Source organism: Hippichthys cyanospilos, chromosome 13 (genome assembly GCF_059441005.1).
Source record: "Hippichthys cyanospilos isolate Australia breed blue-spotted pipefish chromosome 13, RoL_Hcya_1.0, whole genome shotgun sequence".
Lineage (NCBI taxonomy): Eukaryota > Metazoa > Chordata > Actinopteri > Syngnathiformes > Syngnathidae > Hippichthys > Hippichthys cyanospilos.
The window spans coordinates 730,710-968,392 of record NC_142381.1 but is presented as its reverse complement, the minus strand read 5'-3'; the positions used below and the strand labels follow the sequence as shown (position 1 = coordinate 968,392).

General features: G+C 45.7%; 22 protein-coding genes and 2 long non-coding RNA genes across 43 annotated transcripts; 14 read left to right on the top strand and 10 right to left on the bottom strand.

The window, feature by feature from the left end:
* Window positions 1–2,024: 2,024 nt before the first annotated feature.
* cdx4 (caudal type homeobox 4) lies at window positions 2,025–8,315 on the top strand. 2 transcript variants are annotated; one of them, XM_088431747.1, is made up of 4 exons: window positions 2,025–2,553; window positions 7,312–7,457; window positions 8,004–8,175; window positions 8,254–8,315. In XM_088431747.1, the coding sequence occupies exons 1-4, from the start codon at window positions 2,025–2,027 to the stop codon at window positions 8,313–8,315; spliced, it is 909 nt and encodes a 302-aa protein (XP_088287873.1). The 2 variants fall into 2 exon arrangements, with proteins under 2 accessions (XP_088287873.1, XP_088287872.1); XM_088431746.1 differs by having other exon boundaries at window positions 8,004–8,315.
* Window positions 8,316–9,690: 1,375 nt separating this feature from the next.
* Window positions 9,691–14,738, top strand: chic1 (cysteine-rich hydrophobic domain 1). Its single transcript, XM_088431748.1, has 6 exons — window positions 9,691–9,850; window positions 10,914–10,968; window positions 12,036–12,191; window positions 12,266–12,322; window positions 13,127–13,186; window positions 13,841–14,738. The coding sequence occupies exons 1-6, from the start codon at window positions 9,717–9,719 to the stop codon at window positions 13,889–13,891; spliced, it is 513 nt and encodes a 170-aa protein (XP_088287874.1). The 5' UTR covers window positions 9,691–9,716; the 3' UTR covers window positions 13,892–14,738.
* Window positions 14,739–15,519: 781 nt separating this feature from the next.
* On the bottom strand, window positions 15,520–31,152 carry lnx2b (ligand of numb-protein X 2b). Of its 5 annotated transcripts, none has more exons than XM_088431851.1 (10): window positions 30,879–31,152; window positions 24,746–25,239; window positions 22,988–23,178; window positions 21,187–21,386; window positions 19,767–20,171; window positions 19,555–19,686; window positions 17,644–17,818; window positions 17,324–17,567; window positions 17,011–17,169; window positions 15,520–16,519 (listed from the first exon to the last, which is right to left on the bottom strand). In XM_088431851.1, the coding sequence occupies exons 2-10, from the start codon at window positions 25,129–25,131 to the stop codon at window positions 16,384–16,386; spliced, it is 2,028 nt and encodes a 675-aa protein (XP_088287977.1). In that variant the 5' UTR covers window positions 25,132–25,239; window positions 30,879–31,152; the 3' UTR covers window positions 15,520–16,383. The 5 variants fall into 5 exon arrangements, with proteins under 5 accessions (XP_088287977.1, XP_088287981.1, XP_088287978.1 ...); XM_088431855.1 differs by lacking the exon at window positions 30,879–31,152 and adding an exon at window positions 30,640–30,658; XM_088431852.1 differs by lacking the exon at window positions 30,879–31,152 and adding an exon at window positions 27,819–27,920.
* Window positions 31,153–38,789: 7,637 nt separating this feature from the next.
* Window positions 38,790–48,980, top strand: slc25a43 (solute carrier family 25 member 43). Of its 3 annotated transcripts, XM_088432259.1 has the most exons (6): window positions 38,804–38,897; window positions 39,997–42,563; window positions 43,448–43,689; window positions 43,769–43,941; window positions 46,465–46,578; window positions 47,771–48,980. In XM_088432259.1, the coding sequence occupies exons 2-6, from the start codon at window positions 42,292–42,294 to the stop codon at window positions 47,984–47,986; spliced, it is 1,017 nt and encodes a 338-aa protein (XP_088288385.1). In that variant the 5' UTR covers window positions 38,804–38,897; window positions 39,997–42,291; the 3' UTR covers window positions 47,987–48,980. The 3 variants fall into 3 exon arrangements, with proteins under 3 accessions (XP_088288389.1, XP_088288386.1, XP_088288385.1); XM_088432263.1 differs by lacking the exons at window positions 46,465–46,578; window positions 47,771–48,980 and adding an exon at window positions 44,887–46,449 and having other exon boundaries at window positions 38,790–38,897; XM_088432260.1 differs by lacking the exon at window positions 46,465–46,578 and having other exon boundaries at window positions 38,802–38,897.
* Window positions 48,981–50,608: 1,628 nt separating this feature from the next.
* Window positions 50,609–54,283, top strand: slc25a5 (solute carrier family 25 member 5). Its single transcript, XM_088431873.1, has 4 exons — window positions 50,609–50,887; window positions 52,899–53,385; window positions 53,575–53,715; window positions 53,982–54,283. The coding sequence occupies exons 1-4, from the start codon at window positions 50,777–50,779 to the stop codon at window positions 54,137–54,139; spliced, it is 897 nt and encodes a 298-aa protein (XP_088287999.1). The 5' UTR covers window positions 50,609–50,776; the 3' UTR covers window positions 54,140–54,283.
* Window positions 54,284–55,972: 1,689 nt separating this feature from the next.
* Window positions 55,973–69,185, top strand: LOC148413348 (uncharacterized). The gene is made up of 17 exons (XM_088432255.1): window positions 55,973–56,198; window positions 57,242–57,353; window positions 58,437–58,650; window positions 59,341–59,483; window positions 60,971–61,136; window positions 61,202–61,257; window positions 62,447–62,637; window positions 62,985–63,095; window positions 63,237–63,362; window positions 63,656–63,754; window positions 63,841–63,999; window positions 64,954–65,384; window positions 66,322–66,479; window positions 67,218–67,281; window positions 67,347–67,531; window positions 68,131–68,219; window positions 68,670–69,185. The coding sequence occupies exons 1-17, from the start codon at window positions 55,992–55,994 to the stop codon at window positions 68,766–68,768; spliced, it is 2,610 nt and encodes an 869-aa protein (XP_088288381.1). The 5' UTR covers window positions 55,973–55,991; the 3' UTR covers window positions 68,769–69,185.
* A 1,120-nt stretch (window positions 69,186–70,305) lies between these two features.
* On the top strand, window positions 70,306–104,926 carry mrpl11 (mitochondrial ribosomal protein L11). Its single transcript, XM_088431183.1, has 6 exons — window positions 70,306–70,416; window positions 82,164–82,301; window positions 102,579–102,674; window positions 103,914–104,007; window positions 104,262–104,421; window positions 104,543–104,926. The coding sequence occupies exons 2-6, from the start codon at window positions 82,179–82,181 to the stop codon at window positions 104,667–104,669; spliced, it is 600 nt and encodes a 199-aa protein (XP_088287309.1). The 5' UTR covers window positions 70,306–70,416; window positions 82,164–82,178; the 3' UTR covers window positions 104,670–104,926.
* tmem265 (transmembrane protein 265) lies at window positions 86,716–95,526 on the bottom strand. Its single transcript, XM_088431182.1, has 2 exons — window positions 94,989–95,526; window positions 86,716–89,207 (listed from the first exon to the last, which is right to left on the bottom strand). The coding sequence occupies exon 2, from the start codon at window positions 89,203–89,205 to the stop codon at window positions 88,192–88,194; it is 1,014 nt and encodes a 337-aa protein (XP_088287308.1). The 5' UTR covers window positions 89,206–89,207; window positions 94,989–95,526; the 3' UTR covers window positions 86,716–88,191.
* Window positions 104,927–105,344: 418 nt separating the features above from the next.
* Window positions 105,345–116,677, top strand: LOC148413344 (uncharacterized). 2 transcript variants are annotated; one of them, XR_015867611.1, is made up of 6 exons: window positions 105,345–106,004; window positions 108,308–108,359; window positions 111,531–111,714; window positions 111,787–112,549; window positions 112,644–112,724; window positions 114,351–116,677. It is a non-coding gene; the product is annotated as an uncharacterized LOC148413344 (long non-coding RNA). The 2 variants fall into 2 exon arrangements; XR_015867612.1 differs by lacking the exon at window positions 105,345–106,004 and having other exon boundaries at window positions 108,301–108,359; window positions 111,787–111,879; window positions 112,166–112,549.
* npas4a (neuronal PAS domain protein 4a) lies at window positions 107,385–114,707 on the bottom strand. The gene is made up of 8 exons (XM_088431496.1): window positions 114,374–114,707; window positions 112,686–112,849; window positions 112,509–112,611; window positions 112,146–112,431; window positions 111,783–111,892; window positions 111,576–111,711; window positions 109,673–111,351; window positions 107,385–109,022 (listed from the first exon to the last, which is right to left on the bottom strand). Exons 1-8 carry the CDS (start codon window positions 114,552–114,554, stop codon window positions 108,994–108,996), a joined length of 2,688 nt encoding a protein of 895 aa, XP_088287622.1. The 5' UTR covers window positions 114,555–114,707; the 3' UTR covers window positions 107,385–108,993.
* Window positions 116,678–117,907: 1,230 nt separating the features above from the next.
* Window positions 117,908–146,869, top strand: ccdc85b (coiled-coil domain containing 85B). Of its 3 annotated transcripts, none has more exons than XM_088432307.1 (3): window positions 117,908–118,059; window positions 142,689–142,854; window positions 143,395–146,869. In XM_088432307.1, the coding sequence occupies exon 3, from the start codon at window positions 143,414–143,416 to the stop codon at window positions 144,017–144,019; it is 606 nt and encodes a 201-aa protein (XP_088288433.1). In that variant the 5' UTR covers window positions 117,908–118,059; window positions 142,689–142,854; window positions 143,395–143,413; the 3' UTR covers window positions 144,020–146,869. The 3 variants fall into 3 exon arrangements, with proteins under 3 accessions (XP_088288433.1, XP_088288432.1, XP_088288431.1); XM_088432306.1 differs by lacking the exon at window positions 117,908–118,059 and adding an exon at window positions 142,284–142,395; XM_088432305.1 differs by lacking the exon at window positions 117,908–118,059 and having other exon boundaries at window positions 142,296–142,854.
* On the bottom strand, window positions 122,408–132,409 carry efemp2a (EGF-like fibulin extracellular matrix protein 2a). Its single transcript, XM_088431637.1, has 11 exons — window positions 132,140–132,409; window positions 126,624–126,802; window positions 126,195–126,243; window positions 125,868–126,056; window positions 125,276–125,398; window positions 125,075–125,191; window positions 124,690–124,809; window positions 124,462–124,581; window positions 124,178–124,304; window positions 123,485–123,680; window positions 122,408–123,171 (listed from the first exon to the last, which is right to left on the bottom strand). Exons 1-11 carry the CDS (start codon window positions 132,282–132,284, stop codon window positions 122,998–123,000), a joined length of 1,539 nt encoding a protein of 512 aa, XP_088287763.1. The 5' UTR covers window positions 132,285–132,409; the 3' UTR covers window positions 122,408–122,997.
* Window positions 134,321–140,243, bottom strand: fibpa (fibroblast growth factor (acidic) intracellular binding protein a). Its single transcript, XM_088431639.1, has 11 exons — window positions 139,943–140,243; window positions 139,599–139,683; window positions 139,219–139,417; window positions 138,745–138,871; window positions 138,253–138,353; window positions 137,913–138,046; window positions 137,327–137,435; window positions 137,159–137,222; window positions 136,479–136,565; window positions 136,298–136,395; window positions 134,321–135,112 (listed from the first exon to the last, which is right to left on the bottom strand). The coding sequence occupies exons 2-11, from the start codon at window positions 139,681–139,683 to the stop codon at window positions 135,043–135,045; spliced, it is 1,074 nt and encodes a 357-aa protein (XP_088287765.1). The 5' UTR covers window positions 139,943–140,243; the 3' UTR covers window positions 134,321–135,042.
* Window positions 146,870–148,174: 1,305 nt separating the features above from the next.
* fosl1a (FOS like 1, AP-1 transcription factor subunit a) lies at window positions 148,175–156,517 on the bottom strand. Of its 6 annotated transcripts, none has more exons than XM_088431450.1 (5): window positions 156,402–156,517; window positions 154,268–154,380; window positions 152,658–152,921; window positions 150,265–150,372; window positions 148,175–149,482 (listed from the first exon to the last, which is right to left on the bottom strand). In XM_088431450.1, exons 2-5 carry the CDS (start codon window positions 154,373–154,375, stop codon window positions 148,952–148,954), a joined length of 1,011 nt encoding a protein of 336 aa, XP_088287576.1. In that variant the 5' UTR covers window positions 154,376–154,380; window positions 156,402–156,517; the 3' UTR covers window positions 148,175–148,951. The 6 variants fall into 6 exon arrangements, with proteins under 6 accessions (XP_088287576.1, XP_088287571.1, XP_088287573.1 ...); XM_088431445.1 differs by lacking the exon at window positions 156,402–156,517 and adding an exon at window positions 154,658–154,737 and having other exon boundaries at window positions 154,268–154,376; XM_088431447.1 differs by lacking the exon at window positions 156,402–156,517 and adding an exon at window positions 154,658–154,737 and having other exon boundaries at window positions 152,658–152,918; window positions 154,268–154,376.
* yif1a (Yip1 interacting factor homolog A (S. cerevisiae)) lies at window positions 149,429–163,935 on the top strand. 3 transcript variants are annotated; one of them, XM_088431454.1, is made up of 11 exons: window positions 149,429–149,502; window positions 154,262–154,369; window positions 157,105–157,147; window positions 158,687–158,739; window positions 159,493–159,728; window positions 160,189–160,293; window positions 160,698–160,776; window positions 161,166–161,223; window positions 161,681–161,836; window positions 162,014–162,107; window positions 162,315–163,935. In XM_088431454.1, the coding sequence occupies exons 4-11, from the start codon at window positions 158,709–158,711 to the stop codon at window positions 162,471–162,473; spliced, it is 918 nt and encodes a 305-aa protein (XP_088287580.1). In that variant the 5' UTR covers window positions 149,429–149,502; window positions 154,262–154,369; window positions 157,105–157,147; window positions 158,687–158,708; the 3' UTR covers window positions 162,474–163,935. The 3 variants fall into 3 exon arrangements, with proteins under 3 accessions (XP_088287580.1, XP_088287579.1, XP_088287578.1); XM_088431453.1 differs by having other exon boundaries at window positions 157,105–157,207; XM_088431452.1 differs by lacking the exons at window positions 149,429–149,502; window positions 154,262–154,369; window positions 157,105–157,147 and adding an exon at window positions 158,290–158,373.
* Window positions 163,936–164,454: 519 nt separating this feature from the next.
* LOC148413338 (forkhead box protein N2) lies at window positions 164,455–169,342 on the top strand. The gene is made up of 5 exons (XM_088431444.1): window positions 164,455–164,867; window positions 165,716–166,276; window positions 166,835–166,956; window positions 167,979–168,034; window positions 168,879–169,342. Exons 2-5 carry the CDS (start codon window positions 165,731–165,733, stop codon window positions 169,199–169,201), a joined length of 1,047 nt encoding a protein of 348 aa, XP_088287570.1. The 5' UTR covers window positions 164,455–164,867; window positions 165,716–165,730; the 3' UTR covers window positions 169,202–169,342.
* A 1,134-nt stretch (window positions 169,343–170,476) lies between these two features.
* atl3 (atlastin 3) lies at window positions 170,477–180,753 on the top strand. Its single transcript, XM_088430722.1, has 14 exons — window positions 170,477–170,655; window positions 172,914–173,126; window positions 174,275–174,409; window positions 175,325–175,429; window positions 175,737–175,787; window positions 175,959–176,015; window positions 176,084–176,176; window positions 176,238–176,376; window positions 176,520–176,647; window positions 176,714–176,770; window positions 176,848–176,919; window positions 177,623–177,814; window positions 178,064–178,303; window positions 178,839–180,753. Exons 2-14 carry the CDS (start codon window positions 172,923–172,925, stop codon window positions 178,899–178,901), a joined length of 1,536 nt encoding a protein of 511 aa, XP_088286848.1. The 5' UTR covers window positions 170,477–170,655; window positions 172,914–172,922; the 3' UTR covers window positions 178,902–180,753.
* Window positions 180,754–183,184: 2,431 nt separating this feature from the next.
* Window positions 183,185–193,185, top strand: cfl1 (cofilin 1). Its single transcript, XM_088430725.1, has 4 exons — window positions 183,185–183,330; window positions 189,319–189,629; window positions 189,898–189,974; window positions 192,456–193,185. The coding sequence occupies exons 1-4, from the start codon at window positions 183,328–183,330 to the stop codon at window positions 192,566–192,568; spliced, it is 504 nt and encodes a 167-aa protein (XP_088286851.1). The 5' UTR covers window positions 183,185–183,327; the 3' UTR covers window positions 192,569–193,185.
* Window positions 192,711–198,096, bottom strand: prss23 (serine protease 23). Of its 2 annotated transcripts, none has more exons than XM_088430724.1 (2): window positions 197,853–198,096; window positions 192,711–196,014 (listed from the first exon to the last, which is right to left on the bottom strand). In XM_088430724.1, exon 2 carries the CDS (start codon window positions 196,008–196,010, stop codon window positions 194,889–194,891), a length of 1,122 nt encoding a protein of 373 aa, XP_088286850.1. In that variant the 5' UTR covers window positions 196,011–196,014; window positions 197,853–198,096; the 3' UTR covers window positions 192,711–194,888. The 2 variants fall into 2 exon arrangements, with proteins under 2 accessions (XP_088286850.1, XP_088286849.1); XM_088430723.1 differs by having other exon boundaries at window positions 192,711–196,017; window positions 197,853–198,093.
* A 1,079-nt stretch (window positions 198,097–199,175) lies between these two features.
* Window positions 199,176–207,353, top strand: LOC148413334 (uncharacterized). The gene is made up of 2 exons (XR_015867561.1): window positions 199,176–199,622; window positions 199,962–207,353. It is a non-coding gene; the product is annotated as an uncharacterized LOC148413334 (long non-coding RNA).
* A 1,200-nt stretch (window positions 207,354–208,553) lies between these two features.
* On the bottom strand, window positions 208,554–214,182 carry ubl3b (ubiquitin-like 3b). Of its 2 annotated transcripts, XM_088430873.1 has the most exons (6): window positions 214,015–214,182; window positions 213,665–213,789; window positions 211,017–211,125; window positions 210,545–210,631; window positions 210,397–210,474; window positions 208,554–209,680 (listed from the first exon to the last, which is right to left on the bottom strand). In XM_088430873.1, the coding sequence occupies exons 2-6, from the start codon at window positions 213,689–213,691 to the stop codon at window positions 209,628–209,630; spliced, it is 354 nt and encodes a 117-aa protein (XP_088286999.1). In that variant the 5' UTR covers window positions 213,692–213,789; window positions 214,015–214,182; the 3' UTR covers window positions 208,554–209,627. The 2 variants fall into 2 exon arrangements, with proteins under 2 accessions (XP_088286999.1, XP_088286998.1); XM_088430872.1 differs by lacking the exons at window positions 213,665–213,789; window positions 214,015–214,182 and having other exon boundaries at window positions 211,017–211,257.
* A 1,506-nt stretch (window positions 214,183–215,688) lies between these two features.
* Window positions 215,689–219,662, top strand: foxo4 (forkhead box O4). The gene is made up of 3 exons (XM_088431170.1): window positions 215,689–217,481; window positions 218,051–219,316; window positions 219,519–219,662. The coding sequence occupies exons 1-2, from the start codon at window positions 217,038–217,040 to the stop codon at window positions 219,302–219,304; spliced, it is 1,698 nt and encodes a 565-aa protein (XP_088287296.1). The 5' UTR covers window positions 215,689–217,037; the 3' UTR covers window positions 219,305–219,316; window positions 219,519–219,662.
* A 3,508-nt stretch (window positions 219,663–223,170) lies between these two features.
* On the bottom strand, window positions 223,171–232,665 carry sesn4 (sestrin 4). The gene is made up of 8 exons (XM_088431171.1): window positions 232,409–232,665; window positions 228,501–228,653; window positions 227,628–227,810; window positions 227,174–227,386; window positions 226,580–226,685; window positions 226,254–226,378; window positions 225,892–226,194; window positions 223,171–225,122 (listed from the first exon to the last, which is right to left on the bottom strand). The coding sequence occupies exons 1-8, from the start codon at window positions 232,472–232,474 to the stop codon at window positions 225,033–225,035; spliced, it is 1,239 nt and encodes a 412-aa protein (XP_088287297.1). The 5' UTR covers window positions 232,475–232,665; the 3' UTR covers window positions 223,171–225,032.
* Window positions 232,666–233,696: 1,031 nt separating this feature from the next.
* Window positions 233,697–237,122, bottom strand: LOC148413330 (UDP-N-acetylglucosamine transferase subunit ALG13). The gene is made up of 4 exons (XM_088431981.1): window positions 236,931–237,122; window positions 236,483–236,645; window positions 235,820–235,958; window positions 233,697–235,391 (listed from the first exon to the last, which is right to left on the bottom strand). The coding sequence occupies exons 1-4, from the start codon at window positions 237,009–237,011 to the stop codon at window positions 235,280–235,282; spliced, it is 495 nt and encodes a 164-aa protein (XP_088288107.1). The 5' UTR covers window positions 237,012–237,122; the 3' UTR covers window positions 233,697–235,279.
* Window positions 237,123–237,683: the final 561 nt, after the last annotated feature.

Sequence of the window (237,683 nt, the reverse complement as noted above, 5' to 3'; positions counted from 1 at the left end):
AATGCCCGAATGTGCATGTAATGTAGCAATGCCTTAAAACAAGACTAAATCTTTTTTTTTTCTTTAACCTGGTACTGATTTAATAGTGGCTTTTGTATGTGACGCTTGGTATACCAAAAAAAAAAAAGTTTGTCCGTCATTTATAGGATCGCGTTGTGCACGGAGCGACAGCGTCCTCTTTTGTCCACCTATGACATGGCAGCCCAAGTGAACGCCAACGCCTAAAAAGACCACAAGAGGGCAGCAACGAGTCGACGAGCAAACCAACCGTCAACTTCTCAACACTTTTGGCCGCGTTTGTTTGTTGTTTTTCGCTTTCCTGCACAAATTGACAGCTTTACAGGCCTTTAAAATCTCATCTCGTAAGTTTGGGAAAACACCACTTACAGATATCCATCTATTAAACGCCTCACACTCAATAAATATCCTTCTATAAAAATAAAGGAAGAATGAAAGAGGGAAAAGTCGTGCCTGTCAGGGGACACTTGTAAATATTTTGTTGGCAATAAACAACATTTATGAGCCAATTAGTCACATGACAAACGAAGCGTTCCAAATCATATTGGAACCTTTAAAAGGTGGGCCACGTGGCTTGTTTTGCATGCTGCATTTTTGGGCTGGAAACGGGAAACTCTTGCGGTGGGGGCCGGGGGTGTTAAAAAAAAAAAAGGGGGGGGGGGGGGGTGTCTTCATCCTTGTAACCGGAATTAGCTGTGAAGTGTGACGTGGAGGTGTGAAGGCAGCGCGCGGTTTCGGGGGCTTGTTGGGGGTCTCCCACAACTTTGCACCTCGTTTGCAAGTGAAAATGCGAGCAAATATTGGAAGCGTGGAACTTGCAAAACGCCCGTTAAAGACATTTTAGCTCACGTGACGTCACCACGCTCCACAACGCAAAACGTGTCAAGGTGATCCAATACTCTTACAAAACACTTTTATTCCTATCCGAAAGAAAAGTATGTTAATTAATGCAGTGGTTTATCAAAATTTTTTCATCTATTTACTCATAGAGGACATCCGAGGATGTTCCATGGGTCTGGATAGGATGTAATTTTCTTTGCTGTCTTGCTGAGACAAAATGGACATGACAAATGAACACAAATGATAGGCTGCTGAACATAGGATGTTCAACATATTAGAGGTGGGCATGGAATTTATAAGTTGCATTTAAAACAGATTGCTGCTATCTGTAGAAACCTTGTGAAACTGCATTTTCCATTTCATTTGCTCTTTGTTTGAAAAGAAAACGCGCTGTTCTATTCTCTAATGTTCAACATATTAGAAGAGGGCATTGAATTCATTTTAAGTTGCATTCAAAACATATTTGCTGCTACCTGCGGAAACCCCGTGAAACTAAATTTCCAGTTCCTTTGCTTTTCATTTGAAAAGAAAAATGTATCGTTTTTGTCACTAATGTTCAACATATTCAACATGGGCATTACATGTATTTAAAGTTGCACACAAAGCAGATTCCGCGAAGCTATCCCATATTTCATTTGCTCGATAAACCCTGCTAAACTTATACCCCCACGAGCGCCGACAGAGGCACTTGCACCCCCAATTGAGAAACAATATAATAATATCTTAACGGGGGGAATAATTCTTTCACTTTGTCGCTTTGAGGCCTGTTTAGCGCCTGGCTACATTTGAGGAGAACAAGGCCAACTTAAAAGTCACCTGATGACGAGCCCTTCGCATGGGTGGGTGTGAGTGTCGGGGGGGGGGTCACTTTCATTTGGATGCAAATGCGAAAAGGGGTTGACGTCAGGGCGGCTGCCTCGCGTACTTTTTTTTTTTTTTTTTGAGAGGCTGCATCTCGTCTTGTCAAGCACATGATGTGAGAAGGCCGGCGAGCAAGTCACACTCAAGGGGGGACCCCCATTCCGGAGGACCGTTTCACCAGGATTCTCGGCTTTTTTTGTTGTGCTTTTTTTGTTGTGCTTTTCAAGCATGCGCTCCTAGAGCCGTCCGCGGCCAGTCGAGCGTCCCCCCCCTCCCCCGAAATCGCGCGAGCGTCCACGCAAGCCATGTACGTGGGCTACCTCCTGGATAAAGAGAGCGGCATGTACCACCAAGGCCCCGTGCGGCGCTCCGGCCTCAGCCTGCCCCCGCAGAATTTCGTGCCGTCCCCGCAGTACCCCGACTTCGGCGGATACCCGCATCACGTGCAGGCCAACGTGGACTCGCACGGCGGCCACGGGCAGGCCTCGGCGGCGGCTGCGGCGGCGGCCGCGGGCGGCTGGGGGCCGTCGGCCTACGCGGCGTCCCGGGAGGACTGGAGCGCCTACGGCATGGTGCCCCCCAACCCCCTGGCCACCCCCGTCAACAACTCGTCGCCCGCGCAGGTGTCCTACTGCTCGCCGGACTACGCCCACATGCACCCGCCGCCGCCGGCCGCCGCGGCCGCCGCCCTCCTGCAGCCGCCGCCGCCCGCCGACGACGCCGGCGGCAACGGCAACGGCGGCGGCGGCGGCGGGGGCGCGCATTTGTCGCCCGACCGGGAACGTCGCAACTCCTACCAGTGGATGAGCAAAACCGCGCAGTCCTCCTCCACAGGTGAGACGCTCGCACATGCGTGCGTGCGTGCATGCAAAAAAAAAAAAAATTCAGTCGAGGGACCGCACAGAGGCAGAGGGCAAATCATGCCGCAAAATACTAATGATCGCAGATAAGTTTGCACTCATGACCCCCTCGGCGCCGGAATACTTTCGATAACATATTTTTCGATGACTATTTCAAAACGTTGTCGCTTGAAAATGCTGAGCAATAAAGTTACACTCTGCAACATTGCTCCTTTAAAGTCGGTCCTCGAGGGCCGCTCTCCTGCATGATTTCAAAGTTTCTTGGCCTGACACACCTGATTCAAATGATCATCATCAGGCTTCTGCTGAGCCCGCTGACGACCTGATCATTTCAATCAGATGTGTCAGGCCAAGAAACCTCGAAAACATGCAAATTACCGGACACCCCTGGACGCATGACAATTTATCAATATGCGTTTTTTTAGCATTCAAAACAAGTCAAAGAACGCTTCCTAAAAAAATGTAGCTCCTACTAAATGACACAGCCGAGTACCCGATTTGCCCCTGCACCGTGACTTCTATGTAATAAAAGAATTTCATTCAACACTCAGCCCTAATATCGGCAAAGTATATGACATAAAGTGTCATTTTTAGTAAAAGCCACAATGCGGAAGCAAATATGACACCCCTCCATAGAAAGAATGTCAAATTCTATTTTAATTAGAGGGGACATGGCTCTCAGGAATTCAATTTAATCGTTGTTTAAAAAAATGCAAAATACATTTTTAACGAGAGGAATACGTTTTAGTGGCCAAATATGGTTTATTGGGCTATTAAGTGTGTCATTTAAAGTCCTTTAAAAATGACTGTGGAACCAAATTGCCTTAATGTAAAATGTCAGCTTTAGTAAAAGAAGGAAAAAAATGAGCTTCTTTGTTTTATTTAGGTTACAAATAAATGTGGAGCCAAACTTGATAACCTGCTCCACTAATAATTTAAAAGTCTTTCATAGGAGAGAAATAGGAAACAAATATGGTTCTTTTTACACTCATTTGTGTATATAAATAAAAAAAATTGGAACTAAATATGTTACCTTGCTCTATTAATAATGTAAGCCTTCAATAAGAGAGACACTTTTCGGATGTGCTTCTTTGCCTGACTTTACACTCATTTGTGTATTTATATTTTTAAAAAATCACATTGTGGAACCGAATATTCACACATTAATATTGTAAAATACAGCCTTTAATAAGAGAGAAAGCATTAGGACTTTACACCCTTTACACTCCTTTGTATATATTTTTAAAAAAAGTCACATTCTATAACCAAATATGGTACCCTAATCCATGCATTCATATATGATAAAATACAGAGAAACCTTTAGGATATACAGTATTTGCCTTATATTCAAAGTGCCATTAACACTCTTTTGTGCGTATAAATAGTCACAATCCGGAATTAAACAGGGTACCCTGCCCAATTAATAATGTAAAATACAGCTTTTGATAAAAAGAAAAACCTAGGAGTCAGAGAAACCTTATTTGGTTGCTAAAAGGGCCCCGAACGTGCATGCCATTTTAGTTTATTAGCACGTGCTCTTTCACACGCTTTCTTGGGGTTATTTTCATTCTTGCATTTTCAATTTTTCAAATGTATTTCAATGGGAAAAAGATCCACATTTGCTTCCTAATAGCCCCCTTATTCAACCGTATATTCTTAACAGGATATGCTACAAATAGTTTTTAGTTTGACGATATAGAATAAGCATGTTTTTTTATAAACTTCTAACCGTGCTTATAAGAACCCTATTTCATTCCCAAAAGGTTTTTTTCTGCCTAAAAAGTGTTTTTTAGGCCTTAAATAAAACTAGATGTGCATTTTACATTCAACATATAGCATATGTGCATCCTCAAAAATGATTTAATCGTCTGCTTGACACTCTTGATATGACATCCGTTTTTGTGTCCAGACTGTTCATTATAATAAACATTGTACAGTATATTTATGTTGTATGTAGGCCCAAATTCAAATATACAATCTTCCAGAATGCAAATTTGCTCAAATTAATCAACTAGTGAATGTTACTTGTAGAAGATAAAAAATCACGACAAGCATTTCAAATATTTGAAAGTAAGTATTACAAAAAAGGACATATTTTTAGATGTCATTTTTTAAACGACTAAATAAAAAAAATATCTCCCTCTTGGTGATTGATTGGGAGTTCATTGGTCTATTTATAATTTTGCCTAAATTGCTTGGCATTCAAATTCCTCATGGTTGCAGTGAAAGTTGACTTGTTTTAATAAAAATGTGCTACAAGACTAACTACTTGACTAACTACTAGAATACACCTTTTTAAGTTTGTGTGAACTCATAAGGAATGAAATTTCAAATATAAAATATCATTAACTGTTTGACTTGGCGTAATTTTTTTATGTATTTCTATCTCGTTAATCTATTGGTTAAATACATTATTGTGCAAACGATATACTGTAATTTATCCTAAAAGATTGAATAGCTAGCTTCTTATTCTATTTATAAATAAATAGAAAATGAGGATAAATTATTTCAAAATTACATTACAGTATTTACAAACGGAAAAAAAAACCACATGACATCATTTCTTAATTGAGTTACTGAGAACAAAACAAAATGTCGAATAAAGTTTTTGCCCGTTACTGTAAGGATGTAAAATGAAATTCCAATAACGAGTAACTGTGAATAAATCAAGATGTAGGATCAACTTTTTATACGTTTGTTTTTTTCTATTATAAACTGATTTAAAATCGAAGTGAATACGTCAAAAAATACAACGTGTTAGTATTATTAAATTGAACTCCTTGAAATAGTTTACATAAACGTTTTGATTTTTAAGTGTTAATAAAAAAAAGTCAAGAATACTCTGACGCACGTATCCTTATTGTTTTTTTTTTTTAATCTTGAATGTTGAAATATAATTTAAAAAATAGACTTAATTTTCACGCACGTTTTTATTGCGTTTTTGACATCTAATGACTCGTTATTATCTTTTCGTTTGAAGAGCAGCAAAAAGTCGGCCAAGACAAATCGTGAATACAGATATCAATCAGCATATAGTGACGACAGCCATGGGAACGCGCGTGCGCGCGCGTGCCCGGAGGTGGCTGGAAGACCGAACAAGTTTTGAGCGAGTCACGTGGTTCCACGTCCTGTCTGGCTTTTCGCCTCGCAATTCGCCACACTTTGATATGCAGTCATCGTGACGTACTCGTGACGTAGGCACGCGACGCTTTTAATCAAAGATTCATCCCGTTCATCCATTTTCTCAGACGGGAAATTCAATGAAACCATACGACAAGTAAATGAAACGTTAAGCATTTGGACAATTGAGCCTTTAGTTCATTTTTGTACTAGAAATTCAAACATTTAAATAAAAAAGAAAAGAAAATATTCAATTAGATTTCCCGAAACCCTGGCCAAATTTGACACACCCTCTTAAGTGGTATCAAACGTACGGCCCGCGGGCCGGTTCTGGCCCGTGAGCGAGTTTAATCCGGCCCGCGAAATGATTTTGTAAAGTATAAAGCTTTTTGAACTGTTTCATGATTATTAGCAATCTTGAATATCGTTAATAATTTATGATGAATAGTGATGTCAGACTATTTTGGGCAGTATTTAAAGATAATACTATAAATGTTGTTGTTTTAAAGTTCTATAAATATATAGCATAATTTTATTGGTCCCGCTCACTTGGGAATAGAGCGGCCTGCAAGATTACAGGAGTTTGACACCCCCGCACTAAATGGTCCCGTATTCCAGAGCCACTAGTCCAGGGCCCTCAGATGGACAGGGGCCCCAATCTATCAAACTTTGTTTTGTTGAAGGGTTAGGGTCAGAAGCGCTTGAAATGCCTCTAATGGTTTTATTGCAGACTCGAGCGGGGAAGAACCAATGGCTTTTGGCGCTCGACACGCGAGGGATTCCAAACGTCTGCGGCAAACAAAAGCGAAATGTGAAGCATGTAAGAAGCCAGCTTGACTGTTTTGAGAAAGGGCTGGCGCGTGGCCCGCAGGTCCACTTCAAAGCCCGGCCCCCGTTTGCATATGTGAAGAGCACAGGGGCCAGATGCGGATTTGATGCCGAGGGCTGATAGGGCCGCCGCGGGCGCGCCCCCGTTTCTGGTCCGACCGGACCCGCCTGGCTCGCGTCTTCCCCGGCGCAGATCTGATCACTTGACAAACATCCGACAGCCGAACGCCAGTCACAAAAATCAAAGTGAAATCCGGATGGCAAGTCGCCCCCGTCATAAACTTTGTTTGACGGTCTAAAAGAAGGGTCCCCAAACGTTTTCGTCCGAGGGCCGCATCACTCTTTTCTTCTCGGGAGGGTCGCTCGGCTCGTAACAAAAAGCGTGACCGTCTCAGACACGTCTCAACGTGAACGTTTATTGTTTTCCAGAATATCGCACATAACCAGGGCCGCGTAGAGGAAAATCCATTCTCAAGTGGGCCGGACCAATGAACCCAAATAAAGCAGCAACTTCAGATTCATTTTTCATCACCATTGATCATAAAACATCAACATTACTATTAATCATAAAGCATTTCAAGAATTCTGCTTATTTTGATACTTTCCTAAAATCACCTCGTGGGTCGAATGAATCTTGTCGGTGGGCCAGAATCGGCCCGCGGGCCCTATGTTTGACCCCGTTGTTATGAAGCCATATTGGACAGAATGGCAGACTGAAAAGATTGTGATTGTTAAGCACAAGTGCATGTTTTTACCTTTTTGGTTTGGACACGTCCGGCCAAAGGGAAGACAAGAACGAAGGAGAAGTACCGAGTGGTGTACACGGACCACCAGCGGCTGGAGCTGGAGAAGGAGTTCCACTTCAACAGATACATCACCATCCGGAGGAAAGCCGAGCTGGCCGTCAACCTCGGCCTGTCCGAGAGACAGGTGCAAACAAATACATGTCATCACGGCGGTACCTCTACTTACCAAAAATTCTGCTTTCGAAACGCCCCGGCAGAAAAACATTGCCTCTAGTAACCACGGAAAATTCAAGATACCAAAGGCAACATTTTTGACATGAGGCGCCAGAACTTGCGGCAACATGACTGCCATGTCATAATTTATCACAGCCCGTCATGTCTACCGTATTCAGTAGTTTATCATGCATTTTTATGATTTATTAATATGTATGTATATAAAAATACATCCACACTTAGCACCAACAATTCACACCGTAGAACTAACCAACATCACATTAGCTACGTCTAACATTGCACGTATTCACGTAAAAACGTAACATACCACTTTGGGCTGTTGCGTCTTACGTTAGCATTGTAAGCACATCCTTAGCGCTTTAGCAATTACATCACACAGGAAGCACGTCGCATGACCCCAAACTAAACTTAAGTACACATACGCTCGCAAAATAATCCAAAAATAAATATTATTTATTATTGTGTTCTGACGTCTCCGCATGCGCGCGGCGCGCAGGTGAAGATCTGGTTCCAGAACCGGCGCGCCAAGGAGCGCAAGCTGATCAAGAAGAAGATGGGCCAGTCGGACGGCAGCGGGGGCTCTGTCCACAGCGACCCCGGTTCCGTCAGCCCCCTGCCGGTCCCGGGCTCGCTCAGTCCCACGGACATCCACGGCGGCATGTACCCTCACCCGCATCCTCTCCCGCATCCCCACTCCCACCCCCACCCTCACCCCCACCCCCACCCCCACCCGCAGCCCCCCTCAGCACAGGCCATGAGCACGTTGCCGTCCATCAGGAATATACAGCAAGTGACTGTCAGCCAGTGACGCGGCGCCGCGCGCGCCCAACCAAACGGAGCACTCCGACACGCTGCGGCGGGACTCTTCACACAAACACGCTTGACCTCTTTTTTTTTTTTTTTTTTGTCTACAATAGTTCCACTAACTTAGGACAATCAGAAAGAGATTTGGGGATTCCAATTTCTCAAGCTTGACATTCTTTGGAAATTTTAACACGATATTATTTTGTTTCTTGGATGTGATGTTTTTGGATGTGAATAAAAAAAATTGGAAAAAAAAAACTCAGGGAATAATCATGTTATAAATTTTTAAGTGTAAAAAAAAAATGTTGATGATAATAGTATAGAATGGTGTATTATGGCAATGTTGACAATGTATATAAAAGAATTTTTGGCTGCATTTTTGGAGTTGAGTCATTCAAAAAAATAATTATGTTAGGACGCATGTTTAACCCTTTCACTACCGATTTTTTTTTTTCAGAAAAAATAAAATTTATGGCATTTATTACTTGTTTATAAGTCTAGAATACTTTGAAAATGTCTTTGTACCACATTGTTATTAATCATAACACATTTCAAGTTTTGAATTGTCCACAAATCAATTGGACGATAAAGGACTTTCTAAATAGTGTCACAGCGATTCCTTGGCAAAAATTGTATGCCTTTATTTCGCCAAGGTATGTACGGACGCGCATTGTCATGAGAGACACAATAAAAGAGGTGATCTTACATATAGCATATAGCACAAATGTAGTACTTACGTTTATACTATTAATTAAAATTCTGGTAATTTTTATATTTTACAAAATCATCTGGTGGGCTGGATTAAACCCGTTTGCAGGCCAAACCCTGAGCCGATAAAACAATGCGATGTCATTTGCTTTGACAGAATGTGTCCAAAATAGTATAATCGTAAAACATTACTATTAATCATAAAACATTTTTCATTCATTGAAAATATAAATCAGATGAATTTTATTTTACGTTCCAAAATTATTTTGCAGGCTAGATTACACACCAGAACCGTTTGTTTGACACCCCTGCCATAAAATATGAGCATGCCAAATAAATTAGGCCCAGTTAAGTCTATTGCATCCTGCACCTTGCAAGCACCATACAATAAATGTGTTGAAGAAATATTCATCATTGTAAATGGTGTTCTTGGGTCAAGAGGGTCAAAGCACTTGGGATTATTTATGAGCATCTCAGGCAAACCAGACCGATGTTACGGAAAAACAAACACGCATGCTATAAAAATCTTGTCTACATTCACGAAAATCGGGAAATGCCAATTTTATATTGTTTTTTTCTTTGTTTTTGACATGCCAATATGTGAACGTTATTTTATGCTCAGTATGTCCTCTCGTGTGCGCGCTCACGCTCTTGCGTGCGCGGCTCCGCGAGTGACGTCACGCCTCGCTGCTCCAACATGGCGGACTTTGATACCATTTACGAGTTGGAAGACGACGACGACGACGAAGACGAGCGTGTCGTCATCGAGGAGCGCTTATCCAAATACTGTCCGGATCCCGTTGTGTTGCGCGGTGCCGGACACATCACGGTGTAAGTTTTGGGTGTACGTTCTTTGCGTAGGTTTGTCATTGTGTTGTGTTTAGGGTTTTTTGGGGGGGCGTCTTGTAGCTTGTGTAGCGGCTAGGTAGCTAACTAGCTCACTTGGTAAACAAGAAATGTACCTCGGGATTTTGTTACGACACCAAGCGAGCGTCTCCAGCACCTGGCGTCACCATGGCAACCAAAAAGCTGCCGCAGCTCTACGGTGCGGTCCAGCCGGCCGAGAACGCCGTCGTACATATTGACGTCAGCGAGCTCGCCGACACTTTGTCAGCACGTCGAACTTCGACGTCAAGTTGACGTTATTAGCGGCGGACAAGCGTGATTGACGTCGCTGATGGATCTCACGCCGCTCCAACGTTGTGTATTTACGGTTTTAACGTGACGTCATCGGTTACTACCCTAAATGCTATCTATCGAAGCCTCCCATCCAAAGGCTTAGAAACAGATGTACGGCATTTTATTTTATTTTTTTACCCTAATTAACGTATTATTTCTAAAATCCAGAAAGTTTTTTATAATGTGTTGTTAATTAAGTTTTTGACATTTTTATAGTCTGATTGTTTATACTCATATTTTAAAGTTGAAAGTTTGAATAAAGCTATCTTTTAATAAGAGGTATTCAATGAATACTAATACTGTATTTAATGTTATAATTAGTTGACAAGATTTAAATCATCTCATTTGGAAATAAACCTCTACATTTTTTACTTTCTTTTTCAGACGAGGAATATTTAATATTGGAATATTTTCATTCACGTTTAATTGTAATAAATGCATGTATAAAGGCACTTATGAATACTATTTACCGTATATTTATATAATGGTATTTTTAATAGATGACCCCATGTAGAGAACATTTTTTGCTGTGTACTGAATACTTATAAAACTTTTCTTAAATTGTATGTATTTACCGGTATTTTCTCTTGACTTTTTTCATGACACCGGAGCGCTCTGAAAATTGCGGCCAGTGTATTTATACAATACAAAGAATGTTGTTGTCACTCTCAAAAATCCATTTCAAGGTGTGTTTATATTGTTTGTGTGTGTGCAGGTTCGGGCTCAGCAACAGATTTGATAGCGAGTTCCCGTCCATTCTCACGGGAAAGGTACATCTGCGCGTTTGGACTTTTCTTGCATTTTCCACTCGCTTGCGGTCGAACTTTGAAAAGGCCCGGCCCATTCAGGGGTCCCCGCGGCACGGGCAGGCGGGCCCCGTCAATGAGTAAGCCGCCGCCGCCAGGGGGATGGTGCGCGTGAGGAGGCGGGGGCCGAGCCGGCGGCGGCGTCCGACTCCAGGTGACGAAATAATGCGGCGGCCAGAAGAAAAGGGCCCCGCTTCCTGGGTCGGACGCAGGAGCACAAAAGGGCTGCAGGGCGGCGCGCGGGGCCGAGGGAAGTGCGGGGCCATAAAGCGCACCTCGGCCATTGTGAGCGGGGCCGACATGTGATGGACGAGCCGGCCATTATGATGATTGAAGGGTGCGCATCGGGCCCCGCTGGCCTTTATTCCCGGCTCTTTGCTTGTTTGCGAAGAGACCTTTGCATCCTGTCATAAAAGATTACGACCCCCTTTTATGGCGGACGGACTCGGGGCCAGGAATGAGCGTCCATTCAGCCCCGGCGCTGGCCGGCCCGCCCGCCCGCCCGCCTGCCGCGGCCACGGGCCGCGCTTCTGCCGCTTATCTGGCCCTTTGAGGCAAGGCGAAGATCGCATCTACGTAGCACTTCAGTCAACATCTCCTCATATCGTTTCCCAATGTCGAGCGGTGCGTCTGGCACTCGTCGCACAAGAAAAGCGGAAACGATATCGGTCGCCGAGCCCGAGGGTGACCACGTTCGGTCCTCGAAACCCACTGTCCGGTCTCCTTTTCCGTGTTTCCCCTCGACCGACACACCTGATTTGAATCAGGGTCTGAAAACCTTCAGACCCCGATTCAAATCGGGTGTGTTGGTCCCTCATCCTGCACAACGCTTTTGGGCGTCTTGCGGTTCTCAAAAACATTTTTTTTTTCAAATACTTTTCATGCCGCGGCAGCAAGAGTTGCTTTCTTTTCAAATTCAGGGCAAATGGATTGGAACACGATGCACCCTACCGCTAAATTGGGTTTTTCGGAGACTCCTTCGCTTTATTTTGTTATCAATTTGTGAGGCAAGACTTTTTGCGGGGTCCCAGGTGGCGCCGGAGGAGTTCCGCAGCAGCGTGGGCCGCGTCAACGCCTGCCTGAGGAAGAGCGTGCCGGTCAACGTCAAGTGGCTGCTGTGCGGCTGCCTGTGCTGCTGCTGCACGGCCGGCTGCAGCCTGTGGCCCGTCATATGTCTCAACAAGAGGGTGAGTGGCCCCCAAAAGCCCGGCGTGGCCCCCGATTCGCTTTCCCGCCTCATTGCTCTTCCGGCCTACCGCAGACGAGGAGGTCCGTTCACAAGCTCTTAGAATGGGAGAACAACCGATTGTACCACAAGGTAGCTAACTGGAATGGTCTTCCTCTTCCTGCCTCAATTTGTGTCCATCGTTGTCTTTATCCGGCTGTCTCTCTGGAACTGTCTTTCTCCTCATGCCTCGACTGTCCCTTTGTCTCTCTTATCTATTTTGGTCCTCTCGGGATTCTAGACTTTTTCTGTGGCAAGTTTTTTTTTTTTTCTTTGGTCTGTTTGTCTCCCATGTTTTGCTTCCCGTTTCTGTCTCTCCCTGTCTTGTCTCACTCTCTCTCAGGGTTGGGTGATAATCGCCCCAAAATTGATTTATTTTTTTTTCCCGGTCACTCTAGGCGATTTAAGAAAAACAAATGTTTATTTAAAGCACCGGTGTATAACTCGAGGCTCGGGGGCCAGATCCGGCCCGCCGCATCATTTTCGGCCTCCTGCTAAATGCTGATTGGACTTCCGTTTCTGGCTACGCCCAGAAATCACGTTGTAAATGAATGAATAAATAGCCATTTGTAGCTTTTATCTAATTTGATAAATGGCACAAGGGAGTATTTAGTAACTCTTGCAAACCTCACATCACTCGTGCAAAATCTCAATACAATTTCTCCAACTTTGAAATTGTGGATTTTTAAAGCGACAAGCGATTTATTGCCCAGTCCTCTTTCCCTCTTCATCTGTCTGTCTGTCTGTTGTGCGCGCATTAAAGAAAAGCCCTTTGGCATGTCTGGCCACAGTTTGACCCCACACACCGCAGACAGCCCTGCTGTGTGTGTGTGTGTGTGTGTGTGTGTGTGTGTGTGTGTGTGTTTACTGTCTATTGATGTGGTCTTTTGTGTTCAGCTGGGCCTGCACTGGAAGCTGAGCAAAAGAAAATGTGAGAGCAGCAACATGATGGAATATGTAAGTAGTAGCGCAGCATCTACTAGTCCAGGGGTGTCAAATCTACTTTAATGGCGGGCCAAATTCTACCTCGAGCTTCTGATGAAGGGCCATCAATTCAAATCAATTTGAAATAGGATAACATATTTCCCCAGGCCAGTAAAAACTGGTTCCAAAGAGGAATGAAGAACAAAAAAATGTTACTTCCCCAAAACCTTTTTTTTTTGAAGGTGACAACAACTTGCAAATTTGATATTGGAGTCTGAAACTTGTAGCCCTAATTAGCATTTCGCGGGGCCTTCTAAAATGATGTGGCAGGCCTGATTTGGCCACCGGGCCTTGAGTTTTGACACCTGTGATCTGTGAGCTGGGGGATTTGGACAGGGTTTCTACTGGTATCTGCCTACTGAACTGAATGCTTTTTAATGACAGTTTTCAAGTTAAGAGCAAATGAATTGGAACACGAAGCAACTTTTTGTGAATTATTTTTTTGCAAAACATTTTGTATTTGCATGTATTTATTTCATATTTATTGTATTTTATTTGAATATATGTGCATTGTCATGAACAACACAATTTTGATCTGTCACAACTTAAGACTGTTAACAATCAGGATGTGAGGTGCGATCAAATGAAAATAACATCATTTCCTTGTGTGTGTGTGTGTGTGTGCAGGTGATTCTTATAGAATTCTTACCCAAGTATCCAATATTGAGACCTGACTGAAGATGCAACCCGCAAGCCCTTTTTCTCTTCTGTGCCTTGTCAGAATTGGGGGAGAAAAAAAATAATCATCAGCGAGGACCCCGCCCCCAAGCCCGGGTGCGGTTATACGCGGAACTCTCGCCACACCGACACTTTGCTTTCGAGCACATTTTGCACAGACGACGAGACATGCCCCCCCACCCTTCTTGCACTCCTGTTTCATATTGGGGGGGTTAAAAAAAAACCTAATGAAAGTGCATTACTACCCCCAGCGGAAGCTGTTACGGCCTTATGTTTCTTTTTTAAACGTATAAGATGGAAGTAGTTGAAATCCTTGTATTGGAAAGTTTCCTCCCTTTTGTGTAAGTAGCGTTGAAATCAAATGTCTATTGTTTACATTTTAGCCGTTTTGTTGTCGTCGCCAATTAATGAGTGTAGCATCGTTTGTACGGACCTGTTTACCTACTAAGCCATATACAGTGTACGTAGTTAAGGAGAAGCCAATACGCGCGCGGCACAGTGTTGAACTTGTCATGTTTGCCAAGAAGATTGATAGCCTTCCTTTGTGTCTTCATTTGTTTTCGTTGAGCTCGCGGGTGTCAAAGCTGCGGCCCAGGGGCCGGAACCAGCACATTCATGCAAACCTTCAAAGATATTGTTTTGTCAACTTAAAATCAGGATTTATTTTATAAAATGCTTTTCTTTTATGAAATGTTGCACCTTGTCCCGATATCAATCGCTTCAAAATTGCTTCTCCCAGTAGTCGAACCACAGGCCCGCAGGCTGAAATTTTGTCCTGTTTTCATTTCTTTGAAATGTTAGCCTCCCCCACACAAAAAAAAAGCAAATAAAACTCATTTGGAATTTTCATGTGTTGCCAATTGTCTCTGCTCCATAAAACGCGCCTCGTCCAAATCTTGTTAGGCGCGGCTCGGCGCTGGAATCGTTACTCTCACAAGACGGCCCCGCAATTACTTGGACGCGAGTGCAAAAGTCAAGCGGCGGCGGCGGCGGTCTAACGAGATGGCGGACCTCAGTCGGCCTCTTTTACGGTCCTTTGTCTGACTGTTTTCATGTCGTCTGGCCCGCCGGCCCGCGGCCCACATCAAAAAGATAAGAAAGTGAAACATTTACTGTCATACAAGGCCATAAGTGCATTTACACGTAATGAACAGTTAAGATTATACAACACTTTCTACTCATTTGTGACGGAGCACAATTTCAGCAGGAGGCTTTAAGTGGTGGGCCCTTCTGTCCACTAGGGGTCAGGCTGTACAATATGTTAGACAATTCGGCCGGACTGTTACACAGCCAATGCAAAGTGCTTGCATTCATTGTCCGCCTGAGTTGTTTCAAGCCAAGACAAAGGGAACCCACTCCTCTCAAATGCACCTTTATGAAGGTGTCCACAAATCTAATTTAAAGGCCATGACAGGAACAATACATATTTTCAAATTAAGAGCACATTAATTGGAACATGAAGGAACTTATTGTTAAATTGTGTTAGTGTCTAGTGGTACCATTTTAAAAAGCTTGAAACTATACACAACGATTACAGTATCGTGAACATATATATATATATATATATATATATATATATATATATATATATATATATATATAGGTGTGCTGCAATTGACAAGACAACCTTATTGATGTTGCATTTTTATTTCATCCAGAGATGACAGTAAATTGTGGCTCAGGGAGTTTTTGAGAGCAAATTTACATTCAAGGTAGCCACCTATCAACATAAGGGATCGATACAGTACAGGCGCATCGCCATTCTTTAAAATATGATAGAAAAGATCATTTATTTTAGCTGAATTCAGTAATCGAGCATCATTATACAAATTTGTCAAACATGTAAGAAAAAAAGTCCAGGACAATTCCTACCTTCATTCTTACATTAAAAATGTTCAGTTTGGTATTTTCAAAGCTATAATCAACATTTTAAACAAGTAAAAATCATGAGAAAGTCTACATGTGTGTAATTGTAATCAAACAACTAAATAAATGACCTTTCCACTTTGTTACGCACCCGTACATGTGAATAAATACAAGCAAATGGACACAAGTGTGTCACCAAAAACACAACTTTGACGGCATGAAGATACAAACATGTACATGGGCTGATTCTCGTTTTCAAGTCAAGACCCCCACAGTGGCTGGCGCGTGCCCCACCCCCTCGGAAAAAAAAGGCATTCACACGGATGCCTTTGAAATAAAAGTGCAGTAAAAGTGGACAAAGGACACTTTGGTCTTTAGTCAAGAGTCGTTCCGATTTGGTCACGAGTGGCCAACATGAATCCTTCTTAGCGTGCTTTGGTGTGTGCGCGTGTGTGTGTGTGTTCCCCCCCTTCGATCAAAAAAAAGAACACACAAGAAAATGTGCTTGAAATCATACAAAGTCCTCCGGTTGGTGGACATTGTCGCCGATTGCCATGGTCACGCGCGTGTGGGGCGGGGTTGAGGTTACCTGCTGCCTGGGGCTTCCCTACAATGGAGCGTGGCGTCTAGACCAGACTGCCGGGCCAGCACACCACCGTCAGCGTCACTTTATTCTTCTGCAGCTTGAGCATGGGGATGAGCGACGAGTTGTTCATGCCCACCGTGGAGGCGCCGTTCACCGCCACGATCTCGTCGCCGCACCTGGAGGACAAATCGGTGCTTATTTACACATGCGTGGTCCAAACGGACACTTGACTTTGACTTCATCAAATAGGTTTAATCCTTGTGCAATATTTGCTTCCATATCATTCTCCAGTTTAAGTTTATTGTTAATGCTATGCGGGGATTTTTTTTTTCCCGGACTTCAGCCATGCCATCTGTTTGGGGCATAAATTGTCCATTTATTTTAGCCCCAATTTAAAATGATTTTGGGGTGGTGGAGTGTTGACGATGGAGCAATATGATTGGATAATAACTCAAGCACTTTGACTTTGTGAAGCGTTATTTTGGAGATGCGATGATTTTGCCTCACGGCGACAATTAACTGAATTTAATTTGGTTACGCAATACAAATCAGCGTTTTGTCAAATAAACCAGTACTGAGATCTAAAAAGTCACTTTGCACATAAAATGTTAGGCCCTGGGGTAAAAAAAAAAAAAAAAAAAGTTTAGGAGGGCGTGCTTGAACGTACTTGAGGCGGCCGTCAAAGTGAGCGGGCGTGCCGGGCACGATGGTCTTGATGAAGAAGGGCTGCTGGCCGTGACTCTCCTCGTAGCCCCCGACGATGCTGAAGCCCCAGCTCTCGTTGTTGCTCTTCTGCAGGACGATGTCCCGGCACCAGTGCATGTGGCTGACACGACGACCCAAAAAAGTCTTACAATATGGAACCACCGGAATATTTGTTTCAAAACCATTAACGCGGGACGGCATGAGATTTTTGCATTTGCCCTCCCAAATGTGCCGCTCGAAATGAAAAATTGTGAAATTCGTCGCAGCGGCCGAACCTCGGTAAGCCCAGCCATCGCGTCCACAGCGGCGTCCATTTGAAGGAGTCTTCGCGGGCAACCTCGGCGCCGTCTGGCCCGTTGCCGCCACTGCTCTCCGAGTCCTCCCGCGAGTCTTCCGAAATGGTCTGGATGACCCGTAGCGCCACCTGGGGTTGAGCGGCCTGTGCCTTCAGCGTGGAAACAGCCTCGCTGTACGTCAATTGCGTCAGGTCCACACCATTGATGCTCAGCAGGATGTCACCTGAAACAAAATTGGAGACATTATTCACCGGTGAAAATTCTTGGTAACTAGAGGACAAAAGGATTCTTCCGCCTACCTCGTTTGATGGTGCCGTCTCGATGCAGGCATCCGACGGGCTGCACGCTGGTGATGTAGACGGGCAGGCGGCTGCGGCAGTCTCTTCCGCCGGCAATGGTGATTCCCAGGGAGATGCGAGGATCCTTCTTCAGGCTCACGGTCTTCTCCTGGCTGGAAAAGCCACCAGGGGGGTCCTGGAGGATTGCGCAACAACGTCAATATTCACATATCATTTTCGGGCTGGAATACAAGTTGCAGAGGGATGGGGTTAGCTGGCTGAAATTAAGGACATGTCGGGAGCATTCACAGATGTCCTTTGTATTTTCATGTGTTTATTCTTCTTTCAAGTCTTCTTTCTAGAAAGACAGGTTCCCGCATTGTTTTGAAAAAAAAAAAAAAAAAAAAAAAGACAAGAGGTCCCCAATCGCTGGTCCGCGGCCCGGTAATGGTCCGTGGATCAACCCGAAATAATGTTTTGGAACTGATTTGGTTTAACCTCTAACAGTCCATTCATTTGTGTTGTTTGGCTTGAGCTCTGTTCTATGGCGCCACCTCTGGTCGCAGCTGATATTACATTTTGTAGTGAGGAAGGACAGTGTGGTTTCATTGAGAGCAGTCCCTGTCGCTGACACACACGTTGTTCTGTCCCTGTGAAGCCGGGCCCACGAGTGTCTGTAAGTTGTTCTTTGTTAGAATATTTTCATTTATTATAATATGCCCAAAATTAGCTTGGTGATCCAATAACTTGTGAATGTGGATAACATGCTAGCTAATGTTAGCATATTACACAGTGCTGCCTTGCATGCGTTTAAGCTCATTAACGTTTTCCTTTATATAGTTAGCATATGCAAAAGTTTTGAAGTGATCAGTACTCATTTGCATCTAATTAACGTTTTGTATTGAAATACATCGCATTTGTGATTCAGTTATATGATTGATTTAATCATCGTAAATTGCTGACTTTTTTTTGTACATTTGACCGGTCGTGGTGATAAAAAGGTTGGGGACGGACCCCTGCTCCAAGACATCTCTGAAAAGGAGTTAGGCGGTAACAAATGTGGAAGATGCGAGATGGAGGCCACGTGCGATCTCCCACACTGACGTCTCGTAATGGAGGAGATGTGTGGAAAGCGACGGGTCGCGGCAGCCTCCTGGCTGCGCTCCGCAGACTGTAAATGGTCGGGAGGGAAGCTCGGGGGAGGTGGCCGGGCCTCTTCCTCCGCCCGGCGGGGGGCGCTTCCCCCCCGGCAAGACGAAAAGGCTCCACTCTGCAGGCGAAAGCTAACTGTTACCCGCTTTGATCCTGCGCCACCCAAAGAAAGGAGGGCCCAAAAAACAACAAGGCCGCGGCGGCCCCGCCGTGGCAGACTGAGCAGCACCCCGGGCCTTTTGATCAGGACAGAAGGAGGCGCTCGGCGGCCGCTTTCATCTCGGCGCTGCGACGCAGGTGTCTGCTCTCAAAGCTTTGCACCCCCAGCTGGGGGGCTGCTCTTCTTCCTGCTCACGCTCTGTGGAACAACTGAGTGGCCCACGTCACAATTACACTGTGTCAACACTAAACGTCCTGCTTCAAGCTGCAGCGTTTGTGTCACAGGAAGACGGACATACTCGTTTCCAGCTTGGTGGATGAGGGAAACCTTTCAATCAAGTGATTGAGCAACGTGCTGTCGCAATGCTGCCGTAGCTTTAAAGCAAAGCTGCGTCGACGATTACCTGCGCTTGTGATGCCATTTCCGCTCGAGAGGAGGTGGCAAAATGGCTGCGAGGGGGATAAGAACGGTGGATTTTGTTGCGTACTTTTACATGACCTCGGCATCGTACTTTACCCTTTTACGTGACTTCGGCATCAAAGAAAGTGTCCATCATGAAATAATGAAAACATGGCAACAGGCTTAACATTTAAGATGTGCGGAGACATGTTTGGCCGTACCTTCATGTAGGTGGAGCGCCGCCTGAAGTACTGCGGCTCGGGCACCCGCCTGGCCACTCGGCCTTGTGGTCCACCATCGTCCTGCGTCTCCGCCTGCCTCAGGACTACAAAGTTGACGCGCACCTCGCTGGCCTGCAAAACAAAATGCTGTGCCACTCAATGGTCCATCAACCAGAGGTCGCTAGTGCGAGCATTCGCAAAAAAAAGCGCACCTGTATGATCTGGGCGGCCCCCTCAGGTGTTCCGTGCCTCAGGTCCTGTCCGTTGATGGCCAACACTTTGTCACCGTTCTTCAGTTTGCCGTCTTTGGCCGCCAAGCCGCCCGACAGCAGATCCAGGATGAAGACTCCGTTCTCGTCCGATTTACGGATCAGCTTGATGCCGAGCGGTTCCGAGCGCTGGCTCTTGGTCAGCGTCACTTGCAGGACCGTGCCCGGGTTGTGGGAGGAGGCGGCGCCGCCGTGCGCGCCGCTCGACGAGGCTGGGTGCTGATCGGAGCGTGGCTCCCTGGGTTTGAAGCCTTTCTCCTGCATTACGGTGAGCCTGACGAGGAAAGGCTGGCGCAGCGCCGCCACCGCCCGAGCGTGAGGGACGGACGCCAGGCTGATGTCATTCACCTGGAGACGGTTTGGGACAGGTCAGCCGGATCGGACTCGTTTTCAGCCTTTTAAAGGAAAGGATTTTTTTTTTCACATTCAAATTAATGTTATTCAAACGCATATGTGGAAAAACTGGGTCTGTTTTGAATTATGCGGTTATAAGTCGATTCCCCTAATGTGGGGGGAGAAAATGAGGGGGAAAAAAAACAACTCAATTTGTACTCTGAGAAATACGTTACCAAACAAGATGAAACTTTATCCAGTTATGCTGAAGAAACAGCGCTATACTACATATTCGTACTCTGAGAAATACGGTACCTAACTAGATGAAACATTAGCCAATTAGGCTGGAGAAACAATGCAACGCAACATATTATCAATCAGTGACACCAGCCACCACCTGAGATGGTGACGCCTGCCGCCAGTAACCGCGCCTTGCTGCCATGGAGATCAAACCGGTTTATCTTGAAAATCGGCCTTCACATTTCCTGCTGTAAAGCAAAGTGTTTACAAGACCGGGGGGGGGGAATTTGTGCCACAGTTTCGTGGTCCTGGTGGCTGGCTCGAAAATACACCTTCCTTCAAAACTTTCAAATCACGGAATAAACAAAAAAATAGCCCCTCTTTGAGAACCACTGGGTATACCCCACGTCTCATCCCAAAGTCAGCAACGACAGGCTCGAATAAGAACAAACACTCTAAAAATGGTGAAATGTTGGGAGCCATTGCCTGCACTAACTACACCTTTTGCTTTTTTTGCAAATTTAATGCAGTCTGATTTGCTTCTCCTGAAAAAATATGGAAATGATATGCACAGTAGGGAGTTCTGATTTTTCAATCCTAAAAGCATGCAGTGACCTTTTGATACGGTTTGGACACAGTAGGGGTAGACCTCAATTGAACAGACAACATCTTACTGCCTGTGGGGTTTCTCAATCGCTCAAATAGTATAGGACAGTTTGTGTACTCCATGTTAACTCCCAAAAAATGTCTCAGTGAAAAGGTCTCTAGATTTGAAACAACTCGCTCCCACCTCCAAGATGTGGTCCCCGGGCGCCAGTCGGCCGTCGCGAGCCGCTTGCGAATCTCGCACGATCTCCTGGATGACGATGTTGCCCAGCGGCGTGTCTTTGCCCCCGACGATGCGCAGGCCCAGCTCTTCATCTGCTTCCTCTCTAAAGAGCTCCACCACATTGGACTCGGCAACCAGACTAGAGCGCAACGGTGTGTTGTCTGGCAACCACAAAGATGGGAAGCGTCAAACATTTTACCTTCCGTGCTATCCTTAAGCGTACCATCGTTTTTATTTACGGCTCGTCTGCCGCAAAATTGTGCCACTAATGACAATGTGCGTCTCTATTAAACTTAACAAAATAAAGGCATAAAACTTTTAGAAATTGAGTTACTAAAACAATTTTGCAGTAAAATGCTGCATGTTCCAGTTAATTTGCTACTAATCCGAAAAGAAAAATGGAACTGTTCCTGTATCATCCCTATTTGAGAGACACTGGTCTAAATAACTAACTAATCCATTTATGTTGCACTGTACTGGACATTAGTTATTATCCCTGATTAGAGTGTACCAAATACCATATGTCATTGATAAGAAAGGTAAAAATACATTCACCCCATGTTTCTACTGATAATGTAGCAGAGGTAGAGACCTTCGGTTGAGAACTTATGACATAACGCTGTGTCAATAGAGGACACACGTGACGTTCGATTTTTGTGAAGAGATAGGTAAAACAAACAAGACAGTGAGGAGGACTTCCACGTGGATATGCACATGGATCATATGACTTTAAAATCCTAGCTTATTATAAGGTTTTGAGGAAATCATTTTTTACGGGTTTTAAACAGGAAGGTTTGGAAGTGTAAATATGTTCTTCTTAAAATCATCCTGACACACAGCCTATTCAATTGTGCCTACTGTAGTGGACATTAGTTTTTGGTCAAGAATCTAGACCAAAAAAAGATTTAGACTAACTAAATCTTTTGACTCGTTGAAGCTAGCCTTTAAGTCCTATTGTCCTCAGTAGAGGAATTCCTGTCCTTTCCAATAAGAACTAACATTAGCTAGCTATGTTATCCACAGTCAGTCGTTGGATCAACAAACAAACTAATTTTGGGCATATCATCATAAATGTCAACATTCTTACCCACAAAATTACAACTTACACTCGATCGTGGGCCAGATTTCACAAAGAGAAAGAACAACGTCTGTCTCTGACAGTGACCGCTCTAAACTGAAGCCACAATGTCCTTCCTCACTACAAAATGTAATGTCAACAGCAGCGGGAGGCGGCACCAAAAAAACAAAGATCAAGCCAAACAAAGCATACGTGAATGAACTGTTAATGGATAAACAGTTCCAAAACCTCATTATTTGGGGTGCGGCCCGGTACCACGGCTCGGTTGGGGACCTCTGATCTCATGTGTCCGTGAGGGATCCAATTCACTCGGCTGTCTTGCCGAGACAAAATGGACACAAATGAATAGGCTGGGTTTACAGGTGTTTCTGACGAGTTGGGGGGGGATGACTGTGGTTTTTTTGTGAACATAGTTCCAGACACTTTCTGGAAGCTGTCAGTAATTTTCCAGTCAAAATGTTTCTGGTTGAAACAGCAGCAATCTGCTGCAACGCTAATGATTCACCAGTGGCAGACTTGGGACTCAACAATCAGCAATTCTTCTGCGTCTACAATCACTCCCCGCAGACGAGGGATGGGCGCAACGGCTAGATTAGAAATTTTCATCTGGGCTAAACATAAGCCAATCATCACGAGGGAACATTTTATGCACTGAGAGCTTCTTGATGACAAAAGCCTCCATACCGTCCTCGCATTCTTCGTAGGCGGGATTAATGAGTCCGGGATCGGGCAGGTCTCTGGTGGCGGCGCGCGGACTGTCTGAATGTTTAGCGTCAGCAAAGAGCTCGCTGTCGCCTTTGCGTCCCTTCACTTCGTTCCATGAGGGCCTCTTGCGCTTTTCCGCTTCCTCCCGGAGCCTCCTAAAAGCGGGACATCTAGGCAAAAACAGAATAGGATCAGGGAGGAATCATGTCAGTTGTCTTAAAATAAAACAAAAAAATATGAGTAAAAATGTGCAAATCTGAAAACTTCTTCTGTAAACGGACAGAATTTGAAGTTAATTGGCTCCAAATTTAGGTTACTAGATCTGCCTTCGCGACCACCAATTACCATTGTCTGCTCTGGTCTATGTCTAGAATATTGGTGTCAAACATACGGCCAGCGGGCTGGTTCTGGCCCGCAAATGGGTTCAATTCGGCCTGCGACATGATTCTATAAAGAATAAAAATGAGCTGATTTTTTTTCATTGTATAAAAAACTTGAGATAATTTATCATAGTTGCTAACATAGTTAACTAGTTACTAGTAGCTTGTATGCCCTGCGATTGGCTGGCGACCACCTATATTCTGAAGCCAGCTGGGATAGGCACCGGCAAGCATACGACCCTTGTGAGGATAAGCGGCTCTAGAAAATGGATGGATGGATGGATGGATGGATGGATGGATAGTAGCTTGTACTATTTTGGACAGCATTAAAAAAGAATAATACATTTGAAGTTGTTGTAAAATTATATGGACTGGACCAATAAAATCATGGTGTGTGTGCCATGACTTGGGAATCGATTTTTCATACTTTTGCCCCACGGTTAGCATGTAGTTATTCTACTACAAGTATGCTGTCCTCGTTTTCTTACCAGCGAGGACAAAGAGTGTACTTGTAAAAGGACCTTAAGCTGGTTATCAAGGATATGGAATAAATGTTCAAAGTGCTTTGCATATTTTCATGCGCATGTTCCGAACTTTGCCCCCTCTGCTTGTTTGCGCAGATCGACCGCCGCCTGCCAACCACAACAGTCAGCGTCATCACGGCCGGCCGGCTGACCTCGGACACGGCAAACACCTCACTGACCATGTGGATAACAAGGCGACTGATTTACAGCTCACACAAAACTCTGTAACCTCCAAGTGAGTGCTGTTACGCAGACAAATATATGACAGCATTTTAAGCAGGTCATATTTTTATACTTTACATTCACCACTATTTCTGTTAATGATTTGCCAGAGTAGAGCAGTGGGGATACTTTTTATAACACACACAAGGGACTTACATAATCAACGGCCGAGTTGGGAATGACTCCTTATTCATATAGTGCCCTATTTTGTGACTTTGTCTTTTTGCAGAAATGCATGTACCTAATGATGTGCCCAGTGAATTTAATGCATCGTGTATGAATTACAAATGAGCTGACAGGCTTTTTCGCAGGTGATTAGAGATCAATACCACTCTCATTAGAGCCCATTAAGCATTAATGCACAAGAGCCATCAACCAGTTAGCTTAGCATGAAACCATAATCAGGCTGAAGCTTTATCTGTTGGGTTTGGTTTCTTGAATAAATTCATTCATGGATTCATTATATTTGCATTCGTTTCAATGAGAAGCAGATCTAGCCTAAGAAAGATTTGGTCTCAGAACAAATCAGGTTTGTGCGCCAAAGTTCCATCGTATTCTCCTTCTTCTAAAGCCTTTTTGCTGGCTTGTCAAATTAGGCTGAGGAGCGGTACCTATTGTGCAGATGAGGCTGAAGTTCGCAGCGTTGCATCTGCTGCTGGCACTCTGCGTAGTACGGACACATGACGGCCAGCTTGTCCAGCAGGTTCCTGACCAGCAGGGTGGAGGGCCGGCACTGGTGCAGCTGCAGCCTCTGGCGGTCCACGGGGCAAAAGTCCTGATCTTTCAAGAAGCTGCCCAGACACTCAAAGCAGTAGGTGTGTCCACAGGGGGTGTCCATGGGCCTGATGAGGGGCTGCAGACATATGTGACACACCAGCTCGTCGTCCACATCCTCGGGATACTCGTACAGGTGGCTTTCCTGGCCCTCGTGCTGCTGCCCGCACTCCTTACAGACCCTCGCCCAGGACAGGCCCGCCGTCTTGGTTTCTGTTGTCATTGTCCCTCTCGGAGTCCTCAAAAACGGCGTGGTCAAGTCAAAGCGATTGGGGTCAGGTGATCAGCGTGCGATAAGGGTCAGAATGCGTTACCTCCATGTCTTCATCTTCTGTGGACAGAGGAACACAGTGAGATGTGATGAGGCGGCTAAAGAGCTACACCCGCTCAAGGCGGCCACAGGAAATGACAAATCAACCGAGCGATAGCAACATGGCAGCCAACTGCAGCTGCTTCCTCTCAGCGGGCTTCCTGAGGGACAAAAGGAATTCTCATTTCAGAAAAAAAAAAGGCGCTCTATATTCCACGGGAAGAGCTAAACTAAGAAATGAGAAGTGAGTGAGTTTGCTAAATATAAGGAACAGAAACATGGGGTTGACGAGTGAGACGTTTGAATGAATGTGGGTCTCGTCTCTTATGGCCCCCCTTGTACCCAATCAGCACTCGTCTTGCTCTTTGTGCACAGCTTAATCGCCTTAAATTCTCCCTCAGAAAAATGCTGTAAGCGAGACATTCTCGGAACAAACATCTGACCTTCTTAGGACACATACTGTATTTGTCTTCTCATAGACATCCCAAACTGGGTCTAGCCATACGATACGCTGACACCACTGATTACGTTTCAATGATGTTCATGTGTTTTTATATCAACTGTCACAGGTTTGTGTCCCTGTTACAACCGAAGTTCACTATACCGTACTTGTTCTGTTATGTAACACACAAATTGGACAAAACAATCCGACAACTGTATCGGAATTTGGGACACGCCTCACGATTGCTGCACACATCGATCATCATGACGTTTTGGATAAGCGCATGCTTCTTACTCTGTTGGAACAGATTTGGAAAATTTGAATGTGGAAAAATAGGAAGAGTTAGCAACGCAGATCCGCTCTTTGAGCTCACTAATGTTTGTGGAGATAAGACAAACATTTTCCCACAGAAGTACTCCCAAAATCTTGTCTCCCTCAAAACAAATGAGGCTGTTGTACCTGCAAGTAATGCAAATAGTAATAGTTTTTCTTGTGTGTTAATTTCTTGTAGGTGTAAAAGACAGCTATCTTAGTATGTTCGTTGCAGCCGCAGTGACTTAACGTGAACTTTAGCCATCCGTTGTTTGTACTGCTTATACACCTAAAGTATTTGGCAACTGCCAAATGGAACTAAAAGGAAGAACGTGACGCTTTTTTTTAACAATGATATCAGTGAATGATTTGTGCCAGGATCCCTGTATGTACTGTGGAGTCTCTCAAGGAAGAAATGTCACTATTTGAATTGATCTTTCAGAATCACTGAACATGGGCAACTAAGATGGCCGCCACATGTTTCACTCGTCCCAATGGTGAGTAAATGGCATTGTTGGAATAGAAGTGCTTTGGCCAAACGCAATCAAAGATTCTTGCTAAAGAAAGCCATTTAATACATCAAACGGTGAGTGTATTTTCCGAGAGATTAATTCAAAGTCTATTTTTAATGTTATAAAGCAGTCAGCAACTTAGAGCAGCTCACGCTAGGACTGTTTTTTTGCACTGGCCTGCAGCTCACGCTAGGACTGTTTTTTTGCACTGGCCTCCTGTTTGGAATACTTTTGAAAGCTATTTGAACAACCTTATCTTGAGTTTTGAAAAATAATGCGCCACTCCCCCCCAAAATTGACTTGTGCTTCGAAGCGACTTCTGTTTTTTCCTTCTTCCTGATTCATTTTGTACTGGAAAGACTTATACTAAGGAGCGACATATGGTACGTAAAATACGTTAATCACAGCAAATAATTGATGTAAACAATTTCTTGGGCATAAATGAGACATCAGAACGTAGAGCAGTAATTGAAAGTGATCTCTTAGTACACCACTCAAAAACTACTCTGACCTAGAAACTTGAAAGCCTATCTATTGTCATATGTTAAACCTCTGTCCCCATTACACGAGTGAATGGAACGACCACGAAAAATGGAATAAATATAAGGGAGCACAAGGACTGATAAAGATCGCTGTCAAAGGCTTCAAGTTCGACATGTGTAGTTAGGAGACTGTTGCTTCGTTATTTGTTCAGACTTGCTCACACTGGCAAGAAACAAGCACCTGAAGTTTTCTCTCTAGAACTACAGTCTTGAAGATAAGTTGGATTCTCTCTCATCTAGGGTTATTATCCTCAATTCTTGTTTTGTACTCACCAAAGATGGTACCTCCGATGTGGAGCGGCCAGCAGGAAAAGCATGCAAACACGAGACGCGAAACTAGCAGCTGCCTCCAGCTTCAATGAAACCAGAGCCCTGCCTCCCCTGCGCACCGTCACGATAATTCTGGGCGTGCATGCGTGTGTGTGTGTGTATATGCGCCTGTGTGTGGAAGAATACTTGTGTGCTGCACAGGCTTGAGGAATGCAGCGGTGATTTGGTGTAACTAGGCAGAATGGAGCTCGACTGAGAGCAAAGTGTTCCTCTTGTCAGTGGCCGTAATTAATGTGTGTGTGTGTGTGTGTGTGTGTGTGCGTGTGTGTGTGTGTGTATAGGTCTGCTGATGTTGCACTTTCTCAGGTGAAGTATACTGAATGAGTGATGGCAAACCAGCATCTGAATCGTCACACACTATGGCTTGGGTCTTTTTTTTTTCACTTGGTTAAAGCGATACCTGCTTTTGTAATGGATAGGGTTCATGGATCATGTGACATACATACGCGCATACACTCTCACCCGAGCTGTGATCTTTATGTGAGGGGGTGGAAAATTCGGCACAGTGAACCCCTGTTTATCAACGGGGATATGTTCCAAACTCTCCTTGCGATCGGATAAATTCTGCAACAAAAACATGCAAATAAATTTGGAGGGGGATCAAAATACGATGAATTTAACAGGAGACCATGTCATTTTATCACCCAGAATGTTGTCTCATCAAGCACCATTTGTGTTTTGGATTATCATAAATGTCAAATAAAACAAGACAGTGTTTTTCAAGGTAAAGTGGTGACTTGATGGCTGCCGCAATTAATGGCCAACAAGCAACTGGTTACTGTGGCTTTACATCATCAAATTTTAGACCTGAAAATGATTTCTCCCAAGGTTGTTCCATCTTGCTTCTTATACATTGAGTCTTGGGTGTCTCCTAACGGCTAGTTTGACTCACCTAAGCAAAGGCTGTTTTAGCCCAGAGCTGTTGTCTAGTGCCTTAACCAGCAAACGCCTTATCCAACTCAAATGCCTTGCAAGTTGCAATCATGTGACACTATAAGCTTTTTTTTTTTCCACTGCATGGATGAGGGAGAACGTTGGTGGTCCGCAAATGTCCTCGGGTCCCACGGGGGATTACGAGTCTGGGCCCGACCGCTTGCTATAACGATGTAACCGGTGAGTCACGCGTCTGGCCACACCCTCACGGAACGCTGGTGATGCAAAGCCAGACGAATGATTTCATCCGACCGTCAGACATGCCATGCGTCAAGTTCGGGTTTACCAGCAAAGGAAGGGAATGGAAAGTTGATCAAAAATAATTGATAGTGACATAATGAATATAAAAAATTTGAATCTGGATCAGATACAATTTCATTTTTGTCTTGCCGTTCTATTTAAACCGCTTTAAATAATGTAAAAGCCAAACATTCCTCCGTTTTTCCATTTCACAATGCCGTAACACCTCATATGAATGTTTCAACATGGTGAGACTTTATAGCTTAAACGATACTGCAGGGTCACTCGTGTTTACATTTACAGGACTTAAACTTCAAAAACCACAAATGGGCATCACATTCATATTTAAAAGATCTTAAACCAACAATTATGGCAATATAAAAATTCACATTTTGTGCGGCAGAGTTAAGGCCGCCCTCCTTCAATTTGCTTAGTGCCAGTAAAAGCGATAGACCTACTACGAATATGACAATAGTAGCATTCAACTAGCTGTAAGTAGATGTTACATCAGAAGGGTTATGAAAATATTTTATGAAGGTTAAAAAGTGTCGCTTTGAATGATGGCCCTCTTGTTTTCTTCCAAGATGGCGGGCTATTCACCACGTAATTGGATTTAATTACAAAAGAAAACGAAGTTTTATAAGTGGCTGCTCTTCAAAATATGGCAGATTTATTGTTGCTTATGTCACAACAATTTGACAAGCCAAGGGCTTTACAGCAACTTATCACAGACTCCAAAGCATTTTTTGTAGAGGTTATGAGAGTTCACAGGCAAGTCTGAATTTACAATTGTGCACATTTAGTGTGGTCATATCAGCCACATCATGCCCAGTAGTTCCACTGTAAGTGGTTTGGTTGAGCAATTAAATGATGAATAGTTATCTGTTGTTCTATGAGTCAAGTTCACGGTCAACTGGGGGTGATGAAAAAAAATAAATAACAGCTTGAAGTGAGTACACTATGCCTCTATTTGGACAATTGTGCAACTAAAAGTCATTTTAATTGTGCAAGTAAAAGTCTTTTTCCATTTCCTAATGATGTGTGAGTCTTTCATTTCTTGACAGTGTGATTAGACACAGAAGGGATACTTTTAAAGTGTCTTGATTAGCTTAAAGTACTTAAAAATAAACATTGAGGTGTTTTCACAAAAGCAGTTATGTCACAAAGATTACTTTGGAGTTATTGACTAAAATATGAATTCTTGACACGGATGTCCATTTTGGGATTTCTACAAAAATAAAGAAGCCGTAACATGACAAGTTCACTTTTTGGAGCTTCTAACCATGATCCAATGTTAATTTCTCACCCGAAACACTTCCAAAGAGTACTAGTTGACGTTGCCCACATTTTTCACTTTAATTTGAGTGAATTTTACAAAAAAGCTAGTATAAGTCTACCCTGAGTAGTGGTTAGATAGATCATGGCTATGATAACACATAGCCACAAAGTTCAAAATTGAAATCCCCGTGTATAAAAATATGGATTAGTAGAGTCTGTGTAGTCTTGAAAGGTAACTGTGCCAAAACAAGCGATTTCAATTTGACATCATTCAAACTGCTCTAACTTTATCCATTTTTGAACTACCTTCGTGTATTGTATATCATTTTAAAGGCAGATTATATTTTGCATATATCAATATCTCAATTTTCACTTGACAAAGGCCTGATTGTGTAAAAACACGCCATATACGTACATACTACAGCATATATTGTAGACTTTCACTTATTGTGGTGCAGCTATAAACCGGAGTTTCACTGCATTTTGAGCTTGAACCTGTGAGCCCAATGGAGTGAAAAAAAGGAAAAAACGCACCATTATGTCATTAACCTGGCAGACGTGACATGACATCAGGAGTCAACAATCACTTCAATTAGTACTCTCGATGAAAAGTCTTTAGCAACAATTATTTAGTCATTGGCCAAATCACTGCGACTGCGACCGTCGCACTTGGAAAATGTAATAAAGCCATAAAGATAGCACAAGTGGTCGTACATGGACACAAAGGCTTCCAAAATGTCAGCCTGCATTTCCATGTCCTGCAGTAAAAAGTTCCTAAAATACGACGTTTATGGCCCCGGCTTGTTTATCACACAGCCCATAAATAACTCACCGTCCCCATGTCAACGTCGGCCTCGTTCATTTCAATTTAAATGTCGCAGAAGAGCTTCAATGGAGCGAATGAGTGAACATTTGGCCGACATCGACTCGCTTCTTGAATTCGCAGCCCAAGCAAACGATTTCTTGTATTCTCCCCATCGTAAATATGATTATTAACACCCCGTTTTTGTCTTTCTTACACGTTTGTTGAAGTCACATACTTTATTCGTGTTGAACCAAGACGTGTCTTACCTGTGAAGGTCTTTTTTGTTTTCCTCTTCTAACCGGAAGTGGCAAACACGACGACGGCTCGTTAACACGAAGACGTGGAACTGTGTTGTCAAAGTGAAGCGAAAAATGACGTCCAAACAAAGAATATCTACGTCGCCACGGTGTGTTTATCGTATTTTTGTCGCGTCATTTGGGGGGACTAATCCAACTCTGCTTCTCAGGTGTAGTTGGACCTGCTTGGGGGAGGGACTTTCCCACCGAAAGTGAGACGTTCACAGCATGAACACGAGGACGAAAATGAAGGCAGGTGAAACAATATGGACGAACACGCGTCTTTATTTCCGCTATCCGTGTACGGCAACAGACGTATTTTCCTTCTATGTTGTTTTCTACGTTCTACGTATTTGGCCTGCTTTGATGTTGCCTAAGTTACATACATTTGTCCAATCATTTTAAAACCTACACGTGAAGTGTCCCTGGAAAATGCTCACATTTCACCCTCATTGACAGGGGTCCTCAAACATCAGCTGGTGGGCTGAGTGAGGCCCGCTTCCGTATTTTGCCCCGTCCCTGGAACAATATTAGAGGCGCTTTAAGATTTTTTTTCTTTCTGACCACGCAATTTTGACTTAAACATGAATAGAACGTGACATTCTAGAACCGGGTATTAATAATTTGTTATTGTGTGGCATTCTGGATAACAATACGTTCATACACTTCTATGATCAACACACGTTTTGTTACAAACAGGCCTGGACCCTTATCTGAGTAAAAAAGTAACGTGGCCCAAAATACACCATGCTGACACTTTCACTGGTCACTACTCAAGAATTTAGTTGTGACTTAGGTCATTCCAAGGAAATCACAATGCGCCATCAAGTGACGAGCTCTTTTTAGAACTGGTTTGGAACCTATCAATGGTCTTCTCGGGGCAGCTGTACATTAGAAGAGACCGTGAATCCTTGCCCCTAATAGCTTCCTATTAGCTATTAGCATGTCAACATTGAAATCAATGAGCGCTCGTTGCGTGGGCCCTGTGGCCCCACTTCCTGTACTTATCTGTATTGTCACCAGCGGGTGTCTGGTCCTACGAGCTGGCATCAGCAAATCAAATGTCGCTTTGTCTTGGAGCTTTCCCTTCCACGGCAGTAAATCGTCACAGGGGGAACTGGCTTTCACAGAGAGGAGGTTTTATGACACGAGGACTTCCCTTCCATTCTGCAGGGGGTACCGTACTTTACACCGTTCATGTGTCGCACTAGTCCCCCCCCCAATCAAACATACCAACCCCCTCCCAGAGAAATTGCTCTTGCCGCCATTTCTTTCAGAACACCAAAAATTTCTCAATTTCAAGCAGTTATGACAGGTGTGCAAAACGGCATTACCGTGACTAAAAGTCTTTTAAGTCTTACTGTTTAATTATGTCATTGCTGTCTGTATTTTAATACAATAACATAGAATGATATTATTCCTGATAGAAAACGCACATAACAAAAATGCCGTGCTATACTTTATTCATCCCGTGAAGCAAAATTGAAAAGGCACAGGAGCAATATTTTCACTTACAAATTTTTGTGCATAAAACACACAAGAGAATCATTGAGGGAGAATTAACTCATTCGCAGATGTCAAAAATTAAAAAAAGAAGCTAACCATTGGTTTTAGTAAGTGTAAAACGTCGTTGTTAGTTGTGTAAAACCAATAAAACATTCGGTCTCAACTTGCCTTACCCATTTCATGAATTTGTAACCATCTACAAAATCTCTGTAAACCTGTTCTTAAAGCAAAGATGCCTTTTCAAGAGCACCATATAAAATTAGCGTAGCCCTCAAAATAGCCTGAAACAACCCCAAATAAATCACATTTTGTGCTTGCGTGCCAGCTTTTATGACGAAAGGTTGTGGTTTTATGGCAAAAAAAACAGGGCTAACTACAAGTTGACAGTATGCTGGCATGTAATAAATGTGCACAAGGTGTGAAATATGAGGCCTCTCGGTGTATTGTTGAGAAACGCTCCCCCCTTGTGGGTAGATGAGGTACTGTTGCCCACCTAAACAGTAGGAAGGAACCTTTTTCATTATCAGGGAATACCTTTTGCCCCAGTTTTACAAAATCCTCTTTGGGAAAAATAAAATATGATCCAGCTCCACGAATATATTTTTTCAATGACTTTCAATTTGTAGGCTCTACAAATTTGAATGCATATCTGTACATTCTAAAACTGCCAAAATAGGCTTTGTACTTTTTCAACCTCTGCAGTAGGGCTGAACAATATAGCGTTTTCTTTTGCAACTGTTGCAACACTAGGCGCTAAGCTAACTTGCTCTACAGCAGCACAGAAAAAAAAGAAAAATAAGATATGCAAACATAAATTGCAGAATTTAATGAAAAGAAACAGAGAATTAATGTGAAATTCTATTCTAATAAAGTTGAGATTCTGCAATATATTTTGGGTAGTTTCGTTGCAGTAACTTCAACAAAAAATCAAATCAAGTTAAATCAAATTAAACCAAGTCCTAATTATCGACCCAATGAGGGAAGTTGGACCTACAAAACGGCCGGCGACAATAATAAATTTGACACCCCTGTACTAAAGGAATAAAGAACAGTCTCTGTTTTTAAGCAATGAAGTCTCGAGCAAAAGTATGGGGAAAAAAATAGTACATATGAATACATTGTTACACATGATGGCAATTGCATACATCAGAATTTTAGGCAGGCTTTTAAAATTTTTTAAAAAGAATCACCTTCCTCACGAAACCTTAGTTTTTAGTTCAGAATAGTTTTGATTTGGGGCAAATTCAATCAACCGCAATCGAATTCTTTCCGAAAATCATTCATCCCTTCTCTGCTGATACAGCAAAAAGACACGGAGGAAAAAGCAACGGTCTCGGTTGGCCAATTGGGATCTCGGGCCCTTTTGCCACCTGTGGCCATTTCTGATCCCAATGAGATCTGTGTCTTTTGCGCACATCAATCTGTTGTCTTTGTGGCAAAGAGAGCTTGTGGACATCAGGTTTGACCAGCCACAGCTGGGAAACTTGGAAGTGGGGTGAAAGGACCCCGAGACAAGACAAACACGGAGCTAACAATACGCCACATCCTGACGCATCCTGGGTCTCGCCGGCACGCACACACACAAGCAGCGTGTACGCCTCCAAACAAGAGAGCCGTTGTTTGTCTTTGCCGGGATGGGTAAACATCCTCGACACAACCCAGTTCCTCAGGAGCCAGGGAGGAGAGAAAGTCGCACCAACGTGGCCAGCTGCACTCTTTGATGTGCTGCCGCAGCAGCTTAGCATCAATTGAGCTGCTTTTCCTATGAACTGACCTGTGTGCCTGCGAGGGGGCGGAGCCTAGCAATGCCGATGACCCATCATCTATTTTTGGACAGCTACCTTGCGCTTGGTTTTCATGAAGAATTGTCACCTCGGCAGCTGCCTCGCATGATCAAAATAGAAACGAGTTCTCCTAAGAACTACCGTATTTCTCAGAGTACGAAGTTTTTTTTTCCCCCTCATTTTCATCCCCCATATTAGGAGGGTCGATTTATAACCGCATAACTTAAAACAGACCAATTTTTTTCCACATATCTGTGTTGGAATAACAATAATCTGAATGTGAAGTCATATCATGACATGTACAGGGCTTAAAATGATTTTATACACCCCTAATTCGTTATCGTATGCATCCGTTTCAGAGCGTTTGCGCGGAACATCGCAAAAATGCGCTTTTGCCATAATTGCCTCTTTGTGGCCAATAATGAGGCTGCATGAATTATTTTTTCGTCGGACTTTGATGCACTTTGGAGAGGAAAAGACCGCTTGACTTGTCTCCTTTTGCCCTTAGACATGCGCTTGAACAAGTTGGCAAGGATCTCGGAAGGTGGGCTGAGGAACAGCCTAGGGCAACCTTCCACGCTTCCCACGACTGGGGTCACTTGGAAAAACATATGGAAGAAACAGCTGCACTTATGAAAGAGTCACAAAATTACCACTGTACCACTGCAGCTTCCAAAATGAAGAATGGAATACATAAAAAAAAAAACATTAGCAGTACAGAATTGTAATAATGATTATAAACAAAGTAAAAAGCGGTTGGAGGGTTTCTCCCATATTAGTGATAAATACAATGCAGTTTGATTTGAAAGGAATTCATATTGTTCTTGAAAGAGAAGGTGTTGGCAATCACCTACGTTGATTTTGAGACCATCAAACTTACTCGGCAGTGTTTATCATTACGCAGAGACACATACATCTGCATTTTCTGCTTTAACTAATAATTAATTGAGGGCTTGTTTTTGTAAGCATAGCATCTGCTCTTTTGGGCAACTGTTGCTAAGTGGAAAGTACACGCCCCTCCCTGCCCCATCCCTCTGGCCACCGGCGGTATGAAAAAAAAACAAAAAACGACAGACTAGTATCTAGCCCTGGGGAGGCCGTGCAGCCATTTAGCTCAGGCCACGGCCTGCCCGCGCAGCCCCGAGGCCCCGTCTGGCCTCCGCATGATGGCTTCTCATCAGCAGACCTGAGCGTGACATTGAAGCACGCGCTCACTAAGCCACGCTGTGTAACGGTGTGTGTGTGTGTGGGGGGGGGTCACCCCTTCTGGAGGATGCAACTCTTGGCGTGCCATCCCAGAGACAACAAATCCCTCGGCGTAGCTTCCTCTGTGTCAATTTGCTCAGGCCCACTTTATCTTCAAGGGCCGGCTTGTTTGTACCTGCCGCGTCGTTGCGCTCGTCCGCCCAGCATGACACCCCGTAGCCCGGGATCGGCCCTCGTCACATCAAAAGAGCCGGCTGATGCTTATCAGATAATATTCTTGTCCCCTTTAAGTCCAGCCTGCTCACACTGTTGACCCGAGCCGTGCGCGCCGTTTCTTATGGCCCTTTGGCCTTTCCTTTCCTTATCAGCGCCGCGGGCCAGCTGTGATAAGACAGGTCCGGCCTGGGGGTGCCGGCCACTCTTCTTGCATCACTTGGACACTCTGGGGCAACACGGAGGTTATCTCGGCTTTATGCGTGCCGCGCTGGCTTTTACGCACTCGCCGAGTGGAAAAAGTGAGACATGCGTCGCTCTTTGGATCGTTATTGTCATCTACTGCGCTTTGACTTACACGTCATTGCCTTCACTGTGTACATACTGTAACTACAAGCATGTTGTCCAACACCGGGGATATTTTTGTAAAGAAAATTTCAGGGGTTGACTTCCTCTTTCAACCAGTTGTATTTTTTAACGAAGCTGCGATAACACTTGTTAACACTCGTTGGACAACATCTAAATCGAGTCAAATTTGGGGGCAATTTTTATTTTCTAAACTTCAGTATAGCTGAAAAGTTAAACGAATTGAAAATTGCATCTGTTGGCGAATAAAAAGGGCACTTACGTTTGGCTTAATTTTTTTGGTTTGTTTTCTTTCGCAAACATTTGCAATGCAGATCCTTGCAAAATTTGCTTTCTCAAAGGGGTCCCTCGCTGCAAAAAGTTTGAGAACGCCTACACTAGACTGTATCTTGGGCCAGAAGGGAATATCTCTTCCCGAGTCAGACAGACAAGGCAATACGGCGTCCAAAGTCACGACCCTGCCCTGACCTGGATGAAGGAAACGCTCACGCCGCCGGAGACAAAGCAGGCCAAAGGAGAGTCTGAGAGGGGCCGGCTGCCTGGCCCGCTAACAATGGCCGCGTGCTCGCTCAGAGACCTTTAGGAGCACGGGCCACACAAAGGCCAGGGCCCCCCCCCTTTCCCCTCTCCCACATTGCAATGGAGCTGGCATTTCACACTGGCCTGTGAACAGCCATTCAATCAAACTACTGTTTAACCTGACCCCTGGCCTCCACTCAGACCTGGATCAGTCTGGCGGGACCTCTTTAAAGCTAGGTGACCTTTCGGCTGAGCGGGCCTCCGCTTCGTACTGTCCCTTTGTCGCGCCTCAAATAAATATACTGTTCGCTATTCATTTATATAGCAAGATCACTGTGGAGGTGCGGTAAATGCTTGTGTGCGATAATACGGCCATTATCCCAAAAAATCACGAGGGCCTCGGATGTGCGCTAATGTCATACTGTACTTTTTGCAGACTTTATACAGAGTCGATACTTTGCATCTTACTACGCTGTGCATATGTGCTGCAACTAATTTTTTTTTTTTTAGTCATAGATTAATCTGTCAATTATTTTGATTGACAAAAAGCTTGTTTTATTTTCTACCCCTTCATTAATAACCGGACATTTTTAAATAATAAGGGAAAGAGGCAAAAATGGTGAACCTTGCTTTGCAAAGTAAAAAAAAAAAAATGTTTTGTTTCATTGCCAGCCCATTAAAGATTGTTTTTTGATGGCATACCCCGTCAATGGCAGTGAATGAGTTAACACATTCACTGCCAGCCCGGTAATGATTGAATTTTGACATATTTCGCTGTCACTGTCAGTATATTAGTTATTAAGATCATCATCCGGCGACGATTGAGAGAATTTGAACCTAAACCGCCAGAAATAAAACACGTTATCTTCTGGAGTCCCTCAATAAAATATGCCTCGAGGTGCCATTATAAAAGTAGTTCTAAAGTTGAATAAATCAGACTGGGACGTCACAGCACTCTGTTTTCAGTATTTCATTGTTTTAATCCTTTGAGTTTGTTAGGGGGTCATTGGCCGGAAAAAAAAAATCACTTATTTTTGAAAAAAGTTTGCAAACTACAGATTAAGGTACCTGATATTTGAACACAAATGGTTGTGCAATACACGTGGACAGATACGTCAGCTATGTCATTACCCATAGGTATACATTCTTTCTCCTCTGCAAAAGTCGACTAATATTACAGCAGCTCCTGAATCACAGGAGTGAAATCCAGAAGGTACAGGCCAACTAATTGAACTGAATCGAACCATTAAGTTACATTTCAGATTTTTTTTTCTGCCATATTTGTTGGCGATTGGTCATGTTGTTGAAATTCTTGCTGCCTTTTGAACTAGTTTGACTTGGATAGCCATTAGCCTTCATTTGAATACAAATGTGGATATTGCTGCCGTGAGAATTGAATTTCCCTCGCAGGACGGTTAAATTATCTTCAGTGACAATCAAGAAGGTGTCTGGAGATTGGCGCAAGGAGCTACGGCCCCCTAGAGAAGCAGAGACAGCGGCAGACCCCTCGTCTGGGTCAAGCGCCCTCCAGGCGGGACCGCGTGACCCTCTCTCTCTCCTCGTCAATGGGCTGCTCCTCCCCGGTACCTGTCCGCCGGTCGGATCAAGGTGCGGGGGCCGCATATCAAACGGGCCGCGGGCTCCCTTTGATGTGGATGGAAACACAAACACTGATTTGAGGAGAGTCGTAATAGCTTATTTGTTCCCTTTAGTCATTCATGGGGCCGCCGCTCGCATGTGTATGCCTTCAAAGGGAGGCCCAGCGCCGAGCGTCGGCCCGCCGGTACAGTAGCCGAGCGGGCCCTGAGAGCGACCCGCTTGCGGGAAGGCCATCTGGCTTCCTGTTTCTTTAGATTTGATATTGATTTATTGGCTGTACATGGCCAGATAAGAGACGGTGGGGGGTGGGGGGGACACCAGCTGCCACGGGTTCTCCAAAGCATCCTGGTAGACAATGGGCCTCCTGGTTATCTACATCCTGCTAAATAGGTGATGCGTCACTCCTCACTAGGATTTACAGCTCAAACTTGTTTTTGGGCTCTGTATGTTAGTGCACTCTCCCGACTTTTATTGAGCCAAGGCACGCATTTTACTTTGGGGGGTAAAAAAAAATCTCAAAGCGCTCCACTAAAGCAAAACAAAAGGCATGAACCTTCTGCCATCTAGTGGGACATCATTTAAGTGTTCTGCCTGTCACCATTGACGTTTCGCAATGTTTGTAAACAAGAGGTACCAGAGGCAATGTGGTAGAAAGTGGCCATTGACCTCAACTGAACTTTGTGTTTGTTGCAGCCCTGCCAGATATTCTCCAAAAACAGGGATAGGCGAGCAACCGATACCAGGCATTGCTCATGGGCCCGTACCGGTCTTATATTTGTCACGACTGGGCATGCTGGTGAGTTATGTGTCTGAGGTAGTGGACCCAAATGCAGGAAGCAAGGTGAACTCTATAAACAATAGTTTAATATGAAAAAGGCCCAAAAAGTTTAAACTAACTGCATAGGAAAACAAAGGACATAAAAGACATGTGAAACGAGCCGACTCTGGGAAAACAACGGTAGAGATACACAAAGACCCCACAACTAACTGGAAACAAACTGGGAATTAAATAAACTGCACACTAATAAGAAAACAGGAAACAGCTGGACAGAAATAAAAGGCAGGGGAAGCTGATTGGACAACACACAGAGGGCAGGTACACTCAGACAGGTGGAAACAAATGATCTCAGAACAAGAACTCCAAAACAAAAATGAGCAAAAACCCCAATGTAAACACATAACCAAAAAAAAAAACAATGAAAACACCCAACAGAACGTGACAATTTTAAGGCAGCAGTTCTCAATTGAGGCTTCCGTGAAGGCACTTGAGGAGTTTGCATGAGCAAATTTAAAGTAATGATTTTTAATGCAACAGTGCATTTGTATTTTCAAATTAAAAGCAAATTACTTGGAATATAAAGGAACTTGTTACTATAATGGTTTATAGTGACCTTTTTGCAAAACACAAGTCTTCTATTTTGTTAAGTTTTATACTGCTGTGCACTGCCAATAGTGACGCAATTTCCAGACAAGAAATTGACCGAAATGTTACATACCAGAGTTTTAAAAAAAACGAAATTCATCAGAATGGTGAATACTGGCGCGGAAATTTGGCTTATTCCTCGTCGCTATACGCTGCTGGCATAGATAAGTGAAAAAAAAGATACCTTTTTTTGTGATCAAGCACTATTGTCCCAATGAAGTGAAGTTGGCTAATTTCCCACGGCCCGGAATGACCGTATTAGTTGAAAATAAGCGTCGGCCCTAATGAGGTGCAAAATCACATTGACTAATCATAGCCGAGCTCGACGGCCTTTCACAGAAACCGTATTGAAAAGTCCTCTCTTTTGCATAACATGTCTCCCGTTCCTGCGAAGTGAGCCGGGAAGATTGTTGGGGAGGGGGGGTGTTGGCAAAGGTGTCAACATCAATTGTGCTTATGCTTCATTCGCCAGCGCACCACCCCCAGAAGAAGACACACAAACGGACCGTGGTGTCACCGTGCCTGTTCCTCTGTCACCCCCCCCCCCCCAGCCTTTCTTCATTCGGCCCCTCCCCCTTCAACGCAAGCCTGTGATGTGACTGTCTCAGATAATGAGGTGAGAATTTTATTGCGGCCTTCTGTGATCCTGGCACCAGTCTGCAAGGATGACAGCGGGCCAAGGCATCCCCCGCCCTCGGAACCGGGCTTTGTGGTACCAGGCGCCCTCTCGTGGCCAATACTGGAACTGAAAGCTTTCCCTGCTTGAGCATTTATTCCAATGTCAAAAGGGTCACGCTCCCTCTAGTGCACAGGTGTCAAACTCAAGGCCCGGGGGCCAGATCTGGCCCACCACATCATTTTATGTGGCCCGCTAAATGCTGATTGAGTTTCTGGCTAAAATACCGAACTTGCAACTTGTCTTTAAAAAAAAATCAAGTTACCAGTGGGCTACGCTATGTCATCTGACGGTCAATTGCGTACTAGTAAGCCTAATAATAGATTTTTCTCCCAGTGTGTGGAAATGTCTCACTAGAGAGGACAACTGACAACCAGTACACGCTTTGTCCTCACTTGTATTTACTAAGACGTCTTACTAGTCAGGACCAAGCACTAATGGACCTTGAGCTGCAAAAGAAGGACGGGGAGGCCACTCGTGTCGACACCTTTCAATGCATAGTAGCATACCGGTGCAACACACCTGCTAAGTTTCAATCAAATACGAGCAGGCCAAAAGTGGCACGAGTACTTGAACAAGTGTTTTCAGTAATGGCCGACGGGTCGACAGAGCGATGGATCGAATGAAGCTGTGGAGTAGCGCACTTCAAAGCGAGACATCAAGGGGGTGGGCTTGCGCATGCCCTGCGGAGAATGACAATGCCGGGTGGGCCTGAGCGACGTGCCGCTCCCGGAGGACACAAAGGCCCGCCGCAGCCTGCTCCCGCACTGGGGAAGTGCTCATTTAACAGGCGCCACATACATACAGGAAGCCCGCCGCCTAATTCCATTCCGTATAAATGAGCGAGGGCACAGTTCAGTCTGATTGGCTAAGACGGTGATTCTTTTTTCAATAACGGGAACGAGTACTACTGTACTGTACGTTTGTAGTGGTATCTCTCGACATATTTTATTCAGGACCTTCAGAAGACTTATGCGCATGCAGCGGCCCCATCCCGCCTGCACTTGTTGCTCGGGCATCCAGCGCACCCATTTCCGGTGGATGAGGATTCCCGTTTCTAAATTCAGAATTACAAGCATCCACCACCCAGCAGGCGGTCAAAGGGCCAGCCGAGGTGCCCCGCCTCTCATTTCCTCCGGTGATTCCACAAGTCTTTTGTGGAGGGGGCCAAGTGGCGTGGACAGAAGAAGGTGGTGACGCTTGCCAAAGATGCGGAGAAAGCAAACAAACAAGACCGCTAATCCCTGCTGATAAATACACAGTGTTGCAAATATCTCATTTGAAGCCATAGGCAGAATCAAAAGCTATTTCACTCCCAAATAGGAAATCATTCAAACAGATTTAAACGCACCTTCACCTTTATTAAACCTTGATTGTAATGTCATTTTGTGCTTTACGTGACATTTTCAGTCTTAGCTGTCAAATATAACTAGATTTTTACCACTGTACTGTTGTGTAAAACTCACAATGCAGCAAAACCTTCCACATTTTGTAGATACGTGACAGGACGCTACTGACATCTAGTGGGGTGGAGGCCTTACTAGAGGTTAGTACTGTATGCACTGGTGAAACGCATTTTAAAATTAGATTAATTATTAGACGTTAGATTCATCTTCACCTCATTAAAAATTAATATTCTCTCACCTTTAACTTCAGAATTTTACATAGATATAAATCAAAACGATTCTAAACAACTGTCAGTATGAACAGCATCGATAATAAACAAAAAAAATCATAATAAAAATATCGTTGGAATCAAAATCGGATTTTAAATGTATTGACTCTGATGCTTATAAACAATTATAGAATTTTAATTTAAAATGTACAAATACAAATGTAAAAATGAAGAGGAGCAATCTTAAGTCAGCTAACAGCGATGCATACGTTGCCGCATGGCGCCCACTGGCGCATCTTTAATGCCACTTCGCATCCGGTGATATTGACGTCATCACAGTGGTTGGATGACAGGGATCCGCCCAGGCCAGCGGGCTCCGCAAATAGATACCCGATGTCTTCTAAACCGGGTAAACAAAGCGTTCGTACAATCGGAGGCCGTTTTTCGTTGTTTTCTTAAGACCAAGCTGTCAAGTGATGGCCACGGTGAAAAAGGACAACAGGCTGACAAGTTCGCAAAGCTTCTCGTGCGTCGCCTTTGCCGGTGTATTCAGTAAGAGCGCAACGTCGCCTCTGGAAGTGGTGAAAATTAAAAGTCAGGTGGGAACTTTTCACTGTAAAAAAGGTTTCGGGCACAGCTTTTTCCTCATCTATCGCAATGAAGGACTCGGAGGCTTTTGGAAGGGCAATCTCGTCTCTTGCCTTCGCTTGTTTCCCTACACCGCGGTCCACTTGACAACCTACAGAAAGTAAGTGCCAACAGTTTACATGACAATTTTTAAGTCGCTGACTGCACGCGTCGGATCTAGGACTGACTATTTGTGTTGGTTTCGTAGTTGCGATTCATCTAATTGGATTAAAATCATAGAATTTTTAAATAAGTCATTTGTTTTGACGTTAATGTTCTACTTCCTGTTTTCTGAGCTCCTGTTTTTCCCAGCCAATCAGGACTTCGCTTTCTCGGCCGATATTTAAACCCAGTCACGCAAAAAGTTTGCCCTGGATTTAGTCTAGCAGGTGTTTTTTTTTTTTTTTTTTTTTTTTTTTTTTTTTTTTTTTTTACCGGTGCGAAGGAATACTGTATTACGAAAAGGAACATTACTTGCGATAGTGATCGACGAATTAAACATCTAACGATTTCATGTTTGTTAAATTGAATTAGATTAAATTTAAATGGGGGCTTGCGGACGCGTCGCCTGTTAGACAGGGCATTGGGGAAAATGAAGTTCAGGTTACTATAGGACAAAACGTGATGGATTGGCAAGCACTAGGCTGATAAATAAACAGGGTTGTGAATAGAAATAGGGGAGTGAGAATAGCTCACCTGTCAACTAGAACACGTGATATTCCAAATACAATCACCCCTCTCATGCAATGCAGTAAGTACACATTGTTCTGAGAACGCAAAACCATCACTTCCCCTTACTGCACATGCTGTGTGTGTTATTGTTTAATCTGGTGCTTTTTTTTCACAATTCAAACCAGTTTGCAGGTGTTTATTTTATTAATATACTTATGCCAAAAGCCCCCAAGATTAAAGAATTACAGTATATTAAAATACACATTGTTTTTTGTCATGCTGAAATAAGCATGATTTCAGTGCTAAATAGCATTTTGTTTGTGACCTGTCCAGGATGGTCCACCTTCACATGGACGAATTGGGCTTCATCTCCCAGGCGAGGGCCATCGCGGCCGGCGGGCTGGCGGGCGTGGCCGCCGCCCTTGCCACGTACCCCCTGGAGGTGGCCGAGACCAGGCTGATCGTCCAGAACTGCAGGGAGCCTTCGTACGCGGGCCTGATTCACACGCTGGCCAAGATCCACAGCACTGAAGGCCTGCTCGCCCTCTACAGGGGCTTTTCTCTCACTGTCTTGGGTAAGCGGACGCCAAATCTTCCACGTCACTGATTCCTAAACAAAAATGATCATTTGCCACTCTGGGTGCGTGTTTGCAGGTGCATTTCCCTTCTCTGTGGGATGCTACGTGGTTTATGCCAACGTGGATAAAGTGTGGCGGGAGCCTCCTTTCCGCTTCTCGCCTCTGCAGAATTTCATCAACGGTTGCCTGGCAGTAGGCGTGGCACAAACGCTCTCCTACCCTTTTGAGACTGTCAAACGCAAGATGCAAGTAAGTCTCTCGAGCGAAGGAACATTCGGCTATGTAGTGTGTGTGTGTGTGTGTGTGTGTGTGTGTGTGTGTGTGTGTGTGTGTGTGTGTGTGTGCAGCGTGCCCTTAAAACTCATTTAAAACATGGTATCATTTTACGTATGGAGGACTGAAAGTGCCAAAATAAAATAAATAAACGGACCATTAAATAATTAAATAAAATAGTCATGAATGAATAAAATGTTTCACCAATTATTTAAATGTTTCATTAATTAAATACATGTTTAATTCAGTATGGAATTAAATAAATCATTCATTAAATGTGTTGTTAATTATATTACCAATTACCAATGGTTATATTTTGAAAATAAACATGTATATAATTATCAATTTCATTATTTCACGATTCTTTATTGCAGAGTTTCATAAATTTATCATTGGTTTGAATTCATTTACGATCCATTTAATGAAACATTGATATTTTCCACATTTAATTAATGAAATATTCTATTATTAATAAAACATTTAATTAACGACAATTTTATTTAATTATTTAATGAAACATTTATTTATTTAATTTTTGCCCTTTCGGTCCTGCATATTGGTAGGGCTGCTTATTCGATGCTTCAGTTTAGTTGTTGTATTAAATTTCAGAATCCACAAGGGGGCAACATAAGAATTTTGCATATCTTTACAGTGTCCAAGGCTGAAGAAATCACGTTTTGCTACAACGATTAGGAGTCTGTTTACGTTTAACTGTGTAAATTCATTGTCCTATATACTGTATAGCCCAGGAAACAATCATTAATGTGTAAAGTGCAGACAGCAAAAGTGAACACGTCCTGCACTGAAAATGTTCAAATTGGGCCCCGTTAACCGTTTTCTTTCCCTGCTGTCATTGTGTTACGTCTCAGGCATAAAAGGGGGGCAGGGGAAATAAAGTTATTACACTTAATGTTCTCACAGCCCTCCCCGGAAGTCCCATTTTGCACCTTGATGGACGCATGGACGAATATGGTTCTGTTGTACTTGTTTGCAAGGGCACGAGGGAAAAATGGCGGCCCGCCGGACAGAATACTACATCCGGTTCCACGTGCGTACTATTATTATGAGCTGCCAGCAGCTGGGAATGCGAATGCATGTCAGCTCCGCGGTACAAGCTTGAGATAATGCGTCTAAAGATAGACGTCGGCTAACGGCGTCGGGTCAGACCATTCACTTTTATGCGCGCCACGCGTGGTCCTGACGTGGGGTGTCAAAGTGCCATTTGAGCATGTATTCGGAGTCCTTCGGATCCAGCTTCAGCTCTGACTAAAAGTACACTCTGTGCACGCTAGTAAGACATTTTTTTGACAAGACAATTTTTTGCTAAGCCCCCTCCCAGGAAAGAGAAAAGCTTTCGCCCCCCCCCCACCGCGCTAATTTTCAATCAAATTATCATCTAACGTATACCTAAGTATCTACAAGTATACCTAAATTAACCTTCAAAAAGTTAACTACTTTTTACAATGTTTATACAGGTTACAGCTTAGTCTAAATCTGAGAATTCTGGCTTCATTCTCAGAATTCTGACTAGTGAGTGAAAATTTTGGATTCCGAGAGTTAAGATTTCTCTCTTTACACTCAGAATTATTACAAAAGACCTTGGCGAGATCGCTCCCTTTTCTTTTAGGATTCTGATCTTTTCTCAGAATTCCGCCTTTACAGTGAGAATTTTGAGAATAGTCAAAGTTCTGAGATAAATTCTGCGAAATAAAAAGACTGGTAGGATTCTCACTTATCTCAGAATCAGAATTCTCTCTTTTTTAAGAGACATTTCCATAATGTTCTGGCAAGGATATGTTAGATATCTCCTCAGTTTTGTTGTTGGCACGGGCACATTGATGTCAGGGCCAAGTGTCCACACTTTTTCATCTTCAGACCCCGTTCACATAATGTAAACCAGAAATTGCAACCAAGAAGAGTGCTTCACTTCCGTTTTCCTGGAATGCAAACACAAAATGAAAGTCCACGCCTAAATTTCATTTAACAGAACTAGTGGCATGTGGATAAATCCCTTTCTAAAAGTGTTTGTTCCCCGACGGCGGCGCGAAACACTTTACCACGCGGGCCCGTCGCGACTCATTTGCCCGCTTCTTAATGAAAAGCGCCGTGTTTCTCATCCGGCTAATGACCTCGGACGGGGAGGCCAGGCCATCCATTTCCCGGCTATAAAAAGCTCTTTTCCGGGTTCGGCGGGGTTAACGGCCGGGAGATTTTCCGGCCCCATGCGAATCGATGATGCGTTGGACTCGGCTGTGGCTGCGCGAGCCTCTGTGGGATTAGGGCCGTATTTCTCAAGAAAGCGCGGACCTAGATAGGAGAAATTTAGCGACTTTGCTACTGATTAGCACTGTCTGTCTGTCTGTTTGTCTGTCTGACTAGCTAGCTAGCTAGCTACCAAGCTAACTAGCTATCTAGATATCTCCCGAGCGGACGGCCGTATCGGGCCCGGTCAGGATGACGAATGGGCCGCTAAACATCCCTCCGTCGCTCCCTCGGCAGGCGCAGAGTTCCCGCCTGCCGCATTTCGGCGGCGTCGGCGACTGTTTCGTACAAGTGGTCAAAAATAAGGGCGTCCTCTCGCTCTGGAGCGGCCTCACAGCCAACACCATCAAGGTACCGTCACGCAACTCGGACGCTGCCATCGACAGCTGCGGACGTCCGGGAGATTTTCTTTTCAACTGGGCTGGCTGCGACTCTTTCATCGCCGATCACAATTTGACCCCGCTTAATGCATCGCTCCGGTTTGCCTGCGCCCCTGCGTCCCGCACCTATAGCTGTTTAGAATCGCGAGTCCCTGGAACCCAAAAGTTTTCAGAGGTGAAATGAGCATCGCTAATGTCAGAATGGGCCTCAAAAATGAAAGCGTATTATTCAGGCAGGCCCTGCGTGAATAGAAGTGTCCGCCATACTCAAGAGGAAGGCGAAAGGGTGCCGCTACGCCAGCGCGACAGACAATGCAGGAGCCGGTCATTAATAGCGGGAATATCACGAGCGAGGTGGACGGCGTGCCCCGCTCTCCCGTTTCAGCCGTAAATGTCAAGGTGCCCGCGTCTGCTCGTACCAATGCAAAAGTCTCGTCTTGTCCTCTTCCATTAGCCGCTGCTTGTCACATCTCGGCCTGTCCTCTTCTTTTTTATTCTCCTTTATTTTTCACTGCTAACATCTTGCATTGTACTTTCGGTCCGGTTTGTCTCCACCGGTCCAGTTCTATCCTATAGGCTACCTATTTTTTCAGGGCCTATGGGTCCCATCCAATCATCTCTAACTGTTCAGTTATATCCTATTGGCTACTTGTTTCTTGAACTATCCTCTTTGGTTTTTCCCTCCTTAATTAGTTACTCGTGGCGTCCTGCTTTATCCTGTCATATCCAATGCATTCCATTTCTGTTGGCTGCCATTTACCGTCCTTATTTACGACTAGTCGCATTCCTGCCCCGCGCTAGTCCAGCTTTGTGCTTTTTTTACTAACCGTATTTTCTGCACTACAAGGCGCATCAGACTATAAGGCACACCTTCAACATTTTTTACAAAATGTTGTGCCTTATTTTCTATGAAAATGTCTTCAAATTGGAGCATATATAGCATATCAAAATTTCAAACAGGGTTGTAAAAAGCGTAAAAAAACACATTTATAACTAAAATGCAGAGGTAAATATTGAAGATGAAAATGTGCAGTTTATGCACTGTAAATGTTGCAAAAAGTTCAAGGCTTTTGGGTGCGCCTTATAGTGCAGAAAACACGGTACTTCTGGCATGGTGCATTGCCCCGTGCTTGTTATGTGACGCATTGCCTTGTCTTTTCCAGATCGTCCCCTACTTCGGCCTCCTCTTCGCCTGCTTCGAGCTGTGCAAGCAGGTGTGCCTTTACCGCAACGGCTACATCGTATCGCCGCTGAGCTACGCGCCGGCGCCCGGCGTGGACCAGAGCCTCAGGCCGGCCGAGCTGCGGGAGGTTAAGCGCCACCTGAGGAACAGGAGTTTTCAAACTGCCGGCCAGTCCGCCATGGGGAACCGCTGGTGAAAGGTCACCGAGCGCAGACTGGAAGGAACCCATGCAAAATGTGCCTTAATAGGGAATTACAGTAGATCTTTCTTTGAAATGATGTCTTTTTTTTTATATACTAATGGTACTACTGGTATCTGTACTGGTATCGGTCTAAAAAAAGTGATATCGAACATCCCTGGTAAAAGTCTCAAACATGAGAAGGACACAAATGGCACAAAAAGAATGATTCCGTTAATATGCTTTTTAGTTGCTGTATTTATTGCTGAGCTGATGCATTTTTACACAATGTCTAACTTATTTGCTTATTACTGCGATTTTTTTTTTTGTGTGTTTTAATTTGAATAGCTTTATTTTTTATTAACTGGCTGTGTCTATCTAAAACCACCCAATCACACCTGAGGACAATTTAGCGTGGTCCCAGCCGGCGTCAACCCACGCGGGCACGGGGAGAACATGCAAACTCCACACAGGAAGGCCGTAGTGAGGTGGATTTGAACTCGGGTCCCTGAACTGTGAGGCGGCCGTGCTAACCACTCTTCCGCCGTGCTTTTTGAAAAGGTAACATTTGATTGGATCTCATAGATGTTTTTCTTCTACCTCTTTTTGCCGTCAGTGTTATAAGGACCCGACTAACAAATGCAAGAACAGCCACTCACAACAGTTAAGTCCTACGGCGCCGTTAACGTTTTCAGTGGCTCGTTAGCGAGATTTCTCACCCAATCCTCATGGAAATCAAGTCAAATCTTGACAAAAAGTACTCTTAATGCTTTCTGATTTCCGTAATTAATAGTCAAGTGCACATTTCCACCATGTATACTTTGCCTTGGCTGCTCTTTAACATATGTGCCTTAATAGTCATTTGTTTAGCCGATTACAGCACACCCAAGAAGCAATAAATACTCTTCATTGCTGTAAATGTGTGCTTGAATATTTCAGATGATATTTTCAAATAATACAGACATTTTTGGGATTGTTGCTACTTGAATCAATAAACATATTTGTCATATAAGGACTGCAGTTGTTTATAGCTCCAATGATAGAAAGTCAACCCCCCAAATTACTTCGCAATAGGCCCACAGCATTCTAATGAACCCATTCACCGCCAACCACGGCTATGGACGAAACATTGAGCTCATCCTCTACTTTTGACTGGTCAAAAATCCATTTTAAGTGGGCTGCTACTGAATTGATTCCGTTTTGAATTTGTGGAATATGCAGCAAAATCAACTTTTTATTATCTATCAGACGGGGCGGCCATGTTGCCTTTAGCTGTTATCAAAACGACATCCCCTAACAGCCAGTCGTGGCTCACCTTGCAAATGTCACATGACCGACCTGATAACACGTGAGCCACAAACACGTGATAAACAGCCATGATAACACGTGAGCGTCTACTGTTCAGCCAAACTCAGATGAAAGTCTTCAACTCATTTCAACACAGTTTGGTTTCTTTTTATCAAGTAGTGTAAATAATGAATGGACGCTATCATTTTTTGGACCATGTTGCTTGGTGATGTGTAATGAAAAATCACTACAAAACAATACATACTGGAAGTAGGAATATGAGTTTGGAAAAAGCTAGTTCGCTTGTCTGACTGCATGAAAAGTGGCGCAAGTGGGACATGTCACCTGCAGTCAGCTGATCCAGGACATGCCATCTTCAACGCACACACTTTGCTGAGCGACAGCCAAAGGGGCGGAACAGATGGGGTGACCTTTATGCGCCATAGTGGAGGACTTCAGCTGCTTCACAACCACCACGAACATGTCATTGAAACACAAACGATTATGACCACAAATGCCACAATGCTTACATTACATCAAAGAGGGGTCCTTCATTTTCATCACGGATTCCGTAGCTATTTGCAAGCAAACCTATGCTAATGCATCAACCCGGAGAGGACCTTGCGACTTTGACGGAACTTTACCGGAAAAGGAGAAATAAAGCTGGATTTTGGAAATTTGATTGTTCAAATGGCTGTCTTCCCTTGTTCAACTAAAAATGAGATAAAAACTGGCATAAAACTACTCTGAGTAATATGTTGTTGATAATTGATGAAGCAGTATTTTTTTTTAATCTGTTTTGAGGGGTTAGGGTTCTTTAGTCAACTGAAAGCCACGTGACGGTTACTCAGGTAATGACCAGTCACGAGTCACCTGCGATAGCGTCCAGCAACCGTGACGTCATTTTCAGGCGACAGCAAGTGACAAAATGGCCGCCCCGCGAGATAGATAACAAAAAGCGGAGTTTGCTGAATTTATTATCTTCAATTTGCATATAGACTCCATTTGATCATATTTTTAAATGTAATTTTTCTAATCTCGCATCAATAATAGTGTCTTAAAATTACAAATTCATTTTGGCAAAAGACCTCGTTGTCCTCACCGTTTCAGTCAGGTGAAACAAAAAGGAAAAAGTCAAGGTCGCTGATGTCACTTCAATGACTTTCACGTTGGACTTAATCGCACCTTTTAAAGGAGCTTTTTATTAGGCTCTCATATTTGACAACGCGTGCTGTTATTTTTTTAGATATTTTGTTTGGTTGGACGAATGTAGTTTCTTTTCATTTCATTCTTGGTTTGGAACAACGAGACGTGCACGTCCACGCCCACTGTCCTCTACGCTCCACCAATCAGCGCCAATAACGGAAGTAAGTTGCTCTTGAAAGCTGTCCTTTCCCTCTCCTACTTTGGCCACTTCTACATCGGACGGCGAGGCGGCAGCTGGACGGCAGCTTTTATTTTTTTATTATTAGTTTGTTTTTTATTTGATTTCGTTTGAAGGTTTTTTTGACAGCCGGAAGGATGAGCGAGCAAGCCATTTCATTCGCCAAGGACTTTTTGGCAGGGGGTATCGCCGCCGCTATCTCCAAGACCGCCGTCGCCCCCATCGAGAGGGTCAAACTTCTGCTTCAGGTGAACTTTATTTCTTCTTTTCCACTTAATTGTCATACAGCGGAAACTCACATACGTAAAAAAAAAGAAAAAAAACCCTCAAACTGTAACATATTCGACTGGTCTGAAACCAACCTGTCGTGATGCATTCAGGAACTCTCTGTTGCAGGAAATATTAGCAAAGTTATTTCAGCCAGTGGCCACATACTTTACATAAGAAATATCTCGTAACACAGCTGAATTAAAATAGAGAATGATAATACTGAAACAATTTGCTTAGGTAAAAGTATAAATAAAGTCCTGGGTAAATGTACGCAAGGACAACGGCAATCAGCTGTTTTGATTACTTTGCAATAAATATGCGCACCCCTAAAAAATACCCCTGATAATGATGGTATAATTAAATGCTATGCTTTGTGCTTAATTTTAGGTATACAATATGTATGCAAAAGACAAAAAATGTAGATAATGATCTTATGTACAGTCACTGCAAATGTGGGGGGCGCAAAATGTTTTCCTTTTGCTAGGGGAGGGGGGGTTGCAAAAAATAACTGAGAAGCACTGGCTTAATCTAACAAAGGGGGTGTTTTAAACAGGGAAGAATATGATTGGCTACCCACAGAGTTGACTCAACAAGCTGCCTCTTTAATTTTTTTTTCTTTGACCTTTGCATGCATGAAGGATAAGGAGTAGGTGTCTGTCTTAACGCCCTTTGGACCTAAGCAACATGCTGGAGGACATGAACTGCTTGTATGTCCAACCCAATAAATACTAATAGCACTAGTGATACGGTATCAATAGTGCTTGCAGAGTTGACTCAACTAGCCGCCCCTTGATGATGATGATTTTCTAAGAACAATTAAAAAACAAGAAGAATGTATCATGTATTTATTCATTAATTTGTACTGAACATGGTACAAATTTCTTTATGTACCAAATGTTTTGTGTAAAAATGAAATAAACAGTGTTCAAAGGGAAAAATATGGGGCCGTAACTTTAATATCATGATCTTTTTGCCTACGGTTGTCATTCGGAACGGAATACAGCGGTACTTCTACTTACAAAATTAATTGGTTTCGGAAATTTCGCCACATAATTTTTCGTAATGTAAATAGCCTAAAACCCACAACAATGCTCCTAAACCCTTTCAATGAATGTTATTAAAGTATACAAATGCATAAAACATGATAGTATAAAATGTAAAGAAAACATTTCTAAACCCTTTGAACGAATCATAGTAGTTGTCAGTGGACAATATGAATGCAGTTCTCTTGTTTGCCCTGAGATGGCGCTGGTGTGTTGGTGATGAGTGCAGTGAGAGCGCAAAAGCTAGGCCTGTTTAGGACGTTGAATTTGTGACATTTTCAGTGATCCGGGAACCATTTACAAGTCCACAGGAGCCATATTTATTTATTTATTTATTTTGGATTATTTTGAGCATATAAATTTAGTTTGCTAACAACGCGAACGTCAGACGCGACAGCCCAAAGTGGTATGTTACATATGTGGTTTTCCTTGAATATGTACAATGCTAGCCGTAAGCTAATGTCAATTTTATGTTTATTAGTTCTACGGTGTCAGTTGTTGTGGATGAAACGATTAAAGACGAAAAGTGGAAGACCACAGGAAACATCAATGCAAAAAACTATTGTCTCGTTTGTCGGCAAGCCGGCATATTAAGTCATTAATCCTACTTATCAGTATACATCACTGAATTATATCCAAGAATAAAAAGCATTACTTGCATTAAACAACTGACCCAATTTGTCATTTAGTGACAGAGTATTCCACTAATTCATTGCCAATGACGGATATAGACGTTGGTATCTCGAATTTTCTCTGGCTACTGGAGATGATATTTTTGTCCCGTAAGCTAAATTGTTCGTAAGAAGGGGCGTCCGTAAGTAGAGGTAACCGCGGCATCGGCCCTCGCCAAGTGGCGAGCGGCAGCCCAGTAAATTCGTAAATTTGCGGCGGCGAAGAAGTTAGGTTGGTGAGTTAAGTTGGTGAAAAGAATGCGTGCGGACCTCAGGTGCAGCACGCCAGCAAGCAGATCTCGGTGGACAAGCAGTACAAGGGCATCGTGGACTGCGTGGTGCGCATCCCCAAGGAGCAGGGCTTCCTGTCCTTCTGGCGGGGCAACCTGGCCAACGTGATCCGCTACTTCCCCACGCAAGCGCTCAACTTCGCCTTCAAGGACAAGTACAAGCGCATTTTCCTGGACGGCGTGGACAAGCGCAAGCAGTTCTGGCGCTACTTCGCCGGCAACCTGGCCTCGGGCGGCGCGGCCGGCGCCACCTCGCTGTGCTTCGTCTACCCGCTGGACTTCGCCAGGACGCGGCTGGCGGCCGACGTGGGCAAGGCGGGCGGCGAGCGCGAGTTCAAGGGCCTGGGCGACTGCCTGGTCAAGATCACCAAGTCGGACGGCGTGCGCGGCCTCTACCAGGGCTTCAGCGTCTCCGTGCAGGGCATCATCATCTACAGGGCCGCCTACTTCGGCGTCTACGACACCGCCAAAGGTCGGCCCCCCCCTCCCCGTAGATAAATTCGCCTTTCATCGAGCGTGTCGGTTAAATGTTTCGTTAATATGGATTTTAAAAAATCAATGCTTGATTAAATGTCATTAATTTAATGTTCCGATTTTTGTCTTGCTCTCTTTCTCCTCGTTCTTTGCCATTTCCAATTCCGTGCGCGTGTGTCGTTGGCAGGCATGCTACCGGACCCCAAAAACACTCACATCGTGGTGAGCTGGATGATCGCGCAGTCGGTGACGGCGGTGGCCGGCCTGGTGTCCTACCCCTTCGACACTGTCCGTCGTCGCATGATGATGCAGTCTGGCCGCAAAGGAGGTACCCGCATTCTTAAACATCTCCCACTTCATTTGCTCTCATTTTGAAAAGAAACTGTTTTTTTTTTTAAGGGTAACTTTAGAAAAAGTACAACATTAGGTCAAAACAATGTCATTTCAAGTAGTTTTAATGTAAATTTTGTCATAGCTTGTGCATAAATTGTTTTGTGCTATATAGAATTTAACTCATTCTGCAATTTAATTGAAAAAAAAAAATATTGCCGCCCACTCCCCCGCGCTAAGTGTATTTTTGTTGCGGTTGCGCAGCCGACATCATGTACAGCGGCACCATCGACTGCTGGAGGAAGATCGCCCGCGACGAAGGCAGCAAGGCTTTCTTCAAGGGGGCGTGGTCCAACGTGTTGCGAGGCATGGGCGGAGCCTTTGTGCTGGTCCTCTACGACGAGCTCAAGAAAGTGCTGTAAAGCTTGTACATTCGGATGGACTCACATTCTGCAATATATTTATTTGGGACCAACTAGTATTTGGCTACTAGTTGTGGGGGGGCACACACATGAATGTTGGAACTTAATCTGAAATGGAGAAATAAAAGCAAACTACTGAGTGAACATCCCGCCTTGTGTTGCTTAGTTTGTGTTGTTCAGCTCGATGGATCAGATGAAGGGAATTCTTGTGAAATGCGCTTAATATAAAATAGCAAAACTGTCATTAGGCAGAAATAGAGCCGCTGCTTAGTGTTTAAATTTGTAATGCGAGACGTGTGTAAGCGACTAATAGAGGACGCGGCCTCATTTCAAGACTTTTCAGCGTTGCCTTTCCTGGGCGCGACCTTTCGACCCGCTGAAATGAAGCCGGGACGCTGTTTGGATTGTTCGGCGGGTGACTTTGTGTCCCATCAGGTGACGCCAAATTAACCTCTCCCGCTTCCCGTTAAATGAGATGCCCTCGCTTTGAGCGGGGATTACGGAAGGGGGACGCCCGGGCATTCACGATGCCTCGTCGGACAGCTCGTGGGGTAGCGTATGCCGCGGGAATGTGGACGCTAGGCCGCAAACGGCCCCCGAAGCGTAGTTTAGACACCTCTGGTCCAAGTGCGCCATTGGCCTTGTGCTGGGGTAAATGTTTTACTTACGCCGGGTTATTAAAAGTTTTCTCACTTGTTGCGTAACATCAGCTGTTTAAATGGAGTTGTGTCACGAGCGGGCCCGACACATTATGACACTGCCACATTTGTTTCATCCGCGTCATGTCAGAAAAGGTCGCTTCAAAGTAAGGCCAAACACAAGCGCAAGCATCTATTTTCTCCTTGAAATTCTATCAACGCCCTACATTCACTCGTATTTCTCTTGCCAGTGTTAGATCAGTTTATTTATTTATTTTGTCCAATCATATTTCAGCTTGTATGTGTTGCCATTTTCAACTAATCCACCCAGAGCCCTGTAATCAATAAAACAGGGCCAGGCCAGTCACATGTCCACTATTAAATCATTTTTGGGGGATTTCCGGTTGTCCTGCGCTGCCTCTCACAGGCCACTCTTGATATTACAACAGCCATCCGCCTATGTCAGAGGCATTCAATTTTTTTCCTTCGATGGCCACGTTCAGGAATATTGAAGCATGCGAGTGGGAAGTAAGCTCAAATGGATCTCATTCCTCAAAGATATGGAACACATGCTGGCGAACATCAGTCCAATCCGATTTGGGACCACTCCATCAAAAATACTCACAGGAACTTGCAAAGTAGACGAGAGGATCTTTCTCCTCCTGGCAATGAGAAGATATAGCGCTTAATATATATTTTTAATGTATGCATGGCTAAAATCCACAACTTGATTCGTGCCAATTAGTCTTGCAAAGTTTACCTGGGGCGAAAAGGAGAAAAAATGGATATCTTCCAAAGGGTTTAATCGACTCAAAGTCCTGCTTGTACAGTGATCCTCCGCTCATTCGACACACGTCTGCCTTTAACGATCTGCCTGCCTGCCTGCCTGCCTGCCTGCCTGCCTGCCTGCCTGTCTGCCTGTCTGCCTGTCTGTCTGTCTGTCTGTCTGTCTGTCTGTATCTAGCCCGCAGTTGCAGAAAGCGGCCTGTAGCGGGCGCCCTGCCGCGGAAGCGTCTCGGCCAATGACAGCGCGGCGTCCAAGTGGGCTCAAACTTTGCAGCTTCTTCGCCGCCTGTTTGGGCTTCCCCGACTTGGCGTCTCGTTTTGGCGATGCTGCCGGGGCGAGGGCCCGGCACTGCGCTCCACTTCGGCGGTCGGGGCCGAGCGAGGCGGCGGTGAGGAGGAAGAGCAAAGGGAAGGGCGAGGAGGGAAAGATGTTTGGATGGCGCGTGTCCATCGCGGTGACGCTGGGCCTGCTTTGGTACTTGAGCGACTCGGGCCGAGCTCTGGCTCAGTACTTGCTGTGTGTCTTCTTCCTTTGCCTGTCCGCTCCTCTCTGGCTGGCCGGCGGCGGCCGGGAGAGCGGCACGCAAACCGACGACGAGGACGAGGACGAGGACGTGCAGCGGGACCGCCTCCAGGTGAAGCCGCCGACGCTAACACTCGCGATTACCTGTGTCGTGCAAAGTAATCAGGGGCTCCGCTCGACTCGACTTGAGCGAAGGCGATAAGAAATGACTTAATTGAAGCACTTGTTTGAAATCCGACACGCTGAACTTGCAAAAAAGGACAAACGTTAAACGGACAATACGACGGTGAGTGACGTCATCCAAAAATGAGCGATACCAACCCTTCATTTATGAATTGGTCGATGTTCGCATTTTCTTTAAAAAAAGAAGAAAAAAACAGTCTTTTGGCTTGTTTTTGAGCATTTTGATTTTTTTTATTGTCCTGTGTGGGGTGTAAAATAATCAAACTGGATAAAATGAGGCACAACTCAGTGAACATGCTTTGCTAGCATTTTCAACTGATTAGCCAAAATAAAAAGCTAAATTACGCCTAGTTAAAAGAGAAAACACACACTTTGTTTTTCCTACTAGCTTTCTTTATCTTAAGTTTGGTGTCATATGCACTACTATTTTTTTGTGGCATGGAAAAAGAATCAAGCAAATAAAATGACCTAAAAGTCACTCAACACGATTCCCTAGTATTTTGGACTGATTAGCCAAAAAAAAAAGTTAAATTAGCACTACATAGCTTAAACGTGAAAACCCACAAACTTTGTGTTTTTCCTATCAGACGCTTTCTTTATTTTTGTGTTTAGTGATTCATATACTATATTTTGTGGCATGGAAAAAGAATACAATTGTGAAAAACAATTATAAACCGAATAGAATCATGCAAAAGTCACTGAGCTACATGTTTCATGAGCATTTTCAAATCATTAACAAAAATGTTAAATTAGCACTACCTAACTGGAAAAATACACGCTGCATGCGTTTTTCAGATCAAACACTTGACTTGGCTGTTTTTGAACATTTAATTCAACAAAACAAACAAAAATAAAACCACAAGCACAAACTCAAGTCACGTAACCCGAAAGGTCCAGCTGCCAGTTCCAAATATCTTCGACTAAGCAAACCAAGTGCACTTGAGGGCCCTCGTGACTTTCTGTGTTTGCCAGGCGACTCTTGATGAGCACTTGAGGAGCCATTTAACCGCAGAAGAAAACGCCAGCGTCCCCGGGGACTTGCTGGGATACCAGTATCCTCATGTCAGAAGATCTCTGCAGCACGGTGGGTGTTTTCATGCAGTGTCCCTCAAACTTTATTGAGCTCAGGTCAATATCGTACCCTAACCCTAATCCTACTGTCGGTCACATGACGTGAGTTTCGACGCACAGATGTGCATTTTTAAGTCTGCCGTATTCTTACTTTCAATAATTATCGGTACGGCCGGACGGAAGTCCCGTATTTGGGGAATTACCGCGTTTTATATTTATAAACGTCTCTCTCACAGGTGGCATTTTACTTGGGAATTTTCTTTCTCTGTCGGCAGCCATTGTTTCAAGAAATAGAATATTTGAACGAAGGCGGCCGTGTCACATGGCCGCTGGTGTTGTGGCAGCACATAGTGTTGTGTTGTGACTTGACACACTTAAAGAAGGTCATGGAGGGGAATCCATCCAGGCAAGAAAAAAGCGAGTCCCATTCCTGCGCAGCGGAATCTCCAACAGGAAGTAACATGCCTGCTTTGCACGCCTGGCCTTTTAATGAACGTCTCTTTACGACTGGGCCGCAGAGGATGTCGTAACTCTGAGTGGGAAATAATGGCGCTTGTAACCGCGATTAGTGTTCTCGTAAAACCATAACGCTTGTAAATTTGCTTTCTTCTTTTATCCTCGTGATGTGTTTGTCACCGCATGGTGGATGGACGTTGATTTATGGGCAAACGCCAACAAACTCATCTTCACTTTCATCCATTTATTTGGGGCGAGTGGCTAGCTACTGAGCATGTCAGACACCCTTCAAATGAATCATTTTAATTGGAGCATGACACTACGAATGCGGTTCACTTGTTTGCCTTGAGATGGTGCTGGTGCGTCGGCGATGAGTGCAGAGAGCGACACCTTTTTAGGACGCTTAATTTGTACCTTTTTATTTTACGTTCAAGGAGGAGAGAGAGTATTTATTTTTTACATTATTTTCAGCAATGTTGTGTTACGTTGCCCAATAGGTACAGGAGGATAAACATAGACAGTTACAGAATGTTATTTAACTCATTCACTGCTATTGACGGCTGTCGACGTCAAAAATCAATTTGAGCCAGAGTAACCCGTGTGTTGTACATTCCTGGTGAAATTTCACGCTCGTACGCAGTGTTCCAGTGCGCCTACGCTCGGCTGGTGTCGCCGTGGTACGACGTTCCCGAGCCCTGCGAGCGGCAGCCGCTGCGCCGGGCGCTGGGCGGGGAGTTCGACTTTGTCGTCGACAGCGTCATCCGCCACGCGCGGGACTTGGACGTGTGCCAAGCGGCGGTGGGCTCCATCCGCATTCTCACGCAGCACTTGCACGACGCCAAGCAGGCCGACAGGTGAGCGTTTTTGGGCGCCACCTCTGGCCGCTTGTGAAATTGAATATCTTGGTGAATAAAAAGGGGACTTATGTTTGGGTTTAAATGATTTTTTTCTCCGCAAACATTTGCAATGCGGGTCCTTGGAAAATTTGCTCTCCTAATCAGTGAACTTTACTGTATCTCCGCCAGTGACGTGTAGTGACAACCAAAACAATGTAAGAGCCCATTATCATTGAAAATATACAGTATGCATTTTCTGACATATTTGTTTGGGGCTGTGAAATTTCTTGAATGCAAAATACTGCATGTGTCTGTCTCACTAAAGGTTGGAGATATGCAGCGCAAAAGCCAATAAATTAAAATTCAAGTGCAGCTTGCCATGCTGCAGGCTGCGCATTATTTTCGGGGAAAAGAAAAAAAAAAAAAAAAGAAAAAGAAAACACCCTCCAATTATTGCTGCCTCAGCTGCTCTTTGCTCTCAATAACGTGCCTATAAATACCTCCGGATATTTTACCGCCCATGAATAATTTACCGGGCTTTATTGGATTTTACCTGCAGTGATAGCTGTTTTTCCTGCGAAAAGATGTTGAAAAAGTGGCACGTTGACGATTTAGCGCCTGTGATTTTTCACCTCTGCGGTGATAAATAGCGTTGCGGGCGGGCCAATTATTAATCCCGGGATGTTTTTCCCTCCCCCGTGTGGTCAGGGAGCTTGCGTTGAGCTGCCGCGCGGAGGAGATGGCGCTGCTGCGCGAGCTCTCGGACGCGCTGGTGCGCAACCTGCTGCCCCGCTGCCTGTGGGGCCAGAACCTGGCCCGCTGTGCCCTGAGCGAGATTCTTGCCTTAAAAGGTAAGCGCGCAGTCAAGGAGATCCCCCTGATGTGAGTGTGAGTTTCGGTTTGCTTTTTTAACCGCAAAACCACGTATAAAACCGCGAGTCTTTTTATTTTTATTTTCTTTTTCTTAGATTCAACTCAAATTCAGATAAAAACTCATTGTTATCTTCTACTCTAAAGCTGTGCTGATGTGAAATCCAGTGATGCAACGCCGCCATCTTCAGGGCTGTGTTTGTCATTTCAGTGGTTTTCTTTCACACCTCCCCACTGAAAAACATGGTAGTTTCCCAAAATATAAGACGCACCCTTAATTTTGGGGTCAAATTCTAGTACTTTCTTTTACCAAAACATGCTTTTTTTCGCGCCCTGTCCCCCTATAAAGTGCTTCAAAATTGGAGCACATATAGCATATCAATGTTTCAAACAGGATGTTATAAACATTTTAATGATGAAAAATACATTTATAACTGAAACGCAGAGGTAAAAATGGAAGAATTTACGTGGCAATTAAGTTATTTGAATTTTTCATCCCCCAAAAATGAAAACTCGCCGTTTATGCGATGTGTAAGGCGCTCTGTCAGCTTTTGAGAAAATTCAAGGCTTTTATAGTGCGGAAAATATGATATGAAAACAGAATAAATCTTTTGTAAACGTTTCATATTTTCTTGTGTTCATATCCATACGTTTATATATTTGTTGCGCTTTAAGTTAAGCACGTTTCAGTTGGATTGATGTCGACAAATGGAAATGTTCATGTACGACACTACAAAGTTGTCTGCAAACATCAATTTGCTTTCCCACTTTGTGAGTGTCTTTCCCCAACTTTTGTCCTACATTGGCACACCCAGTGCTATATGCGACAATCTAATCCTTAGTCAGTGTTTTTTTTTTTTTTTTTTTTTTTTTCCCAAGCACATGAATTTGGGCCTTTTTTTTTATAGAAAAGAGTCTGTGTGCAGAGATTTTTAATCTCCCTCTAGGGCCTCCTCTTTTAAAACAACAACATAAAAAAATCTTTTAATCTTTTGCAAGTTTTTGCTATTGCACCGCATTTACACTAAATGCCTTTTATGGCCATAATTGAAGAATTATCACCCAAGTGCAGGCTGCTTCTATTTCTCTTGGCTTGCCCCCAAAGAAGTATTGATGAAACATTTTATTCATATGCTGTGGAATTGAGCTGGCAATATCACACTGCAATTTTCTCCAACATTAATGCTGTTTATATCACTAGTAATTAGCCAGCATACTTATTGCCGCGACTCTGATTAATTGGAGGCACTTTAGAAAGAGATTTGTGCTACTTGTTTTCAAATCTGCAATACATCTGTGTGTGTGTGTGTGTGTGCATATTATATATATATATATATAAGTGACTGAAAATTAGCATAAGCACCTAAAAAAAGATGGCCCAAAAATGGATAGTTAACAAGAGCACAAATGAACTGCGGGGTTACGCTCTTGGCGTTCTTGAATTTTTTTTCCAATTGCGCCTCCTGAGGTTTGGGCCTGTTGGTGACATGGCTGTCAGACCCCGACAACCTGAACCAGCTGGTGGTGAGCCAGCTTGACAGCGTCTCGGCTAAAGCCTCCTCAGAAGAGCTGAGCGCCTCCGACACGGAACGGGCCTCTCTGACCTCTCAGGAGGACGACGACGGCGCTCAAGTGTGAGTCGCCGCCTTTCCTTCCCCGCATCCTTATGGCGCCGAGCGCCTCGTCTCTGCTTTTGCAGGAACTTGGAGGGAGTCCAAGGATCCCCCCGCACTAGGATCAAGAGCAAAGGCAAAGGTCCGCTTCAAGTTTTTAAGCTTCATTTCGCACGTGCAATCATGTGGTCGAATGTGCTTGCTTCACGGTCGCCATTCATCTTGCCATTGCTCTAATCAAGCTTTTGGTAGTTTTCTTGACATTCTCTTTAGCGCGGCTCCACCTAGTGGGTGCATAACGCAAGCCCAGCCACTCCTGCAGCTTCTACTCTGTGTGCCTTATAATGCCGTGTGTCATAGAAATGAAAACAGTTTGAAAATAGCCCATTCGTTAAAGGTGCGTCTTATAATTCCGGTGCGCCTTGTACTGCGGAAAACACGGTACTGTAGCATTTGTTGCTCATGGCTGCTCCTCGTCGCTAATGACAGATCCAGTTTGAACTTGCGTGCAAGGATGCTCTTCAGACGCAAGCTGATTTTTTTTTCTTTTTTTTTCCCCCCTAAGAAGTTTGTCTATTTTTCCCGAGGTGAGGTCATCAACAGGTCGTTATCGTCTGCCTCTCACAAGTGGCTGCCGATTTCCACCGGTTCCAAAATAAGCCTTTACACATTTCAATTGACTTTGTACTGTTTGCTACGAATCAGCACCCCCGTTGAGAAGAATGACGGGCAAGTCAGGACAAGGTTCTTCCCTGTTCCAGCCTTGAGAATAAGCACATTTCATTGAATTTGCAGGGTTGTTTTGAAAGGGAACGGTGGCGGCGACATCAGGAAGAGCAGATGGCATCATTATTATTCTTGGTATTGCGAGCGCCGGACCGGTTTAATCAGTAGCCGTGCCGCCTGCTTTTTATTTGCGACATGTTTGGACTGGCGGGCCTTTCCCGCTTTAATTACTTTCTCCGGTGTTTGTCCAAGCGGCTCGTGTCAACTCATTTATTCGCCGCGGTCACGCCACCGCCTCGCAAACGCCACCGCGAGCCAAATAAAGTCAATAATGATAGGCTAATAACGAGCCTCGTCCATATTTATGCAACACCAAGCCGCGTTTACGTAATGTGGACAAACAAGCGGCCTAATCAGATGGATTTGTACGCACATCATGAGCAACTTGGATTATTTATCCGCCGTCTTCCCGCGTTGAAACAACACTAATTGCTTTTGCTTCCATCAAAGGTCAAGGTAGAATTCGTTACGCGGAATCTGGAAAACAAAGGCGCGAGCTGCTTTCTCGTCACGTCCGCGGCCGCCCGCATGCTTTTCATCCGCAGGCAGCAAGTTGAAGGCGGGTTGGTCAAAATTCGTGGACAAGATGAAGACCAAGAAGGCCAAAAAGAAGAAGATGAAAAAGCTGGAGCAGGAGCTGCTGATGAGGATCATGGCGGTCCGAGGAGACGCCGCCACCGAGGACGAGGCCAGCAGCCGCGAGGGCTCCGTGCACAGCCAGCACGACACCGACCCGGTTAGGACCCGATCGGGATGCCGTTTTACCTGTATTGAAATTCCACCGGCGATGTCTCGGTAGTCGTGAGCGACGTTTTTGCTTGGTCAAACGTAGCGGAGCGAAGCGTTCCTGTCCGTTTGCTATTTGCGAGGCTAAGGCTTCCTGCGAAGTTACATGAACATTCGGCGCCGTTTTTCCCCGAGCGGAGGCACTCGAATGACTCGACCGCTTTCACAAAAAGTCAAAAGCGCGTCTTGGCTCAAAAAAGGATGTGAAACACGGGTATTGAACACGGCGTAGTGGCCGGGGACTCATTCCGTTGCAGCGGGCCCACTGGATGTTGATTTGTGCCCAAACCCCATTAGGAGGACAGCGATCTGGAGAACTACCTGACAAGCGTCCAAGAGGACATGATGGAATTCAAGCTGTCGTATGAAATGTGGCGCGTCGGCCGCTGGGCTGTCAGCATCCCTCGCGTGAGTTCTAAATATCACTGACAGTCTGCAACGTCTTGCGGGGCCTGTTATTTGTCAGCAGAGGCTCGTTGAAAGCTTGTCCTCGGAAGACCCTTTTGCGTAGGTGTTTATTTCTTTATTTTATTTCTCTGCGCATTGCAGGCCGAGTGGGAAAACGAGGAGCTAATCTTCACGGTTCACCTGGAGGAGAGGGACAGCCCCGAAAACCTTCATTGGGACATCAAGAAAAAATACACCGATGTCATCCATTTCCGAAACAGGTGGCAGGTAAATGCCGGGAAGTGCCCAACGGCCCGCTTCAACGCCAATCGCTTCTCTCTCTCGGAGTCAGGTCGACAAACAATGTGGTCGACATTGAGCCCATAGCACGAGACTCGAAAAGGGGCTTCAATTCATCAAATCGGCAGAGCGGAAAAGCGTCCACATCCGTCGAGAGCTGGCACAAGAGAGATGATTTTTTTTTTTAATCATAGCATGTTTATCATAGCACCTAAGTGGTCTCTGATGGGGAAATGTCGGTTGTCTCTTCACGTCTTTGACAGCGTATTGTTTTTTTCTAGGACTCAACGAGCTTGCCCAATATCTTGGAACTCAATGAGCTGGAAGTTAGCGACAAGGCCAAAGAAGAAGCAAAAGTCTCAGTGGAGCACTTCCTTCAGGTAGGAGAAAAAAAGAGGGAAAGTGCTGTTTTAGCTCCCTAAAAAAAAAGCAGATTCCTCACCGCACGTTTTGTTTTCCTCGGCAGGAGTTAATTAGCGACCCCCTGATCGGACACACGCAACCGGTCTTCCAGTTCCTTTGCCCGCTGGACAAGTTGCTGAATGAAGAGCAGCATTACGGAGGCGTGTGGGGACTACTGAGCGGCCTGGCTTACTTCCTGACGCCCGGACAGGAGGACGACGAGGTAGCTCTCTTCATTTGACGCCTGGGCCTCATCAAACGGGCCCACGGGAAAATTATACGCGCAACCAAACGTATTTGGGACCACGTCATATTTTTCCTCAAAATAGCATTCTCGTGTTTGTCACCAAATTTGTAGTAGTACACAAAAGTTGCTATAGGAAAGGCTTTTCATTTGCTTCCGCAATCGCGTCGGATCCAACGTGAGCGCTCCTCAAAATCAAGTCCAAATAAAACCCTCTCTGCCAATCCAATTTCTAAGCGCAAAGGCCCCATTTTCGATGCGGCTCCCGCATCACGTCCGAGTGAGGTCGGCGTTCATCGTTTGTTTGCTCAAGTGCCTCGCCCCCTTCAATTTGCTGCGCAGCATCCGTCATCCGCTGAGCCGCTCATGCGCGCACGCCTTTCTACGCCGCTCTTGTGCTTTGTCATACCCCACAACGGCCGGAGAGGCACTCGAAGCAAATGGAGTGCAGAAAAAAACGCAAGCAAATGAGCTGTCGTATGTATTTTGTGCTGTCTGGGGGGGATACGCCGGCCTGTTGTACAGTAGCATCTAACGGGCGCTTTCATCTTCTCTAAAATGGCCTGATATTAGATTTTTAATCATATTTTTATGGGGTGGGACGCAGTCATCCTCATAAAGCGTAGACATCATTTTTTTTGTTCTCCTAACACTTTGGCTCAGGAAGAAGTTAGCCAAACAGTGATTACGCAGCCAAGACGCATTAGGGGAAATTGGAATTCAAATACACCCAAAGTGGAAATAAAATGCTACAAACATAAAACCCAAATCGCCTTTAATAAATGTACGGCAGCGGAACATGAATTCCCTCCCGTGACTTAAATACCTTCAAAGGTGTATTTAAAAAAAATGAAAGGAAATTACAGTGTGCACAATTCGGTTTCGAGAAGAAAAATCCTAGTGGTAATGCGATTTCTGCTGCTTTCCTTCCAGAGCGCTAGCCCGCCCGCGGAAGCCTCCAAAGAAAGCCCGGTCGCATCCGCGGAAGATGCCCGGAACTTCCCCGGCTCCTCTGAGACCAGCCGCGAGGGTGCCGGCGCTCCGCCGCCCGCCATCGTCATCTCCTCGTGCGAGACGCCCCCCCACGGGGGCGGCCAAGAAACGCAAAAGGAGACGCCCCCGCCTCTCAGCTCGGACTCTGCCGCCGGAAGCCGTACTCCGGACTCGGACAATCCCTTAACGCACTTGAAAGTGATCCTCAGGGGACTAACCCGATCCAGATCACAGGAGTCCCTGGCCTCCGTCAAAAACCACAGCGACGAGGAGCCCGTCCCGCCGGAGGACGCCCCGACCTGCGGCCAAGAAGGAGGTCCTCACGGGGAGGACGCCGCCAACGGACCGTCCCGGTTGCATTACAATGCCAGGTGGGCTAACTTCCCTTCGCTACCTCCTCCGCCAATCAGCTGTCAGTGAGGACTTGTAATTGCATATGATCGCCACAAGATGGCATTGAAACGCTTAAGACGAGGTCGCGATAGATCATGGCTGTCAGGAAAATCTAATCGGGCCAGTAAAATCATATTTATATAACAAAACAACAACTTCACATTTGTTATTATTATTTTAATGCTGTCCAAAATAGTTTGACATCACTATGAATCATAAAAAATGACCATTAGCTCATTTTTTAACTTTACAAAATTATCCAACAGGCCCATTAAACCCATTTGTGGGCCAGAACTGGCCCGCGGGCCATATGTTCGACACCCGAACAATATGTATTATCAGTTGTCAAGGTGGCCCATAACCGATACTTGGAGCCGATATTCATTTTCACTGAAAGGGAAACTGCAGTTATCAAAACTTAAAAAAAAATGATATGAACTCCAACTCTTTGTTGAAATGTCGGTGTGCTTATTGACCAAATTAACATAATTGCATTTTTTTTTTATTTAAATACATCTTTGTTGTAAAATTGCAACAAAAGGTTCAGAAATGTCAAAACTTTCCTTTATCTTTGTTTTCACACTAATTTCAAACAAAACAAAGGGTGCAATGTGCTCCCCCAGTCAGCAAAAGCGCTCACAAATTTAACGGAAAATGTAAACATTTCCCTGACGTAAACACAATTTCAATTGATTTCTTATTGGCCATTAGGTGTTTTTAAAATACCTCAATATTTATCATAGTGCCAAGCGTCAGTCTGGTTGATTAGTCTATCCCTAAAATGAGGACCATAAATCAAGCAATGAGACAATTTACACAATACGTGAAAAAAAAAAAAATACAATTTATGAATTGTTTTTTCATAAATGCCCGAAGAGTGCGAAATGCTGACCTTTTTTTATATTGCTTGTGAAGATCTAAAAAGGAGAAGGCAAGCCCCAGAATGTCCTGCGGGAGCAACAAGTCCAAAGGGAAGGAGCAGGCGCTGGAGCCGCCGTGCGCCCGGACTCAAGGCACCTGGGAGCAGCTGGAGGCCACCAAAGCCATTTTTGATCTGCTCAAAGAAATTTCAGGTGGCTCCCGTTTCCGGTCGAGCGCCACGCAAGACTGTCAGTGGCTCCCATGAATTCGGGACTTTTCCCGTCGCTCGTTTCCAAGACGCCCGCGAGCGTTTTGTCGCCGTGCCGCTGTTTTATGCGGTTGATTGGGGGGGCGGCGCTTCTTTTTTGGCCTGTGGCGACAAGTGACAGTTGCAAGTTAAACAGCATCGAGTTTGCGGAGGCGGCGTCATTGTCATGAGGACTTGATGTCTGGCGTGACACTGTGGGGAACCAGCCGAGGGGGTTGTCTTTAGTTCTAAAACGTGAGTAAGTAAAGTCAAAAAAAGTAAGGGGTTTTAAAAATAAAATACAAATTGCTGCTTTTACCCGTTATTACCTTTCTGCCATAAAGTCTCCCGAACCTTTCATGGCAGCAAGTGTTTTTTGAACTAGGGCCAACTCACCAATAGAAAGTCTAACCAGAACGGTAGATGCACAACTTTGTGGGTCTCCTCGCGAGTAAAAGTTTGTTGTCTTCCTTCTGGTTTGTTGTTTATGACGTGTTCTGGCTCCAAGATGACACCCAGTAGCCAATAAAAGGTTTCTGGTTGGGTCATATTCTGTTTGATACATGCTGAGGGTTGCGAGACAATGCGTTGCGAGGCACAAATGGCCCCCGACCCACGCTTTGGACGTAGCTGAATTACAACGCTGCTCGGCTTGCTTGTGGCAGAACATGGTGCTGCACTAACACTCTTATTTTCTCCGTAGGAAACTCCATTCTCATTAACATCTTTGACGCCATTTTGAAGCCCGTCATGCCCATTCTGAAGAAGTGAGTTTGATGTCCGCCCCGCCGCTCGTCCGCCGCCGTCTCTTGACGCCGTTTGCCCCGCGCAGGAAAGTCAACTCCTTCTTGAACAAGATGAACCCCAGCGAGGAACAGATGGCGGCGTACATCCAAACGCTGTGCGACAAAGCCTGGCCGCAGAGCCCGCCCGCCGCCGCGGAGCCGCCGCCACCTCGCACGGAAGACGAGAAGAGCGAGACCCGCGAGCGAGCGCACCACCTCATCAGCGCTCGATGTACGCACGCCGTATCGACGTTTTTACGGGCGTTCGGTCAGCTCAGTCCGTAAGGCAGCTCTGTCCAAACAAACAGAAGCATCCAAGGATGCTCGGGACACAGTGATAAAAAACTTTGCCGAGTTTATGAAGCGCACCCTGCAGATGTAAAATTAAGCCCTTGTTTGGCTCATTTACAGCCATTCAAAATGGCAAATATTGTCAAATTTGGACATATGGAAAACAGCAGGTTTTAGCATGCATTTCCCCTGATTTTTCCATGAATCCTTTCAACAGCAACTTGCGAACGAGGCGCGATAGAAATTTTTGTATTGAGACTCCAAAACCACCAGGGGGCGCTAGTCTTTGCAAGTCTTCCAATGACTTCATGGAGTGGCTTAGCCTGACTCCCATAATGCAAAGTTCTTGCCATGCATTGTGAGACTTGCAATTGACAAAAGACTTCGACCCAAGAAGTGAATGTTGCAGGACAGCTTTTTATTTTGGTGCCGTAGTTTGAACACCGCTGCCTTGGGCTTGTTATAGCCTGTATGGGTGACGAGTCCCTGTTGGGGAAGGAAAAAGATTCCACCTTTGAAGATGTCCCCTCCCTTTTGTAGATTCGCACTACCTGGTCCTCAAGAAGACAGACATGGAAAATGTTTTCAACCTCTTTCAGGACGCCCAGAAAAACAAAACACTTGTTTATGTAAGTATCCATGTTTTTCATATATATATATATATATATATATATATATATATATATATGCAGGGTTAAAATAATCAAAAAAAGTTGCAACTTATAGTCTGAAAAATACATGAATTATAGAGAGATTCCAGCTTTTTTTTTTTTTATAATCTGTCTCACATGAATACATAAAATATATCCAATTTTTGCCCATTTTAAAAGCTCTATCAGAATATGAATCATCCGTCCCATTAATGGATTGTGTCCAAATACATATGCATAGCTCTTAGAAGTCAAGTCAGGGTCACACTAAGCTTCCAACTAAGTTTGAAGGTAGGGTTGGATTTTGAAAGCGGGCTTTCAAAATCTGAATGGGGCCATTAGAGTATGACTTCAAATCCGGGTTCGGAACAAGGTTAAGGAATGCCTTTTTTTTTCTTTTTTTTTTTTTTGTTTTTGTCCTGTTGTCAGATGCTCCTGTCGTTCCTCCTGCGAGAATTGTTCCCCCAGGAGCATTCGCTGAGCCGGAGCGCTGCCACCCTGCAGAACGTGAGCAACCTTCTGGCCTGATCCCTCAATGTCCTTTTAATGCTGCTCTTCTTTGTTTTAAAAATAGATGATTATTTATTAAATGTGCTGAAACGCCTTAAAAGAAATTCCAAGCCGCATCAGTGCCAGTCAGCATTTTGATTTTTTTTTTTTTTTACCTCAAACACAAATGTGAATTTTGCATCAGATTTCATTTGAAATGAATGGTCTTTTTGTTTTTCTGGGAATCCTGTTGCCACATGGTGAAGATATATATTTTTTCACTTTTTTTTTTTTTATGAATATTTTGGTGTCTTATTTTTTTTACACGTCTGTAAGCTGATTTTTTTTTCCCACCAAAGTTATGTATTACATAGGCAGAAAACTTGAAAAATATCAAATGTGAACTTTTATTGAAATGTCTTTTTTAATAAAACAATTTCTACTTGTCTTGACAAATTTGCTCTTGATATTGATGGGTTGTTCACACTTAACTTGCTAACCAATTAGAATTTGAGGCACATCACGCCGCCGCTTTGGATGCCAGAAATTCCATTTGACATGCCTCATAGTTGGCAGAGGAAACTTTATGATTTATTTAGAGCTTTTCATAGCCATAGGCAAGCCCGTTCCAGGCGAAATGTGGAACAAATGCAATGAAAAAAATGCGTGAAGTGAGGAAGCGAGAGGAACAAAACACAAGCATGTATTAAGAATGAGCCCGGCGTTAGCGCCTTTCGGTTTCTTCCCATACCTGTGGGCAAACTGTTGAGGGTTATTTTCTTTTTTTCTTTTTTGTTTTGTTTTCCTGGCTGGAAATCCCTGAGCCAGTGCAATGGCGCTCAGGGTTTTTAATTACGGAAATGCTTGAGAATTAATAGCTTGATCATTTTAGGTTCGGATCGCTGGAGTGGGATTATTAGAGAGCAATTATTTATTTATTTTTTTTCCTGTTTTGCTTCTGTGGCCAAGCAGCAGCATTCTAAGTTGTTTGCACTAAGGCAGGGCTGTCAAACTCATTTTTATCGCGGGCCGCATTGAAGCTTTAGTTTCTGTCAGAGGGCCGGAATATATTTGAAGTTTGTTCATCACACGCTTTCCCAGTTTGGAAATCAGAGGCCTGTGTCCTAAAAAAAAGAAAGAAAATCAGTCCTTTTGATTTATAACTGATGGACTGAATAAAACTTTGTGAGGACGCAGGCTGGCATAATGAAAGAAAGGGTGAGTACCAAATACAATTCCCTTGTACTCATGTCAGCAACATTACGATACATTTAAATGAATGAATCAATCAATAAAATCGCTAAATGATCAATTATCGGGAGCCTGAAATCATCTGAAGAAGCGTCATTGTTCCCAGGTGAAATCAAGGCTTCATCTCTCACGTAGACTTTTCAGAATGAGCTTCAACGTAGAAGACTCAGAAAGTAAGTCGTACTTTAGCTCAAAAATGCAGAGTAAAATAACAGAGAATGACATTGTCTTCTTTCATGAAATACTCATCGGTTTGATGGTGCGCGTGAAACGAACGGCGGTGGTGACGTTGCAGTTCTTCTTCCCACCTGCGAGTGGCGGTGTAGAGACCAACTACAGTAACTAGACGAGCGAAGTACAAATCCAACATGTCTGCCCCCTGAAGGAGCGACAGAAACAACCAGAATCGTACCGAAGGCACAGGACAAACAAGCAGGTATGCTCCATGCTTCATTTATTCTCTTTTTGTGCTGTACTCCGCTTACTTTCTCGCATTTTAAAGCAGCCGTTGTTGGTTCATTTATTCGGGTGGTAAACGCGACGGGGATGCCCGGCGTGTGACGTGACGTCCAATGTGACTGGTGGCAAATGATACGAACGGGAGCGTTGCATTATTAACTCAAAAATGATGTCACATGAAACGTGCTGGACACACAAACGGATTTACGTCATCACTCGTCGTTACATTATTGAAGGCGTTTGCTTGTTTCTAGAACACTGGAATCTGAAAAAAACAATACAAACAAACAAAAGCAATAGCCAAAGGTCACTGTGATTACTGTAATGCAAGGCATTACACACAAAAAACTAAAACGGTTTTACTCGGTACAAAGGACAGCAACGCGCATGTTACAAAGCATTATATTTGTTTATTTGGTTATTTATTTATGACTTTGTGCTTCCTGGAATTCAATTCGATTGTCTTGGATGTTTATCTGGTATATTGCCACATATTTGCAGTACAATGTAACGATAGCCATCACAGCATCACAAAGCAGTGGAGAAACATGTGAATTGAGTGAATAAACTTTATTAGTCCACTTCACTACTTGTCGTTCACAATAATAACACAGCTGACTTTACCAGAGATTTATTTGTACTTGCTCCCTTTCTTAGGCAGGCAGCCTAGGGGTAAACCCCTTACCTCACTTTGTTTACGTGTTACACTTATATTACTGTGTCTGCGCCCTTTTAAAATGAGACAACGTGGTCTGCAAGATCAAAACAAACCTGGTGGGGAAAGTTGTCAAAAAATGTTATAAGTGGGCAAGTTTTGCTGAGTAAAAGATTAAATGAACGATGATTAATATTTTGATGTAAAAAAAAAATGATGCGTTCAATGGATGCGCGTTGATTTGAAAGGATGCTTCCCTGTCAAAAATGATGCGTCTGGGATGCGGGCAAACGACAGCACTGTTCATGTAACAATCGGTTCATGATTGTGTACATGCTAGCGACGTGCTATTGATGCTTTATAATCTCTGTGTTCAATGCTTTTCCGCCATCTTGTGGAATCCATAAGAAAAGTTTTGCTGTCGCCTGCGAACGCTTTCTCATTTCTCTGCAAATGGCTTATTGAGTAGAAGTATTGTGTCTCCTTTTTGGCACGTCTTATACATTACAGTTATTCTCCGACTGCTCCCGTGTTGTCTTTTCAAGGTAATGCGCTATCATTTTCTGCCATGCGCTTCTCTTTTCTCACCAATTATGAAAAAAAAATAAAATAAAAAATCAGCCCGACCTTGAACGCGGCAGTTGTGTCATGAATACTGTCGAGGTGAGCAAATTAAATCCAAAGAGCGGCGGCGGCGGCGGCGGCGGCGACGGTGGCGGCAGCCATCAATTGAAAAGTTTATTCAAAGCATTGGAAGATTGCAAAGGCGCGAGACAAGTGAAAATTGGCGTAATCCTTGATTGTTTTTACTCGGCCAGGTGATGAATGCGATCAAGGCTTTGAAGGCAGCCGCACTTTCGAAACACGCTTCTGGCAACGATAAGCAAAGGGGGCCTTGAATGCAGCGTATCAAAAAACCCTTCTCCTTCTTTTTCATCACCATCATCATCACGATTTTAATGCCATTACCTGCGGCCTTCTCATATGGAAAGCTTCTGAAACGTTTATTTCATGAATAATGAAGATCTCGGCATTGACCCCTGGGGTACACCACAGATAATTCCACGATAATGTAGATCAATCCTCGTTCTTTGCTGCTGCTTATGAAAACAGAAGTCAATTATGAGAGTTTATTTTGTTACTGTAACAAAACAAACCAAAAAAAATATGCGAAATCTCTACTTTATTATTTCTCATACATGACAAGTTAAAATTTCTGAATTGACTTGAATTTACATGAATAGGTTTGGCAGGCTGCCGGAAATGATTTGGTTGGCCAAGGCCAGGGGGGCCTTGAGTTTGATACCCAAGTCATTCCAGCAGTGCATGGCCATTATTGTTAAGAAAAAGAAAAAGAGTCTTTGTGAAAAAAAATTCTTGCCACGATATCTAAATGTTCACGTACACTATAAATAATTAAGGCCTCGGCATTGACCCCTGGGGAGCACCACAGATAATTACTCGATTATGTAGAGATAATGGTTCTTTGCTGCTACTCATGTTGACTTTCAGATATATATTTTTTTCCGATCCCTAATTTTTCTGACTAAAATGACCAAAATGAGCTGTGTATGTCTTTCCGCCGTCACACGTGACCTGGCGCCCGGTGAAGAAGAACTCGTCCTCCTCCGCCTCCTTCTCGGGAACTTGATAACGTCAAAAGCTTTGTGTAGCCACGCGTCGCCCCGAGATGACGGATGCCTCTCCGGAGAATTGAATCATTGATATGGGCCGCTGGATCGCGCTTCATCTTGCGCCTTCCTGCCGGAATATGTTCTCGCGTCTCGCTTTCATCTTCATTTTGCCTCCCCGCCACCGTTAGCAACTTGTATAAATCTGTTTCTGCGCATGAGATTAATTGTGCTCTTCTTGCCATGCATCACGCGTGTGAAGATAACGACCGGATATCAGCAACAGGTCCCTCTGCTTGAAAAATACCGACACAATCTGGCCGGTTTTCAAAATCAGCTCAAAAATACATATATGTATACCATGCTGTTATTGGTCCGGCCTACTTGGGAAAAGATTTTCCAACAGAAAGTGAACATTTTGGCTCCGGACTTTTCTCCTCCGATCTCGTGGTGTTTTTGGCAAATTTGGGAGGAAAAACACCACTTTCAGCTTAAAAATGCATTGTAATACACATGAGTACCTTTATGCAAAAGTCTTCAAAAGTCATAATACTGTCATTGTGACATAATAAATATTTAAATTTCATAAATACATAAATAGACAGCAGAGTCACTTTTGCTGTTATCGCATTTTTTACATTTTTGTACATAGTCCCACATAACCCCCCCCCCCAAAAAAAAAAAAATATATATATATATATGTGTGTGTGTGTGTATATATATATATATACATATATATATATATATATATATAAAATATATATTATAAAAACCTAAATGAAAAGACCAATTAATTTCTCTGACTTGTTATCGGCCTTGATGAAACCCTAAAAAAAAACCCAAGTCATTTTCGGTTTCCAGAAGGTGTATTTGAAAGCGCACTTTTCAGCACGTTCACCTGAAATTTGGGAGGTTGAGCCGTGTGCGAGAGAAAGGCGTGTCAGGTCCCCGCCGCGCCGCTCGTGCGGCGTCGTCGCTGTTTGTCAAAAAATGACGGCGGGGGAGGAAATGTAATTCAAAGAAGGCAGCAAGGAAAGGCGCCTCCCCGGGGAGATGACGCCCGCTTGGCTGATTCAAGTCGGGGCTCGGAGGCGGGGGGGGGGGGGGGGGGACGCGGGGGGGAGCGGGGTCCTCGTTTGAACTCGGGATGCGCCGATGGGCGCCCAAGTGTTGCCGCCGTAGCGGAAAGTTTTCACACAGGCTTGCCGAGGAGCTCCCTAAATGTTTTATTTCCCCGCCGCGCTTTGCGAACAAGTGACGACGCAGTCAGGTGGAATCCTAGCCAAAGCGCGCAAAGCGCCTCTCTATATTTTATGATCTCATTTGGGATGAGCTTGAGGGGCGACCTTTGCTAATGTTTTTATGATGCCGCACCCGTAAAACCAATTTTGCCTGCTGCCAAAATGTCAATTAGTTCGATGGCGTCGCGTTAGCTTTCGGCGCTTTGCAACACAACGTTCTCCCCGACGGCGCGCTTGGGAAAAACACCAAGGTCTCCGCCTGCGAATCCTAACAACGCAGTCAAGCGACGAACCCGGCGTGGCCTACAATGTCAACCAAAGCCCCCCCGCCCTCCATTTTTTTACTGTTGTTGCAACAACGCAAAAACATAACGGGCAAAGGATGGAGAAAGGACACGGTCATCAACTCAAACCGCCTTCCTTCATTGAAACAAGCTTTTTCTCCATTTATCGATTTCTGTTTCATTTTCAATTTTGATTTAATGACGTTTGATATCGATTTTAAATCGTAGTAAATGAGAATCCCGATTCTGATGAGAATCATTTTATTTATTTATTTTTTGGCACAGGCCTAGTAGCAATATAGAACATTTCAAATCTGCAAGCGCCATCCAGTTGCTGCTGGATAGAATAGCTGGAGCGGAGTACGGAATCGACCGATTTTAAAAGTGCTCATCGCCGATTAATCGATTGTTTTTGATAGTGCTGGCGGTTTTCAGGGATGTCTAACCTGCCAAGCTGAGGTAAGCGAGCCTCTTTTCTTCAGAGCGAGTCCGCGCAATCGCGCCCGTCCCGCAGGGACTGCGTTACAAGGTTCTTCTGAATATCGATGAATATTTATGGCGCACAAATGGGCCGTGGAAGAACATCTGCACCGTGTGATTGGAATGTAAATGCTAGTTAGTCCTGTTTGCTTACATCACATTTTGGGGAGGGAGCTTTGGCAAAATACAGTGAAGGAGTTCTCCACTTTGGGCTTTTGCGTTAAAGAGCGAACCAAGTATTGGTACTGGGCCAATACTTCAGTCCTTATTTCAAAGTAGCGCTACTCGGTAGCTGATTCTGTCGTAACGGGCGCTCTGTATCTGGTTTACAATTAGAAATGACGAATACCGTACTTTCACATTTACCCGGAATGGCTGGAAAAACAATCCATGTTTCTTAACAGTGACTGTTAACCGATTTTCACTGTAAACTGTTTTCCGCACTATAAAGCGCACCGGATTCTAAGGCGCAACTTCCGTGAATGACCTATTTTCAAAGTGTTGTCATATATAGGACACGCCGTATTATAAGGCACATTGAATAGAAGCTACAGTAGTGACTGGGCTTGCATAATGCATCCACTAGGTGGAGCTGCGCTAAAAGGAATGGCAAGAAAGAAATCGGATCAGTCGGTCGCACTTAATTCATAGACAGACTTGAAAAGAATATAATTTTGATTCGATTAGTATTGAAACTACATTTTTAAATTACCGTATTTTCTCCACTATAAGGCACACCGGATTTTAAGGCGCACCTTGAATGAATGGCCTATTTTACAACGGTTTTCATATCGGGATGTATTTTATGACGTTGACGTTATTCAGTTATTAAGGCTTTAAAAACGTTGGTAAAAACATGTCTTCGGGATTAACGATAAAACTCCCTAAAAGCAGAGAGTTTTAATGCATTAGCAGGGGAAGATCACAAGTTCTGCCTTCATGTTTTTCTGCCGTATGGGGACGGAACTAATGGCGTCTTGCCCAGCCTCACAATAATTGATCAGCTGTCCATTAACCATTGCGCCATTACATAGTAAACTGAGTTAAAAGCTTGTCGGAACAAACTGTCGAGTGGAGGCGGGGCTGCGTGTCGAGGGGCTCGTCTCTTTTAAAGCCACGGCCGCGCCGGGCCGCCCTTCGGCGCCTGCCATCCCATACTCAAAGGCCGCCGCGATGAATGCTAACGCGGCGGAGCGACGGCGGATCGTCTTAATAATAGATCGCTTTCTACGGACGGTGTTAAAAGCCGGCGGCCCTAATTAATAAATGCCACAATCCCCTTCTGTGGGCTTAGCCCCTCCCCCGCGCGATATCGGCCCACGTTTAGCATTCAAGGCTCTGCCTCGTTTGTCGCGTCTGATGACATTGGAGCGTTTTCCGTGATATGAGCAGGGACGCCGGACTGCCCCCCCCCCCCCCCGGTCCCCCAGTAGGCCGCAAACGCTCGCTATTATCGTCTCGCAACTCTCTCGTCTTAATTCCCTTCAACCAAAATGTCTTTGCGAGATAAGGACAATATTGTGCCGCTTTTTCTTAGCGTGTCAAGAAAATGAATTGCCGCTTGTAAATTTGTTCTTACGGGCGTGATTCATTTGAAAGAGGTAACGTCTGAAACGGAATTGACTGGTCATACTGACTGAGGAGAAAATAAATGTCCTTGGGCTAAATACAAAAGGGTTATTGGACAGGCTAAAACGGAGTATTTTTCCCCACCGGAAATATAGCCAACCGCCATTTATCACCGGCGATATGGTCGCCCAATAGAGATCGGCGAAAAGAAGACAATTTTTTTCTTCCTGGTTTCACCCCTTCCGCATGCCGAAAACAAATGTGCTCGCTTGCCGTTTTTAGAAGCTAACTAGAAACTGTAAAGCTTTTGCAGTATAAAATATGAAGAAACAAAAAAAAGGTAGAACGAGATACATTGCGGTACCAAAAGATGAGGAGAAAAACTGTTGCCCAAATGAAAAATATTCATATTTCTCAGTACATTTATGACAAAGTATGAAAGTCGGGTGAGCAGCTCAATTGATAGTTTGCGGAACGCATGAAACGTGTGCATCAGGAGCATTATCCGTCACAATTGTTTGGGACGTCCATAGCCGTCAGCGGCATTCAGTGAGTTATAAAAGGAATAAAAGCACTGCTAAAACTCAGAAATAAAACTAAAATGAAGCGTTTTTAAAAAAGAAAAAAAAACGCACGTCTATAGCGGTGGCTAGCATCGAATTAAAAAAAATTCAAACTCAAACAAATAAAAAAAAAAATCATACCTCAAGCGAGGAATTAAAAAGATCACAAAGCTCTATATTAACTCTTTCACCGCCAATTATCTGCGCCCACAATTGGGCTATCCTTAATTTATTAGTGGTGCTTTGAAATACCAGTGTCACTTGATTGACAACTTGTTTGTCATTGTGAAGGCAAATCTAAAACGGTTGACATGTAAAAACGCTGGTTTGAAAAAGATGAAGTGCGCTATAGCGGGAGCGGCTTTACATTACATCAATCATAGACGGCGGATAAGGGAGCCATTGATTCTTCCTATAGTCATTTCAGCGTCAAAAAAAAATGCTAATCTATATCTGGAATCTTGGAGGCAGCCCCTATTGACGAGCCTGCTAAGTGTTTTCATACAATGTGGATGAAAGTTGCGCCGTGTGAATATTAATAGGGCAGAGTTTTATTTATTAAGCGGCGCAGCTGCTTTCATGCCCGCCGCTTTCATGTTTTCGCTTTACATTTCATCTTGGATGGAAAAAAAAAAAAAAAAAGACTGCGAGCGCACGCTGGGCACAGCGGACGTGCGCTCACCTGCCCGAAATTCTACTTTGCTTTTTCAGGCAGGGGCTTATTTGGCCACGTGGCTTTCGGCGCCGTGCGGACCCCCCGAGGAAGCTCGCGGGCTATCACACAAACAAACATAAAAAGGCAACGCGCGGCCTCCTCCTCTTCTTTTTTGTGCCGCCGTAAAAGGTCATCTTTGGTACGGGTGAGAGAAAATGAATATTTTCTTTCAGGCTTAAGGTTCTATCTGGTCTCGAGGTCAACATAGGGCAATATATTACCGCCATCAAACCATTATTTGTCCAAAGTCCAATATCGGGCCGGGCGACGAACATCTCATTTTTCTCTTATTCCAGACCATTTCACTCCATGTTAAAGTAATAATCCCAGCAAATAGATATTTGAAGGCTTCATTTATTTGTATCAAAATACATTTCAAAATGCACCTGTTCAAAGATAACCTATGCTGACTTGAAATGTAAAAGTATCCTTATATGAATTGAATAATATTCTTTTTTCCACAATTTATTTTATTTTGTGTTATTTTTATTGGCCATTTATTATTTGTCATTCACGTGAATTTTTGTCATTCAAATATGAGGGAAAAAAAAGGCAGAGATTTGGGCGGCCGCGTAGGTGCAATTCAAGCTCCCGCTTGCAATTAAGAGCCGATGAATCTCTCCGAAATGAGCCGTGTCCTTGAACGCCGCTCCTTTCCCGCTGTGAAAAGCTTTTGCCGTACCGCTGCGCGCTTGTAACAAATAGCTCATAAAAAAAAAAAAGGAGCAACTCGCGCGGCTGCGACGCATCGGTTGCGCGCGTATTGGCGACAGGTGGCGCCTTCCCGCCTTCTCATTTGCCCGCTTTTATTGACTTGTTTACTTGGCAGGGGCAGCTTGACAATTGACCGGGGAGCCCAATCGTGTGGCAAAAATCATTTACATTTTCATTTGGCGCCGCCTGAAAGCCCTTAGCGATCGTTCACCTTTGGAGCCATTTTGAAATATTCAGGCATCCATCCGTCCGTCCGTCCGTCCGTCCGTCCGCGTTTTGTCCCGGTGGCACAGTCAAAGCTCCCGCTTTCCTGCCTCAGCGTTTTTGTGCAAGCGCTACATTTTCATTGCTGTCAGGCAAAAACTTTCAACGCCCCAATATGGTCGCTTTCCTGTTTTCTCCTCAATCCATACTAACGTCTGCTCCTTTAAAAATGTTGATTGATGCGTCGACAATGAACAGATCGTCAATCGCTAATTTCTGATAATCGTTCAAATGTGCTGCCTTGAACGTTTAGTCAATAACACACAAAGAAGGAAGACAAGAGGTTTTTGATTGTTTTTGCTCAAGATGTCTCCTCAGTTACAGATCCCCTACTGCTCTGGGCACATATGAAAACGACGTAAATTCTTCCCCTTTTACCCCTGCATTTCAGTTATGAATGTTTTTTTTTTACTATATTATACTTTCCTCCGTACGAGTTTGACACCCCAGCTCTAAACAGTCTTTGAATGTAATGTGTAATACTTTCCACTCCCCATCTCGTGGATGCATAACGCAAGGCCAGTCACAACTGGAGCTTCTATTCTATGAGCCTTATAATGCGGTGCGTCCTGATGTGAAACCCCTTTTAAAATGGACCATTCATTGAAAACGCGCCTTATTATCCCATGCGTCTTATACTGCGGGAAATACGGCAACCCCGCTCTTTGCCTTCGCAGAGTCGGCCACGAAATGTCCGAGGACCCCCCGGCGCCCGTCCGAAAAAGCCTTTTGAAATTCCGTTCTGCCACGACAATTGCGGCGCCATCCGCCCGGTCTTATGTAGGTCACCCCGTGGTTGTCATGCTTCCTTTGATTTAGCGCCGCGCTGAAGCTTGGCTTTTATCGCTCGCACTCTCAGATGGAGTTGCGCGAAGGCCCGTTTGCCCCTCTCGTTGCTTTCATTGCGCGACTTCCCCGTCGGAATAAAATGCCAGCCCGGAGAAAGAAAAAGCCTTATTGAATGGCCACGCATAACATTTGATACTGTTCCTTTTAGATGATATCAGACGGAATTTTTTATTCACTTTGGATCAGTACGCCTCTAATGTTTTGGGCTATCCCAAACCAAATTTTTCATTTTCGCTATCGCATCCTAAGCTACTGTCCCGATATCCAGCCGATCTCATATCTAAGTTTTTCACTATAAACTGTTGGAAGAGACTTAATGAAAAATATCATTTGAGCGAAGAAAGATAGTTAGGACTGAGAAAACGAAGTATTCAATATTAAAGTTAGCATGCTATATCCAGATCCTGTTGGATAGAAAAGCAGGGACGGAGCGTGAAATGGACTGCTTGTACGTTAGTGCTAATATCGAAGATTTGGGGTGGAGACCAATATAATCCGATACTGGTTTTTGGCTGGTATCAGCGACTCACTTTTGCGGCTGCAATCTGAATGCTATGTCCAAATCCCGCTTGATGGAAAAGCAGAGTCGGCGTCTGGAATGGACTGCTTGTACATGAGCGCTACCGTCAAAGATTTGGGATACAGAGCAATACAATCCGTTACTGGTTTTTACCTGATATCGGCGACTCAGCTTCAGCGCTTTGCGTTTTTTTGCACGCGATGTTTTTATGTACTTTAATCACACTCGGTCCTATGGAGGCGGTCTAACAGCCTGTTTATACTCGGTCTTGTTCAGCCCCAAATAAAGGGACTTTTTGCTTCAAACGAAAGCGCCGTTCTACATGCACACGCTATATGGACACGCTTGCGGCTGCGAGGGACAGAGCCGCTCCCACACGCGCAAACCAAAGCTGACGGCTGGCTCTTTGCGCCCCGTTTTTCTTCCTTTGTGATCTTGGTTAGTAGCTTAGCGACTGAACGTCGCCATCGCGCTGTCACTCGTAGCGCCGACTTGTTGTTAGTGAGTCCGAAGCGCTCCATCTTCACTCGCTCTAATTGGATCCCCGCCGCCGGCTTCGGCTCCGTGACTTGACTTTATTGAATGGCCAACACCCCCAAATTGCGAGGCTCAGCCATAAAACATCCATTTGCTCTTTTCTTTTTCTCTCTGGCTTTTTCTCCAGCCCCCCCCCCCCCCTTTTTTTTTTAATAGCTTCACCAGTTATCACTTGGATTCCATCAGAGGATTACAAGCGTGCAGTTCTGCGTTGAGCGTCCCCAGAGAAAGTGCCGTAGGTTCAGGCTTTTCTCCCCACTCCACTAATTGACTTCTTATTTGCTTTTTCAAGTGTGATAGGGGCGGAAAAAACACACACACACACACACACACACACACTCCAGTCTCCCTTTAGGGTTCCTTGCGAGCCCCTCAACGCTGTTTGTTCCCTCAGTTACTGTGGTTCTCAACCTTTTTTTTGTCAATGGAAAAAAAAAAAAAATCAGTCAAGTACCCCCAACCAGCGCAGAGCATTTTCTGTTTTATTTCTGTCTTGTTTCCCGGAAAATTGTGTCACTAAAGGCAGTCTGCTCGTCAGGGTATTACATTAGATTAAAAGTCAAGAAATGATTGTCATTTTACACAATTCAATGTGTTGTTTCATGTTCCAAATCAGTCACTTTTACTTTGAAAAGAAAACTGTTGTTCCTACCATTATTTCATCAAGTACACACACATGCAAAAAAGACACGTTTTTTTAGTTTACGTGAGTTTCCACGACTGGAAGAAATGATCTTTGCCATTTATTTGTCCTTAGTTTGTCCTTCTCATGGCTATAAAATGCATTAAATTGGAATAAATCTTCAGAAAACAATGGAGTCATTATTACACAATTAAGCAGTATGCTGCTTCAAGTTCCAATTCATTTGCTCTCGGTCTGAAAAGAAAAAGGATGTGTTCCTGTCGCAGAAGTAAGATGTAAATTTAGGGCGCGCACTTGTGTTTAAAGTACACAGAAGTGGAATAACCGCACGTTTTGAGCTTACTTAAAAATGTTGATAACCGAAAGAGAAAAAGACATTTCCCATTTGAACGAGGCGGATGTGTTAAAGGTACATTTAATCCTCCCGCGCCCTTGACACTTGAACCCCCCGCTGTTGCAGTTTAGCGGCGACACATGTGAAAAAAGGAGCTGAGGCGCTTTTGACGCGTGTCCCGCAGCTTTCAAAGTGGAAATCCCGCCGTCGGTTAGCGGCACAGCGAGACTTTCCCGCTGCCGCTCATCGTTCACCTTGGGCACTCCAATTCCACCGCTGACTCCCATATGTTTAGAACATCCTGTTTCAAATGTTGATATGCTGTATATGCTCCGACTTTGAAGCTTTGGTTGCAATTTGATTTGAAGAATAAGTTTAATATTTAATTGAAAATAATTCTATTACTCTTGATTGGCCTTGGCATCCATCTAAACAGTCTTTTAATGTAACCGAGGTATATTTTTTTTCCCTGCATTCCACAAATCTTTATTCTTCATTTCTGATTTTCTATGACTTGACTAACTGCTGATTTTTTTTTTGTTGACAGCGCCATCTAGTGGATGCATAATGCAACCCCGGCCACTACTGTAGCTTCTTTTCTATGGGCCGTATATTGCGGTGCGCCGCATATATGAAAGCGCTTTTAAAATAGGCCATTCGTTGAAGGTGCGCCTTTTAGTGTGGAAAATACGATAGCCTGCTGATTTGGCGTGCGCTCATTTCAGCGGGAAGCCGGAAGCATGTCCAAGATCTCCAAGGCGGCCAAGGCCGTGAAGAAGCTGGACGCCGGCGGCGTGATCCGAGCCATCATCAGGTCGGGGCAAGCCGCGCCCGGCCCGCCGCTGGGCCCCATCCTCGGACAGGTAAAGTGACTTTTTCACTCCTGCCTCCTTAAAAGAGACAAAACGAGCACAAAGAAATTCTAAAGCGGAGTTTGGGAAAACTGTGGCCCGGGGGCCATTCGTGCTCCATTTTTGAGTGGCCTGCGGCATATCCTAAAACAGTCCTTCTCAAATTTGGGGGCCCGTGAGCTGATGCTGTAACCAATATAGAAAAATTAGCCAACAGTTGCGGAAAGTTTCTTTGCTTTTTTCTTTTGCCGCTCACCAGTGACCCAGCATGCCTTCCTTTTCTCATATATCTTGCACACATTTGTGCTACGCGCTCGTCTCTAAAACGGACAAGTGGACGCGCGATTCGCGCCGCCTTCATCCTCGCATGTGCAGTCTGCGCCGCTTTGACCGAGCTTCTAATCTTCACGTTTTTATCGACACTGTCGAAAAGGTGGTAATTCTTCTTTATGCTCATGGGTGAGGCCGTCTCAATTATATTGAAAGGCCATCCGCTTTTGTCCGTGCGGATGGACCTGCCCGAATATCAGCAACAGCTCTCACGAAATGTTTGCTCTCATTATCACGCCACTTTAATGTTAAGCCTTCACTTGAAGAAACAACTAAGCGATATTAATTAGAAAATGTTTTTGAATGCATCAATCGTGGGGGGGGGGGCATGCCAACGGATAGAAGGCCTTGTATGGTCAGAAGGCACTTTGTGTTACTGACAACTCGTCGGCTTTTGGCGTTTTCATCTTTCGCTCGCCGCCCGCTTTCAAGTCGTCTCGTCCAGCCGCGGTGATGACAGCGGGCGCCGCGATGAAAGATCTCGCTGCCGGTTTGCCGCCTAAATGTGGGCGAGCGCCTGAAGGTGCTCGCGGGCTGTCGCTGCGTCGCCGGGGAAATGAGCTGACGTGCTCGCCAGCGAGGGTGAAAAAGCCTCCCTTTGCTCCAAGGTGATCGCGGCGACATTTCTAGCTTGCGCGTGTGTGCTCGCGCCACGCGTTTCGTGGAAATCTCATGATCATAAAGAGCTCACGAATACAAAATAAGTTGGGTTGACTCTGTTAGTGCAGTTTACTGAATGTACAACAAAAAAATTAAAAATATGTGTGTGTATATATATACACACTGTGTGTATATACACTGTGTGTGTGTGTGGGTGTGTGTATATACATATATATATATATATATATATATATATATATGGCTCCGGAGAGCGATTAGACCGAAATTAGCGCAGACGCTCAAGAAGAAAAGCGTCTGGGAAAGGAACAGAGGCACAAAGGGACTTGAAGGTGCGTGAGTGTTCGGGGAGCCGAGGGAAAATGCGACAAAGTGTATCTAGAGGTTAGCAGGTGCGACCGATTGAGAAAGGTAGCTGTTTTTGTGAAAAAGAAAAGCCTAACATTCCCCAAGAGGGGAGATGTGGAGAAAGGCGAGAAGGAAATATTGCAAATATTCCAGCAAGCTGGATGAAAAACAAACAAAAAACGGGGTCGACTGGAGTTAGATGCCGCCGACTCGCGTGTCTCCCCGCGTGTCCAAGTGGAGGCCCGGGGGCCACTTCTGGTTCCTTACATCAATACGTGAAACCCTTGGAAGTTCTCTGTTTACACGTGTGTTTATTTTGAAGGCGGCCATCGGCGCAGCATTAGGAAAATAGAATGAAGCACCAAAAAAGCAAGGTGCTCAAGGTGGCGAATTGGTGTGGGCGGAGTCAAGGATTTGGCCCTAGCCCACGTTTTTTTTTAGCCACGCCTCCTTCCGCACCGTCTACTTCTCTGTGCTGCGAAGCCGATACGAGAGTGTGCGGATCAGTCCAAATAAGCGCTACGAGCTTTGCCCGGGAGACAATAAGTGGGACAAATGGCCCCACTTCAACCTAACGGGAGCCTTAAAGGCCACGTGAGGTGTCGGCGCTGCGCCCGGGTCCGCTGGTCCACACTTTTGTCCGACTGCGGCCTTTAGCGCAATTTGAGAGCGCTCTTGACGCTTCCAGAGGATTGCTTGGCGTAATTGTGACGAATGGCGGCCTTTTCCGGGGACGCGGAATGGGCTCTTTCTGGCCCGGTGTGTTTGCGTGCCGTCCACTGGCTTTTTTATATAGGGTGAAAATCTCAAGCACCCCCTTCTGCGCCTTGGTGTTACCCCCGTTGCTCTAGAGCAGTGCTTCTCAACCTTTTCTCAATGGTGCACCCCACTTGTGAAATATTTTTTCAGCCTAGCACACCACAAACAATGCAAACAATTTGGGATGGAAAAAAACAAAGATGTAAAAAACAGATTGCTGTGCCATCTGCTTGATTAAACTTTGGGAGTGCATGGTCGTACCTCCAGGCCGATTTGATTCAGCAGCTCCGCATGGTGTACACATCATCTGTTTTATATCTGTCTCATCTGTTGGAAGATTGCATCACTAATGGCAATGCGCATGTGTAAAAACTTTACAAAATAAAGGCTTGCATTGTTTTGCAATGGGGTAATACGTTGTTTCATGTTACAACTCATTTGCTCTTGATTTGAAAAGTAAAATGTGCTTTTCTGGTCGAGAACGGCGAATGCATTCAGTTAGATTAAATTCAACAAAATAAAAGCATACATCGTTTCGCTAAGAAGTCACTATGACACAATTTAGCGATAAGGCACTTTCTGTTCCAATGAATTTGCTCTTAGTTTGAAAAGAAACATGTACTGTTCCTGCCACGGCATTTAAAATCATTCACTTAGATTTAAATCTAACAAAGCAAAGGCCTACATCGTTTTGCAAAGGCATCGCTGTAACAAAATTTAGCAACAAGTTATTTCCTGTTCTGATGCTTTTGATCTTAATTTGAAATAAAAATGACTTCCTGTCAGTGCATTAAAAAGCATTCAATTAGATCTGCTGATATCTCTAGAAACCAATTGCAGCGTGTGTCTGCATGTATGCGCGTGTGTGTGTGTGTGTGTGTGTGTGTGTGTGTGTGTGTGTGCGTGCGCGCGCCAGCAATTGGGCTGTGATTGACTTTGAATGAGGTGAGGCTGAGGATTGTGCAGCCAGGTACAGTAGGCGCTTTTTGCTCTCCAAGGTTTTATTGGCCTTGACTGATTTCCAGTGTGTCCTGTCCATGCACGGACGACAGGTCGCCAATACGCGGCCGCATCGTGCCAGGACCGGCGTTATATGTTTTGTCCCATTCCTAGAAGGCAGCCGTCCGCATCCGCGTCCAGTCCAGCGTACGGCTGGAGGTGTCCGCCTACTGCTGGAAGCCATAATGCAAAAATGACACCTACGCAGTTTAGTCATGTACTGCAAGCAGCTCAAATCCACGAATAATTGACATGTCCTCTTAAAAGCCTTAGAATTGCCTGTAGGTGCCTGTAAAGCATTCTCATAATTATCATAAATGCTGTATTTTCACCACTATAAGGCCCAGCGGTTAGAAGGTGCGCAATGAATTCAATGAATGGCCTATTTTAAAACTGTTTTCATATATTTGATGCATAAGACGCATAGAATAGAAGCTCCAGTAGGCTGGGCTTGCGTTATGCAGCCACTAGATGGAGCTGCGCTAAAGGGAAGGTCAACAAACAAATAAGTCAGTCAAACTTTATTCATTCACAATCAGAAGTTGAGAATAAAAATGACCTGCATTCATTTTGTCAATCGCTACAATTATTATGATTCATTTAAAGTGTTTACATGTAAGAAGCGACGAAAGATTCACGTTCCAAAATGACTTCGGGAGTGAATTAATTTCCTAAGTAGAGGTACCACTGTACATGAAAAACTTGAAATGTTGTATGCTTAATAGTGATGTTGTGCTTTTTTGGACAGTATTAAAAAAAGAATAACAAATCTAAATTTGTTTTAAAGTTACACTAAACGCGTTTGGCGCTAGCTAACCCGTAGATCAATCAAAGGCGTTGCCGACGCTCCGGCTGAAACAAAGAACGCATTCTTCCGTTTCCCCGCAGACCTTCATTTTCTTTCTTCATCTCAACAAAACAAAGTCATTTAGTAAAACACGCCTGAAGGCTTTTCTCAGCAAAGACACATTGATTGAATGTGATTTTTATCAGAGCAAATAAGGTAATTGCGGCACTCATCCCTTTCCCAACGCAATTACTTTGCTCGGGTTGCAAATACACAACAATTAGAAAGCATTCAGAGTTAGAAAAGTAGGGCGCACTGAAAATCCTAGTATTAGTTACATAGCATCCTTGCCAAATTTATTTTAACTTACAATCGCAGCATCGATATCAAGTATCAATTTACTCATTTAAAATGTTTTTTTTTGGGGGGGTAGAGCTGAGGTGTTAAACACGCGGCCCGCGGGCTCGGGCTGGCCCAGGCTGGTTCAGGCATACTCGGCTGGAAAAAACAGGAACTTGATTAACTTGATTGACTGATTTAGTTTGTTGTTGTCCAAAACGATAGAAATAAAGCAAATGGACTTGATGATGTATGAGTTTCTTTTATTTTCTGAGAATAATGGGAAAAAAAAACATTTATGCTAACGATAATGTTGCTGTCGGGTAGAACCATCCCCAAAATGAGTAAGTTTCCAGGAAATAAAAAAACAAAACAAAAAAAGCCATCTGCTTGAGTGACCCAAATGACCACACAGCGCAACTGATTTATTGCAGCGTCCTGGTTGAGATGGTCCACACAAACACAACAAATGCGATTGCACCCTTTCGCCAATGCTCAAAGCTCTTAGCCAGATGCCACAAATACTGTAAAACCATAAGCTGAATAAGTCGTGTAATGGCCGGAAATTAATCCGCATGCACTTACCTTGGTGGCCTTTCATTTTTAGTCGGGGTGTCCTTTGGATCATCGTTGTATCTCTTTGGATTGTGGTTGGGGCGGCACATTTTTGGGGGGGACGGTTTAAAAAAGAAATAAAAATAAAACAAAGCTCGGAGATCAGCGCTTTTCAAATGTGGGTACTTGAAAGGAGTACTCGAGATTCCACAAAAAAACAAACAAGCATGCAAAAATGCAATCATCGTAGGATGCTTTTATTTTGACATTAGCTCTGCGCGGTGATTTGACGACTAGCTTTCGCCTTGTCTCAAAATTTTGGCTTCTGTTTTTTCAGAGTTTTATTGCCATCACATTATTTGTTTAGTTGCACCCCTAATTTGAACCAAATAGGCACTGTCAAGGTACTTAGGCTCACTCATTATTGTCTTAAAAAACATCCAGAATTTGACTTTTCGGTCAACGTAATGCCACACGGTCGCGGCAGAGTGATTACAACATTTTGATTATTCTTCAGCTCTCAAAATATTTGCAAAGCTTTGAATTGGTTGAGACTGTGTAGAAAAAATATGATGTGGGGACACACCATTACTTGGAAAAGTAAAATGGTGTGCATTGAATGGGAGACAATGAATGGAAAGACCAGCTGTCAACAATCTGGCAAGTATGTGTGCATGTTGTCTCTACAAATAGTTTCCTCAAGCTTTTACAAATTGACTTTAAAACAGTGCTTCTCAGGTATCATAGAAAATACCAGAATTTGACCCCAAAATTAAGGGTGCGTCTTATACACAGTTGTGTCTTATATTTGGAGAATTACTGTTTATACTTTATCGAGAAAAAAAACACTGTGTAGGTTTTACTGGTTGTTTTAAAGCACACTTACAAAACCTGGGAACATCTATTTGTACGGCGGCGTGCATGTTGTCCGTCATGTTGCCAAAGTCTTGGTGCATCTTATACACGGTAACATAGAAAATACCAGAATTTGACCGGAAAATTAGGGGGAGTCTTATACAAGAGCAGCCGTCCATTCTGAGGGCAATCTTTCAGGCGCAAAATCGATGGCGCGTCGACGGCCGCCGAGCAACAAACGAGCGGCAAAGGCGCTGATCCAAGTGCGCGTAAATCCCGGCCCGACCGCCGTCCGTCTGTTTGGGGGCGCACCTAGAGTTCGCGGGAGATGAAGGAAGGGGGCAGGGGCGAGGGGGCGCGTCCCGGGCTCACGTGGCCTTCCGATCCAGAAAGCGTGCGGAAGTTAGCCGAGCAACTTTTGCCCCCCGCCCGGCCGTCCCCCTGCTCCGAGCCCCGGGCCGCCAGGGCGGATTCCGGGGCCGCCTCCCCGGCCCCCCCCGGCTCGCGCTCCCGTTTGCGCCTCTCCCAGGCGGAGCTCAGCTTGACCGCCAGCGCCAGCAGGTTCTTGCCCAGGAACACGGTGGAGACCCGTGGGTCGCGGTACCACAGCATGCCGGCGCCCCGCAGACCCAGCGTAAAGACGTTGACGGTGACCAGGCTGAGCCAAGGGTAGAGAGCCTCCCTGCGGGGCCCCCTCTGGGCCCCCGGCAGGCCCGTCACCCCCAGTTCGGTGAGGGCCACGCACGGGAGCAGAAGCAACAGGGCGTAGCAGTAAAAGAAGACCAGGCCCTCGGCCCAGACGGGCAGGCGGCGCTCGGGCCCCGCCGCCCCGCCCTGGGGCTCCCACAGCCCGGCCTGCAGGTCCAGGACGTCCAGCAGGTCCACCACCACCCACAGCAGGCGTGCCCGCACCTCCTGCTTGCGGCGCTGCGGCGTCATGTGGTCGGCCCCCGTCAGGATCAGGAAGAGGGACGGCAGGCAGATGGACAGCAGGAGCGTCAGGACCTTGCCGGCCAGCGGGTCGGGCGGCCGGCGCTCCCGCCGCTCGTTGTGGCACACGAAGAAGAGCTTGAGCTGCAGCAGCGACAGGAAGAGGAACCAGAGCGCGTTGGCGAAGCCGCGGCGGGGCGAGCGGGCCTCCGACGCCACGCCGGCCGACACGAATCGCAGCGCCAGCAGGAAACCGGCGTCGCCCAGAAGCACGGCCGCGCAGGGCCAGGCGCCGCGGGGCCCCGGCATGCTTTGCTCCAGCAGGTACAGGTCCACCACCGCCATGGTGCTCACCGTCACCAGGGTGGACACGCACACCTGGGGCGTGGGCACCATGCCTGCGAAGACACGTGAAGAAGAAAACGGCGCTAATTCATAATCCGGTCAACTTATTTCAACTTTGTCATTGAGCCGCATCAAAATGTCCTCTCTCCTTAATTGGACCGGCGCCGTTGGGCCAAGCGGCCCAAGATGCACGTGCGGAAGTCACGGCTCATTACGTTGACTAAAGGCGCCCGCTGCGCTGCTTGACTGCTGTTGTTTTCACTTAGCCCAAGAAGGACGCGCTTGTCTGTCTTCTCACTTTAGCAAACGAGAACTATGCGAACAAACACAACCGTCAATTTGTTAGCTGTCACGGGAGTGCACGCGGAGAGCTATTCCGTTTCACTCATTTATTCATTGTCTTTTGACATATACGGACAAACACGGACTTGGTGAAACACGGGTGGTGCTCAACTTGGGGTATTTATGGTGAAATGAACTCGAGCCGTGTCACAAGGAAAAGCGACAACTTCGAGCGCATTCAATATTACACTGGCCAGGCGTGTATACGCTTTATCAAGAAAATTCCCATTGGGATTTCACTGGTTGTATTAAAGCACACTTATCAAATCTGGGGAACCCCTTTTGTCGAGACAACATGCGGACAGCGACACTTGCCGGCAGGGGACAGAGTTGTGAAACTGCATCGTTGACAGACAATTTTTCCTACCGCTTTTCCATTCAATGAGCGGTTCTTGGTCCGATGCTGACAAATCTGAGTCGCCCTCAAAATTTTCGACAGTCAACACTGACAAAACCTCTTTCGACTCATCAGTATTGACTCAAGAGATCTGTCAGATCAACTCACAATGTTTGTCAGGATGTGACCAAGAAAGTGGTGTGCGTCGAATGGGAGCCAATGGAAGGAAAGACCAGCTGTCAATGATACCTGGCAGGTACGGCTGAGTGCATGTCGTCTCAACCAATAATTTCCTCGAGCTTTTATAAGTTTGATTTAAGTCCGTGCCCCCCCCGAAAGAGAAATCCCCACTATCACAGAGACTGCTTTCCAGCACCACGGGTCCACTTTAAGGCAGTCGCATATCCCAGAGTCAAAATGATGTAGAGGAGTGTAAGCATGCACATAAATGGATTCCTAATGAGGAGCCGTGCGTTTTCAAATGAAGAAAGCAACGGAGAAGCGGGCTGCTTGTTGCTATGGTTAACAACGTCAGCCAGCGCTTTTCATCTTTTGGCCAAAGTTGACTGCTGTGAAAACGCTTCATATTCTGCTCCCCGCTTTCATTGTTTCCCCTTCGAGATCCCGCAATTTGCTCTCACTCGATCCATAATTGATTGACTCGGCTCCGTAGCGTTGGTTATCTCGCTCGGTTCCGCTCAAACTTTGCCAGCGCTGGGAACAAAAAGCACAAATGTACTTTAGGAGGAGATTTGTTCTCTGTTTTTCGGATGCCTTTGGAAGCAGATGTCTATACTTTTCACTTCTTTGTCAACATTTGGCTACTTTTTGTTGACAGTATGAGGTACAAACTACGGAAATCTAGCATGCGGTTGAGATCTTGATTGAGCGAGTTCGGGGATGTAACAAGAAATCGATAATTCAATGAATAGGTCACTATTTTGTTTCTCAAACTCATATGTGTGTATATACATATGTATCTGTGTGTGTGTGTGTGTGTGTATAGTACACACGGGATTATTACAGTTTCTGATGACTCGGGCACCCGTGTGCGTCGCTGGCATCTCGAATCCCTCCCGTTCCAAACGAATGGCCAGGACTGACTTTTTTGCGGCCGGGCGGCGGCGGCGGCTCGTAAGTCAATTGCAGAATAAACCTCGCTATTGATTGCGGAATGAGCAATGATCTTCGGCCTTGCGCTGAGACGGAGCCCGGGCGTCTTTATCGTACGGCGCTATACAGACTAGCGCGCCGTCCCCGAGGGCGTTAACCCATCTGGCGGATCGATGTGATTATAATAGCGACGTGTGGGAATGGGCGCGCCGGAGCGTAAGGCGGCCCGATCGCAAGCGCCTCTGAAACACCAGGACGCTCCGCGGGAATGTTGATCGGATGGGAGACGGCCGAAGGCGGATACCGGATTTGTAGAACCGGGTGGACCGCTTGTGTATAGAGTCGGTATAGCGGGTAGAAGGTCCCCAACCAGTTGAGCCAACTTGCCTACGGGTGGATCCAGGTGGAGCTGGGATAGGCACCGGCAAGCCTGCGACCTTTGTCGAGATAAGCGGCTCTAGAAAATGGTTGTGTTTCTTATCTACGGTCTCTATTATGAATAACTGACAGACTACTACCAACTGAAAAAAAGATCTATCTGCCGTATGTACCGTATTGGAAGAAGACAATTTAAGATAAGATGATTAAAAAAAAATGATCAAAGCAGCACGGGCGTGATGTGGTGAGATTTCACTGCATGAATATTTTTCCAGTGGCTCCTTTCCCCCCTCCCTGAAAGAGTCAGAAACTCTTTCACAGTCTCCTCTGCGCCATCTGACACACTGAAGATAACTGAGAAACTCGGCCGCGTTAAAAAGGAGGTTGGCGCGAGGATGAAAATTAGCATATGACTCCAAGTAAAAGATGAATAGGCCACTTGGCTTTCTGCCTAATAAAGTGTTACTGCATGATGTTAATAGTTCATAAATAATCTCCAAGGGAGAGAGGGGGCGGGCTAAAAAAGACGACAAGCGACTTCCCCAGCTCGGCGCCCGCGAATGCCAATATATTCATCACAGGCGCCGCCGGAATATATCACAGACTTTTTTGTTTTGGGGAGGGGGTTCAAAGCGGGGAGAAGTCCTTAATCTGCTCCCGGGCCGGCTGCGCCGACACGCGCCCGTCGCGCCGGCGCTTTTCTCCAATCTGATTGTCTGCGAGCCCTTTTGTTTCATCGCTCGCTAAAAGTTGATTATCGCCAGGCTCAAATTGGATCAATTTGGAACGTGGCCCTCCGGGCCAGCGAAGCTGATCATCTGCAAGATGGCAGGCGGGGGCCGTTTATGGCTTTTTGTTGCGGTGCCGCCGCCTCTGCGCATTATACGGCGAGGGGAAGCGTGCCACTCCAGCGCCGTTGTTTGTTGCGTGGCGTCGTGAGCCGGCCGATGGCCCACCTGTCCGCCGCGCTCATCAATCACCTGACTATTCATCACGGGCGCTCCCTCCTCCTTGTCTGCTAGGTGACAGCGCCGTTGACAAGGTGAGGCAACCAATTTCGATTTAAGCATGAGTAATGGCGTGTAGGCAAGTGGGGGGGGGGGGGGAGGGGGGGGGGGTTCGGGTCTTACCGCCACAATGACATTTCCTTCCCTTTTACTATGTTTTTTTTCCCTCATAATTCATGATCCAGGGTTCCATTCATCCATTTTGTGTTGCACTAATCCTGAATGGGGTCAGCTGGGGACCAGCAGTCTATCCCATCTCGCTTTATACCGGGTGTCAAACATATGGCCCGGGGGCCGGAATAATGTTTTATGATCATTATTGATCTTGTGCTTGTATTATTTTGAACGGTATGCCTGCCTTTTGCTACATTTTTTCCTCATAATTCGTGATGCATAGTTCTATTCATCCATTTTGTGTAGCTCTAATCCTGACCAGTGGAGAATACCACGCTGAATACGCTGAACCTAGAAAACTGTATTATTTCCCAAAGTAGTTCTGCAAAAAATCTCGGCGTGATATTTGACTCAACTCTCTCCTTTCGAACACATATTAATAACATGACAAGAACGGCGTTTTTTCACCTCCGCAATATAGCTAAAATTCGCCCTATTCTTTCTCTTAGCGATGCAGAAACATTAATTCATGCATTTGTTACGTCGCGCCTAGACTATTGCAACATTTTGTTTTCTGGCCTTCCCATGTCTCACATTAAAAGCCTGCAGTGTGTACAGAATGCAGCGGCGAGACTATTGACAAGGACGAGAAAGTTTGATCATATTACTCCGATTCTAGCTGACCTGCATTGGCTTCCAATACACGTGAGATGTGATTTTAAGGTGTTGTTAATTACTTATAAAATTTTACACGGTTTAGCTCCTTCCTATCTCGTCGACTTAGTATCACCTTATGTTCCGTCCCGACAACTTCGATCACAAAATGCCGGTTTGCTATCGACCCCACGGGCTAAAAAGAAGTCTGCGGGATCAAGGGCATTTTCCATTCGCGCGCCAGTACTATGGAATGCCCTACCTATGGAAGTTCGCGCAGCCACCTCGGTAGAAATCTTTAAATCCCGACTAAAAACACATCTATACTCAAAAGCATTTAGTTAAATTAGCCTGTCTGCAGCCTTCTTCTTTTTTCCTGCCCCCCTCTTCCGGCCGGGAGAGGGGGCTAGCTAGATGGTGAGGGTTGACTTGACCGCCTCCATTGGGTCCTGCGCTGGTCGACCATCACGGGTTAGGAGTCTAGCCGTCTGCGGTCCACCTGGCTGGAATGCGGGATGGTTCCTGCCCAATGGCTTTGCCTGCTGTCAAGACATCACTGCACTATATAGCACAATATGTTTTCTGTAATTTATATTGTTTCTGTGTTCGGTACATGCAGCATCCACTTCAACCTGTGGGCCTGGAAGGGGGCTCCTCCCACCTGTGGTCCCTTCTGGAGGTTTCTGATTTTCCCCAAATTGGGGTTTTTGAGTTTTTCCTTCCCCTTCTGGGAGCTTTGACAGGGGATGCTGTTGTGTACCTTACATTGAAAAGATGTCTCTGTATGACCTCTTTTCATTCTGTGAAGCCCTTTGAGACTTCGGTGATTTAGGGCTATATAAATAAAATTTGATTGATTGATTGATTGAGTGGAGACTTGTAATCTACTCGTGCATGGTCTCGCTGGAAGCCAATCACGTGTCTTGTAGGGGTGTCAGTCTCCCTCATGAAACTCACACACGCCGCGAGGTTAGGAAAAGGAGGAAAGAGCAGCGCTGCACCGCGAATATAACCGTGGCTCTCCTTGAGACTACAGCCAAAGGGATAGGGAGGGAAGGGATAACAGTACAGTTACTATATGCGGTTTAGTAAGTTGAGATTTAAGTAAATTTGTGTACTGCAGTAGTTTGTCGTCTGAGTAGTGCCTGTGGCAAGTGCATTTATTGTAACTCCTTTGTCTGACATGCAGCTATATTGCGTCTCTCCGCAATATAGCTTTTTTATTTTTATTTTTTTCCCGCAACGCAACTGAGGGCATGATAGGGAAGGTGTGAAGTAGCAAAGGATCGCTGTGTGTATATATACACACACACCACGGTTTTATTCGTTCGGCTCACTTGGCAATTGACTTTCCTCTATGCGGCCCGCAAGCTAAAACAGCACTTTGGCTTTTCTTCACACTTCTACTGCTGTCCACCATCTAAACATTTCATTGTTTTGTTTTGATAACATTGCGGGTCACGTCAAAGTGTAAATGTAGAGTATGCCACCGGCCTCTAAAATATGGATGGCGAGACGTGAATGGCCCCCGGGCCACGGTTTGGACACCTCTGTCTTAACGCTGTCTATGGAGTCTGGAGTTGATGAATTAAACACGCCTAGGGGTAAATATCATTCCAAAGTTTCGGTAAAAAAGCATCGGTAAAAGGTTGAGAAGCACCCTTGTGTGTCATGACGGCAAAACCGTTGATTAGCGGCCAAGCAAATGTGCACACGGGTACAAAACAAAACATCTGTTGACTCAGGTAACTTCCCTCTGGGAGGTGGGTGGGGGGGTGAAATTTGCCTTTTAAATGTAATTATGTTTTGCACCTCATCAATTAATAACACCTGCTCCACAAGTATTGCGCGCGTGCGTGTGATGGGAAAGTGTAAAAAGGAGGAGTTACCCCAAGCATTCGTCTTTGCACCCCGGTGCTTCCTCCGTGGCTCCGGGCTTGATTTACGGCGGCGGCGGCGGCGAAGGCGCTGTCTGTGACCAATAAAAGTGGCCTTTTTTTATTGCCGCTGATGGAGGCTGGCGGTCCGGGGTGCGCGTCCAGCCTGCCGCTGAGATGCTGCCACGAGCCGCTGGACTTTACGACAAGAAGAAGAAGGAGGAGGAGGAGGAGGAGGAGGCGAAGAATCGTCGCGACGGGAGCATCTCCCCCGATGCGGATCCGGCATGCGCGGCGGCCGGCTTTGGATCCTGCGAGCGAGGGGAGCGATCGCATCGGCGCCGCGCCGCAGTGTGGCTCGCTACCGCGTCCCAAGTGGAGCGGAAAGATGGGAGCGACGGAGGACGGCTCGGCGCCGATGCGCAACGCCTCCCGCGCCTCAGAAAAGAGAGAGGGCGAAGGGGAAAAAAAATCAAGAAGAAGAAGGTGGCGTGCAGAGCGCCTGAGTTTGGCCCCGCCGCGATGTTCATTTGTAAGCGGGTTACGTGCCGAGCCGAGGACCTCCCACCCGACCCCCCCTTCCCCGCCCCGCCCCCTCCCCTTCCCCCCAGCTCAGCTGTGGGAACTTGACACTGTATGCAAAGCCGTCGGAGTATTTATCCGAATGACGTGCGCAAGGCTGCCGAGGGCATTTCGGTCACTTTTGGCAATCGGCGTGAACCACTTTGGACCCTTTGCCTCCAACGGCCCATTTCACCGCCTTTTTCAACAGTCGCATTATGTCGCCAAACCAAAAACAACAAATAAAAGGCCGCATGTCTCTTCTTTCACCAGGAAAAAAAATGTTTTGTTTTTTTTAAACCGGTACCATATTTTCCGCACTATAAATTGCTCTGGATTATATAAAATATAAAAATGCACATCCGTGCGCCAAAACTCGCCTTTTGCTGACAGATACCGATAGTTACTGTTTATAGGACGCACCCACCGTTTGCCTTATGTCTTATATTTGAGGAATAATGGTAGTTAAGAACAAATTAAGAAGCGCTGGGAGCCTTTTGGCATCTAATGTGAGGAGAACACTGCGTATACAACCAATAAAATGTCCAAATTCAGCATGAAATTAAAGCCAAACCTAAATTTTCCACCCCGGAATGCAAAGCAAAAAAGTGCTTCTATTTTCATTTTTTTGCAAATAGATCAGATTTCACTTTCTTCAACATTCAAGAGTTTTATTGTCATACGCATAGCAACACTTACAATCCATACAATAATAACGTGGCAATAAAAAACAAAAATAAGGCAATCATGCAAAATATAGATTTGCAAAATAACATCCAATAAATATTTATAGATTGGAACTCAACTCAAGCTCTGAACCCTTGAAAGCGTTGGGCCGTAAACGGCGATCGATTCCCGGGTCCAAAGTTATTAAGAGCCCGAGCGGAAGCATGACAGGGCCACGGGCGGCTCCGAAGCCGAGGTTTGCGCACCCCTGATTGGTGGCCACTCATTCGAGTATTTTGTGCACGTTTCAATCTATATCGCGGGCGCAATTGAATTTTTTGGTCCCGCGGCGCCGTAGCTTTGCAATCATTAGGATCCCGCCTTTTTGTTTTTTATTTTTTCTTCTCGTGTAGATTAGCGGCATTGTCAAGGAGAAGGCCCCCCCATCTCCGAATGGAGGCGGGCGAGGAAGTGGAGCGAGAGATGCATTCGGAGCAGCAGGCAGATGATACAAGTTTAATTAGAGCGCCTCCTCCTCACTCGCCGCGAGCCGTCTCGGCGCCGCACGCTTCCGCAGCGGCTCGCAGGCTTCTCCAAAGAGCCGGCGCTGCACTGGGCAAGTGTACTTGGAGTTTTAGGCGCATTCCACAACGACCAATCAAAGAGGAACCGACCTTAACGTGAACGTTTGTTGGCCCGAGGTAAGCGCATTTCTTCCATTAGAGCTCAGCGATCGGTTGGAAAGCCGCACCCCCTTTACACCTTGTCCCCATCGAATCCGAGCCCCAAAGGCCTGGGATCAAAGTCAAGTCTGGGTCACAAAGGTCCGAGTCAAAAGTTCCAAGAAGATCTAAGTCTGAATCAAAAAGGTCCAAACGAAAGTCGGAGTCCAAAAGGATCCGGGTCCGAGTCAAAACACTCGAGGCGCTCGGCCTTCTTGAGCGGCCCTCGGCGGACGTATTAACGTCCCGCCGTCGAGCCGTCGCGATGCGCAACCCTTGCGCTCGCTGCCCCCCGCTTGATGTGTGTCCCTCTTGCGTTTCATCTCCTGCAGCCACTCGGCTTTGCGCTTGGAGTAAGACTTACTTGGCTTTTGCGCCGACCTTTAATCAAAGCCCGGTGAAAAGGCCGCCGCGAGTCATCCTTCTTGTCGCATTCGCCGACGATGCGATGACGGCACCTCGTCCCTTCCTCGCGTGCCGGCTTTTCGCCGTCCGCGCGTTTCCGCAACCCGTGGCTGTGATTGAAGGTCACGTCTGCGAACTTGATCTATGGCAAAGGCGGAAAAGCCAGGAATGACTTTTTCAAAATGTCTGCCTATCGTCCACTCAGTTTAGAGAATTACAGGTATTTTTTTTGAAGCGTGTTAGCTTCATGCTAGCAAAAAGAGCTGCATCATGGCGCAGTTAATTTTCTCTTAGTTTGGAAATGAACAGATCTGGTCTTATACTGCAGTTCTTTCTGAGCTTTTGTTTCTGAGCTGCATTTGCCGAAGAAAATTGCTCCGGTCTTCCAAATTTCATGTGCCCCTCAAGTCCTACAGTATGAGACGTTTTTGTTTTGTGCAAGAAAGTGTTTGTGTTTTTTTTGGGGGGGTGGCTGGGGTTCGGCATTGAGCATTGTCGTTTGAGGCCGCTGGGCGCCGCTGCCTGAGCGCGTGATGAATCGCGAGAGGTGGCCACAAGCTCAATGGTGTGCCGGAGACCTAATGGAGTTGAAAATGGAATATTTGGGTGCGCCGTGCCATCCGTTTTGTTCCCGTCCAAAACGGACGTCCTTCGAGCTAGCTCGGATCTAACTTTGTCTCTTGCGTTTTGCAAAATTAGCCTCAGCCTTTGCTGTCCGTCTGCTTCCCTGTCCACCAGCATCGGCACACTTTTTGTTGTTGTTTTTTTTTTAAGACAGAGTTGCTGTTCGCAGCTCAGAAAATGGGGTTAAAAAAAGACCGGAATAGAATAAAAGGCAGAGTGAGACCGATGAAATGTAGGAGTTAATGAACGAGCGTTTCCCTCTGTAGGGTTTAACGACCCCGGCCGCCCGGCGAGCTAGGCGGGGGACACGGGGCAATTATTCCCTCCGGTCGTGGTCCGCCAGGGGCAATTAATCCCAGCCGGCGGCGCCTGGCCTTTTATCTCGGCCCTCGCCGCGCTTCCGTAAGCGCAATGCGTCCCCTGACCTACCGTCTCCTGTCTCCTGGCCGTCTCTCGGGCAATTTTGTTGCCGGCCGCCACGCGGGCGCACCCGCGACCGAGCGAGGCCGACGTTTCCCCTTCGTCAGCTTAATCTTCGCCCGCTTGCGGTCCTCAACAGATAGTCCTGTCAGCTTGAAATGAGGCGGCGCCGTTCATGCATAAACATACCCTAGCGTGTTGACCCCCCCCCCCCGCCCCACCCCCGCGCAATTCCCATGCCACTCAGCTTGCTCAAACAAACGTCAGTTAATTGTTCAAATGTTTGCTCTCGTCGGCTGCTTGGCTGCGCCTCACCTACCGCCCCCCCCACCCCCCCCACCCCCACCCCCCACTAGACAGCGTGCCACTTGAGTGCGTCATCTTGTTAAAAAGGTTTCCTGAAGCTGAAAGGCCAATCACATTAACGCGGCAAGTGTCAAGAAAAGACGGCAGAGAATTTGCCGGTCGCTCCAATCAAGTCCAGCCAACTATTCGGCAACTTTTTTATAAGGGCTTTCACACAAAGACTTTTACACAAAACGCATCATTACCAAAGTCTGCTCCTTTAATACTAGCGTATAATGCTAAACACAAACGTTAAATGAAATTAGCGTTGACATTTTGGTCATTTTTAACTTTGTAATCAATGACAGGTGGTATAAGCCAGTGGTTTTTATTTTTTGTTGTTGTTTTATGATGAACCTATCCCTTCACTTACCCCCATTGAGCGCCACTGGTACAATCCGGTGTCTGCAAAATGTGTTTGGCTTTTTTCTCCTCCGATATCACACAAAAAGGGAAATGTCAAAAATGATTGCATAGTATTTACGGGAAAGGTCCAATCAAATCCGGACGATTTGATCGCAAATGTCTAATTGCCCCTGTAATTGTCAGGAACAAACGCGAGGATCCCGAACGCGCGGCGCCGCAATTACTCCACGTTGTTACCGGCGGATTTAATGGCGAGGAACATCTTTACGAGACCGACATAAAGTCCATTCCGAGCTCCTTTCCGGGACGAGGAGCATCAACCTCAACCTTGTTGTTGTTGTCAAGCGGCGGCGGCGGCGGGCCCGCCCTGGTTCTCCCGGAGATGGCGCCGCTCGGTCACGCGGACCGGCTCGATCCGGCGGCCGGCGCTACGGGATGATGAGACCGCCGTTGATGTACATTTTGAAGTGCGGAAGGGCAAGATGGCTTCACTTGAGAGCGGTCGCCGTCGGCGACGCGCACGTTGTTCCGTCGCTCTGTGAAATCGGAGAAAATATTTGGCCGGTGTTTGTGTGGGTTTGCCTCCTTCGGGCGTTTTTGAGTAATCCATCTAATCCATCCATCCATTTTCTAGAGCCGCCTATCCTCACGCGTGGATCGTTTCAGTTTTACAAAATCTAACCTTCAGAGATGGAAGACAACAGTAAACAGCTCAAATTTACTCCAGCCTTTTCATTTCTCCCCTTTTCCAAAATACTTTTGAAAAAAAAAAGGTAAAAACACGTCTTTGGGATTGAATGAGTTAAGATTTTGTAGCCTCAGAGGAGTATCCTTGTTTATTTTTTTTAAGCTAGCCCCCGCACCGAACAAAACGCGATGCGGCTCGGCTTCCCGTCACTGCGGCCTTCCGCCTTTTTCAATTTGCCCACGTGTTTGTCCGAGCTCTTTTGTAGCGGCGGACTTTTGTTGAAGAAGTCATTTTCTGCGTCTATGTTTAGCAGTGACGCTCCTTTTGTGTGCGCTTAAGCGCATTCACATGCTTGGCGCTATTATCGCAGGCTGGTGGGGGTGGGGTGGGGGGGGTGGGGGGGGGGGGGGGGGGGGGGCTTTTTGCGGCATGAAAAGGAAGTGTCGAGATCATAAGATCCAAGGATGATGGAGCCAGAGAATGCCACAAGCTTTTTTTCAATTCATATGCTGCATCACTATCCTAATATGAATCTTTTTTTTTTTTTTTTAATTAGCCCCCCCCCAGCCCCCCATCTGTTGTTTACTGGGGCGGGTGATGTTGTTTTATGGGAGGGAAGGGCACGTGTACAAAGTAGTCGGCTTGACAAGGGAATTGCCTTAATAAGAATGGCGGGGGAGGGGGGGGGGGCAAGGTAGAAACAAACAAGGCCCCTGGGGGGTGTCATGATTTCCCTGTAAGATTGCGCAATATCAGGATGGAAATAAACACAACCAAGCTCATTGTTTGGCAACCTTGATTCTGTCAGGCTGCAAATTTTACATTCAAAAAAGTCTCATGGTAAAGAAAACCTTGCAAAATGTATACACAGTGAACTAGGGCTGCAACTAACAATTATTTTAATAATCAATTAATCCAGCCATTATTTTATTGTTTAATCAGATTGAAAAAAAAGCAAACAAAAAACATTTCCATTCTGGTCTTTTGATGTATTTGTGGAAAAATTCAATCTGGGAGAGTCCAGATAACGGTTGTTTTGGGAGCAGGCCGACAAACAACGTGGTCGACCTCGAGTCCATAGCATAGCACAAAGTATCCGTAGTTGTGCTAAAGTGCAAAGCGTGCCTACTTTTGAGTCTTGACGGTATGAGTGTGACTCCGTAACGGCGATGTGGATCCATTATTAGCATTCATAGAGTGCTTTTGAAGCATTTAGCGGACTTGAGAGAACTTTCTAGCCCATTAACCTGAAATGAACGCCGCCTTGCTCCCGTCTCAAGATGACTGACTTTTCATCAGATCCCTCATTAGCTGGCTCTATTCATTTTTATTTTTTTTTCTGGCTTTCCCTCATCTCCGAAACGAAGGTTCCGCCGGCCGCGTCGATTTCAGTGGCGGCCGTAACGTTTGCGACGGGCCTGTTGAATTAGCGCCTGTGGCGTGCGCGAGCCTCACACGTTGACTTAATGCCAGCCATCCATTTTGCGCGGACGGCGCGACGGGAGCCTCATTCATCAGCCGTGTGACAGACGCTCACGTAAACAACGCGCGCGCCTGCCTGCATTCTGCTGCGAATTTAACAAGGAGCCTTCCAAACAGTAGAAATGTGCCAACGCGCTTTCTTGACATATTCAATGCAAATTCAGCCTGTTATGTGTACATTCCCTTAGCTACTCGTGTGTGTGTGTTTCTGCATGGCTATACTTGTGGGAACCGACCCATTGAGGACATTTTGGAGGTGAGGACATTTAGGCCGGTCCCTTTCCTTTTTTGAGGGTCAAGACTTGCTTTTTAAGAGTATAGAATTGAATAGGGTCAGGGTTTGAGCAATCAGGTTAAAGTTTGGGGCTATGTCAGTGTGGGCAACCTACGGCCCGGGGGCCGTACGCGGCCCGTTAAGATTTTTAATCCGGCCCGCAGAGTTTGAAAAGGGAGATTGGTATATCCCGAATGATAGCGGAACTATCGGTTATTCAACTCGCTCAGTCTCAGAGATATATTTTTACTGAGTTTTACCTAAAGTAATTGATTAATTTAGTACCTAAAGTAAGTGTTACTTGATTACTTCAATACCTAAATAGTTGATTACTTTAGTACGGTACCAGTTGATCCACGTACTGGTCTGGGCCGGTTGGGGACTTCGTTTTACTATGGGGACCATTTTGATGGAGCAACCTTTTTTGAGGGTCAAGACTTTTTCTCAAGGTTATCGTTAGGCGATCCGTTGCGACAGTTAGGGGCTCGGAAATGCGTCGTGTCACTACCATAGAGAAAAACCCTTGTGTGTGTGGTTGTGCTGTTTTTGCACAAAATGGGGTTCTATTCTGGGTTCTATTGTCTTTGTGGGCACCTTTTGCACTTGAAGGGAGCATTTTGCTGGAGCCCACAAGTTCCCCCCCCCCCCCCACACACACACACACACACACACCTGTGTGTGTGTGTGCGTGTGTGGGGGAGTGCAAGCCGTCGGACGTTTTGCGATTGACGGATGATGGCGGCCTCGGGTGGCGTGCAGGCTCCCCGTCATCCATTTTAACCTTCACGTATTGTTCCTTTTTCATACGCACGTGATCCAGCTCAGATCTTCAGGATCCTCACATTTGTCAAATCTTTTCCAAATGTAGCATATCATAGCTTATGTCTGATATTAAGAAATGGAGAAATAAAATGAAAGGGTAGTCTTCCTTTTTTCCACCACAATATGTGCGTTTGCGTGTTGAAATGTTCCGAAATGGTCCACCGTTTTATAATCACTATGTAATGCGTATTTTTGTCTTTTTGTGTGTGTGTTTTGTGCGGAGCCAGAGAGGAATCCCCATCGGGCAGTTCTGCAAGGACTTCAACGAGAAAACCAAGGATTTAAAGGAAGGCATCCCGCTTCCCATCAAGATCAACGTCAAGGTACGCCGTGCGTGCGTCGAAGCGCGGGCGACCTCCGTTGGCCCCGGTCCCGCCCCCGGCGCCGCTTAATTCCGCCGGCTGAAGAACATTTAGCCTACGCTTCCATTATTCATAGTGGGGCGGCCAAGTGAGCCTTTTTTCATTTACATTCATTAATGAAGCAATACCCGGCGGCATTAAGTGCCAACAAGACGTGGCAATGAGTGAAAAGAGCTTGTTCTTTGCACCCCCCCCCCCCCCCCCCACACACACACACACAGCCCATTATTTTACTCACCACCCGCCCACCTCCTATTTCACCATCACCCAAAGCCCATCGCTGCCACCTGCAGGTGATTTCTGACATTTCCGACCCCACACATCATCCAGAGTTGTCGTTCTCATTTTAGCTTGAAAACGCGTTGGGGAAAATCCGTTCCCAAGTGGGCCGGACCAATAACATCATGGTATATATTTATAGAACTTTCAAACAACTTCAAATGTATTATTCTTTTTTGTAATTTTCAAAATAGTACAAGCCCAACATCCCAATTAATCGTAAAACATTCTCAGCATTACTATTAACCAAAAAACATTTCATATTTTATATATTTCATACTTGCAAAAAAATCAGCTCATTGTTATTCTTTACGAAATCATTTTGTGGGCCGGATTAAATTAAGTTTGGGTGCCACAACCGACCCTCGGGCCGGATGTTTGATATCGCCTCCATGATAGAATAGACTTACGAAACATGCAGGAGCTGTCACAATTAATCGACAATTGGTAATTACAAAACATTTTAACAAAACTATTAATCAAATAACATTTCAAATTCAAGTTCTTTTAATTTTGTCGTCCCCCAAAAAATGAAAATTCGATTATAAGACACGCAGACAGGGTGTTTTCAACATTTTTATTGTAAAAAAATATATTTATAACTGAAATGCAGAGGAATTTACATGGCGATGACGTTTTATTTGTTTTCTCGCCTCGGATTGTCAGGCGCACAAAAGATTCAAGGCTTTGAGGTGGAAAACATGGTATTAAAATAGTGGCCATCACTTCCTTGTTGATCAAACGATAACTTGTCCGTTCATCACTAAATTTTGACATCTCTACTCCAAACCTTACGTTTTGTTTTGTTTTTTCAAACAAAGATGTCCAACCCGCCTCCGTGCACAGAATAGGCTTTGAATGATTTTGAGCAATGTGCGCCGGAAGAGCGGCTAATGGAGCCACGCTTATTGTTGCGCGCAGCCCGACAGGACGTACGAGCTGGACATCGGGCAGCCCACCGTCTCGTACTTCCTCAAGCAAGCGGCGGGCATCGCCAAAGGAGCCGCCAGGACAGGTGAGATCTGGCCTCCCTTGCCTTACTACCTTTACTGTACCCAGCCTCACAATTTTTCATACTTGGTGCATCGGCACCCTCTGTTGGTGTAAAGTTGCAACTGCAAGCCAGCCATGAGAAATTCCCAATTTCCCACAGTTCAGTTTTTGCAGCTGATGCTTTTCCTGTCCTGACCGGACGAACGAATCCCACCGCGGCCATCGTAATCGCGATCGCGATCCGAGTGAAGGACGCATTGTCGATACCGCCCGCAGGGCACGAGACGGCGGGTGTGGTGTCGGTGCGAGCCGTGTACGAGATCGCCCGCGTCAAGGCGGAGGACCGCTGCTTCAAGATGAGGAACGCCTCGCTCGAGTACGTTGTCAAGAGCATCGTTGGCTCCGCCCGCTCGCTGGGCATCAAGGTGGTCAACCAGTAAGTGGCTGTCATTATGCTGGCTTACAACATTATTTTCAACTACAGTACTGTATATATATTTGAGATGGCCAAAAAAATGCAGCATCGCTTAATCGTCCTTTTTTGATTTGGTGCTCAGCCTCTCCGCCGAGGAGTACAAAGTGTTCTTGGAGCAGCGAGAGGAGCAATTGAAGGCGGACGCGGCGGCTGCGGCGGCCGAGGCGGCTGCGGCTGCCACGGAAGCGCCTCAAGGCAACAAACGATAAAGGCGAGGCGCCTCGTTACTGACACCTACTGGCTGCGTCAGGTGCAACACTCTTCTCCTTTGAAATCCGCTGGAACTTTTATTGCCCATACCAGAGTACACTCTTTAGCCTCGTCTCCAACTCTTTTTTTTTTTTTTCTGCTGGGGCCAGAGAGTGTCCAAGTGGATGGAAGGATGGTATCATCCCATTTTTGCTCGTTGCTATTTGTGTTCAATGTGTACATTGTGCCAGCAGACAATAAATCAACTTGAACTCTTTGCTGCGTCTCGTTTGACTCGAAATTTCTTCCCCCTCCCCTTAAAAAAACAAACTGTCTCTCCACAAATGTGTTCAATTAGGCGCCAAGCTTTCAATTGCACATTTCAATTGTACACACACACATACATATATACACACACATTTTTTTAAGTTTAAATGTATTAACATATCTCTGAATTTCTTTAAAACGCTTGGATCGCTTTAAAACATGGAGTGAAATTAAAATGTGAATGTGACATTCATAGAGACAAACAATATTGCAAATTTCTATGTCTTTGTAAATGAAATTGTATAATTATACGTCTATCTTGATTTTTTTTCTGTGATTAGATTTTTGAAAAATAAAATTTTTCTATCGTGTTTATTTGTGACGTAATGTTTCTTGAGCTACGTCACTCCTTAGCGCCGGAAGCGAGTCCGTCCTCAAAGCATTCGAGGTAGTGAGCGGGAGAGACGACAGTTTGTTTTATTCCGCATAGTGACCAGAACTCTCGAACGCCAGTCACTACTCTTGACTAGCCATGTTGATTTTACGCCGCCTCCAGGGCTACTGTTTACTAATTGGCAACCACGCGTCGTCCTTTTGACGTCACGTTCGGTTTTCGCCGGTTGTTTTTTTCAACAGTCTGCTCACCTTGTGCCCGCCTCACAAATCTTCATAATGGCGATTGTTCGCCCAGACCCGTTCGTCGCTTCCAAAGCCATTACGTCCATCCCCTCATCTATCCGTGTTGCTTATCTTCACGTCGCTCGGAGGCTTACTGGTGCCTATCCCAGCCGTCTTCGGGCACCCTCATTAGGTCGCCGGCCAATCGCAGGGCACACAGGAACCAACAACCATCCACGCAACCAATCACACCTAACGATAATTTAGAGAGTCCATTACACCTGCCATGCATCTTTTTGGAATTTGGGAGGAAGCCGAAGTGCCCGGAGATATTTTACCGCAATCTAGATTCAATTTGAAGAAATATCAATTTAGTTATCTGTAATGGTTGCTGCAGTTCCTAATTTCACCAGATGATGTCAGCAGCCGACTGATCCACTGAAAACTCGGCAGCCCAGTTCGACCACAAGGTCAGTCACCATTGTTGCTCAATGTACTACATTCATTCAATTTTTTTGGAGAACCACAATGGCGCTCATGCATGCATCTGTGTTTGTGTCTATATATATGTATGTGCATGTATGTATGTATGTGTGTATGTGTGTGTGTGTGTGTGTGTGTCTGTATGTATGTATGTATGTATGTATGTATGTATGTATATATATGTATATGTATGTATATATATGTATATGTATGTATATATATATATATATATATATATATATATATATATATATATATACACACACACACACACACTACTTTCATCACCCAGTTATTTTGAAAAGAAAGCGTGTACTGTCAGCATCTCGCATAACCCCCGAAATGCCTTTAGGTACCCCCACTTGAGAAGTCAGTGGCGACACACTAATAGCTACTAGGTTCCAGAAAAGAAATCGGTGAATTGTAGAAGCAGAAGCAGAAATGTGTATGCGTTGACCCGACGGGGTGTACATACGCTGTATGTCGCTTGATGTATGCGGGATGTTATGTCATATTTGTGCCCCCCCTCCACTATGTAATAGCATCGGACTGCCTTCGCGAGCCCGCTTCGCCTCCTTTTACTGTACCTCTAAATTTAGCCTTTCCCTGCGCTCTCCTCCTTTCGTCAGCGCAGCCCCCTCCGGATAGACGGAAATGCCCATATATGGAGCCCTCTTCGCGGCAGGTACGCCGAGGCGACGGGAGCGTTTGTAAGAGGAGCCGTGTCGTCATCGTCGTCATCATGGCGGAGGGGGGGCGGGGGGGCGCTCCCCACAAAGCCCATCTCGTGCGTCACTCCGAGTCAGATGGCGTCCGCTCGCGTCTCGTCACGCGTGTGCGTCAGCGCTGTTGCCGAGCCAACCTCGCTCGGGGGGGAAGAAAAAGCGGGGCTGCCCACCGTCAGGAGGATGATGACGAAGACGATGATGAGCGGGATGCGGGTGCTGATGCTGAGCCCTTACAAATCTCTCTCCTCGTACAAATGCGCAAGCTCGCTTGTTTTACCGCTCGCTTTGGCTTTTTTGCTATCAATGCTGCTTTTGTGCTCCTGTGTTAGCACTAGTAGCCTCCTTAGCAAGGACGTCAAAAAATAAAATGAAAAAAAGGGCTTTATTTATTCAACTACAAAGGCTTAATGATGCGCTAGTACAGTAGTTCCCAACTTGCTTTCGGTGGTGTGAAATATAACTTCATTGCATCACTCATAACAATGCGCATCCTTGTCAAACATTTTGCATGGGAGTCGCTAGAACACACGTTAGCGATCCGTCGCTAACCCATGTGCTGACGACATGTTCCAAGTGAGGCAAAAACGCTCTACAAACATGCTAGCTAGTACAAGCGACACACTGATGTCACAACTCAGCCGCATTTCTAAGTGCACTTTATTATAAATGCATTTGTCCACATTCAAATACACTTATAAGCAACACAATAGAACACTGGTCCACAATGTCCATTCTGCACTTAAGTATACCTTAAATATTCATATTTAAAATGGCTCTCCTGGTTATTTGCTATGTACAAACCTTCATACAAATGTGTACAACCTTCTGCAAAAAAGGAATATATTTGCACGTCACACGTCCTCTAGTACAAGTGTACACGCGTATATAGGTTATTAAGTCGGCCGTCGACTAGCTAGAAGGTAGGAATCGATCCTTTACTTGAGCGTAGACAACTCTACGTGAGCGTGTTGGACAAAAGGAGGAATGTCGCCCCTCCCCCGACCTAAAAAAAGTTGATTGTGCCTCACGACCAAGCTTCCACTGTCCAAAAGGACAAAACGCCTAGAAGCTGCCAGCATCGCAAATGCTAGACTTGCAAAATGGCGGCAATTGGGAAAGCTTCATGGGAATGGAAAAGAGCGGCTTCTTCGGCCCTTCTTGGAACGTTTGAAAAATGTCCCGAGGACATAAAAAGACGTCTTTGGGACTGAATGGGTTGCATAAGGATCTTAAATCTAACTGAGGAAGATATCTTGATCCTGATGCCTTTTTTGCATGCACAGTGATACCCTGACTAAATGTATTTATTATTTATATGATTATTTTTAATATTTATTTTTTATTTTTACATAATTATTTATCATTATTATTATCAAGAGCCAACATTTGCAAGGATTTGGCTACAAATATTAGACTTTCCAAGCAAAAAATAAACAAGGAAAAATAAACAAAAAAAATCCCATGAAGTCTTTCCATCTTAATTTCCTATGGAAATCGACCTGAAATTTTCCGCCGCTTTGCATGCCTGTCAAATTTACCCAAACGTCTGTCCCCCCCCCCAGCTGACCCTCGACCTGAAGAGTCCACATTCAAAGTCTAAATGTACAGTACAAGGTAAGAGCAGATTGGCAGCACATGCTTTTTTTTTTTGTTTGTTTGTTTGCACAAGGTCACAAAGTTCAACACAAGTTGAGATGGCCAAACAGACACGTATGGAATGTTAAAGGTTTCCAAGCCGCAAACTCCGAATTCAAAGTGTGCTTTCAATTCCAAGTGTGTTCCAAAAGTCACACGTCAGGCAAAAAAAAAAAAAAAAAGTGCTCCAAGTCATAAATCAACTCTCTATTAAAATATGTTTTTCTGTCCATGTCCACAACAGATATTTTTCACTACGAGTGAATACAAATGCATGTCTGAAAGTTAAACAACGCTTTAACGAGTTCAGATGTCCGATCCGAGACACCGCATGGACTCGGGACTCAGTCGGTCGGGCGTCCGTGTCGTTCTGGTTCCGGTTCTGCTTGTAAATGTTGCACCGGCTTTTTTGGAGCGTACAGCTTCGTGATGGAAAAAAACAAACAAAAAACTAGAAAGCCCATTCTTTGTTCTCGGCAGAGACATGTAGGCGTCGGTCCTTTATACATTATGTATATTTATACACTTAAGGATGTTTTACTTTGCAGTAAAAGTGTGTCTCCACAAAATATGACAATATGCCATACTTGATGAAGTAAGTCACAGACTTATTTTAGAACGGAGGGATGCTTCCACTCCCATCTGCAAGACAAAACAAGAAGGGAGGGGGGTCAGCAAGAAAAACCAACCAAAAAAAACCACAACATAGCGAAAAGACTGAAATCGGAGCCATTAAATCGGGGGCCATTTGTGGCCCGTCGTTCATTTTTAGGCGGCCCGCACCGTACAGCAAAAATGACTCTTGCTTATGAATTAGCTCATAGGGTTTTTCATGCAAAGATGGAATTAAGTATGACAAGACGGCGTGGTGAATAAGAGCATGCAAAATTGGTTTTCGCCGCTTTCTTCGCTGTTAATGTACAAAATTGTCAACATGTCACATGAACGGTTCCCAAGTAACTGCTTAAAAAATGTTAATCAGGCTACAGGGCTGTGCTAACGTATTGGCGTCTGCTGTCGCTTTTTGTATCTAGAATTTTCCCTCGTGACTGGAGACAATATTTTCCGTTTCGTAAGTTGAATTTTTTCGTCACGGGGCCTTCGTAAGTGGCGCTACCGCCGTATTTATAAAAAGCTGTTCACGTAGCCGTTTTTCAGAGGAAAACTCCGATGCAGTCGCTCGATCGATTTGCGCGGGAAACCGAAACGCCAGCCGAGCGCCAAGAAGGTGCCGTGCGATCCGCAGGACGCAAAGCGATGTAAGAAGACGGAGAAGGAATCTGGCGTCTCACCATTGTGGAAGCACTGTGGCGATGGATGACACTGGAGTTGATACAACTCAGGTTGTTGCCCTAAACCAGGGGCGATCGAGGCACCTGCCCCAAACATGGGCTCCAGCACGGCCAGTTCCTCCAGGAGGGACTGGGCGCAGGAGGCGGCGGCGGCTGCGGGGGAGAGCGCCGGCGCGCCCGGCCCCGGCGAGGCGGTCAGGACGAGCGGAGGAGAAGCCGGAACGGAGGAGCACGAGGACACGGGAGATGACGCCACCTCCATCTCGCCGGCCTCCTCCGCCGGCTCCTCCTCCATGGGGGCCTCCTCGCTCTCCCCGCGTCCGTCCGTCGAGTTAGCTTGCGCCGATCGGACGCTACGGAATTGGCCCGCTCCCTCAAACGGGGAGGCTTGGTGCCAGCACACTGGTGTCAGAGGAGAGGGCGGGCCGGGGGGCTCCGGGACCAGCGAGGGCGACTCGGGGGGCGCGTCTAGGAGGAGGGTGTCTAGGACACTCTCTTCAAACAGAGAGGCGTCCTCCTCCAGGAAGACGGGAAGCTCCAGGCCCCGCCACGCCTTGACGGCGTAGAAGTCCCGGAGCGTCTCGGCGGGAGCCAGGAAGGGCGACGGGGGGCCGGACGACGGCGACGCCGACGGAGGGGACAGCTTGGACAAGAGGGGGTCCAGGTAGAAGCCTTCCGCCAGGGAGCTGATGTGCCGGGCCAGCAGGGAGATCTCGGCCCGTTCCTTCTCCCGCTCTCGCTCCGGGGAGAAGAAGGAGAGGCGGGGCTGCTTTCCCGGGGAAGCCTCGGGGGTGAGGAGCCCCTCGGGCGGGCGCTGGAGAGTCCCCAGGGGCACGTCCACGTAGAGCGGGCCCCGGACCTCGGGGAGGGTCATCACCGTGCAGTCGCCGTCGCCGGGGCTGTCGGGCGTGGGCGGCAGCTTCTCGTAGAGGGCCCCGCAGCAGGGATCCGCGGCGAAGAGGAGCTCGGTGGAGGGGCTGGGCGGGCTGAGGGGGAGCTTGGCCGACAGGGTGCCGGGGGGCGGCGGGCCGGAGCCGCCGCCGGCCGGCGGGCCGGCCGGGGAGGCCGAGGCGGCCACCGTGGCCGTGGCCGTGGTGGCGGACGGGGGCGGCGTGGTGGTGCCGGTGGGGTCGAAGCTGAAGTGGGGCTCCTCGAAGGGGAAGCCGGCCCCGCCCACGTGGGGGGTGTACGGGGGCGTGCACACAAATTCTTTGGTCTGCTGGGCTTGCGAGGCCGGCACGGGCGGGAGCGGCAGCGGCAGGGCCGGCAGAGGCGGGTCCAGCTCGAAGGAGGGCGGCATGAGGATGCCCTGCGTCAAAAAGTCCAAGTCGCTCTCCGCCGCCAGCGGGCTGGGCGTGGGGGCGGCCGAGGGGCTGCGCGCGGGCGGCGGCGGCTGGAAGAAGGCGCCCTCCTCCTCCAGGGAGGAGATGCTGGAGCGGGGCTCGCCCTCGCCGCGCGCCGCCCGTTCGTCCGAGGAGGCCGCGCTGCAGCCGGCCGTGCTGAAGTCGAAGGACTGGGCCGAGCGGCCGCTGCTGCCGGGGGTGAAGACCTGGTCGGGGCTGGACAGCGTGTCGGGGGACTGCAGGCTCTCCTGCTGGGGGGGCGCCGAGGTCAGGACCAGGCTGAGCTGGCTCTGCTCCGTGCTCAGCTGTTGACGTACCGAGCGGGCCTCCGACTCGCTGAAAAGGAAAAACGAAAACGGAAAACGTTGGCGCTGATAAACCGTGTCGGTGGAGGAGCTTCGTTCAAAGTTGGACTTCTTGTTGCTTCATTTGGACTAATGCAGAGCTTCAACTTAGCGCGTACATAGATCTTGAGCTAGGGGTTACGTACTGAAAATGTCTTTTTCATTGCTTAGAGATTTTGCCGGTCCGCGCCTCGTTTTAAGACTGCGCCGACGCACCTGATGACGTAGTTGCTGCTGGCGACGGGGACGTCTCCGGGCTGCAGCTGGAGGACCATGTAGAGCCAAACCCAGGTGCGGTCCTGAGCCTGCACGCGCACCACCATCTCGCCTCGGCCCTCGCCGCCTTCTCGCACTGGTGAGTCGCAGCGCAACTTGGTCAGCGACGGCGTCCCCGCGGGCGAGCGCTTGCCAAGCCACACTTACGCAGGGCGCGGTGCTGAGCCGAGGCGTGCGGCAGGTCCTGCGGGTGGATGAGGCCGTACCAGGAGCGGGAGCGCAACGTCGCCGCGTCGTAGCCCAGGTAAGTGCGCACGCTGCCGGGGACAGGAGGGACGCCGTTACTCTCGGCGTGCACGCGACTTTTGAACAAATGCTTTGCCAATATGTTGGGAAATTGAGTCAACGTTGTTTATTAGCCTTTATGTTAGTTTTATCAGATCCCTTTTCCCATAATGCCACGGGGCATGCGGATGCTCAAGTCCATATCCTGCGGCAGTATGGGAAAAACGCAAAGTTTTTAGCCTTCGGCCCGCCAGTACATTTGATTGTATTTGCGTGTTTTCCTACCTGTCGTGAGCGGCGTGCAGCCTCAAGTCTCGGCCGTGCTGGGAGTGGAAGCCTTCCAGGAAGAGGTTGGCCCAAGCCCCGGGGGGAGCGCCGGACGGGCCCTCGGCGCCGGCGCGGCCCGAATGGCTCTCCAAAGGGGAGCACAAACACACCCAGACGGGATTGGCGCTCCAGTAGGAGCCGGCGGGCGCCCACAGGCGGCGGGCTCGGATCAGAACCAGCTTGTTGCCGGCGCTCTGCCTGCGCACCGACTTGGAGGTGTTGAAGCGGCAGCGGAAGAGACGATCTGCGGCGGGAAAAGGGTCACCGGGGCTCCGGGTGGAAGCGTGAGCGCCACGCGCAAGACGGCCGCTCCGGTCTTACCCGTCTCGGGAGAGGCCGCGCCCGACAGATTGTTCCTGACGGTCAGCTGATCCGAAGCGTCGATGATGTCGTACACGCTGTCTCCCTGCGCCACCAGGTCCACCTGACACGCGCGCATGTGTCATGTTTCCGCAGGAGGGCGGGCGGACGGACGGGCGGGCGGACGAGCGGACTCACCATGGAGTGTCCCAGATGGTCGGAGACGGCGTCGGACAGGTAGAGCAGCTTCCCCTCGGCCGTGAGCAGCATGAGGAAGCCCGGGAGGGCCTGCATGAGGTCCGACAGCTCGGGCAGGGACAGGAAGTGAGAGCTCGGCTCCGCCGATGCGCTTCCTGTCTCTACTGCGGGCACAAAAAAAATGGACACGGACTTCATTTGCACAATTCGATCAACATTTGCGATTTAAAAACAAAACGTATTTTACAAATTGATGGACGGATGATACCAGGTAACGGTATCGGGCCGATACCTGAACCCTACGGTAAGATAACCATACTCGTCGTGGCAGTCGATACTACTATCGTGCTGATCCCGACCTTACGATAACGTATCGATACTCAAGATTATGAGCGTCTGAGAGACATCCTATTCCTTTATGTCCACCGTTGTGTCCATTTTGTCTTAGCGAGACAGCAAAGTGAATTGCATCCCACCCAAACACATAAGGCTTCACTGGAAAAGCCAGGATGTCCTTTATAGAGGACACCGGGACTTAATAAGGTAGCTCCACTGATGTAGCCTGAAAACTAATGCCCACTATTGTGGACGCAAGTGAATAAGCTGGCTTTCTGGAAGATATTGGTGTAGAAAATAATCGTGAAAAAAGGAAAAAGATCTATTTTTAATGACCTGCATGTCTGTTTCAAAAGTACTGGCGGCATCCGTACTGGTATCAGAAAAAAATGTGGTGTCAAATATCCCTTATAAAAAGAATGCTGGAAGACTAGATGCAAAATCAATAGTTTGGACAAATACGCAAACAGACAAAAGTGTCCCCAATGTTTTGCTTCAAAACATAGCAAAGAAAGAAGAGCTCAAAAGAGCGTGGGCTTGATTTGGCCGTTGGCACGGTGACGTCAGCACCGCGGACAGCGGCCGGCGCCAAGCGCTTTCAGCACTATGGATAGCGCCAAAGCACCGCTTGCGGATTTCGCCTCACATATTCGCTGCACAACGGGAAATACTCCCACACAATTGGAATGAAACAGACCCGCCCCTTAAAGGCACACCTATATGTGTGTGTATACATAAATATATGCATGTGCGTATGTGTAACCAACCTGCTGAATACTGTTAATGTTGGATACTACTTTTTTCAGAGCGATACCAATGCAAACACTCAACTTGGATTGTCACCAATATCAAGTACTACTGATACCGCCAGGGCCGGACCAATAAAATCACGGTATACATTTATGTAAGTGTCAAAGAAAAACAAATACGATTCATCAACAAACATTTTAAGATTTTCATAAACTGACAAAACCCGGCTCGTTTTTATACTTGACAAAATCATCTCGCGGACCGAATGTTTGACACCCCTGTCGTCCGCGGCAACCCAGCATTCTGCTTGAAATTCCACAAAAACGACGGCCAGCCTGGCCGCGCCGAGTGCCGATACCTTGAAACGAAGCCAGGTATCGGCGCTCGCTACTCGCACCTCCCTAACAACCATCCTCATCATAATAGCAACAATTTCCGGTCATTTCAACTTTTTTTCCTGCTTCGTTCCTATTCTAATCAATGCCACTTTTTTCCGATCGATACCAAGCACGGATACCACTCGCAGCGAGACCTCTATACAGTACTACTGCATATCTATTTGTATACACATCTTTTCAGCGAATGTGAGGAGGATGCGTTACCGGGCGCGGGCGAGAAGAAGACGGACTTCCTGGTGTAGATGCAGGCCAGCGACATGATGTGCAAGTAGGAGAGCTTGGCTTTGTCGCCGTCCGAGATGGGCAACAGGTCCTTGAGGTTGCGGATCTCGGCGTTGATCTGGTCCCGCCTGGCCTTGGAGGCGCCTTTGGTGGAGCGGTACATGCTGCTGGCGAAACGGCCGGCGGGGACGGGTAGGGAAGGGAAGGGAAGGGAGCCGAGCGAGCGAGCGAGCGAGCGATTTTCCCGCCGCGGGCTCAGTGGGCCGGCTTCATGGCGCCAAAGCCGTGCCGTGCCGTGCCGTGCGCTGGTGCCGATCCGCTGACGGCGTGTGAGGGACTCTGCTCGCAGGCGGCTTATATAGGCCGGCAGCGAGGGGGGCTCCCCGACGTCACCGGCGGGGAGGGGGGGGGGCGGCTCATCCGAGTGGATGCTCCGGCGCCGCGCGTCAGCGCTCGCCTCTCCCCTCCCGCCCGTGACGTCGGGGAGCTCCGGCCACGCAGAAAGCCCGATTTGGACAAAACCGAGTAAGGGGCGGGGCCGGCGTAGGAAACGGAGGCGCCCGCTGGGGAGGGGGGGGGGCAAGAGCCGCCGGCCCGCCGTCCGTCCCGCCGTCCGTCCCGCCGTCCGTCCCGCCGTCCGTCCCGCCGTCCGTCCCGCCGTCGCCGTTGGCCGGCCGGCCACACTCGTCCCCTTCTGGCAACCTTTCCGTCCTTGTCCCTCGCGCTCTTTTTTGTCCCCGTCATTTTGCTTTCTCTCATCTTGCTGTGGCTTTGGATGCCTCCCTCCGCCTCCGGCGTTCAAATTCTTTGACGTTCTTTGCGTCTCGTTTTTGAAACGCTCCAATGTTCACATTTGTGTCTGCTCTTTCTTTCTATCCTTTTGGCTCTTTTTCGTTCTTTTTCTTTGTTGCGACATTCACTTTTCTCACTTCATATCTGGTCTGGGACTTTTTTTTTCTTGCCGTCTTTCTTTCCCGCTCCTTTGTTTCTTTTTATTTCAGTTTCCTTCCTTTCTTTCATCCATCTATCTAGCTATCTATCTATCTATCCATCCATCCATCCATCCATCCATCCATCCATCCATCCATCCATCCATCCATCCATCCATCCATCCATCCAGGTAGCTTGCTAGCTAGCTAGCCTCCATCTATAAATATTTCTATCCGAACATTGCTGTCGTCAATAATGCGCCCCGTTTAGTAATGTCATGAAGCAATGTCAACAGCATTTGCGTCGTTGTTGTATTCGACGCTAGTTTTCACCGTTTCGTTTTGCGCCAAGCAGCCGCCCGTTCAAAACGACCGTGCGGCACAGTGATGATGAATGGAGGAGGAGGAGGAGGAGGAGCCAAGTATCATTCGGAATGAACGGGTGAATGGATGAAGGATGCGGCCGCGGAGCGCGCAGCATCCCGCAGACGTATCTGCGGCGCATGGGGGGCGCCACATATCTAAAAATAGATTGAATCGCTGCAGCTTACCGGTGAGACACGCGCACGCGCACATATGCGTGCGTGGGCTGCTGCATGGCGCCCCCTGCAGCCCCCCTCCTGCTATTTATAGAGCGAGAAGAGCACTTGAATGGACAAATGAAAGCGTCCTCACACACACACACACACACACACACACACACACACACACACACACACAGCTGCCGTCTCATCATAATAAAGATTGAAAATGAGTATCTCCAATCCAAAGCAAGCAAGCAAGCATGTTTTTGAGCGGGTGTACCCGACGTGGTTGAGCCTTCTCATTGGACGCTCGGTTTGTTTACATGAGCGGCCGCAGCGCGGGGTACGGATCCGTATCGCCAGCATACACTTTGAGCGATGCACTTCACCCAGCATCCTTCCATCATTTTAGCGTCTTCTCATATTAGCCCGCATTCATCCGGCCGTCCATATTTGCTCTTACTTGTGTCTTTTTACCTTTGTCCAAATATTCATCTAATATAGACTTGTATTTTCTTTCTTTTCACTTTTAGACTAATCTGTAACCTGTATAAACGCTGGAACAGTTTAAAGTTGATTTATATTGCTTTTTTAATGTTGAATTGAATTTCCTTTAATGTACTTAAAGGGACACTGTAAGGTTTTGATCATTTTCATTAAAAAGGAATAAATAATGATTACATTTCAAAAACTTTTCTCTTTCCTAAGTCAAATTTGATCATTTAGAGCCCAACTTTCCACAAACATCTTCATTCCTGATTGTCTATGAATAAAGTTTGCCTGGCTCATCTGATTGTTTTGTTGACCTCCCCTTTAGCACAGCGCCATCTAGTGGATGCATAACACAACCCAGCCGCTACTTCAGCTTCTATTCTATGCGTCTTATAATGCGGCGCAAATCCTTTTAAAACAGGCCATTGTCACGACCATGCTTCAGAAGAGAAACTTGTTCCCATTTACTCTTTCTATTGTCACCTTGTACCAAAAATAAGCCATTTTGTTTGAGCTCAATTCAAAGATCATTTGTTTGAACGTATCTAATTCTTAGGCAACGCTATTGCTACGTGGCAGTGACGTCGCCGGCATTCGTTTGTCATCTAATGAGTCCATGAATGAAGTTGTCATCGGCGGTCCAGCTCGGTCCGTCTCTGAATGGACCCGAGATGGAGTGAGTCACGCGGGCGCAGAAATAACATCTCGAGTGCGGCTAATTATATGCGCCACTCTATTCTTGCATGGCCTCGGCATGATGATGTAGATGCGGCCGCGCTTTCATGTAGCGTTGTCTTGGATTTTACGCAATTCGCCGGGGGGAGGGGGGGGCACATCTAACCTAAGATCTTTTTTTTTTTTTCATCTGACCTATCCCACATTTTTAAGGAATATATCCACTAGACACTAGTTAGCTAGAAAATTAGATACGAATTAGCTCGGTGTCTAGCTAGCTAGTATACCACTGTATTTAGAGTATCCATTTTTTCTAGCTTGCTGGCTAGAGAATAGCTAGCAAAATAGCTAGCTGGCTAGCACAATATTCTGCAAGAGAGCTATCTAGCTAGGTAGATAGAAGTTAGCTAGACAGCTAGTTAGACATGAATTAGCTTGGTAGCTAGTGTTTGGCTAGCCAGTTTGCGACTGTTTTTAGACTATCCATTTTTCTAGCTTGCTGACTAGAGAATAATTAGCAAGCTAGCTACTACTTCTACTACTAGTTGGCTAGATAGCTAGTGTCTAGTTAGCTAGTTACACTATCTATCTAGCTAGCTTGCTACTGTACTTCCATGATCTAATTATCTAATTGTGCACTGCTCGCATGTTCTCAGCGCACCAGAAAAGCTATGCAGCACACAAAATGCAATATAAACATATTAAGTGACATCTAATATTAGACCTCATCTTATCTGATTAGTCAGACCAATAATATTGTTTTCTGTACTATTTTGGATCGCGACAGAAAGTGACAAGTGTCCAGCCAATGATACGATAAGTTTCACTTACACTATTCATCCAATCAAACGCATGGACAGAAACGATCCCTGCATATACACCCGGTGCAGGTTAGCTAGCAAACGGTGCTGAATGAAGAGATGCACGTGCTAACCTCTTTTCTTTGCGAAACGACCGAGCAGCGACAGCGAAAGTAAAAAAGAAATGCGCTTCTTTTAAGATGGAATGACTGTTGGAGTATATGCAAGTAGAAGAACAAGCGGTGAAAGTGAGTGACATTTTTTTTCCTTTTTCACAACGTGGCTCGTTTATTACCATGGGGACAAGAGCTGTCATGTCACGTGTAAAACACTTATTGCTCAAGGTATACACATTTTATTAATGACAAACGTGTTGAAAACACACAAAAGTAGTTGTGATTTGTTAAGCAACATTGTGCGGGTTGAGACTTCTGGCCGCCTGGTTTACTTGTATGCTTGCCCACGTTCAAATACGATAAATACAATTTTAAAAAGAATCCACAGGTCTATCTTTGATTCAATAAAATAATAAATGCAATTCCATAGTAGTTCCAAAGCTCTTCAAACAAAAATACTTGAAATAAAATGGCAAACATTAGGGTAAACTGCCCCTTGTGATTCTGGCCTAAGGCTCTTAAAGGGCCAGTATTCCGCACCATTCCCTCTGCCTTAAAGGGGCAGTAACATAAATGTCCATTGGGCAGTGAGCCAAAACAAGCCACATACAAATAACTTTCTAGCTCTTGGCCATTACAAAAAATGAAATTTCAAGTAACTCTGTTAAGTGAAATGCTGTCAATCGGCTCCTACAAACACGTCAATCACAGATGCGTCCTTCTCCCGTATCGGTCCTGGGCAACGCTTTTCACCTCCGCTATCCCTTCATAAACGACGGGATAAGTACCCAAAAGCACATTGCTCAGAGCCCCCCTTCTTCCTTGCCCATCAATGAAAAAATGTGAATTATGAGATATCGCTCACTTTAGGAGCATGAGATATGTGCGCGCGCATGTCAGAAGTCGCTCACCGTGGTCCCAAGCCTGCTCGGGGAGTTTGTGTGAATGCTCAGGCGCGTTGAAAATGACAGGGAACGTTGATCTAGCTAGCCTGATTGAGAGCTGGTGACTAGCCATCAAGTTAGCTAGACGCTACCTAGCTAGTTTGCCAGCCATCCAATCGAAGTAGCGATCTGTGTTGTGTATTTTTACGTAAGGGACCCGGATAAAGACTTATGTGAATGCTGACGGAGTTTGTCAAGTCACTTGATTGTCTCGTGTGTATCTTTTTCCCATCTGACGCCTTGTGTGCGCTTGCTTGTATGTGGCAGCAGTAGGAGGTGTTGCTAGGCAACAGATTAGCTCCTTCCTTTTTTTTCAAGAAGCAAAGTGCAGACCTTGATCTGTGGGTGTAAAAATAAGCACAGAAAGGAAAAAAAAAAAAATCACCTTGCTAGAAGTTGCGTGCGCGCCGTCCTTCTCAGACAACTTTGTCCCCAAAATAAACGAGCGGTCGACCTACTTAAAAGCAAAAATGGGCCTCACACAACAACAACCCCAAGTGGCCGGCAGCCACGTCAGCCTTTTAAAGCCACACACATGCAAAGTCACAGATTCGATTGTTCTCGTGCAATTTTCCTTTCTTGTCCTTTGTAATTTTGATCATGTAAAACTGCTTCAAAGGAACGACCACATATAGTATCTAGTATGTGGTATCAGCAGCCATTGCAAGAATTGATAGCTTGTAATAAGAATACACTACTCAAAATTTCCCCCCTCGAAAACAATGACTCATGTATTCCAATATGGCATTTTTGGGAAAGTAAGGGCGATTTTCTATTCTTGTCATTTTTAAGTTTGATTTTTGACATCAAACTTTCCTTCCTAAAAAAGCAATGCCATTTTTTTGTCGTCTGTTGGTATCGGTACGGTATCGCGACTGTTTTCATACTTTGTCCTATGTCCCTGCCACATGATGTTATTTGTTATTTTTGTCAGTGCCCAGTTTGAACTGGCTGGATGATGATGATGATGATGATGATGTGTGAGTGTGATGCGGCGATGACTAAAGGTGAGCGGGAACATGCCGCTCGCTCCCAATCTTTGCACATTTTCTGCATGTGTGTGTGTGTGTGTGTGTGTGTGTGTGTCGCTGGCACCTGTTGGCAGGACAGCTGCACGGGCGGACGCGGCCGGCGTCCTCGTCGGGAACGCGGCGTGCGCGCTGACTCAAAGCCCACACGCACACTTGGAGTATGTCAAGGCCGCGAGAACTCCAATTAGTAAGCCGGTGCCGGTGTGATGGCTTTGTTTGTTTTGTTCGGCCGCGCGAGGCAAACTATGGCACGGGGGCCATTTGAGGGCACGTTTGCTCCATTTCGGGGTCAACAAATGCTCCCGCGCTTAATTCGCCAGAGAACCAAGACAGGCAAAAAGCAGACCCAATTTTGTCCCGGCTTTAGTCAAGGTGTTTTCCGAAATGCGAATGTGTTTGGGCTATTGCCCATTTGTGTTCCGTGGCGTTTTCCCAAGGGTTTTCCGAAAGGTAAAGGCGCTTTGTTCCTCGGTTTTGTGAAATGTAAACTCGTTTCGTGGTTTGTTGAAACGTTTTCTGATGTGTAAACCTCGTTTCGGCGTTTGCTCGTTTGTTCCCTGGAGTTTTGTCATTTATTCAAATGTTTTCTGTTACGTCAACGCCTTTTCTGATGGTCCGGACTTCTTCAGCTATGTCTTTGTGGTAGTTTGGTTTTGTGGCATGGTTGGCGGGCCAAGGGGGGCGCCGAGCCCCGTTTCAATTATCGGCCATATGCGGGCGACGCGCACGCCACGTTCCCTCCCTCCAAAGTCAACTTGTCAGTGTGCAAGCGCTGAATAAGAAGCGCGCCGCCGCCTCCTGGGTCCTCTTGGTTGATCTTCTTCTGGCGCTGCAGCCTCGCACCTTTTGAAGAAGCCCTTTATTTTTAGCCGTGGCTCAATATTGATGTCCCTGCCATTGAATGAGTTAAAAAAAATGTCTCTGGCATTAAATAAGTATCTGCGATTGAATATCTGGACTCTTTAAAAAGAAAGTGAAAATACGTCCCCGGCATTGCAAAAGTTCAGCTCGGACAAAAATGTTCTTATAAAACACAACTACACGTATGAATGTGTGCGCGCCACGGTGGCGCTGATGCCGGCGTTGCCGTGACGACGCCACTTCCACGACGAGCGCGCTCCTCTTTTTCATTGATAGCCCCGCTCTATTATTTCACACTTTTCCAAGGAACGCAAATGCACGTGAAGGCATGTGAATGGGGGGGAGGGGGTTCTACCGTAGTGAGGACGTTTCATCGACGTCATGCATTTCCCAGCCCCTAACCTTAACTTTAATGCCAGGGACGTATTTTCACGTTGTTTTAGGAGACCAACCATTAAATCCCACATAGTAAAACTGGATAAAGTGTCATCCATTTTAGGCTGTGTATTTTTTTGTTAGGCTTAACACGCGCATTGGATGGACAGGTGTGTGTGTATGTGTTGCAAAAATGCGACCAGAAGCTTTTTTCGAACTTAATGGACTCAGTCGCTTCGTGTTCGTGACGCGGTGTCGTAACTGCCCCCCCCAACAAACTCATTTCTTACGGCGAAGGCACTGCGCATGCGCGTTGCTTTGACACGCCGCGTACTTCGCCTGGTCTTTTGTAAGGCAGGGACGGCGCATGCGCTGCGAGCGGGCCTCCGCCTGAAGCTTCTGCGCTGCTCCGAACCGGCCGCGCGGGGGCGCAACGAGCGTCTTGAGTTGAGATGCGTGTGCATGCGCGCCGCCCGCCCGTCCGCCCACACAAAATCACATTTATGTAATGTGCGAAAGAAGCCAAGGTGGAGGTCGCAGCGTTTATGTAAAGCTTTATCAAAAAAAAACAAAAAGTCAGACTCCCACGTAACAGAATGTGACGTGTGTGTGTGAGTGTGTGTGTGGGCAAAAAGTAGGCCGGTGTGTCAATGAGTTAGAAAAGCAACATTCCTCAAGCGTTTGTTACAAAGTTGTACGTGTGCGCTTGCGCGTGTGACTCAACGGCACCCTGGGCGACAACAGACGGAGTGTGCGCGCGTGTGCGTAGTCAGGATTTGATCGCATTCATGGACGAGCTTTTGGAAAATGATTTGTCTTTCTCAAGACAGGCTTTTTTATTGCCCTTAAACAGTGTATTGTACAGTAAGGCGTTTTTGTTTTTTCTCAGAAGAAAAAAAAATACCTCGTGTAAACACATTTTAATAACCATGTATCGTAAGGTTTTTTTAATTCACAAAACGACCGTGGATAGTAAGGCCTTATTTTTATTTACTTTAATATTTATCTATATTTACATTATTTTATTTATTTTTCCAAACATGACCGTGCGTAGTGAGGCTTTTATTTCACGAGAAAACGACCATGTATAGTAAGGCTTTGTTTATTATTATTTTTTTATATTTATAATATTATGATTTTCTTCACTTCATTTCTTTTTTTTAAAGACCATGTTTATCTTTTTTCGGCAACAAAACGACCAGGGTTGGCCTTGGAAACGGTTGGATAGTTGTGAGTGGGGAGAAAATAAAAATCCTAATCTTAAAGAGATTAAAGTACGGTGTTTTTATTAGGACTGAAAACGAGGGTTCCGAAAACAGAAAGGGAAAAGGGGGGGTTCAAAATGGACATTAGAATGTGGCATCAAAAAAAAAAAAAAGACAAGGTTGGAAGTTTGTAGTTTGCTGCTCACTGCAACCATACTCGCACAAATGCACACACATACACACACACGCAAACACACATTCACACACACTTTTCCCAGAGCAAAGGCCTTCTACGCACCCGGTCCGTATCCTTCCTATCCTATCCGCTCATTTCCGTCTCTTTGTCCTCACCGGCGGCCAGTGATGGCAAAATCAAGCGCTTGTCATATTTTAGCCACCTCTAGAGGGAGCTCTTGCTCTCAAGATGAGGGCTAGTGCAATGGCTTTCCACTGCATCTTTAAACAAGAGTTCCATTTACAGCAGGAGGAAATTGTATATATATATATATATATATATATATATATATATATATATATATATATATATATTTTATATATATATATTCCATCATTGTAATATTGAATAGCATACGGATAGGAAGGATATGGAAAGGCCCAGCTTTCGCGGGCGGGAGGTGGCGGCAGCAGGGGGCGCTAGAAGGCGTAGGGCCCCACGTAGACGGAGAGCCTGAGGGCCGAGCTGCTCTGGTAGTTGCCCTGGTAACCCAGCAGCGGGTTGACCGACACCATCTCCAGCTCCAGCGTGTACTCGCGGGGGCCCGACACGGCGCGGGCCAGCACCAGCATGGCGCTGATGTTGTTGATTTGCTACAAGCAAAAAAACATCAAGGATATTGAGCTTCAATGTTTGAAGCGGACTTTTCGACACTTTTTGGAATTTTTGAGACAGAATTTGCAATTTGGGAAAGAATTTTGATGTTTCGACATTGAGTTCTGAATTTATTAACCGGACGTGTGAACTGAATTTTCCATAGAAAAAAAGAGGTTAGCGATCCAAGAAGGAAATGTGTTCAAAATTCCTAAAGAAAATTAGACCAAATAATTGATTTTGTTTTTTGTTTGATGATGACAAAAATCATTTGAGAAATCGTTTGGGGAAAAAAATGGATTTGGCTCTGACCCTGATGTAGAAGTGTCCGTGCGGGTCGCCGGCGCGGATGCGGAAGGTGTTGTAGGCCCCCGGGGAGACGCTGGTGGCCTGGATCTGGAAAATGTCGGACGGCACCGAGCGCTCCGACGTGATGCTCATGTAGCGGTGCACCACGGAGAAGGGCAGGTCCCGGCACGCCGCCGCGCTGGTCGGGCACACGCAGCGGCTACGCCGGCGAGCGAAAGCGACAGCGGTTAGCGCGGCAAGGCATTAATCCCTGTCACGTAAGACCGAGAGAACCGTGTCAAAACCATGATGTGTCCACTGGTTTGACTGCTCGATTCATTGCGTAAACTTGATGCAACTTTGGGTATTTTTGGCAAAATGAATTTGGGCCGCGTCACAAGGAAATGGAAAAACAACGACCTCGAGTGCATTCGAGGTTCCGCCGGCGAGGCGTTCGCGGATCGCTCACAAAGTGGGAAATTTGAAATATACAAAAAAAACATAACAAATGCATAAAGATGAGATGTATTCTGTTTTGTTAAAGTTTTGACGTCGTGTTGGTGCGTCCTGTACACAGTAAGATAGAAAATAGCAGGATTTGAGGCCAAAACCAAGGCTGCATCTTCTACACAGGTGCGCTTTATATATTTGGGGAATTACGGTAATTACTCGCCGCTACTTGCCCATTTTACGACGTTTGCGAGAGCGGGGACTCACTTGTCGGACACCTGCACGTAGGGGTCTTGGCATCGGTTGGCGTCCACGCACTGGTAGCCGCCGTGGACGTTGACGCACGTCTGCGTGTCCGTGCACCGATGCTCGCCCGTTTCGCATTCGTTGATATCTGCCCACGGGACAAAGAAAATATTGCGCTCGCATTTTGGGGGAATGGGGACAAAATAAAATCTGAATTTTTCAAATAATGCCAAAAGTCAGCATCTTCATAAAAGAAAAAAAAAATCCAGATAAATATCTTTGTTAGCGGTTTTGTCGGTCCTCACCCTGACAGAGGCGCGTGCCTTGCAGCTGGTAGCCTTCGGGGCAGACGCAGGAGAACTTTCCGGGCTGGTTGACGCAGCGGTGCTGGCACAGGTAGCTGGAGTAGCTGCACTCGTCCACGTCTGCCGCAGCACGCGGCGTCAGCGGCGCCGGCGACCGGGGCGGCGCCGGCGACCGGGGCGGCGCCGGCGACCGGGGCGGCGCCGGCGACCGGGCCGCGGCCCACTCACCGTTGCAGGCGAAGCCGTCGGGCGCCAGCTCGTAGCCGTGCTCGCAGCGGCACAGGAAGGTGCCGTACGTGTTGTAGCAGCGCTGGGAACACGGCGCCCCCATCTCGCACTCGTTCACGTCTGAAAGGGAAATCCTGCCTTTGAAAATCCCGCTTTTCCCGCTTGATTTTTAGTCCGTTTTTTTCCAGGCTTATGTTACGGCCCCCTTCGGGGGCACGGCTTGAGCTCGCAATGAATTTTCTATAAAAAAATTCGATCGGCATTCCGACGGTAAGCAGAAAGGCATCCAACGCTCACCGGGCCGGCACAAAACACAATGGACGAGTTTACCGGCGGTGACCGGGTGAAGGATACGGCGTGGGCTTTGAAAGCGGGTGACACTCACCGATGCAGGAGCGGTTGTTCCCGGCCAGCTGGAAGCCGGGCTCACACTGGCACGTGAAGGAGCCGGGAACGTTGACGCAGCGATGCTGGCAGTACCTGTACCTGCACTCGTCGATGTCTGGCGGGACGGCGCGCCGTTAATCACGGAGCTGGCAAAAAAGAAAACAGGGCGGCGGGCGGGCGGGCGGGCGGGCGGCCTCACCGATGCACTCGGTGCCCACTTTGCGGTAGCCGTCGGGGCAGTGGCAGGCGAAGGCCCCCAGGGTGTTGACGCACTGCTGGCTGGGCTGGCAGTCGTGCTCGTCGCGCTCGCACTCGTCCACGTCTGCGCCGGAAAACCAAATTCAAATCTTATTTATCGTTCATTTCTAATTGAAATGTTTGACTGACTGCTTTGATTGCTTTGTTGGCGTTGCCTTTAGCGTAGCTCCATCTAGTGGATGCATAGCGCAACCCCGGCCGCTGCTGTAGCGTCTGCGCCTCATAATGCGGCGGGCCTTATATGTCAAAACGCTTTTTAAATAGGCCACTCATTGACGGTGTGTCTTATAATCCGCTGCGCCTTAAAAGACGGTACTTGGATCTGAAGCGGACCTGCTTTGAAAACGGTCGCATTCTCTTAGTTCACCACTAGATGGCTCTAAATCTTACAAATCGTCCCTTCGGCCGGAACTCAAGGACAATTACCGGACTTTATGGTAATTCCGAAACGTTTTGAGGAGAAGAAACTGCGGCGATTGCGACACGGTGTCAAATCTCCACCGCGCGGCCCGCTCACACGCGCGCGCGCTCACCCTGGCAGGTGTCGCCCTGCGGCTCGTAGCCCAGGGGGCAGGGGTTGAAGGCCTCGGTGGGCGCCATGGGGGGCTCGGGGGCCGGGATGACCGAGGCCGATCGGGGGAGGCACAGGTAGCCCCCGTAGTGGTTGAAACATTTCATCTCCCCCTTGCACGCGTCCGGGATGGTCTCGCACTCGTTGATGTCTGACGGCGTGCGCCATGCAAAAGAAGTGAAGTTCGTCCTTCAAAATGTCTATGTCATATTCTTGTTAGCCATGGCGGCGCTACGCAAAGTTTGAGCAAGCTTTATTTGACAAATCACGACGGCGTTTCCCGTTTTACCTTTGCAGTGCTCTGTCTGCGGGTCCCAATGATAGCCATCCGTGCACTCCTAGGAACGCGGCAACACCGTCAGACAAACGCCGACGAAATGCACAAAAACGATCCAAACGGTAGCCGACGAACAGATGCCGATCATAATACTCGCCGTTTAATTTACGACGCGAAGTGTCCAAATTGGTACAAGACGGCACAGTCGAAATCGGACTCGCGGCATTTTAAGTAACCAAACGTAACCTCAACGTTTACTTTTCAGACGTATCATTATTATTATTATTATACGACTGGTATTATTTTGGGCCAAATGTACCTGCTGATGGAAGGTAAAACCCGGCCAAAAGAAACAGGGGCAAAATATCCCTCCCAGCCCACAGCAGAAAGGGGATCTTTGTCAGAGCGTGCGCGTATACGTAAGTGCAAATCGATCCGTACCGTTTGGGTGTCAATTTCTTTGGGCGGCTGCGAAAGAACGCTGCGGAGGAGCAGGCACACGCACACGATTGACACACGCGCCCCCTGCATACTAGCCACCGGAGACTGGAACACGCATAAACACGCGCACACGCCAAGCGGGCAGTCGACTTTGGATGGGCGGCGCGCTCGCTCAGCATCTGGGGGAGACAAAGACAAACCACTTCCGTTAAGATTTTGCTTTATGTATTTGCTGCGTTGTTTTAAAACGCCATCCCTGTATGGACATGAGAACCGCCCAAACAATGCAAGGGGGCATTCAGAGTAGGTATATTCATATTTATAGCTAAGATCCCAGTATAAATTAACTGTCTCAATATCGTGAATCGTGTCTCAGAGAGGTTCGCAACAAATTTTCAGGCATTGGCCGATTTTTAACAGACCCTCGGATTATGAAATCTGCCCATACCTACTCAACAGCTTTTGTTTTGGTTTTTATTGGTTTAAGATAAAGCGACAATAGCAATCTCCTTAAGTTTGTGGATTTTTTCTGCCATCTAACGGCGAACTAAGGGAATGCATCAATTTCGGAGCACCCTCGATAAATATGAATATGCAAAGACATTTCAACAGTTTTTTTCAATATTTCCTCTTTACCTGAAAAGTAATATCCCTTCAAATATTGGTTACTGGCCTTTAGAGACAACTAAAAACGAAATATAAAAAAAAAAAATGTCCTGAAAAAAAAAAAAATAAAATATTGTAAACAAAATATTAAATAATTATACCTTATGAGAGGAAATTAATAATAATTTAATAAGCAATGAAATTTAAAAATTTCCCAGAGCTAATGGCGCAACCATATGCCACAAAATATTTTTGCTGTAGAGACAGTAAAAAGGTAAAAGCAATATTTGCGTCAAATGAGCTTAGCGAGGGTTTTATATTTTATTGTCACTTATATGTTTTTTTTCTGCATTTGATTCTTCTATGAAGAGTTTTAATTGTCTCATATTGTCAAGTTTATTGAGCCCATACACCATGGTGATTTTGCACTTTCAATAAATAACTTGGTTATTGACTTAAAATGTAGTGCTACTTATTATTCCCGCAGAGCAGAGAGAATATTGTTTGTAAATACATCAAAAGATCATTTCTATGTCGCCGACTTTGTTGTCATGACATTGCAAATTTTGTCTGTCAAATCCTACAGTATTTGCAGCTACACACCTTGGAAAAAAATCACGCAGGCCCCCTGCACTTCACACAGCAAAATGATGAAAAACATCAAAAAAAAAAAAGAAAGTTGTAGCGGCGCTCTTGCTCGCTAATTGACGAATGACTTTAAGCAGGTAGAAGAACATAAACATTGCAAGCGCACATGAACATTACACAAATACTTTTTTGTTTTTTTTCCCCTTTTTCATTCCGCACAGAAAGCCCTCTGTGTCTTTCGGCCGGCAGACTGCAAGGCTTTGCAAGAATACCTCGGCTGCTTTACACTGGGCCACATAGAACCTCTCTGTGGAGGCCGTTGGCGGGGTACAAGGGAGGCACCCGGCGTTCATTTTCCGCAAATTGTCGCCTCCCTTCTGGAAGTGAGAAAATTACCGATCGAAGCAATCATTGCTTGCAACAAACCTAAACAGAAGCGGTGAAGGAAATATGCAAAAGAAGTAACCGTCGTGAGCGGCGGCGCCCGATGAAGTGCCGTCAGCTTTGCGGACATTTCCGGTAGCGGTATGAAAGCCCTTCAAGGGGCTGTGAGAATTTTGAACAGGGTTTCCGCTGGCATCAGCAAATCGAATGCTTCTTAATGGCCTAACGGGAACGGGAGAGTTTTCTTTACAAAGTGAGAGCTAACGAATTGGAACATGAAGCCACTTATTGCTAAATTGTCTTGGAGTGACTACTTTTTTTCTGTTGAGTTTGATAGGCACGCGCATTGCCATCAGCGATGCGATTTTCCTGCAGATGAGCCAGAAAATAAAAAGGTGTTGTGACGCCATCCGGCTACTTAAGTTGCTGAATGAAAAAAAGAGTTTTAAAGTAGACATAGATGGTACGGCGCAGTTTTTTCAAATCTGTGAAATCTTTCAGATCATGTTTTCATCATTTCGTGCCGAGCAACTGATTAGAAATCAGGTGGGACGGGCTCCAAGCGGGATCGGAAACGCGAGGCTGAATTTGATCTTCCCTTGGCTATGAGAAATCAGGGCATGACGCGGCGTTGTTAAATGTGGCTCCCTGCCCTGCCAAAGGCCCGCATGCCAAGCAGCTGGAGAATGAAAGCGCGACAGCAAGTTGGAATCACAAGACAAAAGTGCGGAGCCCCTCCCCCGCCCAAGACAAGAGCGTGACATCACCGGCTATTTGCGCCTTGAGACGCATAACATGCCGAGACGGCCGCGGCACGTGACCTGACTGGACCGCGCTGGTGGGAAGTCACCAAGGACAGGCAGATCCTTCTTGGGCCTCGTTGGGCCGCCCAAACCGGACCAGGCCAACTAAATCCTATCTACTAACTTTCCAACCGAACATCAAACAAATTCTGTAGATATTTCAAATCACGTAAGGATGGAAAGTCTGCTTAGCTTAACGTTAGCAAAAAATACTCTTGACATGCTAACGGTTAGCATGCCGACAGTTAGCGTCTAAACCTGCGGTTTCAGCTGATCGGAATTAAGCACCCGTGTATAGGACACACCCTTAAATTTAGGTTTAAATTCTGCTATTTTCGTGTTACCGTGCATAGGATGCACCAACGCTGGCAACAATGTCAAGACTATAGCGCAACACAAGAAATCTCCTCTTTTGTAACTCTAACATATATATATATATATATATATATATATATATATATATATATATTAGTGAGTGCAAATCGTGAAGCAAAAGTAGAGAAACGAACTTGCGCCCGGGTTGAGGTGAGCGAGCGCGGTAAGGATGTGGCCGCTTCTCGGCCGGGATGCCCCGGCGCACCCGTGCTTCCCAGAGTATCGTTTTCTGGAAACACCCCCACCCCCCCCTTGTGGGCCTAATAGGGGAGGCCTGGGAAAAGGATGGCCCCGTATTCACATTTTCAAGCGGCATCGGTCAATATTTGTTGCATTCTTTTATCCGTGGTGTTCCAAATTTGGATCGGATGAATGCAGCTTTTTTTTTGGGGGGGGGGCATAAAAATAACTACTGTTGAGACGTTCAACAAAGTTTTATGACAATAAGTATCAGTGGTAATTGAACTAATGAAACAACTCTTACATTTAACAGCTTTTGTTTTTAGAAGTATTTCGTTATAAGTGCATTTTCTTTTCATACACAAACTAAACAAATGTACGCAGCCGTACTTTTTACTACATTTTATAGTGCTTTCCCACATAAGAATTTGTATTTTTACCACCGTAAAAAGTGTAATTACCTTTGTAAATCAACACATTTGATTTCATAGTAGCCCCGCAGAACTTGGGTCCGTTTTGAAATTGCCAGTCAGCCCATTTTCACAGGCAAAATGTCAGCTGGCTTACACAAGTGAGCACCTGCGGACTTGGAAAAACAGGCGGGGGGGCGGGGGCAAAACGCACGCCTACGCGAGCGGGCCCGGTGTTGTTCTGCTTGGCGGAGAAGCAGTAGAAAGCCCCGTTACCACCGAACCCGGTGCGTGAAAACCGTTTGAAAATAGGCCATTCGTTGAAGATGCCTTCAAATCCGGCGCGGAAAATACGGTAACTTAAAACCAAGAAGAGAGAGACGAGGGCCCCTGCTAATCTTTAACAATAATTGTTTATGCTCTGTATATTTTGCTGTTGATTTTCCCTTTTCTGGGAGGGGGTATAAGAAAATGAATCGCAATGAATAAATCTATAGAAATAACGAGCGTAAGCACAAAGGGCAAAGCCATTTGTAGCCAGCGGAGGTCCTTTTCTTCAGCGTGCCGGATTCGCCCTGAATGAGTTTGACGCCTTGTGACTCGGACTTATGTACTTGACCCGGCCGACCCCGCGCCGGCCTCTGTTCCCATGTGACGACGGCGTACAATCACAAGGCATGCCTACCCTCCCATTACGCGCCCGGGAGCCAAGGAGCCGACTCCGCTCATTATGGGGCCCAGTTACTTGACTGACTGCCGCCCGCCCCAAAAGTAGAGCGCATGCGAGCAAAGGGAAGAGCGTCTTCTCATGGGGCTCCCGCGTCCAAACCGCCGTTCCTTTCCGCCGCGATGACATCATTTGCAGCCGATCGGATTTGGGCGGAAAAGGATCGATTCGTTGTTCTTTCGATTCTTTCGAGGGTTTTAAGGGCTCCAAAAGTACACAAATATTGCCAAAAGAAAAAAATATGGACAGGATGCGTACTACACGCAAGATGGGAACTTAGCCCAAAAAAAAAAAAGCGGACGTAAGCGCGATCATTTTGCGGGCCGGTAGCAGTTTTCGGCGCCGCTTGTGTCCGCTCTTGATATTCCATTTCGTAGTGAGGAAGGACGGCGACGATTTGGTTGAAAGCGGTCGCTGTCGGTGACGTTGTTCTGCCTCTCTGTGAAATCTGGCCCGCGAGTGTTTGTAAGTTGTACTTTTTTTGTAAGAATGTTATCATTTCTGATAATGTCCAAAATGAATGCGTTTGTTGATCCAACAACTTGTGACTGTGGATAACATGCTAGCTAATGTTAGCATGTTATATACTGTTGCCTTGTATGCGTTTCGCTCACCAGTATTTTCATTTGTGCCTTTGCTATATGTTAGCATATGCAGAGATTTTGCATGAAAACGTACTCGTTTGCATCTAATTAACGTTTTGTATTGAAATGAATAGCATTTGAAATTCATACACGTGAAATTTGAAATTACGAAATTTTTGTTAGTGCATTTTAAACATTTCTGACACTTTTCTTTTTAATTAAGCTGAACATGGGTCAAAATGACCCACAGCTATTATTGCTATTCCTTTTTTGTTAACTTAACTTTTTATCAATTTTATTATTAATTATTTTATCAGCTAAATTTTAAACTCAGAAACAAGACTGTAGTACACAGGAGTCAAAAGTCAAGGCCAGGGGCCACATCATTGGTTTCATGCGGCCTGCCAAATACTAACTATGACTGAAATACCACATTTTCAAGTTGTTTTCACATTTTTTTTTGTTATCAATACCCCTTTTCTGAACCGGTTTTATTGGCCTCCGATTTCAAAATGTGTGATGATCACACTTACAATTTCTGTGACTTCACAGCCGTAACGGCTCTCCGACAGTAACTAGAACTACAGTGTGGCCCGTGATAAAAATGACACTCCTGCTGTAGTATAAGCAATATGGACACTATCAGAAAAAAAAACCCTCATTTTGGAGGACGTTATATCATCTGCGGATTGCGCCAACAAAAGAGAATTCGAAGGGTGTCGAGCCAAGCGCTGACGTTAGATAAAAAATGTATGGCGTCGCCCTTGAGTTTGACAAAATAAACAAACAAAAAGAGGGGCGAAAAAGGACACGTCGCGTCCGGCCGAAGGAGTTATGGCATAAAGTCAAGCAAACTCACCAGCAGCGTGTGCGCTTTGGAGATGTGCGCGTGGCGTCGGCGGGCCTGACCCCGGCGTGTCCCACTGCGGCCGAGTGCTCCCTAAAGCTCCAAGCGGTGCGTCCTGAGAGACTGAGTGGGAGACAGCTGGAGCAGCTGAACACATGCACGAGGGAGAAGGGCGAAGGGAGGGCCCGACGGCCTGGGAAACACACACACACACACACACACACACAGAGCCAGCCAGAAAACCAGCGAGCGAGAAAGGAGCGGACCGCCCTCTCCTCTTACCCCCCCGCGACCACATTTCCCCCACCCCGCCCTTCCCGCTCCCCCCCCCCGGTCTAGAGATGCGAATTCCTGCCCAAATAGCCCAAAAGCCGTCCAAATGGCCAGCGAGGAACAACTTTGCAGATTCACACGCTGGCCACCCCCCCCCCAAAGCGCCATCCACTCCGCTCCAACAACACACCTGGTTTCGTTTAGACTAAACCCCCCATACACCTATATTTACCTCCCAAGGCCTTCTTTTTCCACCAAGAAAAAAAACAACGCTGTTCCAATGTGACGTGTGGGATATTTATAGCCAGGGAGCAAGAGAAATACATGGAATGTTGACAAAAATTAGAGAGTGGAAGAGTGAGCTGGAAAAAGTGTGTGCTTACGGGGCAAGAATGAAGGCTTTTTACCTTCAACCGCTCTCCAAGTGTGCCGCCGCCGCCGCCGCTCAATGTTTGTACATGACTAACGGCTTTACGCCGCTCGCAATCATTTCCGGCCGGCGTTCCCGCAAGAAGCGCGCACGGCGTCCGGATGAGTTGCAAAATGTTGCTTCACCCGCGTGACACGGGTTGACGTGGGACGCCGCCGGAGGATTCCTTCCAGCGCGTTATGAAATATTTTCCGACCAAAGGTTACCTCGGCTTTTTAACCCCGAGGCCTTCTCGGATTTTGCAATCCTTTTCGCAGCTTTGCGGCCGAGTTCCCGCTCGCGAACCGGACGCGGGCTTTCGTTTCAAACTAAATATTGTTCTTTTTCTTTTACGACACGGTGTTGTAAACAAGCGGCGCTTGACTGCTTCCGCCTACTAGATCGGGGGTGTCAAACGTACGGCCCACGAGACGATTTTCTAAAGTATGAAAACGAGCGGAATTTTTCGAATGAATGAAAAACTCGAACGTTTTACGAGCGATGGTAAAGTCGATATTTTAAGGTTAACTTTCAGCGCCGAGCGTAAACAGAAAAGGCCACTTCTAGAGTACCGATACATTAAGCGTTTTCACTCGTCTTTCGAGGCCCACAGAATATTGTGCGCTACGTCTATGTAAACGTAGGCGCTGTCGTACGAAAGATCCATTTCCATTCCTTGCTTAGAATTACAAGTATGTAATATATTGTCATATGTATGGCGACGCTGCTGGTCAAAGTTATCATTGCAGCACTCAATTGGCTTAATATTAGATAAGCACGAGTCAAGGGCGTCGGCTACTCTCCGTGAAAAAAAAAAACATATTTGAGGAGAATTTCTCACGTTACTAGAAACAATATTTTTCCAGCGGGCGTTTTGCAAGCTGAATTTTTCATAACAAGAGGCATTCGTAAGTGGAGGTAGTTGGAAATAAGTTTAGTTGTAAGTGTAGTTGGAAATACCAAAAATGAAGCAAACATCCCTCCTTAGGAAGTCTCATTGCATTTGCATAAACACAGCTAAAATGGTAATAAAAAAAAAAAAAAGGTGCGAAGTGGGTACAAATGACCACCTGGGAGTTTTAGTGGGGGTTATTTTAGCGGCAGCACTGCTTGCGTTGACGCAGTTGACAAAGGCTAGCTTGCTCAAAGCGTGTGTGTGTTTGTGGGTGGCGGCAGCTGTCATTACAGGAGGATCTTGTTGAAAATCACAGCGTCATCCCCCCGCGTGGACCAACTGTGTGACCCCCCTGCACGCTCCCCTGCTTTCCCTGACCACACACATGCACTTCCAATTCTCAGAATTCAATTCAAAGGCAGCGGAACGTCTTCATCGGCTGTCACTTTTCATTTGCACCGCTGCTGCGTTTGACTTTGCGGCTCTCATCTGCGTCCAGAGGCCCTAAATTTTGCTGCCTGGCCTGATTTAAGGATAATATTGTGTTTTTGGAAGCAAACGGAGATAAAACGGCACGCTGCTCGTAGCGACGGCATAAATCACAGTGACAACGTGATGTAAATACGCTCTTTTTTTGTTTTATTTACAAAGCCGCTATCGAAACAGCTTGAAGTCATGATAACGGGCTTGGGGGCCTTGGGAGAAGAAAATTCACGAGAGGCAGAAAGTTGATTTACTTCCATTTCCTTGATATCGACCCGATGGTCCGTGTACATTTTTTCTCCTTTCTAAAAGGACAACTTAATGGGGTGTCCATGCTACGATAGAAAAAAAAAAAAAAAGTGTGCGTGTGTGGGCTTGGTGGGGACCAAGACCCAGGTTTTACTTTGTATGACCTCTTGCCCTTGCGGGGACCCCCAAAATTTTTTACTTTGGTATTCTAGTCAGAATGTTAAAGTCATAATTAGCATTTTACGGGCCGCCTGAAATAATGTGGCGGGCCAGATTTGACCCCTGGCCCTTGAGTTGTAAACCTGTGACTTAATGGAAAGCCATTGATTTCTAAAGAAATTCTCACAAATTTTCAGTTTATTGTCTTTTTTTCATTCGTATTATTAAAAAAAATGCGTCACTACCAGAGAAACATTGCGTTAAGCCAAAGTAATTCAACTAATGTGATGAATTGTCTCACGAGTGAGTAGAAGAGTGTACTCGTACATGAACTTTTCAGCTGAACATGGAGAACCGTGAATAAATTCTCTGGTGGCTTTCCGCGCAAAATAGGGGGGTTACCAAAAGGGATTGGGAGAAAAACGGAGCGGTCTAGGACAAAGTAGCTCAGTCGTGGTACATTTTGAAGATGCAGCTTTTGATGACGCCCATGTATCTGTCCCACACAACCTGATGTCTGATGAGAGACAGTGGCAGACAGCGATAGAAAGACAAGCGCACACACCCACATAAAGAAAGACAGACAAAAGAATCAACCTCAGTGGCAATCTCAAGAAAAAGTCCCGTTACGTCTAGTGAGCAATCCGACGGCTTTGTATGACTGTTTGCTGAAGCCGCGAGTGCGTAGAAATGCGGCTTCCATTTCGGAATGTTTACATGAAAAACAAGGTTCAGGGGAGCCTCGAAAGTTGAATGGGGTCGCACGGTTTGGAATTCAAATGACGTCTTTGGGAGGGTAAAACAGAGTTACGGCAGAACCAATTGGACTAAAATGCCCATTGCCGTAAATCCCCAAATATAAGACACACTTTTAGCTCCCCAAAAACGAAGGGCAAAAATACGAGTGTATCGTATTACAGACTTTATCATTGTTACATGACAACTTTCGGAACGTTCCCACCATTGGCAGCGTTTAGGACCATATTGTGATCTTGCATGGTATAAAACATGAGTGTGTGCCGACCTATGTTGAGCGCTTCCGCCATCGACGGGAATTGACTGAACTATCTCGATTCGTTTCTTGTTCTTTTACCGAAAGGCGAGCAACTTGTAGGTGGTCCGGTACACCAGGATGGCCAAGCCTCAAGCTCGCGCCGTAACCGCTTTGAGGAACGAGCGATGAGACAGGCTGACGCACAGCTTAATGGCCGAGCGCCAAATGGCAGAGCCCGAATGTTTATCTGACTTTGTTTGCTCGACCAAAGTAGTCTGTTTAACGCTTGGGGGGGAGATCAAGACAAGCCTGGAGGGCCCGCCCGCCGCCACAGGTGGGACGGCCGTATTGCCCACTTTTAAGACATCCTGTTTTATGGCTTTCTATGGCCTGCGAGCGAGTCCCAATTTCAAATTGTGCGCACCCGGTGTAGTGCCACAACACACTGGGGCAGCAGGGAGCAAATGGGAAAAACTCTTCTAGTTGTGCGGGGTGCCGCTTGTGTTGAAAGGGGACGTCGAGCCAAGAGTTTTCTATGCATCCTCACTAGTCTAAACGTGGCATTCGGATTACTATTGTGTTTGTGCAGCAAAATCCACCCCTTTTAATCCGTTTCAAGAAGCGGCAAGTGTTTGAATGTGTCCAAAGCACGTGGAAGAGATCAAATGCGAAAAGAATCGGGGATAGCGAGGGACCACCGGTACTCACTTGAAGGTGTCCAGTATGTGCGCCGAGTTGCTGTAGTGAGTCAGGTAGAGCCTGGTGTCCGCCGCCGTCCATCGGTCCGAGCGACACGGCTCGATAAACTGAGGGCAGGGGGGAGACGGCGTCACGCCGGATGGATTCCGTCCCGTTAGTCGAGGAAAAAAACTAAACAAAAACTACACACCTTCTCTACGAGGTCAATGAAGAAATCGCGGACATCTTTGGTGTTGGTTAGTTTGGCTGCGATGTTCACAAGGCCTCTGGAAAGATTCTGCAGAGAGGAAAAATTATTCATTTGCACGGTGGAAACGCCAAGTGTTCCCCGAGTCAATTTATTTGGAATTGGAGCAAAACCTTGGGAGAGAAATAAAGGTCAAGGCGTACAGCAAATCGAGCACAAAGACCTTATCAATGTTAGTGGTGAAATAAGCCAGAGTTCTTCAGGGCTTTTTCAGGGTTCTTCAATCGTAGTTTAATTTTGAAACATAAAACCAAAAAATAAAAAAAAAGGTGCTTTTCTCAAATTAAATTTCTTCTAACAAAGGTCTGTTAGCCTGATGCTGACATATCATGTGAAATGCCATAAACTGATTAATGGGATGGCCATGAAGCTCCTCAACTTATTTCAACACAGTTCCTTGGCACAGAAACGCTGTGAGATGACAAAATGCCAAAATTTCAATTTGCAGCAAATAAAGGAGGATAGTTTCGTTTAAAAAAAGAAATCATAATAATTGGGGAGCCCTTTACAGACTTACTGTGAATATGTGGGGCACAAAAGAATGCTTGGAGTAAACTTTTGCATTAGCACCTATGCAAGCCCAAGTTATAATAATGAGAACTGTTTTAATGCTGATTTTTCACCTTGAAATTGGCCTCCATCTCAGGAAAAGCTCGGGTTTTCCCCCTGAGGGCTGTGCAGACAAGACTGGAGACAAAAAAGAGAAAATGAGGACTAGGCACTGGAACTTACGGTTTCATAAATGTGTGTGTGTGTGTGAGAGAGAGAGAGAGAGAGAGAGAGAGTTAGACCTTTTGTGTTGATCCAGCAGATCCTTGTCAGAGATCAAAATCTTAAGTTCTTTCAGCTCTTGGAGGAATTCTTTATCTAGATCCACATCCATGTCTTCCACCAAATTATCTAGAACGAATGAGTGAGTTTTTATCACTTAAACTTTTTGAGAAACTACTTGAGAAATCAAACATTTGTTCCCTTCGTAGATGTTTACATCCTTGAAATATTGCTGCTGTTCTACAAAAGCTATAACAGTGCTGTACGTGTATTGCTCTGACAGGACATTTGTCTTCCTTCTGGTGGATCCTGGCGCCCTCTGGGGGCCAACAGATACAGTTTCTCTTCTGAATGTGCAAACAGGCTTTAATCTCGACAAAGGGTTTTTTTTTTTAATGGAGGACATTCTGGCTTGAAAATCCATGTAACATAACATAATCACTTTGAATTACTCAAAGCAAAAAAAAAAAAAAACTCCCTGTATACAAAAAAAAAAGGAATTACGTTACAGAATTCTGCACTCATGGTAAAGCAGTTATACGACATAATGCGGTCGCACGTTCGGGACAAGCGTCCCGAGGGAAGCAAAGTGAGTCAATCTCTCACCGACAGCTCCGACTGTCCAGTTGTTGATGAGCTGCCCGGCGCAGAAAGCAAAGTCCTGGAACGTGAGATACTGCAGCTTTCTCTTTCCCGTCTCAAAGCGATTGTTGGCAAAGAACACAATGGCAGCGTAATCCCTGCATGGGGCCAAGAAGGCAGTTAGCTCGTGCGCTCTTGTTTTCCTTGGAGACACTATCCTGGATAACGCGAGTTTGTTTTCCTTGGAGCCACTATCCTGGATCACGCAAGTTAGTTAAAAACATCGCAATGTTGTGAAAGCCGGAAAAAAAGGCGTTAGCAACACTTCAGTTGGTAAGTCAAGGCCTTCTAGCAGGCGGGTTACCTCGCAAGCTTGTCGGAGAGAAGGAAATGCTGACGTATGTTCTCCACTAGAGGGCCCTTCAGCTCTTCCACCACTTTAAAAACACGTTTGAAGTTGTCAAACTGCAATCAAACACAAAATGGACAGAATTTTGCGCAAGCTCTATGGGAAAGCCCGACACCATTTACCAAGACACCCGAGAGCTGTGAAAGTAGGGTTGAGCAATAAATCAAGTTAATTCAACAGTCTGTTAACAATATGTATTATTCATCTGGGGAAAATGAGAAATCTTCAGAAGGCACCGCAGGTGGGTTGAGCTTCCAGGCTCAACAGGTTGCACTAGATGCCGAGCGCTGAAAATTACACATTGTGACAATTTAAGCAGTAAGTGTCCAGTTAGCTGCCGCTCACCATGCTCTGATGCACCGTGTGTTGTGAAAGGAGATAACGGTTTTCCCCCAAAAAGGAAATGGGAAAAAAAAAAAAAGATTCTGTTTTTTTTGAGCATTTAACCTGTCGTCTGCAGCTTTTCAGAGTCACGCCCGTCTTGGCACTGATGTCATCCAAGTCTTTCTTGGTTCCTTTTGACAGTTTCTTGCCCAGGACTTCGCGCACAAAAGCATCATCAAAGTCGTAATATCTTAAAATTAGAAACAGAAAAAAAGACTACGGTTAGACTCATTCAACTACATCAAGGAAACAAAAAATGATGAAGTGATGTTTACTTATAGGGAAAGTCAAGTCAAAAATAGTATTTGGACAAATCGTTGAAATGTGGCCTGTTGTGACAGTGTGTCCAAAAACACGTACATGATGGCACCAAATTTGCGCGTTTTTTTTTCCCCCCCAAATGAGCTCTTGAACAAACTGTACTGGCTTTAGAAGGTTCGTGGAGCTTGTTAAATGAATATTGAAAATGACACTAAGTTCACACTGTGCTGTTACTCATAAAGGCAAGGTGTTCAAAAATGAACAAGAAAAAGTCACCTTTCAATAAGCATGGCTTGGCGATGAGGTGGGATCTGGAAGAGCAGCTGATTGGCCAGTTTGGACGGACTGTGTAGCAGGCGCTCACACATCTGGAAAGTTCGGTACTGGTCCATTGTGTCACTCAGCAGCACGTCCGCGCTCGCCTCGCACTCGTCCAGTGCGCCCCCCTCCATTCGGACCTTCACCGCATCGTTTACTGCTCCGTAGAACAAACACTTGTTTAACAGACAGATACCCATTTATTATTGACTTTTTAATTTTTCAATAGAATAGCTATGCACCAGGAACATGTCCGGTTAGTCACCATGTGAACTTCTGAATGTGAGCTCTGTCTTACTCTAGGTTAAAAAAAAGATGCATTGTGTGCAATGAATTACCTGTATAGCCATCCAACCAGAGCTGATAAACCTCCTCGTCCATGATAGTGGTGTTACCCACAAACACATCCAGCTCCACAGACATCTATTTCGACACCGTATGACAAAAAAATAAACACATCACGATTAATCGCAGTGAAAATAAAGTTCGTTTAGAGCAAACAAAATTAACAAGTTGGAAACGCAGTCAGGCAGATGAGATTTTGATCAACTGTCTGAGGAACAATATATTTTCAGACTGTCCCTGAAGGCAACACCTGAATTGATGTTTGTATTAAAAACTTTGGAAAAAGGCAGCGATGTAAAAGCTCCCAGTACAATGTTGAGTTTCAATAACACATTACCTTATTTTAGTCTCCTCCACCGTCAGGCAACAAAATTCAGTGACATATTTTTGTGAATTCGCTACACTTGGCCTACTGCTATATGCTAGCCTCTCGTACTTAGCTATCAAATGCGTAGCAAAACAAACAAACGGTAAACATGTCACTCAGACATCCACACTGCACTACAAAAAAAAACAGTTAAAAAAGAATAAATGAAAGCATGAGATGAAGTAATATGCTAGTTATCGTAAAGGTTTCACATTGGGCGATTGTATTATGCTAGTGTGCGACTGTCAACAACAGCCGCATCACAAACACGCCCACTTCCGGATTCGTTACTGGAAGTGGAGCTTGTATTGTCGCTGAATTATGACGTAGGGCACACTCGCAAATACAGTACAGTATTGCATTTGTGTTCAAACCGCTCACTATTTCCTTACATAATTCGCAAAGTACTTTACATAATCGTGTTTCGTCGCGCATTGTTTTTCAAACCGTAACATACAGACGTCTTACAAGATGTGTGTCCCGATAGTACGGTCCCTTATGAGCACAAATTAAATGCAAACAGCTACACTAAAAGAGCACAAATGAAATGCAAACAGCTACACTAAAATTTTGTCTGTCTTTTTTGAGTCCTATTTTTAAAGACAACGTTGGCATATTATGAAAAAGTAAAAAGAAGTGACTTTTAAGAATACAATTACATTCTCATAATTTTCCTTTTTCACAGGGTTAATAGAGGGTACAGGTGAGTTTGACACAGAAAAACTATGCATCAAAGTGCCACATACTTTGACAATGAGAGTAAGTAAGAGGAGCTGTTGAACTTTTGTTTAATCTATTTTTTGCGGGAGAAAAAAAAAAGCATCAGTTTGGGAGTGCAACGGATGACGGACAGTGGCAGATTTGCCTATTAATTATTTCCTACTTTCTTAAAATAAACCAGACCACATCTGCTCTTACTTGATCTTGCTGCATGGGATACACAATCTGCTCCGCCTCTGACGATTAATCTCAATAAATCCCTATAAATCCCTGATCGCACCCTCCCATTTTCATGTTCTTCTGCATGTGTCCTTTAGAGTCAGCGGGCCCCAAACGCCGGTCCGCGGCCCGGTACCGGTCCGGGGATCAACTGGTACCGAGTCGCATGGCCTGCACCCAAAATAATAACGTTTTGGAACTGATTTAATCTATCCTTAAACAGTTATAAATTTGTGCTATATTTGTCTCGAACTCAATATCAATATACTTTTACAACGTAATCAATTTGAAATGTGTCAAAATGCGATTTGTGTCCACAATTGCTTGCTAACAAGGCGATGAAGCCAGCAAAGCTAAAGCGGCCTTTGATTTTATAATGCTGACAGCCTTTGTTTGGTGTATCATTCATGGTGAGCTCATATTTTACGCGCACACGGGAATATCGGGAAGGGGCGATTCCCCTTCTCAAATCCCTGGCTACACATTTCTTTTCGGGGCTAGTAGACTCACATGACACTCCGATATCGTCACCGCTGGGTTAACACCCTGCATTGTCCCAGTCTCCGTGCAACAATGGAGGTGGGACACGGGGAGGAAGGATGTTGAGTGTGAATGCCTCAGCACATAGCTATTCAGGCGGGGTTGGGGGGGGTCGATAGGCCGGCCGCTCGCTCTCGTTGGTGTCACCCTGTAAGGGAACGTCCCAGAGGAAGAAACTTTGCTTTCGCTGACATCTTTTCGCCTTTCATTGCATTGCTGAGGAAGAACCCAACACATCAGACGCAACTTGAATCATTCCTCATGATTATTCATCATCTTTTCAAAATATCAATTGGAAAAGAAAGCAACTAGTGAGGGGTGGGTGTGGATCACGAATATTTATGATCATTCCCTCAAGGAATCTTCGAACATGTTTAGTTTATTAATAAAAACGTCTAGGTTTTAAACGATTGATTATTCATGACGTTTTGCAGAAGAACAGCTCCACTGGGAGTAGCGGGGAACATCACAAATATTTATGATGATCTCTGATAGGGAACTGGTTGTTAACCCTCTGCTACAAAGCGTTTCCGGCTAAATTTCAAAATAGAATACGGTGAGCGTGACTAAACCGCGAGTATGCTCTCGACTACATCAACAGGGAGGGGTGTTAAACCTGCAGGGAGGAACATCTCTTTTCCTAAACCTAAACCTTGTGTATTAAATTGACGTAAAAGATGGAAAGAATAGACATTTACTCCTTGATATCTGGGACTGGTATCTTAAAAGTGTACGCACTGGTTACGTGTAAGACAAGTTTTTTTTTTCTAAATGCATTTATTTTGAAATATGAGGCCATCTGTTTTCGGTGGCTCCACATTAGCTTGACGGCGCGTAGCCGCTAGCGGAGAATCCCAACCGTGAAAGTGTCTTGTGGAGGCGGACATTGTTGTGCTCTATGTCCAGCAGAGTGATGGCCACAAGCGGCGTTACGCGGACCTATTGTAAGCCTTTTATTTTTTTATACCTTAAAAAAAATGAAGCGTTTGTGAGAAGAAGCGTCTGATTTTACACCGAAGTGGAGAAACCGGAGAGTCCAATCCGGATGGCGAGTGGCGATACAAACACAACATCCAACATCTGTCTTGTGCATCGTGGCCAGATGGATTAAAAAAAAAATCATAAGAGACCGCGGTGGATGGCGAGAGCCATTTTTGCATGCTGCCGCTTTGAAAACACAATCCTCATCCTCATCTTCGCGACCGGGAGGTGGAATAAGCACAGGCCTGTTTTGCAGCTGCTTGGTGCCAACGACGATTTCGGACGACGGCCACGCCAGCGAGCACAACATCTCGTCAAATGAAGCCCGGCTGGTGTGATGTTTGCCCCCAGAAGACACACTGGATGATGGCGACCAGCTTGTGAACACGTTGCTCCGTCGCTGCACTTTTACATTTTCTCAGGTATGGTACTCATAGATGTGCCTTTGTTTTTCGTTATTTGCTGAAAATCCCACCCACTTACTGTGATTTTGTCAGAACACAATGCAGTGCTTCTCAAACACACTCACATGGCAAAAACATAGGCCTTTTTCCCCGGGGTCATCCGCACCCCTCCTCCATCACCTCGCCTTGAAATCAGTGGGCCGCTAAAAATTGTTCAACAACGGTGTTTGTAAATGTGTAAAAGCTGAAGAAAACCTGCAAAATTTCCCAATTTACATTTTGCGGGCCACATAAAATGATGTGGCGGGCTGGATCCGGTCCCCGGGCCTTGAATTTGACACCTGTGAATTAGCATTGCATTAGCAACTATTTCCGACTGCAGTGTAGCTGTCAAATAAAGCTTCATCATCATCATCATCATCATTTGCTGATGAAGATCTCACGTTGGCCCAGGGGTGCTGATACTGTATAACCCGTTGAGGACCACCGCGCCAGACGCACGGTACCGGCGGGTAGCGATGAATCTATCCTTACCTTTTTCACATTTTTGCTCCAAAGGGCGGAATTTGAGGAGAAGATGAGCAACGAAGGGGAGCTCCTGACGCGGGAGCTGTCCAAGATGTCGGACGAGGACCTTCTAGCGTGCTCCAAGGAGGAGCTTCTGAGCCGACTGCGCAAGGAGGAGTCGGAGAAGATCTCGGCGCTGGTCCAGCGGGGGCGCCTGATCAAGGAGGTGAACAAGCAGCTGCAGGGCCACCTCCTGGAGATCCGAGAGCTCAAGGTGATCAACCAGCGGCTGCAGGAGGAGAACGTGGAGCTGCGGGACCTCTGCTGCTTCCTGGACGACGACCGGCTCAAGGTGAAGAAGCTGGCGCGCGAGTGGCAGCACTTCGGCCACCACGCCGCCAAGGTCATGCGCGAGGACCTGGGCGGCTACCTGAAGAAGCTGGCCGAGCTGGAGCGCACGCAGGACGGCCTGCTCAAGGAGAACCTGGACCTGAAGGAGCTGTGCCTGGTGCTGGAGGAGGAGTGCGTGGGCCGCGGCGGCGACTCCAGCCCCGGCGGTTCCGGCGAGCTGGCCCTGCCCTGCATGGTGGCCCGGGACCTGGGCGACGGCAGCTCCAGCACGGGGAGCGTGGGCAGCCCCGACCAGCTCCACTTGGTGTGCTCGCCCGACGACTGAGCCGTTTGGCGCAGAGGGCCGGACGTGCGGCTCGCCGTCGCTCCCCGCCCGCCCGCCCGCGTCCCCGCTCCCGAATCCGGGGATTTTCATGCCGCGCCCTCTGACAACGGTCGGCTTGAAAATCACCCGACCGCGAGTCAAAAAAGCAGCCGCCCAACATTTGGGTCGATATGACCCGACGTTCTGGCTTGTTTTGTGCAAAGCAAACCCATTTTTCAGCTTGTCTTGTACTAAAAGACCCAAGTTTCGGGTTATGCGCAAACGTTGGGTCATCCTTCCCTACTTCTGAATCAGCAAATAAGGAACTTGATATCTTGATATCGTGCCAATGTTGAGGTAACGCGTCGGACCGGCTAACTCGTTCGAGCATACTTGCAAATACGTTCAAACAAGGGCTGCAGTTAACACCGTCGAGAGTTAATCCGTCGATTTTCTCGATTAATCGCCGAATCGCATTTTCTTTCATTTTTTTCTCCCCTATTTAAAAAAGCATTTTTTTTCTCAAATTGACAGTGCGGAAAATGCGCTAACTTTTTTTTTTTTTTTCATTTTTTGGTAATATTTGACGAGGGGGGAGCGATTGCGAGCGCGGCCCGCTTTTTCCATCAAAACCAAGCGTGAGCCTTTTGAATGCTGCAAGACTCGCTGTGTGCCACAACGCTGACTTTTTTCTGGACTTTTCTCTCACCTTTCTACTTACTGTAGGTCTAGATCCCTTTTACAGCTTTTCTAAGAACTCTGCTAACAAAATCTTTTTCAGAGATTTGTTGTTTCCAGGAAAAAAAAAAAAAGTAATGGGACCAAAAAGTCGGTCGCATCTATGTATATTCATGCACTGGATGAGGGTTGCAAATTTACAGCAAAAGTTAGGATGGGGCATTTTCAACGGAAATGTATGGGAATTTATTGATATCATCATTTGTGAAGGTTGCTCATACATTGCCTCACAACATAAGGCAAAAAACTCACTTGGAAAAGTTGCAAATTGGGCCCCTTGTAAGTCAAAGTAGGTTATCATTTTCGGAAATACGATTATGGTAAAATTGCTCCCTCACACTTCAAATAGGGTTGGCCCAATCCAAATTTTTCGCTTCCGATACGATCCTGATATTTTAGAATAAAGCAGGGGTCCCTAACATTATCGAAAACGCTTTGGCAAACTCACCTTTCTTTTTCTTCAAAGATGTAGGCTCGTCACCTGTCTCTCGACAGGGTCTTTCCCTCTTCCCAAAGATGTCCGTTTCTCACTCATTGGACCTATTTGTAAGTGGGATTTTGGCGCTTGAAATCAAAATAGCGTTCAGACTCAGATAATACATAAAACGCAAATAGTTCACGATTTCGGGTGCAGCCCATGCGGCCCAGTGCCAGTTGATCCACGAACCGGTACCGGGCTGCGGGCCGGCCATTGAGGACCTGATATATTACCAGCGGTAACGATATTTGAAATCATTTTCATTCATCGGAATTAAAAGAGATGTGATGATGTAATACAATACAACGGAAAAACGAATGACCTGCTGCTGAATAGAAGAGCAGGGGCGGAGTCCGGAACGGACCGCTTGTATGTGACCCCTTCCGTCTTTTTCTTACAATCGACACTGTTAGCTAACCGTGACATGTAATTTTATTCTTTATTCCCATATATTTCTTGTCGGAAAGTTTCCAGGACTTTTGCAACCCTACACTGAACTAGCCTACACTGGTAGAAAAAAACAAAAAAGAAAGGAGCCTTTTTTTCTCTTGCACTGGATAGCGCAATCATTTCAATCCAGTTTTGAGCCATATTTAGTGGTTAGAATCCCTCATAGCAGCGAAGGGCGTGGCAGGCGGTGAAAATTTGCCGCCAATTTGGCGCCAAATGGCCCGTCCTATTTTATGCACTCAGGACCAGGATGCGAGTGCCATACGAGGCGCGCGCCAGGTGATGCCCCTTCAGGTTTTTATGGGAGCCACGCGACGGCGGCGCCAGCTAGCGAAAATCGCGCAAACGCTTTTTCGGATCGCCCGGAAAAGCTTTGCATCAAACTGGAATGGCAACGCTTTGCGGTCATTGGACTTAGTTGCTGTCGCAGCACAGACTTTAAGTTGCAACTTCTTTCTATGCTTTGGATTTACAAAAGCTGTAACCGGCGTTTACACTACTCGCAAAAGGTTTGGCAATTGCAGCAGAGGTTTACAAGAAAAACTCAGCGTTACTGCTCAGCTTGTTATTTTGAAACACATCCAGAGCTAAATTTCAAAAGAAACTTTTAATTCAGATGATGATTTTCGCTTAAGTAAATTCAGAGTGAAATAATGAAAATGGAATTTGAATTGATTGTGCATCAATGTCCAATTTAAAATATATCGTCAGAAAAAGTTTTTTCTGAATGCTGAAATAAATTTTGAATAAAAATGCTTATGGCAGTGTTTGAATAGATTCTGATAAAAAAAAAAACACTTCAAAATCAAATTTTGAATTAATTAATTCGAATGAATTTATAGTAGGCCTGCGATAACGATTCTTTTATTTCAATAATCGAACTGAGCTTTTAAAAAATCTTTTTTGTGACGAAAGAAACTTCTCATTTTAATTCAGATTACAAAGGTTTTGATTTGTACTTTTCTCCCCTCATTTTTCCGTTTCTAAATTTTTGAACGTTTACCTTTCCTCCCCCTTCTATTGCGATCCAGATGACGCTGCTGAAGGTGTCAAACATTTTGCTGGTAGACACTGTATATGTTTGAGTGCTCTTTTTCCTCTTGATTTGTCTGTATCCTGTGGCATTGCAAACCCTTTGAGTTGTACCTGAACAGGATGGAGCCGTTTTCTGGGTGCGTTGAAGAGCTTTAAATGCAGTCCTGACACTTTGCCGTCCTTTTCTTTGTGTGAAACGCACCAGCACACGCATCATTGATTTGCGCAGGCATGTGGCGTTTGACCTCTTGCCCCAGGCGCACTTCCTGTGCAACGCTAAAAGCAAGCTCGCAATTGAAAAGATAAAAATGATACACATTCCCAATTTGTAGTCTTGTAAAATTCCCTAAATTGGTAAAAGCAAGAGTATTCTCAACAAAAGTAACTTTGGTAGAAGTTGGAAGTTGCATTTAATCTTGATCTGACCGAGATGGGGGTTTTTTCAAGGGGTGATACCGATTATTAGTTAAGGAGGCAGGTAGCAGATATCCGAAGCCAATATTTAATTCTCCAAAAATGTTTAAGCAACTCTTCAGATTTGCATGTTAAATTTGTAGACGGTATAAGCGTCTGTTGTAAAATCCTAACAAAAGTTCAAAAAAGTAAGTAGCTCCCTCGTTTTCTACAGTAAATAAAGCTCCAAAATTTCAACATAGCACTTTTTGATTAATTATCTCTGTTGTAATTTCAAACAACAACATTCCCTGGTTCAGCAGAATCTCTTACGAAGGCAATTGAAAATGTAACTAAATTGTAGTTCCTCAGGTCAACACAAAGTGTCCTCTTACCAGCCATCATACTTGGTAAACGGAACAAGCTGTTGCCCGTGGCAACATCGGACACTTGCTGCTTCCGTTTCCGGAAGCAGGCACTCAGGTGAGTGGGCCTTGCTCATTTTACGACGAGAAAGTTTGTTATATTTTTACACAGCGCAGTGGATTTATTTGATAAGCTTTCGTCTATTTCTTATAATCACACGAGGCAGACGTGGAAATTTGAAATCTGATTGGTTAAAGAAAGTCACGTCAAAAAAAAAGTCACATTTACAGTCAATAATTGAGCGTGCTGGCTTAGTTTAGTTTGGCATGGCAACACCGAGAGGCTTGAATCTAATTGAACTATAAATAAATAAGTCGACACATGGAAATAAAGAACCGCATTACTATTTCCTGGATCAAACATTTGAATTTAGGTCGCACTTTAGTTTGTAAGTAGTGAGCCTATTGACCGATGTGCCGTAGTTCTTCTGCCCTCTAGTGGAAGAGCGTTGAATTATTCAGCCTGTCACCATACGTCACGAACAGATGAACCAAGATACATTATTTGTAAACCTGGATCCATTTGAATTAGGAATTCGTTAGCACTATTTATATTTGGAATGTGATTGGAAAATCTTTTTTTTTGCCTACTGTTGCCTTGCACAAATACATGTTTACTATCTAGGACTGTAGTGAAAAAGAATGACATGAATAGCGTTTGCGGTGCTGTGAAAATCTTTATTGTCTTTGAAACAATGCTAAGGTTAAAGCTGAAAAGTAAGGCACTGCCCACCCATTATCAAAAATATATTACCCTCTCGCTAATAAATATTCTCACTATTAACTCCTACGGCCCAGCCTTAGTGGTCAATAAAATGGACTATACTGTATATTCAAAATGGGAAAAAAATAGCTAAGGATAGTTTTCCCTTTCATAAAAGTGTTACATGCTGTGATGTAACATTGTCATGAAATGCACTCGTACATAAAATTACCAAAATATACTTTGATAAAATAGTTTGCATGCATTTTTCATTTTCGACACAATTGTGCCACTTGAAAACGAGAGGTATAAAAGATGTAGATCAGAAAATATCCTTAGAGTAAGCGTGTCATGGGTCTCTTCCCATAATGCCATTCTGGCAGAGCAGAGGTTCTCAAACTGGTGTCAGAAGGACCTTGGGGGGGGGGGGGGGGCAAAAAAAGTAAAGCCTTCTCATCATTTTGAGGGGACATATTGTAATGTTACACATTTTACTTTGGCTTGCTGTATATTTTTAAAAAATCCTCATAATACAATTCCAATCGGGAATTTTTTTTGTAAGTCGCTTGTTAAAATATGATTTCATATTTTTATAATATTACAACTCTTTCTGACTTTTTTTTTTTGAGGAGTTCCCTCTGGAGCCCAAACGTTTGAGAACCCCTTGACTAGAGAACGCCTTTACCAAAAAACAAACAGTTTGAAATGCTCGGTGTCAATCAGGCGGTCAGTCACAGCGTGAGAATGGTGGGCGAGTGCAAGGAGTGATCCGACTGGTCGCCGCTACTGCTGCTGCGCCGGTGCGCCACGCCGCAGGGTTGCGGCGGGGCCTGATGGGGCGCCTCGGCCGGGGCCGAGGGGTACGTGAAAACCATGCTGGCGGTGAAGGGGGTGATGGAGGGGGTGGAGATCAGGACGGGGGTGTGCAGGGACTCCGACTCCTGGCCGGCGGCCAGGCTTAAGGACGGAGACGAGGACGAGGGGGACGTCTTGGTGGGGATGGTGATCTTGGGTTTGGCCTTTCCCGCCCCGGCCGGCGGCCGGGGTCGCGAGGGCCCCGGCGCGTCGTAGTCCTCGGGCTCCATCTTGATGCCCGCCAAGGACGAGAGCGCGGCGCCGGGCTCCGAATCCGAGTCGGAGTCTTGGATTTTACAGATGGGGCGGTGCGCCTCCAGGACCAGCTCCAACTTCTCTTTCTGCTTTTGCAGCTCGGCGATCTCCTTCTGTAAACGAGACTTTTCGTCCTCCAGCTGGTCCGTCTCCTAAAGCGCGGGAAGCAGAGGCAAGTTACTTTAAAACTATAATGCATGAAGTATTACTGGCATTCCAAAGTAATTGCTTACATTATATTACTGTATTTGAAATGGAAGGCATTAGTCTCACCAACGTACCTGGAAGTATTGATTACGTTACGCAGCCGGTGCAATGACGGCAAACTAAACCTACGTAAACTTACATGCTCAAAATAAATATTGTTGCTTTCTCGGACTTGTTAATGATGTCTAGATCGCTGGAAATGTCAAATAAAAACGTATAAATAAACAAAGTTCTCTGCATAATACGCCAGCGCCATCTCAAGGCAACCAAATGAACTGCATTCATGTTATCGACCGCTTCAATTAAAAGGTTTAGGAGCGTTTTTTGGGCTATGTATTAGCATGCGCTGCAACGCGCGTTACTGTCATTTGAATCGAGTAAGATATGACTAAAAGTTTGAAGAAAAAGTCAAAGTGACCCAGGGACATTGTGGTTTGTTTACAATAATATCCAGAAGGGTGAAGGCTACAATGGTTTATCACTAAAACTATAAGTACCCTCAAAGGTACATCCATTGCTGATCATTCGGGCCTGCTTGATCATTTGGGCCATTTATGTACTTTTTTTTTGGTAGGGTACATTCCAAAGAAAATGTAGCTAGGCGTAAATAAACGGACCCCGTCAGTAGCCTTTTTTCTGAGAGGATATCCTCCAAACCGGAGGTTCGGAAAAGGGGAAGGGAAAGGCACCTCCGGGCGTCGCGTTGGAAATGAGCGCTTTGACTTACGTTTTGCAGCGTGTCGGTCAGCTCCCGACGGCGATTGCGACATTTGGCCGCCGCCAATTTGTTGCGCTCTCTTCTTATTCGCCGTCTTTCCAGCTCCTCGTGAGACAACTGAAAATAACGACAAGGCAGCGTTGGTAACAAATATGAATCGACCACATAATTTCATCACATGCTACTTTATTGATTGGCGGACAATATTGATTGGTGACGTTCACAATTACGTCACTAATCCACCGATCGGAATCAGGGGGAGAAGATTGACGTTTTGAGAAAAAAAATCTTTGTACTGTATTTTTTTAAGGCCAAGAAAATAGTCCATATTGAGTTGTTGTTTTAAAGTTATACAAATATATTCCATGATTATATTGGATAGATTTTCCTCTATGTGTGCCGCTGGCTTAAAGGAGTTTGCCGCCCGGGGTGTAAACAGTGACAGAGCTCACTAGCTACAAAGAATAAAAAGAAAACATGTAACAGTGAAAGAAACGATGAAAGATTTTCTTTCGTCTTAGATTTGCTTTAAATTTCTTAGATTTCTCAAGTCCTCCTCAACACTGCTCTCTCATTTCTATGAGTCACCTCTAAAATATTCTCTCTGTGACTAAAGGTAATTGAAAATGTGAAGTAGGTAGAAGCAGGCAGTAGTAAAATGGAAAAAAAAATGGAGAGTCCAATCATGATGAAACCATGATGAAAATTGCCAAGGCGATTTGTGAGTCACGGCGGCGAAGCTTTGAAACGCGCCCGCTTTTGTGCGCGTGCTGCGCCCCGGCCGAGCGGCCAATGGCCGCGGCCCGGCCGCTTTCCCGCCCTTTGCAAAGACTGATGAGTCGGCCTCGGGGGCCCAAGCGTGACTCAGGTGTGAGTCACGCTACGTGACTTGCCGGCCCGCTGACTCACCAACCGGTCGGCTTCCTGCGCCATTTACACTCGCAGAATATTATTGGCCCGCCGATGTGCTCGCTTACACAAGTACAAATACTTGAGTAACTCGAAGCCATGAGTCAACTGTTGGGACGAGTTCTACGTGTAAAAAAGTTTTTTGTTTTTTTTTTTATTTACAGTGGAAAGTACTGAATAAGGAGTACAGATACTATGGAAAAAAAATGTACTGGTTCAACTCATGGAGGTGGCAAAAAAAAAGTAGCCACCGAAATCAACATAACATTCAGTACCAGGCATTTTCAGACCCTATTTTTATACTGACACTTAAAAAAATTAAATAAGTAAGTAGCTGGGAATGAATGTTCAGAGACATCATAAACACGTCTTTGGGACTAAATGAGTTAAAATGACAACTTATAAGAGATTTAAATGTGGGTTAGCTTCAACAAGAATAGAGCGAGAATATTCGCTCTGGATTCAGGAAATCCGCTGAATTATTTCAGCTCCTGGCCAGCTGGGGGTGCTATGCTTGGGTGAAGCCAATGTCTTCAACTTTAAAAAACGAATTTTTGCATACATTTGGATTCCTGTATAATTGTATCTGAAATGCGTCCAAAAGTATTCCTATTTGTCGATTTCGACTTCTAGAATTCGATTCACAAATGTAAAACACTGAAAATCACGGTAGCTAAACGATCAAATTTCAATCAGATCGAGAGGGTCTGTTTTTTCATCTGCAAATAATGAATGGAGACAACTTCCTTTTTGTTCCCCATCAGCAGTCGTCTCATTGCCGCATTTTTCCGATTGGCATGACCCGGATGACTGACACCCAACAAACGTGCTCTGGCCTCTTTTCATCGTTTTGTTTTTGTTTTTTAACGCCAAGTACATCGTCTGCCGAGGTCGAAAACGTTTTCCTGCTGGTGACCCAAATATAAAACGGATGATTTAGCTTCTGCACTAGGGAGCTGAAATTTCACCCGGAGGGTGACAACATGTCAAATTTGAACATGGCACGACCACCTAGATATCAGACCAGCAGGTGTGTGCCGTTCCTTGGCTAAATAAGTGACAGGATGGTGGAAAAAAATGACTCAAAAATGGTCACAATATTGCACAAGCCTTTTTTTGGGGGGGCGGGGTCTACCGCCAACTGTTGAATCAGGTCCTACTTTTTTTTTTTTTTTTTTAGGACGACCGCCAACTGTTGAATCAGGTCCTACTGTTTTTTTGCATGTGCATCGGTGCCCAGTTATCAATGTTTGTTTGTCCCGAGGGATTTTCTGACTCGGTCAATATTGTCTCAAAGTCAACGAGTGAGGTCACGAATAAACAGCGTGCGTTCGCCAATCTAAAGAATCTCAATCATCGGGTTGCGCATCCGTGGCTGCTTTATTGCGCAAGTCCAATTGGGACAGCGCAGATGTGTCAGTGAGCGTCACAGGATATTACTTGCGGATTTTGACATACGTTGCCTCACGCGCGTCGCAATACGTCGGCCTTACGTGCTCATCGTTCCTGCGTCGGGTCGAACCGGCGGCCGGGTTGGCGCCGGCTCTGATGACGCCCGGCCGGATGAAGTGCGAATGGGACGGCGGCGGGGGAGCGTGCGGGCGTGTCCTGGACAGCGACGGGTACGGCGGCACCGGCGAGCGGGAAGGAGCCGGCGGGTGCAAGAGGGAGGGCTGGACCAGCCACTGGAGGTCCTGGCTGCTGGTGATGGCGTTGAGGCTGGGCACAAATTGGGTGGAGCCCGCCATGCTCAGCTTCTGACAAACACCACAACGATCATTAACACTCATTTCTTGAAAAATGGCCATACTCGTACATAATATCAAAGTTAAGTCTTTCATCCATCCATTTTCCAGCTTACTGGTGCCTATCCCAGCTGTCTACGGGCAGTAAGCGGGGGGACACCCTAAACTGCTTGCCAGCCAATCGCAGGACACAGAGACGAACAACCGATACGATGAACCGAAACGATATGAGCTGAAATTTCACCCAGATGGTGACGACATGACATGACCGCTTTGTTATCACACTAGCAGAATGATGTGGAAGAAAATGAAGAAAGAAAGGAAAAAAATGACCCAAAATTGGTTAAAATACTGCACAAGGGTTTAAAGCTTGTATAAATAAAGTTGAGTTGAACATTTTCAGGGACCTATTCTCTGTTATTTGAAGAACATCTCACGCCTTCCCTCTAGCCAAAGCTGTGTCTAATGTAATAAAATAGTGTTGGCGCCATCTTGTGGCATCACCTTAACGAACTATGTTGAAATCTGGGGAGGGGCTTCATTTAGAAGCGGGCGGACAGCCAAAAATCATTCCATATGTAACTTAAAAACAATCGATCATATGTAGATTTTGCTGCTCTCAATTCATTGCGAAAGCAGGGATCAACTTTAAATATATTTTTGAACATTAAAAAAAAAAAAAAAATATATATATATATATATATATGAATAAAGATAAAAATATATATATTTATGGTCCCTTATACAGTGTATATCTCAAATAACATTTTTTCATTAAATTGCATGAAATGAATGGTCATTTTTTTCCATCCCTTCAAAAAAGACATAGTTTAGAACACATAATAAGATGCATCCAGCCTCTCCCACCACTGCAATGCACCACTTCTGCTACCTCAACACTTGCAAATATAACAGCTACCGTAATGTATGTGGCATTGACACAAAGTCTCACTTCTCTGATTTCAAAATCCTCGGAATGAAGTTGCTAGCAATAACGGCTGAGGAGTTATGGTGACTTGAAAAATATCCGCGGGCCGGGTCAAATCTATGTGCGGGTGGGCCGCATCCGGCCCACGGGCCGTATGTTTGACACAGTTTCCACAGATGAAACTTTTAACACACAATACAAATAGCTTGTGTTATGGTTTCAAGAATGTCTTAGTCTTTCAAAATGGGCATTTATTTAATTTCTTGGAATTTACTGTCCTATTTTCTATGGGAAATCCAATACATTGTAGTATGCTAATTTAGAGATATGCTGATACCTTAGAGTGAATATTACTGTTCGTATAGAGAATAATAAGGATCAAGATAAGTTCAAAGTAATAATGTGAGGTGTAATGTCTGTTTAGGCCTACCTGCTCTTGTGTGGTGGAAGGGGTGGCGCTTTCCAGGGAAGCGGCAGCGTTTGACCCAGAAGCGCCGGCCGTGTACGTCGGATTGCCTCTTCCGTGACCTCGGTACATCCTTTCTGACGAAACAATGTCAACAAACCAAAACAAACACAAATTAACAAAAAAAAAGGCTCTCAGGCCAGCCGGAGACGGTAAAACGTATTCCGGCGAGTGTAGGAAAAAGAAACTTTGACGTTTTGCGTGAACCCACTCTATGAAGGTAAATCGGTCGAGTCCAAGCAGTAACGAATCGGAGGGGTGTGAAAGAAAGAATAAACGCCTCGTTTTTAGTCCGGTAGTCCTTAAACGCCTAGAAACGACCCCCGGACAATCATATGACGATGAGTCACTCACCTAGAAATCATAGTGTGCCGATGATCGAGCTGTTGTAAATTCTTAAAGCGGCATTATAGTTTCGCCACGCCCCTCCCCGTTTACGGGAAGTAATGCTGTCTGGGATCTCTCGCGGAATTCAGACACGTGACGTGACGTCATTTTCCTAATATGGTGAGAGTTTCCTACAGCCGGGATACTTGAAACTTGTGGCCACAACGACCAACCTTTCATATATTTGAGAAAAACACATTTCGGTGTCTAGTTATTCATACTTCTGTCTGAACTAAGTATATTAAAAATATTTACTCATCGTCAATGAGTAAGTTTCGGTTTTGAGTGAGTCTCTGAAAGGTCATATCCCAATACAGTATTGATACGCAAACAGTAGCTGTGACGGTCCTGGACATTAAACCGAAGTAACATCAGAAATGAAAACGAATATGAAAAAAAAAAAAGAAAAAGCGCAAAAGATACAAACAAAACTGAACATAATTTTAGCATTTTAACATTATATGTTATAGAATAATTTTACACACGTACTGTATGTCAAGTATATCATAAATGTGCAGATTGTTATTTATTTACCTGTGTTTGCTTTATGTACAGTACCAGTCAAAAGTGCGAAAACACACTCCTAAATATTTTTATCATTAAAAAATTATGTCAATTGTAGACAAAGTTAAAACAATTTGATTGTTGCCAGGTTTAAATTATCTATCTATATATATATATATATATATATATATATATATATATATATATATAATATAGTTTGGTGTTTTTGTATTAGCCTCTATTCAATTCTATAATAATAATAGTCATTTACAGCGTTTTCTTCAATTAATGTTGCTTGAACCTGTACAATATAATTTAATGATATGAATATGCTATCATAGGTTTTACATCGCATGTCTCAGAGCTCATTTTTGTGCTGACTGCAATGTGCTTTGACAACCTCAGCAAAGACATATTTCATAAGATAAAATATTGCAACATTGGTGCCCTCAAGACATAATCACACATTTAACACAGGGCAGTAGCGTGGGTGAAAGTGTGCTGTTTTAATGCCAACAGATGCATCATTGATCATCTGTTTCTCTTTCATTCTACAACAAAGAGTGTTGATAATCTACAGTTTGCACAACGGGCCAATTATGAAAATGGCAATTGAGGGTGTGGACACTTAAGGAGAGTCACTCTCTCTCGAAAAACCACATCAATGTGCACACATGCCTGTGGAGATGAGTCAGCCCGTTGCCACAAAAGTTACCGTATTACATTGCAACCTTATTCACTGACGCTTTTTTTGCGATTGTCAACATTACTGTTACACCGACAGCAAAAAAAAAAAAAATGTAAAGGCTATACGGTGTGAATTCAGTAAGCTGACTTAGTGTCACAGCAGCTGCTGAGTTTGCGGTTCCCTTGAGGACACGCAGCGTTCCCGGCATAGGCTGGCTTCTTCTGGCTGCTGACTGTTGCACCGGGGAGTCGGGTTACGGTTCATCATTAAAACTTTACTTCTAATATTTGCTGGCATTTACCTCGGTCATGCCGCTTGTTTGTTTTTTTTTTTCATCCAATCAAATTTCAGCTTGTGCATGTTGCCATGTCAACATGCATCCCCAAAATTGCGCAGTAAAAAGGACACAGTAAGTCTAAGGTTCAAAGTGCATTTAGCGTACAAGACATGAGCCAAAACCAACAGCGGATATTAACAAATGTCACAGTAAAATTTATGAGGATAATAAAATGAACTTACATGGAGCAGCCGTCATTCAACACGTCTGTTTTTTTCCTCCTCTCGAGCTTCCAAAGCGTTTCGTTTTCACTTTTTACTTTCTGGCTCATTGTTTACCCGATTGTCTATTACTTGACTTTTCACTGATCTAAAAAAAATCCAGAGTTGATGTTGTTTTGGGCGTAAATATAGCAATTTTGCAAAACTGCTGTCAATTAGGACAGGTGGTTGAATTTCCTCCCTTGTTTGTTATTGGGAGTCATGCTCCTATGCATGACTTCCCAGAAGGGGCTGCATAGTAGTATGGAAGCAGACACCTACAAAAAAAGTTTGCGTCCAGTGGACGCACTTTCATTTGCGTCCCTGGCAAAAAGGATGCACCTAGAACGCAGGCAACCGGCAGCTCTGCTTACTACCAATAAACCGTTTCTTGAACTCGAACGAATCAACTTTCTTTAAATGTAAAGGGATTGTTGTCAGATTAGGAGTAGGATTAACTACTGAAGATAGCAAATGACAGCACAAGTGATACTCGGCCCGGGAAGATCATGCTGACAATTGGTCAGCTAGAAACAGGGACAAACATTGTGTGTGCTCTGTCACGGCCCGGCCCTCCGTGTGCTCATTTGAGCGGCAAAGCGAAGCTGCCAACAGCACGTGGACTTTCTCCACGCCCTGACGGGTCGCTCATTGATTCGTTTTCCTGTCATGTGTCCCGTTTCAGAACGTCACCCCAGAATGATGATGAGGGGACGTTTACAGGAAGTGTGAGTTTTCCTAGGCTATGCCATCATGCCAGTGTGTGTCTGCGTGTCTGTCTGTCAAAGGTGAGGGTCACATGACTCAAGCAGCTGGAATTTGATGATGACACGCGCCGCGTCTCCACGTTGTACAAGCCGGTACATGTCGACCTTTCACCCGATTATGTTCAACCAAGGACTAGTGCTTTTAGTATCTAAAGTCATTTATTACTTAAGTTCATACACGGTAACTACCAAACTAAGCAATTACTTTAGTACCTAATTGTTTAAACTATTCAATTATGTTATGCAATAATTACTTTAGGTCCCCGCAAATGGTCCCCGGGCTGTTGTTTACTAGCTCAAGCCTTCACTAGTAGGGCAGAAGTTGCGGCGCACACTTTTGCTTGACTAGAAACATGTAGTTGTCAAAACTAGTCTAACAAATTTCTAAATAAGATTTAGTTGAGCATCTTCAGATTATGAATGAGTATTTCAGTGCCTGCTGCTCACGTTCCGTCCAAAAGTCAAGAAAGTTCAGGATTCCATTGCAATTTACTCACCCTCAAATCACCATCTTTATTCAATTACTCACCCCAGCACCCGCCCACACACATCCCATGCAACACACCCACACGCCCGCATGCCCCTGTTAACACACGCACACGCTCAAGCAGAGATGCACGATAGTTGTAAATATCGTGAGTGAATGTAGATATGTCACAAGGATTATCTCAAAAGGAAGTTTGGAAGACAATCCTGTCCCAGGACAGCTCTGAATGTCCTAGTGTGTACACATTTTGTATTATATCTGATAAGGTGTGTGTGTGTGTGTGTGTGTGTGTGTGTGTGTGTGTGTGTGTGTGTGTGTGTGTGTGTGTGTGTATATATATATATATATATATATATATATATATATATATATATATATATATATATATATATATATATATATATATATATATCCTTTTAGAGACAGCAAAGTAGAGCAATAAATACTACTTCACTTTTGCTAACAATGCTACCATTTTAAGATAAATATTTCTTCATTTTTACTGAAACCTCACATATTTTTGACACTTTTTTGTTAATTTGTTGTTCGATCATTTTTGATTGTTATTTTAGCGGGTGTTTATGTTGGTAACATACGTGCGTGCACTGCCACGCAGGCACCATGACGTCGACCAATAGCAGCGAGTAGGCGGGGTCAAGTCATTAGCCACGTAGCTAGCTACCCAACGTTAGCAGGCTAGGTAAGTTCTTCGTCGTCTTGTTTATACGTGTTTATTGTCAGGGCTTATTTTACTGTAGTTTGGATGGGATATTTTTTTATTCCGCACATGTTTTTGACGTCGTCGTGAGTCACAACCTCACATAACTTAGGCGCTCTGCGTCGATAGCAAGCGGCTAATGAGAACAACATGTTTAAGTTTACAGCTGAAGCTTTAGCATTTGACACAATTATTGTACTGATATGACACTTATTTTGTTCTCTCCAGCAGCGTAATAGCTTTCTGGCGTGTTTTTTCGCATGCACTGGCTAATGTGTCACTGTTTTTATTTTAGAAGCTAACAGCGAGAATTTGCAATGGATTTGCCACATCACGGATACCGAGCAAGTAAGTAGAACGTGAATCGCCCATGATACTGCAAAACGCCCATCGTTTTTCAAAATTACTATCCCCAAACTTGTAAATATCCCCAAATAAAGTTCCCAGGAAAAAAATAATCCTTATTTAATGTCATGGTTAACGTTCAATATTTCACATCATTCTATAGCTTTCTCTCACACTTCACATCGTTGTAAATCATTCCACTTTTCAATATATTTTTCATTCAGCATTCCAGCCTTCACACGATCTTTTTCTGAAAGTGCAAATGTGGAATATTCTACAAAATCCTTGCTGATAAAATAGATGTTTTACTAAATAAGTGATTCTCACAGCTGTTGGGATTTGTAGCTTGTTTTAAGACATAAACATTGCTCTAGTTATAGGTTTCCACACTTTGTAATTGCCTCTCTTGGAGAGTAAAAAATATGCAAAAATGTGTTCATTTCTGTCCACTGCCATTCTGCAAGAAAAATGGCACTAATAGATGTGTACTGTTTTTGGCATTGAGACACCACTACAATACCTTCATTCGAACTGGCGCAGACGCATGAATACTACGTTGTGTACAGTCATTTACTCCTTACTAACCCAGTTCAATTCTTTTTATTCACTAGTATTTATGTATTTCAAATACAGCACGGTGCTTATGGTCATTATTTGCAACAGGAGTGAAAGGCATTTCAATGTATTCCTAAAACATGTTTAGGAGTTAAAGTCACAGAACAGGTTCAGGACAGCGCTGTAATCGATCCCCCCCAGGTAAACAGAGGAGTCGAGGCGCGCCGCCGGGCGGGGACTCCGTGCTGTTCGACGACACCAGCACCTCAGGCGTGAACCCGCAAGGCTATTACACTCCAGGCTACAACATGGCGGCGGCCCCCCAGCACAACATGCAGGCGGGAGTTGGCAACTTGTTTGCCGATCCCATGGCCAACGCCGCCGTCATGTATGGGTCGTCCTTGGCCAACCAAGGCAAGGACATGGTCAACAAAGAGGTCAGATTCAAAATCTTCTGGCGCTTTTTCGTTCAACTTGCTTTTCTTTAGTTGTCAATCAAGTTTTCATTTTTATTCATGATACGTGGAAATGAGTTCACAAATCTCTCCAAAGGTAGCTTTTTTAGCCTTCATATGCATCATTTTAAAATTATACATTTTAAAATTTTTAAATGTTTTGTTCCTACAGTGTGAGGACCATGAGTAAAAATATTACAGTCCCACCGTATTGTGTACTATGTATAGAATAAATGAATAAATACATTAGCGTCCTTCTTGTTTCTTGATTTTTTTAATTGATCTGATTTATTGAACATATAAACACAATACAAAATTTTAAAAAAAATTCAAATTAAAAAGTAAAAGATGGAAAAACAAGCAAGAATAGATAGAGCAGTTGAGTAGTTTACATGTTCAAAAAGGAAGGTAGGAATGAAGTTCAAGAACTTGTGTCTTTCAGATCAGCCGATTCATGTCTGTGAACAAGCTGAAATACTTCTTTGCCGTGGACACCAGATATGTGCTGAAGAAACTCATGATCCTCATGTTCCCGTACACGCATCAGGTAAACGTGTTCACCGCTCGGGAAAAAACGCTCCTCTCGCTCACCTAACCCAGAAGGTCGCCCTTGGCCTTTTCTCTCTCCACCTGCCGACATCCATGCCAGCTCGTTCAAGCGCAAGTCTAAGGGCCAACGGAGACAAGTCAAGCTGCCGTTCCCTTTTCGGAATGCAACAAAGTCCTCTGAAAAAATTAGCCACATAGCCTCGTTGTTGACACCAAAGAGGCGATTAGGCGGCGCTTGACGATAGTGCATTGGAGCTGGAGCAATACACATCATGAAGTCTATTTATTTTTTTAAACATTTGTGTACTGTTTGCCAGAATTGCCGCTTATTTATTCACGTACTACTGTATGTCCAATGAGGTGTTTTCATGCCTTCGACTAACTTGCCGACTCATTTTCTAGGACTGGGAAGTTCGCTACCATCGAGACACTCCGCTAACCCCAAGACAAGACGTCAACGCACCGGATCTTTACATACCCAGTAAGCTAGCTTGCGGCCGGGGTGCATACTTCCTGGTGGCGCGATGCGTATGAATCCCACAAACTCGAAGGAAGGGATTCAGCCATTGGCTATAGAGGGAGCAAAATGCATCCTTACCAATTTGGTGAAACACGGATGCTGCCCAACTTCAGATCCTACAAAAAAATCTTACAAAAGATTTATCGTGTTTTGCTGTAGTTTTGACATTGAGGCCAAAGTGTTGTTCCATCCTACACGATAACATAGAAAATACCAGAATTTGACCCCAAAATTAAGGGGGCATCCTATACATGGGGGCGTCTTATATTTGAGGACTCGCGGTAAGTGCCATGGAAACCGGCTTTCAATGTTTCAATGACATGTGCCTTTTTTTTTTTTTCCTCTTCTAGCAATGGCTTTCATTACCTACATTTTACTGGCCGGAATGGCGCTTGGCATTCAGAAAAGGTAACATGTGCTTTCTAGTTCTTACGCCCTGTCTTCTCGTGCAGTGGGTCTCACCCTTTTTCAATGATGTACCCCCTTGAAATGTTTTCAGACACGTACCACATAACGTGTTTTTGAATGAAAAGAAACATAAGACTTGAAAGAAGCTTCTGTGCAATACATATTACATTCATATTTGTAACTACATTTCTAGTGGTATCTCTGGGCATATTTTATACAATTATCCAAACATACAAAGAAAATAAAACAAGTCACTATAAGACAATTTAGCAATAAGTTGATTAATGTTCCATGTCATTTGCTCTTAATTTGAAAAGACAAATGTACTGTTCCTGTCACGGCAGTGAAAAGCGATTAAATGTGAAAACCTGGTCAAATGTCACATACCGTCTTTACACACTCCCACTTGAGAACCACCGTTCTAGCGTCTTGGCGCTGCGTGCCTTTTGCGGTAAAGGTTCAGTCCGGAGGTGTTGGGACTGTGCGCCAGCACGGCGCTGGTGTGGGTGATCATCGAGGTGTTGGTGATGCTGCTCAGTTTGTACTTGCTGACGGTACACAGCGACCTGTCCACGTTCGACCTCATCGCCTACAGCGGATACAAATATGTGGGGTAAATATTTTGCAAATACTTCAGTGTGTGTGTGTTCTCCGGGGTTCTTTGGTTTACGCCAACCAGCCACGAACCTGCTAAAATATAAGAGAAAACTCGTTCCGTTGTGTAACGTGAAAACGTCAAAATGGGTGTCCTCGTTATCTGTGGTGATCAGCCTCCATGTTGTTTCTCCAGGATGATCTTCAGCGTGCTGTGCGGCTTGCTGTTTGGCAGCGACGGCTATTTTGTGGCGCTAGCCTGGTCCTCTTGTGCCCTCATGTTCTTCATCGTAAGTAGTCGCTCCTGTCGTCTGTCAAGTGATCGGTTTACGGGGGCGCTTTAATGCCATCGCGCGTGGGAAAGGAAAGCCACGGTCGCCCGTGCATTTGTTCACGGCTCACCTGTTCTCCCGTGTTCGCAATGCGAGCATTTTTTAAAATGGTTGCGCCTTCACATTTAAAAAAAAGCACCGACACCAGGCTTGAAATGTGCGCAGGTGCGTTCCCTGAAAATGAAGATCCTGACGTCGCTGGCGTCTGACTCCATGTCCACCAGCTCCAGCGCTAAGCCTCAAGTGCGCATGTACATCACCATGGCGACGGCCCTCTTTCAACCCGTCATCATCTACTGGTTAACGTCTCACCTGGTCAGGTGACCTTCAGGCCTTGGCGTGAGCTAGCTACTCCCAGTGACTCTCTAGCACACAGGCGTCGGACTCCAGTCCCGGAGGGCCGGTATCCTGCATGTTTCCCGACCTTCTTTCTCTAGCGCACCTGATTCAAACCTTTAGGATCATCAATAAGCTGATCGTTTGAATCAATCGTGTTTGGGAGAGAAAACAGGAAAGTATGCAGGATACCGACCCTCCAGGACTGGAGTTCAACTCCTATGCTCTAGCGAAACGCTCGTAAACAACAAATTGTCTACTTGAGTTTACCAAATTGTATGAAATGTATTAAGTATTTCAGTGTGCAGTGATTTTCTGCATTTGTACCTTTTTCAAACAAGGGCTGCCAAATTCAGAACTTGCTTTCATTCTTGTGTACATTTCTGCTTCTTTAAAAAAAAAAAGCTCAATTCATTTTCATCGTTTATTCCGTCTGCTTGATATCCACCTCAAGCTCTAAATCAGGGCCTGTGCTCCAGGAGTCAATCGCATTGGACCGCCTAGCTATTGTTGGTACGTCGCACTACATGGAAATAAAACTCAGCCAATAGATGGTCAATCGAAAAAAAAGAAGAGTCTTGTTTCCATCAAATGCTGCTCACTCTGGCAGGCGAAGCATTGTTGTGACCTTGCTTCCTGGAAGAACTTCAGAGTCAAAGCATAGCAAGGCCATTTGTGTCACTCATTACTTGATACGCTACAGTTCATTTTGAAGCATCGGCTGGCTTTCTCACGACATTTGGCTGTTTTGTTTTACTGTAATACAGCGGCTTGACTGCCAGCGCCTTCTCCCGTATTACGCATTGCACTTCTGGGCTAACGAGATGAAAACGAGCTCTCTCTCGCTGCACTTTGACCAATCTGTGAGTGTCACAGCCCGCATGTGTATTTTCATTCGTATGATTTTTATCAGCTGTGAAATCACAAACCTTTGTTTGGTGATAGCAATGCAAAAGGGCAGAGAGATTACAATGCTTGGTGCCGAGATGTTTTTGCTGCCCATCAGTGGTTATTGGGTTATCAACAAAGGCTCCTTACAAAAATTCAAATTGTACTACCGGAGCACACCGACTCTAAAGATGGATATGCAAGAATTGCTCTGCCATCTGTGCATTTATTTGACATCCTTGAAAAGGAGGCCAGTAGTGTCTGAAACAAAACTACTAGTTGGATCTAGTAGTGTTAGAGGAGCTCAATGCTAGCTTACTTCTCAAGATTTAAATACGGCACACTAGGTGTGCAAAAGTGATATCTGGTCAAATACCATTAGGATATGTCATTGATGCTGAATGTGCGTTCCAGAAACATTTCCGTTATGATTACTTCGCCGTCGTTTTCAAAGTTGGCTAGGTTTTCTTTTTTTTTTAATCTGAAATTTAACAAAGCATGACACTGTTTGGATTTTTATAGGGGAAAATAAATATATTCACCTTTGTGTATTCACTCATGACTTGTGGACTCTTGCTTGTCAAATACTGACTGCCCACTAACGATGTTTTCCCAATTTTCAATGCAGTCGTTTCAAACATATTCCAGTTGGCCTTCAGGTTTCTAAGGGGAATTTATCCTCCTTTACTTGCTGATAAATTCGCCGTTTTTGAAAGACTGACCTCAAAGTAATACTTTGGCACCACCTTGTGGCAACTTGGTGTCAGTTATCTTGTCAAGTTGACAGGCTTCATGTAGTGCTTTGTTTCCATCGAGTGGCGTCCACGGCAGGGCTTTCCAACCCTTTAATCGCGGGACTCCAAGGGAAAATGGATACGTTAAGTTCTGTTTTCTCATAGGCCCGAGTGAGCCTGCTCCATCATTGGTTTATCACCAATTTGTAGCTTTTGGCGGCTGAGTGGTGTAACCGCTCGAGCGTAATTAGCGCGAGAAGAACGTGAGCCCGAAAACCACAGAGCCAGATCGGAACACACGCGTTGAATATCGGATTCACTTTCAACAATTTAGCGCACAGTTTAAGCCTCGCCGCAAGTAAATGGCAACTGCCGTTTAAGTATCACAATGAAGAAATAACAAAACGTCCCAGATATAAATAGAACATTTTGACAAATAAAACCATATAATGTAGGGAGAATGAATGTCAGGATTCTTTTACCTATCTTTTGGCTTTGTGAATATGAAATTTCCCTTACAAAAAAAAAAATGTTCCGCTCTTTTGTGACGCCGAGCGCCGTCACCGGGAGCGCGCACGCCTGCCCCCCGAGCGCGCGCCACCTCCAAAGCGTCCTATTCGGTTGCCATGGCGACCACCTCAGCACAAGTTAACGCGCACGGAGCGACAGAGGCGGGGAGCGACACTGAGGCGTTCCGCTATCCAAGTTTGGGCTCCGCCAAGTCCACCTCGAGGCGCGGCAAAACATCCCAACTTGACGGGTGAGTCTCCCGTTTCATTTCGGTTCTTATTGGCGCCGCGGTTTTCGGGAGAGCCCGAAGGCCGGATTCCAACTCGAATTCTTGACAACACTGGGAAGCGCTGAAACTTTAGACTGAGGCGCCATTTGCCATTTGAACCTTTTAGGAGCCTTGAAGGCGCGCACATACGCGCGCGCGTGCGCGGTAAGATCAAATTGCACCAGGAGCACGTTGCCCGGGCTGCTGCCACGGTAGTTCGCTGGACTTTGGACGTTCTGCTGGATGCGCATTCGAGTTTTGGCCTCGAGCAAATCGATAACTTTGCCTTAACTTTCTTTAGATGAAAAAATGAATAAAGCCGCGAACTGGTCTAAAATGGATAAGCGGCCATATCAAATTCATACAGGTTTTTTTTCTATGTGTTTTTCTACCACTAAGGTTTTAGCTTGAAAGTGGCTAGAAATAAAGGAATATTGTGTGAATGTTGCTTGATCTTATTTTGCTACTTTAATGCTTAAAGGTTGAACAAAATAAAAGGAAACAAGCTTATGCAATTTAGTGTGAAATCCTATTTCAATTCATTTGCTCTTGTTTTGAAAAGAACAATGGGCAAGAGGCGGCGCCAAAACACAAAGATCGAGCCAAACAAAGCACAAATAAAGGATGAACTCAATCAATTCCCAAACATATATTATTTCAGGTGCGGTCCTTGCGGCCTGGTACCTTTTCATCCACGGACCGGTACCGGGCCGCAGATCGGCGGTTGGGGACCTCTGAATTTGAGCCCACCATTGTTCTTGGTGTTTTCATTATATATATATAATATATATATATATATATATATATATATATATATTTTTTTTTTGCAGAGGTCAACGTGAAGGATGGAGAACCCGTGCCACACCCTGGCGCCATTGTCCCCGTGCCCCGCGGCTTTCGGGTTGACCTTCTCCCCCTCTTGCCATCTGAGTTCCCTCCCACTGTCGCCCATCTCCTTCCCTCCGTCGCCCGGCGAGTCGCTCCCGTCCTCGTCCTCGTCCTTGTCTTCGTCCTCGTCCTCGTCCTCTTGCTCCCCCCTTTCCAAGGGCCCCGCGGAGGACCAGGACGACCTGACTTGCCTGAGCTGGCTGCACCAGCGGGGCGACCTCCTGCCCCTCCGGCCGCTGGCCAAAGCGCCGGCGCCGCCCCGGCCCCGGGTCCAGTCGGGTCGGGACCCGGCCTCGGCCAAGCCGCCCTACTCCTTCAGCAGCCTGATTTTCATGGCCATCGAGGAGTCGGCCCACAAGAGGCTGCCGGTGAAGGACATCTACGGATGGATCGTGGACAAGTTCCCCTACTACAGGACGGCCAGCGCCGGCTGGAGGAACTCGGTCCGACACAATCTGTCCTTGAGCAAGAGCTTCTGCCGCACGGAGAGGGACAAAAGTCAGGTGGGCGCGCCACTTTGAACTCGTTCCATTTTGATCCGTCAGAGGGGGCGGCCATTTTGTCCACGGGAATTGATACCGCAGTTGCTCGGGGCCCAGCCGACAGCCGATCGCGGCCCGCCTCTTTTCTGAGTCTAAAATATGTGACATCAATGACAGAGTACCACAAGGGTCAATTCTTGGACCCCAAAATGTTAAGATGCTAACGTTGGACATGCGCCACGTGTTGATGATTAAACCTAACGATTAGCAGCAAACCCAATGTAATGCTTTATTCCCTTTCAAATTAAGAGCAAATTAATTGTAACGTGAAACGACTAATTGCTAAATTGTGCCCCATTCGTGGAAAAAAAAATCTGCACATTTTTATACTTTATGATTACAAAACCGTCTCGCGGGCCAGATCCGGCCCACGGGCCGTATGTTCGACACCGCTGTTTTATGCGGATGCACATTGTCATTAGTGACCAATTTTTTTTAGCCGATTAGCCAGAGATAAAACAGGTGATGTTACACCGTGGATTTTTTGGAGCTGCTGAAAAAAATATGCCTTGTTTACAGTCGGCGGGGAAAGGATCTCTGTGGCACGTGAATCCGGAGCATCGAGCGGCGCTTCTGGAAGTTCTGCGCAAGACGCACGCCTACCACAGCAACAGCAGCAGCCTCTTAAACGCGCCCGCCCTGTAAGAGCAAACTCGCAACCATTTCATTGCCCATATTTCACTCCGAAGCCATCCGTTGGATCAATCCGGCCACTGATGACAACGGTGGGCTCTTTGTGTCCAGCTTGAATGAAAAAAAAAAACAACAACATCAAAAAACGAGAAAGTGCTTCAAACAGACCGTGTTCACGCCAAATTGGTTTCAGCCCACAACTTAACCAAAAGGCCCAAAGCCCAGTTGACTAGCATCTCAATACATGCGGTTTCACATTCAGCCACAAGAGGGCAGCAGAACTAGCTTCCACGACCACAAACCAAACAACACGTATCACGTCCAGTACGTACATTCGCAGCGAACATGATCAAAGAACTATACGTATTACGTACAGTATGTACGACAGGAGCGATAAACCATTCAAAGAACATTACGTAGTACGTGCACTTCATACGCCGCCAGTGATAAATGAAAGTACGCTCCCTTTTCTTGCCGGCTTGATGTTTGAGCCCGCGCCTTTTAGTATGGGGCGCCCTATGTATGAGTTGAGGACGGAAATAGTCGAGAGGCGCTTATCCTCACAAAGGCAGGCTTGCCGGTGCCTATCGCAGATGACTTTGTGGCGGTCGGCGAGGAAGACCCTCCCAACTGGTTGCCCGCCAATCGCAGAACACAGACGGATGAACGAGCATTCGCGCAGCCAATCACACCTAAGGACAATTTAATATGTCCAATACACCTCCCGCGCATGTTTTTGGAGTGCGGGAGGAAGCCGGAGTGTCCGGGGTGAGATGACATGGACATCTACAGCGTCGGCGTTGTCAACAAGCAAGACCGGAGACAGAGAACGCAACCTGCGTCAAACATCTTTTGTTAAGATGAGAAGGGTTTGCTTTTCTGAAGAGCGCGTCCCTTCTTTGGCCTGAGCAAAATACTGCTAATATCAGTTAGGCGTATGTGTTGAAATGAGAGCACTTTAGCCGTCAATGGCAGAGAACCAATTAGATTTGAGTAATTTTGAGCTGATGTTATTTGAATGTGATTGCAGGTTGGAAGGCGTGGACTACGGCGTGTCTGTGGTGTGCGACTCCATGGAAATGCCAGGTTAGTTAACGCACGGTTCGGTCACGGCACAACAATCGGGTGAGAAGTGTAGTTCGGAGCCGGTCCTGCCCCGCCCACCGGCGGTAATGATTAAACCTCAGCGCGGTCACCCGTCGGCGAGTCTCGATGACTTTGGGCCCGTAGGCGCTTTTATGAGCGGCGCAACAGCGCTCACTGTCACTTTTACTGTCGTCGCCTTTTCAGCCTCTGCCCGGCGTTCTCAGCGTGCCGCATTGTTCCTGTGTTTGCCTCCCGTCGCCATGGCGACAACCTTCTATTTCCGTGGTAACGCGCCAACAGCCTCCTTAATGTGGCCCGCCATATGTGCTCATCAAGAAGCCTGCTTGCAAATGAGTTGCACTTTTTCTGCGTCGTTCGGTGACTGAGAGCTTTTGGTGGCGTGGGAAATTTCACTGCGTTGCGCCCAAAATGTTTTTCTTGAATACCTATTTTTTGAAAAGCTGGTGCCAAAGCCCTGCGAAAAAAAGTAAAAGTCCATCGCTTTGTCGCCCCCGTGTGGCAGCTTGGCGTCAAGACATGAGCGTGAAGCCACACATTCGCAGTTTGCCCTTTGTATTTTTCCATTTTCACCTGTTTGCTCTTTTGCGCCGCCTTCTGGTGGCACTTCTTGTTTCATTTTTATCTGAGTAACAAAACGCCGTTCACGAATTCTCAAACGACGCCTTCCCTCATTTGTTTGCAGAACATTTTTTAAAAGCACCTTTCATTTTTGTGCTACTCCCGGTGGCAAGGAATTGATCACGTCAATTTGAATAATTTACATAATGGCGATCCCGTATATACACAAATATGTAAATGTAATGGCTATTTTGCCCCTATGCAGATTGCCTCCCCCACACGCTGATGCTGTCGGCGCCGTCGCCCGGCACGCCCGGCCGGGACCAGCATCCCCCCTTCCCCCTGACGCCGGAGCGAGAGGACCCGGCGGAATACCGAGCCGAGGACCTGAGCGGCGACCTGGACAAAGACCCGCTGGCCGACAGCGGCTACATCGAGCTGCACTACTACCAGTCGCCCGAGTACCAGTACCTGGTGCTGCCCGACGACACCGAGCTGGACCTGGAGACGGTGGAGATCCTGCAGCTGGACGCCGAGGCGCAGGAGGCGGCCGGCTCGCTGCTGGACTTGGCCGGAAGCGGCTATTGAGCCCTTCCCGGGCGTCTCTCCGACGTCTATGGCCGTCATCGGCAGCGAACGTTCCGGCACTGCGCAAACCTAGGCAAAGGTTTTGGGACACCGGTCCAAAAATGAACTCCGTTGGCCTCCCGTGGATCTGTTGTCCTAGGGGGCCACCGGTGCGGGACGCACGCGTGCTAGTTGTTTTGCTAGAACAAAAGTCTCCTTTACTAATCATGTTTAACCGCATACCCGTAGTGGGCCCAAAGTAGTGGAAACGCCCCCACGAATAAACGAGCGGTCGCACCGTCGTTCAGCACTACCAAATGTAATATCAACAGCGGCCAGAGGCGGCGCCAAAAAGCGAAGATCCAGCCAAACACAGGTACAAATGAACGAGTTTAAGGATAAACTCAAATCAGTTCAGAAACGATTTCGTAACTATCAGTTGATCCACAGACCGGTACCGGGCTGGTTAAGCTACTTCTCTAGTTAAATCCTAGTGCACTACTAGTAGTCCTAGTTGCGCACGGTTGTCACCTCAAGATCACTGCCACTTGGACACATTTATGCTTTTCAAGTCAAATCTATTTTTGCTTACACTTTTTTTAATCTAACAAATAAAATGTCATTCAGTTGTTGGGACTATTGTCTGTCTTTATTGACGAATCTTTAAAGATGACTGACTTGTTAAGATTTAATGCTATTCATGAAATAACACTTTTTGTATATCTTTTCCTGAACCGTAACATAACGCACATTTTGTTTTGACACGTTTGTATGGCTTTACGTAATGGAAGACCCAAAGTACCAAAATTCAATAAATAAATGTAAATATAAATAAGTAGATAAAAGTATAAGTGTTCCATAATTAAAAGTGTCATTAATCAATTAAATGTTTCATTAATTAAATGTTTAGATCTTCAACATTGAATATTTCTTTTTTTTTACGTCTAAGAACGGCATTTTAAACTGTTCAAAATGTGGTATGCACTTAACTGTTCTATTCCTACATCCCTTTTTAACTTTTAGGATAGATTCTTGGTCATCTACAAAAATCAATTTTAAATGATATATTTATGAAAAACTTTTACGACCTAATCCTCTTGTGTAAAACCAAAACACATGACCGTGATTCCTGTAAACCCTCTGTACACTACACATGTAGAACGACATTTCCCATGTAGGAGATAATACTGATGGGTGGTGGGTGTTGTAGTTTTTAACTGTTTGAACCGCTTGTCCACCAACTCGTCAAAACACCGTTTCCCATGAAGCCTCGTGCGAGCATAAACCCGGAAGCCTGTAAGATTAGAGCCTGGAATAAATTGACATGGTTGTTTTCATGCCAGTCGGAGAGAAAAAAAAAAAGTTACGTTGCTGCGAGTTCCTCCAATCTAACGAGTTGGTCCTGAAACATTTTGAAGACTTTTAAGAGGTTTCAGACAACGTTCCGCAGCGAAAGAAACAAAGGCACAATCGAGGTAAAGTTTGCCGTTCAACTTGAACCGTTTCGATGCCGTTAGTTGTGCAAAATGCAAGTTTGCTACAAACGGCTAATAAATGTTAGCTTTCCTGTGTTTTTTTTTCTCGTCGCTTGTTATTATCAATACTGCTGGATAAATAATAGTTTGAACAAAGTTGTCGATGATCAATGTTTAGTTGAGACTTCAGTTGTGCTTTGATGGGTGATGTTTTCAAATAGAGCGAAAACGTGCAATATCAATGCACCAAAATGTGCACGTAACTAGGATTTTTTTTTTGTGCGAGAGCACTGGACGTCACGCACTGCGAACTTGTATTTAACTCTATGTATGCATGTAACACGCGTGTTTTTTTTCCCATCCAACACACTCAGTGCACAGAAATGTTGGCACGTTACCTCCGACGACCACACCCTTTTGGTGTGTTCACATGGTTTTTTTTTGTGCAAGAAGGTATTTTAGCCTTTCCCCCTTCCATATTCTCGAGAGCAAACTTTAGCTACTTCTCTTAACCCTTTTGTTATGTTGCAGTTATATAAGCATAGGACTTCTATATAATCAATAAGATACATTGAAAATTGAATTTTTGTTGCAATACTACTAGGCAAGTCAAAGTGCTTATTGTCATGTGCACACACAGTGTAGAACACGAGTGTCAAACTGGTTTAAGCTTGCGGTCTCGTAGAGGAAAATCTATTCCCAAGTGGGCCGGACCAGTAAAATCATGCATATATATATTCATAGGAACTACTTCAAATTAATCATTCTTTTTTTTTATTACTGCCCAAAATAAAACAAGTAAGACATCACCATTAATTATTTTTCAAAAGTCTAAACCTTGTGACATCAATTACGGAGTACCACACGGGTTAATTCTCGGACCCAAAAATGTTAAGATTCTAACACTGGACTAGCTGATTCGATGACCTAAGGATTAGCAGCAAACCCGATGCCTCTGAATGCCATGGCAGAATTAGTACTGTTTTCCTTTCAACTTAAGAGCAAATTAATTGTAACATGAAACAACCTTTTGCTAAATTGTGACATCTTTGTAAAACATGGAATGCCTTGGGAACGGCCGGGATTTGAGTTGAACCTTCCTGGTGTGATAGACTTTCATACGTGTGCCCCCTGGGCGTACGTGCAGGTACTTCAAGGGTGAGAGAGATTTGAACAGGGTTTCTGCAGGGCGCCTTCTGGACAAGACGGGCCGTAATTAGCCACGCAGATTCCGCTTGCTCTTGACGCCCCCACACACACGTGGTCACAATGCGCAGCCCTGTATTAATTAGCGAATGCGCATGCTTGGATGCCCGTCACACTGTTTGGCTTGGGGCAAAGCGGCGCGCTGCGGCCTGGACGCCCTTCAAGGAGCTCCTTTGTTGTTGGTGCATCTGCGGAGGAACAAGTCAGCAGCTCCTGCCGTGACTAGCAAAAAGCAGCGCTTTCTCTCTTGCCAATTTTCCCCGCTAACTAGTACTATCAAGTACATGGTAGCGCGTACGCTAGTGGGACGAAACATGTCTCGCTAACGTACTGTATGATATTTTTGCGCTGGCAGAACCACTTTGGCAGACTAGCAGGACAACTACATGTAATTGGTGAGGAAAAACTGCATTCATTCACTCCTCATTGTTTAAAAAAATGATAAGATTAATGAGTGATTCTCGCCGTCTTAAATGGAAAATTGCATCGCCCATGACAACGCACATGCAAGTATGAAAATAAAATAAAGGCATACATTTTCTTCAGGGGTCACTTTAAGACAATTTAGCAAATAGTTGCTTCCTATTCCAGTTCATTTGCTCTTAGTTTGAAAAGAAAGACGTATTCTTGGCAGCTCTGTGGCGCGGCGGTTATCATGTCCGCCTCACGGTTCTGGGACCCGAGTTCAAATCCATCCTGTGTGGCAGGGGTGTCAAGCTCATTTTTATCACGGGCCGCATCGTAGTTCCACTTTCTGTCCGAGGTCATTGTGTGAGCTCAAATAAATTTTGACACATTTTGAAATCAGAGGTGGCCACATCAAATGACGTGGGGGGCCCCCCAACATTATTAAATACTAACTTCAACTTTCTGACTAAAATAGCAAATTTGCATGGTTTTACACATTTTTTTTTTTTGGTTACCAATATCCCTTTTGAACGTTTTTAGTAGCCTCCGATTTCAAAAGGTGTCAAATTTATTGGACCTCGCAGTCCCAACGGCCATAACGCACATTGGATGACTTTCCTGGATGGTTTTTCCCTCACGCACAGGCAGCAGCGATGGGGAGCGAGCCGGGCCCAGTTCAGATCGTGACGGTGTGCAAGGAGGATCACTCCTTCGCGCTGGATGAGGAAGCGCTGGCGCGAGTCCTGTTGGCGCCGGGCGTGCGAGACAAGAACGTGGTGGTGCTGTCGGTGGCCGGCGCCTTCAGGAAGGGCAAGAGCTTCCTCCTCGACTTCATGTTGCGATACATGTACAGAAAGGTGCCTTCTCATCCTTACCGCGAGGCTCCAAATAACCTGTGTCCGTTCTCGGCGGAAGAGTCATGTCAAGTGCCCCGAAAAGCCAACTTCCCAAAAAAAAAAGCCAAATAATACATGGATGTCCACGTACGGCGGTCCCTCCTTTATCGCCAGGGTTACTGTTTGAAAACGACCCGCGACAGGCGAAATCCGCAGTGTAGCATTCTTAGTTTTTATTTACAAGTATTATACATGTTTTAAGGCTGTAAAAACCCTCGCAATACACTTTTCTCAGACGGGAATGAACATTTTCCCACCTTTGTCTCTCATTTAAACACTCCCAAAGTTGAAACCTTTGTGGATTGGACAAGAAATTATTAATAGTTAATAATAGTCACCCGCGCGTATTTCACCGATCAACCTTAAAGAGAGTATGTGTCATTTTTCGCATTACGGTCTCCCATGTAATATCAATTCATGTTAACTAGACCTACGATTATATTTAAAACATATTGTTTGTCGTTAAGAACTCATTTATTTGCAAGTTTTTTTCAATTTAGAATCAATGAATTTATTCATTTTTAATGAAGAACGGGCTAAATCTTACACGGTGTCACTTTAACCAAATACCAACCCTTCTGACCATAATTCAACATTGAATCAACCATTTTTGCTATCTGGGAATACACATGCGCTGTTAATACATAAAAAAATTCACACAAGGCTTGAAACACGTTTTTTTTTTAATTTTGCAGAGCAGTTTTGTAAATCATTGAGTTAATGGCTCCTCAAATTAAGGCAATGATTCACAAAACTGCTGTGCAAATGAAATAAAATAAATAAATAAATAAATAAATAAAGTTGTTTCAAGCCTTGCGTTGTGGAATATGAGGCCGGCAGCCCGTTCCCCAGCCTGTCTCTTGCACGACAGTCAGCAAACGTCAAAATTGAATTTCAATGTTGCCCCTCCCTGCCGCAACATGCAAACTGACAAGTTGGATGACAAAGAATGAGCGCACTCCACCCTCTCACCCTTACTAACCAACTCCAATGTACGCTTTTCACGCTGCTACCGGTTGAAGCTCCTCATCCCTTTTCTACGTCTGCATCCACCTTCAACAGCCAATCACGTGGCAGGGAGCGCTGACCCCGTCTCTTTGTCTCCGCAGGGCGACGAAAACTGGCTGGGCCGCGACGACGAGCCCCTGACGGGGTTCTCCTGGCGAGGCGGTTCGGAACCCGAGACCACCGGCATCCAGATCTGGAGCGAGGTCTTCCCCATCCAGAAGAGCGACGGAAGCGAGGTGCTGGCCGCGCCGTTATCGCACCTTCTTCGTATGGCATAGGTGTCAAGCTGCGTTCCTCGAGGGTCGCCATCCTGCGTGATTTTCTCTCCAACACACCCGACTCCGATGATTGGCTCACCAGCAAGATCTGCAGGAGCTTGAAAATAGGCATAGTCGTTTGGCTCGAGTTTGGCTCGAGTGTGTCGGTGAGAGAAACATGGAAAACACGCAGGATACCGGCTATCCAGGAATGGACTTTGACAAAAGCGTTTGTCAGTGGTCAATTGCAGGGAACCACAGAGAAGTTCAAATCAAAACAGCCACAAAAGCAAACGACATTTTTCGTTGCCAAGTTACAATGCCAACAACAACCAAGATGACAAAGAAACATACTTAGCATTTTTCTTCAACGTAACTGTTGGCATTATTTGTTGAAAAGTGATAAGATGTATGACTTGGATACTTTGCTTTCTTTGTCTAAATTTTGATTTTTACATTTTATACTTGCTTTCTCTTTTTACACATCTTTCCTGAATATCAGTTGTCGGTTAAAAAAAAAATGTGAGTGTACAGCATTTTGCAGAATAGCATAATATACTAATTGACTCAATTTGAACAAAGAAATAATGGATTTGTTGGAATCAAGTATCTACTGCATTACTTCATTGACTTTTCCGTTGAACCTAACCCTTTTTCTATATAAACAAATTGCATGTACTGAAATAATTGTTCTTGTTTCAGCTTACTCCTCACATACCCAGTAAATTGTGTAATTGAGACTGAATGGCGACATACTTTGGTCTTTTTCGCCCTCTAGTGGGAGAGCATCTTATTGCGCCGCCTGCCACTACTCGTCTCTGCTCCATAAGCAAAGATGCGGCATTATTTGTAGTCAAAGAAAAAAGTTGCAAGTTTGTCCTTGCGTTTGTGCAGGTGGCCGTCGTGCTGATGGACACTCAGGGAGCGTTTGATAACCAGTCCACAGTCAAAGACTGCGCCACAATCTTCGCCCTCAGCACCATGACCAGCTCCATTCAGGTGATGACCTAGCATGTGACATTTCAAATTGCTAATTGAATTCGTATTTTAAATGCCGCGCCAGGGATGGTACAGCTTTCTTTGCGAGGCGCGCTAAAATGTTGACGGCGGCCGCAAGTGGCCCCTGAGCTGCAGTTTGGACATCACTGCCATCTAGTGGGAAGGCAGTGAAGTGCTGCGGTTAGGGTGACGATTTTGCGACCAGCAGAGTAGCAAACGTATTATTTACCACTGCGCTCTCATGTGTTTGACGCATGTCACGTGGATTCCAAGTTTGCGTGACGTCGGCGTTGCTTGTGCTTTGCAGATTTACAATCTGTCCCAGAACATCCAAGAAGACGACCTGCAGCAGCTGCAGGTAACTCTTTCAAAAGGCGATGCTTTCCACGTCGCCGCAAAGAAACCACCGATCGCGATGCAACAAAGAGAGAAAACACCGTTTGCGCTTTGTGTTTGCCTGAGCGCTAACGCGCGAATACGTCTGGTTTGAGCGGAACGACTCAAGTCATTCCCGCGTGTCCGCCCGCAGCTTTTTACCGAGTACGGCCGGCTGGCCTTGGACGAAATCTTCCTGAAGCCCTTCCAGGTATGCCCACCCATACGCTATGACACAGGTTTCTTCATGCGACTGAATATTGCGCGTCCCGCGCGCAGAGCTTGATGTTCCTCATCCGCGACTGGAGTTTCCCCTACGAGTACACGTACGGCTTTAAAGGAGGCAACGAATTCCTGGAGAAACGCTTACAGGTAGCGCAAATGCGGCGGCGGTCCCGGCGGGGGGTGAACTTCCCCGCTTTGTTTTCCGAAGGTGAAAGAGGCCCAGCACGAGGAGCTGCAAACGGTGAGGGAGCACATCCACTCCTGCTTCACCAGCATTTCCTGCTTCCTGCTGCCCCACCCGGGCTTGAAAGTGGCCACCAGCCCTTCTTTTCAGGGACAACTCAGCGGTGAGAGAGTCACTCTGGATTGCACTTGTTTTGTTTTTTTTTTTCTTTTCTTTTAACTGGGAGAGGGCTATCATACTTATGGCCCGTGGGCCGGTTCTGGCCCGCAAATGGCCCGCTTCCAAGTCCTTGTGTTGCTTTGTCAGCGGTGGCGCCAGAGTTCAAAGAGCAGCTGATGATTTTGATCCCCAATCTGCTGCATCCCGACAACCTGGCCGAGAAGGAGATCAACGGCAACAAAGTCACGTGCAGGGGCCTGCTGGAGTACTTCAAGGTAAGCGCTTGCCCCCCCCCCCGCCCCGTCTCCATCCCGCTCAACGCGCCCCGCTCTTGTGCTCAGGCCTACATCAAGATTTACCAGGGAGAGGACCTGCCCCAGCCCAAGAGTATGCTTATGGTAAGAGCGCGAGGACCGCCCGGGAGCGTCGGCGCTCACGTCGGCCCGCTTTTGAGACGTCCCCTTTGTCCCGTCAGGCGACGGCGGAGGCCAACAACCTGGCGGCCGTGGCGGCCAGCAAAGATCAGTATTACAGGAACATGGAGAAGGTCGGTACTTCTTTGTGCTCGGATGCTACGTGCTAACGGCCCTCGGAGATCTCCTAGATCTCTGGGAGAACGAGTCTCGAAAGATGCTTTTGAGATTGTACTTTCAAACTTGAGCGGAATTTGGTCCAAAACATTGATCTTCACATTAAAGGGAAAGCATTGAAAGAAGTCAGCCAGATGCTGACCGCATGTCAAATTTCAACACGGCGCAACCACTTAGTTATCAGACTAGCGGGAGTGCGCCATCCCTTTGCTAAATTAATGATGTGGAAGAAAATCCCAATGGTCCGAATACTGCACAAGGGTTAAACCTGTTTGACTCATTCAAAACCAACAACAGTTTTTTGTTGACATACAACACAATCGCATGTACCTTTTTTCTTATTTTTATTTTAACTGTTTGGCTAAAGTAGTGTCGAAAGTGTCGATGGATAGGGTTGATGCCACCGAACATTTTGAGTGTGTTGAAAGTAAAAATATATTTCTATTTGATGACGTTATGACCCTTTCCAAGTCAGGCCAAGTTGGGTGCTAATAAGGCCGGGAAGCCGCAGCCAGGGTTCGTTTGGAAGAAAAAAAAAAAAATAGAAAAAAGTACTCTTCCTGCCAGTGCATCAAAAAGACAATTGGATTTCGACAGAATTTCAGGGAGTTCCTTTGCTCCTCGGATGAATTGAATGATTTCCCCGCTTTTGCGTCTCAGATGTGCGGCGGAGACCTCCCTTACGTGTCTCCCGAGTCTCTGGGGGAGAAGCACCAGTTCTACATGAAGGAGGCGCTCTCCTCCTTCACCGGCACCAAGAAGATGGGCGGCCAGGAGTTTTGCGAGCGCTACCAAGAGCAACTGGAGAAGGAGCTGGAGGAGATGTGGGAGTCGTTCAGCAAGCACAACGAGGTCGGCCGCCTCCTTGGCTCCCCCCCTAAAAAGCCCGGAAATGCGTTCTTCCAAAAAGCCCCGACGTGACGAGCGCCGCCTTGGCGCCAGCGGGCGCATGCGTGGCGCGGAGAGAAATATGTGGAGGAGCATTCAAATAATCCCAATTCTCAGAATGACCCAAATGTAAACGTGTTGACTTTTGCGTCAGCTTTGACTTTTCGAGAATAACTTTTTGTTTTTTTTTGTTTTGTTTGGGGGGGGGGGCAGTCGAAGAACCTGTTCAGCGCCTTCCGAACGCCGGCCGTGCTCTTCGTGCTGGTGTGCCTGCTGTACGTGGTGTCGGGCGTGCTGCTCTTCGTGGGCTTGGCCACGCTGGCGCTGGTGTGCGACCTGGCGCTGGCCGCCGTCATGATGTCCATGCTGATCTGGGCCTTCATCCGCTACTCGGGCCGCTACCGGGACGTGGGCGGGGCCATCGACCAGGCGGCCGGCGTGGTGCTGGAGCAGGTGGGATGACGCTCGCTTTCTTGTTTTGCTTCTCTTTTTTCCAGGCTTGCCAAATTCCGGTGATTTTCGCACTCGCCAGATTTCTTTTGACGGCTATAGACGTCGAAAAGTCTGACTCAATTCAATGCCAAAGACATATTTTTACGTTTTTTAAGAGCCAGACATTTAAGTCCCAGTTTTTTTTTAAAATAACTAAAGCAGGGGTCCCCAGCCTTTTTGATTGCTTTCAAAAGGTACAAAAATAGACACAAATTACATTGATAAAAGCTATAAGATTTAGACTGATTTTCTTTAAGAAGGAATAAATGAAAAGATTATTAATTTCAAAAACTTGTAAATAAATGTTTTCTTAAGGACCAACGGTATGTTTTAAATATAATGGTAAGTCTAGTTATCATGAAATGATATTACATGGGTGGTGCCGTGTAAATGGGGCACCTCCCGCTGTCCATAATGAAAAACGGTCAGAATCTTACACGTTGTCCCTTTAAATAAGTCGCATGGTTGAAATATGTCTTGTATGGTGTGCGGCTAGGCCACGGTGGTGCTGAACAAGTCCCGAGGCCAGACCCTGCCCAACGTCAAGAAGTCCAATTAGAGGACCCTTCCATCAGCGCAGACCCGCATTCGGCGCCAAAGCACCACACACCCGCTCTCTGGGAGAAACATACAAAACAACGGGAAAAAAAAAAAAAAGCAAAGGAAAAAAAAAAAAGCACAAGAGAAAGAAATGTTCCCAAAAGCCAGCAGGTTCTGTTGGGGAGAAATGCTTTGCCACGGTTACGGGATTCTTTTCGCAAACTCCTGTACTTTTCTAAGAAAGTTGGCTTATGGAGCTTTTATACGCCGATTTTAGCGCCTCTTTTTTTTTTTTTAACGTTGTGCCTTAAGAGCATTCCAGTCTGAATAGAGATGTAACATTCCGCTTGGCGTTCATTGAAGTAGCAAAGAGGAGGGAGGACCTTGTTACACTGTGCACTTTGTGTCCTACTGAGACAACTGTAGACCGCCAGTCTCCAAAATTGACAGCCTACGCCCAAAGAAATTTGGGAGGCCACAGGATGGCGATCATACACTACGTTTGCCTAAATAGTCTCAATATGAATGGACGAAACGCCATTCGCCCGCTAAAACGGTTAGCTAAAAAGACAAATGACCGACCCAAAATTTGCTTGACATCAAGATGATTGTGAAACAGTATTTTTGTTTCAACAGAGTTCCTCAACTCACTTCGGAATAGTTCCTTGGCATCAAGATGGTTCAAAGCATTTTTTTCTAAACAAAGTTCCTCAACTCGCTTCAGGCATCAGGTTGACTGCAAAACATTATTTTATTTAAATGAAGCTCCTCAACTCCCTTAACATAGTTCCTTGGCATCTAAACTAAGTTCTGCAACTCACCTCAGGATGGCTCCTTGGCTTGGAGAAGATTGTGAAACAGTATTTTTGTGTAAATGGAGTTCAACTCGCTTCAGGGTAGTTTCTTGGCATCAAGATGGCAGCAAAACATAATTTTTATTGAAATGAAGCACTTCAACTTAACATAGTTCCTTGTCGCCAAGATGGCATCACAAGACTTATTTGTTTAAATGGAACTCCTCAACAGTAGTTGTTTGTTGGACCGTGGCCAAGCACAATTTGTGTCATAATGAAACTTCAACATTGTTACTTACCGCCGAAATGGCGGCAAAGCACTGTGTTTGTCCAATCCTCTCATCACTTCATCATTCCTTGCCAGCAAGATGGTGGCAAAACACCAGTGTTGTCCGAACGAAGCGCCGCAATTAAAGCGCCGTTTGTCTAAATGAAGCTTCTCAACTGGCTTCAACCGTTCCTTGCTAGCAAAACTCCAAATTCGCTCAAAATGGAGGGTTCGCAGCTCGACGCGGTTCCATGGGCATAAGTGAACCTCACTAACTTCTTCAGACATTCCTCCGCATCAAGATGGAGCCAATTTAATACTGTTTAAAAAAAGTATACATATACTGTAAATATTGCGGCAAATTGATTGGTCAATTTTCGAATGTTGAAACGCAAACGTACATGTGGCTAAAAAACAATTTTACTCAGCAGCATTCCTGTTATACGTAATAGATTTTGATACAGAAAAGTGTATTCTTTTTTTATTAGCTAGGTTATTTCTAGCAAGCGCTTTCTGCCATGTTAATGACTCCAAAGGTCGTGTTGATTGACCAAGATGGCTGGCCTGACTCCACAATATAATCAGCAGATAGCCAAAGACTTTGCTTCGCTTTTGCAACCTCTTTGAATGACACCCTCTCTCTTGCTCAGTAATGAATTAACCTATAATAAACATTTTTGTTCCAATGTAACATTGAAAATGCCTGTTAAAATGATTAACAGCATCATTTAAACTTAAAAAAAAAAACAATGGATTACAGAAGAGTGTATGAAATGGTGACTAAGTAAATAAACTATTGGATCAGTCAACATGTCCATTTTTTAATGATGTTTTTTTCTCAGCAAATTACCTCCTACCTGCTTATTGCACATTGCATAAAACCCCACAAAATAAAAGCAAGTCACTACTTCATGTTCCAGTTCATTTGCTTTGATTTGAAATAAAACTACTGTTTGACAATTTCAAACAGTTGCCACTGACTGATCAATATATTCAATACTTTATAACCCGACTAAAAGGTATAAATCATTGTGCTGATAGTTTTTTTTTAATCACATAAATGTGCTTAACCGTTTCTTAGTAGTACATATCAGTTTTACATTGCTCCTTTGGACAAAAAAATATGAATAAAAAATAACTTTTCCCCCATTAAATGAACGAGGACTTCAAACTGTAGATTTAGTATGTTTCGCTCAACCAAAGAGAGCCAAAGTGCTTTTTTTGTCCAAAATAGTATGAGTCTTCAATGTACTAAACGAGCTGAAGTCGGAAATGACGAAATAAAGCCATATTGTCATTGTTTGAAGTCTGATTGTTTTTGCATCGAGATGACCAAAAAGAAAAGAGGCAGCGAGGCCGAAAGCTTCTGCATGAATGTCCAATGTGTACATGGCGGCGTATGAAGAATGCGTGGCATCATGTGGGCGTGGTCTTCACACCATTCTCAATGACCCACAAAATGGAATTCAACGATCTAACATGCGTGTATTTGTCTAATGTCTAAGAATCGTTTTTAAAAAAAACTTGAAGGGTTTGTTGCATCGTGACCGAATAACTCACACGTCCCACGGATTTGTTGCTAATGTTTACTGGGGCTTGAGCACGTTTTCTAACGGTATAGCATAGATGGCTCTTCTTCTCTGCGTTCAATATTGTTACGTTGTACATACTGACAGACGAGTTCGCCATCTACCGGAGAAGCTCATCATAGCAACAGCATTCATACTGTTATATGCGTTCTCCGGCCTTTTATTCAACAACAATACAATGTTCGGCTTTAAATTGAGCATTTGATCATTTTGACATCATCTAGCGTTCACTTTTGTCACTTCAAAGGCGCTAAAGAATTGACGAGTCATCACCGGCAAGCTCTTCCGCTTTTACATAAAAAAAGAAGAAAAAAACTCGCGGTCGTCTGCTCGCTTGGCCTTTCTTTCCCCTCTCACCACGTGAGTTTCACAAATGTCTAGTATGGCGATTTTTTTAAGCGTTCCTTGTTTCCTTATATGGCGATAAGCGTCGCGAAGCCACGCCCCGTCCGCGCGCCGGGACCTAAGCGCGTGCACGGACAAGCGTTCGCTTCCAAATAAGGAAGTGAGTTCTATGAAAACCCGCAGAGGGGAAGCACACGCGAAAAAGAGGGAGAGGGAGAGAGAGAGAGAGAGAGAGAGAGAGAGAGAGAGAGAGATGGCAAAAATGGAAATCACGCTCACTTAAGGTTCAAGCACAGCACCTTATTTGATACAATTAAAAAAAAAGGAAAAAGAAAAGAATCACGTTGGAATTAAAAAATCATCAGCGAATGACAACCGTCTTGCTCCGGGGACTATGGCGCCATTTTGGCTCGCAACGCCATTACTGAATCAAAACAAATACAACTTTCATTTTTTTTTTAATGGAATTTTCCCACGTCAAGTTCCCCAATCTTTTGTAATATGATTTAATCATTTGCATTTTTATTTTTGGAAAGACTATAAAAACATGTTTTTTTAATCATATTTTTCCATGCTTAAATTACTGAACACTGTCTGCAAAAAAAACAAAAACAAAAAAAATACCTGGTTCAATATTGTTTAATTTTAAAAATAAATGAAAAAAAAATGAATAAAAGTATGACTTTTTTTTCCCACCACCATGTCAATAATACAAACAACATTAAAAGCTAGATTTGTTGTCATTTTAAACTGAATTTAATTGACCTACGCTGGATCGAATCTAATTCATGGTTGACTCATTTTTTATGTTTTTTTTATACAGCCACTATTACTGTCAATCATTCTTAATATTCATTTATATTTAAATACATATGCATACCACAGGCTGCACAAAATATTCTGTGTAATTTTTCAAATATATGAAAAAAACTAGGTATGCCATTTTTGACGACCACGTTGGTGTCAATCATACACATTGATACGGATATTTGTTTTCATTTTTATGTCACCTCCGCTGAAATCCACATCACCATTAATTTGGTTCCTAGAGCTGATACTTTTCCCATTTATTTAAATGTCACAGGCCGCACAAAATACCTTGAATAATTAATTCTGTGACTACATGAGAAAAAATGAAAAGTAGCGGATATGTCATTTTGTTTGACGTGGTTTCAGTCATACAAACAAACGACGAATCTCTATTCTCACATTTAATTCAATTCACTTACGCGAAATGAAAAATCTAAATTCAATCAAGTGGCAAAACGGAGCAGCCGAGCGTCGTTTACGCGCTCGTGCATGCCGTTCACGTTTTCGGGCACGGGCACGTCGGCGCGTTCCCGCGGTGACTAGAGCGAGCGAGAGCAAGTCTTCATCATCATCATCGTCATCACCATCGGAGCCCCATTCAATTTCTGGCCAGACGCTGACCAACTCAGAGCTTCAACAATGGTACGTTTAACGGCGCTTCACACGTCGCTTTTCGCCCTTTGCTTACCGTCTTGAAATGTAAAAGGAAAGCTTTTATTGAAATTTCATTCATTTGCGCCCCAATTTTAACCCCGAAAGATAAAAGCTGGAGTTTTAGCATCAAGCCCCGTAGAGAGCCACACAAGCTAGCTTGATCGTGACCCGTTTTCCCCGGCCCCCCCAAACGCCTTTTTACATGGCGTTAATCGCCTATAATCGCCGGGGAATCAAATGTTGGGATTCGGGAGGAGGAGGGGGGGGGCTTTTTCAAACGACCACGGCCTGACCACGACTGGCGCCATTTGGTCAATTTCCGTGAGTGGCCTCACATAAAAGGCTTTTGTGTTTTTCTGTCCCAAACGAAGCCCCCTTGGCCGCTCGGAGAGAGGGAGAGCCATCCCCGGTTGTCATGGCTCTGCTGCCTCTTTGTGCTCTTCGCCGCGGAGCTCGGCGATGTTTGGCGTCGGGCTGGCAGGTGCAGAGCGAGCGAGGCGCCCGCGGCTAACAAAGCTAACGGTATTGTTAGCATGCTAAGCTAACGCCGTGACGTCCATTACGGCTGCGCGAGCTGTGATTTTTTTTCTTCTTTTTTCTTTGCTTTCTTTGTCCCTTGTTTGACGCTAACTAGACTCCACACGCTAGCCGCAGCCCCCCGCCTCCCCCCCCTTTTCACACAGTTCTCGAAATGATACCGGCGAAAATGCGAAAACGAAATAATCCAGAGTTGATTTGTTCGACACGACAAAATGCCCGTAAATGTATCTTTTTCTTTTTTTTTCCACAGTTTTTAAAAATGTATAGGAAGCTGGCGTCCAATCGTCACATGTGCGCTATTCACGGCCCCACCCTGAATTTGGTGCAAAGAGCATCCTAATTCGAGTGCTTCGTGTTCACCGATCGTCAGCCTTAAATGGTTTATTAAAGACTAGTTTAAATATTGTCGGCGCCACGTTTTCCTATGGCGGTGGCGGACACCGAAGCGAATTTTGAAGCGTTATATAAGCAGCGGAAGCTAAAAGGCCGCCGCGTCCGGGTCCTCATTGCGCATCTTTTTTTTTTTTTTTTCCTTTTCTAACGGTGCAGTCTGCACCGCCCTTCGTGCACGTCACGCCATTGGAGGCGACGACAAGAAAGCTGTCAAACCTTGAAGAATTTTCTGTGTACTCCTATTATCCAGTTATTATTTTTAATAGTAGTTAGGCTGCTTTTTCAGCAGTTCAGCAAAATGAATAAAATTTCAAACTGCTGTGGTTTCACTTTGATAAATGTCATGAATGCCAAAGGCCCCCCCCAGCTTCGTATAATGGTCAAAGTCGTTTTTTCTTTTTAATTTCTGGGAGGGGAGCACTCAAAACATTATTTAAATTCAATAGCCTGGATTTATGCTGTGGCTGAGAGACTCTACACCAAGGGTGTTAAACGCACTGCCGGCTTGGCCTACAAATATGTTTAATCTGGCCCACGAGATGATTTTGTAATGTATAAAAATGTTTTTTTTAATAAATGAAAAACATGTTTTATGATTGATTGTAATGTTAATAATTTATGATTAATTGTGTTATTTTGGGCCGTATTTGAAAGAAATATATATTTGAAATTGTTGTTTTGCTGTTAAATAAATATATACCACGATTTTATTGGTCATCCCAATTTTGGAATAGATTTTTCTCTATGTAGCCTACAAGCTTAAACATGTTTGATGGCCCTGATCTACACAGTTGTAAATACAGTAGTTTTTCAAGTTGATTTGAGTGAAAATGGCATAATATGCTGGCCAACAATCAACACACCAGGTTCAAATGATCGCGATAGATTTTCAAGCTCCGACAGAGTTTGCTGATGTCCTAATCATTTGAATCTGGTGTTCAGGGGAGAAGAAACTAGAAAATGTGAAGGATTGGAGCTTGACAACTATTTGACGCCAATAGTCAGTAATTGAAAGATGATTTTGCAATATACTAATGCAAAATGAATAAAGTCAACCCCCCCCAAAAAATATTTGATAAACCAGAGGCCAGCTGCTAGGATTTAACCTTTGAATGGATGAGAATCTACACAGATGTAAATGGACAAGTATTTGTTGCTAGCACTGTAGTATTTTTCTATACATTTGTTTTTTTTTTCTATAATATTCTATCCATTCTTATTAGTCACCGATTGGAGAAGCGCATCCAGTTTGTGTACCTGCTGTGCATTGACAGGCATTCTAATTGTAAAAATGGCCTTAATGCTATTTTTGCTAGCCTGCAATCTCCTTTTCTAGACATTTTTATCAAACGAGCATTTATCGGATGTGGGCCGACAATAGTGTGGCAAGGATGCACCAGTTGAAAGACTGTCTTTGAAGTTTTTTTTTTTGTTACCCCTTGTTGACCTGCTTTTATGTAATCGGTGAACTCCACCAGGCCCAATGAGCGCTTTACACACCACTTCCCTTTTTATCAAAGAGATTGCGCAAACCTCACTTACTCAAGTTGTAGTAAGACAAACCATAAGAACCAAACTTTCAAGTCATCGGGTAACATGGAGGAAATTCTTTAAAACAACTTTAAAGAAATTTAATCTATTTTAATCCTGTAAAAAAATAAAACAAGTACAGCATCACCATTATTAAAATTCAAGGTATTCATTTATTAAATTCAGCTCATTTTTATACTTAAAACCTCATCTTGGACCGGATTAAACCCATTTGCGGGCCAGAACTACGTTTGAAAACGAAGCACACCTTGACGTAATCTTGAGTGCCGAGCGTTATCGGAAAAGGCGGCCTTTAAGAGTGCCGCTATATTTAGTATTCTCACTCATCTTTAAAGGCCGAAAGAATATTGTGTGCAATGTCATGGTAAACGAGTGCTATTATATGAAAGATTGATTTCCGTTCCTCACTTCGAATTACAAGTATGTAACAGTTGTGTTGTATGCATGGCAACACTGCCATCCAATGGTCACAGTTATCACTGCAGTGCCCATTTGGCTGAAAACAGACTTGTTTTTTCTTGTTTGGTCCGGCACTTTTTTCACCGTAGGAGTGTTTAATTACCCTGCCTGGATAAATATTTGTACATTTGACAGTGATATATAATATATAACAAGGGGTAATAATACGTGACTTTTGAATGAACGAACGCATTGATTGTAGTAATACTGCATTTCGTTGCACCCTGTGGCCATTTTGTCTGTTTAAGGTGTGGGGATTGTAAATGTGAACTTGCCACTTGGACCTTGTCCTCAACGCCAAGCGTCTCCGGCGACCTTATTAGATTAGACATTGACGTTTATGGCAGGCGCTTTGCGGTGCCGTTTGATCGCGGCTGCGCTGGTCGCATGGAAGGTTTCCATGGCAACGTTGAAAATCCAAATTAGAAATGCAGATAGTTTAGTGATATAGAAAAGGGACAAGAATCATCGTCATGTGTAATACTTGTCTGCGTCTTTATCCTCCATGCATGCCAAGGAGAGGGAAAAAAGAAAACAAAAAAAACAACAAAAGTGATTGCTTTCTAATTATTTTCAGAGGTGGCTTGTTGAGTCAACTTCACAAGCAATAGTGGTGGCGCATCACCAAACTGCACTGATTTAGAATGGCAAAGCTTCATCCTATCATCTCCCACTCCCAAAAGTGGGCGGCGACATCAAAGTTCTCCATATTTATTGGTTTAGATGTGTCACATTGGTTAAAAAAGAAATAAAATCTCACTTGGCCACGCATCTTAGAGGCACACCTGAATGCAAACATCACAACCTGTTTGACTGTCTTATATTTAGTTAAAAAGTTACTTGCTCCTCTTTTCTGTGTATTCATGTCAGGAATGTAACATGATTATTGCACAGGTGTGGAACTCAAGTTCAAAATGTAATGTCTTGAACTGCAACTTTCAATTATTCTGCGCTATTGTACTGCAAATCTTTTCCTGATGATTGAACGGGGGCAGTTCGGTGGAAGACATTTGTCTCAGGGTTCACAGTCCCAATTTCAAATCCAGCCGGCTCCGGCCCTCCTGTGTTTAGTTTGCATGTTCTCCCCGAGCCCGAGCGGGTTCTCTCCGGCCACTCCCGTCTTGTATTTGACACACTAAATTGTCCTTTGATGCGATTGGATTCATGAATGGTTGTTTGTCCCTCTGTGCCCTATGATTGGCTAACAATCGGTTCAGAGTGTCCCACCGACTTCTCATCTCGCTCGCTCACTCAGAATCTGCAAAATGTAGCGTATGTCGGCACGAGGGCTCCCTGCTGGTCATGGCCTCCCCCTGCAAAAATAACCAAAACAATAAATCCACTGCAAAAATAACCAAAACAGTGAATCCAGGATCTGAACTGGTAAACTGCCGTTAGGAGACTGAAAGTGTGTCAAATGGCCACTTGTTATCAGTCTTTTTTTTTTTTTTTAGAATGTTGAGGCCACTTCCTGGTTAATGATTACGCCAGGGGATACTTCCTTTTCCTCACACAGCAAACGTGTTTGTCTCGCTGGCGCTTCAGCCCTCTCGTTTCCAGTCTTTCCTGTCCTATTTCCTTTTGCTTTGTCCATTAGCTCTTGCGCGCCCCCCAACCACACGGACACACACATGCGGCGGGTCGTGTTGTGCGGCGGCGACGTACTCATGAGACTGCCTCTTGGCTGTGATGAATTGGCTTAAGCGAAGTCAGCAGACGCGGAGGCAGCGAGCGAGCATACGCCACTCGTCAGTGGGCCAGACAGAAGCGCCATTGTGGACCGCCTGAACCCTGCGTGGCATGCCTTGCCTTGCCTTGCCTTGCTTAGCTTAGCTTAGTTTAGCTAGCAGGGTTAGCAGAGCCTCCCTGCCAACCTGGCCTGCGTTGGTATCGGTTGTCTTCACAAGAACCCGATGTCCATCGCTTCTTATGACCGTGATGTTGACTGAAAATATACAAAAAAATTGTAGTAGTTAATAAGAAAACTGAAGGCGGTTATTTTGCGGACACGGGCCCGATGCCGGTTTCGCCATGTTTTCCAAGCTCCTCTCCATTTATTTTTCTGTATGAGTCTTAGTGGAAAGAGCAGTGACGAGTAATTTGTTCCTGGCCGTCCTGTCCCACGGCCGCACCTCGGCCCAGTCACATGCGGCCGTTCCTCGGGCTTTCATTTTTCTCTCTCCCTCTTGCTCCCGCTTTCCTGTGAGGCACGGAACACTGAGGTCATTGTCTGCTTTCAAGGCGCCCACCGTTCCCAACCTTCTTCCTTGGTCATGTATTAGCCGTGCCAAAAGTACAGTCAGTCCTCCAAATTGATTTGTATTTTTTTCTTTGATTTTTTTCTTTGATTTTTTTCAGTCAAAAGTGGTCATTCTTTCGCACTTTTCAGGATGGTAATTGGAAAGTTGGAATGTTCCTCTAGAATTTCTCCCAGCGCGCTTGTTTTTGAATGCGTTAGTAAGGATGAGTCGAAGTGAACTCAGCATTTCTTTGAAGTTATTCCGTGAACTAATTGAATAAATTACCGTATTCTCCGTACTCGAAGGCAAATGTTGTTCAGCTCTTTTCCATCCGTGTCTAAGTTATGACACTTGAACTTCGTTTGTAGTAATATCTGTTGCTTTATTTGAATGGGAATCGAAGATCGATTGTACGACATCATCAGTCTTGTATCTGAATCTGCCGCCGGGGGGAAAAAGCCTTGAATTTTCCCCAAAGCTGACCGTGCGCCTTATAACCCGGTGCGCCTTACAAAGCACATAAGCCGCCAATTTTTACTTTAGGTAGACGAAAAATCAATCGGCATGTAAATTACGTGATTGTTTTTTTGACATTCTCTTAAGCGCAGCACCATCTAGTGGATGCATAACGCAACCTCAGCCACTATTGTAGCTTCTAATCTATGCGCCTTACAATGCGGTACGCCTTATAGCGTGGAAAATGCGGTAGTTGCTCAGGAATTGCCGCGTAAAGTTTGCCGTTTGGAATGTTTGCGCAGCCTGCCGGCGCGGTTGACGCCTTTGTATTTTTCAGGCCTCCGGCGTGAAAGTGACGGACGAAGTGATCGCCGTGTTCAACGACATGAAGGTGCGCAAGGCGCAGGCCAACGAGGAGGAGAAGCGGAAGAGGAAGAAGGCCATCCTCTTCTGCATAAGCAAGGACCTGAAGAACATCGTGCTGGACGACGGCAAGGAGATCCTGCTGGGCGACCTGGGCACCACCGTGGAGGACCCCTACCAGCACTTTGTCAAGATGCTGCCGGCCGACGACTGCCGCTACGCCCTCTACGACGCCACCTACGAGACCAAAGAGACCAAGAAGGAGGACCTGGTCTTCATCTTCTGGTGAGCCCGCTTTTTCCCTCTCGTCGGCTCGTCGTCGCGCATCGTGAGGTTCCTTGTTAAGTTGCCAGCAAAACACTGCTTTTGTCCAAATGTCTTTGCTTGCTTTTAGGTAAATAGTAATAAATTGAGGCCCATAATAGTTCTCCATTAAATAAGTACTCCTGGTAAAAAGGGAATTAATTTTGTTGTGCAATTTCATACATGTTTTATGAGTACACATTAAATATGCAATCCATTTTCAATTTGAGCGCATGGTTTGTTTTGGCAGGGCTCCTGATGGCGCCCCCCTGAAGAGCAAGATGATCTACGCCAGCTCAAAAGATGCCATCAAGAGAAAGTTCGAAGGTCAGCCTTTTAAAGCAGCGTGCTTTTTACTTTGCACGAGAAAAGTCAAGTCGCGCGCGTGCCGTGAAGACAGCTTTGAAGTTTGGCCAGAAATTTGAAGTCAAATGAGTATTTTGCAGGCCACATAAAATGATGCGGAGGGCCTTGACTTTGACACCTGTGCTTTCGTGGTCCCGATATCTCCTTAAGTAGTGTTTATAATCAAGCGTTTTTTGTGGGGGAAACACAACGTTAGTTTTCCGTGATATGGCACATTGTTTTTGGAGTGGCTTTGGGATCATGATTTTTCTCATATTATGAATAGTGTTTTACATGTAAATCATCCCAAGCACTTGAAAAACACCACAATAAATATTGGAATAAGTTTCCTTTTGAGTGAGGCCATGTTCCAGAGCAAAAGTGGCGGCAGAAAGAGCTAACTTTCATACCAAGATATCATTTCCTTTTCTGCCCTTGTTGTCATCTCTCAGGAGGCTGGCTTCTCCTCGCCCCGCACGGTGTTGGGGTCATTTGTAGCAAGCCGTATTTTCGTTTCCCGTTTGTACCTTGCCCAAACAGATTGGCCGTCTCAGTCGCGCTTGGTGTCTCGTCACTCCAAACACGGCCTATAGATGGCGCCCTATTACACAATTGCGCCAACATCGTAGATCTGAATGATTTCTTTTCCCGAAGCATATGGAGGGTTGCCAACCCCCGCCCTACTAGTCCATTGTACTGGGTCACTTTATTATTCAACCACAAATACCGTAGCGGCACGGACAAGGAAGAAGTGGCTTACCGCAAAGAGAGGAAGTGGGAGACTTGCTTAATTTGCTCGGCTTGCGGGCATTTGGCCAGCGCGCTTCACCTTTTACTGACACATTGTTGCCAAACACATTAGAACACTACCATTAGAACACTACGAGCGAGACTGTAGAAACTTCAGACAATTTATGACATTTGCGAGCCTTTCAATTAATTCAAGTGGATTAGCCTGACTTCCATAATGCAAAGTTCTTGCTTTGCATTGCGGGACTTGTAGTGGACTTGAGATTTCGATCCAAGAACTAAATGTAGCAGGAAAGCTTTTATTTTGTTGCAGGGACGCAACGTTTTACTTCATGCAACGCATAACATGCAACACCCAAAATTTGCAGCGTTGAATAGCTGTTAATGTTTTTTTTTTCCTCACAAAATTAAAATCCTTCAAAACAATATATAAATATACATCTGTATAGATAGGGATGATGGTACTGAACATTGAGGTTTTGAAAGTAAAAATATGTTTCTGTTTGACTAAGTTATGAGCCTTTCAAAGTCAGCCTAAGTTGGGTGATAATAAAGCCAGGTTAGGAAAAAAAAATTCCCAGACATCCAGGGTTTAAAGGCCTTGAATGACATGCAAATGTAGTTACTAAATGAATTGTAAACAAAGTAAGTGGACCATGTCTTAATAGCTTAGTTTTAGATTCAAGATTGGGCGCAAACGGTGTCCAAGAGTATGTTTTCTCCGCAGCCCGGCGTTGAGCTTTGGTTCCTTTATTTGTCATCCACTACTATATTTATTCAAATGCAGCGTATTCATCTGAGAGGGGAAAAGAACATGCCAAGAAGTCTAGAACGTATGAAATTTCGAAACTTAAGTCGCATAAAGATGACGGTTGGGGCAGGCTGGCTGGAGGATTTTTTTTAAGCTGGGCTTTGCCGCCACCTTCTGGCGTTTTTGGGCGTTGCACAAAACATGGAACGCTATCAGTAAATAGCTGACGTGAGCTTCTACAGATTGGGATCACGTTTACTCAGTATACTTCTGGGACGTGAATTTTTGGGGTATACTTCCGGGACGTGAATTTTTGGGGTATACTTCTGGGACGTGAATTTTTGGCGTCCCTTGCCGCTAAGGCTGAGGAAAAACGCTGAGTCAGATGTTAGGACAGGCCACACTGTCCTATCTGGTGTCAACTTGGTTTCCTGTCGTCAAGCCACACCGGATCGTCTTACTGGCACGCGTGCTGGGGCGATTGATAGTGTACTTGTTTCAAACGAACCACTTCTTCGTTTGAGGGAAGCTTTGATCGTGGAATGTTTTTAGATGTTGGACATCCTACCAGTCAAATCCACTCTATTGTAATATAGATTTATTCGTTTGATGTATTGAACATATGAACTCATTTTCCATCAGTATAAACTGAAAAAAAATCAAAAGTATATTTCCATAAAGCCATTAATAGTAGCTAAAAAAAACAGTTGCCATGAGGCTCTCCCAAGCGTAATCTCAATTCCTTGCACTTTTCCCCGTGCGCGCTTGCGGCCCATAACGAGGCGCTGTAAGGGAAGATGCAGTTGAAGGCGTAAGCTTGGCTCGATTGCTAACCGCCAAGAACGACGCTCAAGTTGGGGAGGGGCAAATTGCAGCCCGCCCCCTCCCAAAATGACCCCATTTTGAACGCAGGATATGAATGAAAGGCGGCGTCGTGATTTTGTTTCCCTCCTTCCCGGCAGGCATCAAGCACGAGTGGCAGGTGAACGGCGTGGAAGACCTGAAAGACCGGCACACCCTGGCCGAAAAGTTAGGCGGCAGTTCTGTAGTCAGCCTGGAGGGATCCCCTATATAAATGTTGCCCCCGCCTCCTTTACCCCTCCCCTAAGCCCCGCCCTCTTTTCTGGCTTCAGCCGAGGCCTTCCAGATGCATCTGTCGGGTTTAGATGTTTGTTCCCGTGTGGTTTGGAGAAGGGCACGCATCAACAAATGTTAGCTTTCCAACACCCACCCCAACTTTTTTTTTTTTTTTTTTTTTTTTTCCTCCCCCCTTGCCAAACCGGTAGTCAGGCTTTGTAACTATTTCAGATCAGGTTTAGCGTCAACTAATTCACGCATTCTGGATTGCACATGACTTATCAAACATTCCCTTGGGGAACATGGTTTAATATATTTTTTTTTTCCTCTTTTGAACCTGCAAAATTCCAAAACTTGAGTGGTTCCTTTATATATAATTTTTTTTGTTGTTGTTGTTAATTTCCTGTTCCGATGACTACGGCATTTGATATAGTTGACACATTCCTCTTCCCTTTGCTTTCAAACCATTATCTCCTCATTGGGAAAGACAAAAAATGTTGACGTTGTGAAGGTCTTGATGGAGAGCGACGTGTACGTCAAACACCAGTGGTCACACTTGAATGGTGGATGTTTTGTATCGTCTCCTCTAATAAAACAAAAAAGTACTCAAACCGCCGACTGGCTGATATGGTTCCAGGAAATCTTCATTTAAATTGTTCATGTTCTAATGCGCCTCATAAATGGAGTGCTGTCACCTGTGAATGTTGAAGCAGTAACGTGTTGACCACACGAGGGCGCCACATGACCACCTTTCAACTCCGCTCAACTGACGACTCCACTGTAGTCATAGAAATCTCTTTATTAAAATATATCAGGCAATTTGTCCCACAAATATTAACATTCCGTCCCCCCACAGCTCTTAAGTGAAAAATAATATAGGCGGTCCTATCCGTTGCTGAATTGAAATATTAAATGATTTCCTGTGTGGAATATGCCATTTAGCACAATTGTGTGTGCGCGTGTGTAACCTCATGAAGCTGTGCAGTGAAAAACACGATAAGCAGAGTATGAGCTTCCAATCAATCGACAAAAGCCGGATTCTCTGATGTCAACGATTATCCTCTTAAAATGGTTTGTTTTTCTCCAAAAAAATGCTAGTTAAACGTTTTGAGTATTGATTGCTACCAATTCTATGATTGCGAAACATGACATTCAACTCTGCATGCGAACATCGACCAAGTTTGGACAGTAATCCTTTTTCAGTCAGTCAACATCGACCCGATTACCGTGGACCCCCAGTTTGCGACGTCCCCGCCTTGCTTTTTTTTCACCTTTTTGTCCGCTCTTTAAGCCATTTTTTTCCACGCTACGACTCATCCAACATGGCAGTCTGTGCGCGCGACACATCCAACATGTCCATCACAACATTGCCGGTCGGCCACTTTAAATCGTCTACTATTAGTCGGTGTCCCGGAAACACTAAGATGCTGGTCTGCCATTGGTCGGCCTCGTTTCAAAATGGCGGAACGATAAAACTTCGTTCTCGTTTGAGTGCTTACAAAAAAGGTTTAGTGCATTTTAGTGCTTAATTCAAACTTTTTTTGGGTTAGCCATGGCCCCAAGATTGCCAGTGACGTTAGAGAAGTAAGAAAACGATTTACATGGAAACGAAGCTGGATTTAATCAAGAAATACGAAGAAGGCTGAACTAGCCAAGCCTCACTAGGGAATATGCTTGTAACAAGCTTGTCACGTCGCTCAAAGGTAAATAAATCTTTTATATATATATTTATGGTATTTAATTGTATACATGTATATTGTGTATACGTAGCACTTAGTTTACTATTTTGATACAATTTTTTAATATGTACATACAATTTTGATGTTTTTACCTGGGGTTTTACACGCGTTAGCTAATTAACATGGTGTTTGGTTTGGATTGCCCGCCATATGGCCAATTCGCGTTATGATCCCAACCGCTGAACTGATTAATCTCGTAAACCGGGGGCCCACTGTATTGGCTGTGTCTCAATATTCCTCAGTGATTTTTTGGCTGTTCTGGCTGATCTGCCTGGACAATGTTTGAGGCTGACTATGTTGTTCAATATTTACGATTAAAGATACATCTGTAATTTAATTTGATCATTGGACCGATGACCAATTCATTTAGAGGGATGATCATCTGACTGAATTGAACCCTCTGCCAGTTGCTTCAAGTACGTGACTGCATGACCGTGTGCTGATGCGAAAGGAGAAGATAGCCATTTAAGTGGAGATGATAATCGAGCTGAATTTGAGTCCCGCCGCAAGGAATTTTCCTTTGCGTCGCGTCGGGACAAACAACGGCGCTCGGCAAGTCGGGCGTCATTTCCCGAGGGCTCAATGGCGCCAGCAGTCGGCCCGATTCCCGTGCAGCCAGTAGCAAATCTGCGCAAACTTGAGCGGCGTGATGCGCACGGCCACGTTGTAGTCGCGGTTCTCCCCGTCCACCTCCAGCCACTGGTGCCCCGAGAAGATCCCGATGACTTTCCTCTCCCAGCGCTCCAAAGAGCGGTCCCAGACGCGTCCGTACACGCCCGAGCCGCTGGCCCCCGGCCGGGCGTCGCAGCGCTGGTAGATCAGGTCGCTGGACTCTTCCTCCACCGGGCAGAAGCGGTAGACCAGCTCGCCGGGCCGGTCGCTGTCGAAACCCGAGAAGTGGACGCGGCGGCCCGCCAGGCCTTCCGGGGACGGCGCCACGGCCAGCCGCATGAAGGGTCGGCGGTGGGGCCAGCGCAGCTCCAGGAGGGCGTAGTCGAAGTCCATGCTGAGCTCCTGGGGGCCCTGGATCCAGCCCTTGGGGACCCGGGTTCGCCGGACCCGCGCCCAGCGCACCGCGGGCCTCTTCCCGGACCCATCTTGCTCCGCGCTGCCGTCGACGGACGGCGGGACGAGGAAACCCACCCGGAGCTTGCGCGCCCCCTTGACGTAATCCTTGCCGTCGTGGAGGCAGTGGGCGGCCGTCAGCACGTGCCGGCGGGACACCAGCACCCCGGTGCAACCCGTGGAGATGCGCACGGCCGCCGAGAACGGGTAGTCCCGCAGGAAGTTGTCGCCCCGGATGCTGAAGCGCCCGTCGGCGCCGTAGATCTGCCGCCTCGCGCGCCGCCGACCCGCTCCGCGGAAAGCCGGCGGGGCGGGCGGGACGCCGCCGCCGTCTTCCACGTCCACGGTGGTCAGCGTGCGAGAGCCGTCCCAGTAGAGGGTCTCGAAGGCCAGCATGTCGGCGCCGCCCCGCCGGACCCATTCTCCCGCGCGCCGGAAGCAGCTGGCGTTGCAGTGGGTGCTCAGGTCCAGATGGGGGCGGGCGCCGAAGCCGGGGCGCGTCAGGCGAGTCGGGCGGTGCGGGACCAGGGCGGGGACGGGGGGGCGGCGCCCCGGGGGCTCCGAGGAGGACGACGGGACGAGGAAAGGCACCAGTAGGAGAAGAGCTGCTAGAGGGGAGCTGCCGCGCCCGCTCATGGTGCTGCTGGGAAAAAAAAAAAGCAAAACAAAACATGCGCACGTTAGTCATTCAGAGCTGATAGTTTTCCCGGATCGCGTCCGCAGTTAATGTCATTTACAAACACATTCCAGCAATTTCAAAAGTGTCTAACCCCTGCACAGAGTTCGAGAATGAGAGCGCCACTGCACCGCCTTGTGCCGCGGATGTGCAATTACACCTCGCACCGAAAATGCAAAGCCTGTTCTACGGGATCATGTGTCCACCCCCGTTAAGAAGGACTGTCTTAAACGTTAGCTTACATGCCTATCCACCAACCTAGCTAGCGAGCTAACTAAGGTAAAGGTTAGAAAGTTGAAGCGATTTATCTCCACTCAGCATAAGTTTTCTTTCTCAGCTAGCTAACACGTAAGCTAACAAGGCAGAAAAGCTCCAAAGGCAACAATGAGCCACTTGTCCGCCATGTCCTATAGATTATCGACGACAAATAGGATTTCCGGGCAAATAAGCGCTTTCGTGAAATGGGAATTCCAATGAACCAAAAGAAGTAACCTCAAAACAAGCCGTTCTTGAGAAAGAACACAAAAGACAATTTCAGGCGTTTTGCGTTTGCTCTTTTGTTTCTTCTTTAATTTTTTTTGTTCTGTATTGTGTTTATATGTTCAATTAATCAAATCAAATCAAAAAAGCGTAATTGCGCCTCCACGGCAACAGGTGGTGTTTCAGCCTAACCTGTAATAGCCCAATTAATACATTACACAAATTTAACATTTGTTGAAATTTGCTTGAAAGGACACAATTTCACTTATATGCTTTTTACAGATAATTATCTCATTTGTAGTCGGCTGGCTTTGTCTGATGGATGAAGCAGCCTGGAGGTGTGGCTAAATTCAAGCAGACAGGTTGAGACAAGGTGGCAAAAAAAAAAAAGATTAATTCCCACCAAGGCTCAGGTAGACACTTGTTGAAAAAAAAAAAAAAGTAAAAGGCCCTCCGGTAAAATCCTAAAAGCGAAGGCACAACAGGAAAAAAACAACTAAGGCATCCCATCCCATCCCATCCCATCCCATCCCATCCCATCCAAATGAAGCCTGAGCCAACATGGCTCTGCAAATTCCTTCTTTTGTTGGACAAAAAAAAAGCAAACAAGTTGAGTTTTGTTTGAAGGCCTGCCTTCTTCTTCCACTCGCTCACATGCAAACGGCGCCAAAAACAATGCAGTCACAATCAAAATGAGATATTCTGTTTTTTTTTTTCTTTTTTGCACATCTGTTGCTAATATTGTACGTGGAATTTACATATCTTGCCGCACCGCATTTCTATACTACATCTCTATTTTTGGGTTTCTACAATGTCACGCTCTGCAGATCAAGAAAGTCCATTTGATATCCCATAAAATGATCTACTACATATTTTTATAAAGTGCGTGTTTAGCTCGTTCCTGTCAAGCGATTTGAATTCTTCTCCGGCTGTACTCTTGAAGCGACGCATACAATCTCAACTTAGTTTCACTGTGTAACTTGTTTCTCTGTTATTGACCCTGTCATTATTTTTTTTGTCCTTTTTTTTTAAGTGTTAGACTGAAGGAGGGTGGTACGAAATGAGTGAAGTGAAACCTGTTTTTATTTCATGTTGTTTGATTCCTTGGAATTTAATTTCTTAACAATATTTTTTTATTTTATTTTATGCTGTCCTGCATTTATGGCTGGCTGGCTGGCTGTCTGTCCGCGGTTAAAGCAACTTTGAATCGCCGCGCGTGTAATTGTGTACTTTTATTGGTCACGTAGGGACTATAATGCATTAAAAATAAAAAGAAGTGAAAATGCGAGTAAGTGCTGCGTAGGCTGCGCGTGGCGGATTACCTGCTTTACGAACGCTTGGCGTTGGCATCCATGGTCGTAGAGCGGACGGCCGTCGGGGCTGTTCGGCAGCCGCCCCGGCGCTGAGTGGCTTCCTCCGAGGCGAGTGCGGCGAGTGCGGCGGGTGAGGCGACTGAGGCGAGTGAGGCTCGGGAGTGTTCGCGCGGACGCGTGTTCGCGCACGCGCGCCCCAACCAGGGCCTGGAGCCGGGAAGCTTCGGTAGCGCTTCGCCTCAAGTCCGCCGGGGTCCTAGCGCCCGCCCGCCCTCCCCGTTTATTCCCCGAACCAGTTTGAAACCCGAAAGCCCAACCTTGTTTTGAATTTCCACTTTTGAACCCGAACCGTAATTCTCACCCCTATTTTAAAAAGCCACACCCTACTTTGAAAAGCTCAACTCCAGACTGAAATCCTACTTTTCATATTTTGAAACTCTAAGCTTTGTTTGGAAGGCAACTTTGAAAGCCTAGCCTTATTTTTTGAAGCCTAACTCCAAATTCTAAACCTGTTTTAAAACCCGACTTTGAAGAGAGAATCTTATTTGGAAACCCTAACCGCTATTTTGAAAGTCAGCATTTTTCATTCATATTTTTCATATTATATTCAGACATTCAGGAAAAAAAAAACAACCATTGTGTGTAGTAAAACTATATTAAAAAACAAAACAACAACTAGATATTGTAAGGTTTTTTTTTGGCACAGTACTTTTTTGTTTATGAAAAAACAACCAAGTGTTAAGTATTTATAAGTTTTTTTGTGGCAAAAAGGACCTTATGTAGGACCAATGTATAATAAGGCTTTTTTTCCCCCCACTCAAATGACCATGGATAGTAAAACCTTTTATTGATGAAAATAACATGTATAATAAGTTTTCTTCTCTTTTTTTTTGAGAAAAAGGACCATGTACAGTAAGGCTTTTTCTCATGTAAAAACAACCATGTGTGGTCAAAACTTAAAAAATGATATAGTAAAACTTTTTAATAATGAAAATAAACAAATAACCATTTTGTAAAGGTTTTTTTCTAATTGCAAAAAAGGACCATGTATAGTAAGGCTTTTTCTCTACAAAAGAAAAGCATGTGTAGTGAAAAAAAAAACCCGACAATGTTTTTATCCCACAAAATGACCATGTATAGCAAAATGTTTTCGTCATGAAAAAACAAACCTTTTTTGTAAAGTAAGTCTTTTTGTTGTTGTTGAAAAACGGAGCCATTTTGCTCAGCCAAATGGCGCTTGAGCATGTTCGCTGTGAAGGAACATTTGTCCTTGAACGCATTGGAGACAGGAGACATTGAGTCATCTGACAGCGTGCGGAAGAACAGTAGCCAAATTCGGGACCCCCAAAAATATGCCCCCCCCCCTCCCGTCTGCAACACGTGCGCTCATGTTTTATGTCTTTTTCCATTCGGCTTTTCATCACGCTTGATGCGTCTTTTCCATATCGCCGCGCGTGTCTTTTTGGAGCGGGGGGACAAATAACCTCGGGAGTGCTGACGGAGGGACGAGAAGAAAATGCGGACGGGCCGCCCCTCCGGTCCCCGCTCCTCCTGCCGGGCCTTGCGGGTATCCCGCCCGCCCGCCCGCCCGCCCGCCGCGCCGCGATGATGTCATTCCCCAAAATTGGGAAAACAGAAGCCAGGAATGCAAACCGAGTGACGGCGCGGAAATCCATCAGGGGGGCAAGCGGAGTTTTCCGCGCATCTCCGTCCGTTCCGTCTCTGCGCCGACTTGACTCAGCTGGAAAAAACGAGCGCACGCCATCTTTACAAACACGCGTATGTATGCGCGGAGAACATTGGCAAACCTCACAAAGCCAGGCTTATGTCGCACGCATTACTACAAAAATCCGTCTGCCTCTCCATCAAGCGGGCCGGCTAGCTAGCTAGATGGGGGAAATAGCAAGATAGCGAGCTGGCTGCTATTTATCGGGCAGTTAAGGAGCTGGATAAATGGCAAGCTAGCTCGCTAGATAAATAGCGGATCGCTAGCCAGCTTGCCATTCGTTTTACCTATTCATTTTGACATTATCTGTCTGTCTGTCTAGCTAGCTAAACAGCCATCAAGCTAGCTAGCCGTCCACCCATCTAAAACAATGTCGGGATTTTCCATCCTAGGTGGAGAATGAAGCTAAGACGGGCCAGGTTTTGACATTTGCCGCCGAGGTCAAAGTCAAAGTGAGGCCTGCCGTCAAAGTTGCCATAACAACAAAAAAACTGGAGCGGAATCGTCCGAACCGCTGTTGACGGGTCGCCGAGCGCACAAACTCCAGTGGATTTCTCCTCTTGAGTTTTTCTCATGTTTTTGGACTACTTTTGAAAAGGCGTGAACTTTCTACGACTCTGGATTTCAGATCGGAGATGGGACTTTGACCACGCGCTCCCCAAATACGCGCCGTCGTTTCCATGGAGCTAGACACAAAAGCGGCAGGGAGGCAAATACACTGAGAAGCACCTGCAAATATTTGCATGCCAACTCACTGCCAAACCCCCTTTTTTTCATTCAACCACAGATAATTGGGGCCCCAAATGACAATGTACACCTGTAGAAAGAAAGACATACTTTGTTTTGCGCAGGAGTCACTAGCAGGCGATTTAGCAAGACGTTTCTTTCATGTTTCAGGTCGTTTGCTCTTAATTTGAAAAGAAACCTATCATCTTCCGGTCATAACATTAGATTCAGACTTAGCATAATAAAATCTTCTTTTGTTTGCCAACGCAATTTAGCGCGGCGTTGCTTCTTGTTCCAATTCATTGGCTCTTAATTTGAAAAATGACCACAAGAGGGTTTTCTATGGTAGCGGGGACATCCGTTGACATCAGGCGTTTCCTAGCGGCCGAGCTCAAACGAAAGCCGATTCAAAGCTACGCTGGAAAAGCAAGTCTTGGCCCAAAAAAGGAGTTCTCAACCCGGGCAAACCTGGAAAACAAACGCAGGTCGGGGGCGGGGGTGGGGGCACCTGTTACCCGAGACTTCTTTGCAGCGCAACTTTCAAATGGGGAACCGGGCCCAACGGCGAGGGGCCACACGGTTGCCGGGCAACAGTAGACACTTGATAACCGCACACACACACACACACATGGCTCCTTTTGATTTGGCAGCCTCGGGAACAATAGCGTCCGGGCGATGATGTCGTCGGTCATCCCACCAAAGTCCGAGAGCAATGATTCATCTTGGTGAGCGAATCGTCTCGGGCATGATGTCGCATGGGAAACGTCCTTATATGGATGACTTCTCCCCATTCTGTCATTTGAATAATAACGCTTCAGCTTTTATCTGGCTATTATCAACATTGCAAAATTGGAAACATTTCCACGTGTTGAAGGAGCACTTATTCATAGGCTTAGAATGGGCGCACATGGCTCTGGGTGATGGCTACGTAGGGCTAATACCGAAGCAGCGACCGAGACTAGACCAAGACTTTTGGGGCTTGTGACCCAGACGGGACAAAGCCTTTTGGAGAAAGGATAAGGAGGTCGCGCTCAAATGGCTTTCGAAAGGTCCCGTTGAAAGCTCTGTATGTGTGTGTGCGTGTCGAGGACTTGTCAGCGACCGACCGGGCCGCTCGGGCCGAGTCGCTGGCGCTCGTCCAGCCACAGCAAACGAGGCAAGGACACGAGAGAGGAGGAGGGGAATTACAACATCTTCTAAATCGCAAAATAATTGGCATTATTTGTTTTCCAAGTACTCTTCAATATACATGAACGCAAAAGACATAGACGACAAAGATAACGTTCCGTCCCTCCGTCCCTCGTCCCTCCGCGGAACGTGAAGCCATCCATTCCCCTCGTATGGGCTGAGGTCATCTTGACTGTCTTTTTGGCTGAAGGGATGATGCGACGTTCGACGCCGTCCCGGCAATCAAAGACAATTTCTTCTCCTTGTTTTTTCTTTCGGGTTTCGTCGGTCGAACTCGGACCCGACGCTTCATTGGCTTGGTGGCGATTGGCCGATCTTTACCGCGGCAACATTTCTTGATTTTAATATTATTGGAATGTTTTTCTTGCTACTCTATAAATGTGAGGATTCAATATTCTCCAGCAAGCCGGTACCTCATAACATGGCCACTTGTGTGTGTGTGTGTGTGTGTGTGCGTGTGTGTTCACAGCTGCTTTTCATATCTGCCAGATAAGAAAATGTTCAGAAGCAGAAAAGAAGAAAAACATCAATCTAATCCCGTCTTTTTCCCTCCTAAATCTCAGAGCGTGTGATTTTGATCCTTCTCGGGGCTTTGAGCAAACACAAAAATGTGTCGGCCGTGACTGGATTTATGTTTTTCAAACTTTTTCTTGAATATTGGACTCTTCCAAACATATGAAAATGATCAAGAGGACCATTTTATTCCACATTCTTCAGTTGCGTAATCAACAGCAGCGGCGGCACGCTTGGACGTTGCGGATTTTTTTTGGTCCTTTGGGACCGTCTCCCGAATCAAAGGAGGACTTCCACGTCTCTCGTCGGACATTCACTTCGGCACGCAAATAACCAAAAAAAAAAAAGGAAAATTCAGATTACAAGCGATATATTGAATTCCTTTTGAAAATGAACCTTTGACGTCTGTGGCCGTCGTCGGCAGTGAATCAGTCAAATATCCTTCTGGATTTTTAGTCTTAACACTTTGAGTGCCGTTGACGTGAATAGAACGTAGACCGAGGAGTCCCGTTGACAACGATTGACGTCAGCCATTGTTTTTTTTCTATTTGTTATTGTTGAATGTGAATGACAGATGTGTCCACAGTTTTATTTATGTTTGTATTACTGACTAAGAGTTGTGCCATAGGAGGGCGCTGTATTTATTTGGGTTACTTCTGGGCTACCGTATCTGGAACTTCCTTCCTGTGCGCTCGTAGTGTGTTTTTTTTTTGTATTGAGCTGCAGTTGTACGGAGCCTGACGTGTGGCCAGCAGCGGTATTGAATAAACTATGCCCTGAAGGCTAAAGATTATATATCTCTCTCAATCGTCATCTTTTCCTCCCGAATACAACGTGCTGCTTGATAGCTAAAAACGCAACAGGTTATGGGCCCAGGAGTTGTTCGGGAGAAAAGTTTGCCGACTTCCACCGTGTAGAGAAAACACGAGAAGTGTGCCGACGGGCTAGCGTAGCAGGAGCAGGCTAGCATCATGGATCACCGAGGGACAAGCAGGTTGCCTCGACTGGCATTTGACGGAGATGAGAGAAAATATGAGCTGTGGGAGACCAAGATGTTGGGACACTTCCACCTACTAGGGCTGAAGGACACGGTCCTGAGAGAACCGGCTGGAGATGAACAAAGAGCAGCCGACGAGAAGAAAAATGCAGACGCATATGCCGAGATGATACTACTCTTGGATGATAAGAGTCTCTCACTGATTATGAGGGATGCACCCAACGACGGAAGAAAGGCTCTAAAAATATTGAGAGAGTATTATGCCGGGAAGGGAAAACCCCGCATAATCAACCTATACACCACGCTAACGTCGCTTCAAAAGGCCGACAACGAGAGTGTTATGGACTATATTATTAGAGCTGAAACCGCCATAACAGCACTGCGGAATGCAGGTGAGACATTGGGAGATGGTCTGCTTGTGGCTATGATACTGAAAGGACTGCCTGAGAATTATAAGCCATTCGCCATACATGTAGCGCACACAGATGATAATATAACGTTTGCAGATTTCAAAACTAAGCTAAGAAGTTTTGAGGAAACTGAAAATATACGCGCTGAGTCAAGTGACAGTGTAATGAAGACTCAGGGTAGAAGTGTGAGGCGGCCCACCAAAACAAATGGACGTGACCGGCAGAAAGACGACACAGACATGGTGTGCTTCAAGTGCGGCATAAAGGGCCATCGAGCTAAAGATTGTCGACAGAAGACATGGTGTAGTCGCTGCCGTAGTGACACACACAAAGACGCCACATGCAGGCGCAAGGACAAGGACAGTAAAGAGCGACAGGATGGAGCATGTAAAGCCTCGGGAGGAGATGGTGACGAGGACTTCGCGTTCAAGACGAGGGACGTCGACATCAGCACCCAACAGCAGCCAGAAGGCGGCATCCAGGAGAGAGGACTGATGGTGGACACCGGAGCCACGTCCCACATCATCACCGACGCGACCAGGTTTAAAAACTTTGACAACACATTCAGACCGGAAAAGCACAGCGTTGAGTTGGCAGACGGCACCCGTTGCAGCGGGGTCGCACAGAAGAGAGGGCTTGCTGAGGTTTGCCTGATAGACAATAAAGGACAGCGACAAAAGGCGACGCTGAGAGACGCTTTATTCATACCATCATACCCACAAGATATCTTTTCAGTGAAGGCAGGCACTGCGAGAGGAGCCACGGTCGTTTTCAAGGAAGGCAGGGATGCACTGATAACAAAGAACGGTACCAGGTTTGATATACATGTGTATAACAAGTTGTATTATTTGCATACTGAGGGTGAGTCTACTGTTGACAACTGTAATGCATGTCATGACATTCAAACATGGCACGAGATATTAGGCCACTGCAACTACGATGATGTTCTAAAGCTGCAAAATGTGGTTGATGGCATGAAAATCAAAGGTAAGGCATGTAGGCCTGAACAAGAGTGCGAAGTATGTATTCAGGGAAAGTTTGTACAAACGAGAAACAGAGATCCTGATACTAGAGCAAAGGCACCCTTACAGTTAGTCCACACAGACCTTGCAGGTCCTGTGACCACAGAGTCAATTGATGGTTACAGATATGTGCAGTCATTCACTGATGACTACTCAGGTGCAGTGTTTGTATATTTTCTGAAAAGGAAAAGTGACACCGTGTTAGCTACTGAGAAGTTTCTAGCAGACGTATCCCCTTGGGGGAAGGTGTTATGTCTCAGGGGCGATAACGGATGTGAGTATACATGCAATGATTTTCAAACACTGATGACAAAGAATAAAATCAGGCATGAGACGTCAGCTCCGTACTCACCTCACCAGAACGGGACTGCAGAGCGGGGTTGGCGCACTTTATTTGAGATGGGTCGGTGCATGTTAGTGGAGAGTAAGCTACCAAAACCACTATGGCACTATGCAATACAAACAGCAGCGGTTGTACGCAACAGGTGTTTTAACCGGCGTACAGGGCAGACTCCTTACCAGCTGCTGACAGGCAAAAAGGCTAACCTATCTAAAATGCAAAGATTTGGCTCGGTATGTTACACATATAAACAAGACAAGGGAAAACTGGATTCCAGGTGTGACCAGGGACGTTTTGTAGGATACGACAAAAACAGCCCGGCGTACTTCGTTTATCACCCAGACATAAACAGAGTGCTTAAACATAGGCTGGTGAAGTTTGTAAGCAGAACAGCGGTAGAGAAACAGACACAAACATGCGAGACAAATCCAAATGACGAATATGACAGGGTGAGACAGCCTAGAGGTAAGGAAACCACACAGGAGGTTAAGAAAAGCGCAGAGGAGGCTCACGAGCCAAGTGTAAAAAATATGGATGCACCTAGCGGTAATCTAGCACAACAGAGTGTAACAGTTGTTGAACCTGAGAACAAAAGGTATCCGACCAGAGAGAGGAGGAAACCAAGTCACTTAAATGACTATGTATCTGAAGACAGTGATAATGATGTGGTTCACACTACAGTAGATTACTGTTACAGGGCTGTATGTGGTGTTCCACAAACCTTTAGGGAAGCTATGAGATCGGCTAACTCTAAAGAATGGAGGAAAGCAATGGATGAGGAGGTCCAGTCGTTAAACGACAACAACACATTTACTGTGACAACCCTACCAGTAGGCAAGAAAACAGTGGGGGGTAAATGGGTTTACTCCATCAAGAGTGATGTAAATGGAGAAGACAAATACAAAGCAAGATTTGTGGCTAAGGGATACAACCAGGTGATGGGAATAGATTATGGGGAAACGTTTTCACCCACAGCAAACATTACGAGTGTCAGGGTGCTGTTACAAAAAGCGGTCCAGGAGAATCTACTAACACACCAGATGGATGTAAAAACAGCTTATTTGCACGCGCCCATAGACTATGAAATCTACATGAATCCACCAGAGGGTTATGAAGAGAAAGATGATGGTCTAGTCTATAAGCTTGAAAAGTCACTTTATGGCCTTAAACAATCTGGGCGTAACTGGAACAGAGTGTTACATGACTGTCTAATTAAGGACGGGTTCACACAAAATCCAGCCGACCACTGTGTTTATGAAAAAGAGTCAAAAGACGAAAAGGTGATCATAATCATATGGGTCGATGACTTGATCATTGCAGCCAACAATGAGATGGTTCTAAGAGAAGTGAAAGAGGTGCTCGCAGGAAAGTTTAAGATGAAAGATCTGGGTTGCCTTAAACATTTTCTGGGTATCGATTTCTGTCAGTCAAATGGATGTGTAAAAATGTCACAAGAAAGGTACATTAACAAGGTGTTACAGCGTTTTAACATGCAAAACTGTAGAACTAGAGAAACACCCTGTGATCAGAAGCTTGAATATTCTGTGGATGCTGTAAAGATGGATGATTTCAGACTGTACCGGGAGGCTGTAGGCAGCCTGATATACCTATCCACTTGTACCAGACCAGACTTGAGCTTTGTAGTGAGCAGACTATCACAGTATTTTGCTGAGCCTACAGAGGAGCAGTGGGTTACTGTTAAACATGTTCTAAGGTATCTCAAAGGCACTGCTGATAAAGGTCTATGTTTCAGAAGAAACGACAATGAGAAACTAGGCATACAAGCCTATAGTGATGCTGACTGGGCATCTGATACCAGCGACAGGCGCAGTACCACGGGATACTGTATATATCTCAATAAAACCAGCTCACCAGTGTCATGGAAATCTAAGAAACAACCTACGGTTGCCCTTTCAACATGTGAGGCAGAATACATGGCACTGGCTTCTACCATACAAGAGTGTTTATACCTAGAGCAGTTGCTAGAGGGTATTGACAGTTACAAGTATACACAGCCAATTGTACACGAGGACAACCAAGGAACAATCGCTCTTGCTAAAAACCCTGTAAACAGACAGAGGGCTAAACATGTGGATATAAAATACCATTTTATCAGGTCCACTGTAAGTGAGGGGAGAGTAACGTTGGTTTACTGTCCTACGGATGATATGATGGCTGACATTATGACCAAACCTGTAACCAAGATGAAACTGCAGAAGTTTGAATCTGTTATTTTTGGAGTTTGAAATGAGACACAGAGCCCACGTTGATTTTGTTTTTGTTTATTGGTAGCAGAAAGTTCATTTGTTTTGTTTCATATTGAATTCAAGAACCTGTGAACAAGTGGGGGTGTTGAATGTGAATGACAGATGTGTCCACAGTTTTATTTATGTTTGTATTACTGACTAAGAGTTGTGCCATAGGAGGGCGCTGTATTTATTTGGGTTACTTCTGGGCTACCGTATCTGGAACTTCCTTCCTGTGCGCTCGTAGTGTGTTTTTTTTTTGTATTGAGCTGCAGTTGTACGGAGCCTGACGTGTGGCCAGCAGCGGTATTGAATAAACTATGCCCTGAAGGCTAAAGATTATATATCTCTCTCAATCGTCATCTTTTCCTCCCGAATACAACGTGCTGCTTGATAGCTAAAAACGCAACAGTTATTTTTTAAAGGGTCGGTGGTGAAGCTTTGGCCACATTTCAAATATGTTCAAAATTGGCTAGCGTTGAATGCCGGTGACGTTTAACCCTTGCTTGCAACGTGTTGTCATTTTAAACGAGTGAATGTGATTTTTTTTTTTTTTTTGAACTGGACATCAGCACACACACGTGCAAATATTTCAACAGCTTCTCGTGATGCAGCCCAAATCCATTTGAAAGGCTTCCAAAAACGTGTTTTGTTTTTTTTTAAATGACGAGCATACGCATGAAGATTGGGGCTACTATTTGGAAGTGTTGAGAATTGGACGGAGGAGAAATCCCGACATTCAGGGATAAACGTTGACATTTTGTCAAGGATTAGTGGGGCTGTTAGCACACCTGCAAGAGATTTGGCGCCAAGGCCGTTTCGAGGAATGTCCGACTCAACGTGGAGAAAATTCCCGAAAGGCCGCTTCTTGACAGCACGCTTTTGCGGGGCGGAGCGGGGCGGCCCGAAGGCCCGCGCACGTGCTTCGCTTCGCGTCGAGCGGGGCCGCGCAACTCACTTATGTTCAGTCTTGTCCGTTTTTTTTGGCGTTCGAAGATGAAAAGGACCTACCGTGCGCTCCTTCGACGGGGTGACGGACAACTACTGCCACCTTGAGGACAGCGACCACAACTACGAGTACGGCCGATTACGTCAGCGAATCTGTCAAGTACAGGATTTGATTGGAGTTTGCTTTGTTTTGCTCAATTGCTTTACCAACATGAAATAAGCTTGTATAAACAAATAACACAATATCAGGTCATTAGCATATACCGAAATATGTCGTCAAAAATATAAAAGGGTACTCACCCACAGCTTCAAAGACCCCACCCCCGATATTTTTAGGGGTGCGTGTTTTGTTTTTTTTTAATGGTGTTGGACATCCTAAATTGTCCTTCTTGTGCCCCGCGGTTGGCCGGCAACCAGTTCAGGTGTCCAAATTGGGATAGGCGCCAGCAACGGATGTTTTCTGATGCCACAGGAACGGTGCGACTTGCTTTTCAAATTAAGAGCAAATGAATTCGAACACGAAGTTAGACGCCAAGATCCGGTAAAACATTTCAAGCGTCCGACTGGAGAAGGTCCTTAAATAACGAGACGCCATTTTGTTACACGTGTGAGAGGAATTTATTTCAGACAGATTTCATTAATATTAATTCATATTACTATTCACACTTCTATACAAGATGCCATTAAATCCGGAGGTCATTGCAATACTTAGAACAGCAAAAGTCAACCATTTGAAAGACAGCCTAGAAAACAGATGAGGTGAGGAGAGCCGTTTTGTTTCCCCGCTGTAAAAAGTCGGCCGGACGCGTTAGTTTGGATGCCAATTGGTACCCGCTCGGCTTCGTGGCGGTGACACGGAGGAGACAAAAAGTCGACGGCGCGAAGGACGCTCCAAAAACAAAAAAAGGCGAGCTGAGGTCCTCGCCGCTACCTTTTTTTTTTTTTTCCAAGCGTCCGTCATAAACGCACACAAATACCTATACACGAGATAAAAATCGATAAGATTTCGATCGCAATATTAATGATATTACTGGATTCCACGATAAAAGTCAAACGAGAAGTGGAGACGGCGTTCAAATAAAACGGGAGGGCGCGTCCGCGACCCCCCCCAAAAATTCTCCTTCGTCTTCAAGTGGACTGGCCTACTGTGACCCCGAAGCCACGCGGCGTGTTCCCTTTTCAAGCACGTTCCCTTCCTTGAAAGTCTTTCTTTTTTTAAATATCCCCCCCCCCCCAATCGCCCCTTTTCCGTTGGTCCGAAGAAAGCGAGAAGCATTTCATTTTGTTGGCGGCGCTGAGGCAGAAAAACAAGGAGAAAACAAGAAGATGGCACAAGAAGATGGTGGAAAAGGAGGACCAAGACACACTTTGCCGTTAAGTGCATGAAGGGGTTAACAGCGTTCAGCCAGAAACGGGGACCGCCTCTATTTGCGCGCGCGCGTGTGTCGCGAGGTTGAAATGTTCGGCGTTGGCACAAAAAAGCCCAAAACAAAGCAAAAGCGGCCCGCGGACCGGACCAGAGAAAAACATCCACTCCGCTTCCAGTCATTGAGTCCGCCGCCGCCGCCGCCGGCAGGACCGCGGGCAAGAGGCGCGCGCGTGTGTGTGCGTGCGTGTGTGTGTACATATGGATGTATACGCATTTGGAAAAAGGGAAGAGCGCTTTCCTTACAAGAGGAGACAGCAATTGCTCTCTGTGGTTTTTTCTCGGTTTCTTTGACCTGAAAAGAAAGCGGGGACCAGTCAGATTTCACCCACGTAAAAAAAATATCAACATTTCATGTCATGCCTTTTGGTTTCTGCTCAAATGAAATGAATGCTTTTTAAGGGTAATTCATATTTACTCAATACCAAGCGGTGAAAGTTCAATCATAATATTGACGGTAATTTACGACCTTATTTTATTTTACTAAATGTGATGCTTTTTTTTTTACAGTACTTTAAAAAAACAATCAATTTCATGAGTGAGTTTGATGTTTTTTACAGTGTATGCACTGTAAATCGTACACTGTAAAACAAACATCACATTTACTCAATCAAAATGAATCAAAATTTGAAAAAAATTAAATGACATCCTTAATGATCTGTATGCATAAGCAGCTATGAATAAAAAAAAAAAATGTTTTTGTGTGGTTAAACGATCTTTGATACAAACTTAATATTTTTGTTTAGGTGTTGAATCCCCTTTTGTTTTCTATTCAAGGCTAACTTGTGTTAAACATTTATTAAAATCTGTAATTTAATGACTATTTAGTGAATGTTACCGCTTGTAATGTGTTGCCTCATTGTAAATGGGATTGTGAGTGTCTATGGGAAGCGATATAAAGATGAATTGGGATGACGCAATGTAGGAAACGGCGCGGCGCATCCAGATCGCAGACGTCGCTTTTGCTTTTCACGGCTCGCGCGCGAATGAGGAAAGGAGACGAGCGCTCACCGTGAGAGTTGGGCTCGGGAAGCGTCTCCCTGGCAACCAGGTGCATGACGGTGGTTCGGCCAGGGGGCAACTTGAGCGCTGCGAGGAACGCGTGGCGTCATTGCGCAATTTTGAAAAATAAAAAGGGGGTGGGAGGCGAGGCGCTCACCTCCGAGGGTCACGTTGCCGTGAAGGAAGCGGCCCTGGAAGATGAGGCGCAGGATGCCGGGGCTGCTCACGCGCTCCTCCTCCCACCCTGAGCCACAAACACAAAAAAATCGAGGCGGAGCACCCGACTGACGCTTGTCCCATCACAGCGGAAGTAAGAACGCAGCCCGCGGAAAAATACACGGCACGTGGCTTATGCCTCCATCTTCCTCCAATGGCGTCGAAAGAAAAAAAAAAAAGAGAATTTCTACACTGCCGTTCATAGCACGCATGCTTTTAGCCTTCATTTTGGGGAAAAAAGCTCGTGTTATATTCTGGGAATGAGGCTATTTGATGACACGCGCCGAAGCAAGCCGTCGGGCCACCCGGTGGGGCGCCAGCTACCGGCTTCACCCCGCTCACGCAAGTATTAGCCCCGGTCGCGGGTTAGCGCTACTCAAATGGCTTTCCCAAGACCAAAAAGCAAGTCTCACCCGTGGGCCAGTTTTCAAAGACGTGCTTGGCGATGTCCGTGGCGGAGTCGTTGGGCGAGAAGGTGAAGTCCTCAGTCTTCCCGCTGACCAGGATGAGGCGGAGGTGAACCTGACGCACGGGAGCCACGGCCCCATCAGAAACGCCGCGCAATCCCCCGTCCGCCCTCGCCTCCATCCGCGGGGAGACGGGCGTTCCGATTTGGCCATGTGCAAAGTAAAAAAAAAAAAAGGGGGGGGGGGGGGGGGGGGGCAGCTCCCACGTGTCCGTCTGTCTCCCGGTCTAATGCGATAACCGCAGGTGTCCCAGACAGCCCTGGGCCGCGTTATTACATTTGCGTGGCCGACGCGTAGCAAGGGGGGGCGGAGGGGAGGGGGGGCCGCCGCGAAGCGACACGCCGGAACAAAGAACCAAAAGCGGAACGGGGACCCCAAACGGGCAGCGGGAATTCCAAAAGCCTCCGACATACATTTGTGACGTCAAGGAAAATTTCAAAACATTTGGAGGTTCACTTCACAATAGCGTTGCGCCAATTCATCAATTCAATGATTAAAAATGCTCTTGATTTCACCAACTGACGGAATGTTTCATTTCCCGGGTGGGAAATTGTTTTCTGCAGGTGCGGGGCCGAGGCTTTCACGTGAAATTGTGTCAAATTCCCGGCGCCCGGCCGGCGTGAAGAAAGGATGGAGGTGAGGGGAACAAAGAGACTGAAGCAGGAGGTGCGCCGTCCCGGCCGGGCAATCCCGCCCTCTGATCTGTTTACAAATACGACCCCCCCCCCCCCGCCCGCCGCGAACCGAATAACCTCAAAGCGGGCTTCTGCAGCCGCGTCATATTAAGGAGCTTCCCCTCCGCGCCAAATGAAAACAAGCTGCAATCTGCCCCGTTTCCCGTGGCAACAAGGTCCGCGTCCTTGAGCTTCTCCAATCCACATCAAATCCTTCAAACGGCTCTTTAGAAATGACTTTTTTTTTGTGTTTGTTTTGATCACGATAATGAGGGACTAGTGGGGGCTCTCAACAGCTTAGCCGCTCTTGATGGCCTTACGTGTTATTCTTCGCCGCCATTTTCCTTATGTTTTGCATTTTTGCTATTCAAATATTGACTATTTTCCACAATTTCCCATTTTCGACCCCCAAAAGTGCCATTGATTTACCTTTGGGAGATTTGACAGTTCGCATTTAAAGCTCTCCCATTTCACATTCACAACGTTTAGCTCATTCATTTCACCTTCGGATCATTCCCCATACTCCAATAAATCACATTTTCTCACAATTTTCCTACTGTCACCCCCAAAAGTCCCACTCATCCAATTCATTTGATCCGAATTTGAAAAGAAAGGCGGCGTTCCCGTCACGACTAGGCACGGGCCAATAATGGGAATGGCAAAATACGTCCATTCGGTCGCCGACAAAAGGCTTTGACCTAAGAACTAACTGTTGCGGGAAAACTTTTATTTTACTGCAGGAAAGCGTTTTATTTCACGCAAGGTCTAACATTCTATCCGCATATTCCTGTATGCGAAATCTGCAGCATTGAACAGCCTTGGAATATATTTATGTTAGTATAGATATGTAAAGATAAGGGTGATGCCACTGAACATTTTGAGGGGTTGAAAGATAAAAATAGATTTGTACATATTTGACAATGTTTTGACCTTTTCAAAGTCAGCTCAAATCCAACTTTATATAATCTACAAAAATGGCTAGGAAAAAATATTTTAAAATGACATATTTGAGACTTACAAAGCTGTCTCTCATCCACAAATTCAGTTTGGCAACGTTTACGGTTCCAAAAAGTGACGCTAGAATATTTACGACAGTATGTGCCATCTCGCCCTCTCTTATTTAGCCGACCATGAAAGTCAACACTCGCCGGGAGAGAAGTAATACATATATATTTGGACATTGATCTGTTTGCGTGTCGGTGATTGGGTAGCGGGGGCGCGGCGCTCAGGACTTAGCGCCGACCGGGGTACAATCAACGCGCCTTCAAAGGAAAGTAGGGCAATGTTTTAACCGAGATTAGACAGATGGCGTTCGCGGGGGCAGCGGTCGCCGTCTCGGCTAAGTGTTTACGGACACGGGTTAATCCTGCACCCCGGACCCGCGCACCTAGCTACGCAAGCCAAAACACACTCCGGGAAGAATAATATTCACTGTAGATTTCTTTACGCGCAGCATCCTAGGGCGGAGGTGTCAAACTGAAGGCCCGGGGCCGGATCTGGCCCGCCGCATCATTTTAGGCGGCCCGTGAGAGTAAATGGCATTTCTCGACGAACCGCCGAAATCGGAAATCGTCTTCGCTTTCACAGACGTTGAAATGGAGCTACTCGGTTTCGATCCGCCGAAATTGTTCATCGAATGGGATCGGAAAGTCGATTCCCGCTCAAAATACGAAGACCCCCGAATCGGAATCGAATCTTCCCGCCCCTACTCCGGGGGGATGGAACCATGATGAATTTGGCGCTGCGTTTTTGAAGCTGAAAAGTGATCAAATTCAGCGTTGCCGATTGAGACCGGGAACGTGACGGCACAGATATGACACGATGCTCAGTTGGGCTTTTGACGGGCTGTGACGTCACGGCGAGAAGGGCTACGTGTGATACGTCGACGGTCCGAATTACGTATCGAAGAGGCTGACTGACCATGTCGAGGTCCCGGTGGGTGCTCATGGCTCGGCGAGGAGACGAGGCAGTGTAGCCGGAGCGGAGAGGGAGGGGGAGGGGGGCAGGACTGGTGGGCTTCAGCTGCAGCAGACGGGGCCAGAGCCCTGCCGGTGCACAAAAACAACACGGCGACGTGAGCGAATATGGAGCCAAACGTGACATGGGGACGAAAACATCGAGCGCATCCTAGAGAAGTGGAGTGAAGGAGGGGGGTCGTCGTCCCCTAGTGTTAGCATTAGCTTACGCCAAAGCTGCCGCCGCTGGCTACGAGGAAGCTAAGCAGCTAAACGCAAAATGCACGCCGTCCATTTGCCTGACGTCGAGCTCACCTGCATTTGACGACGGCGGTCCGAAATGCGCATTCAGCGGCGTGGAAAGGTCATCGAGTGGTGGCCGCTTTCCCGACGAGGGAGGCAGAAAAAAAAATCGAGTGCAGCCGGAGAAGGCAGTGGAGCTCGTCGGCTAATGGACGGCGAGAAGCCGGATGTCAGCTGATTGTAAACACACATAACTGCCGCGAGGCACGCTGGGAAATGACGTTCCCTGTACTGGCTTTCACCAGTAAACTACAATCCCGCTTTTGGAGCAAAAAACGCAATGAAGCTGAGTGTCACGTAATTTTGAGTCAAGTAAACAATGATTTTGTTAGTATTCTAAATCATTGCTGATGTATATCTAACAACGTTGTTTTTTTTAATTTGGAGAATGAGGGGTAACATATTTATAAGTTATTTGAACTTCAATCTATTCCCTTTGAAGATCAACAGTAAGCTTGTTTGTAGTTTTTACCTGTTTTTAATATGATGCTAAAAACAACGCATTGAAACACACATTTTAAATGTCATCAGGGATGACTACAAGTGAATAAGGAACAGCATTCTAATATTGGCTGCCTGTCAATCTGATTATTAATAAAAAAAAAAAGTTTAGTATTATTCGTAAAAAATAGCTATCTGCATCTTATCGGACTGTTGGATTTACAGATTTCCAGTTTAATAAGCTGTCTTGCAACGACCTGCAGTATAAGGGCAAGATCTGTTTTTTTAATTCAACAGTATAAAGGATGACAACTTGCACTGCACAGTACAGTACTTGGTTTGTATGTTTGACTATAACCAGGAAAATATGTTAATCATCATACAAGGGCTCAGAGAGGACCCCCCCCCCCCAACCTTTCCCGCGCCACAAATTAACTTAAAACTTTTTTTTAACCTTAACCATATATGGAATGGTGCTTTGGCTCACACGTGCAATTTTTTCCCGTTTATCTGCTTTGATATTAATCATTAGAATAATAAAAAAGAAAACGACCAGAACACATCGTTACCATCCAGGTAAACAATAACCAACATGGAGCACACTTTGTCCCTTCCCATAAGATTGCAGTGACCAAAAATGTGGGCTTGGTATGGAATGTGAGAATCAAGTGTAAAAACAGAATATATTGAGAAGTAGGTAAAGCTCAAGTTGATTTTTCTGCCACACTGGCCGTACTTTCCTCCAATATTTACTTCTCCCGAAAAACAAGATGTCAAGATGGCAATTTCACCATTGCAACATACTTAAAAACTATTTTTGATTCAAAGATATTCTTTAGCTCCATTACAATGAACTGCATTCTGCACACTACACATTTTTTTCAAAATCACTTTTTTAAATGTATTGTTTTAAAAAAGCTTCGTGGTTTTTAAGTGAATTTGCAAACTTTTGCTTAATATTCTTCCCATTTGACGACTATGCTTTTACACCCAACGCTTTATCGGCCAATAATTATTCGGATGCCTTTTTTAATATACTCGTAAGTTACAGTGCTTTCTCGGGTACGTTATTTTTTGCTACTGACCTGTAGTTAATACTTAATTGGCCCGCGAGGACTGTACGTACCTGGAACCGGGAACGGTTACGTAAGGCGCTATAAACGGTTCAAGTTTTGTTTACGGGCGAGTGTCCCGGGAGAAGGACTCCATGTCCCGGGATGCACCCGTGGGCGCATGCGCAGTGCGTTTTACTGGTCAGTGGTAAACAGACGTCAGAAGGGAGTCTTCGCTTCGAGTCAAAACAAAACAAACGCGAACAAACTCTTCGAGACACCCGAGGGGAGCATCGTCGGATCGCCGCGACTTCCTGCCGGGTCGCCGCCGCCTCCCGACGGCCACTTTTTCTCGAGTTGCGGACCGCTCTCGGCGGACTTTTGGCCGCGTTGAAAACTCCGGAGTAGCAGCAGCTTAAGAGGCTAACGTGACCGGGCGGTGGGGAGGTGTGCGGGGGGTGGGGGGGCGGCTTGCTACCCGGGCTTGTTTTGCCCAAAAGTTGCCGAGCCTCGGCCCCGGGCCCGGGAGGAGGGTGGGCACTCGACGCCTCGGCCGAGCGGGCTCGCTTTCTCTCGGACACTTGACGAGCGAGCGTCGCGGGCGGGCGGGCGGGCGGGAGGTGAGCAAGCCCGGCGCGGAGCGGAGCGGAGCGGAGCGGAGCGGAGCGGAGCGGAGCGGCGCGGCGCGGCCTCGGCGGCGTTTTGTAAGCGCCTCTCGTGGCATCGTGCGCGGCGCCACGAGTGGACAAACATGGCAGATGGCGGCATGTGGCCCGATGTGCTCACCTAAAAACACCGCGCTTGCCTTCCGTCGTCTTCTCGTCGCCTGCGCATAGTACGGAAAATTCATCTCTCCCTCGCCCTCTCTCTTTTTTTTTTAAAGCAATCGCCACCATTTTGAAGTTTTTCCCCTACTTGTAGTTCTTCGGCTTGTAATAAGGCTCTGACCGGACGGACTGAGTGCGTTTTTAGTGCTCTTCTTTTTTCAGTTCTTCCTCACACGCTCTGTTTTTTTTCCCTTTTTAATATATTTTAGGACTACGGAACCTTATTTTTTCACCTTATTTATTACACTCGTCCACATTTCCCAAGGGGAAATTGAACCGGCAACACTTTGTTTACAAACTCCTCCATCATCTCCCCGCTACTAAAAAAAGAATTAGTGCTCGAAGTTGAAAAGTACTTTTCACGTTTGGAGTGCTTGCTTTTTTCATTTTGTTGGGATATTCAGGACTATTATCTCAAACAAAGGAGCTCCAGTTCCCTCCTATATAAATCGGAAGGTTTATGATAGTTAGTATTAAGGAGATTATTTGGGTTCCCTAATCTCCAATCTGAGGATTAACTGGAGCTATTGGTGTGCCCAGATTATTACGTCTTTTTTTTTTTTTTTTTTTAGGCCCCCGGTGTTTACACCCAGTATATTGTTGTTTTTGTTTTCCCTTTTTCCGGGATAAAAACATTTGGAGGCCTGTCGGTAGTTCCGGCGTTTTGGATCAGAGCGGAAGTAGCCGGGAGGCGAAGGTGGACGCGCCGAACGCCATGGAGGAGTTGCCGGCGCCGCCCATCGACCCGGATTTCGAGCCGCAGAGCCGGCCGCGTTCGTGCACGTGGCCGCTGCCCCGGCCCGACATTTCTGCCGCGAAGCAGGAAACCCCCGACGGGGCCGAATCCGCCGCCGGGACGCCCCCCGCGGACGACGACAAACCGGAGCCGCATCCCCGGCACGCGGCGGCCGAGCCGGAGAAGGCGGCGGGCGCCGCGGCGGGGGTGGCGGCCGACCCCGGCGCGGGAGGCGCGGCGCCTCGAAAGGGTTCGTCCAGGCGCAACGCGTGGGGCAACCAGAGCTACGCCGACCTGATCAGCCAGGCCATCGAGAACTCGCCCGACAAAAGGCTGACGCTGGCGCAGATCTACGAGTGGATGGTCAAGACGGTGCCTTACTTCCGAGACAAGGGCGACAGCAACAGCTCGGCCGGCTGGAAGGTCAGTCTCGCGGCGGCCGCTGTTGCCATAACACCACGGGCGACAACAGTGCTGCTCAAGCGTGCTTTTATTGGGGGGGATCTGCTAGGCGGCTTCAATAAAAGAACAGGTCTTACATATGTTTTGGAGGCGCAACAAAGAGATGTAGGGCCAACTTTTCAAAGTTATATTTCATTGCTGTCTTTCTAGCACAGTTCTTTGGTGGCAAAGTTGTTTTGCGTCAACAATTGATTTTTCCAAAGATTCCTTTAACATCGTTCCTCCATTACAGAATTATTTTATAAAAAGGTCAACTCACTTCAATGTGGTTTTGCCCGAGATGTTAGCAAGAAGGTTCTGAACTCACGCGGACGTACTGTAGTTCCTTTTCCCCCATCAAATGACAAGTACGACACGCCACTCTAATCACTTCAACATAGTCCGTCGGTTCCAAAACTGCTTCGCTCGGAGCTCCTCCATTGACTTGGGCGTAGTTCCGCCGTACCAACAAATACAAATCAAACGGTAAAAATCGTCCAAAGGAACGTCCAAAGAGCGGCTTCCTTAAAGCAAGGCCTTTCTCCTCGCAGAATTCCATCCGCCACAATCTGTCGCTGCACAACAAGTTCCTGAGGGTCCACAACGAGTCGACGGGCAAGAGCTCCTGGTGGATGCTCAACCCGGAGGGGGGCAAAACGGGCAAGGCGCCCCGCCGCCGCGCCGCCTCCATGGACAACAGCAGCAAGCTGCTGAAGAGCCGCATGCGCGCCAAGCAGACCAAGAAGCAGGCGGGCGCGGCGCCGCAAGGCGAGGTCCCGGCGGCGCCGGGCGCCGACAGCCCCGGGGCGGCCCAGCAGTTCCCCAAGTGGGGGGTGAGCAGCAGCAGCCCGTCGTCCCGCGGCAGCCTGGACGACGGCGACATGTGGACCTCCTTCCGCCCGCGCACCAGCTCCAACGCCAGCACCCTGAGCGGGCGGCTGTCGCCCATCGCGCCGGGCCAGGAGGACGACGACAACCTGGCCGAGGACGGGCTGCTGGGCCGCTACGCCGTCTCGGCCCTGACGCCCACCCTGGCCGAGACCCTCATGGAGGAACTGGACCTGATCGACGGGCTGACCCTGATGGGCGGCCAGCGGGGCGGCGCCAGTCCCAGCACCGCCCCGCCGGCGCCTCCCACCCCGCTGCCGTCCGCCGCCACCCTGCTGCCCCGCGCCGCCGCCTCCTCCTTCCCCTCCTTTCAGCAGCTGCAGGCGCCCCCCCAGGCCAAGGAGCCGGCCCCCGCCTTCGGCAACTCCCTCTTCGGCTCGGCCCACTACGGCGCCCGCGTGCCCTCCAGCCTGGAGGCGCTGCTCACCTCCGACTCGCCCCCTCCCACCGACGTGCTGATGGCGCAGGCGGAGCCCCTGGCGCCCGCCCCGCCGGGCCTCCTGGGCTTGGGCTCCCCGGCGGCGTGCCCCAAAGCCGCCCAGCGGGCCAACGCGGCGCCGGCGGGCCTGCGCCCACCCCTGCAGCACCACCCGCACCAGCAGCACCCGGCCCTCGGTCTGGGCATGATCCTGGACGGGCAGATGCCCGGCCTGAAGGCGCAGCACGCCCTCCCCCCGGGCGCCGGCCCCTTCGGGGCCCCGCCCTACTTCCAGGCGGCGCCGGAGCGGCTGCCGACCGACCTGGACGTGGACATGTTCACCGAGAACCTGGACTGCGACGTGGACTACATCATCAACAGCGACCTCATGGACGGAGACGCCATCGATTTCAACTTCGACCCCGTCCTGTCGGCCGGGCAGGGTTACGCCGCGCCCGCCGCCTCCCAAGGCTCCGCCCACAACTGGGTGCCCAGCTAAAGGCTTTGCCAGGTAGGTTGGCCGCCCTCAGTCTCTTAATGGCTCAAAAGTGTCTCGGCGTCAAAGGATAATAAGGTTTTTTTATGGATAAGTCGTATTTTTTTCCTATTTCTTGTCGCCGCCTGCCTTTCGATGAAACTTGGATGCCATTTTGTCTCTTTACAGAGACGTTTTGCGTTTTGCTTTCTCACGTTCTCCCTCTATCGTTTACCAGGAGAAGAGGGCGCCCTCCCCGATGTGGCCCCGCCCAGCGCCCGCCTCTTGTCACGTGCCAACTCACGGCGGCGCCGCCGACTGTGCGGGCACTTTTTAGCCCCGCCTCCTCCGCATCCTCCCAATTTCCCGTTTTTCCTAACGCGGCGGCGGCCATCTTCCTCAAGCCCGTCTTCGACTTGTCAACATGTTGCGCACAAAGAAATTTTGTGGGCGGGCGTGGTACCTCGTCGCCTTCTGGATGGACACAGTGTGTGTGTGTGTGTGAGTGTGTGTGCGCGAGTTGAAAAAACGGCCAGTTTTTCCCCTGCAGGAGGGCGAGCCTGCAAATCGGTACAAAAAGCAGGACAATCGTTTTTGGCGCGAGACGATACGTGATTTTATTTTTGGTTTTCTTGCCGATTTAACACTAATCGCTAGTTGGGCGAAGTATTTTATTATTTTTTTTAAACATTTTTACCTCCATTTGGTGTGTAAAGTAGATAAGCGAGGCACACACACGCCGATAATCGGTACACATTTTTGAAACCCTTTCTCCTTAAAGTGAAAGTTGACAAAGGCCCAATTAATACGTGGCAAAAGGTTTGCGGTGGCGGGTGGATTCATTTAGGCGCTTGGCGCCCCGTAATCGTCTGGACTCTCAAAAAACCTCCCTGGCATTGAGTTAATATATTTGAAAAAATGTAAATGATCCCCATTTGTTATGAGGAGGCGTGCAATTTTCAATTTCTAAATTTTAGTACAGCTGAAAAGTAACAAATATACAAATTGAATCCGTTGAATAAAAATGGCACTTATTCGTGTTTGAATTTAATAAGGCTAATGATTTTGTTTGTTTGTTTGTTTCTCCAAATATTTGCAATGGGGGTCCTTGGAAAATGGTGAAAAGCCCCCGCACTCCATCCATTCGTTGCCCGTTCTCTATGTCACGCACTGCCCCTCGCAGGTTACCTTTGGAATTGCAGCCACGGCGGTTTGAATTTGTCCCCATAAAATGGGGTGGCGTGTGCGTACCTCGCTTTAGACGTGATTCCTTGCCGCATTTGTTCAAAAACATGCAGTTGTGAACTAAGAAGATGAAGTTGGATTTATTTTTATTCGAGGTCAAATTGCCGCAAATGTTGCTACTTGATTTGAAAAAGTGTGCATTTTTCTAGCACTTATCAGGACCAGACATCCGACTTTTTATTTTTTTTATTTTATTTTTTTAAATTTCCGGTTTAAACATTTCGACAGGCGATGCACACGTTGCACATTACCAACGACGACGATATGCTATGCAGATTCAGCAACTCAATTTTGAAGGAAATCTTAAACAAAGCAAGAAGAAAAAAAAAACTAACTTGAAAAAAGAAAATATATATTTGGTCATAGCTTTAATATACAATATAGATAATAATAGATGCTACTTATGATTTTTTTTTACATTGAATAATGCATTTTTTTCAGATTTGTAACAATTTTTCTACAGTTATTTTTTGTAAAAATGGATGCGCATGTAGATTTTTTTGGGGGGTGTGTTTGTGTGCATAGCCTTACCAAAGGAACACTAATATTGCATTTGCATGGCATTTTGGGGGCGCACTCAACCCCGCACGGTATCTCAGTGTACATACTTTTTTTTTTAATGCTATTTTTCTAGCTTTTCCACATTAGTCATCTCAAAACAGAAAAAAAAAAAAAAACTCATACAACCGTTACCTCTCAGGGTCGCACAAAAGAAGAAGTGACAAAAGAAAAAATAAATATCTATTTATTTTTATTTTTCTTCCGCGACTTGGCATCGTTTAAAAAAAAAAAGAAAATCTGCTATGCATTTCACTTGTAACTTTTTTTTTTTTTTGGGGGGGGGGGGGGGGGGGGGCTTTTTCACTTCCCTGCCAAGATGAAACAAGCACGATGTTACCACTTAAATTCTTTTTTTTGTGTATTTAAATTAATGCACAGTTACTTCAGCAATTCTTTCACACGTTTCAAAACAATAACGTTTTTCGACCCCCCCCCCCCCCAAAAAAAAAAAACAAAACAAAACATTGTGTATTTGCTTTGGGGTGGTGCTACGTCTTTTTTTTCTGGCATGCATATCAAGACCTAGCAGCAAAAATCAATCCTTTGACTTGGAACCGTTTCTCTCTTTGTATAGATCTATATTAGTCCCCCAATGTGCTCACCAAGATGCAAGTTTGGCGCCCCCATCACTTGATCATTTGCTATGTGAAGTGTGTGCAACTTCTTGCAGCATTCAGTCCCTTTTTGTTTTGTTTTTTTCCCCCTCCTACTAGTGCTTATTTGAACTTCAGTCCTGGAGGGTCGGTATGCTGCATGTTTTCATACCTTCTCTTTCCAACGCGAGATTCAATGGATTAGGATAACTTTCAAGCTCCGGTAGAGCTTCCTAATCCTAATCATTTTCAGGTGTGTTGGTGCGAGAAAACTGGAAAACATGTGGGATACCGGCCCTCAAGGACTGGAGTTCTACATCAATGACCTAAACCAAATGTAATTTAGAAATGGACAAAAAGATTGAGTTTTTTTTTCCCTCAACGATTGCTTGGACTTGCTCTACTTCTAGAGTACAGGTGTGGAACTTCAGTCCCGGAGGGCCGGTATCATGCATGTTTTTGAACCGTCTCTCCCAAACACACCTGTTTGAAATGATTCCGATCATTTTCAAGCTTCTAACAAGCTAATGACTTGAATCAGGTGTGTTGGGGAGAGAAAACCGGAAAACACGCGAGATACCGTCCCTCCAGGACTGCACTTTGACAACTATGTGCTAGCGCGGCGCACTGTTTTACTAGTCTGCTTTAACCCTTGTGCAGTATTTTGACCGTTTTGGGCTCATTTTCTTCCCCATCGTTATTTGAACCGAGGGAGGGGCACACTCCCGCTAGTGCGATAAAGAAATGGTAGTGGAAATGTCAGCATCTGGGTGAAATTTCAGCTCCCCGCTGTCTTCTTTCAATACTTGGACGTGAAAATCAAAGTATGGCACAAGGATTCCATTCACACTAGTAGGTGACTACTACAGGTGTGTGCTGAATTAGTGAGGGCAAAGAGCGTAGCGGTTAGTGCGTGCTGCACGAGCTGAATCTTTCTCCAAATCTTTTCATGTCTTTTGCTTTTTGCGTCCTCACTCCATATTCCACTTTTGATTTTGTGTCCTTGAGCTACTAGTCTCCTTATGATGATGTTTAACACGACCCTGAAAAGTTGATCCCTCCTCACTCAGTATTTTAGAAATTAGCTTAACGGAATAAGAGCAGAAAGCGATGTGGTGATGTGGTGATGATTTTTTTGGGGGGGGAGGGATTCATCATGAAAAGTTGTTATGCCCCCCTTCCTCGTCCGCTCCAGCGACATGTGACCGACGCCACCAGTCAATAAACTGCTTGAACCCGCTTCGCGACTCAACTTCATCTGCTGGCCACGCACGCACACACATAAACGTGTGTGTGTATATATACACACACATGCACATATATATATACACACACAAATATACTGTATATATAGCTGTATGAATTCAAGTCCAAATACGACAAAAGACGTTTGTCAAAAAAGCTTGCATTTTAGTTTTTCACGCTATTTTCTGTAACGTGAAAGATTAAAAAGACATATGCAAAAGCGAACCTCAGAAAAGACAACGTAAATTTCACATGAGAACACATTTTATTTTGAAAAACAAAAACACTCTTTGCGGTTGAAAAATATGCAAGCATGTGAGATTTGGCTGCCTTCTTGGCGCAGGTATGCATTTCCATCCAAATGACGTTTTTGTTTGTTTGCTACATGAAATGTTGCTAATGGTACCAAGCGCCGCCACCACAAGTCCCGCGTACAAAATCGGAAACAATCATAAAAAATTTGCTGCGCTTGCATTTTGTTCAAAAGGGAACAATCATCGCGTCAATGGCTCAAAGGTCTCCCATTTTTTTCCCTACCGAACAAACACGCTTACGACTTTGCGTTCTCTTTTCAGTCAGTTGGCATCAACGTTTCAGCAGGTCTTCCATTAAAAAAAACAAAAACATCAAAATCCTCTGACACTTCCTTGCCTTATAAATATATATAAAGTTTTTCTTTAAAAGTGCTTAATTGAGAAGAAACTAAGGTTGGGGGGGGGGGGTGGGGGGGGGTCTGCTTCACACAACACTGAATGACGATTGTCCTTGGACAACATTCAAGTCGTCCACACTACACAGTATACAGTACGTACAAAATGTTAGCCAGTACTGGGCTGAAATTCAAGACCAGCCCAAAATTGAATTTACAGGAAAAAAAAAAGAAAAAGTTTAAGCTTACTGCTGAATTTGGATTTTTTTTTTTCTTTTGGGCAAAATCCCATTTTGTTTTTGTGTGAGCCGGGCACGCTATGTCGTTCGCATTTACACAAGCGACGCCGTGGAGAACCCGGTCCAGAACATTTTTGCAACCTGTTCCCGCTCCGGAAACGCTTTGCAATCTGTTCTATTTCACTTGGAAATGGAGGGTGAGCTTGCTTTGGTCGCCGAACAGATTGGGACGTTTGTCACGCACGGGTGGGATGAACGCGACCTGGCCGTCGGGACTCAAGTGGCCTTTAAAGGGGCCATGGAAATACTTCCCGCGGTGCGATGCGCATAGAAGCTGCGTTGGGCACCTCGCCGATTACATTTCTTATGTAATATGACTTTTACGGTACCGCTCTTTCTAAGCGGGAAGTACGAGGGCTCGCGACGCGCCATTTTGCAGCTCAAGCGGCAACATCCTCCGAGGCTGGCGGCCGATTGAGACTACTCCCAACGGCGTGAAAAACGGGGCCAGAAACAGGCGTTTTACCCACATCGAAATGCCATCCTCCTATCCAATGGTGGGAACCTAGTATTCCTAACAATAGCTCCGCCCACCGGTGAATTATTTCCTACTGATTTACGTTGATTGTCCGGCCGAGTGCTCGCAAACGCACGTTTCGGCCACTTTGGCATTTTCTGCAGTAAAAGGAAGCTAATACACGAAATGTTGTTTGCTTGGCCGAGCGGGAGACGTGGATAAGGTCGGAGCGTATTCACTCCTGCGCAGGCGGTGCAGGACGGGAGTGTATTTACGCTTGCGCGGTGCGGGGAAGCGTATGGGAGGTACCGATCGCTCCCGTCGTCATAAGTGCACTTCAAGCCGGGGTCGGTCCGAGAGCGCACAATAAGCAAGGAATGCTTAGAAATGCATCAATGAAGGAAAAGAGCACTCTGGGAGTGTTTAGGCTGAGAAATGAACATTGGAACAAGGTTTTTGCGGTATCGGGCGCAGGTCGCATAAGGACAAATAATTGCGATTGGGGCGCTTGGGACCGCTGCGCCAACCAAACCCAGGAGAAACCAGGTGACCCGTAAAGGTCCGTGTGCGTTCTTATCCTGCAATTTCCCCCAAAAGGCCGATACTCGAAGTCTTGTTTAAATGAAAAAAAAAAGGCTTTGTGGACGCGTCATCGTCCGGGCGGGGAGAAGGGGGGGCGTACCTCTTGGGGGGGAGAAGCGCGTCAGGCGGTCATGTAGCGAGTGATGGCTCTGAGGGCGTAAAGGAGCTCGGCTTGCAGGCGGGCCTCCATGATCAGCAGGTTGACGTGGATCTGCCAACAAAGCCGCGCTCAGGAACCGAATCCAGTTGGCATTTCAAAAATGGACACTTTGAAAATCAATTTTTGCACAACGCTGGATGCCCGCTTGACATTCGAGTCGATTGGCGTCAACGTAAAGTTGACAATACAAGTTGAAAATTTACTATAAGGGGTGCGGCAAGACCCTTCTTGTTTGCGTCTGTTTTTTTTACCAATCCAGGAGAAACTTGGAGAGAAACGCTACCGTTGCAACACAGCCCGATTTAAAGGATCGGGATCGTTATGAAGTTCCCGCTCAGCATTTGAATCAGGAGGGCCGCAAAGAAAAGACGCAGGACAGGACACAGGACCGGACAGGATGGTTAACTCTTTCAGCGCCAAGCGTTGTTGGAAAAGGAAAGCTCTACAGGATCGGTTTATCACGCATTTTCACTCACCTACATTGTGCGCTACGTCTGAGTAAATGTGGGCGCTGCCATACGAAAGATGGACTTCCATTGTTGGAAGTGCGGAAACACCGCCATCCAATGGTCACAGTTATCACTACAGTGCTCATTTGGCTTATATTAGGTCAGGCTAAGTCAAGCGTGTCAGCCACCCTCCATCAAAAAAAAACTATTTGACCAGAGTCTTACGATTTATTATTGTTATGACTATTATAAAATAGGAGAATTCTCATCCATGGCACCGAATGAGTTAAACGAATCGACGTCTTAGTGCGCGGCGCCCGCATTCAGCTCGCTCGAGCGCTTGGCGGCCATTTTTGCGACGGGGGACCCACCTGCTCGGAGGCTTCGAGGGGAGCCCGGCGCGGCGGGTTTTTGCCGGGGTCGGGGAAGCAGGCCACGGCCTCGATGTAGAGCTTGAAGTCGCGGCCCAGGAGCCGGTCGGCCTGCCCGTAGTCGTAGTCGTCGTAGCGGATGCCCAGGACGCAGTGGATGTAGTTCCAGACGGCCCGCTTGAGCTCGGGCCCGCGCGCCCACGCCACGGCGGCCACGCTGCGGAAGCGCTCGTCCAGCAGGTGGCCCACGTCCGAGTACAGCCGGTTGGCCAGCGAGAAGCCGTGGTCCTCCCACGAGTAGTCCTTCACAAGCGCGCGGCGCTCAGCGTCCGCCGTCGTCGCCGCGGTTACCGCCGCCTTACCTGGACTCGGAATACTTGGAAGTGGTCCTCGTCCCCGCGGGCGAATTCCTGGTAAGCGAAATCCGGCTCCGTGACGAAGCGCGACGGGTCCGCCAAGTAGATCGGCTCGTCGTCGTCTTGGACGTCTGTAGAAAAGAACAAAGCCAAACGTAAAAAACATTGCTAAAAAGACCAACGGCAGGAGGCGGTGACGGCCCACTAGAGGGAAGCGGTGCGCCTTTGACGCCGTCTAAGGCCGAGGTCTTAAAAGCACGTGGGAGGGGCAAACCGCTACATTTATTGTTAGTTTTTTTGTTTTAGGTCAGCTAGCTAGGCTAGTGCTTTACCGGCTTGCTGAAGCGTGTGGGCGCGCGGGAGCCGCTCTTCTCTCTCCTCCTGGACTCTTTGGATCCTCTCCTTCAAACACAGCACGTCGCCGCTCAGGTCCACAGACTTGACAAAAAAAAAAAAAAAAAAAAAAAAAAGAATGTGAGCAGTGATTGGTTGACAGGATGGGGAAAAACACACCCACAGTTTGGAATCACCACTTCATCTCAAAAAGGCGAGTCAAAAAGGTGAGAGAAGTTGATAGGAACTTGATTGGTGTCCCGATCCGACAGATAAAAGTCAAATATTTTTACGTACGGTCCCTTTAAGTAATCAATTACTTTAGTACTTCAAATAAAGTCATCCATTTTATTATCAATTACTTTTGTACTTATCTAATATCATCAATTCCCTCAGTTCCTAGAGCAATCTATTATTTAGGTTCTTTCGCACCTAATGTAAATCAGTGACTTTAGTATCTAAAGTAATCAGTTAATTTTGTACCTTAAATAATCGATTACTTTATCCCGACTCCCAATAAATTTCTTAAGCATTGACTGGTCCTTGGTGATAAAAAGGGCGTGGACCCCAGTCAGAGATTTTCGGCGCTTTACCCGCGGAGGCGGCGCCGACTCGGCGGAGTCATCCAGCGAGCGCGGGCCGTTGGCGGGTCGCAAGTTGGAGTCGGCGGGCGGCGGCGGCGGGCGGCCCGAGTCGGCGCCGGAGCCGAAGACGAAGCTGCAGAGCGCGTGGCAGTGGGCCAGGATGACCACGGCCTGAACCAGCTCTGCCAGGGACCAGCACGGCTCGCCGCACTTCAGCAGCGTCTGCGGGGGGAGGGGCCCAAATGAAGAAACTCGTCCTTTTACCGGCAATGCCCCGGTGGGCGCTCTTCAGTGACACAAAGTGCTACACCACACCAGCTTTAGTTAGCGTCGTTCTTTAGCAGCGTTCATCCAAAGTGGTATCAGTGCTTGGTATTGCTGACTACGCAAGCGTTGAGTACGTGCACTGGTATTATCGCAAACACAAGTGGCACAAAACATTCCCTTTTTTTTCGTAGCCTACCTTGATGTGCGAGCATGCGGCGAGCCAGGGTCGGTGCGCCAGCACCTTGTTGAAGTGGTCGAGCAGGCGCAGACGCGGGGGCGCCGCCTCCAAGCCCTGCAGCCACAGCGGGTCGCCGCCCAGCCTCAGGAAGTGGGCCGAGTGCAGGTACACCAGATAGCTGCAGTGGTGACGCGCCGCTGCCTAACAAAGGCAAAGAAAAAAAAGTCAGGAAAAAAGTCAACAAACAAACTTAAATTAAACTTGTGTTTGTTTATGTCATTGACTTGAAAACAAAAAAAGCGCCATTGTACGGTGCCAGTCAACTCAACTTTGACGGCAGGTCAGCAATAAACGTATGCATAAACTTAGTGAAGTCCATTTAGCATCATGCGTTTTTGTTCAAACGCAAAACCGAGAGGATCATGTCAAAATTATGAGAGAACCATCGAGAGGACACCTAAAGCTATTCCATTTGGCTTGCTTATTAATTGCCGTCTTTTGGCATACGCGCACAGTCATGAATTTAATGGAACACGGATGCTGCGCAACATCAGGCCAAAAAGAACTTGAGCTGCGTTGTGAGAAAAGCAACAACAACTGCTACGAGTGTTACACTAGCGAGATGTTCACCGACCACTCACAAAGTGGGAAACCTGAAACACACTCAACTCACTCACTTACGCATATGAACACAAGAAATCTTCGTTATAGATTTGACATTGTCGCCAAAGCGTTGGAGCGTCTTCTACAGAAAAAATACCAGAATTAGAGCCTAAAATTAGGGGTGGGTGTGTCCTACACATAGGAGCGTCTTATAATTGGGGAATCACCATGGATAATATTATTGCTCCCGCTGACTCGTACATGATGCCTAGATACGTGGAAATGTACCATGATGGCGATGTAATGTCGGCAGGGCAGCGGCAGGGGTCCGTCCATGTGCAGGATGTAGTGCTGCGCTCGCAGGAAGCTCTCCAAGTACTGCGGGTGGCGGGCCATCTGCTGCCACACGCCTTCCTTCTCCTCGCTCGCCATGGCCATGGCCTCCGCAAACAACAAAAACACTCATTCAAATGGGGCAAAGCACTTTGGGGGTACCGGCGATTTTAGCAGGGGTTCTGCAGGGGTCAGCAAATCTAATTCAACGCCGTGACAGGAAGAGGACATTTGTCTTTTCAAATGAACTCTTTAAGTGCCAAGCGTTATCGAGAAAGGAAACCTCGAGAGCAGAGGTCCCCAACCGCGGGTGCGTGGAGCGGTACCGGTCCGTGGGTCAACTGGTAGCGGGCCGCAGGGTCCGCACCTGAAACAATGACCTTTCGGAACTGATTTTGTTTATCTTTTAACAGTTTGTTCATTTGATCTTTGTTTTTGGCGCCGCATCTGGCTGCTGCTGGTATTGCATTTTGTAGCGAGGGAGAACTGTGAGGCTTACCCTTGTGACACATATTCACAGCGCACGAGCAAGAAAAAAAACATAGATGATATGTAGATTCAATAGAATAATCTCAGGTTTTTTTTTTGTTTTCTTTAATGCCGTCACAGGGATCGTATATTTTTCAAATGTCCATACTTTCCGCACTATAAGGCGCACGGGATTATATGGAGCACCTTCGGCGAATGGCCAGTGTTAAAAGCGTTTTCATATATAGGGCGCGCCACATTACAAGGCGCATAGAATAGAAGCTACAGTAGTGGCTGGGGTTGTCTTTAGCGTTCACTGGATGGAGCTTAGCTAAAGGGAATGGCAACAATTTGAGACTTCGGTGATTTAGGGCTATATAAATAAAATTTGATTTGATTTGATTTGAAGAATACACGTTTTCCAGTTTTCTCTCTGAAACACACCTGATTCAAATGATTGGGATTATTTGGTTTTTCTCGTTCCCCAAAAAGGAAAACTATGCGCTGTATAAGGCGCACGGGATTAGAAGGCTTTGGGGAAATTTGAAGGCTTTTAGGTGCACGTTATCGAGCGGAAAAATTGCCGATCAAAATTTCAAACAGAGTGTTGTCAAAAGAGAGTGTGTAAGCAGTGCCGTAGTTGTCATTTGGCTTTGGACTGGCGCTCTCTTTGAATGTGCAGCTTGCAAAATGTTTGCCAGGTCCGTATTTAGGTCAAGAAACGATAGCACTTGGACATGGGCAAGCTAACACCACTCAGCTCAAGAATGTTGGCCAGCAAGACGGTGGAGCCCGGCCAAGATTTGCTCCGTGGTGAAGAAGAAGGAGCCTGAACATTTTCTGGTATATAATAATCATGAATAATAATCAATTATTCTGTTGATTATTCCCCCGAATCGGACTATAAGCTGCAGGGTTCGAAGTGTGACAAAGAAGTACACACCTGCATGAAAAGTGGAGGGCATGTGGGCGGATGGCCTTGGGTTTGACACCTGTGGGTTAGGACAAAGACTTCCACGCATGCCAAGCAGGTTAAAAAGGGTTAGAGGCATGAAGAACTAAGACGGACGCCACCAAGGCAGGCGCACAAAAAAGACAAAATGGCGTCTTGGGGGAACCTCTCGGGACATTTTCAGGAGCGCCCGCGCGTGTGTTGTTTTTGTGGGTGACAGGACATTGGATCCGCATGCCGAATGCGTGGCCATCACGCGCGGCGGTGCGGCACGCCGGCCAGCACGTCATCCGGAAACACGCGGGCCGGCTGCTTTTGGACGTGCAACCCGAACTGAGGAAGAAGAAGAAGAAAAAAAAAAAGAGGGACTGGCGGCCGCAGGGCGCCAGCAAAGACGACGAGAAGAATGAGCAAGTAAGAGATGAAGTGGACATCCAAAGGCGCGCTGCAAGCAGGGAACTTTCCCACTTGCTATCCAGCTGAAGGCACAGGCACTGCGAGCTACACTTGCTTTTCCGCCTCATTACTAAACCAATTTAGCGTACTTTTCTTCCTGGTAACATTTATTGGTCAACAGTTTACTCGTTTTGCAAGTGGTTCTCAAATAGGGGAACGTGAAGACACCAAGGGTGTGTGAGATTTTTACGTGCTACTAGCAAATGTAATTCAATCCTTTTTCATTTGCTTTTCAAATGAAGAGAAAATGAATTGGAACATGAAGTAAACCATTGCTAAATTGTGTGACTCCTTTGCAAATTGCAGTATTGTCATTCGTGACACATTTTTCGGCCAGAAAAAAAAAAAATACCGAGGACAAGGAGTGTTTTAGTACGTGGACATTCAAACGGATAGCGACAGTTTAGAACATATGTTTCGAATTTATATCATTTCCTTGCAAAAGAAGTTAATGGTGCAGGACGCGTGTCACTAGCTTTATTTGTGTATTAATAGTCCACAAACATTGATCAATGTTTAAATTATTCAATTTGTTAGGATTAATTTATTCACTGCCATCTGAAAAAAATGGAATGTTGACACCTGTTAACAGGTGTTAATAGTTAATAGGCCAAAAATGGTACTATTACTGAAAAAAATCACATTTCTAGCAAGACAACTAGTACACTGAACTGTCCTACTTTTAGATGGACATCTGGGATTTTGAATGTGTTTGAAGATGAATTCCATAAACTTGGTAAAGAGGCTACCAATGCAGTAGACATGCCAACGCGTTGGGCCTTGTATTGTTACTAGTGCCCAAAAGTCTCTAGCCTTAATCGTGTACAAATAGGCCCAATAAATGGCACTACGAGGGGGGAAAAAAATACAGAAAGACAACTAGTGCACTGTATTGGTTAACTAGTGAAAAGTGCACTAGTACACGGACCTTGAGCGTTCATTCCATCTTTACAGCAGAGGCTACTAGTTGGGACTTGGCATTGTTACGTGCAGAAAAGTCAGTCGATTTTTGTGTATTAATAGGCAGAAAGGTGGCACCACTAGTGGAAAAAAAAACATTTCTAGCAAGACGACCAGTACACAAGTGAAAAGTACACATGGATCTCACGATAGAAAAGAAGGGAGGATTGGCATCCCCTGCTTGTTTTGCACCATTTCATCTGCAGCAAACACGTCTCCCTCTTTATTTTTTGGGACTTGAGACAGCGCACCCTGTTGGTTGCAAAGCCAACAGCAACGGCAAGGGAGAAAAACAAGTTTGATTGGCAGTCGTTGTTGAGCTGCAAAAAAACATCTCAAGTGGCCGAGAGTATCAATGGATTAGGAATAAAATGATCATTTGTGGCATTTTGACTGAGACTGCTGCAAGTGTTCGCTTGACACTTTTCACCCCCTCAAATCCTGTCGGGCTGACGTCATCGCCTACTTCCAGCGAAGCTCGCGCTTCATCCATTTCAACCTCGGCGATGCGTTTTTGCACCTCTCGTCAAACAAACGTCGGCATTTGAACACAGACCAGAACAATGAATCAAATTTGAATTGAGCGTACACAGTTAAGTCACATAAACGCCACATGAATTGATGAGGGTGACGAGAAAAGCGGCTTTACTGTAAAGGAACAACGCGCTTTTCGGTGCTTTTTCGACGGCTTTTCGAATGGTTAAGAAATATGTGGCTTAACATCTGAAATTAATTCCTCACCGATAAAAAAAAAAATACACACACACACACACACACATTGGATATTGATAATATAATTTTTTTGTTTCTTTTTATTTTTTTAGAAGGATGTCACGGCAAAGTTGCCGGGCCAAAAGTGACGAAAGTGAGTTGACGAACAATACGGTTAAGTTGACCGTCAAAAAGAAGCACATGTGATAGGACGTGTAAGAGGATGTTTTTGGAGACCCTGGACAAAATGAATGAAGTCCCGCTACGGCGTTTGGCCGTTAAGTGTGCCCGTAAGTTAGCCTTCGTCTACGCCTACCTGTTTGAGGACTCGGTGGCATTGGCTTCTGAGCGGGTACTCCATTTTATTGGCACAGACGATCATTTTCCAGCCCGGTGTGCAAATGACATGGACGCGGCAGTGCCTTATGGGTCCACCGCCTGGTACTGTTTGTAACAAAAGGCGGAGGGGAAAGACCGACCGGGGAACCGGGAAACGGCAGGCCGCATTCGGCGTCCTACTGGCCCGGCAGGCAAGTGGCTGCCGAGCTTCGGCGAAAGCTGCCAACTCCGGCTCTGACAGCTACGGTAACAGTGGGACCAATCAAGGCAATCGAGGGGCGGGTTAGATAGTGGTTCGGTTAGCGGAGCAGCCAATCGCGGTGAAGGAGAGGCGGGCAAACTGGCGTTTCCGGTGACAGCTTGGGCAATCACAACTAGGGAGAGAGAGCGTGGTTGCGGTTTACATTATACTATATGACTTGAATCTATTGTAATATTGGTTGGTCTTCCATGCGAATGCGTCTTAAGTGCTCGAAAAAACTAGTTTTAAATTTGAGCGAGCAATAACTATAGGTCGAATCAGAATTGCCAATTACAGCATGGCCAATCACAGCTCCGCGGGGGCGGGTTTACTGACACTATTACGTTTTAATTTTTTACATCTAGTACGAAAGCTTGTTTTTTTTATCTGTATTTGTCGTAAATGAATTTCGACACTGGTTTTTAAATTGCGCAGTAAATAAATATAGTTCTAAACAGAATAGCCAATTACAAGCGAAGAGTGTGTGTCTGTAAGCGAAAGCTTGGCTGATATAGGACAATCACAATACAGAATGGGGGAGTGCTTCCAAAAAAAGCTTGGCAAATCAAAATGATGGCATGCGTGAGTTTTTTTTTTCAAATATAGTATTAGAGCTTGGTGTTTTATCATAATCTGTCCTACATGAATAACAAACCCCGTTTGAATTATGCGCTAAAAACGAAAGGAGAACTGATCAAAATGGTCAATTACAGCGAAACAGAGAATGAGAACAGAGGCGCTGCATCAGCGTGGCCAATCACCGCCCAGCGGGGGCGGGTTTAGTTCACTGAGGGCGGAAGCACAGGTGCATAATACCAACCGCAAACAAGTGTACGCAAGATACCAGCACCCACACAGATATATGATATGACAACATATAACCTCCATTTGGGACACCAAGCTCGTAAAAAAAAAGAAAAAAAAAGAAGAAAAAAAACATAATAGCAGGGGACTTCTGTTGCATATTGTTTTAAACACACCAGCATTCCGTGTTCATTCCGCAGTAAAACTATTAGGACGAGCATATGAGAAAGTGCATTTATTTTGAAATAGGACATACTTAAAACAATCTGCAACATGCCGAACGCACAATTGTCTCGATAAGTCAAACACGAATGCATGTGAACAACAACTAAGACTTTGATTGGATTGCTTAAGCTGCCTTTTAAGGGCCTTTAAACAGGTACACACACAAGTATTTCTATAACTGACCAGGAAACAAAATCTGTGCACCTTGTGACTGTTGATGCGTATGTTATCTCAACTTAGTAGGAATGCTTGATGACTTAATAGGGTCAAAGGAGGAACAATATTCCACTCCAACCTATTTTTGTGCAACTTTGACCACAGCAAACAGAAAAGCAAAGAGTTCTACGCGCTGAGACTTGAAGCCTAGAATCAACCATTACATTTTGTGATTGAAATCGGTATTTGAGTTTGACGAAAAGCAACACGGGGAATGGAAGAATCACGGGACACTTCTTGGAAGAGAAAGGCTTAAGAACTGCACTGTATATTTATTGCAAGTATTTAGAAAGGACGGCAGTGTGGCATGTTGAACGTTTTCATGTTTTGACAATGCAATATTTTCCATCCCAGTGGATTTTTTGACCTAAAACGATAGTGAGGCAGCAGGCAGAAGTAGAAGTGAAAGCAAAGAAGATGCGGGGTTATGAGAGGAAGTGTATTTGCAAAAGCCCAAAAAGTCCCGTTGGGTATTTTTAACGGTACAGGCGTGCAGTAGTGCGCCCTCAACAGCTCCTGAAATTGGACTGTTCAAAACAAAAACCAAATGGTGCATTGAGAAGCAACCTACAAGCGAGTCCCTATTTTTGTTTTGCTAGCAATGCAAAGCGGCAAACGAAGCTCAACGGAATGACGAAAAATAAATAAATAAAAAACAAAACAAGTTGGCAGTCACGCAGCAGTGAGACAGAGAAAAAGCCTGAGTGTCCACCTTTATTAAATGACTTTGCGCAAACATCATGTGGATCCTATTGAAGCGGCTGGCAGAACCGGTCTCAACAGGCAGAGGCCAACAATAAGTTAGGGAAGCATCCGCTGGCGGAGGGGCGCCAAAAGCCTCACGCCATTCTCTCCGCCGAATTGAACACGGTGGAAATATCGGAATGTGCGGCCACAATTGGGAAAACGATTTCAATACAATTAAAAGCATGTACAACCAATCATAAAGTTGGTGAAACATGGATGTTGCACAAATTGGACTATTTATGGTAAAACGCGCCGCGGGGAAAAGGAAAAACAATTGCTTGGCGCGCATTCAACGTTACACTGACGCTGCCTTCACTGACCGCTTACAATGGGGAAAATCTGAAACACACTAAAAGTGCAACAAAAATATACAGTAACTTATGGATATGGACACAAGAAAATATCAAGAGTTTAGGAACATGAGATTGATCATTTTGACTGTGTAGTATTTTGATCACTTTTGAGTCGCCGTTTGAGTGAAATTTCACCTCCCTAGGGTCTTCTTTCAGGGCTTTCCTTGCAACATGTCTTTGATGCCTATCAATCTGCCTGTCTGTCTGTCTTCAAAAAAAAAAAAACCCGCAAAGTCCTGCTCGACGTGAGGCAAAGCTTCATTCACTCGAGTCCGAGCGCTTTGCCCATAAAGTCTGCAAACCTTTTGGGCTGACCAGGCTCAAAAGGCCGAAGGACAGAAAGGTCCATGCTCCTCAGGGTGTCCGTCAGCGTCCTAAAAAAGGACAACAAAAAAACGTCATCAATCTGTATCATCTGTACACGCTAGACTTGGGATTCTCAAACTGGGGTTTCTCTGTGGACTGGCCAGGGCAAAACAACAGCAATTTATTTTGGCGTTACATAGGTTTTTCTTTCTTAGTATTTTTAACTTAGCTGGACAAGCACTTAACAAGTTCAAAGTCATTGACAGCTACGTAAATTAAGTATGTACTATAACAAAAAATGGCTGGCAGTGAATGAGTTAAGCTCCAATTAAAGTGGGGCTTCCAATTTTCTTAAAGCTCCAATTAAAGTGGGGCTTCCAGTTTTCTTTGCCGATGGATGTTTACACGAGCGTTGAATTTCGTGATTCTTTTTTTTCCCCCTGAACCCCAAGAAGTTTGAGAAGCCGCCCCCCCCGCGGGGGTGTCCGTCACATACCGGCAAGTGCAGTAGAGCAAGTGCGAGTGGGCGTGCAGCCGTCGGGCCAGTTCCAGCTGGTGGTTGTCCATCAGCTTGTCGTTGACCACCACCAGCAGCGCTTTGCCCGCGCCCAGCGCCTCCAAGCAGCTTCCGGCCCCTGACGCCGACAACGCACGCGCGTCTCGTCAACGGCTTTGCCCGGGCCGCGTCATCCATCGCCACCAAAACACGGCCATGTGGATTTACCAGCGGCGTCAAACTCATTTTGATTTTGGGTCACATTGTACTTCTTTCTGTCAGAAGGCTGTGATCCATTTTGAGTGTGTTTGTCACACACACACTTTTTTTTTTTTTGAAATCAGACGCTGGTAAAAAGTGTTCAAAAGAGAGAATGGAAAGTTTTTTTTTTTTAATTTGAAAAGTTGAACACAACTTGCAAGTTTGGTATTTTAGCCAGAGACGAAGTGAAATGAGCATTTTTGGGGCCCCATAAAATGATGTGGCGGGCCGGATCTGGCCCCCGGGCCTTGGGTTTGACACCGGTGTTCTAGACACTGCAAATTTGTAGTTCGACTTGCATTTGCCTGGATTTCTGAGGGCGACTTACTGAGTAAAATGATGGACGAAAAATTAATAATTAAAAAACACTCATAATAAAGAGTGTGTGTGAGTTGTACTCGCCTGCATGGCTGATGATGAGGTCCGCCTCTGCCATGTCTCTGGCTATGGAGTCCTTGAAGCGGAAAACCTCCATGGCGACTTGCGGGAAGTTCTGCGGATCGGGAAGAAGCCATCCTCTTCCCACTTGGAGAACCAAACGCTCATAGCCGCGATGCTTTAATGCCTGCTGGTGGAAAAACAAATAACCCGATGTATTTATTCGGAAATTCACCATCGATCTGCCTTAAGTGCAAAAACGCAAAAGTCATAATAGTTTTAATCGTTGTTTCCAAGCTAGTTTTGCATATTTGCATATCTGCTAGGGATTATACTTTCTTCAAAGGAAAATATCTTGCGTTCAAAGCATTTTGCACGCAACTTTGGGTGGCGGAGGGGAAAAAAAGGTACAATGACAAACGCAGTATTCCATTTCCTACGTCATCACTCAATGGGCCCATGTGCGCGTCACCTCAAGAGCCTCAGCGGACGTGATTTCCTCGACGAGGTCGTCAAAACATGTCGTGCCCACGGTGACAAAGACGGTCTTCATCGCCGCTCACATGAATTCGCTCATTTCAAAACTTCTCGTTGCGTGAAGCGGGTCACCGCAACTCGAGTGTGAGACAGCCGCTTCCGGATTTGTTGAATGACGTCACCACTAAAGACAAGACAAACTGCTGCCCTCTGTGGTGGGAGGCTAAACTGCAAGGTTTTGAAATCTGAACACACGCACCCTCCCGAGAAAAACCAAACCAAAACAATATAATCGCATTTTTCTAACCCTCGAGATTACTTTGACCAACTATTAAACGTGTGTCAGACTAGTCTCTCTACTAATATGCTGAATCGCCCTAGTTGAAAGGTCAAAGCTATTTATGGAAAAATGAAGCCTCGTTGAACCACTTGTTATTTGCTTTTGGTTTAACGATAAAGGATCATGCAAATGAAAAATTCTGTACAGTATTACATTTTCATTGCTTTAAACCAGGGATGTCAAACTCGTTTTAGCTTGCTGGCCGCATGAAGGAAAAGGTATTCTCAAGTGGGCCGGATCATTAAAATCATGCTTTATATTTATAGAACTTTTGAAACATCTTCAGATGTATTATTCTTTTCTCAATACAAGCACAACATCACTATTAATCAGTAAACATTTCAAGTTTTCCATTTATTGAAAAAACCCAGCGCGTTTCATACTTTACAAAATCATCTCGGGGACCGG

Coding starts and splice junctions, on each gene's coding strand:
- atl3 (XM_088430722.1), top strand. CDS start 172,923: ATGGGGAGCGAGCCGGGCCCAGTTCAGATCGTGACGGTGTGCAAGGAG. Junction 176,016..176,083: donor TCTTCCTGAAGCCCTTCCAG/GTATGCCCACCC, acceptor TCCCGCGCGCAG/AGCTTGATGTTCCTCATCCG. Junction 178,304..178,838: donor CCGGCGTGGTGCTGGAGCAG/GTGGGATGACGC, acceptor GTGTGCGGCTAG/GCCACGGTGGTGCTGAACAA.
- fibpa (XM_088431639.1), bottom strand. CDS start 139,683: ATGTCTGTGGAGCTGGATGTGTTTGTGGGTAACACCACTATCATGGAC. Junction 139,418..139,598: donor CTGGTTGGATGGCTATACAG/GTAATTCATTGC, acceptor TCTACGGAGCAG/TAAACGATGCGGTGAAGGTC. Junction 137,436..137,912: donor CTGGACAGTCGGAGCTGTCG/GTGAGAGATTGA, acceptor CATTCGTTCTAG/ATAATTTGGTGGAAGACATG.
- ubl3b (XM_088430872.1), bottom strand. CDS start 211,191: ATGGAGGCGAGGGCGGACGGGGGATTGCGCGGCGTTTCTGATGGGGCC. Junction 210,632..211,016: donor CTTTGAAAACTGGCCCACGG/GTGAGACTTGCT, acceptor TTTGTGGCTCAG/GGTGGGAGGAGGAGCGCGTG. Junction 209,681..210,396: donor TCCCGAGCCCAACTCTCACG/GTGAGCGCTCGT, acceptor CTTTCTTTTCAG/GTCAAAGAAACCGAGAAAAA.
- LOC148413330 (XM_088431981.1), bottom strand. CDS start 237,011: ATGAAGACCGTCTTTGTCACCGTGGGCACGACATGTTTTGACGACCTC. Junction 236,646..236,930: donor CGTCCGCTGAGGCTCTTGAG/GTGACGCGCACA, acceptor TTCCACCAGCAG/GCATTAAAGCATCGCGGCTA. Junction 235,959..236,482: donor CCTCATCATCAGCCATGCAG/GCGAGTACAACT, acceptor TGTCGGCGTCAG/GGGCCGGAAGCTGCTTGGAG.
- npas4a (XM_088431496.1), bottom strand. CDS start 114,554: ATGTACCGCTCCACCAAAGGCGCCTCCAAGGCCAGGCGGGACCAGATC. Junction 112,432..112,508: donor CGCGGCCTCTCCCGAGACGG/GTAAGACCGGAG, acceptor TTCCCGCCGCAG/ATCGTCTCTTCCGCTGCCGC. Junction 111,712..111,782: donor GGCTCAGCACCGCGCCCTGC/GTAAGTGTGGCT, acceptor GCGACTCACCAG/TGCGAGAAGGCGGCGAGGGC.
- ccdc85b (XM_088432307.1), top strand. CDS start 143,414: ATGAGCAACGAAGGGGAGCTCCTGACGCGGGAGCTGTCCAAGATGTCG.
- cfl1 (XM_088430725.1), top strand. Junction 189,630..189,897: donor GACCTGGTCTTCATCTTCTG/GTGAGCCCGCTT, acceptor TTGTTTTGGCAG/GGCTCCTGATGGCGCCCCCC. Junction 189,975..192,455: donor CATCAAGAGAAAGTTCGAAG/GTCAGCCTTTTA, acceptor CCTTCCCGGCAG/GCATCAAGCACGAGTGGCAG.
- fosl1a (XM_088431445.1), bottom strand. Junction 150,373..152,657: donor GACGCAGGAACGATGAGCAC/GTAAGGCCGACG, acceptor CGTTATTTTCAG/TTGTCTCACGAGGAGCTGGA. Junction 149,483..150,264: donor TGACCGACACGCTGCAAAAC/GTAAGTCAAAGC, acceptor CCCGCGCTTTAG/GAGACGGACCAGCTGGAGGA.
- slc25a43 (XM_088432259.1), top strand. CDS start 42,292: ATGGCCACGGTGAAAAAGGACAACAGGCTGACAAGTTCGCAAAGCTTC. Junction 43,942..46,464: donor CTGTCAAACGCAAGATGCAA/GTAAGTCTCTCG, acceptor CTCCCTCGGCAG/GCGCAGAGTTCCCGCCTGCC. Junction 46,579..47,770: donor TCACAGCCAACACCATCAAG/GTACCGTCACGC, acceptor TGTCTTTTCCAG/ATCGTCCCCTACTTCGGCCT.
- efemp2a (XM_088431637.1), bottom strand. CDS start 132,284: ATGTGTTCAGCTGCTCCAGCTGTCTCCCACTCAGTCTCTCAGGACGCA. Junction 126,244..126,623: donor AAGAAATTGACACCCAAACG/GTACGGATCGAT, acceptor CCGCGTTCCTAG/GAGTGCACGGATGGCTATCA. Junction 123,681..124,177: donor TACGTGCAGGTGTCCGACAA/GTGAGTCCCCGC, acceptor TCGCCGGCGTAG/CCGCTGCGTGTGCCCGACCA.
- foxo4 (XM_088431170.1), top strand. CDS start 217,038: ATGGAGGAGTTGCCGGCGCCGCCCATCGACCCGGATTTCGAGCCGCAG. Junction 217,482..218,050: donor ACAGCTCGGCCGGCTGGAAG/GTCAGTCTCGCG, acceptor TTCTCCTCGCAG/AATTCCATCCGCCACAATCT.
- tmem265 (XM_088431182.1), bottom strand. CDS start 89,205: ATGGTGCCCACGCCCCAGGTGTGCGTGTCCACCCTGGTGACGGTGAGC.
- LOC148413338 (XM_088431444.1), top strand. CDS start 165,731: ATGGAGAACCCGTGCCACACCCTGGCGCCATTGTCCCCGTGCCCCGCG. Junction 166,277..166,834: donor CGGAGAGGGACAAAAGTCAG/GTGGGCGCGCCA, acceptor CCTTGTTTACAG/TCGGCGGGGAAAGGATCTCT. Junction 166,957..167,978: donor CTCTTAAACGCGCCCGCCCT/GTAAGAGCAAAC, acceptor ATGTGATTGCAG/GTTGGAAGGCGTGGACTACG.
- cdx4 (XM_088431746.1), top strand. CDS start 2,025: ATGTACGTGGGCTACCTCCTGGATAAAGAGAGCGGCATGTACCACCAA. Junction 2,554..7,311: donor CGCGCAGTCCTCCTCCACAG/GTGAGACGCTCG, acceptor GTCCGGCCAAAG/GGAAGACAAGAACGAAGGAG. Junction 7,458..8,003: donor TCGGCCTGTCCGAGAGACAG/GTGCAAACAAAT, acceptor CGCGGCGCGCAG/GTGAAGATCTGGTTCCAGAA.
- slc25a5 (XM_088431873.1), top strand. CDS start 50,777: ATGAGCGAGCAAGCCATTTCATTCGCCAAGGACTTTTTGGCAGGGGGT. Junction 50,888..52,898: donor GGGTCAAACTTCTGCTTCAG/GTGAACTTTATT, acceptor TGCGGACCTCAG/GTGCAGCACGCCAGCAAGCA. Junction 53,716..53,981: donor GCAGTCTGGCCGCAAAGGAG/GTACCCGCATTC, acceptor GCGGTTGCGCAG/CCGACATCATGTACAGCGGC.
- mrpl11 (XM_088431183.1), top strand. CDS start 82,179: ATGTCCAAGATCTCCAAGGCGGCCAAGGCCGTGAAGAAGCTGGACGCC. Junction 82,302..102,578: donor TGGGCCCCATCCTCGGACAG/GTAAAGTGACTT, acceptor GTGCGGAGCCAG/AGAGGAATCCCCATCGGGCA. Junction 104,422..104,542: donor GGCATCAAGGTGGTCAACCA/GTAAGTGGCTGT, acceptor TTTGGTGCTCAG/CCTCTCCGCCGAGGAGTACA.
- sesn4 (XM_088431171.1), bottom strand. CDS start 232,474: ATGATCGTCTGTGCCAATAAAATGGAGTACCCGCTCAGAAGCCAATGC. Junction 226,379..226,579: donor CCACACGCTTCAGCAAGCCG/GTAAAGCACTAG, acceptor TCTTTTCTACAG/ACGTCCAAGACGACGACGAG. Junction 226,195..226,253: donor TCCAAGTATTCCGAGTCCAG/GTAAGGCGGCGG, acceptor GCGCTTGTGAAG/GACTACTCGTGGGAGGACCA.
- LOC148413348 (XM_088432255.1), top strand. CDS start 55,992: ATGTTTGGATGGCGCGTGTCCATCGCGGTGACGCTGGGCCTGCTTTGG. Junction 61,137..61,201: donor GACGACGACGGCGCTCAAGT/GTGAGTCGCCGC, acceptor CTGCTTTTGCAG/GAACTTGGAGGGAGTCCAAG. Junction 63,363..63,655: donor ATTTCCGAAACAGGTGGCAG/GTAAATGCCGGG, acceptor GTTTTTTTCTAG/GACTCAACGAGCTTGCCCAA.
- yif1a (XM_088431454.1), top strand. CDS start 158,709: ATGGATTTGCCACATCACGGATACCGAGCAA. Junction 159,729..160,188: donor AGGACATGGTCAACAAAGAG/GTCAGATTCAAA, acceptor TGTGTCTTTCAG/ATCAGCCGATTCATGTCTGT. Junction 160,294..160,697: donor TGTTCCCGTACACGCATCAG/GTAAACGTGTTC, acceptor CTCATTTTCTAG/GACTGGGAAGTTCGCTACCA.
- lnx2b (XM_088431851.1), bottom strand. CDS start 25,131: ATGACAACAGAAACCAAGACGGCGGGCCTGTCCTGGGCGAGGGTCTGT. Junction 21,387..22,987: donor CTACGAAGAATGCGAGGACG/GTATGGAGGCTT, acceptor TGTGGTTGCCAG/ACAACACACCGTTGCGCTCT. Junction 16,520..17,010: donor CACTTTGACGGCCGCCTCAA/GTACGTTCAAGC, acceptor TTTGTCCTCCAG/GTGCGGCGACGAGATCGTGG.
- chic1 (XM_088431748.1), top strand. CDS start 9,717: ATGGCGGACTTTGATACCATTTACGAGTTGGAAGACGACGACGACGAC. Junction 12,323..13,126: donor ACAACCGATTGTACCACAAG/GTAGCTAACTGG, acceptor TTTTGTGTTCAG/CTGGGCCTGCACTGGAAGCT. Junction 13,187..13,840: donor GCAGCAACATGATGGAATAT/GTAAGTAGTAGC, acceptor GTGTGTGTGCAG/GTGATTCTTATAGAATTCTT.
- prss23 (XM_088430724.1), bottom strand. CDS start 196,010: ATGAGCGGGCGCGGCAGCTCCCCTCTAGCAGCTCTTCTCCTACTGGTG.